The 277518-nt window shown below is 37.9% G+C and overlaps 3 protein-coding genes and 1 pseudogene across 21 annotated transcripts; 3 read left to right on the forward strand and 1 right to left on the reverse strand.

Moving 5' to 3' along the window:
- Window positions 1-322: 322 nt before the first annotated feature.
- LOC101954583 (broad substrate specificity ATP-binding cassette transporter ABCG2) lies at window positions 323-49116 on the forward strand. Its single transcript, XM_005337520.3, has 18 exons — window positions 323-468; window positions 1875-1971; window positions 2874-2949; window positions 13278-13499; window positions 17621-17680; window positions 26548-26662; window positions 27257-27409; window positions 29605-29753; window positions 33330-33481; window positions 35060-35164; window positions 35750-36000; window positions 38884-38966; window positions 40471-40560; window positions 41882-42006; window positions 43624-43778; window positions 46106-46195; window positions 47007-47092; window positions 48914-49116. The coding sequence occupies exons 4-18, from the start codon at window positions 13297-13299 to the stop codon at window positions 49059-49061; spliced, it is 1965 nt and encodes a 654-aa protein (XP_005337577.2). The 5' UTR covers window positions 323-468; window positions 1875-1971; window positions 2874-2949; window positions 13278-13296; the 3' UTR covers window positions 49062-49116.
- A 5656-nt stretch (window positions 49117-54772) lies between these two features.
- Window positions 54773-55225, reverse strand: LOC101960722 (glutaredoxin-1 pseudogene; annotated as a pseudogene).
- Window positions 55226-72805: 17580 nt separating this feature from the next.
- Window positions 72806-188710, forward strand: LOC101954287 (broad substrate specificity ATP-binding cassette transporter ABCG2). Of its 12 annotated transcripts, XM_040293100.2 has the most exons (31): window positions 72963-73239; window positions 74660-74820; window positions 88111-88198; window positions 92483-92704; window positions 98737-98796; window positions 99456-99570; window positions 100142-100294; window positions 102380-102528; window positions 106362-106513; window positions 107750-107854; window positions 108425-108669; window positions 112117-112199; window positions 117211-117300; window positions 118447-118571; window positions 120502-120656; window positions 122815-122904; window positions 155017-155237; window positions 159435-159494; window positions 160109-160223; window positions 160806-160958; window positions 162187-162323; window positions 167891-168042; window positions 169360-169455; window positions 170177-170424; window positions 172895-172977; window positions 179840-179929; window positions 181183-181307; window positions 183106-183260; window positions 186019-186108; window positions 187132-187217; window positions 188499-188710. In XM_040293100.2, exons 4-31 carry the CDS (start codon window positions 92502-92504, stop codon window positions 188644-188646), a joined length of 3684 nt encoding a protein of 1227 aa, XP_040149034.2. In that variant the 5' UTR covers window positions 72963-73239; window positions 74660-74820; window positions 88111-88198; window positions 92483-92501; the 3' UTR covers window positions 188647-188710. The 12 variants fall into 12 exon arrangements, with proteins under 12 accessions (XP_040149036.2, XP_077878061.1, XP_040149034.2 ...); XM_040293099.2 differs by lacking the exon at window positions 88111-88198; XM_078021934.1 differs by lacking the exon at window positions 74660-74820.
- Window positions 188711-204672: 15962 nt separating this feature from the next.
- LOC101960141 (broad substrate specificity ATP-binding cassette transporter ABCG2-like) lies at window positions 204673-258648 on the forward strand. Of its 8 annotated transcripts, none has more exons than XM_078021939.1 (17): window positions 204674-204897; window positions 210553-210654; window positions 226329-226546; window positions 231747-231806; window positions 233373-233487; window positions 234042-234194; window positions 236608-236744; window positions 239961-240112; window positions 241513-241617; window positions 242220-242467; window positions 246978-247060; window positions 250160-250249; window positions 251938-252062; window positions 253674-253828; window positions 255915-256004; window positions 256876-256961; window positions 258406-258648. In XM_078021939.1, the coding sequence occupies exons 3-17, from the start codon at window positions 226410-226412 to the stop codon at window positions 258551-258553; spliced, it is 1884 nt and encodes a 627-aa protein (XP_077878065.1). In that variant the 5' UTR covers window positions 204674-204897; window positions 210553-210654; window positions 226329-226409; the 3' UTR covers window positions 258554-258648. The 8 variants fall into 8 exon arrangements, 7 of the variants coding, with proteins under 7 accessions (XP_077878065.1, XP_077878067.1, XP_077878064.1 ...); XM_078021941.1 differs by lacking the exon at window positions 210553-210654 and adding an exon at window positions 220757-220778; XM_078021940.1 differs by lacking the exon at window positions 204674-204897 and adding an exon at window positions 204952-205279.
- The last annotated feature ends 18870 nt before the right edge of the window (window positions 258649-277518 follow it).

The following is a 277518-nucleotide window of genomic DNA, read 5'->3' on the forward strand; positions in this document are numbered from 1 at the left end:
AGAAGTCTCGAGTCCTTCATTTCTGTGGTGCATAAGATGAAGGACAGATAACTTGACCTAGGACTAGAAGAAGGGTAATTTTGCTTCTCCCATGTCAAGGGAAGGGGGAAAGGGAGAAAAAAAATCAGTTTAAAAATAAGCTACAGTGACAAAGTATCAAGGATTATGTTCAAAGCATAATGTGGATACCTGTTAGGCAAACAGCAAGGAATTACTGTAGGTTGTAAGATAAGATTATGAACTAGTTGAAGAACTTGTTCAGGACACAGAACTGTCAAAGTGCAGCAACTGATTCTAGGTCAAGGTCCAGACAGAACACAGTTTCATAGCGTTAGCTTCAGTTTTGAGTGGGCTGTGCATGATCATCACAAGCAGGAGAAAAGGCACTCTGCTAAAACTTGAGGACAGATACATGGAAGTTCATCGCTGTGGTGATTTTCTTAGGCAAGGCTTGTGAGGAGGAACCAGGTAATCGGGTCAGGGTACGACTGTGTCCAATCTCAGAGTGCCCCTCCATTTATGGGCCTCAAGGGAGGGGTTTGCTTCATTCACTTGTCTGGTGTGTTCAATAAGCTGATGGGCTTGTTTTTTTCTGATACAAATTTGATATACCCATGCATTCATGAATTTCTGATTAATTCACAGGTAGTCATTTTTATTAGCATGATTAACTTATTTATCAGTTTTTTTTTGTCTTATAGTTGTGGTAGGCAGATGGTTGTTTACTTATACAGACAAGGTCATTATACCTTAGTACTTGTATTCAAAATGCAGTAGCTCATCGCAACTACTCTTACAAAGTGGAATAACCCGAGTTTAGATGTAGTCTGAAAACTGCTGTTCTATACATTATGGAGTAACTTTGAGCAGGGTACGTTCTTCTCTCCACAAAATGTATTTGTTAGAAAAAAATCTAAGTCATTTATAAGTTAAAATAGTGCAAAGTCAATTGATAAATTTAAATACAAGTGTGCTTGACTTCTTAAATTCTTTAAGAAAAAATATATATGTTTGCCTCTATTAAATGTGTTTTTATAAATTGTTGGGGGGAAAACAGTTTTAAGATTGCTTTGTTTTGGGGTCTCTGTTAAAAATCAAGGTTACTAAGAATTACAATTCTAATTAACAGATGTACATCTACATACAAAAATATGAAGAATTTCAGCTGTGTTCTGGTTAGAATACTATAGAAAGCATAAAGTATTTCATCTTGTTGGAAAACAAGAAGTAATTTGTATAAATTCAAAAAATTTGGAAGGATTGTTTCAAAATGTAAGCTTAAGAGAAAAAAAGAGCAAGGAGGAGAAAGAGATATAAAGTAGTTATAAATATACACTTTCTGATCCTAAGTTATTTTTTCCTAGTATCTTATACTTATGGAGCTTTTTAAAAGGAAAGAGAATTATCTGAAAATAGCTGGATATCTTCAGACTTTGACTCTTTGAATTCTGCTCTATAATTTATAACAATACTTCTACTTTTAGGCTTAAGCATCTGACCTCTTTTGCTTCTTTGCTTCAACCATTGTTTAAAGACTAGATTAATTACCACTGGGACAGGAAGCCTGCCCAGATTGGTTGGTACCCAGTTATCTCAATTCTCTGAGGAATAGACAAAAGATGGAGCAAATATAATAAGGATATAGACTCTTCACTTTTGCCTGCAGTTGTCTGGTGGGTGGCTAAAAGCAAGATGAAATGATTGAGTGGTAAGAGTCTTAACCCAATAGTTAATTAATCCCCTGATAGGGATTAGTTGAGTGGCAACTGAAGTACTAGGGTATGGCTGGAGGAGGTGGGAATTTGGGCATGGCTTTGAGGTATATATTTTGTAACTGGTGAGTGAAGTCTCTCTCTCTGCTTTCTGAACATCAGGTGAGCTGGTTCCCCCTGCCATACTCTATGATGTTCTGCCTCACCTAGAGCCCTGAAGAATGGAGCCAGCCTTCTATGGACTAAGAACTCTGAAACTGTGAGCCCTCAAATAAACTTTTCCTCCTCTACAATTGTGCTGGTCGAGTCTTTCAGTCATCAGTGAAAAAGCTGACTAAAACAACTTGCTGGGGCAGCTGTGAAAATCTTCTAACTATGCAAATATCCAGTCCTTGCCCTTATTCCCCTTTCTATAAAACCTCAAAGTCATTGTCAGTCCCTTGAAGACAGGCCTAAAGACATGCATCCCTTGTCTTCCCAGTGTTAACTACACTGATTAAAGTTAACACACACACATAATCAAACTCAAAACAAAACACAATGAAAAATCTTGATTAACTGTAGTAGAATTGTCAAAATTAATAAATTAACATTGGCATAGTACTATAAACATATTAATTAAATTAATTATAATTCTCTTAACTATGTACTTCATTTCAATTTCTCTTGTCTTTCCACTATTTTTTCCTGTCCAGGATCCACGTTGCAATTAACTCTAACATATTTCATTTTCTTCAATCGATGATGATTCTTTAACTTTGATTCTTTAATCAAGATCTTATTCTCTTGATGCCAGGGAAGACATCAGTTAGTTAATTTGTAGAATGCACCTCATTCGTATTTGTTTGAGTTTTCTCATGATGATATTGAGGTTCTGACTTTCAGGAAAAATACCTCAGAAGGGCTCTGCTCAGTGCATCACATCAGGAGTGTATGTCAATTACTGATAATGTTAACCTTGGTGAAGGGGATGTTTCCCAGGACTTCAATACAGAATTACGTTTTTTCCCTTTATAATAAAGAAATATCTTGGTAAAAAAACTTGGATTATGCAAATATAATTTCTCCTTGAGCTTTTATTCAATAGTTTTGGCATCCTCTTGTGGAACATGTAATTTGTCAATCTAATGGTAGGTTTTTGTTTGTTTGTTTGTTTTTTAGTTGTAGATGGACATGATATCTTTATTTTACTTTTATGTGGTGCTGAGGATTGAACCCAGTGCTTCATACGTGTGAGGTGAGTTCTCTACCACTGAGCCATAACCCCATCCCCAATTGGTAGGTTTTTGAAAAAAATTTGATTCTTTCTATGTTTTAAATATATTTTTTTCTGTATGGAAGAGCTATCCATTTGCCCTTGTTTATTCAAATATTTGTATCAATACCAACTTATGGATATTTATTCTATTGTGTGGGTTATAGTCCAATGTTATTTTTACTTAATTTTCTGCTCAACTTGTTGCAGATTTTGGTACTAGATCCTCTTCTTCCAGATTGGGCCATGTGCCATTTTGACATACTATCTTGCTTTTTTCTTTTTTAAACTTTAAAAGCATTTCCTTGCTTTCTGGTGCCACAAAGTGCTCTAGATTCATTTTGTATTTCCCATAACCTGACTCTGGAATGACCCATTTCTTCAAGGCATTCTAGAACTTATTTAGAATGATATTAAAAACCAAGATATGGGCACTATGATGCTTGAAGTTACTTTTGAGTTGTTGTTGTTGTTGTTCTGGCATTGAGGATAGAACCTAGAATCTCATGAATGCTAAACAAGCACTCTACCATAGAGCTACCTACCACCCAGCCCTAAAACTTTCTGTTTTCATGGGCTTGTGACCTCAGAAGTACATCTCTACCAAGACTGGTATTCTCTTTAATTTCATGCACTGGAGAGAATCTGACTGTGGTAGCCAATTTGGATTCAATCTTTTATGAGAAAAAAGTTGAAATTGGCAGAGCTTAGTAGTTTTTCAGAGTTCTCAGTTTTTCTCAAATGATGATCTATTCATTCTTATAAAACAGTGCATACAAGCTTCAACTTATTAGAATCTTATAAGAATCCAAGAAAATTTTATTAGCTTAGTAGCTTAATTAAACTATGTCTTGAATAATAACAACCTATATGAAGAGAAGATATGCAGAGACTCTATCTTTGAGATGATGAAAGTGTCCTCCAATGAATTGTGATGCCTCTGTCCTCATAGGGCCAGTCTTTGAGCCTCTTTCCTCATTTTAAAGATAAAGATTTTAGGTAATATTTTTGTACTTATCCTTTTTTTAGAAAAATTTTTTTAGATGTTGATGGACCTTTATTTTATTCATTTATTTATATGGGGTGCTGAGAATTGAACCCAGTGTCTCACACATGCCAGGCAAGCGCTCTACCACTGAGCCCCAGCCCCAGTCCTGTCATCCTTTTTTTTTCTTTTTTCAAGCTCAGAGTACCCCTTAATATCTAGAATATTTGGAACACTCTGTCTCTGTTCTGATGTTGTCTGATGATTTAATTCACTGTGGTGAATGGCTTCAGTTAAATTTCAAATCCATATTTAATTGAGTCATAGTAGCAATGATGTTAGTCATACGAGGAATGATTTAGTACTCACACATAATGAGACAGTTGCTCATTTTATGAATAGCATTCTCAACCTAAAGTATGCAGCACCTTCCTATTTGCTTTTAGCATTTCTCTATTTTTGAAAGAAATAAAATATTATAGTTTTTTTTTGTTACTGGGATTTAACCAAGGGGGTGCTTTACCATTGAGCTGTATACCCAGCCTCTTTTTTTTTTTTTAATTTTGTGACAGAGTCTCACTAAGTTGCTGATGCTGACCTTGAACTTGTGATCCTTCTGATCCTCCTGTCTCAGCCTCCTAAACTGTGGGGATTACAGATGAGTTTTGGATTCTTTTGAAAACAGGAATGGATTTGTTTGAAATTTGATATTACAAATTGTGTCATTTATGGTGTTATATAATTTCTTTATTTATAAATAACCAGAAATAAGAATTGCATCTTAGTAGAGTGAAAGTGTGGCTTTGCAGTGTCCAATATGACAGCCACCAGCTATATGTGAAAATTGACTTGAAATTAAGCAACATTAAAAGTTGAATTTCTCAGTCAATTCACTGCATTTCAAGTGCTCAGTGTTCAATCCCATGGATGCCAATGCTCCATAATACTGTTTACTGATACCAAAGAAAGAACTTAGAGGACTCACAGAGAGATTTTGCGTATCTTCTGAGGCAGTGGGCCAGGATACAATGGAGGGCCACATCACACTGTAGCCCCTGTCCAGCATGGGCTACTGAACCGAGGTGAATTTGGGGTGACACGAAAAGACCACTCAGATAAGGAAATACCTTTTTCTGGGTGTCAGGATGTCTTCCTTGGCTCTGGGCAAGAGAAAAACATGAGAGGCTGGTGAGAGAGAGGGCGCACGTTCTTAGGCTTGGCTTTTATTTCTGGGGGGTAGCTAGTCCATGGAACATTCTATCCAAAAAAAGGGCAAAAGGGTAGGATTATAACAAATAGTTGGGTGTAATTCAACCCCATCCAGTCTTGTCTTTCTTACCTGAGCAGAGGTAAAGTCTACCTGTATTGCAATGGGTGCAGTATCAGTCCAGTGCCCCTTTACTCAGGACTTAAAGGTGTGTACATAGCTCCTGTCCAGGGCGGCTCCTGACATCACACCTTGCAAACATGGGGAGTATGTGGACAGACTGCATGCCCACTGCCCAGGTACATTTCCTTAGATGTTTTATGAGTACATTATTTTACAACCATGGTCACTCTGTTTAGATTCTCTCCTAAAGACAGTGGATAAGGGAAATGATCAGCTTCCTCTGTCCATTTCCTTCATTATCATTCATATATATTATATAAAATATATATAGAGAGATAGATAGATCACCTTTTATTTATATGTAAAAATGTATTCTTGAGTATTATGTCTGCTAGTGTCTATCATTATGATATTATAACCTACACATTCCTATTCTTTATTATACATCTTTTAAAATTTGTTCTAAATTTTTATACATAACAGTAGAATGCAGTTTGACACATCATACATAATGGAGTATAGCTTCTTATTCTTCTGGTTGTACATGATGTAGAATCACACCAGTCATGTAGTCATATATGCACATAGGGTATATAATGTTCAATTTATTCTGCTGTCCTTCCTAATCCCATACCCTTCCTCTACCTTCACTCCCTTCTGTTTAATCCAAAGTAACTCTATTCTTCTCTAGCCTCACTCCTTTTATTGTGAATTACGATGCACATATCAGAGAAGACATTTGTCCTTTGTTCTTATGGAATTGGCTTATTTCACTTAACATGATATTCTCTAGTTTCATCCATTTACTGGAAAATGCCATCATTTCATTTTTCTTTAAGGCAGAGTAATATTTCATGTGTACATATACCAAATTTTCTTTATTCATCCATCTTTTGAAGGACACATAGGTTGGTTTCATAGCTTAGCTGTTATCAGTTGACCTTCTATAAACATTGATGTGGCTGTGTCACTATAGTATGCTGATTTTTAAGTTCTTTAGTATAAACTGAGGAGTGGGATAGTTGGGTCAAATGGTGGTGGTTCCATTCCAAGGTTTCTGAGGAATCTCCATACCACTTTCCAGAGTGGTTGCACCAATTTGCAGTCCCTCCAGCAATGTGAGTGTACCTTTTCCCCCACATCCTCCTCAACATTTATTGTTGCTTGTATTATTGATAATTGCCATTGTGACTGGAGTGAGATGAAATCTCAGTGTAGTTTTGATTTGCATTTCTCTAATTGCTAAAGATGTTGAACATTTTTCATATATTTGTTGATCAATTGTATTTCTTTTCTGTGAAATGTCTATTAAGTTCCTTACCCATTTATTGATTGTTATTTGTTTTTTTGGTGTCAAGTTTTTTGAGTTCTTTATCTTTCCTGGAGATTATTGCTCTGTCTGAGGTGCATGTGGTAAAGATTTTCTCCCATTCTGTATGCTCTGTCTTCAGGTTATTGATTGTTTCCTTTGCCAAGAAGAAGCTTTTTAGTTTGATTTATTGATTCTTGATATTACTTCTTGTGCTTTAGGAGTCTTGTTAGGCTGACTTGATGAAGATTTGGCTCTACTGGGTCTCTGTTCTAGTGTCTAAGTCTTTGATCCATTTTGAATTGAGTTTCATGCAGGGTGAAAGAAAGGGGTTTAATTTCATTTTGTTACATATGGATTTCTAATTTTTCCTACATCATTTGTTGAAGAGTCTATCTTTTCTCTAATGTATATTTTTGGCATCTTTGTCTAGTATGAGATAACTGTATTTATATAGGTTTGTCTCTGTGTCTTCTATTCTGTATCATTGGTCTACACGTCTGTTTTAGTGCCAATACCATGCCATTTTTGTTACTATAGCTTTGCAATATAGTTTAAGATTTGGTATTGTGATGCCTCCTGCTTCACTCTTCTTGCTAAGGATTGCTTTGGCTATTCTGGGTGTCTTATTTTTCCAAATGAATTTCACAATTGCCTTTCTAGTTCTATGAAGAATGTCATTGGGATTTTAATAGGAATTGCATTAAATCTGTATAATGCTTTTGGTAGTATGGCCATTTTGACAATAATAATTCTGCCTATTTAAGAACATGGGAGATTTTTCTATCTTCTAAGGCTTCTTCAATTTTTTTCTTTATTGTTCTCTTGTTTTCATTGCAGAGGCTCCATTTTCATATTTGGAGACCTTCTCTTACTGCAAGCTTTCCTGGGCACTTATTAGTGTTTGACCCAACACTCTGCCCCTAAAGTGCCTTGAAATCCCCTTCATGTCCCTCACAGCTTTTGGCCATTCCATGCCTTCTGTGAAGCTCTCAGGACAGGCCTCTGGAAGCACATTTCATTCATATCTTACAACAACAGTACAAAGAGCAAGAACCTACAGTAAACATACTAAGCTGATTAATATAGTATTATTAAGATAGAATTACTTTGTTTAGGTACTTGGGTTAAAGCATGAGAGATAATATATTTTAATTCTTTTTTTTTTGTACCATCACTGAGCCACATCCCCAGCCTGTTTTATTTTTTATTTTGAGACAGGGTCTCCCTAAATTGCCTAGGCCTTGAAAAGTTTCTGAGGTTGGTTTTGAACTTGCAACCTCCTACCTTAGCCTCCCAAGTCACTGGGATTACAGGTGTGTGCCACTATCCAAGTCCATTCCGTTTCATTTGCAGGTAGGACTGTCAAGGGAAGTTCTTGTGCTACAGTCATAGGGGATTCCAGAAGATCTCACAGTCACTCTGTTTGATGCAATGTGAAAATTCTGTTGCCCAGCTCAAGAATAGTTAGTTGTTAATTAACATATGGAGAATATGGCAAATGTTTAATGGATACACATAGCAGCAAGTCAGCTCCATAAGGCAGTATACACACTTCTGCACAACCCGGGTAACTGTACCAGCCAATCTGCCTATACTTAAAGGGCACAGAAAGAACAAGTCACCTTTGGAATATGTAAGCACTATACATTGATACAAAGTGTTCCTCAAGTGATAAAATCCCAGGGTAATATTGCCTATACTTTTGAAGGCCAGATTCACTTATAAATATAGATATTCTTCTTCTCCATGAGGGGTCAGTAAAGCAAAAAACTGGGGATTTACTCATATAGTCCAAGGCCTACTAATACTCCTTGTCTCTAATTTGATGTCTTGAGGGGTACATATTTTGTTTCTGATGAATGGAGCTCTGTTTCCTGATTGCCATGTCCCGAACCATTTTCCTCTGCTATGCCCATCTGCCATGATGTTCTGCCTTGTGTCTGATCCAGAGCAATGGAGTTGGCCATTTTATGGACTAAACTTCTGAAACTGTAAGCCCCATGTTGTTCTCGTCAGGTCTTTTGGACACAGCAATGAGAAAACTGACTAAATAGGGGGTAATGCTGACAGCAGGCAAGATAGTTCTAGCAGGCAAGACGGTTCTGGCATGCAGCAACAACTTCAGACACCTTTATGGGCAGTTTCCAGAGTGTCACAGATGCCCTCGTAGTCTTTTCACCTGCGTGCTTTAATATATGATGTAGCCAAGTGTCAATTTCTTCTGATGGATCTTTTTCCAGCCATATTATTTTTGCCTATTGTACAACGTTGAGTGGTGTTTCTGTGGTGTTGGGCTCCATAACAAGAAGGATGACTTAACGTGGCACACAGTTGTCTTTTCAATAAGTGAGAACATTCTTTTGCTCCCTTCCTTAGCTGTGATTAGAATCCAGGAGGGTTCTCTATCCCTTAATTAACTGCCTAAACTGCATGTAAAGTCATCCAGAGTGATGTGTGTGATAAGCTCAGTAGGTGTCCATGTGTTTAGTATCTCAAGGGCTTGTGTCTGTTTTACTGTCCATTAAGCCTGATTAAAAGCTTTAATATGCTAGTTAGTCTAGTCTAGTAGTAGTCTCCTACTACTCTTCCTATGCAAATCTCATAGCGATCATAATAACTGAGCCAAATGAAGGATAAAAGCTCTCCAGTAACTGAGTATCACCACAAACTCTTGAATTTGCTTTACTGTGTTGGAAAGTAGAAACACCTGAACTTTCTCTTACAGGCTGAGGTAAGAACTTTATCTTGCCCAACCAAATAAAACCCAAGAATGTCACTAATGAACCATGGCCCTAGACTTTGTCAGGGTTTATAGTCCATCTTCTCCCTTGCAAATGAATCAAAATTGTGGGTGTAGCCTTGGTGAGCATGGAAGGGGGATCGGATATGATCATTAGGTAAACATTTTTACCAGGGTTATAACCATACCACACACAAGATAGGGTGATGGAGATATCCTTGAGGTAACACTGTAAGTATCCATTGTCAGTCTTACCACAGAAAGCCAAATGGGGCTTGACTCCCCAGGTCTTTATCTATGATAAAGAAGTCATTAGGAAGTTCCAGCACACTGTGATATCTTCCCAACTGAGTACTTAGCTCTTCCAGAATAGTGGAAATGTTGGAAATGGCTACATAATGTGACAAATCATTTTATTTAGTCTTCCATAATCCACTGTTGTGTGCCAAATTCCATCTGGCTTTTTTTTTTTTAAACAGTTACACAGGGGAATTAAATGGGTTGAGTGAATTATGTTTACTTTAGCTAATGTACATATGGCCTCTGTTATCTCTTATTATTTTTTTTATTGGTTGTTCACAACATTACAAAGCTCTTGACATATCATATTTCATACATTAGATTGAAGTGGATTATGAACTCCCAATTTTACCCCAAATGCAGATTGCAGAATCACGTCGGTTACATTTTTTTAGTTGTAGTTGGACAACATATTTATTTTTATGTGATGCTGAGGATTGAACCCAGCACCTCGCATGTACTAGGCAAGCACTCTACCACTGAGCCACAACCCCAGCCCCTCTCTGTTATCTCTTGATAGCCACCAGGGAGCCAACATTGTTTGGTAGTAACAATAGTGGGGTGCAGGCAAAACAAGTGCATGCGCTCTTTTCTTTTTTTTTTTTTTTTTGGTACCAAGGATTGAACTCAGGGGTACTCAACCACTGAGCTGCATCCCCAGCTCTATTTTATATTTTATTTGGAGACAGGTTCTCACTCAGTTGCTTGTGTCTCACTTCGGCTGAGGCTGGCTTTGAAATCACGATTCTCCTGTCTCAGCCTCCCAAGGTGTTGGGATTACAGGCATGTGTCACCGTGCCTGACTTTCCCTCTTAATATTGGTTTTACAGCTGACATGTTTAATCTTCTGAGGACTCAAATGGAACTCAGCTGTGGTGATTTGTAGACATGTAACCCACAAGATATCAACACATTCTATATTCAGGAATGGGAGTTATGAACACTATGTAGGGGTAAGGCAGCAGGTGTCCAAGCCATAACATCTATGTTACAATGTTGACTCTCACTGTTTTTATATCTGTATCCATCAATAGTCGTTAACCTGCCTGAGAATTAGTCAGGATGACTATATATCAATGTACACTTAGCTCTCATGTCCCCCAATGCTGTTACTCTCTGAATATTTTTTGAAGACCAATGTGTTGTCGGTTCTATATATGGCTTCCAGTCCAGAGATAAGGCTCAGACTTTGAACCTTGACCTCTCCCCTATTTGTCCCACACCCAAGGGCTGCAAGGCTTCTCCCAGAGAGTCTTGGGTTCTGCTTTCATTATTCTCCTAATAGGAAAGGCTTGTCTCTTTTTGGGGTAGAAGTCTGTTCTCCCTTTCTGTTTCCCTTTTCCTTATTGAGAAGTAATGGTGAAACTCTTGTCCTTTGGCAATTGTTTCCATTTCCAGGGGAACATTAGGTTGTTTATCTATTTTTCTTTCATTCACTCCTGCTGCTATTAAACCCACCCACTTCTGTTTACAGGAGACTCAGAGAGGTCCTTCCAGTTTGGGCTGGGTTTTATGCACCTCTATTTTCTGCTGCCATTTTTCTGGGTCCCCTAGTTCTGCTATCTGTCATGCTGCTTTCTGGAGAGACTGCCCTCCTAATGGGGATAAGATTGATACCAGGGCACAATAACTGGTTGGAGACACTGCATGTAACATTGCAGCCCTTATCCTAGCAGAAGAAGTCACACTGTCATGTCCTGGGAAAGGCTTCACATATGTTATGGTTTGGATGTGAGGTGTCCCATAAAAGCTCACATGTGAGACATGCAAGAAGGTTCAGAGGAGAACTGATTGGGTTGTGAAAGTCTTAACGCAATCAGTGATTTAATCTCCTGATAGGGATTAACTGAGTGGTAACTGAAGTGGTAGAGTGTGGCTGGAGGAGGTGGGAATTGGGGTATGGCTTTGGGTACATATTTGTATCTGGCAAGTGGAGTCTTTCTCTGCTTCCTGGTCACCATGATGGGAGCTGCTTCCCTCTGCTACACACTCCGCCATGATATTCTGCCTCATCTCTAGCTTTGAGGAATGGAATGTAACCTTCTATGGACTAAGACCTCTGAAACTGTGAGCCCTCAAATAAATTTTCTTCCTCTATAATTGTGCAGGTCAGGTCCTTTAGTCACAGCAGTGAGAAAGCTGACTAAAACAACATAAATAGCATGTTTTAATGCTAGTTCCTATAGATAGTTCTATAGGGCTCCCTCCCATAGAGGTCTAGGCACCTCTGGGCGTAGGCACATCTCCTGAATTTGGTCATGTACTGTGAATCGAAAGAAGCAGCCCAACTAATAATACATCACACTTTCATCAGCAATACTGGTGTAAATTCACCGACATAAAGCAGGGTGAGCATTTACTATAGACAATTCTACACCATCTGCTCCAGTGTCCCACAAGCAGAGCATCCAAGAAGGTACATTTTGTTTCATTTTCTGCCTGAACTTGAACCCCAGTTCCACCACTTCCGTGGGAACGCATAGTCTCATGGTGGTACGGAAATATCTCTCTTTGAAATAGGGAGCACTTCTCGGTCTGTATCCTCAAGATGCTTCTGCTGGGTCTTTAACTTTTAACTTTTGGTCTAGCTTCTACTATAGCTTTGTCTTTCACCTCAACTTCTGAATCACTGGAAATGTGGATTCCCTGAGTGGGCCCACATCTGAGAGTCCCGCTTTTCATTAGTCACCAATGCCCTAACATGGGCTTGGGCTCATAATGTTCCCTCAGTTTGGCATAACAGCAGGTCATGGCCTGTAGACAGTAGTCAGTACTTAACTTCATCTAAATCTTTCTAAGGGGACTTTTAAATTTGTTTAATGAAATACTTTAAATTTTATTTATAGGGCTGGGGTTGTGGCTCAGTGGTAGAGTGCTCACCTAGCACGCGTGAGGCACTGGGTTCGATCCTCTGCACCACATAGAAATGAAATGAAGATATTGTGTGTCCACCTACAACTAAAAAAAATATTTTAAAAAATTATTTATAAATTTAATATTCAGTTTTCCCTCTAAAGTCTTGAGCTTTTTAACTGTTAGTTTGATATATTTAATGAAACTTAATTTTAAATCATCCTAGAATTTAAATATGTTTGCCCATTAAGGAAATGAGTATATCTTTGCAGAGGATGTTGGGGTTTACATTTTTAGATGATTGAAGGTGCATAACAACCAGAGAGGTAAAGTCTGAAGCTACAAAGTCTGAGAAAGCTCTTTTGTCCCTGACTGCTAGGCTATGCCCCTTTGGGTGATAACAGTGTCATGAACTAAAAAATTAAAAAAGAAATATAGGCAGCATATACATTGACCCTGAACTGAAGTTGTATCATAATATGCATTTCAAGCTAGTCAAAAGTAACCCTTATCTGTCTTTTTCTTTATGTATTTTGCGTAATTTTCATATTCTTAACTATTTATTTATGAGGAATTTATTTGACACCTATTTGGAGTGCAGGGATTCAAAGTTCTATCTGCCTCTTATTATAGGTTCTGGGGTTGTTTTTATCACAGCGATGTGGGTTGTTCGTTGGAAAGAAATCTACTCACTGCAGCACAGTTTAAAATAGACTTGGTGTAAGTGTTTGTTATGAAGGGCTCACGATCTCTTTTCCCTTTCAACCTACCATTACTTTTCCCTCCACAGGAAGGCAGAAACTCTTCAGATGACTTTCAGTGATGATCAAATTTGTATCCCGATGTTGCAAAGAAACACCGATGGCCTGCCCGGGATGTCCTCCAGGGACCTGCAGACATCTACTGAGGGGGCTGTGTTGAGTTTTCATCACATCTACTATCGAGTAAAAGTAAAGAGTGGCTTTCTACCTGGTCAGAATAAGGAAGAGTTAGAAATACTATCAGATATCAAGTACGTGCATGAACTTCTAAAAAGGCCCCTTTATTGATCTACAATGAACCTCCAGGTTTTTCCTATTGCAAATAAGATGTTATGAACTTTTGCGTAGACATTTTGTACAGACATATTGATATGTGCTTTTATTTCCTTTGGCTAAACTAGGATAGAAATGATTAGATCACTTTGTTAAATATATGTTTAACTTTGAAAAGAACTTACATGCTGTTTTTAAAAATGATTTCCCCATATGCATTGAGTTTTCTTTGAGAATTGGATAATTAATGTGTTAATTATTTTTCCCCACATAATGTGTCATTTAATTTTCCCTGTGTATTGGAGGAAGTGGACCTGGCTGTGTGATTTACTGCTTTTTGATTGTGACAATATAATTGTAAACTTTAAACTTTCGTTTTCCAACTATTAAACAGAGGATCTGCTGGTATACTTTTTGAGCCAGACACTTTTTAGGTACTTGTGCACTTTATGCTCTTTATATTCTAGTAGCAAGGAGGTTGAAATGACAGTATATTGTGATAGTATTTTGCTTTACAAATAGAACTGTTTTTTTTTTTTTTTTTTACTTTTTTGGGTACTGGGGATTGAATCCAGAGGCAATTTTCCACTTAACTACATTCCCAGTTCTTTTTATTTTTGAGAAATTGTCTTACTAAGTTGCTAATGTTGGCCTCAAACTGGCAATCCTCCTGCCTCAGACTCTGGGTCAGTAGGAATACAAGTGTGTGCTGTTACCCCTAATGACAAATAGACTTGTTTTAAATGAATGACTTATTTATACAAATTCATAGACTCTAGCAATTTACTTAATGCTTTCTCTACATAATAGTATCAGGTAGAAATTATTTAAATATAAGACAACTATTATTTAATAGAAGTTATGCTGTTGAAATATAAAGTGAGATACTCTAGGATCCAAAAAAATTCAGTCCATTTTATTTTAAAAGCACCCAGTAATTACAATTTTTATTCTTTTCATCATGCAATAAATTTAGAATTTAGAACATGGTATTGAAATGAGAGCTAGAGTGGTATGGAAATGAGTATTTCTAGAGAATCTACTCACCACCAGGTTCCTCTGTGAGTTCACAGATGCTGGCGATTAGGGGTGTCAATTTTTTTTCCTGATGTCTAGAGAACTGAACCTGTGCTTCCCCTCTCTAGTGATAGGAAGTGAATCTGGGTTTGCTCAGACAATATAGACAATATGGTTTTGTTCGTTTGCTCATTTATTGTTTAGTAGGGAAAATAATTGCTCCTAGTCAAAGCAAGCAACTTTTTCAATTTTCCCGACTCTCCAAGGCTGGGGAGTGGTTATATAGGAACCCTTTGACCTGGTGTGGCTGTAGATCTATATGGAATCCTGTTTTTTTGGATGTTTTGTATACTACTGTGGTCTCTTCCGTTACTAGGAGCCAACTTCCTTCAGAGGATAAGGGAGTGACAAAATAAGGTAGAATTTTTGTGGGAGTGTGATGGGGAGAGAGATGATCAGGATGCGAGAGTTGTTGAGGCCAGGGGTGCTATGCTCAAAGTTCGGAATTCTTTCAATTCTTTCTCCATGAAGAACACTTGCTGTCTTGCCTCTTTCTCAACATCTCTCTCTTGTGTCGGATAAGAAATCCTGAACAGGAGAAAAAGTAGAGTAATGGTGGATGAAAGGCTTTGATCCTTTGGTACATGATTAGATAGAATTGAATTAGGGGAAGCTGGTGAGCTTTTCATGAAACATAAGAATCAAGAAAATGTTGTTTTTTTTTTTTTTTGTATTTTGTGCTGAAACAGGTAGAAGTTAACCTGATTTTAATATGTGCAGGTTAAATAGATGTAAAATGTGAACTGTGTGAATGTCTTTTTTTGTTTATTTCTTTGTGTTTATTTGGTGCTAGGGGTTGAACCCAGGGCAAGAGCTGTACCACTGAGCCATATCCCCAGCCCCTCTGGCTTATTAGTTTGGCTAGTGGACTAGTGACTCCATGCAGTGTCTCCTCTGTTCAAGGCCTCCCGTGTTCATGGTTGAATGGTGTGCCTCTCAGCAAAGGTCACTGTCTTATGCTTTCCTAGGCTCATATAAGTGCACTCAAATTTCAGAATTCTTTCAATTTTTATATTTAAAATGACATATAGGATTGGGGTTCATGCTTGTTCACATTTCTGGTTTAGGGGTCCATGAGAAAGGTTATTCAGTTTTTGGCTGCTATGTTTTAGAAAAAAAAATAGCTCTATTTGTAAAGCAAAATACCATCACAATATACTGTCCATCAGGATTTCTTGGTCTTTTTCTGAGTAAGTATTTTAAAAACCTGGGAAGATTTTCTGACAGTGAAGACTTAGTGAATAAAAAGTTTATTTCTAGTCATTTTACAAGAAATTAGAGGTAGCTGTTATGAAAGAAGATTCATTAAGAGATACAGGTAAATGCACTTGGAGAGGTTATATCATTTTTAGAATATTTTTGAGGGGGATGCTAGTGATTGAATCCCAGACCTCATGTATGCTGAGCGCTCACTCTGCTACTGGTTTAAACCCACCGACCTACCCAATTGTTAGTGTGTCTTTACAGTAGACGAAAAAGTCAACAAAAGAATAACATTTTTCTGTTACAGCTGGCTCTGTGTTTACCCAAGTTTCACTTTTCCTCATGTTTCAGTGAGAGACACATCAGTTAATGAGCAAAGTGAGAGTACATATTGCTGTAACCCCTGGCAGCCATAGTATAATTGTGACAGGTCAGGTAGCACAGTCAGTGAATGTTGAGGTCCCCTTCACTGTAAGTGCTGGGAGGCACTTGTGTTGGGAAGTTCTTCACTGTGACAATTGTGTAATTGTAAGATCGATCTCTGTGGGAATCATTATTTTAGAACAATTGCAGTCAGATTTGACCATACACTTGAAATAAATACCATTTCTCTGAGGAGTACATCTTTGCCTCCTTACTAATGCTATAGAAAGACTGTAGACATTGAGGTTTTGAAAGGATTCTGTTTCATCATCTCTGTATCCTTTGGAATCTCAGCCCTTAAACTTCCTTAAGTTCATTCTATTTAGCACTGCACATCTTACCTTTAAGATAAAATTCAAGCTATTTGCCTTCTGGGCTCTCAGCCTGGTCATACCTTTTCCACCTTCCTACTCTTTCCAAATATTTTACCCTCACACATGCTCTTAGTTTGTGAAACTTTGGTGTCTCCGCCATCCTTGTACATCCTTAAAAAATTTTCCCTACCAGAGGAATGTCTCCTAATTCTAAACTGAGCATTTTCCAGTCCACTTCTTGACCCATAAAAAGGAATGAAATGATCTGTCTTGAGGATGTGTGTTTCCTTTCCTAGTTGGTACTACATTTTCCTTGAATGTTCTGAACAGGTGATGGCTTCTTATCGTTGGGAGTGCTTCATTCTACCCTTTGTATTTTTGCTTCAGAAATGTTGATTTTTGGTCTATTTGATTTTGTTAGTGAGACCACTACTACTGGTTTCTATGATTGGAAGATATTATAAAGCATTTCTCGCAAACTGTTACATACTTGATACTGTGTTAAGAGTAACAAGAATAAGAGATGGGTAAAAAAAATCTTACTTGTTTCAAGGAATCTTGGACATTGGATATGTCATTTTCAAAAAGGAATAAATAGTTTCAAGGATAAATGAAAGCAACTTAGAGGGACCTTAACCATTCTTATGGGTTCTTACTAGTGGTTCATATACTATGTATACTAGACTTCTATTAATCAGTTTTTTTTTCTCTTTAAGAGTTGGTGGCTGGGTTTGGTGGCACATGCCTGTAATCCCAGCAGCTCAGGAGGTTGAGTCAGGAGGATTGTACGTTCAAAGCCAGCCTCAGCAATAGTGAGGTGCTAAGCAACTCAGTGAGACCCTGTCTCTAAATAAATACAAAAAAAAGCTGGGGGTGGTGATGGGGATGTGCTGAGGATGTGGCTCAGTGGTCAAGTGCCTGGAGTTCAATCCCTGGTACTCCTCCCACGCCAATAAAGAGTTGGTGCTTGTTTTCTGTCCACAGTTTTACCAACCGTCATTGAAAATATTCAATGCAGAGTCTAAATGAAAATTATTTCTTTGAAAGTGGAACAATAAATTTATATTTTTTTGTGTTTATAGTGGGATCATGAAACCTGGCCTCAATGCTATCCTGGGACCCACAGGTGGAGGCAAATCTTTGTGAGTATAACACAAAATATAAGTCAGCCATTTCTGTGCAGGTTCAATGTGATTTTTAAATTTTATGTTGAGTGTATTATAGTTGTACATAATAGTGGGATTCATTTTGACATATTCATACAGATGTATACCATAGTCTTCTCCATTTCAATCTCTAGTATTTTCCCCTTTCCTCACCTCCTTTCTCCCCATCCTCTTCCTTTACTCTATTGATCTTCTTTCTGTTTATTTATTTTAATTAATGCATTATAGTTGTATATAAAATTGGAATGCATTTTGATGTATTCATACATACACATGGCATAATTTATTAAACTTCATTTCCCAGTTCTTCCAGTTTTCTTTACCTCCTCCTTCCTCTTCAGTCCCCTTATTCTACTCTACTAATCTCCCTCCTATTTTCATGAGACCCCAATTTTTAAAACTTTATTTTTTTCCATACTAGCCTTTGCATATAAGAGAAAACATCTGGCCCTTGACTTTGTGAATTTGGCTTAGTTCAATTAGGACAAGGACTGGTTCATTTACTAACAAGTGACATAACGGTTGAGTAGAACTCCCTCCATTCGTCTATTGATGAGCACCTAGACTGGTTTCATAACTGGCTGTTGTGGATTGTATATGGCTATCATATACCTGTGTTTGCTCATATCACTATAGTATGCTGGTTTTAGTTCTTTTGGTCCTTTTGGTTTTAGTTCTTTTGGGTTAGCTAGGTCATATGGTGGTTTCTAATCTTTGAGGACTCTTCATGCTGCTTTCCAAAGTGACTGTACTAATTTTCAGTCTCATAAATTATGTATAAGTATCTTTCTCTCTATATCCTTTGTAGCAATTATCATCATTTTTATTCTTAATGATTGATATTCTAACTGGGGTGAGATGAAATCTCAGTGTAGTTTTGATTTGTATCTCCCTGATTGTTCAGGGTGTTGAACATTTTTTTTGTGTGTGTATTTGTTGGTCATTTGTATTTTTTTTTCTTTTGAGAGATGTTACCCATTTATTGAGTGGTTGATTGTGGTTTTGGTAGCAAGATTTTTAAAGATTTTTGAGTTCTTTATATATTCTGATTATTAATTTCCTATCAAAGAATGGCTGGCAAAGATTTTCTCCCATTCTGTAGGATCTCTCTTCACACTCTAAATTATTTCCTTTACTGTGAAGAGCTTTTTAATTTAATACTATCCCACTTATTGATTCTTGATCTCATTTCTTGAGCTCTAAGAGTCTTATTTGGGAAGTCAATGTCTGAGTCAATGGGTTGGAGTGTTGCCACCAGATTTTCTTCTTGCTCTTGTTGTTTAGGATTTCTTCAGCTATTCTGGGTCTTTTATTCTTCCGTATAAATTTTAAGACTGCTTTTTTTCCAGTTTTGTGAAGAATGTCATTGGTATTTTGATGTAGATTGCATTGAATCTGTAGATTACTTTTGGTAATATGGTCATTTAAAAAATTTGTTCTAATTAGTTATACATGACAGTAGAATGTGTTTTGACACACCATACATAAATGAGATATAACCTCTTATTCTTCTGGTTGTACATGATGTAGAGTTATACCATTTGTGTAATTATATATGCACATAGGGTAATAATGTACAATTCATTCTTCTATCATTCCTATAATACAGCCATTTTGATGATATTACCTATACCTATTCATGAACATGGTAGGTCTTTGTATCTCCTAGTATCTTCTTCATTCTCTTTCTTCAGTATTTTATAATTTTCATTATAGAATTCTTCTACCTCTTTAGTTAGATTTTTTTCCTAAGGGTTTTTTTGCTTGTTTATTTTTAGGTTATTTTGAATGGAGTACTTTTTTTTGTCAACAGATTCATTATTTAGTATAAGAAAGCTACTTTTTATGTTGATCTTGTATCCTACCACTTTGCTGAATTTATTTATTTATTGATCTAGAAATTCTCCAGTAGTGTTTTTTTTTTTGGATCCTCTAGGGTTAATCATGTCATCAGCAAACAGAAAGAATTTGACTTCTTTTCCTATTTGTAGCCTGTAATTTTCTTCTCTTGCCTGATTGCTTTGATCAGTTTCAAGAACTTTATTGAAAGGGAGTGGTGAGAATTGACATCCTTGTCTTGTTCTAGATTTTAGAGGAAATGCTTTGTATTTCTTTGTTCATTTTGATGTTGGCTTTGAGTTTGTCATATATAGCCTTTATGATGTTGAGGTAAGATCCTTCTGTTCCTCCTTTCTCTGGTGTTTTTAATATGAATAGGTGATGGGTGATGAATTTTGTCTAAGACTTTTTTTTCTGCATTTATTGTGTCCTTGATTCTATTTATGTGATGAATTGCATTTTTGGTTTGTGCATAATGAATCAAGCTTGCATCCCTGGGATGAAACCAACTTGATCCTGGTGTATAATCTTCTTAATGTGTTTTTGAATGTGGTTTGCTAACATTTTATTAATGTTTTTTGCATATATGTGATCATCAAGGGTATTGTTCTGCAGTTTTCTTTCCCTGATGTGTCTTTATCTGTTTCGACATCAAGGTGATACTAACTTCATAGAATGAATTCGGCAGTGTTCCCCCCCCTTTTTTATTTCATGGAATAATTTGAGGAGTATTAGTGTTAGTTCTTTAAAGATCTGGTGAAACTCAGCTGAGAATTTTTGTAGTCCTGGGCTTTTCTTTTTTGGAAGGCTTTTTATTGTGGCTTTAATCTCATTGCTGTTTGTAATCTTACTGCTCTATCATTATGTTGAGGTTTTCTATATCCTCTTGGTTCAATTTGAGTAGGTCATATGGGTCTAGAAAGTTGTCAATATCATCTAGATTTTCCAATTTTTTGTTACATGTGTTTTCAATTGTCCCTAATGATTTTCTGGATTTCATCAATTGCTGTGATGAATCTCCTTTTTCATCTCAAATTTTGTTGATTTGTGTCTTCTCTCATGTTTTTGGTTAGTTTGACTAGGGGTTTATTGATATTATTTATATTTTCAAGTTATCACCTGCATTGATCCTTTGTAGTTTTTTTTAGTCCTCTATTTTAATTTCAGCTCTGATGTTAATTATTTTCTGTCTTCTTCTGGTCTTGGGATTAGTTTATTTCTGCTTTTCTATGGTCTTGAGATACAGCATTCACTGTTTATTTGGAATCTTTCTTCTTTTGTTTAATGTGGTCACTTAATGCTATAAACTTTCCTCTTAATATCCTCTTCATAGTGTCTCAGATTTTTTTGTGTTGTATTGCTGTTCTCATTTGATTCTAGAAATTTATAAATATTTCCTTTCATTTTTCAAAATGTGATTCATTCCTTGTTAAAAAAATATTGGTCAATCTTCATGTGTTTATGTGATTTCCATAAATTTTCTTGTTGTTGATTTCTAATGTCAATCCATTATGATCTGATAAGATGCATGGGATAATTTTTTTTCTATTTATTAAGACTTGTATTTGCTTTGTGTCTTAAAATACGATCTATTTTGGAAAATATTCCATGGGATATTGAGAAGAAAATTTATTCAGTTCTTGTTTAGTGAAATATTCTATAAATGACTGTTAGGTCCAATTGATTTATACAGCTATTTAGGACAGAAGTGTCTTTATTGATTTTTATATCTGCATGACCTGTTGCATGTTGAAAGGTATGTGTTAAAATACCAACTATTATTATGTTGGTTTCTATCTGGGATTTAAAGTCAATAAGTGTTTGTTTTATATAAGTAAGTACACCAATGTTTGGGCATAAATATTTACTATCATTATATCTTCTTGTTGGATTGTTCTCTTTAATTATAAGTAATATTTTTCCTTGTCTCTTATGATTAATTTTTTTAATGTTTTTAGTGATTGTAGTTATATGTAAAGTGGGATTTATTTCAACGTATTTATATACCATAGTTTTAACTATTCCAATCTCCAGTAATACCCCTTTCTTCCCCACATCCCTGCCTTTGATTCCCTTCCTCTCCTCTCTTGGTCCCTCTTCTATTTTTTTTAAATTAATGCCTTATAATCATATATAAAGTTATAATACATTGTGGTCTTGCCATAAATTCACCTAGTATAATTTGGTCAACTTTATTTCGCATTCCCCTTTTCCTTTCCTCCTCTTGGTCTCTTGCTTCTACTCTCCTGATCTCTCTTCTATTTTCATGAGATCTCCTCTTGAATTTATTTTTCTTCTCTAGTTTCTGCACATGAGAGAAAGCATTTCACCCTTGTCTTTATGAGTTTCACTTATTTTGTTCAGTACGGACTCCATTTACCAGCAAATAATTTCTGATTAATTTTTGCTTGAAGTATGATTTGTTTGATACAAGAATAATTATTCCTGCTTGTTTTCAGACTCTACTTGCATCAGATATCTTTTTCCATTTTTTCACTTCCAGTCTATAGATATCTTTGCCTATAAGAGTCTCTTGGAAACAATGTATAGTTGGGTCCTGTTTTTTAAATTCATTCTGCCCACCTCTGTGGAGAATTGAGATCATTCACAGTCAGAGTTATTATGGAGAGATGTTAATTCCAGTAATTTCATTTGTTTAATAGATTAAATTTGTTCTTTATTTTTATTTGCTTAATTGCTTTTCTGGAGAGCTACATCTATTTGAGAGCTCTGGGGTGTTTTTAAGTTTCTCATTGTGTAGAATTTATTTTCTGTAGTTCAGGCTTAGTGGCCATAAATTATTTTAGTTTATCATTACCATAGAAAGTTTTAATTTCTGCTTCAATTCTTCATGATAGCTTTGCTGGGTATAGCAATCTTGGCTGGCAATTATTTTCTTTTATAGGTTGAATTACCTCATTCTAAGCCCTCCTGGCTTTTTTTTTTGTTTTATAAAAATTTCATTTAGGGTTTTTTGTTTTCCATGCTGGGAATTAAACTCAGGTCCTCAACCATGCCAGGCAAGTGCTCTACCACTGAGCTACATTCCCTGCCCTCCGCACAGTTAGAGCTTGAATTGAGAAATTTGAGGTGAGTCTTATTGATGTAGCTTTAAATGTGATTATGATCTGATGTTTTTCTCTTTATATTCTATTCTCATTTTCTATTCTATTCTCATTTTCTATGTTAGACATTTTGTACATGATGTGTCCATTAGAGTTTAATTTTTGAAACTGTCTGTTTAGGGTTCCATATGCTTCCTTTACGTAGATGTCCATTGTGTTCCTAAGGATTGGAAAGTTTTCTGCTATTATATTACTAAACAGGGTCCTAATGCCATTAGCCTGTACTTCTCTGCCTTTTTCTATTCCACACTTCTTGTACTTTCTCATCATGTTCTCCCCTCTCATTTAGTATCTACTGATTATTCCAGCTCAAATACCTTGTCCTTGAGGCCTAAGGTTCTGTTTTCTATGTAATTTAGTCTGTTGGTGATTCTTTCAAGTAAACCTTTTATTCAATTTATTTTTTTTTTCATTTCTAGTAGTTCTGATTGGTTCCTTTTCAGAATCTCTATCTCTTTATTTAGTGGTCTTTGACCTTTTGTAGTTGTTCTTAGTTCATTCTTTAATCTGTTTCTTATATCTTTTTTTTTAAAAAATTATTTTTCTTAGTTGTTGATAGATCTTTATTTTATTTATTTATACGTGGTGCTGAGAATCAAACCTAGTCCCTCACACTTGCCAGGTAAGGGCGCTTACCACAGTCCCAGTCCCTTATATGTTCTTTTAGTTGATTAATACTTTTAATAATCAAAGTTTAAAAATCTTTCTCTGAAATTTTATTCCCTTATGTGTCTGTGCGTTCCTTTTTGGAAGATTGTAACATTGGGAGGGAGACTTTTTCCTCATATTTTCAGAGACCTTGGACCTGCACGTGAGATGGACTCCTCTTCCTCCTTTGTGATGATATCCTTGGGAGGTAGTTGTCTCTTTTGTAATAAGTCCTGTGTTGTTGGTATCTGTTGGCTTCGATATGTAGGCTGAGTGTATTCCAAGTATTAGTTATGACCAACAAAGACTCTCAGTTTGCTGATATTGAACTGCTGAATGAATTCACTCTTCTAGAGCAGGTATAACACTGTAAGGTTTTTCTAGTCTTCTTTTTGGAATATTTTTTATTTTGATATAGGAAAAATGTCCAAGAGGGGAATCTGATGTCTCCTTCTAGTCATTCTTACTTGGGGGCTAATCACTGGTTTGGAGTTTTTGTCTCCTCTATTCTATGTGTCAAAGTATTTTTGAAGCTTGATTAGGGTTGATTTGTGTGTGAAGGAAGGTACACTGTCACTTTGCTGAGCTGCGGGTGTTATTCAACTGCAGAGTTTCTACATTTGAACCTGTAGTGTACCAGTTACTTCCCAGCCCCTCTCAGAAAAAGGGAAAAGAAGCAACAGCAAGAGTAGTGATCAATATAGAGCATTCAAATAAATTCCAGGTGCCTGCCATGGCACTAATATACCATTAATTCCCACAAAAAAGAGGAATTGCAGGGTAAGCATTTAACAACAGCAAAAACAATAAGCATTCATGAATTATAACTAGTATAAAAATATACAATAGTTGCCAACTATGCCCTTCCCAATGCTAATAACTGCAGAAACATGAACGAGGGGGAGTAATTATACAAACTAAATTGTTCTTAAAGATAGTAAAACTGTAGTTCATTAAGAAGAAAAAAAGTGGGGTAGGAAGGTAAAAGGAAATTTAAAATATTCAAAAGGTGAACTGAAGTGCAGCAGGGGAGAGGTTGTAATGGCTCTAAAGAAAGAGGAGTAAAAAATACCTGACTCCCCCCAAAAAATAAGTAATGAGAAAGAGAGAGAACAAGTGAATTAAGCTACTGAAGGAGGAAGAGAGGAGAGGAGTAATAAGAGAAAAAACAAACAAATAAAACAACAACAAAAAAGAGCCGAAACAAAGAGACAAAAAGTCAAACTAAAACACATAAGCACAAAACCTTACCCCTATAAAGTTAAAAGAAGGTGAAATGGTTGAGGAAAGAAAAAAAAATTAAAAAGAGGAAAAAGGGGATCAAAATAAAGATCCACTAGGCAATCGAAACAGAACATACATCCCACACATATACACATTCACACAGTTGATGGAAAAAAAGAAAAAAAAATAAGAGTAAGGATAAAGGGAAAGAAAAATTTTAATTACACATGAAGGGCTGTTCTGCTGAGGTGGGCAACACTGTTGGCAAGTATGGATGTCCACTGCCTATGCCTTCTGTCCTTTCTGTTTCTTCTTGGGCTGTGTACCCGTTAGAGCAAGGGCTGGGAGTTGTGAAGTCCATCTTCTTTGAGTTCCTCACTCAGCTGTCAGCTAGAGTGGCCTGGAACTGAAGCTGCCTGTATGACTCACAGTTTCCCTTCTTGCCAGTTTAAATTAGGACAGAATAGGGAGTAGTGACAATTGGAGTTTTGTCCATGCAAACTCGGTGAGTGCACTCCCCAGGTGGGGCTGATGTAGACTTCTAAATGTTAAGTTCAGGCAACTGGCAAACTTAGCTCTGAACACACTTGTGAGCTTTGCCATGAGTTTTCTACTCTAGGGAAAATGGCTCCATCCACCCTATTGCCAGGCAGAAGCCAATCTTCACTGGGTGTCTGGGTATGGGGAGGGGGCTCCTGAGAACTCCATTGTTGGGGTAAAGTGAAGAAGTCTCTGTTCTTGCACGCATCACTTTCCATAAATGTGGTTGTTCCAGGAACAGACCCCAAGTATAAATGTACCCATCTGTCCAGTTTGTAAGTTCACTTTGACTAATCCTACAAGCTACCAAAGAGCACAATCCTCTTTGTGCCTTCCTTAGTCATGCCCCCACCAGGAGGTCTCTAGCTCTCACAGCAGGCATATGCAGGGACAGTTGGCTAATGCTGTTAGGAACTCTTTGGCTCCTGTAGCACAAAGTCACCTCATAGTCACTCTAAGATGGCATCCCACATCAGCTCTCCACCCTCCAGCCAGGAAGCACAGAACACCCCTCACACAGCAGCTTGCCATGGCACTACCTCAGAGTCACCCGATTTCAGACCTCACCTCTGTTTCACCAGTTACCCTGTGCCAAATTTCCTTCAGATTCAATCTCTTCTTTCTGCCTGGATCTCCCCTCCCCTCTACAGTGGACTAACCTGCAGCATTGTAGGTTGGATTCCCAAGGTATTCTTTCCTGCCCTATGTTCAGAGTTCCTGAATTTCTGTCTTTATGATGCTTATATTAGGATTCAGTGTGTTCCCTGTGACCCACTTTACAAGGTAGCAGTATTTTCCTTCTGCTTGAGCCTCAAGCTCATGGAATAAGTGAAATTTACACCCTTCTCCTACTCCATCTTTTCCAGAATCTTCAGTGTGTTTTTAACAAACATTTTTAGTGTGAGTAGGTATTGGTTGAGCATTTGCTGTACATGTCTTATCTGGTCCTAGGTGCTGTTGATAGGCAGTTGGGATAGCTTGTGTTTTTTCCCTCAAGAACCAGGAAGTCTTAATAGGTTGGCTTTACTAATAGGACTTGATAAGTGATTGGCATATGTAGGGTGGGGGGCATGCTATGAGCATTGGGGAGGGAAATAAGAGGATAATATTAAAAATGTGGAGGTAGAGCAGAAGGTCTTTGTGAGGGCATAGATAAAGGAGCACATTTCCTGTGTTGGATCCACCAAGGTAAGACAGCCATGTGGGTCATTTGGGACACCTGTGCTGGGTAAGCCAATGATACCTTGCTTTTATGTTTTCTGCATTTCCTGTAGCCCATGATGAAAAGAATGGTGAAAATTTAAGTACACACACACACACACATACACACATACACACACACACAAATTTTAAAAACATCCTGACTAGTTAATTTTCTGACTTGAGAAAAATGCCTGTTAAGAGTAGCTGAGAGACATGGCCTGTGTAGGAGGGAAATAACCCTATAACATATGTACCCTTTTATAGTTTGTTAGATATCTTAGCTGCAAGGAAGGATCCACGTGGATTATCTGGAGAAGTTTTGGTAAACGGAGCACCTCGGAATGCCAATTTCCCATGTGAGTCCGGTTATGTGGTACAAGTAAGTATTAGTGAATTTTCCCTTTAGATTTTTTTCTGTTTTGTATCGGGAAAAACCTTGGCTTATAATTTAGTATGATTCCAGTTGATTATTTCACATGCTCATGAAACAAAACTTATTTACACCTGCTTTTCATAATTTCCCGTAAGAGTGAGGTTAGAGTTAAATGGAAAAGAAAGGAGGATCTGGACTATGACCCCTGTCAGGCAGTGGTGTTGATTCTAGTTGTTGTATCATTTACATAAAAGCCAATTCCTATCCTTTTTTTTGCCCTTCTTTTACTTTCCTACTTTCCCTATACAATGCCTTTGGTGAATCCTTATACAAAGCAGTCTGGAAGTACCTGTTGGAGTCATCATAATTACCAGTGCTCCATCAAGGTGTGCACTGGTGGATGAACTGCCTCTCTTGGACTCTGTAGCTCTCTGTATGTGGAATCACTGAAATCTGTGGAGCTGAAACTTTACCTTGGGTTGTGTGTGTGTGTGTGTGTGTGTGTGTGTGTGTGTGTATGTGTGTATTAAGTTACATTCACTGGAGGGATAGTCTTAGAAAAGACTCAGTATGTCTCATTAAAATACTATTTTCCTTCAGGATGATGTTGTGATGGGTACCCTGACAGTGAGAGAAAATTTACAGTTCTCAGCGGCTCTTCGGCTTCCAACAACTATGACAAATCAAGAAAAAAATGAGAGGATCAACAAAGTCATTAAAAATTTAGGTCTGAGTAAAGTGGCTGATGTTAAGGTAATGTGAAAAAACCCCCGATATAATCAGCCAGCAAAGAGGACCTCCCTGTGTGGACAATGTGACCTTAAGCAGAAGTTTCCTAAGGTGTGTGAGGTCAAAAGTGGCTGCTTTCCATAATGATGAGAAAAGTCAAGTTACATAATATGAAGGTGGAAATGATTCTGGAGAAGCAATCTTAATGATGGTTGCATCCCAGGATTGGAGTGTGGTCTGGTTTGAAGAGTGCCCCTCACACGGCCTTTTCCATGTGGTCTTCTCACTCTCGTTGTTAAATGAGAGATCGTTTGATGTCTTTCCTCTAACTTTTCTTCTTTCTTTTTTTCTAGTACCCCTTTAGTAGTTCTTCTTCCTCTTCCTCTGGGGAGACTTTGTTCTTATGCTTTTTTTTTAAGGCGTATTTCTGGAATTGTTAAATGACAGGAATCCAAGGATTCTAGTTCTGTGTAGTTCATTTTGGGTTAATTTGGCTTTGAAAATTATATTTGGTCACATTAGGATTTATTTATAATTTATGTGGTGACCAAGTTATGTTTCTATAGCCCTTTTTTTTAGCCTTTGGCACCCCGTGTTATCACTCTCCTTTGAGGCAATGAAGAATTGAGGGGCTGTACTCTCTGCTGCTTCCCCTGGTACCTGTTGACAGTATTTTATGTGAAGTGTACTTTGTTTGGAAGAATAATCCTGGGATGCCATCATTTAGCACTTAGTTTTGTTTTATGAGTCATTGAGTTTTCTTTCCTTTGGCTCTTTATTTATTTGATTTAGCCTTCCCAGTAAGGTAGTCTTTTGCTATGTTCTTTAACTTTAAGCAGGCACTGCTTAAAGTCACTTATTTGGATTTTTAAAGAAAAATATGTGAAGGCAGTTATTGAATTTTTATAATTTATGTAATTTAATTGAAATAATTTTAAGTTATTATGAATTTTTAAAGAAAACAAAAATGTAGAGAAAATAGTCAATATGATAATGATATGATTATCAGATCATATGGTAATATAATTACTCATACTATTCACCTTGCTTTATCAGTTGTAAATACTACCTGCCATAATGACTTCAACAATTTCATGCTGAATATTTTAAAGAATATCATACAGTGCTTCATCCCTGAATACTAATTATGTATCTATAAAATGGCATTTCCTTACTTTACCACAATACCATTATCAACTAACAAAATGGACTGTATGTTCATATCATCACCTATGTCAAGCCCCTATTCATTCAGATTCTTCAAATTGTCTACAAATGTCTTTTTTTAATATTTATTTTTTAGTCATAGTTGGACACAATACCTTTATTTTACTTATTTATTTTTATGTGGTGCTGAGGATCAAATCCAGGGCCTCACACTTGCTAGGTGAGTGCTCTACTGATGAGCCACAACCCCAGCCCTCCAAATGTCTTTTGTAGTTCAGTTGTTAACAGGACCCAGTCATGAGCCTTGAGTGGCATTTGATTATTATCCCTTTGGAGACTCTGAATTTCAGAATTGTTTTCTACTTTCTGTCTCCCCAAAACCTTCCTACTCCCCTCAACACACACAATCACATCGACTAGTTGAAAAGACTGAGACAGTGGCCCTGTGGAATATCATATCTTCTAGATTTGCTTAAAAGAACAAAGAATTGTTCCATGAGTTGGGGGTGGGCACAGTGTCAATTTGGAAAGACTTGCAGTCATTGAAAGTTGCTAATGTGGTATGGTAGAAAGCATGCTTCTTTGATTGTGAGTTTATTTTTTGTAAATCCACTTGGAGACTTTTGTTGGGAACAGTATTTGGGATGTTGTTAGAAGACTAATAAATCACTAGAGAGACTTTCCTTTTTCCTCACCTATCTTTATTTCTTGTTTTGTAGTGTGATTCCACTATCAGGGACATATCTTTTAGTGTTCAAGCTTATTTATGCTAAACCTAATATGCAACTTGATAAGAAACATACATAACTGTTAAAAGCTTAGCCTTTATATCTGGGCCAGTCATCTAGAACCTCTGTTCTGAGCCTCATTTCACTCATCTAATAAAAGAGAAACCCTCTCTTCTCTTAGATGTCTATTTATTTGTGTTCAGAATAATAAGGACAACAAAATAAAGTGTCTTTAATAGGACTGGCACAGGCTAATATACCAAATGACAGTGACTGTGGTTATTTCTTTGTGAGAGAAACAATAACAATAACTTTGTGTTTTAGGTTGGAACCCAGTTTATATCTGGAGGAGAAAGAAAAAGGACCAGCATAGCAATGGAGCTGATCATGGATCCTCCCATCTTGTTCCTGGATGAACCTACAACTGGTTTAGACTCGAGCACAGCTAGTACTGTCCTTTTGCTCCTGAAAAGGTAAATGCTATGGGAATATTGTTCTTTCATTTATTTAATATTTAATCACTTCTGTGTATACTACAGAGCAATTAGACAGATGAAAGAAATTAAAGGGATACACATAGGAAAAGAAGGACTCAAATTGGCACTATTTGCTGATGATATGATTCTATACCTAGAAGACCCTAAAAGTTCCACCAGAAAACTTCTAGAACTAGCAAATGAATTCAGCAAAGTAGCAGGATATAAAGACGAAGGCATTTCTGTATATCAGTGACAAATTCTCTGAAAGGAAAATGAGGAAAACTACCCCATTTACAATAGCCTCAAAAAAAAAAAAAAACTAACCAACCAACCAAACAACAACAACAACAACAAAAACTTGGGAATCTACTTAATGAAAGAGGTGAAAGATCTATACAATGAAAACTACAAGACCCTAAAGAGATAAATCAAAGAAGACCTTAGAAGATGGAAAGATCTACCTTGCTCTTGGATAGGCAGAATTAATATTATCAAAATATCCATACCACCAAAAGCACTTTACAGATTTAATGTAATTCGGATCAAAATACCAATGGCATTCCTCATGGAAATAGAAAAAGCAATCATGTAATTCATCTGGAACAAAAAGAGACCCAGAATAGCTAAAGCAATACTTAATAGGAAGAGTGAAGCAGGTAGCTTCACTATACCAGACCTTAAACTATAATACAGAGTAACAGCATGGTATCAGCACCAAAATAGACTGATAGACCAATGGTACAGAATAGAGGACACAGAGATTAACCCACAAAACTACATTTATCTTATATTAGACACAGGTGCCAAGAACATACATTGGAAAACAGCCTCTTCAATAAACGGTGCTAGGAAAACTGGAAATCCATATGCAAAAAATGAAATTAAACCCCTGCCTCTCATCATGCAGAAAACTCAACTCAAAATGGATCAAGAATTTAGGAATACAACCAGATACTCTGTCTAATAGAAGAAAAAGTAGGCCCTTATCTCCATCATGTGGGATTAGGCCCCATAAGATTCCTATAGCGCAAGAACTAAAATCAAGAATCAATAAATGGAATAGATTCAAACTAAAAAGTTTCTTATCAGTAAAAGAAACAATCTGTTAGGTGAATAGACAGCCAACATATTGGGAACAAATTTTTACCCTTCACATATCGGATAGAACACTAATCTCTAGGGTATATAAAGAACTCAAAAAGCTAAGCACCAAAAAAACCAAATAACCCAATCAATAAATGGGCCAAGAATCTGAACAGACACTTCTCAGAAGATGGTATACAATCAATATTTTCAAATATTTGTTTATTATCTCTAGCAATTAGAGCAATGCAAATCAAAACCACTCTAAGATTTCATCTCACTCTAATCAGAATGGCAGCTATTATGAAGACAAACAACAATAATTGTTGGTGAGGATGTGGGGGGAAAGGTACACTCATACCCTGCTGGTGGGTCTGCAAATTGGTGCAGCTAATATGGAAAGCAGTATGGAGATTCCTTGGAAAACGGGAATGGAATCACCATTTGACCCAGCTATCCCTCTCCTTGGTCTATACCCAAACGAATTAAAAACTGCAGGAACACAGCCACATCAATGTTTATAGCACACAATTCACATAGCTAAACTATGGAACCAATCTAGATGCTCTTCAATAGATGGATTTAAAAATGTGGCATATATACACAATGGAATATTACTCAGCAATAAGAGAGAATAAAATCATAGCATTTGCAGGTAAATGGATGGCGTTGGAGAAGATAATGCTAAGTGAAGTTAGCCAATCCCCCCAAAACAAATGCCAAATGTTTTCTCTGATATAAGGAGGCTGACTCATAGTGGGGTAGGGTGGGGGAACATGGGAGGAATAGATGAACTCTAGATAGGACAAAAGGGTGGGAGGGGAAGGGAGGGGCCATGTGGTGAGAAATGATGGTGGAATGTGATGGACATTATTATCCAAAGTGCATGTATGAAGACATGAATTGGTGTGAATATACTTTGTATACAACCAGAAATATGAAAAATTGCTCTATATGTATAATATGAATTGCAATGCATTTTGCTGTCATATATTAAAAAATTAATAAAAAGTTTATAAGATAAATAAATAAATGAAAACCAAGGTCTGCTCTTTTAGTTCTCTTTGTTACTACTACTGGCATTGCCAATAGACCTTTGTAGGCAGATGTAGGAAAACACAGGTATATGTGTGTATGTTTATATTTGTATACCATGTAGAAAAGTACTTTTATATTTTATTTAGAAATATGTGAAATATAAATATTTTATGTGCATGTGCATATGTGTGTACATATATACACATATGTATTTGAATAGAAAGAACCATGTAAAAATACATCTGTAACTATTGCTGTTTCTGTTAGTGTGTACATATTAAAAAGCCCATCAGTTTATAATAATATTTGAATTCTAGTCTAAAATCTCCATGTCATTTTGAGTCTTTGCCACTTTTATGTTTATAAATGACATCAGATAGGGAAAGATGTAACTCCCGTTTTCTCAATATATCCACTTACTTACTCAAACAAATAATTTAGTTTTCTAATGCAACCAGTCTCCCTGTTGTTCTGGCTGGTTACTTTATCCTCCATTCACTTTGTAAACCCTTCTGTCCCATTTTCTTTTCACAATAAATGTTTACATCAGAATTAAAGGGAAACAAAAACATCGAGCATAGGAACACATTTACTGAAATACAAGTGTCTCATTTGGTTTGAAATCCTGAAAAGTTACTCTGACTACTTACCTGAGGTGGATTTATGTTGGCAGTGCTTCAAGGAGTCCTCCATCCCTAAAGAAGTTGCTTTTTAGTTTTGGTTACAGGCTCTCCAAACTCAGGTCATGCTATGAATAACACCAGTGCCTTTCCCCCTGTGTTAAAAGACCTCAGACTTGTTTAAAACCCCCAAAGTTCTCCACTTGAGGAATGATCTATAGATTAGAGACAATTACCAGATAGATTAGTTGAGAGTAGGGGCAAGACACTGCCCTGCTAATGATACCAACCTGTCCCTTCTCCAAGATCTAATTACTAACAGGCAGTCCTCAAATTTGAGTACACCTATTCATAATTAGTCCTCAAATTTGAGATATTTTTCTCGTTAAAAATTTGACTCCTGGGCTGGGGTGTGGCTCAGTGGTAGAGTGCTCACCTGGCATGCAGGAGGCACTGGGTTCGATCCTCAGCACCACGTAAACGTGAAGTAAAGATATTGTGTCCACCTAAAACTAAAAAATAAATATTAAAAAGAATGACTCCTGTACCCAATCCCAGAGATTTTGATTCAGGTTCTAGGAGGTCTGTCTAGGAATCTGCATTGTCAATAAACATCCTAGTGAATTTTAGAATGTTGATGCACCATCCTTAACAAAATAAATGCATTGAATTTAAGTTCCTCAACTACCAAGTAGATGAGATGAGAAGTTTATAAGAGAAAATCAAGTTAAATTGGAACAAATGGCTTACTGGCAGAATAAAGTACTTTTTAAAGAAGTGCAAGGTTCAGATGCTTAATGATTTGTTTATTTTCCCTCTTTTAACTTAGGATTTCTGAGCAGGGACGAACAGTCATCTTCTCCATTCATCAACCTCAGTACTCCATCTTCAAGCTGTTTGACTGCCTCACATTATTGGCCTCAGGAAGACTTATATTCCATGGTCCTGCACAGGAGGCTTTGGGGTACTTTGAATCAATAGGTGTGGCTGACTTTTTCATGCACTAAATTCTCCATTCATACAATCCTGGGGGAGAACAGAGGGGTGACAAGAGTCCTGTTGGATCTTTTCATTTACTTGGGGTGCCACCACTCTAAACATCTTTGGTCAGTTTGATGCCAGAAGTTTTTTTTTTTTTTTTTTCAATTTTGCAGGACTTACTTGTTGTTTAGGTCTCTGGTGTCTTTCCTTATCCTGTCCTACAAGTATGCATATATATATGTTTCTACTAGGCCTGGGTCTGCTCTGCTTCCCAGTTATAATGACCTTCCCCTTGAAAGTTCAGTAATAAATGTATTGAACTTAGAGCCAGTTAGTCAATTAACATTTATGGAATGACCCAGTGTCAATGTCTTTTTGACCACATAAGAGATGATGGCATTTCAGTTTTTCCTCCATCATGTTATCTTCTTATATACCCTGATGAGGGCTCATGGAGAATGTTGCTTAACTTTATAATAACATTAAATTGCAGATTTAGGCTTTGAATAAGTGCAAGTGACTATTAGTCAATACAATGTCTTGTCCTAAATCTGACTTTGATGGGCCAGTATTTCTGACATTTCTGGGCTGCCTGATTCTTTCTCTATCAGATTGAATTTTGTGATTATTTTAAATGGCTCATGCAATCTACTTCATTTTAGAGATATTTGGGTATGATTATAGATGTGTCCTCATGACCTAACATATCACTGTAAATATTCATTAGCTGTCTTTCTTAATTTCTTTGGTTTAATCTCTGTCATTTGAAAATGATCAAGCATATATGGGTCTAAGGGAATCCAGAGAAGATAAAAACTTAAGAGTGAGACTTCAGGTCAAGTTCAGATGATTGTGCCATAGAACTTGAGGTGAGAGCTTAGGTTTGCTGTGCTAATCATTCTCTCTTGATAATGCTGTTTTGTGGATTTGTTGTCTATTTGGAATTATGGCAAATGGACAGATAATAATTTGGATCTCTGAATGTAGAAGGTGGAGAAACTATTTTTGCAGATAGGTGCACTGCTGTTCTCATATTTGCTATGTGAACTCTGAGAGTACAACAAGCCCCAGCATTTAACACTTTTTTTTCTTGGACACAGATTTAGTTTTATGGAAGAGTACTAATAATCATCAGATCATATTGATGACTATTTGGGTTTCATGATTTAGGATAGGTAAGGACTAATGTAAGATGTTCTAAAGAATCCATGATTGGTGTGGAAAATCAAATCTATATAGATATATAAATGTTTATAATAGGTATATCTCTATATAATAGATATATTTATTAGATTGGATTAGTTTAGTAGTAACTTGTTAATAATATTTCCTTTCTTTATCCATATCTATTATATAATAGACCTATTATATTATAGATATATCTTATCAGCTGGAAAAAAATAAAATATTGTGTGACTTGAATATATAAGGAGAAAAGATGAATACCGAGAAAAGAGAACGAGAAGATGAGAAGTTAGATTCTGTCTTCCCTAACCTCATCTTCATCACCCTCTGGAAGTGAGTCCTCTTCACCTTTCATGACTATCATATTGAGTTCTTGGGGACTTTCTTTCTCAGGTTACCCATGCGAACCTTACAACAACCCTGCGGACTTCTTCCTGGATATCATTAATGAAGACTCTTCTGCTGTGGGATTAAACAGAGAGGAAGGAGACTGGGAAGGTATGTAAGTCTCTTAGATTCATTTTGCCTAGTTGCTCTGGCTGAAGTTTAGCAATGTGATGGCTCATTAAAACCTGCCTTTGTGAATTCATGTTAATGCTGTGTTCTGATGAGTCAACAGACAGACTTGGTTGTTCATAGAGCTGTGGGCATTTTAATTTTAATTTGTAAATGAGCATCTATATGATACTGTCAGTTGGAAGGGGGTTCCCAATAAGAAATATTCTCATTTTTATGCTATTTTTGAAATAAGAAACTGGGCCCTTTATGCACTTATACAGAGTATAAAAGAAGGGCCAGATTTTTATATTAGGAATCATTCCACTGTGTGGTAAGGAATCTATTTTGTGAAATAGGCAAATAGGAAAAAGTCAGTGAGTTTGTTGAACCTATAAGATTACACCAGTAGTTCTGGTTCATTCACTGTTTTTCTAAAATATAAAGCAATGACAAGGCTAGTGGTTCTTTTTATATTCAAGCTTTAGAATTAGAATGTTATCCAAGAAAGGAGTTGTAGAAGAATGGATTACTTTAGTAGTAACCTGTTAATAACGTTTCTCTTCTTTATCCACTTTTATTCCAAAGCCAACGAGACTGAGCAGCTTTCTCAGAGAGAAAAGTCCGTCGTAGAAAAACTAGTTGAATATTATGCCACCTCCTCCTTCTACAGAGATACCAAAGCTGAGTTAGATGAACTTTCACGAGGTCAGGAGAAGAAGAGGAGCTCAGCCTTCAAGAATATCACTTATGTCACCTCCTTCTGTCATCAGCTCCAATGGATTATCAGGCGTTCCTTCAAAAATGTACTGGGTATTCCCCGTGCCTCTATTGCTCAGGTAACCTGTCAGAGTCTTTTCATTGTGCTGTGAGGTACTCAGGTGGGAGCTATGTGGTTCTGATGTGGTCCACTTCAGGATTCTGTGTATCTTCTACCCACCCCTCCATCGACTTCTCATCCCCACTTCATTTGGGATATAGAAATAGTCAATAGAACAAGTGAAACACAATCAAGATTTTAATATGAGAAGCTTGTTTTAGTTGATTGAATTGTTGATGATTGGAGTAAACTGTAATGAGTAATCTGAGCAGAAAAAAAATTTGTAGTGTAAATGTAGAGTCAGCCTTATTTGGGATATTCTAGTAGTTGTTCCCTATCATCCAGTGATTTACTCAACAATGTCAACACAAGATCGTGTGCTGCGCGTTGGGACCCTGTTACAATAGTGAATAATGGGTAAAATTCACTAGTGTAACAGAGGGACTTACTTTCTTATAATGACAAAAGGCAATGAAAACTGAATAAAGAAAATAGGTAGCATGTCAGATGACAGAAGAGACTATGCAGGAAGATTAAGCAGAGAAGGGATGAAGGTAGGGGAGGGACAGAGAAGAAGTAGAGAGAAGAGCGTTGGTTTACAATTGAAATCAGGCAGTGAGGGAAACCTGGAGTTGTTGAATATACCTGAAGTTGGTCTGAACTGTCCACTGTCTGAAGGAAGAGCCTGTATGCAGAGTGTTGTTATTATTATTGACCTTCCTACTTAAAGATTCTTCTCTTTGGAAAGCACTAGATACCTTAAAGAGTTTTCAGTTTATACACAGGTAATAATCAGGCTTAATGAGGCTATTCACTGTGTAGCTAACTCCCTTAAGATGGGATAATGTTCTTTTCTTCTTTTGTCTGGCTCTGTGATAGTTATTGATTATCACTCTTCAAGGTTTTGCTGTTATTCGTAACCTGTGTGTCACACAAAACACTAGTTCTCCCAGTTCATTAATCTATCATCTATAATTCACCTGGTTGTTTGGGGACTGTTATTTTTATTATCAATCACTAAAATTCTGTTGAGTCTGGAAAGATAGCATATTGTCAGCACTAATGAAATAGTACTGACTTCTTAACATGTGCACTATAATTTTCATATTTAGTGTACCTGAGAACATATATCCTTATTTGATTCACCCTTAGTGGATTCAATTTCTCCGAATGTTTTTTAGCCTTATTTATTTGTCATTTCTTTCAGAACACAAGCAATTTTGTGTCCTATCAATGAAGAGTAATGTTTGATTCTTTAAAATATTTTAAATTTCATTTAGAATCATGCCAGCTGAATCAGAGCCATCAACTTAGGTTACCCACTTTTCAGCAGGAGATGATGAAACGAGTTGATTCTTTCCTGTGATGTATGCACTAAGTTTTCCTTACTTGCCTTTAAAAAGTGGTTTATAAGTATCTTTTCCAAGCTACATACACAGGAGTTCTGGGCAGGGCATTATCAGAACACAGTTACTTGTACACCAGGATTGTGCCTGTTTGGGATCTAGGCTTCCTTAAGATGCAAACAGCCAACTTACTTCATCAATAAACTCAAAAGGAATTCCAGCAACATTCAGAGAATTATCAGTCTCTAAAATAAGGGTAGAACTGTGGAGAGCAGTGACTTGAATTATGGTCTTTGACTGCCTTATGGTTGTGGCTACACTTGCACTGGGAACTTTCTGTGTCCCACCTGATGCCAGCTTTCTCTCTATAAGTGTTTGTTTCTCACCGGTTTTGCCCCTCACCGGTTTCTAAGGTTCAGCTGTGTAGGTAGCCCCCTGAACTCTTGTTCAGGTTTGTGAATACTCGAGTGTTAGTATATGAGTAGGCAAACCTATTTGGTAAGGGGCCAATGGTAAATATTTTAAGTTTTGCAGGCCATATGGTCTTTGCCTCAGGTAGTCAACCCTGCCATTTTAGCACGAAGCAGCCCTAACTCATGCATAAACAGGTGAACCTGGCTGTGTTCTGATACAGCTTTATTCATGGACACTGAAGTTTGATTATAAATTTCATATTACAAGAAATATTTTTTTTCCTTCAACTATTAAAAGTTGACCCAAATCAATCTTGCCACACAGGGTAGCATAGCCATTCAGGACCTGAGGAAGTTGTTGGGGAATAAAATAAAGTCCAAGTGGCCTAGAATTTGGTCTTGAACTGAACTCTCAGCCTTTTTGACAGCTAACATGCGCAGTTTCATAATTCAAGAAGTTCAAACAAAAACAGTCTCTCTTTATGCTTATCATTACACACAAATTCAGTTTCAGGGCCAGGAATGTAGTGTTTGCCTAAGACTGTACAAGCCCCTGGGTTCAATTCCAAGCAGTGCAAAATAAATAATAAAAATTTAGAAACACACACTTCAAAAATGGAGTTTTGCACAACAAGGAAGTAGGCATGACTTGGGTCTCACCTCTACCTTTGGGGTTCCAGCCTGTATGGGAAAGTGCATTTTACAGTCACCAAAGCATTCAGTTAAAAACATCATTTTTTTAATGATAAAAATTTTCTTAAGGATGTTTCAAATAGCAAAGGATCATAGGCTACATTATACCATAATTTATTTGATGAATTCTATTCACGAGTTCCTGAGTCAGGCTAAACCCTGCGTTGGCAGTTGCCTGGTAAATATGAGAGAATCTTAGCTTGTACAGTCATCTGCTCTGTTGTCCTTTCAGTTCCCCAAACAACAGATACATTAATTTTCAATTCAGTTTAGAAAGCATTAATAATATACACTGTTTTATATTCTCCCAGAGAATCTGGCCAAGCCATTTAAAGTGTTTATCTCCATGGACAAATTTTGATTATGCAGCCATATCTATTACAATGGTATAAATGATGGTCAAAATTTTTCACCTCTCACTTAAATGCTGTCCTTTTTCTTTCCAAAAAGATAATTGCCACAATCATACTTGGATTGTTTGTAGGTGCCACTTTCCAAGGGCTAACAAATAATTGTATGAAAACGGAGAGTAGGTAAGTAAATTTGGATCTTAATTTTGAAAAACTGTTGTTACTTTATTCATTCTTGCAGACATCCATCAATATTTGAATTTATAAGTATGGGCCAGATGTTATTGTTTTGTGGGGTACAATGAGTTAGTGCACTGAAAACAGAGTTAATTTCCTTCTTCCCATATGTACATGTGTGTATGTAGTAGTAAACTACACAGAACACAAATCTTACCCTTTCAACCATTTTTTTAAGTACACAGATCAGCAGCATTAAGTGCATTTATACTGTGCAACTATCACCACTATCCACTGCCAGAACTATTATTTTTTGTTTTTGTTTTCTCAAATGGAATCTCTAGCCCCATTAAAGAGCAATTCCCCTTACAAACCTCTCCTAACCTCTGACAACCACTTCTACTTTCTGTCTCTGAATCTGACAGAAATATGAGCATTAAAATTCTCCCTTTTCACATAGGTACACAAATTACTTTTTTTTACTGAGCACCTTGGAAACCTGATAGGAAGGTGTCTAGGTCTAGGCTATTGGTCAAGGCTTTCTGATGGTCGTGTGTAGGGTGTCTATAGTTAGAGCTGAGTGAGGACTCCTTCCACTGTCTGGCATTTCCTTCCATGTCCATCCTACCTACTTTTACTCCACTTGAAAACCAAACTAGCTAATAAAATGCTTTCACTCTTTGGGCTTTATGTAGCCCACTGTTTCTCTGTTTATACATCAGAAATGATACTTGGCATTTTCTTTCTTTTTTAAAAAATTTGTTTTTTTATTTTTAGATAGACACAATGCCTTTATTTTGTTTACTTAGTTTTCTTACGTGGTGCTGGGGATCGAACTCAGTGCCCCAGGCGTGCTAGGCAAGCGCTCTACCACTGAGCCACAACCCCAGCCCTTGGCATTTTCTTTAGTTAAGATGAAGATGACAATCTTTATATGACCTAAGTATTCATTTTGGCTGCCATGACAAAACACTACTGACATTGTGCCTTAGAAAAGAGACATTTATTTTCTCTCAATTTTAGAGACTGGCAGTCTGAGGTCATGGTTCTGTTCCAGCAATGTCAGGCTCCTGTGAATGTCCTTTCCTACCTTCATTCTGTGCCTTGTCATCTCGGAACATCTGGTTTTTCTCCTTCTTCTAAGGGCACTAATCCTGTCTTGGGTGCTCCACTTTGATAAACTCATGTAAATCGAATCACCTACCTCCCAATAACGCCCAGATGGTAGTAATTTCTTCAACTTAATAATTTAAGTGGGGAATTATTCAGTTCCCAGCAAACTAAGACCATGAATTTCAAAATGTGCTATGATATGGAATTATGGAAAATCACTGTGGAAGCAGTGGGAGAGAGATTGGATGGGGTCATGTTTCTCTGTTTCAAGCAGAACAGTTCTATTTTTAAAAAATAAATTTTAATGTCATATCACTGTGTAAAGAATTCTGTGGGTAGGAAACTGATGTCGTATTGAATTGACTGCAAGGTGTCTGTTTCCATTTTGTCCTGGCAGAGCTGGGCTGCTTCTCGTGCTGGTGGTCTATGAGTGTTTCAGCAGCGTATTAGCTGGGCAGATCTTTGTGGTCGAGAGGAAACTCTTTATGTGAGTAGGTCTATGTTCTAGGAAGGGTCATTGGCAGCTGGGAACAAATAGGTCACATACAGAATTGGGCCAAGAATGGGAACCCAGAGATTAGCAGTATTTTTGTTTTATTTCTTTAATTGACAGATAGGAATTCTACATATTAATCATATACAATAAAAGCATTTGCAATATACATAGGGATTTCCAATGTTAATTGAGAAAAAGTAGTCATAGGTGGGAAGAAAATCAAAATTGTGTGGGACCTGATACCAAGGAAATAGGGAGTCCTAAGGTTAAGGTGTGGTCAGCAAATCCCAATGCTGCAGAGAGAGAGAGCAAGCGATCAAAGAGCTAAGGTTGCTGAAGCAGGCCTTGAACTTGTGATCCTTCTGCTTCACTCTCCTGAGCCACTGGGATCACAGGCATTTGCCACCATGCCTGGCTTAGAAAACAACAGGTCTTGATAATGTTTCCAAGAAAAGCTTGAAGAGCTTGGAAATGATTAAGTACTGGGATCAGGAGCAAATCGGAGGTGGGAGATAAACTGATGAAGAACGTGACAAGGTTTAATCCTAGTAGATAAAGGAGTGGAAAGAGCCAGAAGTCAGCCTTACAGTAAAGAGCAGACTGGGTTTGTCTCTTATGATTTTCAAACATGGAAGATATTCGCTCATACTCACATGCCAAAGATGAGAATTCTTAGAGGGGAGAGGAATGGAGACATTGGTGGAAGATTTTGGAATTATAGGAGAAAAATGTCAGGAAGAGGAAAGATGGGGATTTAGTAGTGACGGGGCTGCACATTGGAGGTGTGATCATTGAAGGAAGAAATCTTTTTCTTCTTTTTTTTTAACATGAAAATAGAAATAAAGGAGTTTAGAGATGTGTAGATGCATTAGTGGCCTTGGAGAAAAACAAATCGCTTTCTTCACACTCAGAAGTGGGGAGAAGAAAAGCCCCTGCTACCACTGAGTTCCTTAATAACTGGAGTTCCGCTCTTCAGTCAGAGCCAGCCTCAGAGGACAAACAGGGTCGCTGGGGAGAGTGAGAGATGTAGATGATGTCCCTGGAGGGGTGATGTGCACTTTAGTGGGCAACAGCAAGAGGTGTGCTGTCATGAGAGAGGGTCCAAGTTAGAGCCTTGTGGGGCTGATTTCCCAGGGAGGCTGCACTTGAGGGAGAGAAGGGTGTGTGTGTGTGTGGGGGGGTTCAGCCTGGAGCCTATGGGCGGGTGCAGTATCAGACCTGGTGGCAGCAGGAATCTGCAGAGCAGCATCTCATCTGGGCGTGCCTTCTTGGACTAATCTAAAATGTGTGGTTTTTTTTTTTTTTCCTATAGACACGAGTACATCAGTGGATACTACAGATTGCCATGTTATTTCTTTGGAAAATTGTTATTTGATTTATTACCCAGGAAGTTGTTGCCAAGTATGCTGTTCATTTGTATTATATACTTCATGGCAGGTAAGTAACAAGTCAAAGAGGCTGTCTTGTCCTGGATATGAGGTGAAGCCATTTTTTTCCCCCAAGAATCATTTTGGTTATCTAAACTACGATCCAAGACATGAGATTGGGAAGCATGTTTTCATTATGCATTCTCTAAAATAGCTGTTCTGCTGTGTGTGGTGGTGTACACTTGCTATATTGAGCTCGGGTAGCTGGAGCAAGAGGATCATAAGTTCTAGGCCAGCTTCAGCAAATTAGTAAGACAAAAAAAAAAAATTGGGGTGGAGAGGTTTGGGGAAGTAGCTCAGTGGTAAAGCACCCCTGGATTGAATCCCTAGTACAAAAGTAAATAAATAAGCAAATAGCTATTCAATGTGGACATTGTTTTCAAGACTTTTAACACATTTGAACTTTTAAAACTATAAAACTACATTATACTGAGAGGTGCTCTTCTTCATATATAAATATGGAAAGAATTTATACTTGAAATTATGCTGAAGAAACCAGGATGTTTATTGCCTATCTTATTTTCCTCTATAGCTCTCCATGTGTGTTTTTACAAAAATTATAGATAGGTAGTATATCTAATATCTATAGTTATATATATATATATAATATATGTAAAGAGAGGTAAAAAGCAATATACACATATATTCTCTCTTCCTCTCATTCTCTAATGAGGGAAAGATGGTGACTTTATAAGTTTATTGATTTAATAATGATACTTATTTGATGGATGTAGGTAGATATATTTGTGCATTATGCTCAGTCTTCACCCCAGGTCATTTCATCTAAATTTTATATATTTTATAGTATAGACACACACACACACACACCAGAAATTTCTTCAAAACAAAACCCCAATACACTACTCAATTAACAAAAATAACAAAAATACTGATAGAGTTTAAACTTTCTATTTCATAAGTCAGAGATGTGTCATAAAGAATTTGTAATGGAATATAGATGCCTCCTAACCCCCAGACTCCTGATGAGTGTTCTTGGGTCTGTTCCAAAATCTTCAGATTCTGTGACCCATATCATTAGCTCATTATAGTTTATAAAGTAGTTTAGGAAAATTTCACTAAGCTTTAATCTCAATCACAGGATCATTTGATGGCTTGTCTAGGGGGACATAGATTACAGAGATACTTTACTTTCCCCTAAATATTAAAACTACTATGAGGTCGTGGAATCCTGATCCCAGATTCTTCACTAGTGCGTTTGTCGCACAGTGCGCAATGTGGCGACATCTGGATATGAGAAGGTGCTGTTGATGAGTTTCCAATGACAGGAGAAGGAAGCAGAATTTTGGACATTTGTGTGGCTGTATGTCTCCATCTCAGCAACTCAGAAATTGTTCATAGTTGCACATAAAGGAGCTTAGGTGTTGTATGGAAAAGTGTTTTTTTCAGTAAGTTTATAAAATAAAACAGGATGATATAACTTTATGCACTCATATTCCCCTCCAGGGAAAAAGTGAAATTGATCCAAGAGTAGTTGGATGGTGAGATGGTGACTTTCTTTCATTCTGATATTTGTTTCCCAGAATAATATAGTTCTGTTTGAACAATAAACAATCCTGAATACATGGTGACCTAGGTAGCTGGACTGACCCATTCTGTTCTGTCTCAGGACTGAAACCAGAGGCCGGGGCTTTCTTCATCACGATAATCACTGTTACGATGGTGACGTACACGGCCAGTTCTTTGTCCCTGGCCATGGCAACAGGCCAGAATCTGCACTATCTGTCAACACTCCTCATGAACTTCTATTTTGTGTTTATGATGGTGAGTATGAGAGGGAGTTTCCCTCCTGGTTTGTTCCTGTTCCGCTACCTGTTGTATAAAACCTGCTTTGAGGATTCCGTACATGGAACTCTGACATTTTTAGGAGTTCATAGACTTTGATATAGTTTATTAAAAAAACAGGCCTCTTTCCTCTGCACTGTACTAATGTAGTTCCTATAACATTAACTAACATATGCTTTCTAATGAGCTTTTAAAAGACATTTCTTGGTGACATATAAAAACTTGATAAATTAAAACTTAAACATCAGAATAATTATGGTTGGATGATTCTCTTGTAAAACTTGATTGGTTGTCAATCTTCCTTTCATGCTGATGTTCTGAACTGCTGGCTGTTTACCCATAGCAGAGATGGTTTAGCTGAATTCACTTCTCTCCAAGTTGGAAGTGAAGCTCCCTGAGAAGGATAACAGTGTGCAGCACCTGTGGGTGGTATAAGTTGGATGCCTCTTGTGTTTAGGAAAGGAATGCTTTTAAAATATTGGAAAATTCCAAAGTCCATACTAGATTACCTCTTTTCTGAGTTCCTGACAACCTCTTATATTAGTAATGCTCCTTATTTCCATGCTTCCTTCCTTCCATTTTGAGATGCTGGGGATTGAACACAGGGCTTCACTTATGCTAGCCAAATGTTCTACCACTGAGCTACATTCCTTTCTTTTAATTTTATTGTGAAAAAGAATCTCCTTAAATTGCCCAGACCGTCTTGAATTTAGTCCTCCTGTCTTGTTCTTCTGAGTAGCTGGGATTATAGGCATGTACCACCAGGCCTGGCAGGAACCGATGTCTTTAAATGCTACATGATTAGCACAATCTGTTGCCAAAATTTAGTTCCTCCATTTATGAATGTGTCAACTCCAAATGTATATCATTGAGAAAGTTCTAAGTCTTGTTTATGTATTTCATACGTTATCATCAATAGATAAAAATGTTTTGTTTGAGCTATTTGATGATGACTGATTATTATGTAAAAGTTTCTTTATGGAACTTTAAAACTGGTTGGAAAAAAATGTATTTCATTCAGAGGTGCCTGTGATATAATAAGCACTTTGTTAGGTCATGTCTAAACATATGCAGACACATCATAACATTGTCATTGTTTTGCACATCCCAGTATACTTCACAGTAGTTAGGACTAGTGTTATGTGAACCTCTAGCTGTCTCTTGTGTGTCTCCAGAAGTCCTTCCTGGCATCTTCAATGTGATATTGCTTTCCGCTATGGTTAAATGGAGGCATTGACCAAATTTCTGATGGGCTTCACCACATGGTGCTCATTATCAGTTCTAGGCTTCTGGTTATCTTAACCTTGCATTCTGAATGTCAAATTATTTCTAAATTAATGAATAGGAAATGTAAGACTTTACAGAGAAGGATATATGCTGCTCAGGAGTTTTCTGGAATATGTTCCTAGATTGCCAGGTTTATTAGGGGAACAGATAGTGGTGATGTAATCCAAATAGTCAGTATAGTTGGCACTTCATGTCCATGGGTTCTTCATCCAAAGATTTAACCAACTGTTAATGAAAACTACACAATCCCATAATTGTGTCTGTATGGAATATTTGCACATTTTCTTGTCATCATTCCTTAAACTATATAGTATAAACTATATAGTATGCCCAATGTATTAGGTATCATAAGAAATATGGAGATGATTTAAAATAGACAGGATTTAAAGTATAAATGATGTACTTAGGTTACATGCAAATACTGTGTCATTTTGAAAACAAAGGACTTAGCATCAGCAGATTTTGTTATCTGTGAGTTGGAGATAAGGGGGATCCTGGAACCATTCTTCATAAGATACCAAAGGACTTAATAATCTTTCATTATTAAGTACTTCTTAATCTTTCATTGTATACAGTTACAGAAGAAAGGTAAGACATCGTGTTGATAATTAAGAATCTTCCAAATAAGTGGAATGTATAAATATAGATGATAGGTATATTATCCTTCTTTTTTAATGTTTATTTTTTAATTGTAGTTGTATACAATACCTTTATTTATTTATTTTTATGTGGTGCTTAGGATCTAACCCAGGGCCTTGCACATGCTAGGTGAGCGCTCTACCGCTGAGCCACCATCCCAGCCCTTGTCCTTCTTTTAATACCATAAACTGCCTTAGCTATGCAGAGACATACACAAGCAAAGGACAAATATTAGTGTTTAACGTAAGTGGGAAGAATTTCAAGAGAGTTGTTTCTAGCAGAAATGTTTAGGGGTCTTAGGGTTCTTGAAGAAGGTCTTGTTTAGAATTCCTCATGAAGTCACTGGACTGGTTCTGATGCTTGGTTTTTGCTTTCTGTAGGTTTTTCTGGTTATCTCACTGTATGTTGGAACTATTCCGTCTAAGCTTTCTTGGCTTCAGTACTTAAGTATTCCTCATTATGGCTTTAGGGTAAGTTGTCCTCCTTTGTCATCAAGTTGGGTTCCCAAATTGGGAACAATCAAAATAAAAAGCCTAATGATCTAATTTCCCCAGTCATGAGATATGAACCTCCCTTCTGGGAATTGTCTTTCAGGAGGAATGCATGAGTATATCCTCTTAGCCTTGGTTTAAAGAAGGTCTGGACGTCATCTGGGGTTTTCCAAGTCACCTTATTGTTAGAGGAAGAAATCTCCTAGCAAATGGGAAAGATTAACTAAATGATGAAAAACATATTGTTGTGTTTTAGTTCAGTAAGAAAATAATCAGAAGAGAGGAGAGTAGAACATGCAGTTTATATTGAAAAGCAAATAAGAGGAAAAACAAAGGCCACATAATATTCGTAGCTGTATTGATTTAGAAACCAACTGGCTCCAAAGTGAACTTTCTGTTTCATAACATTGTGTAACCAAGTTTCTAACTCCCATGATGACAGACGGTTCTGATGACAGTTAACAAGGCCATTACCATAAATCAACAAAATTCACTGAGTACCATGATATTGTTTTAATTATTGTGTTTGTGGGTTTATGAAATGGGAGAGAAGAAGGAAGGGCTTAAGGGATGATCTAGACAGAGATTTCCATTCTTTGACAATTAAAACAACATCCCCACCAGAGACTTCCTGACTGCTAGGGAAAATACTTCTGTTCTTTAGCGAGTTTCTCTGTGAATGTTCTAGAAACAGTAACGATCAAACTCAAGAACATAATTATGATGATCTTTTGGAAACTTTTTGAAATTTACAATCATTTACCTTATCCCACTCACTTTTGTGTTATAGGCTCTGCAGCATACTCAATTTTTGGGACAGAACTTCTGTTTAGAACTTGGAACAATAGGAAGCAATACCTGTAGCAACTATGTGATGTAAGTCTGCATTCAATGTCCCGTTGGGTTTGGTGGCTACTGTGGTGTGGTGTAGAAAGGCCCTTAGGCTTAGAACTGGTAAGAGTCATTTTAGGGTCAGCAAACCTTTCTAAGCCTGTTTTCTCCTCTTAAAGTGAGTCCTTGTGTACTAATGTATGTGAACATGCCGTACAACTCCTGTATTCTAACAGTCAAAATTGTATTTAATGTGGAGAAACCTGTGTTTTGTGCTTTTTGAAATATTGTTTTGATTTTAAATTTCACTCCTCACTTTTTAGAACATTTGCATTGACATGGGCTCCTTTTATAATTTAGCAAGAGGTTATAGGCTCTGAATATATGAATTATGGGCTACCTGTGAGGCCAGTCCATGGACAGTATTTAAGAGCTAACAGGGCAGCAATAGCCCAAGAGGAGTGAGTATGGCCCCACTAAGATCCTCGGCCTTCTCTCAGCTTAGATCTTTTGCAGAAATCATGAAATCAAAGACTGCATTGTGTGTGTGTATGTGTGTGTGTGTGTGTATGTAACCTAAATTGGAATTCCCCCTATCCGAGAATGTATCCTCTAAAGAAAGAAACACATATTTCAGTAAGTTGATATGGAAGTCTTAGCTTTGCACAATATCATTAAAACAAATTCAGGTTTTAATAAAATTAGAGAATCTTTTAAACATGTAATGTTTTCGTTTTCTACAATTGTTATTAATGGTTTGATTTTGAAACATGAATTAATGAGAGAAGAGAGAATCCTAGCATCCGAAATATCTCCTAGAATTTCAAAGAGTATAGAAATAATACTTAGCAAGAGCAAAATTTCTATTTTGAACGATGGAGAGGAAAACCTCTAGGGAGAGGGGTTTTCTTCACCCGTGGACTCTCTTTGGTTTCAGATGGGTGTGGCATCTTTGTAACACAGTTGCTGCCCCCCTGCTGTTTAGGGTGAAATGGGTGGGAAAAGTAGGACCAGATAACGAGGAACCACCACAGGCTTCACACTCACAGAAGGCTCATTCTCGCAAGAGGAAGGAGGAAGCTTCTTCAATAGCAAAGAGAGGCCAGGGATGTTTTTGAAATGCCTAAATTCTTAGAGATGCACAAGAATGGCAGCAGGCAATAATTGTGGCGGCACCAGATGTTTTTAGTACCAGCCACTTTTCTAACCTGTGGCAAGAATGCTGCATCCTGCTCTGCTCTAGCTGCTACCTAAGGTTTGAGTCTGATTCCTGGGCCTGCTGGTCACATCCTGTAGCTGGGTTTCCATACTCCTCAGTAGGGTCTTGGTGTGAGAGCTGAGAGAACATGACTTTGGCTGGAAATTAGCCCTTGCTAATTTTTTTCCCTCAGATTTGGAATTCTTGCCTCAGTTCTTTTGAATGGATGTCTTGTGAGTGAATGGAACTATAGGAGCTTTGACCAATTTAGCAAGGCCTGTAGATGCCAACAGGTAAAGCTGAAGGTTCACTATAAGGAATAAGTGAAAGGTCACCTGATCAAATTTTCCTTTTAAGGGAGCATCATTATAGATCTGGAAAAGAGTGAATCTGAGGAAGCTAAAATTTTGGTTCATAGTGTGACTCTACAAACTTGCCCAAGCTTGTTAAACCTCCTGTTTCTCTTCTTTAAAATGAGCATAATATCTATACACCTTCAGATCTGGCACAATTGTTAGCATTCATCAACTATTAGCTATTAGTTTTAAAGGGCTAACTACTAACAATTTGGTTATCTATAGGCTTCTCTAACAAAGGAACAGTGAATATATGTAATAGAACTTGACACATACTATAAATGTAGTTTTATTTTTTTTCTTTTATTTCAGATGTACTGGAGAAGAATTCTTGATAGTCCAGGGCATGGATCTCTCACCTTGGGGTTTGTGGCAGAACCTCCTGGGTTTGGTTGTTTTAATGATTTTCTTTCTCATAATTACCTACTTCAGATTGTTATTTCTTAAAAAATATTCTTAAATTCCTCTTTAATTTACTATAAATTACTGTCATATTAAACAGAGAATTGACTTTTTCTCCACTTTTTTATTGTTGCATTGTACTAATGTTATGCTCGAGTTTGGGGACCCCCAAAAGACCACCAGAGACTGAGATTTTGCTGTAAGCAGCAAAGAGGTGTTTGTTGCAAGCTAGCTCGGACCTCCACGCACACAGCAACTGGTGATGCTGAGAGGCCCCGAGCCCAGGGTTTGCAGCAGTTTTATACACTCTTTGGGGAAGGCAGGGACTTCACATACATCATAGCATCTCTTAGCAAGTCATCACACACCGTGGGAAATCATAAAACAACTCTAAAACATGATTAGCACATCCACTGGCGGGAACAGGTTAGGTAGGGGTGATTGGTTACTACAAGAGGGGGATTCATTTAAACTGATTGATTTAAACCACGAGGGGTGTACGTGCTGAACTACATGGTTTCCCAACTTGTTATCAACAACCATAAACTACTGGGAGGGTCATCTGGCATCCCAGGTATTTTCCCAGTCTCATGCTGATTGGTGGTTGCTAGGTGGTTGCTATGGGTCCCCACCTAGCCTGACTGAGTCAGGGACACCTGGATCCGCAGATCTCTCCTGTTATTTGTAGATATACAACTCAGCAGGGTAGGTATGTGCCTAGGAATGCTCTGTGGGTTTTTCCAAGGACAAGGGTCATGCCCACTTCCTTGGACAGGCTTTGCTCTGAGGTAGAGGCTGGTTTCTCAAAAATGGAGTCACATCAGTTTCTCACTTCTCCATAATGGTGAGATTCATTGTTACATATTCATATGTGCACACTAATAATATAATTTGGCCAGTGTCATTGCCCAGTATTTCCCCTTTCCCTCACCTCTTTTGCCCCCCATTCCCTTTCTCTACTCTAGTGATATCCATTTGGTTTTCATGAGATCCCCTCACCACACATATCTTTCTTTTCCTTTTTACTCTCTAGCTTCCACATATGAGAGAAAACACATGACCCTTGACTTTTTGAGATTGGTTTATTTCACTTAACATAATCTTCACAGTTCCATCCATTTTCATGCAAATGACTTAATTTCATTTTTTGTTTATTGCTGAATAAAACTCCATTGTGTATATGTATCACATTTTCTTTACCCATTCATCCACCTAGGCTGATTCCACAGTCTGGCTATTGTGAAATGTGCTGCTATTGACGTGGGTATGAATTATCAGGATAATATGTGGTGTAGCTGGGTTGTATGGTGTGGTTCCATGCCTAGTCTTTTTAGGAACCTCCATACTGTTTTCCATAGTGGTTTTAGTACTTTATAACCTACCAATAGTGTAAAGCTATTCCTTTTCTCCATATTCTTTCCAGCGTTTATTATTGTTTGTATTCTTGATGACCACCATTCTAACTGGAGTGATATGAAATCTCAGTGTAGTTTTGATTTGCATTTTCCTAATTGCTAAGGATGTTGAACATTTCTTCATGTATTTGCTGCATACATGTATTTCATGTATTTTTTCTTTTTTCTTTCTTTCTTTTTTTGAGGGGGGATGAGTGGGTACTGGGGATTGAACTCAGGGGCACTCAACCACTGAGCCACATCCCCAGCCTTACATTGTATTTTATTAGAAATAGGGTCTCACTGAGTTGCTTAGTGCCTTGCTATTGTTGAGACTGGCTTTAAACTCGTGATCCTCCTGACTCAGCCTCCCAAGCCATTGGAATTCCACGTGTGTGCCACAGAGCCTGGCGAATATATTTTTCTTTTGCCTAGTGTGTGTTTAATTCATTTGCTCATTTATTAATTAGGTTATTTGTTTTTCTGGTGTGAGGTATTTTTTTGGTCACTTCTTTATGTATTTTGGATATTACTCTTCTGTCAGAAGAGTAGCTAGCAAAGATATTCTCTCATTTTATAGGTTCTTTTTTTCACACATTCTTAATTGCTAACTTTGCTGTACAGAAGCTTTTTAAATTGATGTCATCCCATTTATTATGTCCTGAGCATTATGTCCTGGGCTTTAGGGGTGCTGTTGAGAAAGTCGTTGCCTGTGCCTATAGGCTGGAATGTATAGATTTCTTTAAAAAATACATCCTGTAAACCAAAAAAGCTATTAATTAACTGGATTTATGCTACTCTAACATTTATTGGACCTTTTAAAGAAATCTATACACTGAAGGGTATACATTTTCTTCTAGGAGTTGTATAGTTTCTGGTCTAAGGTCTTTGATTCATTTAAGTTGATTTTTGTTCAGGGTAGGAGGTAAAGGTCTAGTTTCATTCTTTTGCATATGGATAATCAGTTTTCCTAGTACCATTTATTTAAAAGACTGTCTTTTCTTCCATGTACGTTTTTGGTACCTTTGTCAAAGATTGAATGACTGTGTCTATGTGGGTTTGTCTCTGTGTCTTCTATACTGTTCCATTGGCCTATGTGTCTGTTTTTATGTCAGTATCATACAATTTTGTTGCTATAGCTCTGTAATATAATTTGAATTCTGATATTATGATACCTCCATCTTTTTTTTTTTTTCGTCTTAGAATTGTTTTGGGATCTTGTTATATTTGGATCTGCAGTGAAGATTGTTTTATTGTCTTATGTTTAGTTGGCATCACACTGTTGTTTGGTAACAATTATTTTAAGCAGAAAAAATTTACAAAAATTTCAGTAAACTGAATTCTATGTGAAAGAACTCAAGCCAAAAACTAATGATATTCTGTGTCACTGGATGATGCCTGAGGTGGTCTCTTGAAGGGAGAAAGGTCTTCAACTCGGCCTGGCAGATTTTTGACTTCCACCATGGAAATCAATTTTGAGCTGCATCAAAAGAGACACAAGTGGAGACTTGTTGAGGAAAGCCAGGTTCATTCAGAAAAGCAAACAATAGCACAGGATACCGACTCAAAGGGAGGAGTAGTGTGGACACTGAAGAGGGAGACATGTTTTGGGGGTCTCAGGCTTCTTCTTTTGAAGGAAACCTTGCAAATAGTGACCATGACAATCACAAGGGGATAGCATCAGCCTGATGAGCTCAATTCCTTTGATGGTGCTGCACAGAGTAGGTCATGGTGGTCTGGTTCTTCGTAAAGTCTTCTGGTTAATGTTACTAGTTACTATATAGCACTTGGACTGTGCCCACGTCATGGGTCTTTAACAATCTCTCTCTCTCTCTCTCTCTCTCTCTCTCTCTCTCTCTCTTTCTCTCAGCTTCTTTTAATCAGTCTAAAAATACATTCTTTAAACCAAAAAAAAGCTACTAATTAACTGGATTTATGGCACTCTAACATATTTGATCTTCTGGGGGTGAAGCCTAGGGCATTAATGGAGTTTTTAAAGTTACAATCCCACTTTTCTTCCCTGTTGGTCTCCTTTTAACCTAACCATCCCGCTCCCTCCCTCCGCCCCCCACTACCTCATTATGTAAATTAGTTCATCTTATCAGAGAGACATGGGGAAGAAGTTCAGTCTGATTTATTAACCTGAAAAAGGATAATAGAATTCTAGAAATCTCGACTACTTACTAACATCTCTGATATTAGTTTCCTCATCTTTAAGATGAATAAGTAGCTTTAGTACCTTTAATAGTCTCTAACATCTATGATTTACCATTGTTAATAAATAACAAATGTTTATTGTTGTATTAGAAGTATTAAATCTAAAACGTGTTGGAAAAACCAGTATTATTTCTAGAGTAAAAAAGTTGTGATGACAGAAGAACATGTCTGATGAGCTTACTAAGTGAGGTTGTGGGCCTTACTGATACTTCTCCACTAGAGTGGCAAGAGCTCAGGAGTTTTAGGTGGGGGCTTCGGGCTTCAGATTAGTAGAAGACCAGGGCCCTGAAAATGTGGCTCTTGAGCTATTTCTGGGACATTGTTCTCTGAAGCCACTTCACTTCACAGGATGGCTCAGTTGTATATAATCTGGATACAACAGACTCTCCTAAGGAGTTTTGCTACAACACACATGTCTGGCCCTGCCTTTCCCACTACAGCAGTACCTGCACAGCCACCCACCCCCATGAGGAACTCAGCAGGGCTGGATTTGGCCAGTTCCAAGGTCTTTTCACTTCTGAAATCTTTAGACTTATGGTTTAGCAACTATGATATCTGTCCCTGCACAGGATCCCCCCAACATATACTTTGTTATTTCCATATGTTATCTTCATTCTAACCTTTACCAGTAATAGGAAAGTATTTACCAGTACTATAGAAGTGTTTTTAAACTCTTTTATTGAAGGGCTTTGAAACAAAAAGGACAGTGCAGTGAATCACCATAAAATGAAGACATGTGTGCAACCACCAGTGCAGGTCAAGAAGGAGAACACAGCCAGCACCTGGAGTCAGGCAGAAGCAGTGATGGGGGAGGTGAGTGCAGGGCTCCTGTGTGCTGGTCACATTCTACTTTTTTTGCAGAGGGCACTACTGGGGATTCAATTTAGGGACACACAACCACTGAGCCACATCCCCAGCTCTTTTTTGGTATTTTATTTAGAGATGGGCTCTCCCTGAGTTGCTTATGCCTCGCTGTTGCTGAGGCTGGCTTTGAACTGGAGACCCTCCTCCTGTCTCAGCCTCCGGAGCTGCTGGGATTACAGGTGTGTGTCACCACGCCCGAACACATTCTACTTCTTGACCTGGACTGGTGATTGCACACGTGTCTCACTCCATGGGTTGTTTTTGAAATGACACTGTACTTTACTCTCTGTTGCTGTTATCAGAGCATCAGTGCAGCTCAGATTTGTGTTCTAGTGTGCACATATAGAGACTTAACCTTCTTCCCACTTTTTTTTTTTAGCTCTATGTACATCTTTATTAGAAAAGAAATTAACCATTACCACTAGTTACCACAGAATGAAATTAACAATCTTGCAATTCTAGAGACAAACTTCACAGTAAGGGAGTCTTAAATTTCCAACTTCTGTGTGTGTGTGTGTGTGTGTGTGTGTGTGTGTGTGTGTGTGTTATTTAGGACAGTGTTTCTCAAAATTTGGCTCCTTTCAGACATACTTTTGGGATTTGTTGGGACATATCAGTTTTCAATGCTAATGTTTTAATCTTATATTTTAATTTTGCTGGAATCTAAATCCAATGATACGCAGTTGTTCAGAGTGATCTGGAACCATCTTATCTAAGTGTTGCCACATGTTTGCCTCTTGCCCTGCTGCCTCTAGCCACATGACCCTGGTGACCACATGACCAACCCTGTGCTCAACTTTTCCTCACAGGTTCTCAAATTGGGTGCTCATGCCCTTTCAGAATTGTGGAATGTTTCCAATGAGATGTGTGAGATGGCAAGGTGAGAACAATGGCTCCATGTAGTGACCCTGAAGGTTAGATGGGGTGGGTTAGGTTTGGAAAAACACTCAAAATATCCAGGGATTTCATGATACAAATTGCATAAAGTCATATTCAGCAAAATAATTTCAGCTGATGGGAAATGGCAGAAAACCAACTGTAGTTTCATCCTTGGAGCATCTGGATAAATATGGTTGAGAAACACTGGCTAGGAGGTATAGGCAATGCTGGCACACACAGAATGGTTAATAAGAAACACAAGCTAAAGAGAAAAAAAATTTTTTTTTTTGGATCAGTGAATACTAAACCAGAACTTGTCATGGTTTTCTGGAACACAAAGGACCAATCTAGAAGAAAATCAGGATGTTCCATCAACCTTCTTGGCCCTGTGGTTAGGGACAAGTTGGTCCACTTTTTAATATGGAGGCAAATGAAGAAAAAGCCATTGTGCTAAAAAAATCCCATCCACCAGGAAATGCTGTCCATCTTCAGTGCTGCCATCCAGCTCTGTAGGAGGACATTGGTGTGGCCATTTGCTCCACTGTAAATACTTCAGAGCTCCAATCTGCTTCAGCCGCGTCAGCAGTTCCCCGTTCTTTTGCATAGTTATTAGATCACTGCATCCGCCTATACACTCTTTACCAATAAAAACCTGAGGCACCGTTCTCACACCTGTGAGCTGTTGCAAATAATCTTATATTTCATTTGTGTCACCGGTGGCTGTGATATCGACAAATTCCAGAAGCCCTTGTTTGAAGGGCAGTTGACCGAGGATCTCCTGGGTCTTTCTGCAGTAGGGGAAGGTGGGCTTGATGGACACAAGGACCTTCCCTGGCTGGATTTTGCCATTCTTAAACTCCTGAGCCATGTGGACAGGTTGCAGTCTCCTGGGAGGAATCCTCAGTTGCAGGTATTGCTCGGAGTGTTAAGCCGCCTCCTTCCCACTTTTAATAAATGCTTAACTTTGAAATAATTTTAGTTCTACAAAAAAGTTGCAAAGTATAGGAAAAAAGTTGCAACAGTATAGAAAATTTCTGTGTGATGGTTTCAGGTTCCAGTTCAGGAGATTATATTACATCTAGCTACCCTTCTTGAAAGCAAATGCTTGCAGGAATAAGTGAGCTGGAATCAGTGGGATAGGAACCACTTAAGGCTGTGGTAATCTTGGCATATCATTTAGCACATCAGTGGTGTCCTTCCATATTGCTGCAATGAGTTTGGGGACAAAGCTTGATATTTTTATGTTTGAACTTTAAGGGACATATTTTTGTTTTTATGATATTTGATTAATGCATCATCTCACAGTGTAATATGTTTTTCCTATTTATTATATGAATGTCTAGCTGAATGATTTTTTCTGTTTTTGGTACCATCCAGTTTTTTATGTAATCATACCTTACTCACAGTACCCTGTATACATGATTCTTTATTACAAAGAGAAAAAATATACATTTATACTTGATGCACAAACTATACCCACCAGAACAAAGAACACAGTCAAAGTTACTAATGCTAACTTTTAAAATAAGAATTTAATAAGAATAGTATATATTTACATATATACTATTATATTTATCCCCTATTGCATTGTAATTGCCTTTTAAAAATTATTATTAGTTGTTCAAAACATTACATAGCTCTTGACATATCATAATTCATACATTTGATTCAAGTGGGTTATGAACTCCCATTTTTACCCTGTATACAGATTGCAGAATCACATCGGTTACACATCCACGTTTCTACATACTGCCATACTAGTGTCTGTTGTGTTCTGCTGCCTTTCCTATCCTCTACTATCCCCCCTCCCCTCCCCTCCCTTCCCATCTTCTCTCTCTACCCCATCTACTGTAATTCATTTCTCTCCCTTGTTTTTTTTCCCTTTCCCCTCACTTCCTCTTGTATGTAATTTTGTATAACAATGAGGGTCTCCTTCCATTTCCATGCAATTCCTATTTTCTCTCCCTTTCCCTCCCACCTCTCGTCCCTGTTTAATGTTAATTTTCTTCTCATGCTCTTCCTCCCTGCTCTGTTCTTAGTTGCTCTCCTTATATTAAAGAAGACATTATAATTGCCTTTTTATATACATTTTTATTTTGGTAAGAAACACATAACAAAATTGATCTCCTTTTTAATTTAAGGATGTTTGTAAAAGTATGTGCTCATTTCCTAAAAAAAGTAGAAAGCAAAATGTTAATTTATAAATATTTACTTAAGAATAGGTATATATTCTTCACAGTTTTATTTTTATATTTTCTTGAATGTCAGAATGAATCATGGGAACAAGTCAATTTGATTTAAAATAAAAGAAACCACAGGGACAATTGAATTCTAGTTGCTATTTATACCCTAGTTACTCTTATCATGCTGTAAAGCAAGAATGCAAGAAGACTGCTGACATGGAAGGCTTCCTGGGGAGTTGGGAAGGAAGGCAGAATTGGTAGCAAAAACTAGTGGTTTGGAGAGAGATGAGAGGTGTTCAAAACGAAGTGCACACCTACCTCTTTCCTTGTCTTTGAAGCCATCCTCCATGATCTTTAGGTTTGAATTTTACTAACATGTAAAGCATTTATAGATATTTGAAAAGTAGCATCTCTCGCTCATAAGATGTCTTTGGCTACTCCAGTGCTTGCTCAATGGGCTTTAGAACAGAATTGTCTAGGTGGCAGGGAGGAAGTGTTCATTGTGTTCTGTGACAGGTGGGGTTGTCACCAAAACTGATGGACTGAGGGCTATTGCTGGTGCGTGAGCTGACAACAGGGCTGATGCTGAACTTTCTCCATGGTCCTGCCCTTTCTGGAGACCAGACCAGCCAGAAACTTTGTGGCAAGATGACAATATTCAATGACTGAATGATTGTCCCCAATGTCAGTGAGGATCAGTGTCTTGGACTATAGGTCCTAAAGACAGCATTAACTTTGCAGACATTTTTTTTTGTATTATCTATGGCTATTTTTTCTTTTGCCCTTTGATAGTCAAGTAGTTGTGACAAAGACCATTGTCACTCACAAAGACTAAATTATCTACTATCTGTCCCTTTATATTTAGTTTATACACCCTTACATTAAACCAAGGAGTTCTGCTCCCAGTAGTTGGAATATTCAGGTCTGTGAACCAAGCAATATTGGTGTCTCTCCATACTGTTTACATTAACTCATTTGTAGAATTTATATTCCCATCTCTGAAGGTTTTGGCCCAGTTGGATTAAATATTCTGAATCCTAAAGAGTAGAGGGAGGGATGCACCTACAAATGTAGTAAGGGTTCCAAAGAATCACATTGTGCCTGCTACTTGGCCACTTAGGAACTTTCACACAGTGGAAGAGCAGTGAACAAAAGAGTTAAGTACTGTCTTTCCCTGTCATCTTGAAGGTTCTGGTTACTGCTGCATAATGGGCATCGAATTCACAGAGGTATCTTGGTGTTTCCTTCAGCCCTCAGGACTGAAGAAGGTTGCTTAGTAGAGCTTGAGTATTGGCCAAGAATGAGGAAACTCTGGAAAAGATGGTAGAAAAGAGAAGCAATAAATAGTGACCATAGACTGTGAGGGGCAGTAGCAATAGAGACCAGCTAGTATTTTTTAAAATATTTTCTCAGTTGTTGATGGATATTACTTTATTTTATTTATGTGAGGTGCTGAGAATTGAACCAAGCACCTCACACATGCTAGGTAAGTGCTCTGCCACTGGGCCACAACCCCAGCCACAGAGACCAGTTAGTTTTATAAACCCTCTGGTATTTTGTTTTCTAGAAAGTATAAATGGCTTCTCAATCAAATAGTCTAGAGTGGAATTCAGGTGGATGTAAGTGTTTAGTAAGGTGGATCTGAGTGATGTGATGGACGGGCTGAAGTGGGTGCTGTTGTACAGTCATATCTCCTCTGTGCTCCTCCATGTTTGGTTGCAGCTGTGATGGACAGTTCCATATGAGCTGAGATAATTCAGACAGCATCTGTCCTCCAGCTGCACCACACCTCTCTCCACTTCTCTGCTCTTAGACCTACTCCTAATCTGGAAGACACTTAGCTTTTATGCACGCATAGCTGGAAGGTGCAGGGGTTAACACCTTATGAGCACCCACAACCAATAGGCATCAGGCCAAGGAGAAATGCCCCAGACTTACTGTTTTACAGTGATTATGGGGGCATTCCTTTCTACTGTCATAGAGGAATTCAGCCCCTGCTGCCTACAGAGACCAAGTCAACAGCACACCTGTGTATAGGTTTTCCTGATGCACTATGTTTTTTTACTCCAGTTTCCTAATAAACCTCCCAGATAAGCTACTTATATCAAGTTCTTATCTTGGCTCTTCTTTCAAATTATTATGTTATGGTTAGATATTAGGTATCCCTTAAAAGTTCATGTGTGATACAATGCAAGGGGGTTTAGAGGTAAAATGATTGGGTTATGAGAGTCTTAACCTAATCAGTGAATTAATTCCCTAATAAGGATTAACTGGGTGGTAAAACTAGGAATTTAGGGTGTGGCTTCAGTAGGTGGGTTAGTGGGGACTGTGTCTTTAGGGTATATATTTGTCTTTGGTTGGAAGAGAACTTTCTCTGTGCTTCCTGGTGCCGTGTTCCCAGATGCTTTCCTCTGCCACACACTTGAGCCACGATGTTCTTCTTCACCTCAGGCCTCAAGGAATGGAGTCAGCCATCTGTGAACTGAGACCTCTGAAACTGTGAGCCCCAAATAAACGTTTCCTCCTTAAAATGTCTTGTCAAGTCTTTTGTTAACAGCAGTGAAAAAAGGTGACTAAAATGGAAACAGGTCCCAAGAAGTGGGGTTATTATTGTGACTATGTGGTTTGGAAGCTTTTTGGAATTTGTGGGAGAAATTTTGAAAAGTTTAGAGATGCAAGATGGAAAAGCTTTAGAATTTTGTAAGCAGAGCTTGATGGGCAATTCTGGTGGGTGCTCAAAAGACCAGAATGCTGATAGGACTCCAGACAGTAAAGACTGGACTCATGAGGTTTTAGAGGAAAAAAGGGAGTGTATTCTGTCAGCGGCCAGGCTGACGAGATGAGCTGGGTCCAGAGGAGTTGGCTGTATCAATAACTATGAAAATGGCGAAGAAACCACACAAGCACGAAAATACCTTTTTCTCAATTGCTAGAGTTGGGAACTACTCTGAGACCTCAGATATCAGCTCCCATGCTGGAGGGCAAGGGGAGCAAGGGAGGCAAGAGGAAAGAGAGAGAGCACACCCCAAACCCCTCTATTTACTGAGGGGAAGGACATTCGATAGAAAGTTCCACCTAAATAAGGCAAGGGATTGGGTTTTGAAGGGTGGAGTCTTGCTTGGTGATGTCTGTGGTCAGCAGATTGATTGACATCTTGGCAAGTCACTCGCATCACATCACATCTGTGTGGGATTATAGGCAGATCAAGAGAAAAGGCACACTTGTGTGGCACAGCCCAATCAATGTGCAACACCAGACCAGTCCCCTCATACACTCTAATGCACATAGCTTGTACACACAGCCCTTGGAGGGCTCACAACAGTATTGGAAATTGAACTAGAGGCCATTCCTGTTATATTATGGCTAAGACATTGTCTAAATTTTCTGCGTGTACTGAGACTTTGAGGCTCAATTTATTTATTTTTTTCAACCAAGAGATTCTATTGGGGAACTGCCTGAAGGAAAAGAGAGGCAGAGAGCAGAGAGTGGAGAGGAGTAGGGCAGAGAGAAAGAGAAAGAGGAGAGAGAAGAGGAAGAGGGCAGAGAGGAAGAAAGGAAAAGGGCAGAGAAAGAAGAGGAAGAGGGGAAGAGGGGAGAGAGAGAAGAGGAAGAGGGTAGAGCTTGAGGCTCAATTTAAATGTGATGAACTAATTAATCTGGTGGAGAAACTTTCAAGAAAGCACGGCCTTTGTGAGGTGGAATGAGCATTGCTGGCAGGTTTTAGCCAAGTATATTGTGATAATCAGGAGCAGACAGCAATGCAGAAGGATTTGAAAAACTTGCAGTTCGGCCAAAAAGCTGTGAGTGAAAGTTGGGCTAATTAAGCTGTAGCTTTCAAAGACATTACAACCACTAAGGACGTGCTAACAGCATTTTGAGAGACAATAAGAAAGATGGCCTGTCAAGGGCCATCTTTGCTTGATGATGAGAGACAATGGAAGCACCAATGGGTGGTGGTGGCTAGGAAATTGTTTCACCATGCTCAGCTGAGAGGCACACAGAGGCTGGCTGCATCCAAGGTCCCTAGAGGCTTGACCTGATGACAGACCTTGAGATCAACCACAGGTGCTGGTTCTGCAGGATTGCAGGGTGCTGAAGATATGGAGTGAACGAGGCTTCCACCAAGATTTCAAAGGAAGGCCTTGGAGGCCAGGTAAAGCACATCAGGGTTGCAGTCCCTGTGGGGAGCCCCTGAGAGAGGGAAGGAAGCTGAAACTGCAGGGGAGACCTCCAAGATTAAGAGATGCCAGTGATGTGGCAGTAATGTGGAATGTCTGCCAGTGTAAGCTGCAGGAATCAATTCTGTGCTCAAGCATAGACAAACCAAGAGAGAGGCCATGTGGGCTGCAACTGAGGAACTGATGTGACTCCATTTTTGAGAAACCAGCCTCTACCTCAGAGCAAAGCCTGTCCGAGGAAGGGGGTATGGCCCTTGTCCTTGGAAAAACCCACAGAGCACTCCTAGGCACATACCCACCCTGCTGAGTTGTCTGTCTGTAAATAATGGGAGAGATCTGCGGTGCCAGATGTCCCTGACTCAGTTAGTCTAGGTGAGGACCCATAGCAACCCCCAGCAACCACCAATCAGCATGAGACAGGGAAAATACCTGAGATACTAGATGACCCCCCCCCCCAGTAGTTTATGGTGGTTGATAACCTGTTGGGAAACCACGAGTTCAGCACGCACATCCCTTGTGGTTTAAACCAATCAGTTCAAACGAATCGCCCTCTTGTACTAACCAATCACCCCTACCCAACTTGTTCCTGCCAGTGAATGTGCTAATCAATGTTAAGAGTTGTTTGATTTTCCAGCGGTGTGAAGTGATTTGCTGTGTGATGTTGTGATGCATAGAGCATCCCCCAAAACCTATAAAATCTCACTGAACAAAGGACCAGGACTTGCTCCCTGGGACCACTGCGTCGTGAACGGTTGTGAGTCCAGGCTCGAGCTTGCAATAAAGACTCTTATGTGATTGCATCGGATTCAGCTCCTGGAGGTCTATTGGGGTCCCATGAATCTGGCATTACACAACCAGCAAAGCCACAGGGGCAAAGCTACACAAGCCCTTTGGAGAGAATATCAGGATGCCATGTGCTCCAGATGCCAGACATAGAACTACCAGACTTGTTTGCCCAGCTGGACTTCAGTCTTAATTTGGTCGAATCCCTTCTTTCTATGCCTCTCTTTTCCCCTCATGGAATGGAAATTTATAAATTGGATATATGTCGATTGCTTTTGATTTTTACAAAAGCTCAGAGTGAGAATTTGCCTTGAGTTTCAAGGGAGACTTTGGACTTAGACTTTTGGGCAATCTTGGAACTATTGAGACTCTAGGGACTCCTGAAAATGGACTAAATGTATTTTACATTGTGAGATGACCATGAGCTTTTGGGAACCAGGGGTAGAATGTTATGGTTTAGATATTAGGTGCCCCTCAAAAGCTCATATGTCAGACAATGCAAGAAGGTTCACAGGTAAAATGATTAAATTATGAGAGTCTTAACATAATCAGTACTGAATCCCCTGACACGGAATAACTGGGTAGTAAATGAAGGCAGGTGGGTTGTGGCAGGAAGAGGTTCATCATTGGGGGAACATGCTTTGGGGGTATATATTTGTCCTTGTGAGAGGAGAATTCTTTCTGCTTCCTGGTGACCATGTCCTGAGCCGTTTTCCTCCATGACACTCTTTCTCCTTGATATCTTGCCTTATCTGGAGCCCTGAGGAATAGAGTCAGCCCTCTGTGGACAGAGACACCTGAAACCTTGAGACCCCCAAATAGATATTTTCTTCTCTAATTGTTCTTATCACATCTTTTGGGCACAGCAGTGAAAAAGCTGACTAAAAACACAAATTGAAACACACTCACTCCCATTAAGGACAGAAACAAGCATGTCTCCTGTGAATGCCATTCCCAACACAGTACTATCTTTATGTACAGGAGAGATGGACAGGGCCTGGCATGGTGGCACATGCCTGTAATCCCAGTGGTTTCGGTGGCTGAGGTAGGAGGATTGTGAGTTCAAAGCCAGTTTCAGCAAAAGTTAGTGCTAAGCAACTCAGTGAGACCCTGTCTCTAAATAAAATACAAAATAAGGCTGGGGATATGGTTCAGTGGTCGAGTATCCCTGAGTTCAATCCCTGTACCAAAAAAGAGAGGGGGGGGCCAGGATGTTCTGTAGATAACACAAAGAATCAACACAAATCCATAGCTAGTAAAGAAGTTCAACAAATGTGCCGAATGTAAGATTTTTTAAAAAAATTAGTTGTTTTCCTTTATAATAGTCATATCAAACTGAAAATATAATGAAAGACAAAGTTATTTTCATCAGAGCAAAACCACCATAAAATAGTAGTAAAATCATAGTGGCAACAAAGATTCATATTAGTTAATGCATAATATATTTAAAATTTAAGAAACAAAGTATATAAGGAAGGATCTGGATGAATGGAATACTATCATGTTTCTGATGTTATAAAGATGACAACTCTCTTCAAACTAATAAATCCAACACAATTCCATTTAAATTTCTGTAGAATATCTTCTTCTTTTTTTTTTTTTTATTCCCAGGAACCAACCATACTTCTTTGAACATTTATGTGGGAAAATACAGTACATAAAAATAACAATTGATTTGGCAAAACAAAAGCGTAGAAAAAACAAAGAGAGGATCACCTGACTATATATAAAGATGTACCACTTCACTTTTATGGATCTATATAGAAGGAAAATTAGTTCAAATATGTATGAGTGAATTTGAAGCTGGGCATGGTGGTACTCACCTGTAATCCCAGCTAGTTCAGAGGCTGAGGTAGGATAATTGCCATTCAAGGCCAGAACAATGTAGCAAGACCTTTTCTCAAGAAAAGGAAAAAAAAATGTGAACTATGGGGAATGTAACTCAGTGGTAGAGTGCTGGCCTAGCACGTTCGACTTTCTGTGTTTGATCCCTAGTATCTCAAAAAAACAAAATAAAAACAAAACAAGAAAATCCAGTGAATCTGAACTGTATCAGTGATACCATGAACTAGTAAAAAAATGACTTTTTAAATAGAGTGTTGACAAAATTGGCTCATTATATGAAGAAAAATACCTATGGATTATATTATACAAAGTCACTATTAACATATAGTCTATGTGAAAGTTTAATAAAAAGTTTAATAAATAAGAACATCAGGACCTTATGAAGGTCTCTTTAAGACTCTCTAAAACCCAATATAAGAACAAAAAAAAATTGAAGGATTTGACTACATGAAAATGAAGGCAACATTGTCAAACTTACCAAATAGAGGACAAGTATTAACAGTGTCCAGGACTGATAAGGGATTAATACTAAAAGGATTAATAATAAAGCCATACAAGAGATTTTTACAATCAACAAAAATGACCTTGACTCAACTGATAAAAAGGGGAACAAGAGCTTAACAACTGTGTGAGGGGATGATCAACCTTATTAGGAATCAGAAATGCAAAGTAAAATGAAGTCTATCTTTAAGACCATTCCTTTAAGAGATGAGGAAGCTGGATAATACGGATGCTGCTGAAGGCGTGGCTAAAACTGGTATCCTCAAGCTCCTATTGGAATTAAAGTCTGGGAAGTCACTCTATGGGCAGCCTGACAGATCTGGGGAAAAGTATCTATACTCTGGGGCTCCAGCACAAGAAACTTGTGAAAGTCCACAATTGGAATGTATGTACAAAGATGTTTAAGTGGAGGCATTAGAAGCAACTGTTCACTGCAGGTCTGGGTGAATAAAATATGATGGTGGCTTGCTAGGAATTACAACACAATCATCAGAATACTTGGTAGAACTATGTAATACAAAATACACCCTAATAACATAGTATAAGTGAGACATTATCTATACTAAAAGTCCACTTATTTAAACATATATCAAAAATTATCAGAATTGGCTGATATGAGGGAAATGACAAGAGATGGGTATAGTCTGGAAATGAAGAAGAAAATATAGTAGTCATGAACTGAATAAGATGTCTAGTATTTATTGGAGTTGATGTGAAAAGCATATGGCACAACATACTTCAAAAATATACATTGTTGCTGGGGATATAGTTCCCCAGTGGAGCATTGAGCATTGTTTTTTAATCTGTCTCTGATTTTATATGGACATTCACATTCAAGGGTGGGACCCGATGTCCCCTTCTAGTCATTCCTACTTGGTGCCTAGTTTTTGTTTCAATGTATTCTCTCCCATTTTCTATGTGTTAAAGTATTTTTGAAGGGGGGTGGAGGGGGTCAGTTTTTGTGCAGAGGTTGTCACTTTGGTGTGTTGTGTTCAGCTATGGAGTCTCTACTACGTGAACTCATAATGTACCAGTTGCTTCCCAGCCCCTTCAGGAAAAGGGAAATCAAGCAATAACAACAATGGTGGTGATCAACATACAGCATTAGAATAAATGTTTGGTGTCTACTGTGGCATGTACACTAATAACTACCACATAAAGAGGACTGGAAGGGTCAGTCAGCATTTAGCCACAGCAATAACAATCAGTGAACATGAACTAGATATTGCATTAAAGTATCAGCAGATGTCAACTGTGCCCTCCCTAGTAGGAATAACCAAAGCAACATGAAATATGGGGGCATGAATTATATAAATTAAATCATTCTTAAAGGTAAAATTATAGCTCATTAAGAGAGAAGAAAATGGGATAGGAAGGAAAAAGAAAGTTTAAAATATTCAAAAGTGCATTACCAATGTGATTCTGCAACCTGTACACTCAGAAAAATGAGAAATTATACCCTATCTGATTCAAATGTATGATATGTCAAGATCATTGTACTGTCATTTGTAACTAATTAAAACAATTAAAAAAGAAAACAATATTCAAAAGCCAAACAGTTAATCAGGAAAGAGGTAATTAGAGATATCTATAAAGAAGCAGTAAGAAATAGCAAAAAGAAGTAAAATAAACAATGAGAGACAGAGACAAGAAGCATATTTGGTTATTGCAGGAGGAAGAGGGAAGGAAGAATAAGAGAAACGTAAACAAGAACCAAAACAGACAACAAAAAGATAAATCAGAGCATAACAGCAACAACAAACCCTACCCCTCAAAAGTCAAAACAAGGTGAAATAAAAGGTTTAGGAAAGAAAAAGAAGGAAAAACTGATAAAAATGAAGAGAAAAAAGTATACGTGAATATCAACAAGCCAATCAGCACACCTTAACACACATACACATGCACACTCATACTCATACTTGATGGAAAAAGAAGGAAAAAATATCTTAGGGGCAGGGAATAGAGGAGGAAGGAGAAGGGATGGGAAAATGGAATGAAATTGACCAAATTATGCTGTGTACAAAATATGAATATTTCACTGTGAATTGCATCTTTATCTATAAAGCACTAATTTAAAAAGTATAAATAAATAAAAGCCAAACCAGTAGAATAGAGGAAGGGGAGCAGGGTGAGGGAGAAGAGGAGGGAAAGGGGAATTTCTGGGGCCAAAGTGGAGCAAACTATATTTCATGCATGTAGGATATGTCAGAATGGACCCTAATATTATGTAGAACAATAATGCACCAATAAAAGCATAAAAATGAAGAGATTATCTCTGCTGAGGTGGTCAAAACTGTTGACATGAATGGGTGTTCACTGCTTATGTCTCACTGTCCTTTCTGTTTCTTCTTGGGCTGTGTACTCCTTTTGAAGAGTGAGGATTGCAGGTTGTTAAACCCTTTTTCTGTGAGTTGCTTACTAACTTGTCGTCTGGAGTGGTATGAAAACTACAGAACACTAAGGAAAAAAATGAAAAAAGACTTTAGAAGATGGAAAGATCTTCCATGCTCTTGGATAGGCAAAATTAATATTGTCAAAATGGCCATACTACCCAAAGCACTATGCAGATTCAATGCAATTTCAACTAAAATCCCAACATCATTCCATTTAGAAATAGAAAAAGCCATCATGAAATTCATTTGACAAAATAAGACACCCAGAATAGCCAAAGCAATCCTTAGGAAGAAGAGTGAAGTAGGAGGCATCACTATACCAGACCTTAAAGTATATTAAAGGTATAGTAACAAAAATGGAATAGTATTGGCACCTAAATCGACATGTAGACCAATGTAGAGAATAGAAGATACAGAGACAAACCCACATAAATACAGTTATCTTATATTAGACAAAAGTACCTAAAACATACATTGGAGAAAAGATAGCCTCTTCAACAAATGGTGCTAAGAGAACTGGAAATCCAGCAAAATGAAAATAAACCCCCATCTCTCACCATGCATAAAACTCAACTCAAAGTGGATCAGGGACCGGGGTACTAGACCAGAAACCCTGTGCCTAAAAGAGGAAAAAGTAGAGGTCTGGGGTTGTGGCTCAGTGGTAGAATACTTGCCTAGTGTGTGTGAGGCCCTGGGTTTGATTCTCAGCACCACATATAAATAAATAAATAAAGGTCCATCAACAATTAATAAAAATTAAAAAATATTAAATAAAAGTGGGCCCAAATCTTCATCACATTGGATTAGACTCTGATTTCCTTAATAATACTCCTAAAATACAAGAAATTTAATCAAGAATTGATAAATGGGATGGAATCAAACTAAAAAGCTTCCTCTCAGCAAAATAAACAATCAACGAGGTGAAAAGAGAGCCTACATTTTGGGAGCAAATTTTTGCCACATGCACATCAGATAGAGCACTAATCTCCAGGATATATAAAGAACCCAAAAAACTTAACACCAAAAAACTAAACAACCCAATCGATAAATGGGCTAAGGAGCTGAACAGACACTCATTAGAAGATGATATACAATTGATTAACAAATATATGAAAAAAATGCTCAACATTTTTAATTAGTAATTAGAGAAATGCCAATCAAAACTATTCTAAGATTTTATCTCAATGCCCGTCAGAATGGCAGTTATCAAGAATACAGAGAACAATAAATGTTGACAAGGATGTGGGGGCAAAGACACATTAATGCATTGCTGGTGGGACTGCAAATTGGTGCAACCAATCTGGAAAGCAGTATGGAGAATCCTTAGGAAACTTAGAATGAAACCACCATTTGACCCAGCTATCCCACTTATTGGTCTATACTGAAAGGACTTAAAATCAGCATACTATAGTAAAATAGCCACATCGGTGTTTATAGCTGCTCAATTCACAATAGCTAAACCGTGGAGCCAATCTAGATGCCCTTCAATAGATGAATGGATAAAGAAACTGTGGTATATATACACAATGGAATATCACTCAGCATTAAAAGAGAATAAATTTAAGGCATTTGCAGGTAAATGGATGGATATGGAGAATATCATGCTAACTGAAGTAAGCCAATCTCCAAAAAATCAAAGGCTTAATGGGGGAGGGCATAGGAAAAACAGAGGAACTTTGATGGGGCAAAGAGGAGGGCAGGATGGGGAGGGTGCATGGGGGCAGGAAAGATCGTGGAACAAGATGGACATCATTACCGTATGACTGCACATGTGGTGTGATGCTACATCATGTACAACCAGAGAAATGAAAAGTTGTGCGGCAATCGTGTACAATGAATCAAAATACATTCTGCTGTCAAAAAAGTACATGAAATATTTAGAGAAGAAGTAAATATTAATAAAACAATAACAAACAAACAGCTGGGCAGTGTGCCGTGGTGCACACCTGTAATCCCAGCAGCTCTGGAGACAGGAGGATCCTAAATTCAAATCAGCCTCAGCGACTCAGTGAGGCCCTAAACAATTCAGTGAGACTATGTTTCAAAATAAAATAGAAAAAAAGGGCTGGGGTGTGGCAAAGTGATTAAGTGCTCCTGAGTTCAATCCCCAGTATAAATAAATAAATAAATAGATAGATAGATAGATAGATAGATAGATAGATAGCTGGTTCTTGGCAAGATACGTTTTGTAATAAATCAATCTTTCAAGCTCAAGTTGAGTAATGTGCTTGTCATGACACTTCATTAAGTGTTTTCTTATTGAATCTCATAGTCATTAGCCTATCAAGAGCCTTAAGGAGCTCAATTTTATTCCAAAGCTATTGAGAGTAGAGTCAAAAACCCACTCCAGAGATCTCTGTCCACAGAACCTGTGCCATCAGCCTTAAGTTTCCATGGCTGCCTTCCCTGGTAAGTGTCTGTACTCAGGGACTAAATGGTTGGAGATTCCCCCAGGGAATATTACAGCCAAAGGTAGACAAGTCTACCAAGTGCCTCACAGTTTAGCTTTCGTTTTCTCATATGATATGAGTTTGATGCTATCTTGTGTTTTTTTTTTTTGATATATTTTTTAGTTGTAGGTGGACACAATATCTTCATTTTATTTATTTATTTTTATGCGATGCTGAGGATGGAACCCAGCGCCTCACACATATGAGGCAAGCGCTCTGCCACTGAGCTACAACACAGCCCTATCTGGAGGTGTTTTGAGAGTAATAAATGAGATAATATATCTGTGAACAGGTAATTTTTTTCTGGCACAGAGAAGTGGCAAAGAGTAGTGGTTATGAGATGATGAAAGATTTTGGAAATGATACTAGAGATTAAAGGTGTGCTTATGCTTTGAAGAAACTAGAAAAAGGGGCGTGAGAAAGTATAATCACTTTCATAAATTGGATAAATATCTTTGATTATTATTTGGTGTTTTCCTCCAAATACTATGAATTTTCTATATTTGTTTCTAAACCTAGTACTAAGTAAAGTGCACACAAGATGGCAGATGAAAGTAACTATGGTAATTCTGAAAGTAATAATGTGTCCTTAATTAATACCCAAGATATTGAGGGTACGAGTAACAAAGGTCACCCAAAAAATCTCTGCAAATATGCACATATACTAATAAAAACTTAAAAATCATAAATATACATTTGAGAAGGATGGGTTTTAAGCTAGACAGAAAACTGCCTCAATAGCTCACAATTTTTTTTTTTTTTTTTTTTTTTGGTACCAGGGATTGAACCTTATTGGTGCTTAACCACTGAGCTACATCCCCAGCCCTTTTTATTTATTTTGAAACATAGTCTTGCAAAGCTGCTTAGGCCTTTGCTAAGTTGCTGAGGCTGGCTTTGAACTTGTGATCCTCTTGCCTCACCCCCCACCCCCAAGACCCCTGCCTCCTGCCAGGCACTGGACTTACAAGTGTGTACCTCCATGCCCAGAAATAGCTTGCACTTTCAATACTTTACTTTATGTGAGGGTTCTCTGGGGGAAAAAAAAAATAGAAGTACTGTGAGCCACCCATCTCATTAGGTTCATACATGAAGGTAGTGAAATCAGCATATTAAAGAGACCTCTGTATTCTTATGCTTACTGCAGTGCTATTCAGAGTAGCAAAGGTATAGAACCAACCTAGGTATTCAGAACTGATATCATACAATGGGGCAAGCTCTACCAGTTGGGGACCGATTCTTTAACACAAGAATTTTTGGAGGATATTTAAGATCCAAATCATTGCAATCTGCATTTGGGGTAAAAATTGGGAGTTCATAACCCACTTGAATCTAATGTATGAAATATGATATGTCAAGAGCTTTGTAATGTTGTGAACAACCAATAAAAAAATTTAAAAAAATAAAAAAATTAAAAAACCCAGCAACTAACAAGAAAAAAAAATCATTGCAATAGGTAAAATGAAATCAAGGTTTGACTCTTGGTCATATTCATTCTGTTGGGGTGCAGCGAAGCGTCGGAGGGGAGAGACCACACAAGAGACTCACTTCGTGCAATCGCAGGGGGAAGTTTATTGAGGATCCTGTTCCAGCGCGCTGGGACTCTGTGCCCACCCAAGAAGGGAGAATGGCTCAGAGCCCAGAGCAGAGGTCAGGTGGAGCTTAAGTACACTTTTTGGAGAGGGTGGGGGGCTTAGCATACATCAGAACAAATCATCATGAAGCGCGGGAAAATTGAACAACAATTCTGAAACATGATTAGTACATACATTGGCGGGAACAATTAGGGCAGGGGTGATTGGTCGAGTCTAAGCGGGGTACACATTTAAACTGATTGGTTCTGGGGCCTAGATGCTTACGTGCCAGGTTACCTAGAGCCCTTGGCTACTAAACAACCAGAGAATCAATGGAGATATTTACTAGGTAGTTTCAGCATTGTCCTGACATCCTTACAGAGATTACAGGTTCCGGGGATAGCAGAGGAAGTGTAACAATAGACTTATATAATTGGGACAATTGTCCTTTACTTTTTAGCCCAGGCCTTGTAATCTAGAGGCTTCACAATGCCCTAGTCTCTTACACTTTAACTCAAGCTCTGCGGCTTAGAATCAGCTTGGAAATTTTTACCTTTACAATTCCTGCCTATGTGACCTGAGCAGTTGACTTAAACTCTATAAACTTCATTAGCTATCCCATGAGATTGTTGACATAAATAAAAATAACTCAAATTCACAGAGGGGGGGGTGACACTTAACAACTGTCCAATAATGGTGCTACTTCCTCTCTAACTGGGTTGCTACAAAACATCTATTGAAAATTTGAGCACTTTAACAACTACTATCTTGTGGTGCAATCTAGTGATTATAGGTGTAATATGCTACAATTCCTATGATTAGCTGATCAAATTCTTCAAGGGGAAGGGATATATTTGATATTTCTTTTGGATACAATGCTGTATCTTATCAGGTTATTAAGACTTATTCAATTCTGTAACAATTTTCAGATATCATAAAATGCATAAATGAATCCTGTATTTAAATTATTTGAGGATTAAATACCATTTAGTTATCTATCATATACTCTTCCCTCATCTAACATGCATATCATTAAAATTATTAAAGGAAAGAAGTTGGTAATAGTGATCCCAACATGTGCATGTTTGGCAGTTCATCTCAAGCAAACAATTGATAATAAATATACACAATATACACAACTTGTGTAATGTATCAGGAAAAGTATGAATGATTTTCAGTACTCTTAGTTTGGTTCCCTGTTACCCTTATAATCCTTTTAAAATAGGACAAGAACAGTCTTCTCCAAATGTTACATGATCTATCATTTCTTAAACTATTGGACTTAAGTTAAAGGTTTAGAATTCTAACACATTCACATTCATGGAAGAAATACTGGAGATGAAGACGATCAGGAGGTGACATCTCCTTCCAAAAAAAGAACTCGTATTGTCCCCCAAGGAAGCCTGTCTTCTCACCTCTCACCAAGAGGTGGACACAAGTCTAATATACTTGGAAGAACATTGTGATTTCAGAGCCAATTGATGGGACAAAGCTGATGTGAAAGAGGGATGTTTGAACTCTCCCCAAACCATTTAAACAACTAAGTTGATCGCTTTCAGTTAACGTGAAACCAAAATACACCTTGGATGGATTGATTCATATAAAACCTTCTGTTTTTGTTTTTCCTGTTGTGCCTAAGAACCCATGTATTGACTTTCTGTTTTGAAATTTTCAGGATCTGTCTGTCATCACTTTCTGAAAAAGGGAAGCAACAGATTCCCTTGGGGGCAGCACCACCTACTGGAAGCAATGCCTTCCAGCTGGGAACCATATTTATTCTAATAGCCCTCTAACTGGCAAACGTGAACTGTCTTTCTGTCCTTTGACAGGACCTGGGTTGTCTCAGCTGTCTCTGATTGACAGTTGTACCTACTCCAGGACTCAGCGCACCTTGAGTTTTCATAGAAAGTCTGGTGGCCCTTTTTCAGAATATAGTGTTCAGCCTTAATTGGATCCAATTATAGCAATTTTAATTATAACCCAACCCTTTGCCGAATTAGCCAATCACATAGATTGCAACCAACCCCAAGCTCCTCCAATCAGGGTAAAGGGCAGTACTGCCTTGGGATATAAGCAGACACACTGGCTACCCAGGGTCTGTTGTTTTCCCTTCTGACACAAATAAAAACTTTTGCCTTACCATTCACTCTCTTCTAAGTATGTGTTTGATTTTTTTGTGTGTGTGTGTGTATGTGTATGTGGTTCTTTGTTATTTCTAACACAACAACCTCTAGTTTTGGAGTTAGGTGATTTGTGTCAGTTTCAGGTTTGCTCCAACCTAAAAATCTGCCTTAGGTGTATTAGTGCCTTAAGATCTTGGATAGCTACTGACTCTCCGGAGTTTAAATTCTTTTTTTATTTTTTATCTAGGAAATGAGCATATCTAAGGCTTGTATGAAGCTGAATTAAACAAATGTCTGGGAAGACAGTGCACACTGTAAAATGCCTGGAAACGTTACCGCTACATCATTTTTAGTGGACCTGCGCGGTTTGCGCGCATATCCTCTGTCTGTCCCTCTCCCTCCCCTTTTCTCCCTCTTAAAGTTGCTTCTCTCTTTGTTAACCATCCATGCACCTTCTGTTCACTTTTTCTATCTGTAAAAAACCGGGAGTTTTTGATTGTGCCTGTGCAGTCAGTGACCCGGGTTCTCAAGTCCTGGTGTTTATTTTGGCATTGAAGGTTTGTCCCCTCCTCCTTCCTTTCGCTTTGCTCTCCGCAGGGCAGGGCTGGCTGCGCTGGGGGTGGTGGCGATTGTGTCCCAGCCAGGGAAAGGCCGCAAGGCACTCTGGTTCCCTCAACCTCAGTCTCGCGGTGGGTGCCCCCCTCTAGGGTAGCGGGCGTGGTGGGCTCTTTCCGGTCTTGGCAAGGGCTCTGCCACGGCTGCGGGCCATGTCCAGGGCCCGCACACACAGCGTCTGCAGAGCCCTGGAGGAAAGGAGAGCCCCGCGCGCTACCAGCCCCGCGCGCCACCACTGAGGTAGGCTTGATGCTTGTGACTTGTAGAATGGAAAGTGAATCGAGCTGATTCACGTGGAGGCTGTATTGGGACCTCTCCTTAAGCCAGAAAGAAGAGGCAGCTCTAAGAGTTATTATGCTGGCTCTTGGGATAAGGAAAGGGGCCAGTTTTTATGATGTGTAGGGGTTTGCAGGAATGGGCTTTGTGGAATTTAGGAATTTTCACTGGTTTTGGGCACAGTTTCAAAGGGTATTCCTTTCCTGTGCAAACAGTGGGGCCTGGAGGTTTGGAGCCCAGGGGCATTTATGTTCCTCCAATCTGGACCACAGCCCGTATAAACCTTGTGGTATGTGTGAGTCCTGGAAGCTGTTAAGAGAATACGCAGATCAGGTAGAAGAGAGCACAAGTTATGCTGAGTAACAAGTTAAAGGTGCTGAGAGTTTCTTTGCCTTTAGCCTTTTGTGGCTTAAGGTTTCAATTTTGAACCAACAGCGGCCAAAGTTTTCATTCTTTTGTGTTGTTTATGTTGGTGAAGGCATACTGGCTTTAGTGCATCTGGGAATTGCTGCAATGCTGGGGATGGAACCCCAGCATATAGCAAGTGCTACACCCCAGCCGTGGATCTAGCTTTTGTGGTCCATAAGACTGAAGAAGTAATTAGGGAAGAACACACAAACACATACCATGCTTTTAATGGCTAACAGGCTATGAGTTAATTGTCCTAGAGGTTTGTCCTAGGGGGTTTGTGAGACTGTCTCATTTCCTCCCTCAGAGTTTCCACTCCTTTATCTCTTAAGGTGCACTGTTTTTCCTGGGGATTGCCGATTGTCTCAGGGAGACTCATAAAGGAGGCAACCTGGGAAGGAGGCAGGGGTATTGGGGGAAAGCACTTCAGGAATTGCACAGCACAGATGCCTGACATCATTGTTGAGAGGAGGCTCCTTCTTGGGGCCCCTTTGGAAGGTCCACAAGATTCCTCTCAATGCTTGTATCAAGGACTGTTAATGCTCTGCCTCTGAGCACACACATCCTGAAACTGGAGCTCAAACTGTGTGTGATTAGGCTGAGTGAGGAAATTTGTGTGGCAGGAAAAGTGGGGAGGTATTGTGTGCACATATTGTTAGAAAATAGGACAAATAGCAAGATTATCAGTGAAAAACAGGAAAGTAAGGTTAACTAGTGTAACTATACTGGAGGGACAGAAGACCAATGTTTCCAGCCCTGTCTTGGGTACTGACATGAGTTTCTAGATTATATAGACAAGGTGACCAGAAATACACGTCATCTTGGTCACACTGTGGTCTGGTTGATCTTTATCTCAGAATTGGTCCAGTTGTTCAATCCTTAATTCGTCTTAGGTATGAAAGATGCTATTGCCTGCTGGGGGAGTGTAGGTTCTACTCATCGTAAGACATTTATTAGTTAAATGTCTTGTTCCCAGAATTCAAGGTTCCTGATCCAAAGAAAAGGGCCCAGATGCAAACTGGAGGAACAGAGGCCAAGATTTTTATCCCTGCTTTTAGTTGTGTATTGGACACTTAAAGGTGGAAAAAAAGAGTCTAAGTCCTTGTTCATTGGAAGACCTGGTATCTTCATTTGAAAGTGAGTATGAAATACAAATTGACAGTTCAGAGTTGTTTTTCAGAAATGATGTGGAGGTGCAACTGATTACCATTCTGAAAGTGTGTTATGAGTGGCTCAGTGAAGGTAAAAACCTTGCCTGTTTCCAAATGTGTGCAGGCAGAATGGAAATGGGATAGATAAAATCTTCCCACGCTTAGTTGTTACTCCAAGTGGAGGAGAAATTTTGTTAATATTTTAAAGGTAGTTCCTGTATTCATTGGCTTCCCAGTGCTATTGGAGATTTTGAACACAAATGTATGAAACTAACTTCATGAATGATAATTCTTTTTTGTAAGTTATATGAATTCTGTTCATAGATCTTGTTTAATTTTGGGGAATTTACCTCATTTATTTTGCTTGAGGAAGAAGATTGAGTTTAGCTAATAATGGACAGTTTTAAAAAAATAGAAGTATTTTCTTTTAGACTTTGCCACACTTCCATTTTTTATAAGTTTGTTTTTCCTAAACAGAAGCATATGGTACTTTTGTTACTGAGCCTGCAGAATAAGAATCAAGCAGGAACACTATATTGCAGTAACAATAGAGTTTTATTTTTATTCTCTGAAACCAGGGAAGCAGCAGGTGAGGACAGAATTCCCAGGCAGATTCCCTAAGAGAAGTGCACAGCTTTTATAGCATCTCTAGGGCAGGCAGGGACTTTGTCTTCTTTGTGTTATTACATGTAGGTGTGGAGTCTTAGTTGCACCTGAGCTTGCCTTCATCATGGGTCTTCATGAGAGGCTTATATCAGTATCACCTTAGGTTTCTGCACCAGGATGTGATTTTTACTATGCTAATTAAGTAAAGGTTCTCATAGGTTATTACAGTGAGTACTTGGTGTATGCTTTCTCCCTTGTAATCAATACAGCTCCCAGCATTGCATTAGAGGAAGATAAGCAATTCTTCATAAGTCTTCCTGTGTTTGATGGATAATTAACTTAATGCTTGTTTTTCTTAATCTTTTCTATCATGATATGTTTGATCCCATTTTCTTGAGGACTGACCTAACAGAAATTTCTCACTTCCCTAGTTTTATTTTTTTTTAGCACTTTCTTATATTTGAAAGAAAGATTATACTATGATAGCATTGTACTCTTTTGAAATCTAGAAAAGAATTTGTTATAAGACATGCCAAATGTATGTATCTTTTATAGCTTTACAAATTGCTTTATTTATAAATAAAGAGAAATACAATTTAAAATCATCACCTGCATCACCAATATGGTAGCCCCAGACATACATGGAAGTTGAATTGAAATCAAGTAATGTTAAAAATTTAATTTCTCTGTCACATTACCATTTCATGTATTATTAAGTATCTACTGAATGTATCTAGATAGTGAACAGAATATACTTTCCCTTATTTTCTTTCCCTGTGTGTTACTGATGAAAGTAGAAAGATGCAAAACATTATATTGAGCTGCTTTGGGCAGTCTTTTTTGTAGACTTCTTTTTATAAATGTAGAATAATATTATTATAAGTAATTTGTTGTGTACTTTGTGGATAAAAGGAAATTGATAATTTTTAACTTTGCAAGTTCCATGCCTCTAGCTGCTCCTGCCTAATCTCTACAGTTTCAGACTTAGCTCACAGACTCATTCCTTGACCTTTTTTGTCTGTAGTGCAGGAAGAACATTTGCTTTCCCCTCTTGAGTGTCTATAGGCAGGTGAATTTAACTGACAAAAACCAGTTCGGTTCTATGTTGTGAATTCCTCAATTCTTATCTTCCTGAAAGAAAGATTCCAGTCAGGATATACAGCAAGAATAAGCAAGTACAAAGGGCTTCTTTAATGAAATGAAAGTATACTTCAGAGAACGTAGAGTGGGCCGTGCCAGGAGAAGGGGGTTTGGCCTTGTTTCTTTTGCACTGTGGGTTTTTATAGGCTGCCACCCCCATGAATCCTCCAACCCATGAATTTTTTCTTTGGGATGGTTCCAGTCATTTCCTGCCTTGACTCAGTGGGCTTCCATCAGCTCTGCCATGTCAGAAATTTTCCCTATTAGTACTTAAGGGAAAGCCACGGGGAGGTCACAATATGAATAGTATCACAGTGAATCAGGGACATCCAAAGGACGCAGCCTCAGTGTTCTGCACATTCTCACCAGTTGGAAAGTCCCTTAATATGGTTCCATCCAGTTCTTTTTAGTTTTAAGGAGGTGGCATCTGGCTGTGAAGGAAATGGTTTATGAATAGGGTTCTCTGTCACCCAATGTAAAGTTCTGTCACTTAAGATGCAGTGAGCTCTATTCTTGCTCCTCCAACTCCCTGCATGTGTCTGCCTAACTATCTACTTTAATGTGATTAGGAAGAATACTTAGCCATAGATTTTAAAAAAAGTGAGACTCAAAGTAAGGTCTCGCCCATGTCCTGCGCAGGAGGTGGAATTTGGGTTTCCTCTGCTGCATAATGGGCTGGCTGCGAAATAAAGCTAAGAAAGACAAAAATGGCAAAGAAACCCCAGGACACAGGAAGTAATTTTAGAAGATAGGGATAGGACAGCTCTCTGATCTTAGGGATCGAGCTTCCCCACTGGAAAGAGAGAGCAAGAGCCCGAGTTTGCTTTATTTATGGGGAAGCATCAAAGGTTTTCCATTCTTTTGTCAAATGAGGTAGGAGGTGGGCTGTCCAGTTTCCAGTCTCCCTAGCCAAGCAAAGACAGAGGTCACATGCGTTGCACAATTCATTGAGTGGGAGGAGCCACAAAATAGTTTGCAGTGCCAAACCAAAATCTTCCTGGCTCAAATAATTTTTGGGTGGTGTCCCACAGTATTGTTTAGAATTTGGGGCCTATTTATCATCTTAATAATGAAGGGGTCCTGGGAGAAAGGGCACTTATAGGAAAACAAATCACTTTGATACCAAAAGCTCTGGCCTTGTCCCTGATGCTGATCCAATAATATGGAAAAAGTTTTGAGAAAAAGGAAAAAAAAAATTCCCTTTTGCTAGCAAAAAATACACAGTAGACTTGTGCCTCAGAGGCTGTGATTCTAACTGCCAGGAGGAACAAGAGATACACAAAGGCTACCCTCCAGCTTTGCCCTGTCAGGAGTCAAAATTCAATTGTAGCCTTGAGAGGTAGCTATTTCTTAGAACCTCCAGTGCCAAACCCTAAGACTGGATTCCTTCATTCCTGGTGGTCTGTGAGCCAACATACAGAATCTCAGCTTTGGATAGGAAGAAGGTTAATCTTACTTCCTCTGTGGTTAGGGAGGAACAGAGAAAAAAGAGGAAGGGAAAAAAACACACCACTTTTAAAATAAACTGCAGCGGCAGAGCAGCATGCAATGGGCCCCTATTATGACTGTAAGATGAGTGGATCCTTAGGACAGTGGATGTGAGACGTGATACTTTTGTGAAAATGTCCGGTAAGAGTTACTCTTCCCTGATTACTCCTGAGGGGAGGGATTTATGACAACTGAGTTCTTTGTGGAAGCTCTGCTTTTAGGCAAATCAAGGATTTTTGGATTTCGAGCACCTTAAACACAAAAGTTACTCCCAAACTTACCCCTCCTAGACTCAGGACTAAAGGCCCTCTGAGCTTCTCTAGGATGTATCTGATGAACTCTAGACCATGTGAAAATCTAGCTGTGTCCAAATGTCTAAAACTATTGAGCGTAAGAGAGGTGCCTGTTAGTTAGAATGTCTTACTGGAAGGAGGAAACTGGAAAAATAGGAGTGATAGGAAGTTGAGTTATCTACAGTGAAAAGTTGGGACAATGCTTGACTGAAGGGAGCAGTTACGATCATTATTGGAGAGAAGGTGGAGGGTTGGAAAGTCACTGACAAAGAGCTTCCATATGGGTTTTAAGTCACCACAATTGCCAAAGTGTTAAATGTTAACATTGTGTGTGACAACGTAAATCCACCAGTGCAGATCTGAAAACAGATCTATCAAACATGGGTCTGAGTTGAAAGGTTCCAGAGAATTCTACCTCAAAATATTTCTCCTTGGTATTTGGGTTTTGTGTGAGATGGGAATTTAGGGGATACAGAACAAGAAAACTAGATTGAGTCTCAAAAGAGTAGCACCCATGAACTTTTGGAATGCAGGAGGTACTCATGAGCCTTTGAGGTGCAGAAATTGCCCATGAACTCTTGCCACTCATGAGCTATCCAGACTGTGCACTTGGCCTGTGCTCTTGACCCATGCCTTTGCTTATACAAAATAACATTAGGGCAATGTGCAAAGATAAGGGAATTGGTGCAAAGTTGTGTAAATGCTCCACCTCTAATCTCTCCCCTAGAAACTGTCCCTGTATGAATGGACCCCTGTTATAGCCAGAGATTGCTGCTTCTCTCTCTGGAGATGGCCTACATCCTCCTTTGAATGTGTGTTCCTTGCTTTATTCCATCAGCTTCCCACTTTTGAGAAAGCCCACATCGTTTCTTGAATGTGCCATGCTTCCTTTGTCTGTGTCTCTGACTGGCACATGCTGAAATTCTTTGCCATCATGTAAGCCAAGAACCCTACTAGTCCTGAGTGGAGGTTACCTTTTTTGAAACTCCTTGAACCTCTGATGATATTTGAAGTTTAAGACAATTGAAAGCTCTTTACCTTTCTCTGATTATTCTACAAATATAGCATAAATTTAAACTTTTCTAAAGCATATTTACATTTATTTTATTTTAAATTTTTAATCTTTATTTATTCTTTTTAGTTACATTTGACAGTAGAGTATATTTTGACATATTATATATATATATATATATATATAATAACTTTCCATTCATGTGATTATACATGATGTGGAGTTATACTGGTCATGTATTCATATATGAACATAGGAAAGTTATATCTGATTCATTCTACTGTCTTTTCTTTCGATTCCCATCTCCTCTCCCTTCCCTTTATTTCCCTTTGTCTAATCCAATGAACTTCTATCCCCCCCCCCCTTATTGTGTGTTAACATTCACATATCAGAGAGAACATTTGGCCTTTGGTTTTTTGGGATTAGTTTATTTCACTTAGCATCGAAGTCTCTAGTTCCATCCACTTATTGGCAAATGCCATAGTTTCTATTCTTCTTTATGGCTGAGTAATATTCCATTGCGTATATGTAGCACAGTTTTTTTTATCCATTCATCTGTTGAAGCGCACTTAGGCTGGTTCCATAACTTAGCTATTGTAAATTGCTATAAGCATGGATGTGACTGCATCACTGTTGTGTGCTGATTAAGTCCTTTGGGTATAGACTGAGGAGAAGGATAGCTGGTCAAATGGTGGTTCCATTCGAAGTGTTCTGAGGAATCTCCATAATGCTTTCCAGAGTTGTTGCACGAATTTGCAGTCCCATCAGCAATATATGAGTGTACCTTTTCTCCCATATCCTTGTCAATATTTATTATTACTTGTATTCTTAATATTTGCCATTCTGACTAGAGTGAGATGAAATTTCAGTGTAGTTTTAATTTGTATTTCTCTGATTATTATAGATGAACTAGTATCAAACTAAAAAGCTTCTTCACAGCAAAGAAAACCGTCAAGAACATGAGCAGAGAGCCTATAGAATGGGAGAAAATCTTTGCCCCCTGCACATCAAAGCATTCATCTTCAGGATATATAAAGAACTAAAAAAACTTAACACCCCTCCCTTCAAAAAAAAAAAAAAAACAACAATAAAAACAAATAACCTAATCAAGAAATGGGCTAAAGAACTGAACACATTTAACAAAAGAAGAAATACAAATGGTCAAAACTATATGAAAAATACTCAGCATATTTACATTTATAAAGGAAGTTTCCATTTCTAACAGTGACTTCCCAAGACAGTCCTTACCTTACCATACATTTCCTCCTTCATCTTCCCAAAACTTGCTGCCAGAGACCCAAACTATATTCCTTTAGAGTAATTCCTATGTGCATGCAAAATTCCTATGTGACCGTACATGAAGTAAACTTTTTCTTTTATTAACTGTTATCAGTTTTGTTTTCTTTTTTGAACCTCCAGCATGCAAACCTGTGCTCTACCACTGAACTGCACTGAATACACCCTCTCCTCGGTTTAATTTCCAGGAACTCAGCAGGAGAATTTAGAGGGAAAGGGGAAAGAATTTTGCTTTCCTCAAATAGCATTTAAGAAAACCCAAGAGCAACATGAATGCATAACAAAACCCCAGAGAGGGTGGAGAGGCTCACCAGCCAAGAGCATCTTATTCATTATTCTTTGTTTAAATAAAAGTTTATCTCTTTGGGCCCTTGAATTTGATGTCCTTCCTGCCACCACCATGCCCCTTGTCCTAGCATGTCTGCCCAGATTTTTGATACTAGCTCCCTTCTTGGTCCTCATTTCCACACTTGCCTAGCATTCTCCATAACGGATACCGTGAGCCTCTCCTGATTACAAGGCCTCAAGCTTCTTACTGAGTGTATATATCTTCCATGATCAAGTCTCTTCCAACCTGTTAAAAATATTTCTCCAAGTGACAGTTGCAATCATATGAGGTCCCAGAGCACCTGAGTGGATTGACTTCAAAACTACTTACCAGGGGCCTTGAAGTACATAGTCAATCCTGGCTGCTTTAGGGTGGATCTGTCAAATGAGAGACAACATGAATGAAAACCAAATGCAAGGGACAAATTTTGGAATTTAAATTTACATTTTGTATTTCTCTTCCTTTCTATTTACAAGTTGAAGGAGCCACCTGACAGTGACTTGCGGCCCCTAACTCCTTGTCAGGATTACAATCTCTTGATTTTTTTTTTAAGAGAGAGAGAGGAGAGAGAGAGAGAGAGAGAGAGAGAGAGAGAGAGAGAGAGAGAGAGAGAGAGAGAGAGAGAGAGATAGATTTTTAATATTTCTTTTTCAGTTTTCGGCGAACACAACATCTTTATTTTATTTTATGTGGTGCTGAGGATCGAACCCAGCGCCCCGCACATACCAGGCAAGCGTGTTACTGCTTGAGCCACATCCCCAGCCCCACAATCTCTTGATTTTAACCTCAACCAATAATTTAAGGAGGTGCTTAAGCAGGAACCTAATGGCTCTGAGGCAGAGTTCAACTCTCCTTAAACTAGAATCATCCCTAGAGAGGAGAAAGGTGAGGCGCTGAGCTCTTGGCCCGAGGTGGCCCTCCTTTATTGCAACTAGTACATAGGTTTAACTGGTGTTATGGTTTAGGTATGAGGTCCCCCCAAAGCTCACGTGTTAGACGATGCAAGAAAGTTTAGAGGTGAAATGATCAGGTTATGAAGACCTTAATATAGTCAATACATTAGTCCTCTTAAGTGGGTTAACTGGGCTGTAACTATAGGCAGGTTTAGTGTGGTGGGAGGAGGTAGGTCACTGGGGGTATGGCTTTGGGATGTATATTTTGTTTCTGGTGAGCTGAGCTCTGTCTGCTTACTGATTGCAATATTTGTACCTGCAGCGGCTTTCCTCTCCTTACCCTTCTGTTGTGATGTTCTGCCTCATCTCTAGCCCAGAGCAATGGAGTTTTTGCCAGCTGTGGTCTGAGACCTCTGAAACTCTGAACCTCAAACGTTTCCTCCTTTCAATTCTTGTCTTTGTGTGTAGCTAAGAACTTAAGATCTACCTGGGTACTTTTTTTTTTTTTTAACCTATGTGTTATTTTCTTTGTATGATACCTGAAATTTGCACTCTGGTTAGAAAAGAGTGCACAATATGGTAGAAAGTAAAATGTAGAAAAAATGATATTTTTAATGCAGATTATTGTTATTATTATAGGTATAGCAGGATATAGCGAAGGAAAAGGTCTAAACTTTTCAAAAATGTGAAAGTGTGACTTCACTGTTTAGAATGTGACAAGAGGGGAGGAGAGGGTGGTATATGTAAGTAGACCCTCAGAAAAGGTGTGACAGGCCCATTTAAGATTAGAAAATTTCAAAGGAGCCCCAAATTGTTTTTTTCTCGGCCCCCAACTATTTCTTGCTAACTTGTTCTTTAGAGTATTTCCTCCATCCCTGCTTCCTACAGGCAGTTATCCTGTGCTGAGAATGGAAGCCCCAAGTACCACCAAAGCACTGACCTGGCACCAGTGTTACCAGATTCCTAAGTCTGGACAGATCACTGTCCTCTGTCACACTATGCCAGTCAGAGTATTAGAAGTGGTAAATGGAAGGAAAAGAACTTTAATTACTATGACCATGCTGAGAAGAATACATGTAGGAATACAGAGACCAAACCAGTCTTTAAGGGGCTGAAGGAAATTTTGAGATTTGGTAGAAAATTGTTACAAGAATAGGGTTGGAGGCATGTGCAGCTGATGGGTTTGCATAGCTGAAAGAGTAAGTCATCCTGGTCTCAGGCCGTGGTCGGGTTGTTCATTATCTCAGAATTGCTTCTGAGAAGCTCTGGAGGAGGTGGTTTCATTTTTGTCATGAAATGATTATTCCTGCTTAGAGGGACAGTCTCAGTTTTATCATGGGGTAATTGTTCCTGCTTAGGGGGGCAGTCTCAGCACAGGGTGATTTGTTCTGGGAGTCTCACTAGTGCTTGGGGGATAGTTTCTGTCCCTTGTCACAGAAATTCTTATAAACCAGGCCTGTTTAAACTGAAATCTGAGGTAAATGTAGAAGGAAGTGACTCAGAGGAAACACAGTTAAAGAGGCAAATGGATTTAGGAAGGGGCAAAATGGAGTTATCAAGGGATAATAAATCTGGAATCATCAGTGTTTAGATGAATATTCCGAGTGATTAAAATGACTACTTGCAGAGCAGAGAAGGGACCTAACCCCAAATTTAAGGCGATGAAGGAGACAGAGAGGAAGTGAAAGCAGAGGTGCCAAGCTTTTTTCTTGCTTTAGTTACATGTTGGGTATCTGCATGCCCAAGGGAAGGATCCCTGCTTTTAGCCAAAGCAGCTTCTGATTCTCTGTTACCCTAGGAAGGTGCAGCCAAAGTCAGAGCACTGAGATTGTCATGTATCTCTTGGCTCCCACAGTCTCACTGAATGGATATGTGTCTATTTCCTGGATTTTTGTACCTATAAATTGTAATGCTTCCGGGAGATGAGTGAAGGCACATTCACTGTCTTTCCAGCTTTGGTCAAACTGTCATTAAATTCATTTTTCCTTTTTATAGGGTTTTCTCTTATAGCTGATGTAGGTGGATGACCAAATCCAGTCAGTCAGAACCCAAATTCAGGCCTCTATTCTGGCCACCAGTAACAACTCATCATCCATTTGGAAGGGCTTTTCAAATTGGCTAAGACCCATCATCAACACAGCATGAGTAGGTGTCAGGGATTGGAAGGTGGGTGGCAAAGTTTTTTGGAGGTTTTTATCTAAGGACTGCAGGTCTTGGCAATGAGTCTGGGACACAGTGAGAAAATTTCAGTTAGGATGAGCAGGAACTTTGGAAGCCAGCAAGCAACAAGAAGGTAGGCAGCTGATATCTGTCACACGGAAATCTAGATGTGATGGATATTCTTCTTTACATAAAAAGATTAGTCTAATCCAATGAGAGCTGTGTATGTGACCAGAAAGTTGTTACCACAGGAGAGATTACTGTTCATTTGAAAACAGTTATTACCTTTTGTGAGTCACCGAAACCCAGTGTACTGGATTAATTGGAGATTGGGGACTTTGAAGTTAGCATGATGCTGAGACATTGTATTTTCTTTATTTTTGGTTTTGTCTTAGATTAATGCATTGCCCTATATTAGTGAGAGAAATGGACGACTTTGTTTCTTTCTTTTCCTTTATGCATGTTTTTCTGGTTATATAGCATTTCAACTGGATGTTTTGATGTTTTGCATTTGTTAGACCAATTTAATCACTTGTTATTTTTTTGACTGGAGAATTATAAAGGCCCTATATCTCTTTGAGGAAGATTCCTAGCCAGGAACTGAGCAGCTGCTCAGTATGTGAGTTACAAATTTAACCCAGTTACAGGGAAGGAAACTCTACACATGCTTCTAACACTGTTACTTTATTTATATAATTTTTAGCCCACTGTTTTGCAACAGCATGGGTAATCTTTCTTGGGTATTTTAGTTCCAATTGTTGTCTTTTATTAATGGGAACCTCAAAATGTTTAATTTACATCTTGAGTCAATGAGGTATTTAAAGTTAAGCAATTGTTAATTCCTTGCATCTTATCAGATCATAATGGAATGAAATTAGAAATTAATATGACAAAACCTACAGAAACTACGTAAACACATTGAGATTGAACAATGCTCATTTGAATGATGAATTTTTGATAGAAGAAATCAAGGTAGAAATTAAAAAAATTCTTAGACTCACATAAGACTAGTGATACAACATATCAGAACCTCTGGGACCTGATGAAGGCGGTTCTAAGAGGAAAGTTTATAGCTATGAGTATGTATCTGAGAAAATCAGCAACATTCCAAATAAATAGCTTAATGATGTATCTCAAGTCCCTGAAAAAGAAAAACACATCAATTCCTAAACCAGTAGAAGGAAGGAAATAATTAAAATCAGAGCCAAATCAATAAACTTGAGAATGAAAAGAACAGTACAAAGGATTGGTGAAACAGAGATTTTTTTTAAATAACTTTATTTATTTATTTATGTGGTGCTGAGGATTGAACCCAGGGCCCTGCACTACTGAGCCATAGCCCCAGCTCCTCCGAAACAGAGATTTTGTTCCTTGAAAAGTTAAACAAGATTGATAAGCTCTTAGCCAAACTAACCAAAAGGAAAAGAAAAAAGAAAAAAACAACCAAAAAACCAAAAAAACCCGAAATTAATAAAATTAGAGAGGAAAAAGGAGAAATCACCACAGACATCTCAGATCCAGCAGATCATATACTCTAAGAAATTGGAAATCCCAGGGATACATTTCTAAACAAATAAAATGTGCCAAAACTGAATCAAGGAGACATAGAAAACCTAAACAGATCAATCAATAACTTATAATAAGGTACAAGCAGTGATAAAATGTCTTCAAACAAAGAAAATTCCAGGACCAGATGAATTCTCAACTGAATCCTATGAAACCTTTAAAGAATAACTAATGCCAATACTCCTCAAATTATTCCATGGAGTAGAAAGAGAAAACTTCATTCTATGAAGCCAGTATCACATTTACACCAAACTAGATAAGGACACATCAAGAAAAAAAAAAAAAAAAAAAAAAAAAAAAAACTACAGACCAATGTCCTGATGAACACAGATGCAAGAATTCTTAATAAAATATTAGAAAATTGTGTTCAACAACAGATTAAGAAGATTGCACACCATAACCAAGTTGCTTTTATTCCACAGATGCAAGGATAGTTTAATATATGTAAATCAGTAAATGTAATTCATCACATAGATAAAAATAAGGACAAAATCACTGTTAGCTCAATAAATGCAAAGAAGACCTTTTACAAAATTCAGATCCATTCATGATAAATACATTGAAGAAGCTAGGGATAGAAGGAACCTGCCTCAACATATAAAGTTTACATATGAAAAACCCCAAACCAAACTCATAGTAAATGGGAAAGACTAAAAGCATTTCTTTAAAATTTGTGACAAGACACTGTCACCACTATATTTAATATAGTCCTAGAAATCTAGCCAGAGCAATTAGGCAAGAGAAGGAAATGAAAAGGGTGAAAATAGGAAATGAAGATATCAAATTATCACTGGTTGCAGATGATATGAATCTTTACCTGTAAGATCCAAAAAGCTTTACCAAAAGATACTAGAGCTAATAAACAAATTCAGCAAAGTAGCAGGTTGCCAAATCAACACACAGAAACCAATAGTTTTTCTGTATACCAACAGTGAATCTGTTGAGAAATATGACTCCATTCACAATAGCCAAAAAATACATACATATGTACCTAGAAATAAATTGACAAAGGAGGTGAAAGACCTTTACAATGAAAACTGTGGAACATTGAAGAAAGAAATTGAAGAAGACGTCAGAAGATGGAAAGACCTTCCATGTTCATGGATAGGCAAAATAAATGTTGTTAAAATGGCCCTACTACCAAAATTCAATGAAATCTCCATCAAAATACCAATGGCTTTTTTCATACAAGCTAGAAAAAAAAGTCCTAAAATTCATTTGGAAGAATAAAAGACCTGGAATAGTCAAGGCAATTCTAAGGCAAAAGAGCAATGCTGGAGGCATCATAGTACCTGACTTCAAGTAATACTACAGAGCTATAGTAACAAGAACTGTATGGTCCTGGTATAAAGAGATACATAGATCAATGGAGCAGAAGAGAAGACACAGAGACAAACTCACACAACTACAGTTATCTGATCCTTCACAAAAATGCCAAAAATGTTCACTGGAGAAAAGATAACCTTTTAAACCAATAGTGCTAGAAAACTTGTTATCCTATGTAGAAGAATAGAACTAGACCTTTCTTCCCCCTTCACAAAAATCAACTCAAAATGGATCAAAGACATAGGAATTAGACCAGAAGCTATGCAACTCCTCGAGGAAAATGTAGGGTCTAAACTCCAGGCACAGAGAAGGACTTTCTCAATGGGACCCCTAAAGCTAGGAAAGAATGGGAAGAGTACCTTAGTGGGATGGCATCAAATTAATAAGGCTTCTGAACAGCAAAGGAAACGATTGGGAAGGTGAAGAGAGAACACACAGAATGGGAGAAAATCTGTGTTAGCTACTCTTCTGCCAGAGGATTATATCTAGAATATATAATGAACTCAAAGACCTCACACCAAAAAATCCAATAACCCAATTAATAAATGGGCAAATGGATTAAACAGACACTATTCAAAAGAAGAAACACAAATAGCCAATGAGTATATGAAAAAATATTCAGCATCTTTAGCAATTAGGGAACTGCAAATCAAAACTACATCGAGATTTCATCTCACATGAATCAGAATGTCAGTCATCAAGAATACAAACAATAAATGCTGGAGAGGATGTGGAGTAAAAGGGACACTTTTACACTGTTAATGGGATTGTAAATTAGTATGACCCCCATGGAAATCAATGTGGCGATTCCTCAAAACACTAGGAATGGAACCAATATATTACCCAAATATCCCACTCTTGGCACCTAAAGAATTAAAGTTATCATACTATAGGTTTCCAAAGCTCCTCATGTTTTCTGACACAATCCTCCAATTGTATCTCCCAGCTGAGATGCATACCCATTTATAGCAGTACAATTCACAACAGCCAAACTATGAAACCAGTCTGGGTATCCATGAACAGATGAATGAATAAAGAGAATGTGGCATATATACACAATGTTTTTTTTTTCTACCATAGAGACAGGAAAATGGATCAAACTAGAGACCACTATGTTAAGCAAAATAAGTCAAATTTAGAAAGTCAAGAGTTATATGTTTTCTCTCAGATGTGGAAGCTGGAGAGGAAAAAGGAAAAGAAAGATGGGGCATATCTCATGAAAATAAAAGGAAATTAGTAATGAGACCCAAGGCATGGTAAGTGGGGAGGGAGGGAGGAAGTGGTTGGGAATGATGTGGGTCAAATTCCATTGTTATATGGTGTACATATATAAATATGTAACATTACATCCCATCATTATGTACAGCTACACTGCACCAATTAAAAAAAAAATGTGGTTGCGGGAAGGAAGGCCATCACTAGATGTGTTCCTTGACCTTGAAATCAGAATGATGAGCCAAAATAAACCTCTTTTCTTTATAAGTATAAAACAGAAATAAAAACAAAAAATCAAAACTAACAAAGTCAAACAGTGTGTTCCATAGTTCTCTTAATGTATCATAGGAGGTTGGAAAGATCCTCAGTGGTTGAACATGATGCGGGGGCTTGGGTGGTGGTGGCAATAGAAGTGATTGCAGGTGTTGGAATTGGCGTGGGGAGATGGCTTACAGTGTTTTAAAAGTAAAGGTGCAAATTTCACATATTACTGTGCCACCTCTTTCATTCCTTCAGGAGAATGGAATTCTGGCTAATTATTACCATTCATTGTGTTCACAGATGAAAACTCAGCTATTTACCTTTAATATTCTATGTGCCAAGATTTAAATGGTTTCTTTCTTTTTCAGTTTCCAAAATGAATAGAGATTTCTAAATGCTAAATTTGGGGTATAAAAACAATTGTTCAGAGATTACTTTTTTTTTTCCTCCCCAGATTAACTATGACATGCCTCTGTGTTTCTTGTCCCTACAGGTTGTGCTTCTCCTGTTTCTTGTCCCTACAGGTTGTTAAATCTGTAGCTTAGTACTCTCAGTTTTGGAAAATACTTGGCCAGTGTATCTGTAAATATTGTTCCTGCCCCGTTTTTTCCTCTTCTTCTTAGTTTCCGGACCCTTTTCATCCTGTCTCATGTTTCTTATGTTCTTTTATACAGTTCTATTCCTTTTCATTCAGGAGCTTTTCTTCCTCTTTTTTTCATTTCCTTCCTTCCTTCCTTCCTTCCTTCCTTCCTTCCTTCCTTCCTTCCTTCCTTCCTTCCTTCCTTCCCTGTGCAAGGTGTTGAATTTAGGCCTTGAGCTTGTGTTTGACCACTGAGCTATAATCCAAGTCCCCTTATTTTTCTTATAAGTGACAGGGTCTGGCCATGTTGCCCAGACTACCCAGGCTAGCCTGGAACTCAGTCATAGCGCCTGAACCTATGGTTTAGCTGGGGCCCCCTTATCCATAGCTTAAATTCTTAGTTTTGATTTTTTTAAGAGACTGGTTCTTCTGTGATAATCTAACTTTTCATTATATTCTTGGACATATTAATCAGTGGTTTTAATCCAGTTTGGATTACCTGTGGTCTGCATCTATGTTCTTGTTTTGGGAATTTTAGGTTCTGTTTTTGGGCATACTTGTTATGTTTTTTTTTTTAATTGAAAAAATAATTGAGAGTGGATTTGACTTTCTTCTAGCAAAGTCTGAGCAGAGCACATTAATTGAGCTGATTTCTTTTTAGTTTGTCCATATTCATGGGTTGTAACACTTCTGATATCTCAGAATCTGGGGTTTCCAGGGCTCCTTATGTTTTCTGACACAAAACTCCAATTGTATCTGCCAGCTGAGATATTTGCTCAGATATATTAGGGGCTTCAGGAAGATGCCTCTAGCAGTTTCTCTGCCTGGTTGTCCTGAGTGTTGTCCCATGAGTGTGCAGTCTGCACATGCCCATACCTGGAGAGGTGTCACGATCAGCAAAGGTGTGACTTATGCAGTCGAGCGGAAGAAATAAAGAATGTCCATGTGCTTCTGCCCTTTTCAATGCTATATTCACTCAAATCCTCAATACAATTTCACTCTAGAGGTTCTTAATAAAAAAAAAATGACAATCCTTAATGCTAGACACTGCAATAGACATAACCAATTCACAGCAAACAGTTCTAGATTAATTCTAAACACTGCAAACACTCTTAATCATGACAGGCTCATGAAAGAATTCCCTCTGCATGTTAAGCTCAAGTGCCAGAACTAAGTCCAGCAAATGCACACTCGCTCAGACAATGGTGATCAGGTCAGGAACTGAGGCAGATTTCCTGGGGTGGACCTGACAGCTGGCTGAGGAGAGGGTCATATAGAGATACTGCATTTCTCACCCGAGTCAAAATGTAGCTGTAGAATCCCCAAAAAACAAATGCTGAATGTTTTCTCTGATATAAGGAGGCTGACTCATAGTGGGGTAGGGAGGGGGAGCATGGGAGGAATAGATGAATTCTAGATAGGGAAGAGGGGTGGGAGGGGAAGGGAGGGGGCAGGAGATTAGCAAGGATGGTGGAATGTGATGGACATTATTATCCAAAGTACATGTATGAAGACACAAATTGGGTGTCAACATACTTTATATACAGAGATATGAAAAATTGTGGTGTATATGTCTAAGAAGAATTGTTATGCATTCCGTTGTCATTTAATTATTTTTTTAAAAAATCAGTTAAAAAAAGTATTTGTCCAAGTACAACTAAAAGCCAAAATATTAAAAAAAAGAAAGAAACTAGAACCAAAGGGTGTGTCACAGTGAGAACAGTTTCTATTCCATTTGAGAGCAGTGAGGAAGATGCAGAGGACCGGGCAAATGATGAGAAGAGTTGGGATGTCAGTCCAGGTCCTCATCAGGCTCTCCAGCGTGAGGGCATCAGTGTGGGCTGTCTACTCATTTACTCCTTCATTTATAGTAAAATTTTGGGGCTTCTGACTACATTAGCTACTGGATTTCTCAGTGACGTCATCCGCCCTGAGGTTAAATCATCTGGTCTGGAGGTCTCCACCCTGATTTTTTGCCTCTCACCCTTATTGGGATGAGGGCAACATGACAGAGACTTCACTCTGAGTTTGTCAAGGTGGGGAGAAGTGACTTGTTTGTGTCAGGGCTGTGCCTGATGACCCTTTTGGAGGGCTCTGTAGGTGTTCCAGGTGAGGCTCTAGGTTTCAAAGTGGAGTTTTAAAATGGAGTTGCTTAGGCTAAGGCCTAAGGCCATCCTTACAAGAGGGAAGGTTATGGGGTGCTGGGACTGCCCAGTGCTGTTCTCTCCTTGCTAGGACTTTGGTTTCTCAAGTCCTGGTTGGTTTGTTTGCTCTCATTAGAAAACTCTTCACATAGCCACTTCTTATATTTTTATGTTTATTCCCAGGAGGATGATTAGTTTGGAGCAGCTAGTTCACCATAGGCAGAGAGAAAGTTCTTCATGGATGCTTTTGGCTATTAAAAAAGAAAACTAGGTTTATTGCAGTTAGCATTTCAAACCTAGTTTGCAAGCTCAGTTCAACATAATGTAAATCTTTTTCAGGAACCCTTTATAAGTTGTTTAATGAAACATTTTAAGCTTCATTTGTAAACTTAGTATTCAGTTTTTGCTTTAAAATCTTGAGTTGCTTAAGTACTAGTATAATTTGCTTTAATTATTTTCATTCTTATGGCTTCTTAGAATTTAAATATGTTTGCCAACTAAGGAAATGATTAAGTCATTGCAAACAATTTTGGGGTCTACCTTCTGTGTTAGTCAGCTTTCCATTGCTGTGATAAAAGGCTGAGAAAATCAACTTAAAGAAGGAAAGGTTTATTTTGGCTCATGGCCAGCTGGCTCCATTGCTTTTAGGCCTGTTGTAGGGTAGAAACATCATGATAGAAGGGAATGGAGGAGAAAAATCTGTTCACCCCAAGGTAAACCAGAAGCAGAGAGAAAGTAAGGGAGAGTCCAGTGACAAGATATATCCTCCGAAGCACAGCCTTAGTTCATGGCCTTTGGGGACGTTTACTAGCCAAATCATAATAGCTTCTTAGCTAATTATGCATAGCAACCAGAGATGTAAAGTCTGGGACTTTAATTAAGAGAAGTTTTTCCTGTCCCTGACTGGTTGGCTAAACCGCTTTTGGTCAAAACAGTATAATAATCTCCAAAAATTAAAGAAAAAAAAGGGGGGGATATGCAAACGATCATGTCTCTGACCTTTGGTTGCATTATGGTATGCATTTCCACCTTTACCTGTGTTTTTCCTGCTTTATAAGTATTGAGTAATTTTCATACTACTAACCCTTTACTTATTAGGAATTTATTCAACATTGAATTGGAGTGCAGCTGTACGAAATGTGTCTTCCCTCATTGTAGGTTCTAAGGTTGTTCTTATCACAGTGTCACGGGCCATTCATTGAAAAGGAATCTACTCACTGGAGCACAGTTTAAAACAGCTTGTTTTGATTGTTAACTTAATTTTTTAATTGTTTTGTTATCTAATATTTACCATCTCATTTATGTGGACAGTCAACTTACCACTGCATTTTTCTCTACAGAAAATCAGAAACTTTCCAGATGACTTCCAGTAATGACCAGATTTGTATCTCAATGTTACAAAGGAAACCCAGTGACCTGCCTTGGATGACCTCCAGTGACATGCAGACGTTTTCTGAAGGGCCTGTGTTGAGTTTTCATAACATCTGCTATCGAGTAAAAGTGAAGAGTGGCTTTCTCCTTGGTTGGAAAACAGTTGAGAAAGAAATACTATCCAATATCAAGTATGTGCTTGAACTTTTTAAAAGACCATTTTATTGGCCTACAATGAACTTCACAGGTTTGCCTATTACCAGTAAGCTACTGTGAGCCTTTGCATTCAAGTCTTTGTACATGTTGATACATGCCCTTTTGGCTAAACTAGGACTGAAATGATTAAATCACTTATTAAGTATATGTTTAACTTTGAAAGGAACTGATGAAATTTGTAAAAATGATTGTATCATGTTTTGAGAGACTGAGCAGTTTTTGTGTCATTTAGTTTTTTAAGTGTGGAGAGAAGGACCATGTCTATAGAATCCACTATCAGGTTTCTCTGTGAGTTTGCAAATGTTAGTCTTTATGTGTTTTTCTTTTCTAGAGAATAGAGCTTATATTTTTCCCCTGTGGGGACAGGAAGTGAATTTGGGTTAGCCCAGAAAGCATGCCCTATGTGTTGTGTTTTTTTTTTTTTTCATTCTTTCTTTGGGTAAATTATTCCTGATAGAATAAGCAAGCAACTTTTTTCTGACTCTCCAAGGAAAGGAGTTGGGGAAGTAGTTATAAAAGGGTTCTTTGACCCAGTGTGGTTGTGGATCCATATAAAGTCAGATGTGTTTTCAATCTTGGTGTGTTATATGCTATATCACTGCAGTCTTTCATGTTAGTTGCCTCTAACTTCCTTCAGAGGACAAGGAAATGACAAGTTGGGTACATATGTTTGTACGTGGGTGAAAGAGAAATGATCAAGATCTGAATTGACTGGGCTGAGGCCCAGAGCTCCGTGCAGAACTGGAACTCTCCATGCTGCACACCTGCTGTCGTGCCTTCTCATCTCTTTCGTGTATTGGTTTGAAATCCTGACCAGAATAAGGAGAAGAATGGTGGATGCAAAGCTATCATCTTTTACTGCATGACTCACTAGAATTGTCTGAGAAGTTGACACACATTTTGTGAAACATAATCAAGTACATATTGGTCCCTTCAGATTTTGCGATAAAAGAGGTAGAATTAGAATATGTGCAGGTTTGAATAGAGGTAAAGTGCATCCTGTGCGAGGGTGCATTAACTTTGCATATCTTCTCAAGCTAGTGGACTAGTAACTCACTACACTAAATGTCTCTTCTTCTCAAGGCTTCTCAATGTGTGTATTTATGGCTGAATAGTGTGTGTCTCATTGAAGGAGGGGGTCACTGTCTTATGTTTTCCTAGGATCATAAAAGTGCAATTGAATCTTGTGATTCTTTGAATTTTTATAATTAAAAGAACAGTAAGGATTGACATTCATGTTTACTTATATTTATGATTTAGTTATCCCTGAGACTTTGGGATGGGAGAAGGGTTGCTCTCATTATCTTTTTTTTTTTATTAATATTTGATAGCATCATCTGAACTCAAAATGGTAACTTTATTTCCCAAACTGAAGAATCTTTTGTAAGAAGAAAATAAACAAAATTTTGTTCATGAGAATTCCAAAGATTTTCTTTATGAAAATCCTTTATCTTATGTGCAGTTTGTTTCCATAATGAGCACTTGAGCTTTCCCTCACCAGTGCTGAAAATCTATGGGAAAAATATTAATTTCAGCAGATGTTGATATTCTGTATTCATGAAGGAGATTCATTATATTCTTTGGGAAATTTAAAAATTAATAATTAAAAATGGAAATAATTTTGAACATGAACCTGCATGCACATAACCCTTTTACCAGAGTCCTTGACTGTCCACACTGCACTGTGTTTGCTCCCATTACTGTGTCTTTTTTTGTATACATTGTCATAACTTGTTTTGGGGAATCATTTGAGGGCAGGCTGTCCACATGATGCTCCTTTATCCCTAGCTCCTTCAGCATTACTTTCCAAAAAGCTGGTCTCTCATTTGTGTATCACTTAGTCTGGCAGCAGCCGAGAGGGGACATGAAGCTTCAGAAAGAAGGCAGGCGAGATCCTGAAGGCTGCCTGTCCCTGTGCTCCTCATATATGTGACTGACCACCTTATCATGCCTCTTCGGACTCATCCAGCTTGCTACTTTCTAGCTGTAACCCATTCCAGGTGACGTTAAAATTGATCACCTTGTTGTGTTTCTGTCTGCCAAACTTCACCATAATGCTACCATTTTCCTCTGTGTGCCTGATTATTATGAGGGGAGATGCTTTGACATTATTCAGCATCTTTTTCCTCATTAAACGTGTAAGCATCAGCTCCATTGATAACTCCTGTTTGATCAGCAGCCCCTGTGATAGATGCCAAAGGGTGATTTTCCATTTTATCTTCTAATAGTTTGCATTCTAGGAAATAGCTTTATTCATGGTCTCTTCTTTCATTTCCTGTATTGACTCATGGATTTCTATTTCATTCAATAGTATTCAGTAGTTATTGTTATACATGTTGAGTATCCCTTATTTGGTCAGTGGAACACCTTTCAAAATGAGTTCTTTTTGTCCCTCATTCTTTTAACTCATTTCCTAATTCTTGAGGACTTTCTTGGCACAGTTTAGAAGTTTCAGATTCTAATGGGCATGTTGATGCTGGTCTGTAATCCCAGTCACTTAGGAGACAGAGGCAGGAGGATCCCAAGTTTGGGGCCAGCTTGGCAACTTATCTGTCTAAAAAGGGTTGGGGTGTAGTTCTGTGGTAGCATGCTTGTCTAGCATGCACAAGGCCCTGGGTTCAATTCTCAGTACCCCATTTACTTCAAATAAAGAAGTTTCTGACTCACTGTGTGGTTATCCTGCTAGTACTGGAGCCAGCTGATGTTTATTCTTGTGGAGGATGTTTATTGCAAACAACATCTGGGTGTTTAGAGTGTTCACTGCTATTACACATCATTGTCCCCAGGCCTTCTCAATGAACATGCCTAGGGAATACATGTATGTACATACACACATACATGTGCATGCTCATGCATCTCTATTTTTGTTCAAGAGAAACAACAACAATGACAACAACTGCCTCTGTGTGCAGATGCATATGGATCTCATAGGAGGAGTGAGAGGAGCAGTGGGTGGCAGGCAGCTGTCCCTGCAGCATCCTGAGAGTTGTCCATATCTAATTTTATAGCTTTCTATGTAGATTAAGGCTCATGACTTCTCATGAATGCAGCAATGACAATTCAATACTTTGGATTCTTTCTATATTTCCATATTTGTCAAATAACAGCCAGCTTTTTACTTCTCAAAAAAGTAAAAAGCTGGCTGTTATTATTTTTGTTATTCTTACTGATTTGCTAAGTCATTTTTAAAAATTCCCTAATATAAGCACCTTCCCAGCCTCTGACTTGCTTTTCTTTTCTTCTCAACCTCTTTGCAGCCTGTGTTCCTGGGTGCTGGTGGTTGCTGTCCGCCACCCAGATCTTTCATTATCTTCCTACTAAGAAAGGAAGGGGAAGGGCAAGTCTAATAGGGTGACTGATACATTATGTGAACATAAATTCACAAGTGGGAATGTAACTGTTTCCTTTCCAGTCAGTACATACCTATTTTTGGTAAGCTATTTCTTACTTCTTTTTTAATTCATTGAATTTTTATTTTTATTTTTTTAAATTTTTATCGTACTGGGGATTGAACTCAGGGCCTTGCAGATGCTGGCAAATGCTCTACCACTGAGCTACATTCCCCAGCCTTTTTTTGATTTGCTTTTGATACAGGTACTCTGTATGTTGCCTGTGCTGGCCTCAAACTGTGATCCTCCTGCTTCAGCCTCCCAAAGAACTAGGATTATAGGTGTACACTATCAAAGCTGGCTTGAATTTATTTTTTAACTCATACATAAAAATGTAAAACTTGCACAACTTAATCAGGTTATTTCCTACTTCTTGAGTTGTATGTGTTTTTCCTAAATATATGTAAGAAGTTTTTGGTGTCTTCAGAGTAATTTCCATTTATAAAAATGAAGTCATTCATTTATTCAACAAATGTGGGTAAATGGCTACTGACATAGACAACTCCTCTGTTCTCATAAGTATTATAGACTCATTAATAGATTTGGGCAATAAGAAATAGCTTTTTGAGGGATGATAGATGGGTGAGGAAACCAGAAAATTTTGGAACATGTAGCAGAACAGGGGTCAGCAAACCTTTTCTACAAAGGGATAAATTGTAATTATTCTCTCTCTCTCTCTTTCCCTCATGTTATTGGGGACTGAATCTTGGGCCACTCTACCAGTGAGCTACATCCCTAACTCTTTATTACTTTATATTTTGAGGCCAGGTCTCACTAAATTGCTTGAATTTCACTAAGTTGCTGAGGTTGGCCTTGAACTTGCCATCATCCTGCCTCAGCCTCCCGAGTTGCTGGGACTGCAGGTGTGCGTGGCAATTTTATTTTCAACTTTCTCGGTCATATTTCAGTAGCAGATACTAGGTAGCTGGTAACAGAAAAGGTGCATCGAGCACTATAGATAGATATACCTTACAGTTTACCCAGTCACTGGTATGTTTTTTCCCTTGGGAAGTGAAAAGACACAGAACAATAAGTGATGTCTTGTGTTCTGGCTTGTTCAAGCTTCGTGGGGTTCTCATTGTCTTTGATGTTTTAGGGAGAGGTATCTCAGTTAATGAGCAAAGCAAAAAGTACATTTCACTTCAGCACCCACTGGTCACAGTGCCTTTGTGACAGTTCAAGTGGTGAGTGCTGAGGTTCTTTTGGATATAAGCACTGTGGGGTAACTACATTGGGAAGTTCATCACTGATGACAGTTGAGAAATCATAGCATTGACCTCTGTGGGAATCATTACCTGAGAATGCAGCTGTCAACTTGGAACTCTCATTATTACTGTTGTTCTCTGTTAAATACATCTTGACCTACTTACATATTCTCAGTGGGCTAAGCCAGGCTCTATTTTATCATACCTGTGTGACCCATGGTGGCTCTGCTGTATTTTTACCCCTTCCTGCTGTATCTGATTATATACTACCCCGACTCATCCATTTTGTTTGAAACATACTGTTCTGGGACTGGACATGTTTAAAGATATCCCCTACTGGAGCAATGGCTCCAAATTCTAAATTGAGCATTTTCCAGTTGTTCATGCTGTGTGTTTCCTTTTCTAATCCATAAAACATTTTTAAAAAGGTTTTTTTGTTGACAATGGACCTTTATTTTATTTATTTATATATGGTGCTGAGAATCAAACCCAGTGCCTCACACGTGCTAGGCAAGTGCTCTACCATTGAGCCACCACCACAGCCCCAGTAAAACATTTTTCTCGAGTTTGAATTGCTTGTCATGCTTTCTTATCTTCTGAAGTGCTTCATGCTAGCCTTTGGGTTTCTATCTAAGATACATTGTTTTTTGGTCTGGTTAGATTTTAGTAATGAGACCACTGCTGTTGATATTCTATGAATTAGTCATTAATTTACTGTGTAGAACTTGACTATATTGCAGTTGAGGCTATTGAAGAATATTGGTGTTCAAACATTATTCTTAGAAGCTGTTATGTACTTTACAGAGTGTTAAGAGGAGTAAGTGGGGGGCTGGGGTTGTGGCTCAGTGGTAGAGCGCTTGCCTTGTACATGTGAGGCACTGGGTTTGATCCTCAGAACCACACAAAAAAATAAATAAACAAAATACAGTTATTAAAAAAAAATGAAAACCATGTCTTCATTAAAAAAAAAAAAGAGGAGTAAGTGGAACCGTGAGGCTTCAAGAGAATCTATTAGTTATTTCAAGAAACTTTTGTTGTTATTGTTGCTGGGGGTGCAACCCAGGGCTCCTGTGTGCTAAGCATTGGGTCTTGTGTTGAGCTGTATCCTCAGGCTAATTTGAAGAAACTTTGATCATCAAATGTGCCACTTTCCAAAAGGAATAAGTGGTTTAGAAAACAAATAAAAGGAGATGAGAGGTGCCTGAGTCAGCTTTCTTATAGCTCTTGACTAGTGATTGACACCTTTTGTCTACTAGACTTTTATTAATCGATAGTTTTTTTTTTCCACTTTGACTTAGTTCTTGTTTTCTGTCTGCAATTTCATCAACCTTCCTTGAGTGTATTCGATGCAGACCTCAACTGAACTTTGTTTAAAGTGTAACAATATATTGATATATGTTTTTGTGTTTCCAGTGGGATCATGAAACCTGGCCTCAATGCCATCATGGGACCCAGAGATGGAGGCAAATCCTCGTGAGTGTATAAGCAAGTCTTTTCTGCACTATTTCAGTGTGCTTTAAAAATCAGTTTATGGAGCAGATGTCGATTGAGACTTTGCTGTGCATGTCCAGTCTAAGTGCTGGGGATTATATGTGGTCAGGCTACCTTGTGGCTTTATTCCAAGTAACAGGAAGTGTTCTTGGGTCAACTTTATAAACACAGTATGATAATGTAATTTATATTCTATTGTTGGTCATATTATGAGCTAATGAGGAAGAAAAGAAAGGGGATGATATGAAAGCAGGGAGATGGAGCTGAAGTGTATTGCCTGGGTTGGATTCTCCAAGATCTGTCAGTCACAAGGGTCATTTGGAAGATATGTGCTGGATAAGCCAAGTTTGCCTTGATTTTATATTTTTGGGTTTTCTTGCAACTTATAATGAAAGATAAGGTGAAAATTTAAATATATTCATATGTGTTGTATATATATATATATATATATATGTGTGTGTGTGTGTATGTGTGTGTGTGTGTGTGTGTGCGCGCACATATATGTATATGCAAAATTTTGGTTGAACCATAGACTTTGTGACTAGTTCATTGTCCAACTTGCAGAAAATTTTAATTCAGAATAGCTGAGAGGTATGGCCTGTGTACAGGGAGAAAAAGACCCATAAAATGTCCTTTTATAGGTTGTTGGATGTCTTAGCCGCAAGGAAGGATCCACATGGATTATCTGGAGAAGTTTTGATAAATGGAGCCCCTCAACCAGCCAGTTTCCCATGTCATTCAGGTTATGTAGCACAAGTAAGTAGGAAATTCAGATTTCCCCTATTTCTGTATGGGCAAGAGTCTTGGCTTGTAGTTTACCATGTTTCCAATTGAATATAGGACATGATCCAGGAACTACCTTTCTTTACACCAGCTTTTCTAATCTCCCATAAGATTGAGGGTGGAATTAAATGAAAAGACTGAGAGGACCTGGAATATGACCCCTGTAGGGTGTTGGTGTTGATTCTACCTGTGGTATCATTTCCAAAATTGTCTACTCTTCTCCTTTTTTGCCCTTCCTGCAACTTTCTCCTTCCCCACAGAAGATGCATTTGTTAAATCCTCATACTCAACAATCTGGAGGTATCTGGGTATAGTGAGCATACCTACTCTTGCTCCATCTGAGTGTGCAGATAGGGATGAAATGCCTCCTTTAGGCTCTGCAGTTGTCTGTAGGTGGAAGCTCTGCAATTTGTGGAGCTGAAAGTTTACCATCAGCTGTAACTTTACCTTGGCTTTGTTATTTTCATGGACTAAGTTACTTTTGCTGGAGGAATAGTCTTAGAAAAAACTCAGTATGTCTCATTAAAATACTGTTTGCCTTCAGGATGGTGTTGGGATGGGCACCCTGACAGTGAGAGAAAATTTACAGTTTGCAGCGGCTCTTCGGCTTCCAACAACTATGACAAATCACGAAAAAAATGAGAGGATCAACAAACTCATTCAAGATTTAGGTCTGAGTGAAGTGACCAATTTTAAGGTAAAGTGACAAAGCCTGATAGAATCAGCCAGCAAAGAAGACCTCCCTATGTGGACAATGTGACCTTAGGCAGAAGTTTCCTAAGGTGTGTGAGGTCAAAAGTGGCTGCAACTTTCTCCTTCCCCCCAGAAGATGCATTTGTTAAATCCTCATACTCATATTTCTCATCATCTGTAATGATGAGAAAAGTCAAGTTACATAATATGAAGGTGGAATTGAAGCTGGAGAAGCAATCTTAATGATGGTGGAATGCGCCATGCTCCCCACACTGCCTTTTCCGTGTGGTCTTCTCACCCTTGTTGTTAAGTCAGGGCTCTTTGACATCTTTCCTCTAACTTTTCTTCTTCCTTTTTTTTTTTTAAAAAAATTATCCATTTAGTAGTATTCTTCTCCCTCTTCCTCTGGGGTGACTTTGTTCTTATGCTTTTTTTAATGGTGTATTTATGGAATTGGTAAGTGTTAGGAATCCAAGGATTCTAGTTCTGTGGAGTTCATTTTTGGGGTAATTTGGCTTTGAAAATTGTATTTGGTCACATTAGGATTTAGTTATAATTTGTGTAGTGACAAAGTTATTTTTCTATAGCCTTTTTTTTCTTTGACACCCCCTTTCCTTAGAGACAATGAAGAATTGAGGGGCTGTACTCTCTGCTGCTTCCCCTGGTACCTGTTGACAGTATTTTATGTGAAGTGTACTTTGTTTGGAAGAAGAATCCTGGGATGCAACCATTTAGCACTTATTTTTGTTTTATGACTCATTGAGTTTTCTTTTCTTTGGCCCTTTATTTATTTGATTTTGCCTTCCCAGTAAGGTAGTCTTTTGCTGTGTTCTTTAACTTTAAGCAGGCACTGCTCAAAGTTACTTATTTGGGTTTTTCAGGGAAAATATGTAAAGGCAATTATTGACTTGTTATAATTTATTTAATTTAATTGAAATAATTTTATTATGTTATGAATTTTTAAAATAACAGAAGTGTAGAGAAAATAGTCAACGTGATAATGATATGATTGTCAGATCATAGGGTAGTATACTTATTCATACTATTCACCTTGCTTTATCAGTTGTAAATACCACCTGCCATAATTACTTCAACAATTTCACGCTGAGTATTTTAAAGAGAATCATACAATGTTTCTTCCCTGAATACTTATTTTACGTCTATAAAATGACATTTCCTTACTTTACCACGATACCATTACCAACTAACAAAATGGACTGTATGCTCATATCATCACCTATGTCAAGCCCATATACATTCACATTGTCTCCAAATATCTTTTGTAGCACCATTAACAGGACCCAGTCATGGGCCTTGGGTAGCATTTGATTATTATTCCTTTGGAGACTCTGATTTTCAGAATTAGTTTCTACTTCCTGTCTCCCCAAAACCTTCCTACTTCCCTCATCACACAAAATTATATAGACTGGTTGAAGACACTGAGTCAGTGGCCCTGTGGAATATACCACCTTCTAGATTTGTCTCAAAGAATAAATGAGGAATTGTGCAATGAGTTGGGGTGGACATACTGTCAATTTAGAAAGACTTACAGTGATTGATGTGCTGTGGTAGAAAGCACACTTTTTTGATTGTGAGTCTATTCTTTGTAAATCCACTTGGAGACTTTTGGAGGTCTCCAAAAGTCCACAGTGTTTGGGACATTGATAGAAGACTAATAATTACTAGAGAGACTTTCCTTGTTCCCCTCCTCTCTTTATTTCTTGTTTTATTGTATGATTCCACTATCAGGGACATTTCGTTTAGTGTTCCAGCTTACTTTGGCTAAACTTAAATATTTGACTTGATAAGAAAAATATGTATGTTTCTTACCATATGCTGGGGACTTAGCTATTAAAAGCACAGCCTTCATATCTGGTCCAGCCATCTAGAAGCTATGCCCTGAGCCTCATTTTACTCATCTGGTAAAGAGAAATCCTCTCTTCTCTCAGATGTCTATTTATTTGCTGCTCAGAATACTGAGGACAACAATGTAAAGTGTCTTTAATAGGACTAGCACAGGTTAATCTACCAAATGACAGTGACTGTGGTTGTTTCTGTAGATAATAACAATTTTAACTTTGTGTTTTAGGCTGGAACCCAGTTTGTATCTAGAGGAGAAAGAAAAAGGACCAGCATAGCAATGGAGCTGATCACGGATCCTCCCATCTTGTTCCTGGATGAGCCCACAGCTGGTTTAGACTCCAGCACAGCAGTTGCTATCCTTTTGCTCCTGAAAAGGTAAATGCTATGAGAATATTGTTCTTTCATTTATTTTATATTTGGTCATTTCTGTATGCCAGATATTCCTACTGAGTATTTGGAAATGAACAGCAGAATTTCTTCCTTCCTGATTAGAGAGAAACAGCCAATGAACAAAGTAGTGTTGTCAAGAATAAAAAATCAATAGAAGAGGGAGGGACGGCAGTGGTGGTGTGGGGATCTTTTTTAAAGAGCTGGGAAGACCACAGCATGTGATGCAGGAGCTGGGAGTGAGTGAGTGAGACCTGCGGCAGCTGCAGTGGAGAGTTGTAGCTGGAAGGAGCAGCTTGTGGCCCTGAGGCAGAGCATGTCTAACGCATGTGGAGCACCAGAGAGTTTAGAGGGACAGAACCTGTGACCAGTGTGGGTGGAGGCTGGCTGCAGTACTGCCATAATGATACCACATGCTGGGGATTTAGCAAGATAAATTCCTTTTTTCAGTTCTGGGGACTGGCAGTTGAGATCAAGCTGTCCACAGGGTTGTCTGCTCAGAGGCCTTTCTCATTGGCTTGCAGATGGCCATCTTCTCCTTCTGTGTCTGTGAACTTATCCCTTAAATTGTCCCAGTCAGATGAGGATCCCCTTAATGACCTCATTTAAGGTTAGTGACCTCTTGGATGACGGTGTCTCCACATGTAGCCACATTCTGAGGTACTGGAGGGTTAGGACGTCAACATATGAATTTTGGGGAGACCACAGCTCAACTCACCCCAGTTAGAATCCATGAGAGTTGGAGTTGGGCTGGTGGCAGGTTGCATAGGTCTCCTGGGCCATTGTAAGAAGCGTGGCTTTTCCTGTCCTTAGAGGAGATGGCAAGCTTTGTGAGAGTTTTAGAGAAGAGCAGTGGCTGCTGTGGAGAACATTTGGCATTTGGAGAATGCTTGGGCAAGGGTGAGTGTGAGGACACTAGGAAGGAGATGGTCTGTAGTCAATTTGAAGGCTAGAGACAATTATCAGATAGATTGGTTGACAGAAGGGGCAAGGCGCTGCCCTGCTAATGATACCAACCTTGTCCCTTCTCCAAGGTCTAATTATTAACAGACAGCCCTGAGTACTAATTGTCATTACTGCCATGCCATACATTTAATACTATTAAGTATTATAATTGTCATACTGGCTATAGACATGATTTTCATCAAAGAGGAAAAAAAATACATCTTGTGTATTTTATCACACTAGTCAATTTTTCACAGTCTAAGAGCTATTTATAATAATTACTGAAATGTATCAAATCAAATAAAACTTAAAGGATTTGTTTTCTAAAAGAAAAAAAAAGTCCTATAAGCAGATTATTTATTATCATTAAGAGTTATATCCACTGGTCCTAAGAATATCATGACTCATCCAGTCATGAGGATAAAAGCTGACAGTCATATCCAAGGTAGCTGTTGGCCAACTCCTTCAATCCAAACACCAGTACCCTCTGGGTCCAGGGCTCTGCTAAGATAAATCAAACTCAAAATAGGGGAGTCTGACCAGTAATGAAATATTTGTTCACCTGTCTCAGGGTCCCAAATACTATAGGAATCTGAAGTATTTGTACTAAATGTCTTTTAATCTGTTGGGAGAGGAAAAAACAGAGAAGTGACCATTTATAGAAGCTTGACAACAGTATTTCTAGAGTATGTTAAGGACAACTATTACCTTGTTAAATTGGAAACAAATATTTATTCTTAAACCTCTGGTGGATCCGTCAACTACTTATTTCCTTCTAGCGTTTAGAGCCCTTCATTCCAAGACCTGAAGTGGCCTCTGCAGTCCCCTTTTGACCCACTTTTTAAGCTTCCAGACGCACCACTTTCATGGCTTCTCCTCTCTATCAATACCTTCCTCTTCATCTGTGGCCCATGCCCCTGTAAACAAGTTTCTATGCTAGAAGAGGAGAAACAGAAGAGGGGGAATATGTGTATGGTTTAAACTTTTTAAGATTTCAGTTGCACACGCAAGTGGAGATGCCAAGTCATGGTATGCAGTTCAGGTCCCTTTATGGAACATACCCATGATATTTCTATTATCTATAATTCTGTTAGTAGTATTTGTTAGAGAATGATGAATTTATACCCAATACTGTAACTATTTTCTTTTATGAGGGGCGGAGACAGAACTCAGGGCCTTGGAAACACCGGGCAAGCACTTGACCCCCGAGCCACACCCCAGCCGTTTGACTGTTTTCTTGTTTTGCACTGTGTAGTGCACCGCGAACTTGCTCCTGCAAAGAGCTCTACCTAGTCCTTCTCAAGCACCACTCTGTACTCAGGCTGCTTAAATATGCAGGTTCTGTTTCTCTAGAAATTCGATAAAGCCCCAGTTACAGGAGATTCTAAGAGGAGGTACCCATACTGATGCTGCTGGTCCTCAGACCACACATTGGGTGTCGGGTAATCCCACTTCCTGCTCTGAGTCCTGTACCAGCTCCCTCTTGCCTAGGAGCAAAGTTCTCGTTTCTGAGTGAGGGATCAGCCTCGGCCTGTTCTGTTCTTTCTGTACTTCCTTTTTTAACTTCTTCATCCAACACCCTCACATTCACACACACACACACACACACACACACACACACACACACACACACACAAAGCTTAGTCCTGAACACTGAGCTTCTTACTGTATTTTCCCAATGAGATCTTTTTATTTCATACTTAGTTCACCTTGTTCTCACACGAGTGCTTTTCTCTTCTTAGCTCACCACTCCTGTTGGACCTTTTGATATCTACTTAAATCACTTAAATTAACTAAGGAAACTTAGTTAATTCTATTCCACATTATATTCAGATTATTGGTCTTATGTCCTGATTCTCTTTGAGGCAGAACACACTCTGCTAGTGTATACTAGGTAGTTTTTAAATGCAATTAAAATTAATTAAAGGGATTTTTCTCGTGAAATATTTTACCAAAAAATTTGAACATGGTTTTGGCCTTTGTTTTCTCTTCCCATTAGTAATAACTCTCATGAAAAAGTAGTTAAGAACTATTTCTCCCATTGGATTGAACCAGAGATCAAATACAAGCCTTAATAACTGTGACCTCTTGGACAGTTGCTTGATTTTTAAGCCTTATTTATTAAAAAAAATAAGAATTAAAAGTAAAAATTGAAATAAGATTATCTCTAAAGCATTTCATATAAATATAAACATAGTAAGAATTTAGGAATATTAATTATATTATCAGAGCAGAAAAATGAAAACCAATCCTAAAGATATAGAAGACTTAAGCCATCAGTGAGAATTGGGTATACAACCATAGTTTGAATATTTAGTCCATAATTAATTCTCAAATATGGATGCTTTTTAAAAATATGAGCTCTCTGTACCTATTCTCAGAGATTCCACTTCAGTGTATGGGAAAACTTTCTAGGAATCTGCATTGTCACTGAACATTCTAGTGGATTCACTAGAATGTTGATGCACCATTCTTTAAGAAGCCTTAGTGTGCCCGCACCGGTGATCCCAGTGGCTCAGGAGGCTGAGGCAGGAGGATCGAGGGTTCATTGCCAGCCTCAGCCTTAGTGAGACTCTGTACAAAAAAAAAAAAAAATACAAAATAGGGCTGGGGATGTGGTTCAGTGGCTCAGTGCCCCTTAGTTCAATCCCTGGTACCTAAAGAAAAAAAACAAAACAAAAAACAACAACCTTAGTGTTCTCAATAAATGCATTGAATTTATGTTCCCTAAATATCAAGTAGAAAATAGGAGATGAAAGGGGGAAGTTCATAAATGAAAATTAAGAAAAACTGGGTGACAGCAGAAATAAAATATTTTACTAAGAAGTGCAAGAATCAGATATTTAATGGCTAATAGTTTTCCTTTTTTAACTTAGCATTTCTGAGCGAGGAAGAACAATCATCTTCACCATTCATCAGCCTTGCTACTCCATCTTCAAGCTGTTTGACAGCCTCACCTTATTGGCCTCAGGAAAACTCATGTACCACGGTCCTGCCCAGAAGGCTCTGGAGTACTTCGAATCAGCAGGTGTGGTTGAACTTTTCATGCACTCGATCCTTCCTTCACAGACTCTTGTGGAGAGCGGAGGGGTCAACAGGAGTGTTACTTGATCTCTGTACAGATGGACCTCAGATTCCATCACTGCAAAGCATCTTCAGTTTGGTGCTAAATTTTGCTTCATTGTGCAGCACTTGCTTGTTCTGTAAGTGTTTTTGTTTTCATATTAGAGTGTGTGTGTGAGTGTGTTTCTACTAGGCCTTTGTTATGCTTCAAAATGATGATGTTCTTTCCCTGAAAGTTCTGTGCTTAACTGGTTGGACCGACAGCCAGTTATTCCATCAATGGAATATTTATGGAAAGGCCCAACATTATCTACTTCTTGACCATATAGCAGATTGTGGTTTTTTTCAGCTGTCCCTCTGACATGTGATTATATTCTGCCTTCATGAGGCTCAGGGACATGGTACTTTATTTCTAGTAAGATGAGATTGCAGATTTAGGTCCTGAATGATTTGAGTGACCTGCTAGTCATTAGAGTGGCTGGTTCTAAATCTGACTTTGATGAACCAAAATTTCTGAAATACCTGGATCTTTGTATTTCAGGTTGAATTATGTGATTTTTTAAAAATGGCTTATAGATTTGGATATGATTATAGATGTTTCTCTATGGTCCCAAATAAAGTTTAAATATTCACTAGCTATTTTCTTAATTTTTATTTAATGTCTGTCATTTAAAAATGATCAAGTACTCATGACTGGGTGGAATCCAGAGTAGATGAACTTAAGAGTCAGACCTCAGGCCAAGTTCAGATGATTGTGCCACAAGAAGTTGAGGTAAGAGCCCAGATGTGCTATGCTGGTCACCTTCTCTTGATAATGGTGCTTGAGAGGTGATCATTTGAACCTCTATTTAAATGGCAGAGAAGCAATAATTGTTATGTGTATTGCCATTACAGAATTTTCCAGGTGAACTTAAGCCCAGTGCACCCAGGCACTTAACACTTTTTTCCTTGGACCTAGCTTTAGATTTATGAAGAAGTCCTGATAAGCACCAGAACATTTTAATAGTTCTTTGAGTTTCTTGATTTATGATGAGTAAAGACTAATATAAAATGTTCTGAAGAGACGAATTAGGGTAAAAAAGAGCAAGAGGATGAGGAAGAATTTGTTAGATTCTCTTAGCCTCACCTCCATCACCCTCTGGAGGTGATCTGCTTTTCTTTCCGAGACCATCAGGTTGGTTTCTTTGGTTTTCTTTCATAGGTTACCAGTGTGAGCCCTACAACAATCCTGCATACTTCTTTCTGGACATCATTAATAGCGACTCCTCTGCTATAGTGTTAAATGGAAAGGAAGAGGACTGTGAAGGTATGTGAGTCTCAGATTCACATGTTTTTGCCTCACTGATTTGTGCTGCTTCATTAAAACATTGCTTTTGAATTTACACTAATGTTGTGTTCTGACACCAATCAACAGATAGGCTTCATTGTCCATGAGTGCTGTTTTTTAAATTTAACTTATTGATGTATATTTATATGGTACTATGAGTTATAAAGTGAGTTTGCACTAAAAAGAAATATGCTTGTGGTTTTCATTACATTAGAAATAAGAAACTTGGCACTTTATGCATCTGCACATAGAAGAAAGCAAGGACTAGATTTTATATTAAGAACTATGGCTGTGGTACGATGTCTATTTTAGGAACAAGGGTCCCAATAGTTAGGACAATGTCAGTTTTCTATATCCATAAGATTATGGCAGAAGTCAGGTCAATTAGCTGTGCTTACTAATGTGTAAAGCAATGACAATCCTTTTGATTTTTCTATATTTAAGCTTTAGAGTTAAGGTGTTATCCAAAAAACGAGTCACAGAAAAACAGGTTAAATCAGCTGTTATCTCTTAGTAATGCTTCTTTTCTTTATCCCTTTTATTCCAAAGCCAACAGGGCTGAACAGTTTTCCAAGAGAAAAAAGCCAGTCGTAGACACATTAGCGGAATTTTATGCCAACTCCTTCTTCTACAGAAACACAGAAGCTAGATTACAGGAGCTCTCAGATGGTCAGAAGAGGCGCTCAGGCTTTAAGGAGATCACTCATGTCACCTCCTTCTGCCATCAGTTCAGATGGATTCTCTGGCGAGCATTCAGAAACTTTCTAGGTTTCCCCTCGGTCACTCGTTGTCAGGTAACCTACCAGATCTTTGTGCTCTTTTATAGTAATGTGGGAACAATTTGGTTCTGATGTAGTCTCCATCTGGATTATGTGTATCCTCTACCCACCATTCCATTTATTTGTCATCTGCCCTGCACTTTGGATATAGAAACAGTCAATAGAAAAAGCAAAACATTAGTTTCTACATATGGAAAGCTGTTTTTTGTTGTTTTGTTTGTTTTTGTTTTTGCACGACTGAGGATTGGACCTGTGGGTGCTCGACCACTGAGCTTCCTTTCCAGCCCTTTTAAAAAACTTTTTATTTCAATACAGAATCTCACTAAGATACCAAGTCTGGCGTTGAACTTGTAATCTTCCAGGCTCAACTTCCCTAGTTGCTGGGATTACAGGTGTGCACCACCAGACCTAACAAGGCTATCTACTATCTCATTACTTCTCTAAATTAACATGAGATACTGTTCCGTTTTTTTTTTTTTTTTTTGGTTGGCTCTGGGTGGTTGTTAATTATCATTCTTTAAGGTTTTGTTTTTGTTGCTGTTATTCTTAATCCCTATGTCGAACAGAACACTAGTTCTTCCAGACATTGGTCCATCATTTATATAAGTATATCAATTTTACTCATTGTTTTGGGGTTACTATTTTTATTATTAGTCACTGAGTCTCTGCTGAGTGCTGTGGTTTGTTCTAATGAAAGACTGCTGGCTACTTGTGTACTGTAATTTTCATGCATAAGTATTGTCACCTTCCAAATATATTTGAGCATCTACATGCCTTTTGAATTATACTATAAATTTTCCCAAATATTTTGATCCTTGAGATTTGGCATTTCTGCCCAAATGTGAACACTTTTGTGTCCTGTCAGTCAAGGGTCAAGTTTTCTTCTTTGAGAATAGATTTGATGTCATTTGGAGCATGTTAGGTGTGTTAGATCAATCAACCTGAGTTAACCATTTTCAAACAGTGATGCAATATAGTGAGTTGATTCTTCTTTGTGATTTGGCCTTTACTTTGAATTACTTGCCTATAAATTTGGTTTATAAATGTCTTATCCAAAACACATATGCATATATGGTAGTTAGTTGTGGACAGGCCTGATCAAAGCATAGCTATTTGCAATGTACCTGAATTGTGTGAATTGTGCTTTGTTTTGGTTCTAGGCTTTTTTTGTTGTTTCTGTTGATGCAGAGCCACATCCCCAGCCCTTTTTATTTTTAAAATTTGAGAAAGGGTCTCACTAAGTTGCTTAGGGCTTCATTAAGTTGCTGAGGCTGGCCTTAAACTTGTGATCCTCCTGAGTCACTGGGATTACAGGCATGCACCACTATGCCCTGGTCCTAAGTGCAAACAGCAGGCACAGAGCTTCCAGGTTGCATGTTAGCTTATTTACCTCATCAGTGAACTCAGTTCCACAAAAGCAATTCTAGCAATATCCAGAGAATAATAAGGGTAGAAGCTTATAGCTCCCTGAGCTCTGCAGGACAACTATTGTTATGGTTCTTAAACACTGGAGTTTTAGCATAGGCCTAGGCAAAACCTTTTTGTTCAAGAGCCAGATGGTATATATTTTAGACTTTTCAGGCCAACATGGTCTTTGTCTCAGAGAGTCCACCTTATCATTTTAATGTGAGAGTAGCCATAGCAAATAAACATGGCTGTGTTCTGATAAAACTATATTCATGAACACCGAATATCTAGTAAATTTCATTATCAGAAAAATATTATTCTTTACCTTTTTTTTTGGTAACAGTTTAAAAACATAAACAACATTCTAACTTTTGAGTAGAGCAAGAATAGGTGGCTGGCCCTATTATGGCCCCAACGCTTCAGTTTACTGACACTTGGCCTGATGTTTACAACCTTCTATGTTTTTTTCATTCTCTAAATTTTGAACATGGAATTGTGAAAATGTTTTTTGACTCTCTGTTGATAATACCTTGTATCTGTTCTTGAGATATTATTTTTAGCTTTGAAGTTTTCAAGATACATAGTAGGATATTTTGTTATCTTCAAACTTATATTTTTATAATTTCCCCAGGAATAATTATAATTGAAATTACTTAAATAAATTATATTATAATGTAACTTTTCATCCCTGTGACCAAAATACCTGACAAGAACAACTTAGAGAAGGAAAAGTTATTGTGGGCTTACAGTTTCAGAGGTTCAGTACATTTTCAGCCAGTTCCATTACTTTGGGCCCAAGATGAGGCAGCAATCGTAGTGGGAGGGCATCGTAGTGAGGAAAGCTACTCAGCTGTTGGTGGTTGGGAAGTGGGGGGCAGGGGTGGAGCCAGGGACAAGATATAATCCCAAGGGCATGCCTCCAGCGTCCTACTTCCTCCAGTCACTCTCATCTGCCTATAAATTATTAATCCATCAATTTGATCAAGCCACCAATGAAGTCCCAGCTCTTATAAACTAATCATTTTACCTGTCACTATTCCTACATTGAGTGATATATGAGCCTTTGAGAAAACAGCACATATCCAAATTATAACAGTTACCCTTAAGCCTTTGCTAAGTGAGGCATCCTTTTGAAACTTTCTATACTAAAAACAAAGGGGATGTCAAGTCTCCTTGGGAGCCATTCACACTGACTGAGTAGGTGAAGGAAGGTGAGGCTGGGTGGGGGGCTTGGGGTCGGGGGGAGGCTCAGGTGGGACATTGTAGGCCTCAGTGGCTGAGGTTGAAGGACAAGCAGTGATGGAGGAGGTGAAGGAGGTAGTAATGGAAGCACTTGGGTGTCCCCAGAGAGAGCTGGCTGAGTGCTTTGGTGACAGTGACAATACACTTTTTCATACAAATGGAATCTTACCAGAGGTAAAGTGAAATGATCCTGCTCACTCTTCTTCCTTTTTTATACAAAATGTTAGAAATTGTGTGTATAGTTTTTAAATTTTATTACTTGTTAATTTTGTGGATGCTGGGGGTGAAATCCATTGTCTTATGCAGGCTGGGCAAGCATTGTACTCCTGAGCTGCATTCCCAGCTGTGAACCCTCTTAAAGGATGAAACTATGCATGTTCATGGACACAAAAGTTGAGAGTTCAGTTAAGTCTAAAATTTTAGCCACTTGGACTTTATTTTTTTGCCTAAAAATGACTTCCCCTAACACATGCTTGACTTTACCCTGTATGACATTGTGGGTACAGAACCTCAACTGGCCCTAAACCAGGAGAGCCTTTTGGACCCAATCTTAGTTTGTCCAATCATCTACTCTTGTCTTGTCAGTCCTCCCAAAACAATAAATACCTTAATTTTCAATTTAAGTTAGAAAGCAGTCTAATAAGTACAGTGCTTTATATTCTCCCAGGGATTTTGTCCATGCCATTTAAAGTGTTGCCCTCAATAAAGAGATTTGATTATGTAACCACAATCTTGTAATAATAAATTATATACAAAAATTTTACCTTTAATTGAGATTATTTCCTTTTTATTTTCATTTTTCTTTTTGGTAAGATGTTTGGTGTAGCCATTCTGGGATTGATTGTAGGTGCCACATTCCTTATGCTAAAAAATGATTGTACTGAAATCCAGAATAGGTAAGTAAATTTGAATCTCAATTTGAAAAAATTCTGTTACTTTTTTCAAGCTTATGAATATACTTTAAATATTTGAATTTATGGTAAATAAATGTCATTGTTTTATTGTGGGTAGAAGGAGTTAGTGCATTGATGAATGAATGGAAAAGATCATTTGTTTTACAGATATATCTATATGTAATAGTAAACTGTACAACTCAAATTTATCCTTTTCACCATTCTTAAGTGGACAGTTGGATGGTATCAAATATATTCACATTTGTGACTACCATGACCACCTGACTCCAGACCATTGTTTTCATCCTCCCAAATGGAATCCCCATAAATCAGCTACTACCAAAACTCACTTCTCTGCAGACTGTCTAACACCATTGTACTCTGCATTTCTGAATTTGACTACTACAGGAATCCTACATGTGTGGATTCTTGCAGTATTTGTCTTTTGGTGATGATTGGCCTATTCCCTTAGCATCTCCAAGTTGTACCATGTGTTGGAATTTCTTTCCTTTTTAAGTCTAACTGATTGTCTATTAATTATATCTATATATTCCATTTTGTTTATCTATTCATTGTTTCATGTAAATTTGGGTTACTTCTATCTTTTAGCTATTATGAATAATGTTGTTATGGGTTTATAAATATCTCTTTGAGTCCCTACTTTTAGTTCTTTGGGGGTAAATACTCAGAAGTAGAATGGCTGGGCCATATGGTAATTCTGTTATTCTTTTGAGGATCTGCATCCTGTCTTCCGCTGGAGCTGCACCATTTTACATTCTAACCAGTAGATACCAGGGGTTGCAGTTTCTCCATGTCCTTATCAAAAGTTGTTACTTTTTCCTTTGCTGAATAATAGGCATCTACCAGATCTCTGGTGTAATGTCCTATATCCATTTTAAAATTAAATTAATTCCTTTTGGGATATGGGATTTGCAAATATTTTCTCCCATTGTGTAGGCTGTCTTTTACTTTCTTGATAGTGCATTTGGTCCAGTGTTTATTTTTCTGTTACCTGTGAGCCAATTTCCTTTATTGTTTTTGATTCACATGACTTCGGTGTATAAGTAAGGTTGGCTGGTAAGAATCATTGTTTCCTGTTTTATGGATAACACTTATCTTAGTGTTGTGATCATTACCTAGTTTAATCATAATATGTCCTTAAAAATGTAATTTTAGGATGAGACATTTTATGTTCATAGCATAGGTGCTTAGCAACAAGTTTCTCATCATAATTCATGTATGAGAAATACTCCTTGCTAGACATTGGATTCCATGCTTGACATCCACAGCCTCAGGTACCTCCTAACATCCCGAGGGGTACATGATCTTATCCCCACTTTAATAATGAGGACGTTGAGGGAGGTTATAGAAAATCCGTTTTGATGTCTATTAAAGGCTGATTATTTTTTAAAGAAAGAATAAATGTCAAAGTAAATTCTCTTTTTTCTTTTCTCTCTTTCCTCTCTCACCTCTTCTCTTTATTTCTCCCCTCCCCTCTGCTCTCTTCTCCTCTCCTCTCCTTTCTTTTTCTTTTTCTTTTTCTTCTCCTTCTCCTTCTTCTTCCTCCCTCTCCCTCCCTCCGGCTTCCTCCCTGGCACTAGCACCAGGGCCTAAGTCCTCAGGCACTCTACTATTGAGCTACATCCCAAGCACTTTTTATTTTTATTTATTTATTTATTTATTTTGAGAAAGTTTCACTATGTTGGCCAGGCTGGCCTCAAACTTGTGATCCTCCAGCCTTGGCCTTTGAAGTAGCTGGGATTACAGAAGTATGTCACTGCACCTGGCTAAACATGGATTCCTCACTTAAGAAACATTTTTCATCTGTGTAGAATCAGATAATGTTATACTATAATATGATTATATGGAGATTTTCCTGAGTTATGCCATACTTCTACCATCCCTAGAGGCTTAGATCTCTAGGTTATTTCCAAACATGCTAATATTTGGTGTGTAGATTCCACTTCTTAATCCAACAGGACCTAGAGACTGTGCTCATATTATGTGTCTGGAAGCAATTGAATAAAATATTAAGAAAGCTATCCTTAACTGAAAAATAAAGACAAACTAAAAAGCCAAGCATTAAAGGTCTTAGGAGAAAACTCCAGAGACTATAAGAGAGCTTTAGTAATTTCTTCAGATGTTCTCTGGAGAAATTGGACATTTTCCTTGTTTTAATTTGTATATTTGCCTATATTTACTACCATTTTTTTTTATAAAAAGATGAACTATGTGAAAATGGCCTCTGTGTGTAGCTTTTCTAATCTGTCCTGCTTCTTGTGATTAGAAAAAAATGTTTCAATTTCATTTCTGGAATCAAGTTTTTGAAGCTTCCTTCAGGGGTGAATATCAGTGCCTCATCTTTTGAAATTGCTGGGGAGGCCAACCCTTTAATTCTTCTTTAGGATCAAGCACTGTATTTGCATTTTCTCTCGCCTGTGTAGCTGAGGAAATGGGTTTCAATCCTTTATGGAGTGTGAACTCCTTTAACTCTGTAGCCTTATAGGCTTATGATAACAGATAAACGAATGAGAAAAAAAAAAGTTAAGGTGTTTTAAAATAATTGGATCCAGTTGTCTCACTTCTGGGTATTAACATGAAATATTTCAAATCAGTTTGTTGAAGAGATATCTGCACTTCTATGCTCACTGAAGTACACTTCACAATAGCCAAGTTGTTGATTCCATCTAAGTGTCCATCCTAGGATAAATGAATAGGGAAAGTGAGATGTGTGTACACATCTGTGTACACAGTAGAGTACCGTTCAGCTCTAAGAAAGAAATTCTGTCATATTTGACAATATGGATGGAAGTGAACAACATTATGGTAAGTAAATTGAACTCTTAGAAGCAGAAAGTAGAAAGAATGGTGGTTGCCAGAGGCTGAGGGGAAGGCAAAAAGGGAGAAGGTGGTCAAGTGTGCAAAGTCTCAGGAGAAATAAGGGCTTTTTTTCCTTTGAGATTTTATTACACAATGTGATGAATATAGTAAATACTAATATATATCTCAAAACTGCTGAGAATTAATTTCAAAGGTTCTTATCATAAAAATGATAAATATTTGAAGTGGTAGATACTCCTTTAATTATCTTGTTTGATTATTTCATATTATGTTCATAAACCATAACTTCACTTTGTACCCATAAACATGCAAGTATAATTTGTCAACTTATCATTAATATTTTAAAACAAATCAGATAATTAAGTAGATAATACAGATATGGCTTATCACCTTGGAAAGAATTTGCACAGAATTCCATAAACATGAAAAAATTTAATATAAAATAGATTATCCTATGTTTTAGAAGGAATTTTATAATCTCATATTTCAGAATCATTAACATCACTGTACTGTTAGATCTAACACAACATATTGAACTGAATCTTTGCCATGTCCCACATTTCTCAAATTAGCTTTTGACTTGATATTAGATTTATTCCTGGCTCAAAAGTTGTGTAGTTGATTTTCTGTTAGGCCTGGCTGATTGCCATTCGGTTTAATCATTGTATAAACATTTACATTTAAAATAGCCTGTACACTTAGTTCTTTATTCTGTAGGTACTATGGAAAATTATTGTCAATGGACTCTTTTTTTCCCTTGAAGTACCTGTGATTCTTCACTTGCGTTACAATTTTTAAATGTTTTATTGCTTTTGTTATTTAAATGATGTGTCACATCATCTCTTTTTTTCAAAAAGTTACAACTAACATCCTCCATATTAATTAAACTGTTTGGTTGTGACGTGCAGCCCATCCACGTTTGAAGTACATGCAGTTGCTTTTATGACATCTATGTATCTATCAAAATGTAGATTAACTGAACACTTTCCTTTTTAAACCTCAATCATTTTTCTAAAGAAGCATTGAAAGACTTCCTTTTCACATAAATGCAAAAATTAATTGTTTTTCACGAATCAGGATCAGTTTGATTTATTTTCTTTGAAAGCTTGGATAGGAGGGTAGTTGTCCCGTGTCAAGGCTAACTGTCAAGGCTTTGCTGATGGTCAGGTGCTGGTGTCTGTGGTATAGAGCTGAGTGCAGGTTCCCTCCACTGTCTGGCATTTTCCTTCCCCATGTCTTACTTTTTTCTTACTCCACTTGAAGACCAAATTAGCTAAGTGAATGTTTTAACACTTTGGGGCTTTATTGATCTTCCAAATATACACTAGAATGATAGTGGTCATTTTCTTTTTTAATTGAAGGTGATACTATTTCTGTGACCTATGAATTAGCTCAGGTTGCCATGACTAAATGCTATAGATATGGTGGCTTAAACAATAGGGGTTTATTTTCCCTTAATTCTAGAGTGTGGAAATCTGAGCTCAGGGTTCCATTCCAGGAGGGTCAGTCTCTTCCTGGCTTTCAGGGAGCAGCCTCACTCTGTACCCTCACAGTAGAGTATGCTATGATGTTTCTTCTTCTTATAAAGACTCTAATCACATCTTGGGATCTGTACTCTGATGACCTCATCTAACCTTAATATTTCCTAAGTCACCTACTTCCAAATACCCGCATATTGGGGGTTATTGCTTCCATATAGCAATTTCAAAATGCAGTCATAGGAAGATAAAAAATCAAGGGTATATGAAGTATGCCACAAAAGGAAAGAGAGTTTTGTGGTGGCGTCAGAAGCAAATTAGAGGTGGGAAATAAAATGGGCAAAGAATGTGACATAGTTTAGCCCTCAGCAGATAGAGGAGTGGAAAGAGCGGCTGGTTGGTTTTGTCTCTTCTGCTTTTCGAAGATTCAGTTTACAGTCAGCTAAGACTATGAGTTTCAAATAGGGCTATAATATGGAATTACAGGGGCACTATTGTGGAGATACAGAGATGCGGAGAGACCTTAAGGATTCATGCTTCCCTTTGAGTTTTAACCAGAATAGTTCTGCGACCTGAAAGGAAAAAAAAAAACCTATTTAATGTTATGTCTTTTATGGAAAGAGTTTGTGGGTAGAAAACTGAGCCAATGGCATTGACTTGACTGCAATACTTTTGTTCCTGTTCTGTCCTGGCAGAGCCTGGGCACTCTACGTGCTGGTTGTCGTCCAGTGTTTAAGCAGTGTGACAGCTGGGGAGATCTTTGAGCTCCAGAAGAAAATTTTCAAGTGAGTTGGTCTCTGTTTCAGAAAGGGGCATCAGTATCTATTGGTCATACAGGTCACTTCTAGGATTGGGACAAGGATGTGATCTTGGAGATTTGTCATAAAATGTATAAACTTACCATTCACGGTGTGAACTTTTGAGATATAGCTAGGAATTACCAATATTGACTGAGAAAATGCAGTTGTGAGAGGGTAAAAAAATCAAGAGTGTGCCACTAAAGAAAGAGAGTTTGTGGTTAGCTATGACCAGCCAATCCCAGTGCTGCAAGAATGCAAGCAATAATTGAGGTGGAAAGTATTTTTATGTTTTCAGGAAATAACAGCTCATTGTGACCCTTGCAAGAAAAGTTTGGTAGAGAGTAAGAGGTGGCCTCAGCAGCAAATTGGAGATGGGAAATAAAATTGGCAAAGAATGTGACTTAGGTTAGCCCTCTGTGGATGGAGGAGTAGAAAGAGCCAGAGGGCAGCCTTACAGTAAAAGGCAGGCTGGTTTTGTCGCTTCTGCTTTTCGAAGGTGCAAGAGTTAGCCCATACATACATGCCAAGGACAGGAATCTTCAGAAAACAAAGGAATGAGGACACTGGTGGAAGAATTTGAAATTATGGGAGAGAGACATCAGGAAGAGGAAAGATGAGGATTTGGTATCTGAAAGGGTGTATTGTTGAAACACATGATGATTGAAGCAAGTCTTTTTAAAATTATTTTTGAAACAAGAGCAGAAGAAGTAAAAAGAATTTGGGAAATTGCACCTGCATTTGGGGGCCTTGGAAAATAATGAAGTCACCTTTTTCACAATCGGAAGTGGAGCCTCTTACTATTGAGTTTAGCCTCTCAAGTGCTGCTCTTCAGGCAAAGCCAGCCTCAGAGGAGAAGCAGGGTCTCTGAGGAGAGTGAGGAGACACAGACTCTCTCCTTGGAGGGGTGATGTGGGCCAGAATGGGCAGCAGCAGGAGAAGTGCTAACATGAGAGAGTGTCACAGTAAGAGCCTCAGGGAGCTGATACCCTAGAGAAGCTCCCCTGAGATAAAGAAGGGCATGGGGGGTCAGTCTGGATCCAGTGGGCAGCTACAGTGTCAGACCTGGTGGCAGCAGGAGTCTGCACAGCAGCATCTCATCTGGGCTGTGTGGTGTGCGTTTTTGTTCTGCAGACACGAGTACCTCAGTGGATACTACAGAGTGTTGCCTTATTTCCTTGGGGAACTGTTATCTGAATTAATACCCCGGAGGTTGTTTCCAACTATTATATTTAATTCTATACTATACTTCATGTTAGGTAAGTAGCAAGATGAAGAAGATGTGTCTTTAGTCTTGAATATGAGGTGATGCTCATTTCTCTCTCGAGCATGTTCATGGTTATTAAAACTACAAACCAAGCTGTATATAAGCTATGGAAGTACATATACCCTCCATGCACTCTGGTAAAATAAGTTTCCACTGATGGCATTGTTGTCAAGATTTTCCCACCAATTTTTTTTTTTTTTTTTTTTACAAAAACTAGGAATTGAAACCAGAGTGTGAGCATGGTAGGCAAGTGCTATATCACCAGAAATTTTATTTTTGTTTTGTTTTGAGATGAGTCTTAATAAATTGCCCAGGCCTACTTTGAACTCGGGATCCTCCTGCATCAGCTTCCCAGACACCAGGGATTGCCAGTATGCACCCCTGTGATTAGGCCAACCAAACTTCAAAACTATTTATAAAACTTCAATTTACTGCTCTCAGTATATATAGAGAGAATAGATAAGCCAAGAATATCAACTAGTTTGTAATTTCTTCCATGTTTGTGTATGACACACAGAAATGCTATGTGTCTTAAAATCCTGATCCCTGACACACAGAGTTGCTGAGTGTCATACACAAACATGAAAGAAATTATAAACTAGTTGATATTTTTGCCTTATCTATTCTCTATATCTATATGTCTCTATGTAGAGATAAAATACAGAGAGGTAATATCTCTACTGTGTATAGGGATGTATTGAGAGGGATAAAAATATCAATATACACATATATTCTCTCCTTCTCCTCTCTAATCAGAGAAAGAAAGATGATAACCTTGGTGCTCATTTATGTAATAAAAATACTTATTTGGGCTGGGGATGTGGCTCAAGCGGTAGCGCGTTCGCCTGGCATGTGCGGGGCGCTGGGTTTGATCCTCAGCACCACATAAAAATAAAATAAAGATGTTGTGTCCACTGAAAACTAAAAAATAAATATTAAAAAATTCTCTCTCTCTCTAAAAAAATATTATTTGATGGCTGTAGATGGATTCCTTTGTGCATTAGACTCAGGTTTCACTTCAAATACTGCATCTCTCTCTCTCTCTCTCTCTCTCTCACACACACACACACACACACACACAATATCTGTTTTTGACAACATACTACAGGATAACAACCACTGATAGATCTTAAACATTCCATTTTACACAACAGGTTTGTCAGAAAAAATTAATCATGGAATCGAAACCCCTAGATTTCTGATGAGTGTTCTTACAACTCTTCCCAAACCCTCAGGTTATATGACACAGAACATTAGCTTATTGTAGTGTATAGAATACTTTAGGAAACTTAATTAGCCCCTTTCAATCAGAACTATGTGGTGGTTTGTTTAGAGGGTCTTAGGTTATGAGGATACCTTTCATTCCCCTGGGTATTTTGAAAATGTTTTATTAGTGTATTATAGTTATACATAATTTTGGGGTTAATGCAGACATGATTGTGCAAGCACAGAATTTAATTTGCTACAGTTCAGTCCCTAGTAGTCCCCTTTTCCTACTACTATGGGATCTTAAAATCCTGATCCCTGTTTCTTCACTAATCATTTACAGAAAACAATGAATAATGTGGAGATGTCTGGGTACGTGAATGTGCTGTTGAGGAGTTTCCTGTGACAGTAGAATTTTGGCCACTTTTGTTGCCCGTATCCCTCCATCTCAGCCACTTAGAAGTAGTTCATCATTACACATAGAGGAGCATGGATGTTACATGGAAAAGTGCTTTTGCAGTAAATGTAAAGAAGAAAACTATATGATATCTTTATGTGGTTACATGGAAGGAAACAACAATGATAGTTGGATAGTAGGTGACTTTTTTTATTCTGATATTAGTTTATCAGAATGTTGTAGTGTTATTGGCAAAATAAATAATTTCAAATACAAGGTGACCTAGGAAGCTGGACTAACTCTTTCTTTTCCTTCTAAGGGTTGAAACCAGGTGTGGGGGCTTTCTTCACGTTGATGATTATTGTTTTGCTGGTGGCTTATGCCACCGGTACCATGGCAATGATCCTGGGAGCAGGAGAGAAGGCGATGGAAATAAAGACATTTCTTGTGACTGTCTATTTTGTGTTTATGATGGTGAGTGTGAACTGTACTGCTTTGAGAGGGAATCTCTTCCCTTGTTCTTTCCTGCTTCTTCACTTGTCCTTAAAACTTGCTTTTAGGATCCTGTGTGGGACTCCAATGTTTTCAGAGGCCACACAGTGGCTATTAGAGAATGTACCACTTTCTTCCTGGTCCTTATGCAATTTTTTTGCTAGAGTCCTAATTTTGTTATTCTAACTTTTAACCAATCCTCACTAATGAGCTTTAAAAAAAATACTTCTGGGTGATGTATCATGAAACTTTGATAAATTGGAAACTCAAATCCCGGAAGAATTATGATTAGCCAATTCCCTCATAAAAAACAGATTCTGTGCCTGACCTTCATGCTGGTGTTAGAGAATTGCCAGGTCTGTAATCAGCAGAGATGGTTTGGTTTTTTGGATTATGTATGCTTCAAGGCAAAAGTGAAGATCCATGAGGAGTTTGACAGTGTGTGGCATGGGAAGTCTAACTGGAGCGCCTCTTACATTTTGAAAAGAAGTATTGAAAGCACTAGAAATTCCAAAGTCCACAGTGCTGGGTTCCCTCCCTTGTGGGATCCTGAGGTTCTCTTATATCAAAGTATTTCTACATCTTTGGGGATTTTTTTAATGTTTACTTAGTTCTAATCTTATATGCTTTAAATTTTGCACTCAAAATGATGAATCAGCAGATAATTGCTACCAACCTTCTCCCTGTGACATGAACTAAACAGGAGTGCTCATCCTATTAATACACATGTCCGTTCTGCTTCAGTAGGAGTTGTTTTTCAATGATACATTCTTAGCATAAGCTCTTGCTAACGTTTAATTTATGAATTTGGCAACTATAATGTATATCATTGAGAAAGGGATCTTGTTATAGTTCCTATGCTGTTGTACAACAAACAAAATATCTTTCAATAAATGAACTTTTCTTTGATGTGATGCTTTGATATTAATTATTATGTAAAGAATTCCATATGGAATTTAAAAAACCAATCATAAAACCATATTTCGCTCAGAGTTGCTAGTGTATACTAAGCACTTAGTTAGGTCCAGTCTAAACATATGCACACACACCCTAACATTGTCATTGTTCTGCATATCCCAGTGCACCTCACACCAGTTAGGACAAGTGTTATGTGAACCTTGTAGCTGTCTCTTGTTAACAAGTCTCTAGCAGTCCTTCCTGGAATCTCCACTGTTATACTGCCTTCTGATAGCTTAAAATAGAGGTATTGACTGTGTTCTGCTGAAATCACATTATTATTATTATTATTATTAATATTGAGTTTTAGGGCTTTGGGATATTTAAGCTGGCATTCTGAATCCCAAATTGTTCCTACAGGTATGGATACAAAAAACAAACCCTTGTAAATTTCAACTCTTATTATTGTGTAGAAGTAGAGAGGAGCATGTGATGCTCAGGATTTTAGATGTCCAGGTTTATGAGGGGGACAGATAGTGGAGGTATAATTTGAGTGGTCAGTACTATCAGCTCTTCGTGTCCATGGGTTCCACATCCAAAGATTCAACCAACCATGGGGATTGGGGGGTGTTAAAACAAAATTTCCATCTGTACTGAAAATGGACACTTTTTCTTTTCTTGTCATTTGTCCCAAAACCATACAATATAAATTTTTACTTGATGGTTGACTTGTATTGTGTTTCAAAAGAAACATGGAAATGATTTTTTAAAAAATACAGAATTTGCATATTTAAAACATAAAGGATATACATAATTGTATCAAATATTATGCCATTTTCAAAATTAGAGATATAAGATTGTCAGATATTGGCATCTGTGGGTGAGAGTTGCTGGAGGCTCCTATAACTAATCCCTGTCAGATACTAAGAGATGACCTTAGTCCTTAATCTTTATTGTATACAGTTGCAGAGCAATAAGGACAGAGTCTTGATAATAAAGAATCTCCCAAAATAAGTGGAGTATACTATATAGATTACAGGTGCATTGTTCTTACTTTAACACCATAAACTGCCTTAAGCATGCAGAGGTATATATATGCAAAGGACTAAAATCAGTATTTAGAAGTAAGTGGAAGAAATTTCAAGAAAGATTAGGTCCTAGTAGAAATGTTTAGAAGGTTGCAAAGTTCTTATATAGGGTCTTGTCTAGAGTCCTCATGACACTTTGTTTTGCTTTTTTTTAGGTCATCTTGGGTATGACACTGAATTTTGGCACCACAACACCTTGGCTCTCATGGTTTGAGTACTTGAGTATTCCTCATTATGGCTATATGGTAAGATGTCCACGTCTGCCATTGTGGCAGAGCTTCCAAAGTGGGAACAATCAAAATAAATCCTAATCATCTAATTTCCATGAACTGTGAACCTCTTTCATCAAGGAATTGTCTTTTAGGGAGTTATCTGGATTTTCCCAATCACATCATTGTTTGAGGAAGAAGAAATCTGGGGGAAAATCTAATTAATAGAAAAGGTTAACTACTTAATGAAAAACATATTTTGTGTTAGTTCAATAAGAGAATCAATAAGAGGAAGGGAGACTGAAACACATTGTTTATACTGAAAGTGAAATTAAAAGAGAATCAGAAGACCATCTAATACCCAGAGCCATACTGGCAAGTTAATCAACTCCAAAGGAAGCTGTGTCTTAACACAGTGTAACCAAATTTCTAACTCCCATAATTTCAACTAGTTTTTTTTAAGAAATATTCTTTTTTTTTTGAGAGTGAGAGAGAGAGAGAATTTTAATATTTATTTTTTAGTTTTTTCAGCGGACACAACATCTTTGTTTGTATGTGGTGCTGAGGATCGAACCCGGGCCGCATGCATGCCAGGCGAGTGTGCTACCACTTCAGCCACATCCCAAGCCCTCAACTAGTTTTTGATGAAAACAAACAAGAAAACATTGTTATTATAAATTGACAATGTTCACTAAACACTATTGTATCATTTTAATTATAGTTTTTATTAGGGTTGTAAAATTGAGGGAGAAGAAAGAAGTTTGGGCTATCTAGCCATAGGTATCCCTTTTTTGCCAATGAGAAGCAATATACCAAACTTAGGCCTCTTGGTTACCAGGGAAAATATGTCAGCTGCTGTGCTGTGACAAAGGCTGTGAATGTAAGACTTGGTTTATTTTTGGAAACAATAATGAAGATTAAACTTGAGGGCCTAATTGTGATAATTCTTTGGCAACTTTTAATTTTTGCAATAATAGGGATTTAACCTAGGGACCTGTGCATGCTGAACAAGCACTCTGTCATTGAGCTATTTTCTCAGCCCCTTTTATTTTTTGAGACAGAGTCTCCTTACCTTGAGATGCCCAGGCTGACCTTGAACTTGCTATCCTCCTGCAATAGTCTCCCCACCAGGAGGGTTTATAGTATGAGGTTCTGTACCTGGCATCTGGAAACTTCTTGAAATGTAAAACTATTTATCTTGCCTTTCCCCTGCCCCTTATGATATAGGCTTTGCAACATAATGAATTTTTGGGACAAAACTTCTGTCCAGGACTCAGTACAACCGAAAGCAGTGGCTGTAGTAGCTATGTGATGTAAGTTTCCATTCCATGTCATATGAGATTTCTTACCATTGTGATGAGATATAGAAAGTCCCCTGGGTTTAGAGCCGAAGCTCAATGAATCTTTCTGAACGTAAGTCTTCTCACTCACAAAGTGAGACCTTGTATACTAGTGCATGTGAACATGCTGTACTTGTATTCCACTACAGTCTCAATGTTGTAATAAATGTGGAGAAATGTTTGTTTTCTCCCTATGGAAAATTTATTTTGTTGTTTTGATTGTGAGTTTGAGTTCTTATTTTTCAGAATATTTGAATTTGAAATGGGTGCTTCAATAGTTTATCAAGTGTTCATAGTCTCTGAACTGAACAGATTATATGTTGTCTGTGAGCCCAGCCCATGGACAGTAGTAAGAATTAATGAAGCAGAAATGGCATCAAGGGAGGGAACAGAGGCCCCAAGTTCAGGCTCCTCCCTTTGCTCACACATGTGGGAGACACCACGAAATCAAAGACAACTCAGTTGTGTGTGTGTGTGTGTGTGTGTGTGTGTGTGTATATGTATATAAACTGACTTGGAATACTTCCTCTCATAGGATGTATCCTTTAAAGGAAAAAAAAATCAGTAAATTGAAAAGAAACTCTTATTTTCATACACTGTCATTAAAACAGAAATGAAGATTTTAATAAAATTGGAGGATCTTGCTTTAAAATTTTGATGATGCCTACCTTTTCAATGATAGTTGTTTGTTAATGGCTTGACTTTGATGCTTCAGTTCATAAGAAAAAGAGAATGCTGGAATACTAATACTCTCCTGTATTTCTCAAATAGTATAGAAATAATTCTATACCAACCAGAAAATCTGTGAAGAGGTGTTTTCTTTACTTGCCTGCTCTCTTGTATTTGATCAGGGTGTGGCACAAAATCAGTGCCAAGCTGCTGATAGAACAAAGTGGATGGGAACAATGGGACCAGATTAGGAGGAGCCACCACAGGCTTCAGGATCACATGGGCTCATCCTCACAAGAGGAAAGACAGAGCTCCTCTTACAGCAAAGAGAAGCCATAGATATTTTTGTAACTGCCAAATTCTAAGAGATGGAACAATAGGCACGAGAATGGCAGCAGGCAATTCTTGTGGCTGCAGCAGGTGTTTTTAGTATCAGGTGCTTTTCTACCTGGCAGAAATGCTGCATCCTGCTCTGCTCCAGCTGGAGTTCAGTTCTGATTCCTGGGTCTGCAGGTGACATCCTGGAGCTGAATATATGTGATGCTCTCCACAGTCTTGATGCAACAGCTGACAGACATGACTTGCTAGAAGCTCTGCTCCCCTTTGTTCCTAGTTTTAGCATTCTTAGCCTGTGTAATTTACTGTCTTGTGGGTGAGCAGAACTGTGGGGAGCTTTGATCATCTTAGCAAGGGCCATAGGTGTCATCAGTTAAAGCTGAGGGTGACCCATAGAAGTTAGCTCTAATGGGGAAACTCTCAGTGAAAGTTTACCCTACAGAATATATCCTTTGAAGAGAGCAGCATTATAAATTTGTAAATGAAAGAATCAAAAGGCTAGAAACTTGCTCCACAGCATGTGTCTGTAGGCTTGGCCAAGTTTGTTAAGTCTACTTCCTTCCCCTTTCAAATGTGTATATCTATATTCCTTTGGATTGTTTTAAGATAACTAATCTATTAGATCCAAGTTGCTTAGCACAGTATCTAGCAAAATTGTAAGCACTCAATGACTTTTAGCTATTATATAAGAAAGACTAACTCCTAATGATTTGGATAACCTATCAGTTTCTTTAGATACTAGGAATTTACATATATATATATATATATATATATATATATATATATATATATATTTTAATTGAATTTCAGATGTACCGGTGAAGAATTCTTGACAATCCAAGACATCGATCTCTCACCTTGGGGCTTGTGGAAGAATCTCCTGAGTTTGATTTGTATAATTTTTATTTTCCTCACAATTACCTACCTAAAACTAGTATTTCTCAAAAAATATTCTTAAATTCCCCTTTAATTTATTATGAATTACCCTTACATTCAAAAGGAGCACCTGGATTTATTTTAAATGTCCGATGAAGACTTTCTGTAGTTTTTGATCAGCTACCATCACACTGTTGTATAGCAACAATTTTCAATAGAAACATTCAGAAAAACCACATCAAACTGTCTTATACATGAGAGAACCCAAGCTGAAAGCTAACGATATGCATTACATATTAGCTCATCTCTACAGACAGTAACCAAGAAGAAGAAAATATAGGCTATTTTATTGACGTCAAAGAGGAAAATTGAATTCTAGAAATGCTTGTCAAGCTACTAATATTTCTAATATCAGTGTTCTCATCTTCAAAGTGAATAAGCTAGTTGATAGTCCTCTAGTTTTAATAGGCTGTGAATCTCTGATCTGCCATTGTTTAATAAGTAACACATATATGAATGCATTGTGGAAAGTATTAGATCTAAAATATATTAGAAAAACCAGTATTACTTCTAGGACAAGAAAAGTCATGATGACTGAAAAACATGTCTTTGATAAGCTTATTGAGGTTGGTGGAATTTACTGATACTTACATACTGGAGTTGTAAGAGCTAAAGAGTCTTGGCGCTTTGGGTTACAAGTGAAGTAGAGGGCCAAGGGTCTGCAGATGTGGCTCTTGTGCCATTTATGGGACATTCTGCTCTGAAGTCACTTCACTTCCTGGCGTGGTTCAGTGGTATATAATCTGGTTGTATCCAAATCTCCTGCAGAGCCTTGCCATGTTACACGTCCGGCCCTGCCTGGCACACCACAGCAGCACCTGAAGAGACATCTCTCTGAAGAACTTGCCAGAGCTGGATTTTGCTATTTCCAACATCCTCTCAGCTCTGAAAATATTACACTTGGGGTTTAATAACTTGTGTATCTTTGGCTACACAAGATTCTCCCACCAGTTGTACACATTTATTTCCAGAATGGCCTTTTCCAGGAATGAGGAAGGATTTACCAATGTTATGAACGTGTTTTTGTACAGGAGTATATAACCAGGCCTCATTCAGGATTCCCTATGTTCCCACTTCTTCAGTCCACAGAGAGAAACTTATATATCAGTATTTATTCACAAAGCGTGCCTTCGAAAACAACCAAAATCATGAATGCCTACTTTTTCAATTAATAAGACTGTAAACTTATCTTTTTATATTTGTCCTCCCATTTTATTGTAAAATTGCCTTTTACTACTTTTTTATTGTATTAAGAAACTCATGGTATAAATTCATTACAGGAATATTTTTGAAAGTGTAAGTTTATTTTCCGTAAGGTGAAGAACCAAACGTTACTTCCTTACAGTTTACTTAAGAATATGTGTATATTCTTATGAATTTTGTTTATATTTTATGAGATATTTTATCATATTTAATATATAACGGAGGGGCCAGTTTGGTTTAAAATAAAAGAAACCACAAGAATAAATGAACTCTAGTTGTTATTTATACTCCAGTTACTCTTGTCAGGCTATCAAGAAAGACTAGAAGAAGACTGTGACCATGGAAGATTCCTTGGTATGTTGGGGGTGGGAGGGAGGAAGGGGAGAAACAGCTGGAAAGAGATGTGTGGAGAGAGATGTTGAAGAGGAAGTGCATATACCTTTGTGCCAGTCTTTGAAGCCATCTTCAATGATTTTAAATTTGAATTTTATTAACATTTATAGCACCTATAGACTTGAAAAGTAACCCCTCTCATTTACGAGATGTCTTTGTCCCACTCTAGTGCTTGTTCAATGGGATTTATGACAGAATGTCAAGGTGGCAGGAATAGAACTTTCCTTGGGTCCTGTGACAGCTCAGGCTGTCACCAAGGCTGATATACTGATGGCCACTACTGGTGCTTGAGCTCTCAGTAGCAGGGGCTGACACTGAGTTCTCAGTATGGTCCTGTCCTTTTTTGAGATCAGATTATCTGGCAGCTTGGTGGCAAGATGATTACATGTAATAACTGAATGATTTTTTTTTCTGACATATATGTAGACTACTGACTTGGGCAATAGATCCTGATGGAGGCATTACCTTTCTAGAAATGTTTTTGTTTTATATATGGCTACTTTGGCCCCTTGATGACAAAATATTTTGATAAATACCATTATAACCTACAAAACCTAAAATATTTATAATCCTTTTGTTTATATACGCTTGCAGACCTTTACCAACACAGTTTGTTCCCAATAGTTGGAATACTCAGGTCCATGAATCAAGCAATATTGCCCTCTCACAATATTGTTTCCATTAACTAATTTTTACAGTTATGCTTTGTGTCTCCGAAGCTTTAGGCCCTGCTGGATTAGAGGTCCTGAATCCTAAAGAGTCAGGGAATAAAGGAGTACCTAGCACTGAAAATAAAGGAAAGGTTCTATAGGATCTGACCATGTCACTTAGTCACTTTGAGTTTTTCACACTACTAGAATAGCAGCAAAGAACGGAGTTGGAGTTATAATTTTGGTCATCCCTGTCACCTGGGATGTCACCTGGTTGTTACTACATAATGGGCAGCAAATTCATAGAGAAAACTTGGAGTTTCCATGCTCCACATGCTAGTAGGGGCATGAGAGCCAAGACACTCAGCCCTTAGGTTTGAAGATGTGGGTCACTGTGCGAGACAAACAGCTTAGTAGAGCTGAAGTACTGACAAAGAATGAGGACTTGGGCTGGAGAGGTGGCTCAAGCGGTAGCGCGCTCACCTGGCATGCGTGCAGCCCGGGTTCGATCCTTAGCACCACATACAAACAAAGATGTTGTGTCCGCCGAGAACTAAAAAATAAATATTAAAATTCTCTCTCTCTCTCTCTCTCTCTCTCTCCCCCCGCCCCCCTTAAAAAAAAAAAAAAAGAATGAGGGCCTTCTAGAAAGGATGGTATAGGAGAGAAGTAAAGAGTTATGACCAGAGACTGTAACTAGTAGCAGCAGTGGAAACCAGCTAGTTCCATGAACCCTCTGTATTATTTTCTAGAGATTACAACTAGTCTCTGAAATAGTACAGGAAGGACTTAAGGTGATCATATGTGGGTCTGCATGGTGCAAGAGGTAGATTGAAGTGGGTGCTGTCACATCTCCTCTGTACTCCTGCACTTTGGGTTGCGGCTGTGGTGGGCAGTTCCATGTGGGCTGAGCTCATGCTGACACATTCTTCCTCAAGCCTGTGCCACACCTCTCTCCACATTTCTGCTCTTAGGCCTTCTCTAAATCCGAAAGAATTTCAGCTCTTGTGTAAGTAGAGCTGGAATTGCAGGCATTAATACTGCATGAGCACCCTTAACCAACAGGGATCAGTCCAGGAAAAAAAGCCCCAGCTTCCTGTTTTGCAGACGAAATTATGGGAGGCATTCCTTCCTGATTACAGAGAAGGAATCCAGTCCCTTTTGCTTACAGAGAAAACTTCAGCAGTGCACCTCTGTATCAGCACTCTTCTTTTCCAGCTCGCAATGTTTCCTGCTCCAGTGACCCAATATTGCCTCCTAAATAAACTACACGAACCAAGTCTTTGTCTTAGCTCTTCTTTCCGGGGAATGCAAACCAAAGTACTCTCCCAGTAAGGCAGAAACAAGTATTTCTTCTGTGACTGCTGTTCACTCATAAAATGCTGTCCTTTTTTTACAGAGGAGATAGGCTACAGATAATCTGAAGAATCCACACAAATTCAGAGCTAGTAAATAAGTTCAACAAATGTGCTGGATATAAGATTAAGTTATTAAAGAATGAGTGATTTTCCTTTATAATAGCAATAAACAACTGGAAACATAATGGAAGACAAGATTATGTTTATTATAGAAGCAAACCATTAAATAGTAGTGAAAAATCATTGTGGTAAAAACAAACAAAAAAAAACATTGAGTGCTGGGGTTGTGGCTCAGTGGTAGATGCTTGCCTTGCATGCATGAGGCACTGGGTTTGATCCTCAGCACCACAGAAAATAAATAAATAAAGATATCGTGTATATTTACAACTAAAAAATATTTATTAAAAATTGATATTAATGAGTTCATGAGATTATTAAGAAATTTTAAGAAATAGTTAAAGGACTTATATGAAGATCTGAGTAAATGAAGACTCTGTTTTTGATGTAAAGATGTCAGTTTTTCCCAAACCAATAAATCCAACATAATGCAAATTAAATTTCAGTGGGATTTGTCTCCTCTTTTCCTTTAGGAGCCCTTAAACCTTTTTCTAACATGTGTATAGAAAAACAGAGGTTCATAAGTGTACCTTGAGTGAGTTAGCAAACAAAAACAAAAATGAAGAGAAGCATTGCCTTCCTACAATGAACATATTTTGCTTTAGACCTGGTACTAAAAATTGTCATGCAGAAAGAGTCATATGTATATATAAAAGTCAAAAGAATTCAAAACCAGACATACATATGTGTGAATCTGAACTATATCAATGATATCATGACCTAATAAAGAAAAATGACTTAACAGAGAATTTTGACACTGGCTCATTGTATGGTAAAAAATATCCATGGACCTTATATCCCACAGAGTCACTCTTATCCTGAATTAAATGTGAACGATAAAAACCATAAGTTTAATGAATAAGAATTTGGAGATCTTGCAGATGTCTCTTTTCAACTCCCCAAACCCAATAAGGCAAAACATTAGTGGATTTTTACTATGTGGCAATGAAGGAAACATTGGCAGTTTATCAAATGGATGAGAGATATTAACAGTGTCCAAAATTTATATGGAATTAGTGCTAATATGATGCAGGAAACTTAGACACACAGGTGACTTTGATCCAATTGACAAAAAGGCAGTGCACAAAAACATGCTTGTTTCCCATTAGCTCAAAACAGATGATTTTAACGGTTTGAGTAGACAGTTTTCAAAATGGCAAACTCAGGTGCTTAACAATCTCATAAGGAACTGTTCAACCCTTTTAGGAATCAGAAAGGCAAAATAAAATGAGTCTCTCATTGGCACCATTCCTCTAACAGATGAGGAAGCTGCAAGGCACCAGTGCTGCTGAGGGTGTGGCTAGCCCTGGAGTCCTTGTGTACCCTGCTGGGATTGTGACAGGGCAGTCACTCTGGAGGGCAGCCTGAGAGTTCTGGGAAAAAGTCTTTATACACTGGGGTTCCAGGACTCAACACCTATTGTATGCCACAGAGGAAGCCATGAAAAGTCAACAAGGGAATGATGTATGCACAAAGATTTTTAAATGGAGGCATCGGAGACAACTGTTCACTGTAATCTTCCTGTCAAAAATAATGCAAGTGAGAAGAAAACCAATCACATTTTTCAAAGCACAGTCATTTGTTGCTTAACAAAAGGGTACTGTCTGAGAAACGCATCATTGGGTGCTTTCATGATGGTATGAACATCATAGTGTGCCCTTTCTTAGCCCAAGATGCTACAGCCTATCACACACCTAGGCTGTGTGGCTATCCTTAGGTTACACACATTACAGCATGCTACTGAATATTGTAGGCATTTGTAGCACAATGATATTTTTTTGTGTGTGTGTATATATATATATATATATATATATATATATATATATATAAACACAGAAAAGATACAGGAAAAATAGGGCATAGGGGATAATAATGGTACATCTGTACAGGGCACTTTTCATCAATGGAGCTCACAGGGCCAGGAGTTGCTTTGGGTAAGTAATGAGTGGTGAGGGAATGTGAAGGAGCCTCAGGTCATTAGTGAGCACTGCTGTAGGCTATGTAAACACAGTGCACTTAGGCTACACAGAATCTAGAGGGAAAGATATTTTTCTTTCTTCAATAATAAGTTAATAGCTTATTGTGGCATTTTTACTTTATAAACTTTGCAAATTTTTGATAACTTGACTCTTGTAAAAACATTCACTTAAAGCCCAAACTTACTGTGTAGCTCTCCAAAAAAGTTTCTTTCTTTATATCTCTGAACTTTACTGTTATTTAAGATTGGGCTGCTGTGTCACTCTGTTTTGCTGTCTCTGCCATACAGTGCTTTTTGTGTAACATGAATCTCTTTTCTGACTTTTTTGAAATTTCTTTATTTTGGGGGTTCAGCTGGATTTCTATATGTGTAGTAGGAACATTTTTTTTTCTTGGAATTTTTTGACCTTTTAAAATCTGTGAACAATCACTCTTGATGATTTGGGGGAAAACTTTATGTTTTTGTCACTTAATATGAACTATAAATTTGTAACTAATTTTACATGCAGACATCATATGTTCTAATAATATATAATCTTATATTAATCTACTCTAGCAATTAGCAAAATTAAGATCTCATGGCAGCTTTATGATACAATATGAAGTAAAAAGTCAGTAAAAAGTGTGCACATGTGTTTGAAGTATTTAAATATATATGTAGGCTAAAGACTGTTAGAAGAATTTTCAGTAAATATTTAGTTTTCATTTGGCAATATCAGTACCTTTTATTAGCCTTTCAAATTTGAAATTGTTCAGAAACACATTCCTTGTGTTCATTCAACAGACTTATTTGTTTGTTCTGTTACTAGAAGGGATGGGGAATTACTACCATTCACCCAGAGTAGCTTTCCACACAAAGTCCTATTTCTTAGGTGGGTTAAGTCTGAATTGTGTTCTACACTGTTCATCAGAATCAACAAATATCTATGGCCAGCCAGCTTGATATCATGTCCTTTACTGACACTTAAACCTTCCTGTCCTTCCCACTCTGCTGTTCCCATTGCCTCCACCTCCCAAATTAGCCACCTGCCCTGCCTGGAATCCTTGTCTGGAGCTGTGCTTCTGAGGGACTTAAAAATAAGACACTGTGCATGGCAGCCCTGTGTATAAAGGTTAAATGGCTACCCAGGATGTTTATATGTTTCTAATAAACATGGAAATGTGTCAATTGTTTTGTTTTTGGACATAGAAAGAGAAGGTGTCTTTTTCACACTCTGATCCTTTACTAAAAGTCTCCTGATAAAAGACAAATGACTCAACAGTTTCCACTTGGAAAATAGAAATTCTTACATCTACTATTCTATCATCTTTCTTAAAAAGTAAAGTGTTCAATTCTACACAACTATGAAATTCTTGAGACTCAGAAATGTAACATCTTAATTTATTCTGTCTTATAGACTTAATTTATTCTGTCATACAGATGGGAAAATGATAGGGAACAGGTGGAGACTGTATTCTCCATGACTAAAGAAGAAAAATGTATTGAACTTCAGGATAAAAAGAAATAATTTGGAAAAATTTTGCAAGTGAAGTAAAATATAATATAGTAAGTATCACGAAGACTTTCTTGTGACCATCATCATCATATGGCACATGGTCAATACATAGAGATGCCAAAAAAGACTACATTTTAAATTGAATTTTTTTTTTACATTTACCAATGTGGTGGTACCTATACTAAATGTGTACACTGTATACCATTGGAATGCAAACTTTAGTGCCAAGGAATCAAGAACTTTGTGAAAATGCATTTATAAGAAATTAAAGGTAGAGATGAAGCCATGGAGTGAGATGTTAAAGAAACTTAGTATATTTCACTTCTAATATAAGCTAAGATGGAAAGGCCCATGTGCTCCCCTTTGCAGTAGAGATCCTTGTGGACATATGTTACCAATTAAATGAACCACTTGTCAATGTGTAAGCACAGCATTTGAAGAGGAAAGCTTTCTTCTATTGGTTATTCAACACTCTGTGTGTTCTCTTGCTTGTCCCATTAGCTCCCACTCTTTCACTTTAGTGAACAGTTTTTAAACATAACATTCTTATTTGTATTGAGAAATAGAGTTCCCTCAGAAATTTAAGGAGAACCTCCACTAATGATAACAACTGCTACTAACTCAAATTTGGATAATATTTTCTGAGGATGGGTGAACTTCCACCACCTAAGTGTCCTTTTCATTAAATTTAACTTCATTTGAATTATAATGTGTAGTTTTGAAGTACCTGATCAGAATTTTTGAGAACTATATTCTTCAAGTAGTACAAACCCAAACTTTAGTTTTTTAATACTTTATTAATTTCAAAACTTTCTTAATATCTTGCTTAACATAAACATATTTGCTGAGATAAAACTTTTGAGTGCATATTTAAAAAGAAGTAGTCAGTTGGTCCTACTAGATAAGTTATATCATTAAAATTAGATGCAAATGAATTGAGATACATGGGAAAGAGAAAATGCAGAAGTTTTACTACTAAGTGAATTACTGAAAAAGGAAAACTTAATGACAATGTAAGAATCCTTCTGATTTTCTCATCTATGGTTAGAAATACCATTTTATCTTATACTTCATCTTTGTTTGCTTTCTCAGCTCATTTCAAACAAGTATTAATATTATATAAAATTAAGATATACACTTAGTCCTGCAAGACTAACAAGTAAATATAGTACCTAAGACTAATCTGCATAATTTATATAATTTCTAGAATAATGACTACATACACATTTTGTGGTTTGGAGCTCTTTTCTACTTGATTTTTAAGAAACATTCACCCTAGGAAAATAGTTGAAATAAAAATAGTCCTTTATTTAAAAAAAAATTTTTTTTTTTAGTTGTAGTTGGACACAATATCTTTATTTATTTTTATTTGGTGCTGAGGATCTATCCCAGTGCCTCACACGTTTGAGGCGGGTGCTCTACCAATGAGCTACAGCCCCAGCCCAAATTGTCCTTTCTTAGAAGAAAACCATGTATTGAGCTCGTGAGTTGCTCCTGAAGGGAAAGGCAGGCTCTAGTTCCCTGCACACATTGGAAAATGGCAATACAGATTTTGTGGTTGGAAGTGAAACTCAGAAGCCCTCTGACAGGTCTCATCTAGCTTTAAAAGGCAACTTCATCATCAACTGAGAAGATGCAGGAAAAATGGCAATTGGGCATACCACTCAGTACAACTTTTCAAGGTTTTTTGTTTTGTTTGTTGTTTTTTCCCTGAACTCAATATTTATATCTGGATTTCCATATGAGAAAAAGAAAAAAAAACTTTGATCCACCAGTAAAATTTATATAAAGTTTATATAAAATAAATAATGTTCAGAAGATAACAATGAGCCATAAAGAGGAGCATTATATGTTAATCAGGGTGTATAAATAGTATAATTGTGGTGATTGGGACAACTGCCTTCTTGTCTCTCAGGAACACAAACACCAACACACCATTATATTGTATGGAGGAATGAAGGACAGGACACCAAGACCTGGAAGCAACACTTTATTAGTAGCCATAGCCCTGAGGGATAATTCCCAAAGTCTGAGCCCCAAGTACAGCAGGCTTTTACTTTTATACATAAGCAAATTTGGTGTATATCAAGGCAAGGGAGTTGGTGCAATTCTGTTGGAGGGTGTATTCTATATTACTTATATGGATACAAACACTCTGCTTGTCAGTAGCCTAGTGACTCAGCTCAGACAATTTAGGGACTTTTACTGCACTAAGCCTAAAGGGGGGTTGTTCTGTCCCCAATACTTTGTTTCTTGCTTCTCCTACAGTGGTTATCTTCTTACAGATACTTATTGGCTGCTACAAACCTCTATGGTTAAATGTCAGTAAGTGAAGCTGCTATGTGTCAGCTTGCAAAACCACAGCCTGTCAGCTCCTAAACTGCTAGTTTCCATTCTCTTCTACCACAATGCATGGATATTAGTGCTCCAGTTTTCACCTCCACTTTCTGCACCCTCTGTGGACTGAGAGGAGGAAGGGCAGGATCCTCTGGGACAAGGTTGACCATTGAGTCCCGCAGGTGTGCCTAGATGGTGACTTATCTGGGAAGCTGCGTCATCAGATTCTCAGTGCTCCAGCTCTTCCTACCCAGCTGCTCTCTATGGATTTCACTGTCACAATCCAGTCTTTCATCCTAATAAGGGAAACGAAACCAAGGTGTTGTTGGTGGGGTTATGCATACTCTGGCACTAGTAATTTTCTTAGGACATTCAGGGGCCAAATAATCGATTAGAGCAAATAATAGTAATTCTAAGTCCCTGGAATAATTGTTCACTTAATTATACCCTCCATTAAAGGCAGGGCCAGTGTGTGGGGTACTGAGTGACACCTCTAGATTCTCATTTGATCTGCAGTTATAGAGGCAGACAAGCACCTCAGGGGAAGGATTTTAAAATATGTCTACCCTGATGTTTTATAGAATCAAAGAGTGAATATATTTCAAAGGAAAAAAATTTGAAAGTGAATATAAACAATGGTATGAATAAAGAACAATTTATTTTTCTCTTCTTCAATACTTCAACTAGAACACTGTATCACCAATGTATATTTTAAAAATATTTTTAGCTGTTAATGAACCATTTATTTTGTTTTATTTATACGTGGTACTGAGAATCAAACCCAGTGCCTCACACATGGTAGGCAAGTGCTCTACCACGGAGCCACAACCCCAGCTTACCAACATATATTTTTATCTATAAAATACTTGTTCAGCCATTAGATATTTCCCAGCCCATGACCACTGACCTTGACCCCCCATCTAGCAGTCTCCCAAGCATATCGTTGAACTTGGACACGATTCTGCCAGTGGAGTGCTCCATGTAGCCCACACAACTCTCTCACTGCAGGAAACCTCAGCCAAGATGGCCAAAGCCACTGTGTCATTGTCATTTCAGCCTATTTAGCTTTCAAAATGGAAAGGCTGTTTTTCCTTAAACAATATAATGACATGAACTGTCACATTTTTTTTTTTCTCCTTTTGCTGTGCTAGAAGGACACCCAGAGCCTCAGACAGGCTGAACAAGCACTTTGCCATTGAGCTATTTCTCACCTCAAAACAACACATTCTAAATCATCTTGAGGTCTGGAGATAAAAGTTCACACGCTTCTGGGAGTTCTAACTGCAGCAATTTTCCTGCCACTTATCCTAAAAATATAAGCTTATCTCCTTATTCAGATGTTCAAATTTTAGAAATTTTGTTTGGTACTAGGGAATGAATCTAGGGACACCTCACCATTGAGTCACAATCTCCAGTCCTTTTCATTTTTAGTTTTGAGGCAAGCTCTCACTAAGTTGCTTAGGGCCTCACTAAGTTGCTGAGGCTGGCCTTGAACTTGTGATCCTCTTGCTTTAGCCTCCAGGATTACAAGCATGTGCCACCACACCTTGCCAATTTTAGAAATTTTTCTAACAAATACTTTTGTGTGTATAAATATTGGTTGCACAGGTATTCACTAGAATGCTGCTTATTAATAGTGTATCCTTGACAAATGGCTACATTAAACAATCCATAGAATATTGCTTAAATAAGCTGTTGTTCATCTATGCAATGGAATTCTAAGAAGAGACCAGAAAGTATTTTGTTACAGAACATTTAATAAAATAGAATTTTGTTCATAATAAATTAATTGAAGCAGCTATAAAACACTGTACTGTGTTATTATCCCCTATTTTGAAAAAAATAAAAGTGTATAAGTGCCTTAAAAAGTGAATCAGAGACCACTTCTGGAATGGCAGCACAAGAGCTCTGTAGATTCTCTGTCTGGTGAAACAACTGTAAGTGTTAAAAATTACTTCTGACAACTCAAACAATTAAATGCTTTAGAAATTGTGTTGCTTAAAGTCTGCCCTCTAACATTACTTAGTACAGAAATGTTTTGAAAAATTATTTCCAGATTTGTTGCCTCCTACTTCCTTAAATACTACAATTCCTTTGTAACTTTGCTTATGATTAATACTCTAGAAATGTGGGGGCCCAGGAGTTACCTTGATTTATATGAACCATGTGATGTCACAGAGCTGTCATAGATGTGGGACGCAGTTCTAACAGGAACAGGGTCCATTGGTTCCATACCATATGTATTCTGTAGGATTTTTATTTTACATGAAAACTCTTTCTGAAGCATACATGTATGTGACTTGAGAGGCAGGGATAGGGTGGATTAGAGGGTTAGTGTAAAGATTAAATAAGTTTAATCTAACACATAGTAGCTTCTAAAGCATAAGCCATTATCATTAGAATTATTATGAGTGCTTGTTGCTATGTCATTCAAAACATGTCCCATGTAGTTCTTTTTTATGCCTAATGTTCTCTCACACCCACTATATTTTATTAACTAATAACAGTGATTTGATAGTGACTTGATATAAATGCTTTGCAAATGCTGTGTAGGTTAGTTTTTCATCACTGTGACCAAAATAAAATACCCGACAAGAACAACATAGAGGCGAAAAGATTTATTGTGCTTCATGGTTTCAGAAGTCCTAGTTCATGGCCAGCTGACTATTGCAGAAATGTCATGCAAGTGCCTGGCAGAGGAAATCCACTCAGCTCATGGAAGCTACAGAGCAGAGACAGAGCTGGGCGGGCGCAGGGAGGGAGGCCAGGGAAAGATAACATGTGCTATTGCTTCAAATAATAGGCCTTTATTGAGTATCTGTGAACCATAGACTCTGGGAAAAAGAGGAAAAATTATTTAAAGACAAATTATTCAGGGATAATTAGGTTTTACCTACTGAATGAATGGATGAATGAGTGAGAGATATCTTTATGTACTACAGAATATATATTCTGCCAGGCGCAGTGGTGTACACCTGTAACCCCAGTGGCTTGGGAGGCTGAGACAGGAGGATGGCAAGTTCAAAGACAGCCTCAGTAAAAGCAAGGCGATAAGCAACTCAGTGAGATCCTGTCTCTACATAAAATACAAAAAAGGGTGGGAATGTGGGTCAGTTGTTGAGTGCTCTTGAGTTGAATCCCCAGTACCCACCCACTACCCCAAAAATCTCTATGTATTTTTCTCAACCAGATTATATGTGTTTTCAGTGCATGGTTTGTATTTCTTTATGCTCTTCATGTTGCTTAGTAAAATTATGTGCAACTAATAAAAGTCTTAAGCTTGTTGGTTGATTAACATTCCATTTAAAAATTACACATAATTTTAGGTGGTATAATACCAGGAGAATAGAGGGAAACATGGGGCGGGGGCAAGAAATCCTTTGTAATAGGAGGCCTTGGGAAGTTATTCCTTCATATCAAAATTATTGAAGGTACGGATTCCAAAGGGCACAAAAAACCCTGCAAATAAACACATGTATTAATATAAACTTAAAAATCATAAACATACATTTGAGAAGGATGGACTTTAAATCAGACGGAAAATTGTGATTAAGAACGTGGTGATTATCTTAAAAAACAAAAATAGAACTCCTAAATGGGCCAGCATTCTCACTACTAGAAATATATACAAAAAAAGAAAAAGAAAATGAAAATCAGAACACCAAAGAGAACTCTGCATGCCTGTGGATATTGTAGCACTATTCACAGTGGTTAAGATATGGAATCAACTAGTGTCCATCAACTGACGTTCCTTATTGCCTATGTCACCTGAGCAGGTTTGGTGGCTTAAACAATATGATCCTCAGTTTCTTCCTCTGTAAGATGAAATACTTAACTACACCACAGTATTTTTTGGTGTGTAAATAGTAATAACTATTTATATAGTACAAGGTGGACCCTTAACAAATATCTAATAGCAGTGCTTCTTCTTTCCTAACTGGTCTGCTACAGCACATTTATTAGAAACATCAGCACTTTAACATGTACCGTCTTATGCTGGAATCAAATGATCATAGATTCAATGTGCTATATAATTCCTATAATTAACTGATAAAAATCTTCAAGGGCTATGTTTTCTTCAATGAACATTAATGGCACCTTTGTCTAATATGAGATAACTAGGAATGTGGATTTGTCTCTGTTTCTTCTATTCTGTACCATTGGTCTGTTTGGGTGTCAATATCATGCCATTTTTTTCCCCACTATTGCTCTGTAGTATAGTTCAAGGTCTGGTGTTGTGATGCCTCTTGCTTCACTCTTCTTGCTAAGGATTGCTTTGGCTATTCTGGGTCTCTAATTTTTCCAAATGAATTTCATGATTGCTTTTTCTAGTTCTATGAAGAATATCATTGAGATTTTAATAGGAATTGCATTAAATATATATATAACACTTTTGGTAGCATAACTATTTTTATACTGTATTAGTTCTTCCTATCCGAGAGCATGGGAGGTCTTTCCATCTTCTGAAGTCCTCTTTAATTTCTTTCTTTAGTGTTCTGTAGTTTTCATTGTAGAAGTAATTCACCTCTTTTGTTAGGTTGATTGCCAAGCACTTTTTTTTAAGGCTATTGTGAATGGGGTAGTATTTCTAATTTCTCTTTCAGTGGATTCATCACTGATATATGGGAACACATTTGATTTATGGGTGTTGATTTTATATCCTGCTACTTTGCTGAATTCAACAAATGGTGCTGGGAAAACTAGAAATCCATATGTAGCAAAATGAAATGAAATCACTCTTGTCCTGCACAAAAGTCAACTCAAAGTGGATCAAAGACTTAGGCACTAGAACAGAGACCTTGCACCTAATACACGAAAAGGTAGGTCCAAATCTCCACCATGTCAGTTTAGGAACTGACTTCCTTAACAATACTCCTAAATCACAAGAAATAAAATCAAGAATCAATAAATGATTCAAACTAAAAAGCTTCTTTTGAGCAAAGGAAACAATTTCTCTAATGTGAAGAGCCTACAGAATAGAAGAAAATATTTACCACCTGCAGGTACCTCCAGGACACATACAGAACTCAAAAACCTTAACATTAAACCCCTTGCCCCCCAAATAATCGAATCAATAAATGGGCTAAGGAAATGAACAAACACGTCACAGAAGAAGATATACAATCAATCAAAAAATATATAAAAAAGTGTTTAACATCTCTAGCAAAGATTTCATCTTACTCCAGTCAGAATGGCAATTATCAAGCATACAAGTAACAATAATTGTTGGCAAGGATGTGGGGAAAAAGATACACTCATACATTGTTGGTGGCACTGCAAACTGGTGAAAACATGGAAAGCAGTAAGGAAATTGCTCAGAAAATTTCAAATGGAACCATCATTTGACCCAGCTATCCCACTCCTCAGTTTATACCTGAAAAACTTAAAATCAGTGTAGTATAGTGACATGGCCACTTCAGTGTTTATGGCAGCTCATTTCACAATAGCTAAACTATGAAACCAACCTAGATGCCCTTCAACAGATGAATGGATAAAAGAAAATTAAAGTGATTTAATTTCATTGTATATATATGCAAAATGGAATATAACTCAGCCTTAAAAAAGAATGAAATCATGGCATTTACACGTAAATGGATGGAACTGGAAAATATTATGCTAAATGAAATAAGCCAATCCCCCAAAACCAAAGGCCAAATGTTTGATATGCAGATGCTAATTCACATTAAGGAGGTGGGGCTTAGGGACTAATAGAGGTACTTTGATAGGCAGAGGAAAGTGAAGAAAGGGGAGGGGTATAGGGATAGGAAGGATAGTAGAATGAATTGAACATTAATACCCTAGGTGCATGTATGACTATAGGACCTATGTAACTCTAAATCATATACAACCAGAAGAATATTATACTCCATTTATGTATGATCTGTCAAAATGCATTCTACTGTCATGTATAACTAATCAGAAAAAAAATTTTTTAAAAAGCTTCAAGGGGAAGAAATATATCTTACTTTTTTTTTTTTTGCTATATGGCTGAAAATCCAGCAGTTTATTAATACTGACCTGATTCCTAAAGTACACACTAAACCCTTTATTAAATTATTTGGTGATTAAATACCATTTAATAAATTCTCTGTCACTTAGCCCTCTTTCCCCCTTAAAATATGTTGATAATTAAGATTACTAAGACAAATGAGTTGGCAGTAGTCATCTACACTTGTTGTGTTTAGCAGTTCATCTTAAGCCAACAATTAACATCCATAATACTCACTACACATGTACTGATCAGAGAAACAGGAATGGCTCCCTCACCAGTTGTCCTTGAACCAAAGTACCAAGAACAGTCTTCCTCAGGTGTTACATGACCTGTCACATCTCAAACTATATTTGACCTGAGTTAAAGATTCCCAGGGAACACGCTGCCTGTTCAACTCTAACAAGGGGTGGACACAGAATGCAGAGTCCTTCTGTGGATCTGGAGCGATTTGAGTGAACAAAATTGACATGAAAGTGTAAGGTTGAGGCTCCAAAGCCAACTAAACAATTCAGTTGATTACTTTCAACCAACATAAAATTAGAATATACTCTGGGTAGACTGATTACTATACACCATTCTGGGGTTTTAGCCTGTTGATTTGTTGTTTTAAAGGGATTTTTAAAAATTTAAATTATTTTAAAATTTTGATTTGTAAATATAGTATAGATACAGGTAAATATGTAAATCAAAGTGCTTTAGGCACTGATTTAAAAATGGATCTTTCTATTGTGCTTAAGAACCAATATACTGACTTTGGTTTTGAAATTCTCAGAATCTGGCTTTTGTTGCTTCAGTGAAAGGGAAGCAACAGACGTCCTTGGTGTGCAGCAGGTTCTCCAGCATTCTTCCAGCTTTGAAGAATGATTATTGTAACAGACCTTTTACCAGCAAACAGGAGCTCAGTGCTCTCTTGTACCATGTCTGGGTATCCCAGATGGCTTTGAGTGACAGTTTTGAACCCTCTAGGAGTCAGTTACATCCTTAGTTGGTGGGGATGGCAATTCAACTGCCCCTCAATGACCCCTGGATTTGGAATCAGATGATTTGGATCAGAGTTTGTTTACCCCAACCTGAATATCTGCGTCTGGGGTTCACGATTGTGGTTCTTGTTGTCTTGGGATACTGGACAGCTGTTAACCCTCTAAGATTGAATTCTGTTTTCTAGAAAATGAGCATAATAATAATGACAGCTTTTGTGAAGCCCGATAATAGAAAAGTATGTTAAGAAGGTTGCACACTGTAAAATGCCATGGAAATGTGACAGTTAGAGTTATGTCTCTTCTTCATTCAGTCCACACCACACACACACACACACACACACACACACACACACACACACACACATGCTTGGGCACTGCTGCTTCTGTGTGAATCACAGATCAATAGGTCCACCTCCTGTTCACTTTTCTTATCTGTAAAAAAACCAGTGTTTTGGGTCTGTCCCTGCGTGCTCTCTGTGACCGGGTTCTCAGTTCCTGGTGTTGATTGTGATCGTCCTTGGCTGCACTCGTCTTCTTCCTTCCGCCCGGCCCAGACTGGGTAAAAGCTTGGGGAGCAGACCGGTCGGGAAGAGGCCACCAGCGGCCTGACCCCGCAGGTGAGGTCCGCGCCTAATCCAGCTCGCAGCCCCCAGCCCTGAGTGCAGCCTGCCTGTGTCTGCTTGCGCAGGCGCTGTCCGCGGCGAGTGCTCGGGGTGGGAGGGGTGTGTGTGTGTGTGTGTGTGTCAAGGGTCTGCAGACAGCGTCCCCAGAGCACTGGAGGAAAGAGGAAACTGTCAGCCCTCTCCCCTGGGTAGGCATGATGTCTGAGGAGGAAAGTGAATGCATCCAGCGCCCATACATAGGGAAGCTGCATTGAGGCCTCTGCTAGAGCCAAAAGGGAGAGACAGCTCCGGCCAACAGTGCTAGGCTGGCTCTTGGATCAGCAGCAACAATAAAAAGGGTAAAGTTTTTATTCGTGTGTGAGGGTTGCAGGGGTGGGCTTTATAGAGTCTAAAAATTCGCCCTTATTTTGGGCACATTTTCAAAAGGTGTTTTCATTTGCGCACACTGTGGCCTCCAGGCGGGAACTTTTGCAGTCCTCTTTATTGAACTCACTCCTGTATAAACATCCTTGCCCCTGGTAAGAGTGAGCTGCTGTCTCTGCTAAAACAAGATAAGAAGAAAGCATGAATCTCCAGAGGACCACTTTCAAGGTCCCAGGAATTTGCCTTTAGCCATTTGTGGGATGTCCCAACAGTTTTAATATTGAAAGCTCAGTCCTTGTCTCTGTTGCCAATCCAATAATGAGGAAAGAGTTTTGAGAAATGGAGAAACTGGGACTGCTGTCCCAGAGGCTGGGATTCTCCCTGCCAGGGGTAAAACCAGGCTTTTAAAAGAGGAACAAGGGCTGGGATCCAAATATTACCAGCGGATAAAAAGAGTGTTCAGTGCAGTCCTCGAGAGAGTCATTGTTCCAGTTTATTCATGTTTCCACTTCTCATTTTTAGTTTATTCATGTGGGAAGTGATTTTTTTTTTTTTTTCAGATACAGGACAGGATAGCTTATTAGGGGATTGGAACAGTCTTAGTCCTTGCTTAGTCTCTTTGCTTTTAAGGAGGGAGAGATGAGGAAGAAGAAGAAAAGAAAAGAAAGACATGTCTGGTTTAAAACAACCCACTGGAAGTTGGGCAGCAAAGTTTGTTCTCAAAGCATAAAACGGACTCGTGTTACATTTCCCACTGTCAACTTCTGGCAATGGTTTATATCCTGATGTTGGGATTCACATGACTACATTTTTGAGAGTCTGAAAAGCTCACTTAAAGAGGGGGAATTTTACTGTTTATAATTCTGTTTACTGTTGTCATGTTTGTAATAAACATATTAATTAAAATGTAAGGATATTCCTAGCTAGAAGTATATCCTGCATTGAAACAGAAGAATCATATTTTCTGTGATCTTGAACTGTTAATATATTGAGTTCTTAGGTAGTATTGTTTGGAATTTGTCTTTATCTTTAAAAAATAAATATTATCTGCAGGTCTAAATATTCTCTAAGGAAGCTAAATATTCTCTATTTGTGCTTATTTTTTCTAAATTTTACATGTGGTTTAGTACTCCTACTGTTACCAAAAACAAACAAACAAACAAACAAAACAAAACAAAACAAAAACCCAAAGGAATCTTTTAATTTCACTTGCTTTTAAGTTAACTTAAAAATCACTAATTTTGGAGGTCACACAGGTGAGCAATAATTATTAGTTTCCCACTAGCTTTGCTGTAAATAACTCCTCTGATATTTGGGTTGTAATGATAATGGTTGCCTGATTTACTCTTCAGGAACCTTAAGGTCATTTTCCTGAAAATACTGACTGTTCCCTTGCATCGTTGTACCCTTGATAGGTGCCTAGAGTGAGATGAAAATGTTTTGCATCTTTGTCTTTGTTACCTTGACCTTTGCAACAGGTTCTACCCAGCTCTGAGTGTAGATATGTTGATCATTTTAAGAAATATTTTGCACAATACTAAAATATGGAGTTACCATGGCATAGGCTTGCCTAGACTTTCTCTTTCCCTACTCCAGGGATGAGAGTGCCCACCACGCACCAAATACAGAAACTCCAGAACCTGAAAGGAGTAACAAGAGGTAGCACCAGAGATTGCAGAAGATTTCTGCTTATTCCTAGAACAGACATGACTATTCCTCTCTTTTATCAGCCTTTTCCCCTTGTTGTTCTTATTATTTATCTGTAGCCACTCAACTCCCCAGAGTTGTGAAGCTGATTTGTGAACAAGGCTTCCTCTTCTCCAGTCTTTGGCCACTGAAGGAAGTCTTTCTTTGTATCCAACACTTACCTGTAGGACATATGTTTCTTGGGGGATTATCTTCCAAGGTTAAGTTAAGGAACATTATCTGAATTGAGCATCCTTAGAAGAATTCTGTAAGTCTACTTAACATGATTTCTAGTAACTTCTTGCTATGATTATAATAGATATGACTTGTGATTTAATTTTTCTTTTAACAGGAATCATTGAGAATAAGATATGCAGAGATATGGAGGATGAATAATAGTGGACATTACAATATTATTGCTTTTATGTTAGCTATCATCTGTTGGAAAATTCAATTTTCAAGTGCAAATATAATGTTTAGAGATTTTATTTTTGCAATAAAGTCTAAGGAAGATACTTTTATAAATATATTCTTTTATTTACTAAAAATGTAGGAGAGAGGTAAGGGCAAACATTTCTGTTCTATGGCTTGGGCTTGAAGAACATTTTAGTGCTAAATTACTGAAATTATAATGCAAATACTGGCACACATGCTTAGGGATCTCTGCAACTTTTATAGGAGAGCCTTGGAGTATTCCTGAAAGAGTTATAGTTACTGAAACTATTCTTGTCTTTATTACATTGGCCTCCCAGTGCTATTGGAAATTTTGTATAAAAGAGTGTGAAACTTGCTTCAGGAATGAAAAGGATATGTTTTGGTTTTTGAAAAGTGAACAGATTCAGTGATCAGGTTTAATTTTTTGAGATTCACTGCATTTGTTTTGCTTGAGGTAAATGAATATAGCTAATAGGACAAGTCTAAAAAAACAAAATTATTTTCTTTTAGAGAATTGCCACACTTGCTAATTTTACAAATGTGTTGTTTTCAAGCTGAAGTATGTAGCACTTTTTAAATCAATACTGCAGGATGCTGTATTTCCTAAAAGTACAATCAGGTAGAAACACTGTTTGGGGAAGAAGGCTTTTATTCTTATGCTGTCATACAAGGGAGGCAGCAGGTGTGAATGGAATTCCCAGGCCATCTCCCTAGTTTTCTTAATAGTATCTATGGGGCAGGCAGGGCCTCAGTCTTCCTAGTGTCAACACGTGTGGGGGGGAGGGTCTTAGTTGCTTCTGTGCTTTCCTTCATTGTGAGACTTCATGGGTGTCATTATCATTTTAAACCTCTGACTCAGGGTATGGATTTTACTAAAGTAAAGGTTGTTATAGGGTAATCCAGTGACTAGTTTTCACCAACTTTGCCTCCTGTAATTAGATAAATCTATGAACATCTTATTAGAGGAAAGTAAAATATTGATATTTGTTCTTATGTTTGACTGATAGTTAGCTTAATAACTTTCCTTTTCTCAATCTCATTTTTCCTGATATATCTGTTGATCCCGTAGTCTTGAGAACTGATTGAAATGACTCTATTTCCTATTCTTTTCTTTTCTAGTATCTTCCTATTTTTGAAACATATATTTAGCATCCTAGTTTGGAGTTGTTTTGAAACTCAGGAATTAATTTGTTTTAAGATACAGCAAATATAAGTATCTTTTATGGTGTTACAAAATTACTTTTATTTTTAAGCATATAGTAATGAGAAATACAAAATAAGAGCATAAACAGAGATTCAACTTTCTTCTACCAAAGTCTGAGTAGCTTACCTTGATCTAGCAAATTATGGCCTATTTTTTGTTTGTCCATATTCCCATATTTTTAAAAAAATGTTTCCACATTCTTTGACCTCAGAATTTTGTGTTTCCGGGGCTCCTGATCTTTTCTGACCTGCAAGTCCAAATTTTGTTTCTCTCTCTGAGAGATTGCTGAGGTATTTGGTCAGAAATATCAAGGGCTTCAGGAACACTCCTATGGCAGCTTTTTTCTTCATGGTTTTCCTGAATGTTACCCACTCTGTGTGGAATTTTCATGTACAAAGACACAGAAAGTAAAGAGTGGGTTTGATCTAGTGCTGCTCCTTCCTTGCAGATATTTTAGTTCCTCAAGTCCTGCTGCTTTGGTTGCTTTCATGAAAACTGACATTGCAGGTACCAGAAGCTGGGTCCTTGTCCCTGATGCTGATCCATTAATGAGGACAAGCTTTTGAGAAGAAGAAAAAAGATGTTGTATTGCTTTTCTAGCAAAACAGAATATACAGGGGATTCCTGACCCAGAGACTGTGATTCCAAATGCTGAGGGAAACCGTGGTCTTTAAAAGAAGAAATGCAGGGAGATTTATGATGGTGGACTAGAGGAAGGCTGCATTCATAGTTCTTTCATGGCTCAGGATCCAAGCAGCAGGAGTACTGCTTCTGAATAGACAGATAAAAGAGGTATTTCACTAAAACTCAATATTTGACAGTAAGAGTGTCTTGGAGACTTAGAAATTTGGGTACATTAAACAAAGAAGAGTGAATGCATTGGAGCCAAGCTGGTTGCTGCAGCAGTGGCAGCCGTGGTAGTGGTGTTGGTTCAGCACAGAGGAGGAAGAACATAGACAGAAACACAGTGGAGAGATTAGTATGGAAGAATCTGAGATCAGGAAAGCAGCCTGAAGCTTAGTGGATCCAGAGGCTGCATTGTGCACTGGTGCTTGAAAAGTGCTCTGTTTCTCAACTGGCTGCAGAGAGCAGAGGCAGAGGCATCTTGAAGGCAGAACCACACTGCGGCTGCTGTCTCAGAGCCAGGAGATCATAGCAAACACTGCCACACTGTTCCAGCGAGCACCTACAGTGTGACCTAGGGGGTACCTAGCAGAATAGGAGTGAAACAGGCACAGAGAAGATTGTACCCAGGGGGATTCAAGTCAGAAAAGTGAAGGGGAGTCAGCTTACTTCTTTAAGTGTGGCGTTTCACATGACCATCTGAAGTGAGCTGGGAATCTGAACAAGGGGGTGGGAATACATTCAAGAACTATACCTAGTAAGGCTGTGTTCCTGGGCAGCATAAAGTGTGGAGGATTGGCTCCCATGCCCTATAAATAGAATTCCTGGGAGGCCCCTGAGATCCAAACTCCTGACAGAGATCCACAACAGTATAGACCTAAACTCTTTAGAGTATACACCATCCAAAAAATCTCTTAAAGTCTGAATCAATTTAAACTCCACCTGCCAGAATTCTCATCATAGAACTCTCCAACAGCCCCACCCTGGAAATGCACTGATCTGTGCAGACAAAACTCCTATTGATAGTACTTCCCATTCCATCCTACCTTGTACTCGTGAGAAGGGAAACTGAGACTTATTTGAACAAGCTTCAGTGTAAGGCCATTCCCAAAGGCAGCTCAGAGAGCAAAACACACACACAAAAGGAAGGGGTTAACAATCTCCAGTCCTTGCTCTCACTCTTAGTACATAACTCAAGGAAAAATGGAAAGAAAGATAGGCATAGACAGTGGTTATCTATGCTCAACTATTTTGACCATTTCAATGGAAATGGTTTCTTAATTTTTTTCATTATTTTTTTCTTATTTAGTTAATTTATTTATTATTTGTGTGTGTATTTTAGTTGTGCCAGTTGATTCATGGACATATATGCATATATATGTATTTGTTTCTTTTTTCCCCACTTTTAGCATTTAAAAAATGTAGTTATTTTTCCTTGCTTTGCCTTTCGAGGGTTAGGGTTTGGGGTTTGTATATTTTGGTTTTGTTTTGGGTTGTTTTCTAATTCTCTCTTTTCTTCTCCTACTAATAGCCAAATTCCATTATTCTCTATTCCATTACATTGTTACCTTTATTTTTTTAACCTTATCCTTACTACCATCATCTGCTACATCTCTTCTGCATTCTCTCTGTTTACTTTTTAAAATTGTAAACTCTTTTTACATTCATATTTTATTTTGTCTTAACTATATTCTTACCATTTTAAAACTAATTGGTTTATGTAACTCTTGCCCCCACCATTAATTCTATTGCATTTATTTCTTCTGTGGATAACGTAGTCCACAACTACTGTTTGATTTACTGCCAAATAGTTCATGGTTACTTGTTGTTTTTGTTATTGGCAATTGCTAAACCCACCACTTCTTATTTTTAATGTAGTTAACACTGTAGATGTCATATTAGGAACCAGGTATTTATTTTAATGCTGTATATTGTTTGCATTGGTTATTGCTATTATTTGTCTCCCCTCATTCTGTGAGGTTCTGGGAACATACAGGGGCACTACATGTTTGCAGGTAGACACTCTGCTACTGAACTAAACTCAACCAAATGACAGCACTTGCTTCAAAATAATAATCATAATAGCATTCAGTTTTCAGCTATACTTTAATAAAAGAATAGAATACACAAAACCAACTAGTGACCAGGCCCAAGTCAAAATGGCTAGGCTGAAGCCCCAGACCCCACCTATGGACATCCACTATTATAGCAAAACAGAAAGAATTAACACAAATACTATGGATAGCACACCTATGAAGGGAGTTTCAATCTAGAACCCTTTAGGGTATTGTAACAAATGAAGGCTAAAAGGCCTACAGATAAGAGAGAAAGAGAAATCCCTCCCAACAGATGAATAAAACCCAAAACAGGAATTCAAAAAATATGGAAAAAAATAAAAACAAGCTAACACAACACCTCATAAAGTTCATTGTTTACTAGCTACTGACTCCAAAGATAGTCAAGTGATTAATATATCAGACAAGGAATTCAAGGTAATCATTATTAAAATGACCAGTGAATTTCAAGAGAACACAGAAAGACAACTGAATTCAGGAAGCTAGTACAGAATATGAATGAACAATTCAATAAGGAAACAGAAATATTGAAAAAGAACCAAACAGAAATATTAGAAGTGAAAGACACAATAAATCAAATAAAGTGTGCAGTTGAAATAGTCTAAGAGTGTAGAATATGCTACAGACACAATCTCAAAGCTGGAAGACAAAATGGCCAACCTTGAACATTCAAACAGCATTATAGAAAAGAAATAAGTAACTATGATCAGCATATACAGGAACCGTGGGACAACATTAAGAGACCAAATTTAAGAATCATTGCAATTGAGGAGGGCTGTCAGATGCAGGCTAATGGAACAGATAACCTCTTTGAGGAAATAATAACAGAAAAATTTTACAAACTTTACGAGTAGATGGACAACCACATACAGGAAGCATTTAGAACACCCAAAAGACAAGATAAAAAAAGAACCTCTCCATAACACGTGAGAATTAAAATGCCTAACATACAGAAGAGCAGAGTTTTAAAAGCTTTAAGAGAAAAATGTCAGGTCATATGTAGAGGCAATCCTATCAGAATCACTTTCAATTACGTAAAGGAGACACTATTCAAATTGAAGTCCCAGGTTGACTCCAGTACAATAATACTGGGTGATTTAAACACACCTCTCTCAGCATTAGATAGGTCATCCAGACATAAACTTAGTAAAGACTCTATGAACTTGAAAAGTAAATCAAATGTATCCAACAGATAATCTGTAGAATATTTCATCCCAAAACAGTTGAACACACTTTCTTCTCAGTGGCTCATGAAACCTTCTCCAAAATAGACTATGTTTTAGGCCACAAAGCAAGTCTTAGCAAATACAAAAGAAAAAAAGATATAATTCCTTACATCTTATCAGATCATAATGAAATTAAATTGGAAATCAACATGACATATTGTCCATGGATTGGACAATATACTTTTGAATGATAAATATATGGTAGAAGAAATTAAGGGACAAATTTAAAAATCCTTAGACTCAAATGAGAATAGTGAAATAACATTCCAGAACCCCTGGGACACTATGAAAGCAGTTTTAAGAGGAATGTTTAGAAAGCATTTCTATTAAAATCTGGGACAAGAAAAGGATGTTCACTCCTATTTAATATAGTGCTAGAAATTTTAGACAGAGCAATTAGGCAAGAGAATAAAATAAATGGGATAAAAATAGGAAAGGAAGAAGTCAAAATATCACTGTTTGCTGATGCTGTGATCATATACCTAGAAGATCCATATACTTCATCAAAAGTCTGCTAGAGTTAATAAGTAAATTAGGCAAAGTAGCAGGTTACAAAATGAACATAAAAAATCAATAGCTTTTCTATATTTCAACAAGGAATGTGGTGAGAAAGAAATCAGGAAAACAATTCCAATCACAATAGCTTCAAAACAAAAAACAAACAAAAACAAAGGAATATATCTAATCAAAAAGGTGAAAGTCATTTACAATAAAAACTGCAGAACATTGAAATAATCTCAGAGGATAGAAAGACCTCCCACGTTCATGGAATAGGCAGAATTAATATGGTTAAAATGGCCTTACTTCCAAAAGCAATATACACATTGAATGCAATTCCCATCAAAATACCAATGACTTTCTTCATACAACTAGAAAAAAAAGTCCTAAAATTCAACTGGAAGAATAAAAGACCCAGAAATAGCCAAAGCAATTTTATGCCAAAAAGCAATACTAATGGCATCACAATACCTGACTTCAAATTATACAACATTTCTATAGTAATAAAAAGTGTATGGTCCTGAAAAAAAAGCAGATACATAGCCCAATGGAATAGAATAGAAGACAGAGACAAACCCACACATCTACAGTTGTCTGATCCTTCACAAAGGTGCCAAAATGTACATTTGGAGAAAAGACAGCCTTTTAAGCAAATGATGCTGGTTATCTATATGTAGAAGGATGAAACTAGACCCTTATTTCTCACCCTGTACAAAAATCAACTCAGAATGGATCAAAGACCTAGAAGTTTGAGCAAAAACTATGCTACTCTTATAGAAAACAATACCTACTCCTAGGGTCAACACTCCAGCTTTTAGGGACAGGTAGCAATTTTCTCAATAACACACCTAAAGCTCAGGAAAGAATGTGAAGAGTTCCTTAACGGGATGCTATCAAATTAAAAAGCTTCTGCACATCAAAGGGAACAAATAGGAATGTAAAAAGGGAACCCACAGAATAGGAGAAAAATCTTTGCTAGCCACTCTTTTGACAGAGGATTAAATCCTGAATATATAAAGAAACTCAAACCTTCACACCAATAAACAAATAACTCAGTTAATAAATGGGCAAATGAATTAAGCAGACACTGCTCAAAGAAGAAATATGAATTGCTAATAAATATATGAAAGAATGTTTTAACATCAGTAGTGATTAGGGAAATGCCAATCAAAACTACATCATCTCATACCAACAGAATGGTAATCATCAAGAATTCAATTAATAATCAATGATAGGATGCAGAGAAAAAGGAACACTTTTGCACGGTTGGTGGGATTATAAATTAGTACAACCACTATGGAAACCAGTATCGAGATTCCTCAAAAGAGTAGCCATGGAACCACCACATGACCCAACTATACCACTTCTCAGTATTTATGTTGAAGAATTAAAGTCAGCATACTATTTTGATACATACATACCCATGTTTATAGCTCTGTAATTCACAAGAGCCAAACCATGAAACCAGCCTAGGTGTCCATCAAAAGATGAATGAAGAAAATAGAAAATGTGGTGTATATATATATAAATAGTGGATTTTTATTCCACCATAGGAAAAAAATGAAATTATGTCATTTTCAAGAACAGAAATGAGTGGAACTAGAAATGATTATGTTAAGTGAAATAAATTAAACACATATGAGGAAGCTAGAGAGGAAAAAGGAAAATAAAGGTGAGGGTGGATCTCAGGAAATCAAAGGGAGATCAATAGAAGAAAGGGACTGAGGGGTAGGAGGCAATGAGGGAGTAAGGAGGTATTTATATATAAAATATATATTTAATATATTTATATAATATATAAAATATATAAAATATAATATATTTTATATTTATATATAAAATATAAAAATATAATATATTTATATATAAAATATATTATATTTTATATTTTATATATAAAATATAATATATTTTATATTTATATATAAAATATAATATGGTGCCAAACCATATTGTATTTTATATTGTTTGTATATAGGAATATGCAACAACAATTCCCATCATTATATACAAATATAATGCACCAATAAAAAATGTGGAAAAAATTAAAAAGAAACGCAAAGCCTCAACTCCAGGGAGGCCCTGTTAGGAGTACACTTTATTCTTTGTCTTGAGAGAGAGCCATATCTTATATCTTATATCTACTGGTGCTAACCCAGAAGTCTGGATTCTTTCATTCCTGTGCTCAGTGAGCCAAAGGACAGATAACGTGGCCTAGGACAGAAATCGGGTTAATCTTGATTCTTCTAAGTTAGAGTGAGTGAGAGGGACAAGAAGAAGGAAAAAATGATCAGTTTTAAAATCAGCCACCAGTGGCAGAGGAGTGAGGTTTGTATTCAAAGCATGAAGTGGACCACTATTACGTTGCCACTTCTCATGCTTTGTTCTACTTTTGTTTTGTTCCCAAGGATGATTTATCTGGATTAGTTACTCCACCATAAGCACAGAGAAAGTTCTTCATGGCTGACTTTGGCTCTTAAAAATGGAACTTACCTTCATGAACTTAGTTCAGCATTATGTCTTACTCTAATTAAATCTCTCAGGGGCCTTTTTTAAGTTGCTTAATGAAACATTTAAAAATTTCATTTATACACTTAATATTCAGTTTTTGCCTTAAAGTCGTGAGCTGATTAAGTATTGGTTTGACTTACTTTGTCATTTTCATGTTAAATTTTAAATCTTTCTAAAATTTAAATGTTTTCCCATAAGGAAATGATTAAGTAAATGCAAACAGTTTGGGAGTATACCTTCAGTGTTATTCAGAATTCCATAGCTATGACAAAATACTTGAGAAAATCAACTTAAAGGAGGAAAGGTTATTTTTGGCTCATGGTTTCAGAGGTTTCATTCCATGGTCAGCCAGCTCCATTACATTTAGGACTGCAGTGGGACAGAAACATCATGGCAGAAGGGCATTGAGTAGGAAAACTGATCACTTCATGGAAGTGAAGAGTTAAAGAGAGTGGAGAAATAGTCAGGACAAGATATACCTCCCCTAGAATACATCCCCAGTGACCTTCCTCCTTCAGCCAGGCCCCTCCTCTAAAAGGTCCCTCCACTAGCACCGCAGGCCCTCACACTTTCAAGTACATGGCCTTTGAAAAACACTTGATATCTGTATCCACACCATCACATCTGCTTGGTTGATTGAAGGTCCATAATACGCAGAGAAATATGTTCAGAGAAATTCCTCCTGTCAGTGACAGCTTGGTTCTGTCCCGTTTGGTAATAAAAATGTTACAAACTCTAATATTAAAGAAAAAAATGCAGGGGTACATGAGGATTACATAGGCTGTCCCTGAAAGAAAGTTGTGTTGTCATATGCCTTTCAGGACAGACAAGTCTAACCTTTACCTCTTTTTCCTACTTTGTGTTTTGAGTACTTTTCCTACTCTGAGCTCTTATTAGGAACTTACTGGACATCTGATTGGAATGCAGATGTTCATAGTGTCTTCCTGCCATTTTAGGCTCTAAGGTTGTTCTTATCACAGTGATGTGGGCTGTTCTTTGGTAAGGAATCTACTCACTGCAGCACAGTTTAAAACAGTCTGGCTTTAATTGTATTGTTATCTAGGGTTTACAGTCTCATTTATGTAGACAATCAACTTACTATCGCTTTTTTCTCTACAGAAGGCTAAATCTCTGAAGATGTCTTCTAATAATGACCAGGTTGTTATCCCAATGCTACGAAGACACACCAATGGCCTCCCTGAGATGATCTCTGCTGATGGGGAGACAATTACCCAAGGAGCTGTGTTGAGTTTTCATAACATCTGCTATAGAGGACAAGAGAAGAGAGGCTCTCTACTGCGACGAAGAATAGTTGAGAAAGAAACTCTATGGAATATCAGGTATGTGCATGAACTTTTTAAAAATCACTTTATTGACCTACTATCAACCTCATAGGCTTTGCCTGTAACCAATAAGCTGAACATTTATATACAAGTCTTTGTAGAGACATGTAGACACATGCTTTCTTTCCTTTTGGATAAACTTGGACTGAAATGATTGGTTCACTTGTTAAGTAGGTTTAACTTTGAAAGGAACTGATAAATTCTTTGTAAAAATCATTGCTTTCTGTGTTTGAGAAACCAAACAATTAATGTGTCATTTAGTTTTGAAGTGGGAACTAAAGTGTGGAGAGAATAAAGCATGTCTATAAAACTTTCGCACTGTCAGGTATCTGAAATAGATTGCATATGCTAGACATTGGGGTTGTTACTGTTTTTCTCATTTCTAGAGAACAGAGGCTATAATTTCCTTCCACAGTGACTGGAAGTGAATTTTGTTTTTCTCAGACAGCACAGCATACAAGTCTTTTCTGTTTATTTTTTTAAAAAAATAAAATAAAATCGTTATTCCTACAGCAAGTGAGCAACTTTTTTTTTTTTTTTGAGTCTCTAGGATAGGAGCAGGTGGTGACAAGAGGCCTTTAATCTGGTGTAGCTATAGTCCTATATGGAATCAGATGTTTGTCCTATTTCCTTGATATTTTGTATGTGACTGTGATCTTCTGTGTTAGTAGCAGCCATCTTCCTTAGAGGCAAGGAAATGTTGAGGATTATCCATGTTTGCATGTGGGTGAGAGCAAAATGTTCAGGATCTGAATGATGACTGAGCTGAGGCCTGGAGCACTGTGCAGATTGGAACTCTCTCCATGCTCTACACCCGACGTCATGTCTTCTTGTCTCTTTCTTGTGTTGGTTACATTCTGACTAGGAGAATATGGAGAATAATGGTGGATGCAAAACTGTCATTTTTAGCTGCATGAGTCAATAGGTTTGACTAATGAACAGTTGAGAGCATTTTGTGAAACATAATCAAGAAAATGTTGGTACTTCAGATTTTGTGATGAAAGAGGCAGAAAGTAACAGGAATTGAATACGGGCAGGTTTGAATAGCTGTAAAGTGCATACTGTGTGCTAATATGTTTTAGCTAGCACCTCCATGCACTGACTCCTCTAATCCATGTTCCTATTGAGTGTGCCTGAATGGTGTACTTCTTGGTAAAGGAGGAGGTCATCATCTAGTGCTTTCCACGGCTTAAAAAAGTGCAGTCATATATCACCATACTTACAATTTTTACAGTTTAAAGGACAATAAGCGTGGATATTCATAAATACATTTCTGTTTCACAGTTCCTTGAGAAGAGTCATCCATGCCATGTTTCCCATCTTTCCGTTGTTTGCTGGTTTCAAATAAGTAGAGCCTCTGGAATCAGTGAAGGGTTATTCTCATGATACCCATCACTTGGGCTTACCCTCACCAGTGATGATGATCTATCTAAAAAAATGTATCTCAGCATTCCAGTAGATCTACACATATCCTATGATCATGAGGAAAATTTATTATACGTTTTGGGAGATTTGCAGAATGATAATTTTTTTGAGTGATATCAAACCTAATCCTCTTACCAGATTCCTACCGTCCACACTGCACTGCATTTGCTCCCCTACCTGTGTCTCTTTCCTTACTCATCGCCATTAGTTTTTTTGGCAATCATTTGAGAGCAGGCTGTTCATGTGATGCTCCTTCACCCCTAACTCCTTCTTAGTTAGTTTGCAGAAAGAAGGACTCTTTTATGTATAATCTCCAGTTGTTTTCTGGCAGCAGCTGAGGGGAAATAGAGCCTCAGAATGAAGGAAGGAGTGGTCCTCAGGGCTGCCCATCACCTTGCTCCTCACATAGGTAACTGGCCACCACATCGTGTCTCTGCAGGCTCATACAATCTGGTATTTTTTTGTCCCAACCCCTGCTGGTGATTTTAATATTGATCACCTGGCTGTGTTGCTGTCCGAAAACTTCACCATAATGCCGCCATTTTCCTCTTTGGACATTATTAGTATTATGAGGGCAGATGCTCTGAAAATGTTTCAGAATCCTGCTCCTCGTTGAGCTGCAACTCACCAGCTTCAGTTCCCATTTGTGGGTGCTGTCTGGATCAGCAACACGGTGGTAGTAATTTTCTATTTTATTATCTCATAAGTTTCATTCTAGAAGAGGAAATAGCTTCATTGATGGTCCTTTCTTTCATTTACTGTACTGACCCATGAATTCCTATTTCATTCAGCAGCATTCAATACTAATGCATGGTTATGGTTATTTACCTTGATACACCTATTGTTCCTGGTTTGGTCAGTGGAAAATCTTCCCAAGAGAGTTCCCTTTGTCCCTTTTTATTTTGATTTATCCCCTAATCCTTTGAGGACTTCCTTAGCACAGCTAGAAGTTCCAGACTCCTATGTGCATGATGGCATAGGCTTGTAATTTCAGCTACTCAGTAAGCTGAAGCAGGGGGAATCACATGTTTGTGGCCAATCTCGAAGCTTAGAGATAACATGACTCAAAAGAAAATTTAAAAGTGGCTGGAAATGTAGTTCAGAGGTAGAGAGCTTGCCTAGCATGCACAAGACTCTGGGTTCAATCTCAGTACCCACCTAGCCGCCCCACCACGAGAAGTTCCAGACTCACCATATAATTACCTTGCCAGACCTGGGGCCAGCTTCTGTTCATTCCTGTGGAGGATGGTATTTAAAAATCAACATCTGGGTGTTTAGAATGCTCATTGCTATTGGTGTGTCATTGCTCCTAGGTCTTCTAAATGGACAGACCTAGGGAAGATATGCGTGTATGTACATATACACATATGCATACACATACATTTATAACATTGTTAAGGAAAAAACTGCCTCTGTGGCTTTTGGGGTGTGAAAGAAGGGTGGAAGGGGTTGGGGATGTAGCTCAGTGGTAAAGCACATACCTAGCATGTGCAAGGCCCTGACCTCAATCTCCAGGACAGGGAGGGATTGAGGGCAGAGGGTAGAGCAGGGAGACCAAGGAGTTGTGGAACTTATGCTAGAACAAAGGCCAGCATACCCTTTCTGTGACAGGCCAAATCATAAATATTTTGAAATTTATGGGCTATTCAAGTGTGTAGAAAATAAACTCTGTTTTTGTAGCATGGAAACAGCGATAGATACTATGTAACCCAACAAGTGTGATTCTGTCCCAAACCACTGTTGATGAAGACACAGGTGACCTGCTGTAGTATTGCTGTTTCCTTGGCTACAATATAAACTCTGAGAGGGACAGAATTTTTTTTCTTTTTGTTTTTCTGCTTTTTTCTTTTCTTTTCTTTTCTTTTTTGAGAGAGAGAGAGAGAGAGAGAGAGAGAGAGAGAGAGAGAGAGAGAGAGAGAATTTTTTTAATATTTATTTTTTAGTTTTCGGCAGACACAACATCTTTGTTTGCATGTGGTGCTGAGGCTGGAACCCAGGCCACACGCATGCCAGGCGAGCGCGCTACCGCTTGAGCCACATCCCCAGCCCCTGATTTTCTTATTCTTAGCTCTATCTCATGCCATAAAAGAGTGTCTTGTCTGTACATCATATACACTTAGTGTTGTGTTGTGTCATGGAGGTGGAATTAGCCACTGTTCCTGCATTTGTGATTGTTCATCATTGTTTTCTGATGAGATATTAGCAGTGACATCACTACTTCTCATAGTCTCCAAGTCAGTGGTTAGTGGATTGTTTAGGGCTGGCTAGGTAGCAAGTGAGGTCAGTGGAAGACACTAATCGTTGAACAACTCTCAGAAGCTCTCATGTACTTTTACACTGTGCTGGGAGGCGCTGACTTTACTGGAGAGAATATGTTACTTATTTCAAAGAACTTTTGATGTTGTTGCTGGGGATGGAGCCCATGGCCTCCTGCATGCTAACTGCTGTCTCTGCAACTAATCTATATTCCCAGGACAATTTCAAAGAATTTTTTGGATGTGTTTTTTTCCAAAAGGAATAAGTGATTTAGAGAATAAATGAAAGGAATTTAGAGGGACCTATCCATCTTTCTTATAGGGTACTGATTAGTGACTGACATCTTTTGTATACTGAATTTCTATTAATCATCAATTCTTTTTTTTTTCTCTTTTCTTTGGTACTTGTTTTCTGTTTGCAATTTCATCTGTCTTTCTTGAGTGTATTCAGTGCAGACTGCAAAGTAATAGAGATTCATTTAAAATGAAACAATAAGTCACTTTGTGTTTACAGTGGGATCATGAAACCTGGCCTCAATGCCATCATGGGACCCCCAGGTGGAGGCAAATCCTCGTGAGTATAACAAAATATAAGTAAGCCTTTTCTGTGCAATTTCAGTGTGCTTTAAAAAATCACTTTACAAAGCAAGTGTTGGTTAAGACTTTGCAGTACATTTCCAATCTGGGCCTTGGTCTTGGGGATAATATGCAGTTAGACTAGCTTATCCCAAGGACCAGAAAGTCTTATTAGGCCAGCTCCACTAACACAGCTTAAAGGTGATAGACACAAAGTGGTTGGCCACATTATAAAACAAGGGGTAGGAAAAAGTAGGGTATAATATTAAAAGTGGGGAGACTGAAGACACAAATCTTAGAAAAAGGAGCACATTGCCTCGCAGGATCCTTCAAGGTCAGACTGCTAGGGAGGGTCACTTGAGAGGTCTGTTCTGGAGAAGCCAAATTTTTCTTGCATTTTTATTTTTGGGCTTTTTGTAGCATATAATGAAAAGGAAGGTGAGAATTGTGTACCTATATGGGTACTTATATGAGAGAGCAAGGTAAAATTTTATTTAAACCATGCACTTCTTGACAGTACATTTTCCAGTGCACAAAATTTGGATTCAGGATAACTGATATGGCCTGTGTGGACAGAAAAAAATAACTCAGAAAATAACTGTCTTTTTATAGGTTGTTAGCTATCTTATCTTCAAGGAGAGATCCATGTGGTTTAACTGGAGAAGTTTTGATAAATGGAGTACATCAACCTGAGAATTTCAGATATAATTCAGGTTATGTGGTACAAGTATGTATCAGTGAGTTTGATTTTCATGTTTCCTCCTTTTCTGTGTGGGAAAAAACCTTGGCTTGATAATTTGTGTGCTCCCAGATGAATACCTGACATGCTCATGGAATCATCTTTCTGTACAGTAGGTCTTCATAAAATCCCATAAGATTGATGGTGAAATTAAATGGAGAGGTAGAGAGGATTGGCAGTATGACCTTTTTAGGACAGTGATAACATTCTAGCTGTTGTATCACTTCCAAAAGAGTCTGCTGTTATCCTTTTTGCCCTTCCTTCAAACTTCTGAGTCCCCTAGAAGATGCCTTTGGTAAACTATCATGCAAAAGAATGTGAAATTCTCTGGTCTGAATCATCATAATTACATGTGCTTCATCTGGGTGTGCATTTGTGGATGGAATGACTGCCTTGGGCTCTGTAGCTGTCTGCACTGTACGTAGAGTGACTGCAGTTCACAGATGTTGTTGCTGGGGATCACCTAGAATGTTACACTGGGTATGTTTCTTCTGGGGATTAAGTTACATATATCAGAGCGATGGTCTTAGAAAAGATTCTTTGTCTCATTCAAATACCATTTTTCTTAAGGATGATGTTGTGGTGCACACCCTGTCAGTGAGAGAAAACTTACAGTTCTCAGCAGCCCTTCGACTTCCAACAACTATGACAAATCAGGAAAAAGATGAGAGGGTTAACGATATTATGAAAGAGTTAAAGCTGGATGGAGTGGCAAATTCCAAGGTAATATGGGAAATAAAACCTGATCAGTCATAACCAGAAAGAGGATTCCTGTGTGGATAACATGACCCTTAGTCATAAGTGCATGGTCAAAAGTGGCTGCAACCCGTTGTGTACTGTGAAGGGGGAAAATAAAGCAGAGAAATAATCATAGCAATGGTCAAATTGAAAAGAAAGTGACCACAACACTCGGATTGACCAAGAGATCTTTATTGCAGCAGTGCAAAAGAGGAAAAAAAGAGAGAGAAAGAAAGAGCAGGGAAAGATAGAAGAAAGAAGTGGGAGAGCAAAGAGAGAGAGGGTGAAGAGGAAAGAAGGAGAGGGAGAGGGAGAGGGAAAGCAACAGAAGAAAGAGAAAGAGCAAGAGAGTGAGAGAGAGAGAGAGAGACAGAGACAGCAAGAGTAAGAGCAAGCTTCCTCTCAGCTCCTCTTTTCCTCTCTTCTTTCTTCCCGTTCTCCTGCCAATGTATTTCCAGACTCTTATAAGGCAGACTTTTCTAGGACTAAGAAGTAGAGTTGTGGGCAAGAGTGACAAAGACCAAGTAACTCCTCCATTTGTGGATGTGCAGGATCAGAGCGAGATGATGAGAAGAGGGTGAGCTTGACAGGTGAACACTGCATACCCAAGTTTTGCTGAGCAGACCTTGGGACCTTTGGGTGATAATGAGCTGTTTAGAATATAATGGCTCTGGTTTAAGCTGCTGTGATCTCCCCTCCAGGAGGCCATGATGACTGGGGGAGAGCATTCTACTGGCAGCTGCTTCCTGTTATACTTACTGATAGTTTTTATGTGAAATATATTTTCGTTTGAAAACCCTATGATGCCCCCATTTTCCACGTATTTTTTGCTTTGTGACCGATTGAGTTGTCATTATCTTGGTTTTATTTATCGAACTGATGTCGTCTTTCCACTTTGGTAGCTTCTTTCACTCTATTCTTTCCCATTAAGCACTCACTACACCTTAAGTTGCTCAAACTAAACATTTGACTTGATGAGAATAGAAGTTGGACTTTCTGTCAGGTCTAGCTACTTAGCAGCTCTGTCATGAGCCTCAGTTTACCTCTCTGGTAAAAGAGAACCTCCTGTTCCTCAGGGGCCTATTTCCTTGCTGTTCAAAATCCTGATGATAATGACATAAAGTTTCTCTAGCAGGGCTGGCACAGGTCAGTTCAACAAAAGAGAGTGACTTTGGTAGTCTTCTGTTGATAGTGATAATAATCTGTGTTTTAGGTTAGACCTAGAGAATTACGAAAAAGGACAAGTATCGCTGTGGAGCTGATCACTGATCCTGACATTTTGTTCCTGGATGAGCCAACAACTGGTCTAGACCCAAGCACTGCAAATACTGTTTTTTCACTCCTAAAAAGGTAAGTGCTATGGGAATGGTTTTTTTTTTTTTTTTTTTTGTATTTTCAACCACTTCTATGTACAGGTGTTCTTATGGCAAGGGATTCTGGAGTAAACTGCAGGATTTTTTCCTTCTTTGTTAGAGAAAAACAATTAACAAAGAAATAGTAACAAGAAAGATTAATCAAGAGCTTGGGGAAGAAGGCTGTGGTGGGTGTGGGGAGCTCTTTTCAACAGCCTGAGGGTCAGGGAAGACCACAGCATGGGCATGGGAGCTGGAGGAGAGGGAATGGGAGCTGAAGGTCCTGCGGAAGAGAGTTCTGGTGGGAAGGAGTACCCCGTGGCCCTGAGGCAGAGTATTCCTGATGTGTATGGAGCATCAGAAAAGCCTCGGAGACAGCACCCGGTGACTGAGGGGAGTGCAGGTTGATTCTGCACTGTCCTAACAGTGCCACAGGCTGTGGACTGAGCCACAGAAATCACTTTTCTTCTAGCTCTGGAGTCTGGAATTTGAGATCAAGGGGTCCACAGGATTGTTTCTTCCAAGGCCTCTCTCTTTGGCTTGAAGATGGCCATCTTCGCCCCTTTTCCCTGTGTGTCTCTGTCCCAATCTCTCTTAACTGGACACAGTCAGTTGAGAAGCCACCAGTCAATTACATTCTTTAATCTTAAAAACCGCTTTAAAGACACTGTCTCTAAATGTAGCCACCTTCTGGGATATAGGGGGTTAGGACTTTCACATATAAATTTTGAGGAGGCCACAGTTTAACCCATCCGTTAGAATGAACTGTGAGGTAGAGTTGGGTTTGTGGCAGGTTACTTAGTCCTTGAAGGGCAGTGTAAGACAAATGGCTTCTCCTGTAACTAGGGAACATGAGAGCATCTGGAGAGTGCCAGAACAGAGCAGAGACTGTGGGGAAGGTTGTGCGTTGGACAGGAGTGAGTGAAGGACATTGGGAAGGAGCTATGGAGGCAAGATAGGGCCTGGGCCAGGATGCTCATGGTGAGGTGGTGAGAAGAGCCATCTCAGTTTCCTTTGTGCCTCAAGATCCTTTTCAGAAACAGGCTTTTCCTGTTTTTCCTATTTTTTTTCTCTAATCTAGAAGAGTTTCTAGTCATTCCCTGTCATGTCCTTGCAATTCTCAGTCCATTCTATGGAGTGGCCCTTTAGCTGGGACTATGCCTGTCTTCCATGAGCTGATTTCAACATGAAACCGCTGTTCTCTGAACAATACAGCCAGGGTTATGCATATACCTCAGGTGGTATGGATCTCTGTCATCTTGGGATATGCTGGGCTTCTCTGCTGGGAAATTACTATTCATCTCTATTGTAATTGATTACTATTTTGTTAGGGAAGATATTTGGCTATTATGTCTATGTTCTGTTCATTACCAAATCTCTTCCCACCATTTTTAGCATACACCAATAATGCCTGCTCTTGTGACAGTTTCCCAACATGCAATAGTTGACATTGTGTGGAAGGAAGAAATTTCTCTCCTTCCTTATTCATTTTCTGTTTGACATAATGGGTTAATCTGTTTTTCACTGTTTTAATGATCAAATTATTTCAGATTTGGCCAGTGGAATCCACTTCAATGTGGCTTTTGTGTTTTTATATTTGAATTTTTTAATATTCCCCTTCTTCTAGAAATTTTTACTTCTTGATCGCTATAATATTCAAGGTTTATCATGTATTTTTCTGGCCAGAGCTATTTATTCCAGAGGTCCTGGTTACATCTGGTATAGTTCCTTTTTATTTCTTTTTTTAATTGATTTTTTAAAATGACAATGAAATGCATTACAATTTTATTAAGCAAATACAGCACAATTTTTCATATCTCTGGTTGTATATAAACACCAATTTGTTTCTCTGTACATGTACTTTGGTTAGAAGCTAATATTTGGTTTCTTAGTGTGCTCCCTGCTACCAGAGTGGCATTATTTCTATATCCTTAGTAGACAGAACAAGGAAATACATATGTGTGATGTGTGTGTGTGTGTGTGTGCGCGCGCACACACATGCACACACACACACACACACACTGGGGATCCAAACCAATGGTTTTGCACATGCTAAGTACCAGCTTTACTAGTGAGCTAAACCCTAGCTCATATGTTTACATCCCCAACAAAAAATCATATATAAACATAGATCTGTAAGTAATGCTGTTTCTGTCCAAGTATATATATTCAAAACCACATGAGTTCTGTGCTAGTCAGGTTTACATAATTGTGGCCAAAATACCCAAAAAAATCAACTTAGAGCAGAAAAAGGTTTTGGGGGCTCACCATTTCAGAGGTTCAGTCCATATTCAACTGATGTCATTGCTTTGGATAGAGATGAAGCAGAACACCAGGACGAAGGACATGGAAGGAGAAGCCCCTTATTTCATGGTGGCTTGAAGCAGAAAGAAAATGGAAGGGGCTGTAGGGAAGACAAACCCTTCCTAATCACACCACTAGTGACCTACCTCCTCCAGCCACACCCCACCTGCCTACAATTACACCCCAGTTAGCCCATCCAAACTAGGATGGATTGGTTAAATTAAAGCTCTCCTAATCAAATTATTTCACTTCTAAATATTTTTGTGTTAAATTGAAGCTTTTGAGACACCTTATATTGAAGCCATAACAGCTCATGTTTATGTCACAATGCAAAATGCATTCAATCCATCTCCAGAGTCCCTATAGTCTTAATAGTTCCAGAATTACTCCAAAGTCCAAGTCCAAAGTTTTCAGGGAGACTCAAGGCCAACTTTTGACTGTGAGCCCTGGTGACAATATCAAAAGCAAGTTACATACATCCAATATATGATGGCACAGATTAAATATCCCCATTCTAAACAGGAGGAATAGAGGCATATAAAGAAGGAACAGAACCCAAACAAGACCTTAACCTAGGTGGGCAAACATTTCCTGCAGGTTCATGTCCAACATCTGGGCAGATGATGGTGAATTGTTAACTCCAAAGGTCTTGGGCAGAGCCCCACCCCTATGGCCTTGTTGTTGTGGCCTATGTGGCCTCTCTTTTCCTCTGGCTCTGCCTACAGTTAGCAGCTTTCCTTGGCAGACATTCCACATTCCTGGCATCCCTTAATCTCCTGGGTCTCCACTGTAGCTTTGACTTCCTTCTCACAGCTTCATACATCACCCTTTCAGGGACTTCCCACAGAGATACTGACTCTGCCACACTTTGCCTAGCCTCCCAGGCCTTCCTTTGAAATCTTGGTGGAAGTTTCCAATCCCTTAACTCTAGAATCTTGCATTTACTCAGGTAATAGCTGGGCCCCCTGAAGTGGCTTCTAAGTACCTGTGCGCCAAGCCAAGCATGGTGAAATAACTTCCTTGCCCTCCTGCCATGTATAAGTAAAGTGCACCCCCAAGGTCATTTAAATGAGTTTTCACTTCTATATCCTTGAGCTGCAGTTGGTATGGTTTTGCTGATTCCTGAGATGCAGTCAAGGTGTCTTTCTGTTGTCTTAGTGCCCAGTACTTAACTTCTCTTTCATGATGGTACCATACCTTTTTAGCCACAGTTTTACATGTACTTCTTTAGCCAACTTGTAAGTTTTAAAAATCCTCCTCCTTCACTACTTTTTGCTCCTGATTCTAGCAGTAAACCTGGCTACAAACTGCTAGCAATATTCATGCCACTGCCTGATTGCTGTGCATGGAAGCACTGGGCAAGCATTTCACTACGGAGTCACTCCCCAACCTGTTAACTGTCTTGTTTTACACTGTGTAGAGCCCAGGCATCCTTGTTTATACAGAGAGCTCTACGAAGTCCTTCCCAAGCACCACTCTGCTTTCATGCCCTGAGTCTGGTTAAATATGTAGATTCTGTTTCTCAAGGACTGAGGTAGAGCCCCAGTTTCTTCCCAGGAGTATCTAAGAGGAGGTCTTCATATTGATGCTGCTGGTCCTCAGACCACACATTGGGTATCAGGGCTCTCAGGTAATCCCACTTCATGCCCTGAGTCCTTTACCAGCTCCCGATTCCCTATGAGCAAAGTTCCAGTTTCTGAGTGAGGGTTTAGCATGGGCCTGTTCTGCTCTCTCTGTACTCACTTTATCTTCCTCGTCCAACACCAGTTCACATTCACATTCACTTACACACAAAAAACACTTAGTCCTGAACACTGAGCTTCTTACTCTACTTTCCCAGTGAGATCTTTTTATTTCACACTTTGTTCACCTTGTTCTCCTACCATGAGTGCTTTTCTCTTCTTAGCTCACCACTCCTGTTGGGCCTTTTGATATTCTACTTATGTCATCTTCAGACTGGGTTATAAGTCTCCTATTTTGATCATAAGAAATCTTAGTTAATCCTATTCCACATTGTATTCAGATTATTGGTCTTATGTCCTGATTCTCTTTGAGGCAGAACACACTCTGCTAGTGTATACTGGGTGGTGATCAAATGCATAAATTAAAGTGATTCTTGTTGTAAAGTAATTTTTAATTTTTAAATTAATTTTTTAATTTATATATGACAGCCTAATGCATTACAATTATGGTTAACACATATAGAGCACAATTTTTCACATCCCTTGTTGTATATAAAGTATATTCACACCAATAGTGTCTTCATACATGTACTTTGGATAATAATGTCATAACATTCCACCATCATTTCTAACCTCCTGCCCCCTCCCTTCCCCTCCAACCCCTCTTAAGTATTTAGAGTTTGTCTATTTGTTCCATGATCCCCTTCCCTACCCCACTATGAATCAGCCTCCTTATATCAGAGAATACATTTGGTGTTTGTTTGTTTGTTTGTTTTTGATTGGCTAACTTAGCATTATATTCTCTAACTCCATCCATTTACCTGCAAATGCCATGATTTTATTCTCTTTTATTGCTGAGTAATATTCCATTATGTAAATATGTCACATATAATAAGAATTTTGAGCAGTGGTTTTGGCCTTTGTTCTGTGCTCTTTAGTAATAACTTCTACGAAAGGATAGTTTAGCACTATTTATTTTTACCATGAAATAGGACCAGAGTTCAAATCCTAGCCTTTCCCCTTAGTAGCAGAGACCCCTTGGCCATTTACTTGAACTTTAACCCATATCTTTCAAACAATAGTGTAAAAATCTAAATGAGATTATCTTTAAAGCATTTGGTACAAATATTATAAGCTTTTTAATTGTGTTGTCAGAGCAGAATAAAAAGCAATCCTAAAAAGATAAAAGATTTAAGTGGTCAAAAGAATAGTGCATAGGACCTTTTTTTTGAATATTTTGTCCATTATTAGCTCTTCAAAGTGAGTGTACTTACAGATTACTTGGAGAATTTTTAAAAATATGGGCTTCCTGTACTGACTCCTAGAAATTCGATTTCGGTATCTAGGAAGACATTTCAATATCTACATTGTCAGTGAACATTCTAGTGGATTCTAGAATGCTGACATACCATACTTAATAACAACATGGAATCTAGTTTCCCCAACTATCATATTGGTAATGAGATGAAAAGTTTGTAAGAGAAAATTAATTTGAGCCCGAAGCAAATGGTCTAATGATGGGAATAAAGTATTTATAATCAGATGTTTAATGACAAATAGTTTTCCCTTTTTATCTTAGCATTTCTGAGCAGGGAAGAACAATCATCTTCACCATTCATCAGCCTCGCTACTCCATCTTCAAGCTGTTTGACAGCCTCACCTTATTGGCCTCAGGAAAGCTAATGTACCACGGTCCTGCCCAGAAGGCTCTGGAGTACTTCGAATCAGCAGGTGTGGTTGACCTTTTCATGTACTAGATCCTTCCTTCATAGACTCCTGGGGAGAGCAGAGGGGTCGATAGAAGTACCGCTTGATCTCTGTGTAGATGTACCTCAGATTCCACCACTATAAAACATCTTCCATTAGTTTGGTGCTAAATTTTGGGCACCAAAATTTTGCTTCATTGTGCAGCACTTGCTTGTTCTGTAGGTCTTTTTCTTTTTCATATTTGAGTGTGTGTGTGTGTGTGTGTGTGTGCTGTGTGCAGTGAGTATTTCTCCTGTGTCTTTTTTTTTTTTTTTTTTTGCTTCACAGTTGTGATGTTCTTTCCCTGAAAGTTAATCATAAACAGGTTGAACCAACAGCCAGTTATTCCATCAATTGAATATTTATGGAAAGGCTCATATTCTTGACCATATAGCAGATTGTGGTTTTAGCTTTCCCACGGACATGTGATCTTTCTCTGCCTTCATGAGGGCTCATGGACATGCTAATTTATTTTCTGGTAATATTATATTGCATATTTATACCCTTAATAGATTTGAGTGATTCTAAATCTGACTTTGAAGTACCAAAGTTTTTAGGCTATCTCATTCTTTGTATTTCAGGTTGAATTATGTGATTAAAAAAATGGCTCACATAATCTGCTTCATTTTAGAAATATTTGGTTATGATTACAGATGTTTCTCCATGATCTCTAATATACAGTTTAAGTATTCACTAGCTATATTTCTTAATTTTTATTTAATGTCTGTCATTTAAAAATGATCAACCATATATGTGTCTGGGGAATCCAGAGTACATGAACTTAAGAGTCAGATCTCAGGCCAAATTCAGATGACTGTGGCACAAGGTGAGTTGAGGTGAGTTCACGTGTGCTATGGTGGTCATGTTCTCTCAAGAATGCTGCTCTGGGGATTGGTTGAATATTTGGAATTATGACAGGTAGACAGATGATAATCTGGACCTTTATATTAATGTGGTGGAGAAACTATTGTTGCTATATGCATCCATTTTGGAATTTGGTATATAAACACAGAGCACACTGGACTTAATATTTAATGCTTTTTTCTTGGACTTAGTTTTAGATTTATGAAGTGCTGATAAGCATCAGGGTATTTTGATAGCTCTTTGGATTTTATGATTTATTATAGAAGACTAACTAAGTTAGATGTTCTGAAAGGTTAAATTAGGGGAGAAAAGAGCCAGAAGATGAGGGAGAATTTATTAGATTCTCTTGTCCTTAGCCTCACCTCCCTCACCCTATGGAAGTGAGTCTTTATTTTCTAAGACCATTGGGTTGTGTTCTTAGGTGGCTTTTGTTCTCAGGTTACTCTGGTGAGGAATACCAAAACCCTGCAGACTTCTTCCTAGACATCATCAATGGAAACGTCCCTCCTATAAACAGAGAGGAAGAAAATGAAGGTTTGTGTACCTGTTCGATTCACAGATATTTGCCTGATTGGTTTGGTTAATGTTTAACAATATGGTTGGCTGGGGTGGTAGCACAGTGGTAGAGCACTTACCTAGCATGTGTAAGGCACTGGGTTTGATCCTCAGCACCACATAAAAATAAATAAAAGTTCATCAACAACTAAAAAAAAGAAATAAAAATGTGGTGGCTCATTAAAACAGGGCTATTTGAATTCAGGTTAATGTGGTGGTGTCACACCAATCAACAGATAGACTTTGTTGACCATGAGTGCTGTGCATGTTTTTTTACTTTATTTATTAATGAATATTTATATGTTACTGTCAGTTTTAAAGGGAGTTTCCATTAAAAATAAACGTGCTCATTTTTATAATATTCAAAAATGAGAATCTTATTTTAATGTAGTAATAATCGAGGAACAGATGTTTATATTGAGAAATAGAACTCTGTATGGTAAAAAGTAATTTTAAGAATTAGATTCCAATCAGTTAGGAAAAGGTTAGTGAATTTGCTGTTTGCCACAAGATAATGACAGAAGTCAGGTCAATTAACAAGTTTATCAATGTGTAAAGTGATAACAATGCTAGTACTTTTTCAGTATTCAACCTTTAGAATTAAGGTGTTAACCAAGAAACAGGAAACAGAAAAACACTTTAAATCAGTTGTTAAATCTGTAAATAATACTTCCCTTTTTTATCCACTTTTATTCCAAAGCCGAGGAGACTGAACAGCTTTTCCAGAGAGAAAAACCAGTAATAGAAGCATTAGCTGAGTTTTATGCCAACTCGGCCTTCTACAGAGACACAGAAGCTGAATTAGAGCATCTGTCAGGGGGTCGGAATAGCAGGAGTTTGGCCTTCAGGGAGATGACCTGTGTCACCTCCTTCTTTCATCAACTCAGATGGATTTTCTGGCGTTCATTCAAAAACTTGCTGGGTTTCCGTTCGGTCACTCTTCGTCAGGTAACCTGCAGACTCATGACTGTGCTTTGAAATACTAATGTGGGAGCAGTTTTGTTCTGATGCAGTCTGCCTCAGGATTGTGTGTATCTTCTGTTCACCCTTCCATCTATTTGTTGTCCCTACTCCATTGAGGATATAGATACAGTCAATAGGATAGGTAAAAATTAAGTTTTTACTATGGAAACATTTTTAGTGGTTTCTAGGACACTATCAGAAGTTTTGTTGTTTAGAAGAGATGTAATATATAATCTAGTAGAAATAGATTTTGGTGGTTCAATCAAGAATTGAACCCAGGGAGGCTTAACCACTGAGCCACATCCCTAACCCTTTTTATTTTGAAACAAGGTCTCTAAGTTGCTTAGGGCCTTACTAAGTTGCTGAGGCTGACATTGAACTTGAGATCCTGCTGCTTCAGCCACCAAGGTCGCTGAGATTCTAGGCATGAGCCACCATGCTCAGCTAGAAAAACAATTTTTTAATTAAACTGAAAGCAATGTCAGTCACATTTGGGGTGTTCTATTAGTTGGCGTCCTTCATATATTGATTTATTCCACAACTTGCACATAGATCATTTGCTGCATTTTGGGGACTCTAATATGGTGGTGAACAAAGTGAGTAAAAATAACAATCTCTGCCCTCATGGAACTTATTTTCTTATCAGGGTAGAGAGGTGGTAATTGGACAAATAAAATATACAGCAGCTCAGATGGCAGCAGGACCATGCAGAAAATTTAAGCAGAGAAGCAATAGAGAAAGGGAGGGAGAGGGCAGGCAGTTGGTAGAAGAAAGTTGGTTTGCAGTTGAAATCAGGCAATGAGGGACACCTGGTGGCACTTAGTACATCTGAGGGAGGTCTGGGATGTACACTTTCTGACAGAAGAACCTGTAGGCAAAGTGTTCTTCCTTATAATTGACCCTCCCTTTGAGAGATTCTAATCTTTGAAAATAGATATTTGTAAATAGATATTTCAAAGAGTGTGCTATTTATACACAGGTAGTAACTAGAGTTAATAAGGCAACTCATTGTCTCATTATCTTTCTCAACTGAGATGAGATGGTATTCTTTTGCCCTTTCCACTGGTTCTGCAGTGGTTGTTGATTATCACTCCTTCTTCTTCTCCTCCTCCTCCTCCTCCTGCTCCTCCTCCTCCTCCTCCTTCTTCTTCTTCTTTTTGATGTTTCAGGGGTTTGTGCATGCAAGGCAAGCACTATCAACTGAGTTATGTTTCCCAGCCCTTCTTAAGTTTTTTTTTTTTGTTGTTATTCTTTACCCCTGTAACACACGAAACACTAGTTCTCTCAGTATTTTGGTCTATTATTTATAAGGGGATTAATTTACTGGTGATTTTTCAGTCATTTTATTATCAGTCATTGAGTTTCTCCTGAGTGCTGAAAGAATATTGTTGCCTCTAATGAAATACTGCTAACTACTTCACATATACACTGTAATTTTCATATACAAGTCATCACTTTCTGAGTATATCTGAGATCCTATATCCCCATTTGAATCATACTGTCATTGCTACAAATATTTTGATCCCTGTGACATTGGCATTTCTGTTGGAACACAGGCAATTAGGTGTCCTGTCAACCAAAGGTAAAGTTTTATTCTTAGGGAATAAGTTATGTCATTTGGAGACACATCTGGTGATTTAGATGCATCAACCTGGATTTCCCATGATGGAACAGTGAGCTGCAATGAGTTGATTCTTTAAGGTGATTCATGCATTTAATTTTTCCTACTTGCCCCTCAAAGTGGTTTATAGTGCTTTGTACAAGACACGTAGATGGTAGTTGTGCACAGGGCATAATTAGAACAGAGCTACTTTCAATAAACCAGGATTGTGTTAGGCTCAGTGTCTTGAGATTGCACATTCAAACTCTTTGTCCCATCAGTGAACTCAGTTCCCCAAAAGGAATTCCAGCAATTGTCGGAGAAGTAGTAGTCTCTAGAAGAAGGGTAGAACCTTGTAGCTCTCTAAGATGAGAGGAAAAATCTTGTTCAGGTTTGTAATAGGGGTAATGTAGTACAGAAGTAGAATTTTTAGTAAAGGTACAAATAGCAAATCATTTAGGCTTTTAAAATATGAAATTACACATTGACTGGCACAAAACTTGGGAGTTCAGTTCAACTCTGAAAATTTGCTCCCCAAGTGACTTCAGCACTCTGCTACCCTTTGTGGCAGTGCCCAGTTGACACTGAAAGGAATGTTAACTTTCAGAGTCATCTGCTCTGTTGTCTGATCAGCTCCCAAAACAACAGATGCCTTAATTTTCAATTTAATTTAGAAAGCATACTAATAACATACAGTGTTTTGTATTCTCTTAAGGACTCTCACCAAGCCACTTAAAGTGTTGATCTCAGTGGAGAGATTTGATTATATAGCCACATATCTTGTAATAATAAATGATGTACAAAAATTTTACCTCTAATTAAAATTCTTTCCTTTTTCTTTTTCTTTTTGATAAGGTGTTTGCCACAATCGTTCTGGCAATAGTTGTAGGTGGCACTTTTAGGGTGCTCAAAAATGATTGTACTGAAATCCAGAATAGGTAAGTATATTTTGATCTTTATTTGAGAAAATGCTGTTACTTTTTTCAAACTTGTGAACATCTTTTAATAATTTGAATTTATGGTAAGTATAGAGTAAATGTTACTGTTTAATTCTGGGTAGGATGAGTTGGTACATTAAAAACCAAATGGAAGAGTAAGCTTTCTTTTTAACAGATGCATGTATGTATGAATGTCCTAGTAAACTATGTACAACCCTGATTTAGTCTTTTAACCATTTTTAAAATTTTTTTATTTGTTCTAATTAGTTATACATGACAATAGAATGCACTTCGATACATCATACATAAATGGAATATAACTTCTCATTCTTCTGGTTGTACATGATATAGAATCACATCCATTGCGTAGTCATTTATGCACATGGGATAATAATATCAGATTCATTCTACTATCTTTCCTAACTCAATATCCCCTCCCTCTCTTTAATCCCCTCTGCCTAATCCAAAGTAACTCTGTTCTTCCCTAACACCTGCCTCCTTTATTGTGAGTTAACATCCACATATCAGAGAAAATATTTGGTTTTTGGTTTTCTGGGGATTTTCTTACTTCATTTAGCAGGATATTCTCCAGCTCTATTCATTTATTGGCAGATACCATCATTTCATTCTTCTTTAAAGCAGAGTAATATTCCATTGTGTATACATACACCACATTTTATTTATCCATTCATTTATTGAAGGACACCTAGGGTTAGTTCCATGGTTTAGCTATCGGGAATTGAGCTGCTATAAACATTGATTTGTCTGAATCTCTGTACTATGCTGATTTAAGTTTTTTGGGTATAAACTGAGGAGTAGGATACCTGGGTCAAATGTTCGATCCATTCCAAGTTTTCTGAGGAATCTCCATACTGCTTTCCAGAGTGGATGCACCAATTTGCAGCCTCACCAGCAATGTGTGAGTCTATTTTTTCCCCCAACATTTATTGTTGCTCATATTCTTGATAACTGACATTCTGACTGGAGTGAGATGAAATCTTAGAGTAATTTTGATTTGCATTTCTCTAATTGCTAGAGATGTTGAACACTTTTTTCATATATTTGTTGATTGATAATATTTCTTCTGTGAAGTGTCTGCTCAGTTTCTTAGCCCCTTTGTTGACTGGTTTATTTGTTTTTTTAATGTTAATTTTTTTGAGTTTTTTTATATATCTTGGAGATTAATGCTGTATACGAGGTGCAGGTGGTAATGATTCTCTCCCATTCTCTAGGCTCTCTTTTAACATTCTTAATTGTTTCCTTTGCTGAGTAGAAGCTTTTTAGTTTGAATCCATCCCATTTATTGATTCCTGATTTTACTTCTTGTGCTTTAGGAGTCTTGTTAAGAAAGTCAGATCCTAAATTGACATGGTGAAGATGGGGCCTACTTTTTCTTCTATAGACACAGAGTCTCTGTTCTAGTGTCTAAGTCTTTGATTCATTTTCAGTTGAGTTTCAAGCAGAGTGAGAGATAGGGGTTTAATTCCATTTTGTTACATATGGATATCCAATTTTCCCAGAACCATTTGTTGAATAGGCTATCTTTTCTCCAATGAATGTTTTCGGTGCCTTTGTCTACTATGAGATAACTGTATTCATGTGGATTCGTCTCTGTCTCTTCTATTCTGTATCATCAGTGCCATCAAGTACTTTTACCCTGTGCAAGTATTGCCACCATCTAACTCCAGACCATTTTTTCATCTTCCGGAGTCGAATCCCCAAAAAATAGTAACTTCCCATATGTATTTATCCTAAGTCCTGCCTAACACCATTCTACTTTGTGTTTCTGAATTTGGACACTCTAGGAACCTCATATACATGAATTCATAGTATTTCTCTTTTGGTGACAGACTTATTTTCCTTAGCATTACGTACTTAATGTTCATTCAAAATGTAGCATGTGTTAGAATTTGGCTTTTCAGTCTGTAAAATAGTTATTTATTTATTATATTTGGTTTACCCATTTATTTACTGATGAAAATCTGGGTTGCCTGCAGGTATGAGCTATTATGAGTAATGCAGCTACAGGTGTAGAAATATTTCTTTGAGTCCCTGCTTTCAATCTTTGGGGTAAATATCCAGAAGTGGAATGGCTGGGTCATATGGTAACTTTGGTAATTTTCTGAGGAATTGCCATGCTGTCTTCCACTGTAGCTGCAGCATTTTACATTCTCATCAGTAGCACACAAGGGTTCTAGTTTTTCCACATCCCCACCAGAATGTATTTCTTTATCTTATTAGAGTTCCACTGGATCTTTGTACAACTCCATTTCAAAATTAGATTGTTTGTTGTTGTTATTGTTGAGTTGAAGTTCTTTACATTTCTGGCTTATTAATCTCTTATTAATCTTATTAATCAGGATCACTTTCATTTTTATGTATTTTAAAATCCTAGTCAAACATAATTAAAGGCTTTTGGATGGTTGTATGGTTGACATCTCTAGTAATGAGCTGACTGAGGATTCCCTCCATTGTCTGCATTTTCTTTCCACAAGTCTTGCTTTCATTACTCCACTTTGAAACTGTAAGTTAGTGTTATGGTCTAGATATGTGATACTCCCCAAAGCTTCTGGGTTAATGCATGAATATTTGGAGATGAAATGATTGACTTATGAAAACTGTAATCTAATCAGTCCATCCTAGTTTGAATTATTACATGGGTGGTAACTGTAGGCAGGCGAGGCCAGAGGAGGTCAGTCAATGGAGGGTGTGCCCTGGAAGACCTGGATGAGTTTATTACACCAGAATCTCCTTTCCCTTTCTCTCTCTGCTTCTGGTCATGATTAATTATACAGCACTCATTTACCACATACCATGATGTTCTGCTTCTATACATCTACTTACACCATGATGTTCTGCTTCACTTTGGGTCTAGAGCAATGGACTTTGCCAACCATGGACTAAACCTCTGACACTCTGAGTCAAAACAAACATTTCCTCCTCTAAGTTGTCCTTGTCAGATATTTTGTTTTCAGCAATGCAAAGCTGACTAACACAAAAATTGGTATCAGGAATAGGGATTTTTCTGTGCCTAACCTGCCCATATGATTGAAAAGCCTTTGGAAATGGTTTGTGATAGGAGTTCAGAAAATTTGGACATGCAAGCTGGAGAAGCCTTAAAATATTGTAAGCAAAGCTTAATGAGCTATTATGGTGGAAATTCAGAAGACCAAAATGCAAACAGGGCATGACATTAAGGACTGTGCTCAAGAGTTTTCAGAAGGAAATGAAGACTCTCTTGGGAATTGGACTAGAGGACATTCATGTTACCTTCTGGCAAACAAATTGTCTATATTTATTTAGCCCATGTCCTCAGATTTTCTGGGAGGATGAATTTAAAGGTAAAGGATGAATTAATCTAGTGGAGGAAATTTCGTGGCTGTACATCATTCATTCAGGTGGTGTCATGGATTATTCTGATTTTGGCCAGGTTTACTGTAAGAATCAGGAGCAGAAAGGAGAGAAGGGGTATTTTTAAAAACTTGGAGTTTGGTTAGAAAGTGTAAGTGTGTGTAAAAGTCAGGCCAAGAAAACTGTGGTTGTTGATGACATTATAGCCACTAAAGAGGAGATGCTAAGTACTTTACACAGAGACAGTAGGGAAGGTAGTTTGAAGGCATCTCAGGAATTCATAAGATGACACCAATTGCAGGTTCAAGAATATAGAAGGAAAAATTCCTTTGAGAAGAGATTGTGGGTGCACCTTGCTCACATATTTGGGCCTAGGAAGTTTTTTCACGCTTTTCAGCTGCTCAGGCACTCAGAGGCTACTATAGCCATGATCCCAGGGAACCAACTCCTGCACAAGCTAGCAGCAGACCTTGACATCATTCATGTACTGCCGATTCTGCAAGAATGCAAGATGCTCTAGTTAAAGGTTCATAGAGGCTTTCAACTGAGATTGCAAAGGAAGGTCTGTGAGACTAGGCAAAGTGTAGGATGGTTGGAATCCCTGAAGGCTGCCCCTGAGAGGGTGATGAATGAAGCTTTAAAGATGAATAGAATCGAGACACCAGAAATTCAAAGATGCCAGTAGTGTGGACTATCTGCTGAGAAAAGTTCCTGACTACAGAGAAAGCCAGGCTAACAGAGCGGCCATGTGTGCTACAACTCACAAGACCAGTCAGTGCTGCTGCTCTAGTCTTTTGGAGATGACATACCGCAGCCATGTGTCTTAGATGTTATAACGGGAGTTATGGGAGCTGCTCGCCTGTCTGGGTTTGGGTCTTTTTTTTGGTTCCATGCTTTCTTTCTATGCTGCTATTCCTCCATTTTGGAATGGGGATAGTTACTCTGTGACATTTTATATTGGATATCTGTAATTTTCTTTTGATCATTACAGGTGCTCACACCTAAGAGTTTGCCTTAAGTCTCAAATGAGATGTTGGAATATGACTTTTGGGCACTGCTCTAACTTTTACAACAATGGGGACTCTTGCAGATGAACTAAATGCATTATGCATTGTGAGATGGACATGAGCTTTTGTGAGCCAGGTTGTGTGTGTTATGGTTGAAACATTAGGTTTCCCACAAAGTTCGTGTATTAACGTAGCAATATTTGGTGGTGAAATGATTGCATTGTGAGAGTGGTAGCCTAACTAGCACATGTTAGTTTGAATGGGCTAACTGGGTGATAACTGTAGGCAGGTGGGGAATTGCTGGAGGAGCTGGGTTACTGGGAGAATGCCCTAGAAGGGTACATCTTCCCTCTACCCCTTTCCTTCTTTCTTTGCTTCCTGGCTACCATGTTGTGAGCAACACTCCTTCTGCCATGATGTTGCCTCACCTTGTGTCCAGAGCTATGGACTCAACTGGCGACAGACTCAATCTCTGAAATCATGAGCCAAATTAAACAAAATAAACAGATATTTTTTTCATTGCTGTGATCAAAATACGCCACAAAAAATAACTTAGATAAGGAAAACTGTATTTTGGCTCATAGTTTCAGAGGTTCAGTCCATGGTTGACTAAGCTCATTGTCTTGGACCCAAGGATGAGGCAGAATATCACAGCAGAATGGCAAGGCAGAGGAAAGCTGCAAATCTCATGGCAGCTAGGTAGCATAAAGAGAGAGGGAGAGAGATGGATAGATAGAGCGAGCCAGAGATAAAATATAATGCCCAAAGGAAAGGTCTGAGTAGCCTACTTCCTCTATCCGTTTCCCACCTGCCTACAGTTACCAGCCGTATTCCTTTCAAGTTATTAATTCATCAAATGGATTAATCCACTAATGAAGTTGAACATCCCTTCATTAACACTTGGCTCATTGAATAGTTTAACCATTTGGGGCTCTATTTATCTTTCCTTTATACATTACAAGTGACATTTGGCATTTTTGTTATTTAAATTGGAGGCGATAACATTGTTATAACTTATGAATTAGCTTAGGCTGCCATAACAAATATTGTAGAATCAGTGTCTTTAAAAACAGAAGTTTATTTTATCTCAGTTCTAAAGTCTGGAAATCTGAGCTCAGAGTGTCATTCCAACAGGATCAGGCTCCTGTGAGAATGCTTCCTCTCTTGCAGATGGCAGCCTTCACTCTGCACCTTCTCCTGAAAGAGCATGCTGGGATGTTTCTTCCTCTTATAAATACAGTAATTTGGGGGTCTCTCTCCTCATGACCTCTTCTAAGTTCATTCCTTCTCATGTCACCTACTTCCTAATACCCTCATATTGAGGGTTATTGCTTCAAATCAATTTTAGTGAACACAATTTAGTTCAGAGTAAATTAAGACCTTGAATTTCAAACAATGCTATAATATGGAATTATAGGGATACCAATATAGAGATATTGTCAGAGTCCAGCTCCGGCAGGGGGTCTCAGGAGACGATGGTGAGGAGTCGGCGAAAGGGGGGTGGAGAAACAACAGAGACACAAGAGTGAAGGTGCTGAATCCTCATCTTTACTTGTGAAGTTAATCATATATACCTTTCATTTTGGCAGGGTCACAATATTTTATGGTTACAAAATAGGAATCATTATTCAAAGAAACAAAGTATTACGTCGCTACAATCAGATAAGAAGAATGTATCTTGGCTTATGCATAAGCAAGCATTTTTTACTTTCAGTTCACGCTTTGCTTTGAGCTGTTTCTGCTTAGTTAGCTTTTAATAATATTTAGAAATGCCCCAGACTATTGGCCTATACCTTGACTATTCTTTCTTGATTTATTGACTGGAACCAGTGCCACGGTTATAGCAAGTGATTAACTTGAAAAGAGAGGCTACTAATTTTAATCAAACAAGAGTAAAAGTACCAAACCATTGTGCACAGAAACTAGAACAAGTTGTCCAGTACCAAGCACTAATCTGTCTTCTTAATATTAATTTTTCTTCTCTAGATTTTAATTTAATTTCTCAAAAACTTCCTTGACTGTTTTTCCTCAGGGGTTTTTTTCATTAAACATTAACAATTTACATTCCACAGCTGAATCGTTTAGAGCAAACAGATTCATTCTTTAGAAGTAGTTGCATTAATTGGGAAAGTCATGTTTTTCCCTTCATACTTAATGGTCATATGGGAAGTTGCAACTATACTTATTAACAGGAATACAAAAACAAACCAGCCCATTCCCAGAAACATAACGCGCTCCTCCAGAGGATGGACGCCTTGTGCCATCCACCTCAGTGGGGCCTTGCCCTTGCCTGAGTCAGGGGAGGGGTGCAGCAAGATATAGTGACAGGGGAGAGACCTCATGGGGTCATGCTTCTCTCTCAGTTCCAACCAGAACAGTTCTACACTTTTTAAAGAAAGATATAATTAATGTTATGTCATTGTGGAATCAGTTCTGTGGGTAGAAATCAGACCTACCAGCATTGACTTGACTGTGGTACTTTTGTTCTTGTTCTGTCCTGGCAGAGCCTGGGGACTCTATGTGCTGATTGTCTTCCAGTGTTTCGGCAGTGTGACAGCTGGGGAGATGTTTGAGCTTGAGAAGAAACTCTTTAAGTGAGTAGATCTCTGTTTCCAGGGAGTGCATTAACAGCTTTTGGTCACACTGGTCATCTCACAAATATGTCCAAGGATGTGATCCTGGGGAATACCAGTATTTCTCTTTTCTTTATTTTTTTTTAAAAAATTATTTGTTTAATTGATAAATATAAGTTGTATATGTTTATCATGTAGAATGTGAGCTTTTGAAGCATGTGTTGGGATTGTCAATAATAACTGAGAGAAGGCAGTCAGGAATATCAGGTTAGGCCTGCTATCTAGACTAAAGGGTATCTCAGGATGAGGGTATGGTCAGTAAGTTCTAATAATTCACAGAAAGGAGCAACAAAGTGCTGAGATTTTGTTTTATTTTGTGTTTTGCAAATAACACATTATGATGACCCTCACAGTGAAAGGTTGAAGAAGGGCTTGGTAGAGATTAAGTGGGGGAATTAGCTGTGACTTAGAGGTGTTGGGGGTAAAACTGGATGAATGTCACCAAGAGTAACCTCACCAGGTGGAGTAGTGGGAAGAGCCAGAGGACCACAATGAGGTAGAGAGCAGACTGGGTTTGTCTCTTGTGTTTTTCGAAGATGGAAGAGATTTTCCCATACTTCTGTGCCTGGCAAAGGAATCATTGGAGAGGGAAGAGATGAAGACAGCAGTGGAAGAGTTTGGGATTCTGAGAAACACGTGTCAGACGTCAAAAGATGAGGACTTAGGGGCTGACAGGGCGGCCTGTTCTAGGAAGAAGTCTTTCTGTTTTTAATATGAAAGTAGCCAAAGTTCAAAGAGTTTAGGGATCCGCTGCTGCATTGGGGCCTTGGAGAATAATAGTGTCACCTTCTTCACACTCAGAAATGGGGAGAAGAAAAGCCCCTGTTACGCTGAGATTAGCCCCTCAAGTGCTGCTGTTCAGGCACAGCCAGCCTCAGGGGAGCAGCAGAGTCTCTGAGGAGAGTGAGGAGAAGCACACTGTGTCCCTGGAGGGGTGATGTGGCCCAGAGTGGGTAGCAGGAGGAAGGGTGCTGTCATGAGAGGGTCCCAGCAAGAGCCTTGTGGGGCTGATGCCCCAGGGAGGCTGCACCTGAGGTGGAGAAGGGCATTAACCAGGGATCAGCCTGGAGCCTGTGGGCAGCTGCAGTGTCAGACCTGGTGGCAGAAGGAGTCTGCACAGCAGCATCTCATCTGGGCTGTGCCTTCTTGGACTAATCTGGGATGTGTGGTGTTTGTTTTTTGTTTTGTTTTGTTTTTTCTTTTGTTTTCTGTAGACATGAGTATATCAGTGGATACTACAGTGAAAAATCTTACTTCTTTGGAAAACTGTTATCTGATTTAATACCCAGGAGGATTTGTCCAAGTTTTATATTTACTTTTATACTATCCTTCATGTTAGGTAAGTAACAAGGCAAAAACAATGTGCCTTAATCTTGGATATGAGGTGATGCTAATTTCTAATTTCTCTTTCTCCAAACTACAAACCAAACCAAAAGCTGGGGAAGCAGCGTAACCTCTCGAATAATATAGCTGCTAAATGTGGGCATTGTTTTCCAGACTTTTTCCAAAGGAACTTGTGTGTGCATAAGTGTGTGTTTTACTGGGGCTTGGATTCAGAGTATAAATGAGTTGGCCCAGTGCTCTGCCACTCCACTACATCACCACTCATCATTTTGGTTTTGAGACATTTCAGTCTTGCTTAGTTGTCCAGGCTAGCTTTGAACCTGTGAATCTCCTGCCTCTGTCTCTGAAGTAGCTGTGTTTTCAGGCATGTGCCCCTGAAACTGACCCAACCAAACATTAATACTTTTATAAAACTATATTGTATTGAGAAATGCTATGTGTCATATACAAACATAGAAGGAATTATAAAACTATATGATGCCGCAGTCCTGTTGCAGCAAAATAACCGGGGGGTGATGAACAACTTGTTTAGATTGATACAGCAGGAGTGGGAACTGTTTATTGTAGGACAGGAAGGGTATATATACATTCCACACAGCTTATCTTAATTAACATAAACTATATACAGCAGTCAACGAATAAGGAATCTCCACACTTAATGGCTCACTGGTGTTACTTCACAAACCACTCCCTCTGGCAAAATGCCAGGCACCATCCTGAGTTGTTTACAGACCCTAACAATATGAGATTATGCTAGAGGAACTGGGATATTTATTTGCCTATCCATCTACATTTCTTCTCTGGAACTCTCTATATAAATCTCTCTATGTAGATAAAATACAGATGGTAATCCTAAAGACATATATTGAGAGGGATAAATAATAAACATATACATACATTCTTTCCCTCTCCCCTTCTCTGTTGAGAGAAAGATGGTGGCTTTTGAGGTTATTGATTTAAGAAAAATATGTGTTTGGTGGATATAGACAGATATGTTTGTGCATTATGCGTGGGTTTACCCTCCAGTTTCATTGCATGAGTATTTCCATATCTCTCTCTCACACACACACACACAAACACACCAGAAATATCTATTTTTGACCGCATGCTACAAAGTAAGAACCACTAATAGAGCTTGAATCTTTTTGTTTTACAAATAAGAGGTATATCATAAAGAATTAGTCACAGAATCTAGATCCCCAGACTCCTGATTTTTGTTCTTGCAGCTGTTCAAAAATCTTCAGACTGTATGATCCAGATCATATTAAGAAACACAACTTAGCCCCATTCCCTATGACCATGCCATGTGGTGGTTTGTCTGGAGTGTCTTAGGTTATGGTGACACCTCCCTCCCCCTACATATTAAAACCACTGTGAGATTGCGAAACCCAATCCCAATTTCTTCACTAATGCAGTTATAGCAAACAATGAACATGTGGATATATCTGGGAACATGAATATGCTTTGAGAAGTTTCCTTACATAGTAGAATTTTTGACCATTTTTGTTGCCTGTATCTCTCCATCTCAGCAACTCAGAAATCATTCATAATTACACATAAAGGAACATAGTTGTTAAGTGGAAAGGTTCTTTTGCAGTAAATGTAAAAGAGAAAACTGTGTGATAATTCTACATGGTTACATGGAGGGAAACAATGAAATTGTGACCTTATTTGGTTGACATTTCATTCTGATCTTTGTTAGCCAAAATATTATAGTGTTATTTGGGTAAAAAAACAATCTCAAATACAAGGTGACTTAGGCAGCTGGTCTGACCCTTTCTTTTACTTCTAAGGGCTGAAATCAGAGACAGGGGATTTCTTCATGACGATCTTTATTGTTTTGCTGGTGGCTTATGCTACCAGCTCCATGGCGCTGGTCCTAGGAGCAGGTGAGAAGGCAATGGATGTAAAGACATTTCTGGTGAACATCTACCTTGCGGTTATGACGGTGAGTGTGAACTGTACTGATTTGAGAGGGGAATTTTTCCCTTTGTTCCTTCCTGTTCCTTCACCTTTTCTATAAAACCTGCTTTGAGGATTCTGTACATGAGTCTTGGATACTCTCACGATGCCATAGAATGAGATACTGTTTAGAGAATGTACCAGCTTTCCTACTAATATTCTAGTGAAGTTACTAAAACTTTTAACCATATCTTCACTAAAGAGCTTTTAAAAATACTTCTTGGTAACATATTATGAACTATTGATAAACTGGAAAAGAGAATTGTGATTGGGTGATTCCCTCATAAAAACAAAAGTCCTGTTTCTGACTTTCATGTGAGTGTTAGAGAATTTGTAGATGTTTCACTAGCACGTGTATTTTGGTTGGATTCACTACTCTCCCAAGTCGAAGTGAAGCTCTGTGAGAATTGTTACAGTGTGCAGCCTGGGAAGGCTAAGTTGAGTGCTTCTTGTAGTTTCAAAAGGAATGTTTGACAACAGTGGAAAATTCTCACATCTGCAGTACAAGATCACATACTTTCTGGTTTCCTGAGGATCTCTTGTATTAATATACTTGTGCTCATCTTTTGTTTTTAATGGTTACTGGGTTCTAATCTTACATGCCCCTAAATTTGCACTCACATTGATGAATCACAAATGTATGGAACTAGTTACCACATTTTCCCCCTATGATGTCAACTGAACTGTAGATCTTAGACTGTTAAAACACACATCCTATCTGCTACAATTGGAGGATATGTCACTCAATGGTAGATAATTAGCATAAGCTCTTTCTAAAGAATGATTCTTCCATTTCTGAATCTGGCAACTACCAATGTGTATCATTGGGAAAGCAGTAAGTGTTGTTAATAGTGTCCATGCTGTCATCTAGTAAATAAAATGTCCTTAAATAAATAAAGATGGTTTGTTTTGCTTGACTTATTTGATGTTTTATAGATTATTAGGCAAAGATTTCTATATAGAACTTTAAAACCAGTCATAAAACCACATTTCATTGAGTGATGTTGTGTTATATGCTTAGCACTTGGTTAGGTCAAGTCTAAGTATATGCAGATACACCACAACCTTGTCCTTGTTCTGCATATCCCAGTGCACCTCACACCCATTAGGACAAGTGTTATATAATCTCATAACTGTCTTTTGTGTGTTTCCCAAGTCCTTCCTGGCATCTCCACCGAGATACTGTTTTCTAGTAGCTTTAATGGGATCAACCACATTTTCTGATAGATTGATGACCTTATGCTTCTTTATCTGTTCTAGGCTTTGAGTTACTTTAAACCTGCATTCAGAACTCCAAATTACTCCTAAAGTCATAGAGAGTGCAAAATTTTGTAAATAACAATCTGAATACATGGAAGTAGAGAGGACTGTGTGATGTGCAGGGTTATTCTGGTACATTTTTCTAGATTGCCAGGTTCATTAGGGGAACAGATAGTGGAGGTATAATTCAATTAGTCAGTACAGTTGGCCCTTCTTGCCCACAAATTTTTATTGAGAGATTCAACCAACCTTGAATAGAAACTTTCAAAACAAAAATTGTGCCTGGAATAGAACCACCATTTGATCCAGTTATCCCACTCCTTGGTTTATACCCAAAGGACTACTATAGTGACACAGCCACACCAACGTTCATAGAAGCTCAACCACAATATCTAAACTATAGAACTAACACAGATGCCCTTCAACAGATGAATAGATAAAGAAAATGTGATATATATACACTATTGAGTATATCTTAAAGAAGAATTAAATTATAACATTTGCCTATAAATGGATGGAGCTGGAGCTAGAGAACATCATGCTAAGTGAAAGAAGCCAATTTCCCAAAACCAAAGACCACATGTTTTATCTGATATGTGGATGCTAATTCACAAAAGGGGTGAGGGGCTAGGGAAAAATAGAGTTACTTTGGATTAGGGAGAGGAGAGTGACGGAAGGGGAGGGATTTGGGAGTAGAAAACACAGTAGAATGAATCAGCTATTTTACCCTATGTGCATATATGACTACACAACAGGTGTGATTCTACATCATGTACAACCAGAAGAATGAGAAGTTATAATGCATTTATGTATGATGTGTCAAAATGCTTTCTACTGTCATGTACAACTAATTCGAACAAATAAAATATTGCCTATACTGTGTGTGTATATATTTTTATATATATATATATATATATTTCCTTTCTCGTCATAATATATTTTCCAAGTTTCATGTTGTATCAGGTATCAAAATATATATTAAAATGATTTAAAATGTACAGGATATGTATATTTAAATCATGAAGAATGTACAGCATTACATATGAGTGTCATGGTATTTTAAAAAATATGTGACATGACCATCTGTACATTTTTGATGCTGTGAGTGGGGATGAAGTGGTTCTGTAACCAATCCCTGATGGATACTAAGGGATTGAATGTACTTCCTCATCTTCCATTATATGCAGTTATAGAGAAAGTTGAGAACGTCCTCTTGATAATTAAGGATCCTTCAAATAAGTGAAATACATACTATGTATTGTAGTTATATTATTCTTCCTTTAATATAATAAACTGCTGTAGTTATGCAGAGGTACACACAAAGGATTAGGATAAGTGTTTAGAAGTAAGTGGAAGAAATTTCAACGAAGAGTTGATCCTAGCAGAATGTTTAGAAGGTTGTAGGGTTCTTGGAAAAGGTCTTGTCAAGCATTCCTCCTGAAAACACTGAACCCGTCCTGACTCTTGGGTTTTGCTTCTTGTAGATTTTCTTGGGTATAACTCTGAATTTTGAAATGGTAAAGCCTTGGTTGTCCTGGCTCCAGTACTTCAGTATTCCTTACTATGGTTATATGGTAAGTTGTCTTCATCTGTTATTGTGGGGAATAGCTTGGGAAAACTGGGAACAAACAAAATAAAGCCTAATCATTTCATTTCCTCAGCCATGAGCTGTGAATCTCTCCCATCCCAGAACTGTGTTTCAGGAGCAATGCATGAGTATTTCCTGTTAGCCTTGGTTAACACAAGGTCAGGGGTTTTTCTGGGGTTACCCCAGTTACACAATTGTTGGAGGAAGATGAAGGCTGAGGAGAAAGGTTGAAGAAGAAAGTTTGACTCATTAATGAAAAACATTTATGTTTTAGTTCAATAAGGAAAAAAATGAAGGATGGGAGACTGGAACATAGCTTGTACTATAAGGGAAATTAGAAGAGAAATAAAGACCATAGAATACTCAGAGCCATACTGGTTTTAGCAAGTTAGTCGGCTTCAAAAAGTTATCTGTGACATTACACAGTGTAACCTGGTCTTGATAAAAACAAACAAGAAAAGATCATTTCCATATTTGAAAAATGTTCATTGAGCATCATTGTAGTATTCTAATTATAATGTTTATGAGGTTATACAATTGGAAGAAAAGAAGGAATGAAGTATGGCATAATATAACCAGAGGTTTCCCTTTATTCTAATGTTAACCTTCTTAATTGCCACGGAAAATTCTTCAGTTGCCTTGCTGTGACAAAGTTTTCATAGTGAAATGGTGTTGTTTTTAGAAGCAATAATAAAGAGTAAACTTGAGGACATAAATGTGATAATTCTTTGGCCACTGGGTTTAGTTTTTAGTAGTAGGAATTGAACTCACACCTCACATATGCTAGGCAAGCACTTTACCACTGAGTTACTTTCTCAGTATTTTTAAATTTTTTATTGTGAAACACGGTTTGACTACTTGAGTTGCCCAGTTTGGCCTTGAATTTGTCATCCTCCTGCATGAGCCTTTCCACTATCTGAGATTCCAGGTGTGCATCTCTGCACCTTGCTTTTGGAAACATTTTGAAATTTGGAACTGTGTACCTTTCCTTGTTCTCCTTGTGCTATAGGCTTTGCTGCATAATGAATTTTTGGGACGAAACTTCTGTCCAGGACTTAGTCCAACAGAAAGCCGTGGCTGTGCCAGCTATGTGATGTAAGTTTCCCTTCAATGTCATAATCAGCTTTCTTAACACTGCCACGAGAAGAATAAAGTCCCCTGGGCTTAAAGCTGGTATGAGACCTTTCAGGGTCAACAAACCTTTCTGACCCTGTTTTCTCACCCATAAAGTGAATCATGGTGCACTAATACATGTGCACATGTTGTACTTGTATTCTGCTACAGTCAAAATTGTATTTAATATGAAGAAATGTTCACTTTGGAACTTTTGAAAGATTGTTTTGATGTTTGATTGAGGGGTGAATTCTCATTTCCTCAGAACATTTGAGTTTGTAATGGGCTGTTCCTTGTTTAACAAACGTTCATATTCTCTGAGCTGAATGGGTTATATGGAGCCTGAGACCCCAGCATGTGCACAGCAGGAAGAGCTAAGTGGGGGATAGGAGCATAAATGAAGTGAACATTGGCCCAAAGAGGCTGGTCCTTTCCTCAGCTCCTGCACTTAGGAGACATCATGAAATCACAGGCTGTACACTTGTGTACACTTGTGTGCCTGTGAGTTTTTGTGCATGTAAGCTGGAATACCCCCTATCAAAGGATGTGTACTCTCTTAAAGAAAGAACACATTTCGACAATTGAGAAAGAAGTCCCATTTTTGCATAATGTCATCAATGTCATAATGTCTGGCCTGCTGGTGATGTCCCGTTGCTGAGTATCTGTGATGTTCATTACACTGTTGGTGCCAGAGCTGCCAGACATGGCTCTTGTAGAAGTCATTTGCTCCCCTCTGGTCCTAGTTTTTGAATTCTTAACCTATATTTTTTGCATGGCTGTCTTGTGGGTGAGCAGAAGTTCAAGAATCTTTATTTAGCTTGGTAAGAGGCATAGGTATCATCAGGTAAAGCTGAGGGTTCCCCATTGAGAGAAAGTAAAAAGTCATGATCAATATTTCCTTTGAAGAGAGTAGTATTATGGATTTGGAAATGAATGTGTTTGAGAAGCCAGAAATTTGGTTCCCAGTGGGAATCTGTAAAATTGGCCAAGTTAGTTAAGCCTAATTTCACCCCTCTTTTAAATGTGAATAATATGTATACACTGTTCATGTAGGATTTAAGTAAGCTCTTAGGTACAAGTTGCTCAGCATAGTATGCAGCCAAATTGTAAGCACACAACAACTGTTAGCTATTATATGTGAAAGAATAACTCCTCATAATTTAATTAACCTATAGGTTTCTCTAACAAAGTAGTAGTGAATACAGTCAATATAATTTGATGTTTGGTGGGAATATAGTTAACTTTTTGTGTGTTGAATTTCAGATGTACAGGAGAAGAATACTTGACAATGCTTGGCATTGATCTCTCACCTTTGGGCTTGTGGAAGAATCTTCTGGGTTTAGCTTGTATGATAATTTTATTCCTCATAATTACCTACCTAAAATTGATATTTCTTAAAAATCATTTTTAAATCCCCCTTAATTTTCTATAAATTGCTCTCACATTAAAAGCAGCACCTTGACTTAAGCATCCAATGAAGTATTGTTTTTTTGTGTTTGTGTGTATGTATGTGTGTGTGATCTTGCGTTCAGTTGCCTTCACAATGTCATTCAGTCACAATTATATTCCATAGAATATATTCACAAAAATCATACATATGAGCTCAAGCCCCAAAATACTGACATTATGCTTTATATACTAGTTTATCTGGTGAGATAATAACCGTAGAAAGGCAATCCAGTCCACTTAATTGACCTAAAAAAGGAGAACTGAAGCCAAATGTAGTTGCACATGTCTGTAATCCCAGTGGCCCAGGAGGCTGAGGCAGTAGGATCACAAGTTCAAAGCTACTCTCCGCAACTTAGAGAGGCCCTAAGCAACTTAATGAGACCTGTCTCAAAAAATAAAAACAAAAAGGGCTGGGGATGTAGTTCAGTGGTTAAGTGCCCCTGGGTTCAATCCCCAGTACAAAAAAAGGAAAAAAGAAGAAATGAAACAAGTGGCAAGCTACTAATACCTCTGGTACCAGTTTCCTCATATTCAAAATGAACAGGTAGGTTAGTAGTTTTAATAGTCTATGAGTATAAGTCTATGATCTGCTATTGTGTCATAAATACCATTCATGAATGCAGTCTTAGAAGCATGAAATATAAAATATGTTGAAAAGTCAGTGCTATTTCTAAGGTAAAAAAAATCCATACTGATAGAAAATCATGTCTTCGATGAGTGAATTAAGTTTGGTGGTACTTACTGAGCTCAGGAGTCCGCAAGTGGCCAGGGGTCTGGGAATGTGGCTTTTATGGCATTACTGGGACATTCTGCTCTGAAGTCACTTCACTTCCCTGGATGTCTCCGTGGTATATAATCTGGTTACATCCTGAAGAGCTTTGCTAAGACCCAGATGTCTGGCCCTGCCTGTCCCCTGCAGCAGTACCAACAGAGTTGTCCCCAGGAAGAACTCACCAGGGCTGGGTTTGGCCATTTCCATGGTCCTTCTCAGCTCTGAAAATGTTACACTTATGCTTTATTAACTGTCACATCTGTCCCTGCACAGGATCCCCCACCTACCTCTAGACCCCATCTGTTTCCATATACTCTCTTCATTTGAATCTTCATCAGTAACAGGGGAATGTTTACCAGTAAAATGGAAGTATGTTAAAACCTGTCTTATATTGAAGGATAATTAAACAAAAAATAGAGTTCAGTCAACTACCATACAATGAAGACACATGTGCCACCCCCAGAGCAGGTCAAGAAGTAGAACGCAACCAGCACGTGGGAGCCCCACATGCCCCTCTCCCGGTTGCTACTTCTTCCTAGGCTTCTTTTTGAGATTTCACTGTGTATTCCTCTCTGCTGGTGTTATCAGAACATCACTGGAGTTCAGGTGGGAGTCCTAGTGTGCAGTTACTTAAGTCTCCCTCCCACTGCTTAATAAACTTTTAACCCTTAAATAACTTCAGATTTATAGAAAAACTGCATGGATATGGTGGAAGTTCCCATGTTCACTTTACCCAGATTCCCAGAGTGTTAATGTTTTATGTACCAAGCTACATTGTTCCAAGCCAAGAAATTAACACTGGGACATTACTGTTGATCAAACAGCACACTCTCTTCAGATCTTACCACTTTCCAACTAATGTTCTTTTATTGTTCTGAGATCAAATTCAGGGGTGCACATCACAGCTAGCTCCCTTTGTAAAAGCAAATACTTGCAGGAATTAAGACAGCTGGTGGATCACTGGAGAACAGCCCCATGTGACTGTGGTTGCCTTGGAATACCACATAGACAGTCTATGGGTGTCTTGCTACATCATATTGCTACATCACTCTGGGGGCATAGATTTATATTTTTATCTTTTTTTTTGAGAGAGAGAGAGAGAATTTTTAAAAAATATTTATTTTCCAGCTTTTGGTGGATACAACATCTTTATTTTATTTTTATGAGGTGCTGAGGATCGAACCCAGCCCCCCCCCAGCGCCTTCCAGGCGAGTGCGCTACCACTTGAGCCACATCCCCAGCCCTATATTTTTATCTTTAAACTTGTTATAGTCAGATTTTCTGCTGTCATGACTAAAGGACCTGACCAGCATAATTGTAGAGGAGAAAAGGTTTATTCAGGGGCTCATGGTTTCAGAGGTCTTAGTCCATAGAAGCTGGCTCCATTCCTCCAGGCTTGAGGTTCACCAGAACATCATGGCGGGAGAGTGTGGCAGAGATCACACCATGATCAGGAAGCAGACAGCAAGGTGTCCGCTTGCCATATACAAATATATACCCCAAAGCCATGCCTCAATTCTTGCAGGTTATGAAAAATGCCATAGCTTTATTTTTTATGGCTAAGTAATATTCCATTGTGTATATGTACCACATTTCCTTTATCCATTCATCTGTTAAAAGTCATCACGTTTGGTTCCATAGCTTAGGTATTATAAATTGTGCTGCTATAAATCTTGATGTGGCTATATAATTATAGTGTAACAATTTTAAGTCTTTTGGGTATATGTTGAGGAGTGCGATAATTGGTTCCATTCCAAGTTTTCTGAGGAATATCCATACTGATTTCCAGGGTGGTTGCTCCAATTTTCAGTCCCACCTGCAATGTGTAAGTGAACCTTTTTCCCCACATCCTCACCAACATTTATTATTACTTGAATTCTTGATGATTGCCATTCTCAATGGAGTGAGATGAAATTTCAGTCTAGTTTTAGTTTGCATTTCTCTAACTGCTAGTGATGTTGAACATTTTTTCATATGTTTGTTGATGGATTATATTTCTTCATCTGTGAAATGTCTCTTCAGTTTCTTACCCATTTATTGATTGAGTTATTTGTTTTTTGGGTGTCAAGCTTTTTGAGTTGTTAATATATCCTGGAAATTAATGAGCTATATGAGGTGCAGGTGACAAAGATTTTCCCCCATTCTGAAGGCTCTCTCTTCATAGCTATGAATAAGCTTTTTACTTTGATGCCAACCCATTTATGGATATTTGATTTTACTTCTTGCACTTGAGATGTCTTGTTGAGGAATTCAGTTCATAAGCTGACATGGTGGAGATTTTTGCAGATTTTTTCTTTCTAGGTGCAAGGTCTCTGTTCTAATGCATAGGTCCTTGATCCACTTTGAGTTGAGTTTTGTGCAGGATGAAAGATATGGGTTTAATTTCCTTTTAGTAAATATGGCTTTAAAGTTTTCCCAGCACCATTTGTTGAAGAGGCTCTCTTTTCTACAATGTATGTTTATGGTGCCTTTGTCTAATATGAGATTACTGTATTCATGTGTCTTCTATTCTGTATCATTGGTCTTCATGTCTGTTTTTGTGCCAATACGATGCTGTTTTTGTTATTACAGCTCTGTAGTATGATTTAAGATCTCGTATTGTGTTGCCTCCTGCTTCACTTTTCCTACGAAGAATAACTTTACATATTCTGGGCTTTTTATTTTTCCAAATAAATTTCACAACTGTTTTTTTTTTCTATTTAATCTGAAGAATATCATTGAGATTTTCATTGGCATTTTATTAAATCTGTATAGCACTTTTGGTAGTATGGCCATTTTGACAATGTTAATTCTGCCTATACAAGAACATGGGAGATCTTTCCATCTTCTAAGGTCTTCTTCAATTTCTTTCTTTAGTGTTCTGTGGTTTTCATTGTAGAGGTCTTTCACCTCTTTTGTTAGATTGATTCCCATGTGCTGAGAGCCATGGCCGAGTCTGTATGGCCCCTGGCATTTTGCCAACAGTATTGGTTGACAGGCGAGGCATTACTATCCCCCTCGGCTGCTACTTTTGAGTTCTCAAGATACTTTGGAGTTCTCATGGGGATTCCTGGGGATTCCCCGAGAGTTCTCATTGGTTGGGGAAGTGCAGGAGGAGGGATTTCCAGGAGAGATATTTCCGGCTGGGGGTTCCTGGAGGAGCTGTGTGGCGTTCGGGAGAATTCCCCGGGAGTGTGTGTGAAGTGTTTTCTTGCAGTTCAAAAATAAAGTTTGTTCCTGCTTCAGTGGCTCGTGATTTGTGCCCAGCCAGACTGCGGCACCCATGTATCTTTTTTTGAGGCTGTTGTGAATGGGATAGTTTTCCTAATTTCTCTTTCAGGTGATTCATCATTGCTATATAGGAATGCAACTGATTTATGGGTATTAATTTTATATCCTTCTGCTTTACTGAATTCATTTATGAGTTCTAGAAACAAATGCTCAGTTCCTGTGCAAGTGAAGCTGGAAATTCCAGGGATAAAACCCAGGAGTATCCAGAACCAATGGGGATCAAACCAGGGAGAAATGCCCCAACCTCAAGTTTTTCAAACAGAATTACAACAGGCATTGCTTCCTGCTGATAGAGGAGGTATCCAGCCAGCCCCTTTGGCCTACAGTGAAAGCTTTAGCAGCACACCTGTACATGGGAGTTTCCTCTTTTCCTACCTCACCAGCTTACCTCCCCCAGTTTTTTAATAAACTACCTGAATCAAGCTCTTCTCTTGGCTCTTCTTTCTGGGGAATGTGAACCAAAGCACTCTCTCATTAAGACAGAAACAAGAATGTCTCCTGTGCTGTTCACCTGTGCAATGCTGTCCTTATTTACCAAGGAGATGTTAAAGAATCAACACAAACTCAGAGCTACTAGAGAGGTTCTGAAAATGTGCTGAGTGTGAGATTTATTTATAAAAAAGTAATTTTACATTATAATAGCAATATCTAATTAAAAGTACAAAAGAAGACAAGATAATATTCATCATAGTTGGCAAATCATATAATAATAGTGAAATAAATCATAGTGGCCATAAGACTATTGATATTTATGAGTGCATAAGATCTTTAAGAGATTTTAAGAAACATTGAAGGATATAAAACAAGATCTGAGAAAATGGAGACTATCTTTTTGATGTTTTAAAGATGTCAGTTCTCCTGAAATTTATACAATTCTCATAAATTTTAGTACACTTTGTCTCATTCTTTCCCCCCAGGAACCTATATAACTTATTCTAATATTTATAAACAAAGGCTTACAACAGTACCTTAGTAGATTTGGGAAAACAAAAAGAAAACAAAGAGGAGCATCTCTTTACTGCAAGTGGATGCATGTTACTTAAGACATAGTAATAAAAATTGTGTGAAAAGAATCACAGATCTATGTAAAAGGACAAAGAGTTCAGAACCAGACACATGGGCATGAGTATTAAATATATTGGTGACACTATGACTTAGTAAGAAAAAATGACTTATTTATTAGAGAATATTGGCAAAACTGCCTCAATTTATGGAGAAAAGCCCCTATGGACATTATACAAAGGTACTTCTACAAAGGAACTCTTAATATGCATTAAAGGTGAAAGGTAAAAATCATAAATTTAATGAATGAGAATGTTGTAAACTTATAAATATCTCTTTTTAACTCCTCAAACTCATTAAGGCAAACAATTAATGGATTTTACTCTGTGATAATGAAGGAAACATTGCACATTTACCAGATAGATTAGAGATATTAACAATGTCCAAAATTGATATGGAATTTCAGTGTGTTCCAAACATTGCTTATACTCACTAGTTGCTAGGGATTTTTATTTTAAGTGAGAACTCTTTCTGAAACGCACATAAAGGCTGGGGCAGAGTGGTTAAGAGGATTAGTATAAAGATTAAATAATTCTTTGTATATGAAAAAGACTTGGAACTAAGTCTAGCTTCTGACTAGCTTCTGAAGTGTAAGCCACTGTCATTACTGTTATTATTTCTGCTACTATTATTATTGCCATGTAGTATATGTCAATTTTTTTTAGCCTTAGGTTTACTTTCACACATGGGTAACATTTTCTTTTGTATGTTTTTAACTAATACTAAGAAGAAAAAAATTGGGTGGTGGTCAGGGGGTTGGTACCAAGGATTGAACTCAAGGACACTCACCCACTGAGCAACATCCCCAGCCCTATTTTTGTTAAATTAGAGATAGGGTCTCACTGAGTTGCTTAGCACCTCACTTTAGCTGAGGCTGGCTTTGAACTTGGGATCCTCTTGCCTCAGTCTCTTGATCTACTGGGATTACAGGCATGTACCACCATTCCCAGCAAGAAGAAAATATTTGAAAGTGACTTGATACAAACACAAAGGCCAAATGAGTGTTTGGGAGTGTGGTGAGAGAAAGAGTAATGGTCACAAAGAAAGCTAACTGAAAAGCAAAATCATAATTTACTGAAATTATAGAGGGTCGTTTCTATGGTGGGATGGTGGGAAGGATGGACATAGATCTATAAATGGCACAGCTCAGACACATTGTCACATGCTAAACTGTATAACAAAAATTAGCAAAAGATTGTCTATTACTGCTGAAGTAAGAAACACTAGTGAATGTTCATTTTTATACTGAAGTCTTTGGAAAGATGTGATTGAGATGATCTTAATTGATTCAGATGAAAGGTAAAGAAATGTTCAAGTGCTAGCACTTATAATCAAGATAGACATGTCAAAGTTGTTACAATCTTGACTGTATAACTGATTTATGAGTTCTGTTATCTTACAAAGTGTATTTTGATGTACATAACTTTAATTTTGTTCTTCATGAGATATTTGCAGGAAATTTTAAATTGTATGCTATTGCTTTTCACTGAACATAATTTCAGGGTGTCATTTCCTGCAAAAACTTGACACATGAAGAAAAACAAATTAATTTTTTTACTAGTAGTTCAAGAAAATATCATTAGCAAAATCCCAAATAAATACTTTTATCCTCCACTTTCATATGTCATGCCAAAGCCAAATATGGAGTACTGAGTTAGTCTCAGGATTATTGTGATTAACTGAAAGTTTACTGTTAATGCCTCTTCAATTTATTGCCAGAAAAGTTTCACCTTCCAAATTAGAAAAAATGTTGTAAATAAAAGTAGATGTAAAAGAAAGAAACTTCTAGACTTTTTGGGGGGAATATCAAGATCTATAATGTGGAAGAAAGCAAGGACTATCATTAACATGCTTTTAAAATAGAATTAAGGAATTTGATGCATTCCACCCTACCACAATGATTATGTCATCTAGAAATTCCTGAAAGAGTATACTCTGTGAATTTCTTATCTCTTTTAGCACAGAGTGCAGGATAAGGACAAAAGATAATCTCACAGTTTGAAAGGAAGAACTCAAAAGTGGTGAAGGAGAGGTTCAGCTTTACAGATTGTAATTGTTGTTGCCTGTTGCTGGGAATTCAACCAATAACTTGAATTAAAAAAAAAAATTAAAACCACAACAACAGCAGCAACAGCAGTAACAACACCTCATGAATGTAGCTAGGGAAAGATATCTATCTTGTCTTTGTCTTCATTTTAAGGTAATCATGGCTCACCTCAAGCTAATGGCAAATCATTTTTATCATGGCCAATATCTTCATGTTTATAGAATCTTGTTCTGTAAAAGGAATCAGACATCCCAAGGCTTCCCATCCCAAAGGACAATCTTCCTCCTCAGATTTCCTTCTACTCTTCTAGTATTTATACTGCTCAAATTTCTATACAATTTATTAAATGAAATGTTAATGAATAAACATGTCTCAGTCTTTTATTAGATACAAGTTATTTTACAAAGCAATGTGAAGAACCTAAGAAAATATAAACCATGCACTCAAATGTGTATAATCTGGTTGAGAATTAGGATATAAATTTTGTAATACATGACTGAGTCATTCCTGGTCATTCATTCATTCATTCCATAGGTAACACCTACTATAAACAGTTTGCCTCTAATCACTTCTTCACCCCATCCCTAGGCCTAATGGTTTCAAAGGTATACAATAAATGCCTATTGTCTAAAATAAGTCACATCCATGTTTTGCACTCAAACTGACGGCACGAAAGACCATAGTGCTTTCCTATAATTGAGCTGAGAATTTTTCTTGGCAATATACAATTTTATCGGTGTCACATTAGGAAAATTGTCCCATCTTCCTATCAAAATAGAAATATAATCTCTAGCTCTACTATTTTACACATTTTAAAGACTCTAGTCAGCTATTAGGCATCACTGTCTTCTCTGGTACAGGAAGAGTGGCCACACCTAGAACCTGAGCTTCCAGTACCCATGCATGCTCCAGCAATAATGAAGTATATGGATTGGAATGTCCCCCCAAAGGTTCAATTTGAAATCATGTTTCACAATGCAGGAAGATTCAGAGGTGGGGGCTTCGGGGCAATGATTGCATCATGGGACTCTAATCCGTGGGTTAATCCATTGTGTTAGTCAGTTTTTCATCACTGTGACCAAAATATCTGACAAGAACCACTTAGAGGAGGAAAGGTTTATTTGCACTCTTAGTTTCGGCGGTCTCAGTCTATGGTCAGTTGACCCTATTGTTCCAGGCCCAAGGTGAGGCAGAGACTCTCGGCAGAAGGGTGTGATAGAAGAAAACTGATCATCTCAGGGAAAACAGAAATTATATTGAGAAAGTGAGTGTCAGGGACAAAATATAAACTCCAAAGGCACACTGCCAGTGATATACTTCCTCTAGCCACTTACCTCCTTCAGCCACACCTTATCTGCATCTAGTTATCACCCAATACAGTAGTCTTTTAAATAACCTCTCAAATGGATTAATCTTCTCATTAGGTTAGAGTTCTCAAAATCTAATCGTGAGTTTTCAGTGGTCACCCTTATCCAAAACATAACTTCCATCAACTGGATGGGATCATTGATAATAGAATGTACCACTGAGATGTGAGACTAGGTTGGAGGAGATGAGTCTCTGGAGGCATACCCTGGAAGGACTCATCTTTTCCCAGTTTCTTCCTCTGTGTATTTTACTGTTTTCTGACTGCCATGAGCTGAACTGCTTTCCGCTGCCATACTCTTCTTCCATGATGTTCTGCCTCACCTCAGGCCCAGAGCAATAGAGCTGGCTGACCAGAGACTGAATCTTTGGAAACGGTGAGAAAACGAAACCCACAAAAGAAACAACAACAAGAGTCTTTCCACCTCTGATCTGTTCTTGTCATGTATTTTGGTCTCGACAATGGAAAGTTAACAAACACCAAATAAAGGTGGGGACAATGGCAATAAAAATATGTCTCTTCTTTGTCAGACCTCCTTTCTCTCATCTTAATGTGCTAGAGAGTAGCACATTAAGGTGATTTCAGGTGATCCATATTGAAAGCTTATCTGGTGACATGACAGCCTCAGTGCAAATTCAAATGGAAGGATGTGGCATTAGTGTGTGTGTCAAGTCATCTAAAATTCTGGGGAGGAAGCAAAAGACAATCTAAAGACATTCTATATAGATAGACATATTCTAAAATTTCAGTTGCTTTCCTGTCATCATCATCTTCTGATTCTCACTGGAATCATTAGCAAAAGTTCAATAAAAATTACAATAATTGGCATTCACCTCTAGGAATAATTATTACATGATTTAATGTGGTAATTTTTCAGAAAAAGTTGTTAAATAAAAGGACTAGAAAAACATTCTAAAAAATTGAGTGGAATTTAACCCCAAAAGTGCTGATAAAATATAGATGTTATGAGTACATATCCTTCTTCTTTGTGGAAATAAACGTGCAGGTAGTCCACATGTATGACATTTGGTTGTTGCTGAGATGACATCCAAAGTGAACTCCAATCCTTGTTGCCTTGTTCTAAATTTTTGTACCTTTTTTCTTTCTTTTTTTTAAAAAAGAACCTCTTTCAGAGAGTGTTTTTTTTATTTATTTTGCTCATTTTTTAATGCAGTACACGTTCCATAAGGACAAGATATTTGTTTTGTTCACTGATGTGTCATCAAAGCCTAGAACAGTACCTTTGCACATAGTAGGTGTCATTGTGGACCGGGTACATGTTTGATAGTACCTTGGTATCCGTCATTCTTGTCCTGTCACTACTGTGCTTGAGTTCTAATACCTTGGGAATCAGCTGAGTGAAGGGTACACTGGGAAAGGAGTCAAGGTTTGGTAGCTGAGGGTCTTGGTGATGGAGCATGTAGCTCTGATCATTTTTATGATGGTTAGAGATTAGAAAATGTAAGTGCTTTTTCTGAAAGATCCTAGAATTGGAATGAAGTTGAACAGATTTAGATTCTTCCCAAATCATAATATTCTAGGATTTTAACTCTCTTTCCCAAATTGCTTTGTCCCACTAAGACTTTTTATCCCTGCTTTGCTACTGACCTGGATTTTGGGTACCTTCATTTATTCAGCTTCAGGCAAGGGTTTCTTGGCTTTAGAAGAGGATGTACATTTCATTTGCCAGAAATGGGAGGTTGTGTGCCCTCGGGACACACCTGTCCGTACTTACTAGGCTACTGTTGGTCTTGAACACTGAAAACTCAAAATTAAAAGTTGCCCTGGTTTCTAGTTCTAGTCAGGTATTTTTCCTGTGCCCAGCAATCTGGGGAACTTTTTCCACTTTGTTTCTTGACAATCTAGGTGATAATCAGATCAACTCTAATTTTAATTACTCCCTAGTGACTACTCCCATTGGAATCCTTTTCACTTTTATAAATGCAACTAATCAAAAAACAAATCAAATAAAAACGAGAACAGATAAAGTCAGTAGCATACCTGTGGCAATTACAAACACAATCCCTTCTTGGTAAGATAAGGTATATAAACAGATCATTCTTATAAAGATGAGAAACATGCTTTTTATCCCATTTCATAAATATTTCCTTACTGAATTCTCATCCATTTTTAGCCCCATTTTTAAAAATTTTTTTTATTGGTTGTTCAAAACATTACAAAGCTCATGACATATCATCTTTCATACATTAGATTCAAGTGGGTTATGAACTCCCATTTTTACCCCAAATACAAATTGCAGGATCACATCGGTTACACATCCACGTTTTCACATAATTTTTAGCCCCATTTTTGAGCAAGCATCCTGAAACTAACTGGAGGTCAATTTAGTCCCAAAGCTTTTCATGGCAGAGTTCAGAACCCACACCAGATCTGCCTGTCCACGGAGCCTGTGCCATCAGCCTGAGTTCCCAGGCTACCTTCCCTGGTAACTGAAATCAGGGACTGTATGACTTGAGAGCCACAGTGAAAATTGCAACTAAAAGTGAACAAGTCCTCCTGATGCCCCACTATTTAGCCTCTTTCTTCCATATAAAATGCCCAGTTCCTATCTTAGAGGTGTTTTGTGAGGGAGCATGGGGAGCCACTCTGAATGACTTGCTTCTTCCATCCTGAATCTAGAGGCTTTGACCATCACTACGTTTCTTAGTGACTTGGGAACCTGGGGGTTGTCCTGGTTCAGGAAGTTGAGGGTGTGTCTTCAGATGTAGATGACAGGCCTTGGGTTGAATTACACTCACCTGTCCCTTGTAAACCCTGTCCCTTCTTGACCTTTTTCGGATGGAACTTTCTAAGAACAAGGGTCCCCCCCCAATAAAAGCCCACTTCTGAACGTGCTGGCTCTCTCTGGCCAGCCTCTCATGACACTCTCTTGCTCTCCCATTTGGGGTCCTTGAGGCTGAGAGTGGAGAAGCCATCCTGAAGCTTGTTTAAAGGTAGAGTGTGTGTCCGTGTTTTATTTGGTGTCCCTAGAAATTCACACCAGCTACCTTAAGTTCAGCTGCCCGCATGCGTCAGGGGCAGCAAGGGAGAAATGAGGTAATGCAGATATGAACAGGGGCGAGCATAGAGAAGTGATTAAAAACACTCTTATTAATGACATCAGGTGAAGTAAAATGTTGGATTAAGCGCATGCTCATGCTGCGCAGGAACTAGAAAAAGCAGCAGAGGAAAGCATAATCACTCTCAATCTATAACAAATGCCTTTCATGATTTTTAGTTCCTTTCCTCTTAATCTCCTGATTTTTACTAATTTTGTATCTTATAGGGAGGGCCTCATATTAAAAAAGTGTACACTAGAGGTAGAAAAGAATTTGGTCACTGAAAAGCTATTTCCTCCCTTGTACATTAGCAAATGTGTGTTCTGGGTGACTCAGTTCTTCAGGAAAGGATCCAGATGACCTGACAGAATGCGCTCTGCAGAGCTTAGAAGGCAGCTCTGCCACAGTGACTTCCCAGAGGCAGAGATCCCAGACCCACCCTGACACAGCCTGAGAGGGTGGCCCATGTCTCTATAATAATTACAATAATTAAAAAGTATTGTTTCTTAAATACAAGTTATTGAAGGTATGCATACTCATGTACACAAAAAATCTGTAAATATGCACATGTATTAATACAAAAAATATATTTGAGAAGGATAGGCTTTAAGCCAGACAGAAATTTGCCTCACCAGCTCATACTTTAAATACTTCCACTTTATAGGGAGGTTCTCTAAACCACTAAAAATAGAACTCTTGGATGAGCCAGTGATCTCATACTAGGCTTATATACAAAGAAAATGAAATCTGAATATTAAAGAGACCTCTGCTCTCTTATATCTATTGTAGCATTATTTACAGTAGCCAAGATATGGAACCAACCAGTGCCCATCGACTGATTCATGGATAAAGAAAACATGATATATAGTTGACAAGTTCTATCAGTTAGGGACCAACCGTTTAACACACAAACTTTTTGAAGACATTTAAGATCCAAACCCTAACAGCACAGGTAAAAGGAAATCAGGGTTTGACTCTTGGTCATGCTCCTTATTGCTCACGTCACCTGGCAGGTGGCTTCAACATTATGCTCTTCAGTTTTCTCCCTGTAAGATGGGATAATTAGCTATACCACAGGATTTGCTGGTGCATAAACAAAAAGAACTAAAATTCATATAGTGCAAGGCACCACCAAACACTTATGAATGTCCTCTAATGGTGCTTCTTCTTCCATAACTGGGCTGCTACCACACATTTACTACAAATTTCAGCACTTTACCAAGTATGGTCTTATGCTAGAATCTAATGATCATAGTTGTAATATGGTGAAATTCCTATAATTACCTGATAAAAAGCTTCAAGGAGATGAAATATGTTTTACATTTCTTTGGACCACCATGCTGAGAACTCAGCAGATGATTAATATTTATGTGATTCTATAAAAATATTCAGATTCAGAAATCAAAGAAACGCATACTATACCATGTACTGAATTATTTTTGTGTCCAACACCTCTAGCAATTAGAGAAGTGCAAATTGAAACAACACTGAGATTTCATTTCACTCCAGTCAAAATGGCAATTATCAAGAATATACATAACAATAAATGTTGGTGAAGATATGGGGAAAAGTGTACACTCAAACATGGTTGGTGGGATTGCAAATTGGTGCAATTACTCTGGAAAGCAGTATGAAGATTCCTCAAAAAACTAGGAATGGAATGACCATTTGACCCAGCTATCCCACTCCTTGGTAAGTACTCAAAGGACTTAAAATCAGGATACTACAGGGACACAGCCACATCAATGTTTATAGCAGCACAATTCACAATAGCTAAGCTATGGAGCCAACATAGTTGCTCTATACACGATGAATTATTACTCAGCCATTAAGAAGAATGACTTTATGATACTTGCCTGTAAATGGATGAACTGGAGACTATCGTGCTAAGTGAAATAAGCCAATATTCCAAACCCAAAGGTTGAATGTTTTCACTGATATGTGGGAGATAACTCACAATAAGGGGAAAGGGAAGAATAGAAGTGCAGTAAATTAGACAAAAGGGAATAAAAGGAAGGTAGTAGGGATAGAAAAACAGACAGTGAAATGAATCTAACATAATTTTCCTATGTACATATATGCATACACCACAAGGAATCTCACCAGCATGTACATCCACAAAAATGAGATCCTTTTATTCCACAAAATAAACTCTACAGTCGTGTATAACTAAAAAGAACCAATAAAAATTATTTTTGGATTCAATGCTAATTATTAAATCTCTCTTTCATGTAGTCTACTCCCCCTTTCAAATATATAGATAATTTACAAAGTTTATGAACAGGAAATAGTCATCTCAACTTATGAGTTTAGCAGGTTTGTCACAAGCAAATAATTAAGTAAAAAAATATATAAATACATACAATGTGTGCAATGTATCAGGAGAGGTAAGAATGATTTTCTTTTTCCCTAGTTAGCTTCCCTCACCTATCATCCATCCTAGCACCCAAAGAAGTTAGGACAAGAACAGTCTTCTTCAACAGTTAATTGGCCCCCCACTTCTCAAACTATGTAGTACTTGAGTTCAAGGTACTGAATTCTAACTCATTCACATTCATTGAACTTGTACTGACCAGGAAGATGAGCAAGGGGTCACCTTTTCCTTTCAAGAGAGAAATTCATAGTGTCCCCAAGTGACACTGAAAGCTTGGTCCTGATTCAATAATGAGAAAAAGTTTAGAGAAAAAGGAAAAACAAGTTTTATTGCTTCGCTGGCAAAGGAGAAAGGCAAAGGAGTCATGTCACACAGACTGCCATTCCAGATGCTATGGGGAACAGAGGGCTTTATAATGGGAAATACGGGACTGTTTTACAGATATTATCAGTAGATGTGATTAATGTTAACCTTTTCCTTCAGAGAGCTGTTTTCCCAGTTTCAGGTCTGTAGTTTCTTTGTTCAGGTGGGCAGTAAAAGAATGGGCAGATAACAGCTTAGGATGGGAAGAATGTAAATCTTGTTTTGTATGCAGTTTGGGAAGGAAAGAGAGAGTAGAAGAAAGAAAGAAAGAAAAAGTCTGCTAACATATAAGCTGTCAGTATCCCAGCAGGAAGGTTACATTCAGAACATAAAGTGAAGCCCTGAGACGTGAAAGAGACCCCTGTTAAACACAGGGAGTGTGCTGCCCGCCCACCTCCCACCAAATATGGGAGGGATGCAGGTACAGCATGGGAAGGTACAATACCTTATGCAGATTCTTGTGATTCCAGAGTTAATTGTTGGGACATGGCTGACATGAAAGGGTGAGGAGTAAAGTCTTGCAACCCCAACTGAGTGATTAACTTGAATGCTTCCACTTATTGTGAATTAGAATGCACTTTGGATTTTAAATTTGTTGACTTCTAAATATGGCATAATTATATATGAATACAGGAACTTTAACCACTGATTTTTTTTTAAATATATTTTCCCTTCGTGCTTAAGACCCAATATTGACTTTTGGTTTTGAAATTCTCAGGATCTGTGTTGGCTTCCCTGCTTCACTCAGAGTGAAGCAACGGCTTCTTTGGGTGTGCCTCACCGGCTGCTGCACAGTCAGAAACAATGCCGAAATTTAATGAGCAAACAAAAACTCTGTCATCAGGGCCTGGCCCTTTGCCAGGCTCTGCACTGTCCCAGATGTCTTTAAGTGACAGTTCTGTCATAGAGAAGAGGTGTCCTTGGAAGGGGATCTGAGGGGTTCCCAGAAGAGAGGCAGACCTCAACTCAGGGTCAGCGGAGTTCTTGGCATATGTGTCACAAAAGAATTTCAGCGTGAACCACACAAAGGCACAGACAGGTTTACTTAGGAAGGCAGGCACCCATTCGAAGGAGAATATAGGCTATCTCGAAAGTGAGAAGCCCTTACTTGGGCTCAGTTCTACATATTCCAGTAGACAGCTACTCCATGTAGGTGGCAGCTCAGAGTCCCCTAGATTTGGAGTCAGATGATTTGCATAGGAGTTTCGTCTTTGCTGGAGGCTGAATTATTTATTGCCTCTGTGGTTCATGACAAGGGGTCTTGGTGTCTTGGGATGTTGGCTAGCTGTTAACTCTCCTGAGCTTGAATTCTGTTTTCTAGAAAATTAGCATAATAACATTTAGGACTTTTATGAAGCCAAGTAAAGAAATTTAAGAGAAGGCATGCGCACTGTAAAATGTAATAAAAATGTGACTGTTGAATCAGTTTCACATGCTGTGCTGTCCCACCCCGTTGCAATCATGTATCCATTTTTTTTGGTGAGTTTTTCATTTCCCTCTGTAAAAACAGGGAGTTTTTGCGTTGTCCCTGTGTGCTCTGCGACATTCTTCTCCAAGACCCAGGCTCTCTCTCGGACCGCTTATTGCATTCTGACAGGCGATGCAACCCCTTCGGATTCCTCTACCTCGCCGACCCAAGGAAGCCAGCCCTCAAGGGAGTGGCCTCCATCCGCTCCCTGGCCCCGCAGCCCCGGGTGAAGCCGCCTCCTCGCCGCTCGACTCTCAGTCCGCAGCCCTGAGCCAGCAGCCAGGAGCTTGCCCAGGGGCCCCTGGCGGCGAGTGCCCGGCTGCAGTGCGGCGGCCCGATGGGGTCCTCCCGGGAAGGGCTCTGCCGCGGCTGCGGGCGGTGACCTGGGTGCGCACAGACCGTGTCCCCGGAGTGCAGGAGGGAAGGGAGAAGGTAGGCATGATGCCGGAGACGTCGGTAAAACCGAAAGCGAATCAAGTGAGCGCTGATGCACAGGAGGCTGCACTGGGGCCTCTGCTGGAGGCGGAAAGGAGAAACAGCTCTGACCCAGAGTGCTGGTCAGACCGGCTCTTGGAACAAGGAAAAAGCCAGTAGAGGTTGCAAGAATGGGCTCGGTGGAGTCTAGGAATTTTCACTGGCATCCATTTTCATAGGATGTTTCCTTGTGCTGGGCAGACAGACCTTGAGCGAGGAGCATTTGCAGTCCCATTGGACCCAGGTCCAGTATAACCCAGCTTGTGGTTCAAATGAGTTGCTGCAGCTATTAAGAGAACATAGGTGGGGGTGGAGGAAAGCACAAATCATGCTGAACAAGGTAAGGGATCCGGGAGTTTGCCTTTAGCCTTTTGTGGGGATCCCCTAACAGTTTCATTCTTCATTCTTTTATGTAATTTATCCTGAGAGTTATTATGGGGAAGGCATGAAGGCATCCGGCCCTAATGCTTTTTTCTTTTTCTTTTCCTTTTTTTTGGGGGGAGGGGGGATGATGGTGGTGGTGTTGCAGTACTGGGGATTGGACCAAGGACCTCCTACATGCTAGGCAAGTGCTCTACCACTGAACTACACTCCCAGCCCTGCCTCTGGTTTTGGATGTCCACAAGTTGGTTTGAAAAAGCGAGTACGCGAGAACCTGGCTCAGTGAAGATTCTTGGAATATATATCCTTTTTGCCAGGAGGGGTGCTGAATATCTCATTGTCCCCTTCAGATCTTCTATTCACACACTCTTAAGGGTGCTGTTTTTCATGGGGGTCCCTGATGGTGTTAGGGAGACTCAGGAAGGAGGCAGCCTGGAAAGGGTGTTTGGGAAAAGCTCTTTAAGTCACCTAAACTGCAATTTGGCCAGTGAGTAAATGTGTGTGGCAGGAAAGATGGGTGTGTATTGTATGCACATTTTGTTAGAAGAGAGCACACTACTAAATGCAAAGACTTGATTTTTGTACTTCTGGAGTCCTAGGCCAGAGGCCACACTCTGGAGATGGGGGCGGGGGTGTCCCAACAAAGAATAAGTCTGGCCCTACCAACCAATGGAAAGAGTAATGGTGGAAAGCCAGATAGAAACTTTATAATCAGTAGAGTTACACTTGGAAGACACAGGGGACTAACATTTCTAGCCCTGTCTTTGGGGGTAATGCATGAGCTTGTGGATTATATAGACATGGGGAGCCATAATCAAAATATCTTGGTCAAACCATGGTCAGATCAGTCATTATCTCAGGATTGGTCAGACTGGACTTGTCTGAGATAAGAAAGTGGCTGTTGCCCAGGGGCCATTTCCACTCATCACAAGAATTTTATTGATCAGTTTGGTATTACTGGAATCTAAGGTGACTGACTCAGAGCAAAGAACACAGAAAATAAAGGCAGAGATGCCAAACTTTTTATCCTGTATTTAGTTGCCCGTTGGTCACTTGCAGGCACAAGTGAAAAGTCTAAGTTATTATTACATTTGTAGCCACTGGCAGTTTCATTCAAAAGTGAGTATGAAATACAAACTGAATTCAGAATATTCTCAGAAAACAGTTTGGTGGTGAAAATGATTCCAGTTCTTTAGTGTGTTATGGGCAGGCTCGTTAAGGTAGACCTGGTGATTATTTCCAATGTGCGAAGATAAATATTGATAAGGTCTAGATAAAAACTTACTGTGCAGGGAGTTACTACAAGTAAAGGAGAAGCTTGTTCGAAATAATATTTTGAAGTGTTGACTTTTAAAATAAGAAATATATTTGTTTCTTATTCCCAGGACATAACATTTTTCTATAACTCTGGGTGGTTTGCTAAAGAGATATTGGGTTCCCTTTTGTAATTTTTCTGTAAATAATTGAATTTTCATAGTTAACTTTTACAATGAACTGCATGTTGCAACTTATATTAAAAATAATATTGAGAAAGTTCAAGTACAGAAAAATATAAGACCAAAAATTAGATTATAAGTCTTATCAGTTAAGGAAAAAAAACGTATATCTATGTATCTATAATGTGGTCTCATTTCATTTGCTTTCTTAGTAATAGAAATGTAAAAGGTCACTCCTTTTACAAATAAAAATACTGATTCATAGTAACAAATGTTTATTGGGCATCTTGTTCCAGGCCCTGAGCATTGCGTACAAGTTCCTTTAGGAAATATTCTTTTATATAAGATACATAGAAATAAACACACATATAGTATCTTTTTCTGTATTTATTATCACTAAGCATCCATGAAGCCTTTGAAGTAAGCTCAAGTATGATAAGCAGAAAATGGACGACAACTTAGACTAGAAAGCTGCCTTGAGGGAGCACATTGGAATGGACATAAGCAGAAACAAGTTCCCTTTGCACTTTATAAAATTGCATCCTGGTGGTCATAACAAAAGGAAATGATTAGTTACATAGTTCAGTGATCATAAAGGGATAAACACTGTGGCTTTTCAAAGAAGCTTTCCCTGGCATTTACTTTTGTGCTTTCTTATTAGTACATTAGACTTATACATTATAATTGGGTTTAAAATCATACATGCATAAAGTTTGATTTACTCCACTTCAGTCCCTGGTGCCCTCCCCATTTCCTGACCCTCCTCCTTCCTCCTATCCTCTTTACTCCACTGGTCTTCCTTTCATTCATTTATTTAGTCATTTTTGATTAGTACATCAGAGTTGGAAATATATAAGGATGGAGTTCACTGTGGTATATTTACACATGCCCATAGCAGAATTTTGTCAAACTCATTCCACATTTCTTCTGCTTTTCTGTCTGTCCTCCCTTCGCCTCAGTCTCCTTATATAAATCTTCCATATATTTTCATGATATTCAATCTCCTTCATTTCCTCCCTTATTTTGTTCTAGTTTCCCCAAGTGGAAGAAAACATTTGATCTTTGACTTTCTGAATTTGACTTATTTAACTCAGCATGATGTTCTCCAGTTCCACCCATTTACTGGCAAATGCCATAATTTCATTCTTCTTTTTGGCTGAGTAATATTCCATTGTGTATATCCACCACATTTTCTTAATCTGTTCATCTGTTGATGGGCATCTGGGCTGTTTCTATAACTTGACTATTGTGAATTGTGCTACTGTAAACATTGGTGTGACTGTATTACTATAGTATTCTGATTTTAGTTCTTTTGAATAAATTCCAATGAGTGGGATAGCTGGGTCATATGGTGACTTCATTCCTAGTTTTTTAAGGAATGTCCATACTGCTTTCCAGAGTGGTTGTACTAATTTGCAATTCCACCAAAAATGTGTGAATGAACCTTTCCCTGGGACATCCTTGCAAGCATTTACTATTATTTAAATTTTTGATAATTACTATTGTGACTGGAGTGAGATAAATCTTAGTGTGGTTTTGATTTGCATTTTCCTGATTGCTAGATATGTTGAACATTTTTTCAAATATTTATTGGCCATATTGTTTCTTCTTTGAAGAAAGTCTATTTAGTTCATTGAAGATTTATTGATTGGGTTACTTTGTTTTTCTCCCATTCTGTAGGCTCTCTCTTCACACTTATAATCATTTCCTTTTTAGTTTAGTTGGATCCCACTTATTGACTCTTGGTTTTATTTCTTGAGCTCTAGGTGTCTTGTTAAGGAAGTTAGTGCCTGCATGTATATGATGGAGTTGACTCTGTTTTCTTCTTGCAAAGTTTCTGTTCTAGCTCCTAAAGCTTGACTCATTTGATTTGACTTTCATACAGGGTTAGAGACAGGAATCTATTTTCATTCTTCTACCTATGGATATCCAGTTTTCCCATTTTGTTACAAAACTGTCTTTCCCACATACATTTTTGGTACCTTTGTGTAGATTTGTCAATGTCTTCCATTCTATTCCATTGGTCTTCATGTTGACTTGATACCAATAACGTGGTTTTTGTTAGTACAGCTCTGTAGTATAATTTGAGATAAGGTACTGTGGTGCCTTCTGCATCTCTTCTCTTGCTCAGTATTGCTTTGGCCATTGTCGTCGGACCCTTATTCTTTCGAATTAATTTTAGGACTATTTTTTCTAGTTCTGTGAAGAGTATCATTGGTATTTTGGTGGGGACAGCATTCAATCTTTATAATCTTTTGGTAATGTGACCATTTTATTAATTCTTCCATTTTATTAATTACAATTATACAATTAATAAAATGTGGCCATTTTATTAATTCTGCCTCTCCACGAACATGGGAGGTCTTTTCATTTTCTAAAGACTTCTTCAACTTTTTTTTCCTTCAGTGTTCTGTAATTTTCACTGTGGAGATCTTTCACCTCCTTAGTTATATTAACTCCCAAGTATTTTTGTTTTTCTTTTCTGGTTATTGTGAGTGGTATAGACGTCTGGGTTTATTTCTCAGCATGATTAGTGTTGTAGCATAGAAAAATCTTGACATGTGAATGTTGCTCTTGTATCCTGTTACCTTGCTGAATTCATTATCAGCTTTAGAAGTCTTTTGGTGGAGTGTTTTCAGGTCTTCCTGATATAGGATCATGACATCAACAAACAAATTATTTGACTTCTTCTTTTCCTATTTGTACTCTTTTTATTTCCCTTTCTTGCCTGAATGCTTTAACTAATGTTTTAAGGGCTATAGTGAATTCGATTTGTGACAGTGAACATCCTTGTCTTGTTCCTGGTTTTAGAGAAAATGTTTCAGTTTCTCTGTTCAATATGATCTTACCTTTGGGTTTGCCATATAGCCTTTAGAATGCCATGGTAGGTTCCCCAGTGTTTTTAACATGAATGCCTGTTGAATTTTATCAGAAGCCTTTTATGCACCTATTAAGATAATCATATGATTCTTGTTCTTATTTTATGTAAATGGGTGAAACTACATTTATTAATTTGTGTATAATGAACCAGCCTCATATCCCTGGGATGAAAGCCACTTGATTATAATGTACTATCTTTTTTATACATTTCTTAATGTATTTTGTTAATATTTTTTAAGGATTTTTGCATCTATTTCATTAGGGATATTGGTCAGTAGTTTTGTTTCCTATTTTTAAATTTGTTCTTTTTAGTTGTACATAACAGTAGAATGTATTTAGAAATATTATTCATGCAAGGAGTATAACTTCCCATTCTTGTGGTTGTACATGATGTGGAGTTACACTGATCCTGTATTCATATATAAACATAGGAAAGTTATGTACAATTCATTCTACTTTCTTTCCTATTCTCATCCCTCACCCACCTTCCTTGTCCTTCATTTCCCTTTGTCTAATACAGTGAACTTCGATTCCATCCCCTATTATGTGTTAGCATATGCATATCAGAAAAAAATATCCAACCTTTGGTTTTTCAGGATTGGTTTATTTCATTTGACATATTAGTCTCCAGTTCCATAGATTTACCTGCAAATGTCATAATTTAATTTCTCTTTATGACTAATAGTCCATTGTGTATATGTACAACATTTTCTTTATCCATTCATCTGTTGGAAGGCACCTAGGTTGGTTTCATAGCTTAGCTATTGTGAATTGAGCTGCTATAAACATTGTAGTGGCCACATCACTAGAGTATACTGATTTTAAGTCCTTCAGGTATATGGCAAGAAGTGGGATAACTGGGTCAAATAGTGGTTCCATCCCAAGTTTTCTGAGGAATTTCCATATTGCTTTCCAGAGTAGTTGCACCAATTTGCAGTCCCACCAGCAATGTATGACTGAATCTTAAAAACACTGGGGAACCTAGGGATAGAAGGCACCTACCACGGCAAACCCAAAGGTAAGATCATATTGTGCCGCAGTCTGGCTGCAGCAAAATAGCTGGGGGGTGACAAACAACTTGTGTACGTTGATACAGCAGGAGTGGAAGCCGTTTGTAGGACAGGAGCGGTATTTATACATTCCACACAGCTTATCTAATTTACATAAACTAGATACAGCAGTCAACCAATAAGAAATCTCCACATTAATGGTTTGCTTTTGTTACTTCTCAAACCACTCCCTCTGGCATTTTGCCAGGCACCATCCAGACTTGTTTATGAACTCTAACATTTCTCTGGCAAAATGCCAGGCACCATCCTGACTTGTTTACAGACCTTAACAATATTGAACATCCTTGCCAACATTTACTGTTAGTTGTAGTCTTAATAGTTGCCATTCTGACTAGAGTGAGATGAAATTTCAGTGGAGTTTTAATTTGAATTTCTCTGATTAATTAACTGGAGTTGTTCAACATATTTTCATGTTTGTTGACTGATCATATTTCTTCTGTGAAGTGTCTGTTCAGTTCCTTAGCCCATTTATTGATTGGTTTATTTGGGTGTTTTTTGGTGTTAAATTCTTTATATATCCTGGAGATTAATGCTCTATATGATGTGCAGGTGAAAAGATTCTCTCCCATTCTGTAGACTTTCTCTTCATATTCTTCATTGTTTCTTTTGCTGTGAAGAAGCTTTTTAGTTTGAGTCTTGATTTTACTTCTTGTGCTTTAGGAGCTTTCTTAAGGAATTCAGTTCCTAAGCTGACATGATGGAGATTTAAGCTTACTGTTTCTTCTGTTAGGCACAGCATCTCTGGTCTCATGCCTAAGTGGGAAATGCACTGAATCTGTATAGAACTTTCGGATGATGATCATCAAGGCAGCTATTTCATTTCTCTATACTGATTTCTAAGTTTCTGGAAGTGGAAGTGGTTGACAAGTGCAGGGGCAGGGAGAGCTGAGGACACACAGAGGCCACTTTCTTCCCTTGGGAGTTCACTCTGAGGCTGTCACCAGACGCTGCTTTCAGATTTGCTCTCCTGAAGTCTTAGTTCTCCCAGCTGTTCTTCAGCATATCACATGGGAAAGCCTTCCCTCTAAAAGCTAGAACAAAACTGGGATGCCCTCTTTTACCACTTTTATTCCATCTCATCCTTGAAACCCTAGCCAGAGCAAATCAGTCTAACAAAAGAAATGAAAGACCTCTAAATGAAAACTACAGACCACTAAAGAGGGAAATTGAAGAAGACCTGAGAAGATGGAATAATCTCCCATGTTCTTGGATAGGCAGAATAAATATTGTCAAATTTGCCATCCTACCAAAAGCGCTGTACAGATTTAATGGAATTAATTTTAAAATTCCATTGACATTATTCATAGAAATAGAGAAAGCAGTCATGTCATTTTGTTTTCTTGATGTGAACTGTTATCTGGAGATATACAGGAGAAATACAGGACTGAAAAAGTCTCACCCTAAGGTAGGGAGAATAAAGATTACCCTGGAAGGAGGAATTTTGTGACCCTCACACAGACCAGATCCCAGAACTCAGAATAAGAATGATTCCCCCTAACTACAAAATCTGAGAAAACATGTTCTCATTAGAATCGGCCAGCATGGGCCAAAGTGGCCCAGAATTATCTTGTATTTTTACAGTGCTTCTTGGGGACTTGGGAGTCCGATACAATCCAGCTGTCAAGTCAAAAGTCAAGGGGTGGACTTAAGTGTGACCCTTTGACAACTTCCCTGGGACCCCTAAATAAAACTGGAAGGCAGGAGGGGCATGCCGTCCTTCTACAGTTTAGAGGAGCCACTCTTCCCTTGATAGTGTCCCCGTTCCCTTTTCTTATCCCTTCTAATAAACTCAGGCCTGCAACTTGGAGCAATGTGTCTGAAAACTAGTGAGAGAGGACCACTGTGGACCTCTGTGGTCGGCCCTTGATCTGCAACAGCAAGACAATTTAGTTACCTCTATAATATGTTAAGAAAACAATTATGATTTAATTGAATACAACTATTTCTCATAAAATTCATATTGCTTTTAAAAGTAAGTTATTGAAATGTAATAATTATTATTGTAAGCCTTATTGATAGGTGAAGCATGCATCAAACCTAAAAAAAACTTTCAAGGTAAAATTTTAACTTAAAAATAAAACATGTTAATGTTCTATGTCTTTACATAATTTACAACGGAGAAAGTAAAAGACATTTAAAATAATACAAATCTTGAAGTGGAAAAAAGTTATGATGACATGATTGAAAAGATATATCTACATTTACTAGCAAAATAAATAATTCTTTTAGTGAAATATGTTGTATAGCATTTAATTTATGTATAAGACACAACTTAAAAGTTTTTGATAGTTTTTAGGGTCGTATTAAGGCAATGAAGCATCTACACTTTGCCATCACTTAGTACAGAAATATTTTAAATAATTAGTTTCTGTATCGTTGGCTCTCCTGCTTCTTAAATACTGTAATTCTCTTGTGGCTTTCCTCATTATTAATACACTGGGAATATAAGGACCAAGGAATTAGCTGTGTGGTATCAAAGGCCATCCTGAACTGTGGGATGCAATTCTAATGGTGACAGTGTCCAGTGCCTTTCACAGTGTATCTATTTATAGGACTTTTCATTTTAAGTGAATTTTCTTTTTGAAGGGTACTTGTACCTGGCTTGAGAAGCAGGGGCAGAGTAGTCAAGTAAAGATTAAATAAGCTTTTATATGTGAGAAACACCTGGAATAGAGCCCAGCACTGTAGTTTCTAAAGTGTACGTCATTATGATGAGGATTATTATTATTATTGAGGATATTATTACTGTTATTATGTGCAATATATGTCCAAATTCTTCTCCTTCTTTTAATTCCTTAAGTGTCCTTTCACTCATAAATGAATAACATTTTTCATAACTAATACTAGTGAGAAATGATTTAATAATAACTCAAAGTAAATGCTTCACAAAGGCCAAATGAATTTTCATGAGTGAGACAAGAGAAAGAGTAATTGTCCTGAGGAAGGCTCATGCAAGAGTGAATGTTCACAGGTAAACCATCACTTACTGAGATTTCAGAGGGTCATTTCTGTGGTAGGATGGTGGGAAGTATGGACATAGAATAATAAATGGCACAGCTATGCCAATCAAAACTCAGGCATGTAACAATTAGGCATGATGTTACATGATTAAGTGTATATCAGAACTTAACAAAAGGATCTTCTGTTATTGCTCAAAGAAGATATACTAGTGAAAGTAATTTTTATGCTGAGACTTCTGGACAGGACTAATTAAGATGATGGTTAAATAAGTGATTCATATAAAGAAAAAGAAATGAGCAAATAACAGAAGTTAAAATAGCAGGCTTGACAAGCAGAAGGGATCATAATCTTTTGACTATATAACTCTACTTCATGATATTCTGTACCTTAAACAGAGAACTTTGATGGACATAACTTCAATTTTATTCTCTGGAATGAATCTTTGACTTTTAGAACCTCAGTTATAAATCTCAACAAAAACATGGTAAAAGAACATTATGCATGTATTGATGAGGCTAAAAGCCACATTATATGTTTTAATTTAATTTTAATATGTAGAATACAGAATAGAAGTGAATATAGTTCATGTGCTCTCACCTCTTGCCCCTTGTACTTCATAAGAAATTCTGAACTGCATTATGTTGCTCTGTCACTGAAGATATTTTTAAGATGTTACATTTTGCCACTACTTGTCATGTGCATGAAAACATGACTCTTACTAGCAGTTAAATATCATCAGCAAAATCCTAATTAAATACCTTACTCCCCCATATATCATATGGCATGCCAAAGCCCAATAAGAATTCAGAGTTATTTTCATAATTAGGGTGGTTAATTGAGACTTACTATAAATGCCTCTTCAGAAAGTTTTCATCTCTCAAATCAGGAAAAAGTTGTAACACAAGTGGATGTCATAGGAACTGCTGGTTTCACTTTTTGGGCATATCAAGATCCACACTGCTCAGAACAGCAGACTGTAATTAATATACTTTTAGAATAGAGTAGGGAATTTGGTGGTGTTCTCCAACCTACTCCAATGATCACAACATCCAGACAATTCCCGAAATTTCTGAAAAAGTGGTTTGTGAATGTGAATTTCTAATATCTCTTACACCACATAGTAAAGTTCAAAGAAACAAAATGTAATCTTACAGGCTGCCAGGATTATCTAAGTGATGATGTCATGAATCAGCTTTACAGACTGGAATGTGTCAGGAGGGAACCACTGCCTATTGCTGGGAATTCAGTCAATCACGTGAATTGCAATAAGAGCAATGAAACCAACAACTACACATGGATGTAGCCAGGGAAGGTATCTTTTACATCCTTACAGTGTACATATAGGAAAAATGCTTTCACAGCTAACTTCTAACAGTGGCTAATCATTGTAATCAGGGACAATGCCTTCCTTCACTGTAGAATCTTGCTCTGTTAAAGGATCCAGACTTCCCAAGGCCTCCATCCCCCCAAATTCCTTCCTCCTCAGCATTTCCTCGACTCTTCTAGTATTTATATTACTCAAAATGCTGTATAGCTTTTACATATGGAATTTCAGTCAACAAACAATTTGAAGACCTCTATTAGATATGAATTATTTTTCTAGCAAACACAAGAAATATAAAACAATATGCAGATATCACATTAATAAATTTAAATGATTCACTTATACTGTACCATCTTTCGATTGAACTAGAAATAGAATCTCTAGTTTCATAATTAGAGTTTTAACAGCCTCTGAGCAGCTATCATGCATCATTTCTCTTCTGGTACACAAGGAGAGGCCACACCTAGAACCTGAGCTTCTAGGACCCATGTGAGTTTCAGCAATGACCAAGTCAAGGCAGGGATCGTGGCAATAAGGATTCCTTGTCAAATTTCCTGTTCTTTCCTTCCTATTTGATATGCTGGAGAGTAGCTGTGAGAAGTAAGGATTTCAAGAGAGCAAAACTGATAGAAGGGTCTGCTGATGACCTCAGGGTGAACTCCCAAGGGAAGGAAGTGGTGAGTCATCATTTCTCTCTGGCTGATTCTGGCCCTGCACATGTCAACCACTTCCACTTCCATAAACTTAGATGTCAGTATAGAGAAATGAAATAACTGCCTTGTTGATGGTCACCCTAAAAAAGTCTGGGGAGGAAGTGAAAGACATTCTTAAGACATTCTGCACATAAACATTTTCTTAAATGTCATTTGCTTGCCTGTCATTATCCTCTTCTGATCCTCACCAGAATCATTAGTAAAACTCAATAATCACTTCAACAGATTGTCATTCATTTCTAATAATAATTACTACATGATTTAATGTGATAATTTTCTAGCACATTTGTTAAATACAAGGACCGGGATCATACAATGGTCATTAAAGCAGAGTGGAGTTTAATCTCAAAAGTGATGACAAAACACAGATATTATAAGATTACATCATTCTTTGTAGAAATATATGTGCAGGTAATCCATTTGTATGTTGTTTGGATGTTGCTGACATAATACCCAAAGTGAACTCCGGATCCCGCTTGCCTTACTCTATATTTTTGTTCCTTTTTTTCTTTTTTAAAAATATATTTTTTCTGTTGTTCAGGCAACTTTTTAAAAGTCATACTTTCTGAATATCAACAAAAGAATAAGCATTATATATAAAATCAAGTCATTTAGAAAATTTAAAAACATTTTTTTCCTCTTAATTACCTGTTGGCCAAAGAGTAAACCTAAACTGCCATGAAAATGTAACATTCCAGATTTAAAGATAGTAGTAGAACTAAAAGGTCTTGGTCCAAGGTTCCAGATCATATATGACAAAGTGAAATTGAAACATGGCATAAAAAAACTAATTTCTTTTCTAGTTTGGTATTGCACCATATTCTCATGGGATAAGGAGGAGATAAAATAAGGACATATATTTGAAGGTATTATAAACACTTCATATATAAATGCAAAAATGCCATAAATAATCATTAGTCTTAAACTGGTTCAATTGTCATCAATTTGCAGGAAAAGGTCTGTGTATTACTGAATGACATACTAGTGAGCAAGAGAGAGCAGAAATGGGCAAGTTGTCAACAATAAGTGAGAATCTTTGTGTGCCATTACTGCAGTGTGCAGTAATGGCACACAAATGCCATACCAAGCAATGTCAATAGTAACAATAGTCATAATTACATAATTACATAAATGTAATTAAAAACTAATGTATAAAAGTTAGAATACTAATGACTTTTTGGAAGGGAATAATGAGTACAATGTAGTACGAGGGAAATTTCTGGAATATTCTTAATGCTCTTTTTAAAAATCGGGGTGGCCGATCTGGGGATGGAGCTAGTAGTAAAATGATTGCTTACCATCTTTAAGGGTTTGATCCCTCAAAAGGAGGTGTATGAACTGTCCTTGGCCAGACTTGGTGGCCCATGCCTATAATCTCAGCTACTCTGAAGACTGAGGCAGGAAGATAGTAAGTATGAGACCAGTCTCAGCAATTTAGTGAGAACTTGTCTCAAAATAAATAAAAAGGGCTGGGGATATATTTCAGTGTTAGAGCAACCCTGGGTCCAAGCCCAAGTACCACAAAAAATTATTTCTATGTGTGTGCACATACACAAATACACACACGCACACACACACACACACACGAATTCTGGGTGGCAGATGTACAGGAATGTTCACATTGTAAGTATACATCATGTGCTTTAGATTTTCTACATTTTGTTTGTATGCATATTTACTTCAATGAAAAGTTGTGATGAACATCATTATCCAAAGTACATGTATGAAGACTTGAATTGGGTGTCAACATACTTTATATACAAATAGTGATATGAAAAATTGTGGTATGTATGTGTAATAAGAATTGTGATACAAAAAAAGTACAGGTATAAAGGCATGAATTGGCATGATCATATTTTATATACAAAGATATGAAAAATTGTGGTATATATGTGTAATAAGATTGTAATGCATTCCGCTGTCGTGTATTTAAAAAAATTAAATCAATAATAAAAAAGAAAAGTTTACTTAAACCAAAGACCTTTGTAACTTTTGAAATTGAGCATAGTGAGCTCTCAGAATGTAAACATTCAAGCTATGATGCAAGGACCAGTGTTACATCTTCTACTATTCTGACTCTTCAGGTTAATTATTATTAATGCCTAATCGATATTTTTTTCTCACTGTATTTATAATAGGGTTTAACTGTGATTTTATTTATTTATTTTGGTGGTACTGGAGACTGAACGCAGGGGTGTCCTACCTCGGAGGTACATTTCCAGCCCTTTTTCGTTTTCTATTTTGAAGTAGCCTAAATTGCTTAAACTGGACTGGACTTTGTCATCCTCCAGTTTCAGCTTCCTGAGTAGCTGGCAATACAGATGTGCCACCAGAGCTGCTTTATTTGTAAACTTTATAAGCAAATGAATTATTTCTTTATTGGATTCCAGTCTGTGGTATAAAGCAAATTATATGAAGCAAAGTGGTCCTGTCCCAGCATCTGGGACATCCCATTGCTTCCTGCCACACAAGCACACAGGGACACCACACATCTGTGCTGTCCCTTTCTGCACTAACCTTTTGTTTTCTTTACCTGTAAAAACGGAGTTATTGGTTTGTCCCTGTATGCTTTGCGTCAGTCTTCTCTGTGACCCAGGTTCTCGCGCCCTGGTGTTTATTGTGATCAGCCAGAATGCACTCTCCCTTTTTCCTTCTGCCCTTGCCTGGGTTTAAGCAATAGTTAGGGAGGAGACCAGCCAGAGAACCAATGCTTCTTCTGGCCCCAAAGCCTGAGCTCCACGTGGCTACGCCTGGTCCACGACGTCCACGACACTAGCAGCCTTGAACTGGGCAGCCTGAGCTTGCTCAGGGGCGGCCAGCGGTGAGTGTCCAGCTGCGCAGCTGCGCGGTGGGGTCCTCCCCCGAAGGGCTCCGCCTTGGCTGTGGGAAGTATCCTGGATCCTCACCAATGGAGTCCTCAGAGCCAGCACAGGAAGGAAGAGGGAGACGCTCAGTTCTCCACGGAGGGAGGCAAGATGCAGGAGACTGAAACTTGTGGCTTGCCAGGAGAACTGAAAGCGAATATGCAGGGAGGCTGTGTTGGAGCTTCTGCTGGAGCAGAAAGGTAGAAAGACCTCTGACCAAGAGTGTCAGACTGGTCTTGGAAAAAGAAAGGGGTCAGGCTTTTTAAATCACGTGTGGTGGGTGCACGTGTGGGCTCTGTAGAGTCTAGGAACTTTCAACGGTTTGGGGCAGTCAAAGGGTGCTCTTTTATTGGGTGGAAGAGAGCACAAGTCATACTGAGCAACAAGTTCAAGGAGGTGGGAGTTTGCCTTTAACACTTTGTGTTGATTCCCCGGCAGATTTATTCTTTTAGTTTATTATTGGAGTACGATGGTGAAGCCATCCTGGCTTTAATGCATCTGAGTCTTTCTTTTTGTTTCTTTGGTGCTGGACATGGAACCCAGGGCTGTTGCTGCTAGGCAATTGCTTTACCTGGTCTGTGCCCCGCGCCATAATCTAGTTTTTGACATCCACAGATTGAGAGTAAGGGGTAGGAAAGAGCACATACCATACTCTTAATGACTGACAGGCTATGAGATGAGGTCCTGAGAGTGCATTTACATTTGTGGGGTGGGGGTGGGGGTGGGGGGTGAGGGGTGAGAGGTACTGGTTGTCTCATTTCCCCCCTCAGAGATTCTATTCTCTTACTCTTATTAGAGTTTCTGTTTTTATGGGGTCCTTAACTGTTTGAGGGAGACATGGGAAAGTGGCAGTCTGTCAAGGATCCTGGGGTACTTAGGGAAAGCTCTCCATGCATTCCACAGCACAGATCTTTGAGGTCATTATGAGTGGGCTGCTTCAGGGCTATTTGGAAGGTTTAGCTGACTCCTCTTGACCTTTATATTGAGGACTATTAACACTCTACTTCTGAACAGGTGCATCTTGAGACTGGCGCCCTTTTTCACCAGAACCTCGATTAAGCTGAATGAGGTCATTTGTGTGGCAGGAAATGTGGGTGGGTGTTGTATGTGCAAATTTTGTTAGAAAACAGCATACTTCTCAGAAGAGATGACTGAGTTTATGGTAATGAAGTCCTATGCCAGAATCCTGACTCTGGGGGTGGGTGAAGAGGGGATCTGGTTGTTAGGTGTCCAGTTAGCCATGAATGGGTGAGCAGGGAAAGCACAATGTAGGGTGATGATAGGCAAGCACCTGGAAGAGAGACTTGCAATGTTTAAACCTCCCCCAGCCATAAATTTCCCCTTAAGAAACACTGTTTTATTCAAGATCAGGTTATACCCTGCCTGGTGACCTGTATCCTATCACCAAAACTATCACAACCCCCATCACTCTGGCAACCAACACCCTCACAAAGAAAGCTTGCTGATGGCTAGTCAAAGGATAATAAGCCTATTAAGGGGGCAAGAAATTGATACAAAAACCAGGGAGGATGGGAGGGGCAGATTAACTGTCTTCCCAGTTTCAAACTGAATCTCTCTAAGGAAGATAGGTAGAACCTGAGCAAGGAAATAAGTACCTGCTCAGCAACATGAGTCACAAACTTAATCCGGTCCCAGGGCAGGAAACTCTTTACACATGCTTCTGACATTGTTACTACACTCATATGTTTTAGCCCACTGCCCTGTAGGGATGGGTGAACTTTTTGGGAACTTTAGTCTACTTGTTGCCTTTTATTACTGGAAAACCTAAGGAAAGTCTCATTTCCATCTTAAATGAGATGGAAACAAGAGTTTTCACTTAAGACCTATTTAAAGTCAAGTATTGTGTTGTTACATGATTCTCCTAATACGTCTTGGGACAAGGTGAGAAATGTCCTCAGTGGTTGAACATTACAGAGTGGTGACAGTAGAAGTGACTGCTGATGTTGAAATTCGCACATTTTGGTTTCTGAAGACCTGGGGAGATGGCTTGCAGTGTTTTTAAAGTTAAGGTGTAAAGTTCATACGTTAGTGTTTCCTTCTCTTTCACTGTTTCAGAAGAATAGAATTTTGGCTAATCATTACCATTTGTTGTGTTCTAATATAAAACTCAGTTATTCACCTTTAATATCTTAGACATTAATCTTTAAATGGTTTATTTCTTTTCCAGTTTCCAAGATGAATAGGGTGTGGTAAGTATGAAGTTTGGGTTGTAAAAACAATTATTCATCGACACTTTTGTTTTTGTCAGTTTTGACCTCATGTGCCTGCATGTGGTTTTCTTTTGTTTTTCATGCTCCATGGCTCTGCAGATTGTTCAATCTGTGACTTAATTCCTTTGTCAGTTTTGGAAAAATATTTCACTGGTATATATTTTTAAATATTGGTTCTAATCCATTTTTCATGCTCTCCCAGATTTCCACTTCCATCTATGCCAAAAGTTTTTTTTAGCAAGTTCCAATATTTGTTTGTTTGTTTGTATATTGTTTTGGTACCAGGGCAGGACCACTTAACCACTGAGCCATATCCCCAGGCCTTTATTTTTTGTTTGTTTGTTTTGAAACAAGGTCTTGCTCAGTTGTTTAGGTCCTCACTAAATTGCTAAGGTTGGCCTTGAACTTGCAATCTTTCTGTTTCACCCTCCTGAGCCACTGGGGTTACAGGTGTGGATCACCGTGTCTGGCTTCATGCTCTATTTTTCTTTTGCTCTTTTATGTGGTACTATTTCTTTTCAATAAGGAGCTCCTCTCATCCCCAGCCATTTTTAAAATAGTGACAGTTTTCATCATTTCTAATTTTCCTCCTGGATGTTTTCTTTATACTAGTCTTCTGGTTCTTGAATTGTCTTTTCTAATCTAATGTGTTTAGCTGTTAAATCCATTCCCCACCTCATACTGGAGATCAAAACCATGGTTTTGATCATGCATTTTACTACAGGGCTACATCCCCAGCCTCCTTATTTGTTTTATAAGAAATAGGGTCTTGCTATTTTTCCCAGGCTGGCCTCAAAATCATTACCATTATGCTTCAGCATTTTGTGTATCTGGGACTGTAGATGTACACCACCATATCCAGCTCTAATTCTTAAATTTCATTGTTAAAGATTGTTATTATTTAGCAATCATCAATTTTAAAATTTATATTATTAAATATATTTATCAGCTGTTTTAGAGTCAATGTTTGATAACTCCAGTCTGGATTACCCATGGCTCTACTTCTATGTTCTCATTTTTTGGAATTTTAGGTTTTATTTTCTGGCATGACTGGTAAATTTTTATTGATAATTTTGTTGATGATATCACCTTTGAGAGTGTAATTAACATTCTTCTTGCAAAGTCTAGATATATCACCTTCTTTTTTTATTGATTCTTTTAAATAAGTGACACCAGAATGCAATACAATTCTTATTACACATATATAGCACAACTTTTCATATCTCTGGTTGTATATAAAGTATGTTGACACCAATTAGAGTCCTCATACATGTATTTTGGATAATGATGTCCATCACATTCCACCATCCTTGCTAATCCTTTGTCCCCTCCCTGTCTCTCCCACCCCTCAGCCCCATCTAGAATATATCTATTTCTCCCATGCTCCCCCTCCCTACCCCACTATGAGTCAGCCTCCTTATATAGAGAAAAAAATCGGCATTTGTTTTTTTGGGATTGGCTAACTTCACTTAGCATTATCTTCTCCAACACCATCCATTTACCTGCAAAATGCCATGATTTTATTCTCTTTTATTGCTGAGTAAAATTCCATTGTGTGTATGTATGCCACATTTTTTTAATACATTCATTTATTGAAGGGCATCTAGGTTGGCTCTACTGTTTAGCTATTGTGAATTGTGCTGCTGTAAAATTGATGTGTCTCTGTCCCTATAGTATGCTGTTTTTAAGCCTCTTGCGTATACATCAAGGAGAGGGATATCTGGGTCAAATGGTGGCTCCATTCCCAGATTTCCAAGGAATTTGCTTACTGCTTTCCATATTGGATGTACCAATTTGCAGTCCCCACCAGCAATGTATGAGTGTACCTTTTCCACATCTTCACCAACAATTATTGTTGTTTGTCTTCATAATAGCTGCCATTCTGACTGGAGTGAGATGATATCTTAGACTAGTTTTGATTTGCATTTCTCTAATTGCAAGAGATGATGAACATTTTTTCATGTATTTGTTGATTGATTGTATATCCTCTTCTGAGAAGTGTCTGTTCAGGTCCTTGGCCCATATGTTGATTGGGTTATTTGTTTTTTTGGTACTTAGCTTTTTGAGTTCTTTATATACCCTAGAAATTAGTGTTCTATTGGATGTGTGAGGGGTAAAAATTTGCTCCCAGGATGTAGGCTCTCTGTTCACCTCACAGATTGTATTTTTTTTTTTTTTTTGCTGAGAAGAAACATTTTAGTTTGATTGCATCCCATTTATTGATTCTTAATTTTAATTCTTGCACTATAGGAATCTTATTAAGGAAGTTGGGGTCTAATCCCACATGATGAATATTAGGGCCTACTTTTTCTTATATTAGATGAAGAGTCTCTGGCTTAATTCCTAGGTCCTTGATCCACTTTCAGTTGAGTTTTATGCATGGTGAGAGACAGAGTTTTAATTTCATTTTGTTGCATATGGATTTCCAGTTTTCCCAGCACCATTTGTTGGAGAGGCTACCTTTTCTCCAGTGCATGTTTTGGCACCTTAGTCTAATATAAGATAATTGTAATTTTGTGGGTTAGTCTCTGTGTCCTCTATTCTGTACCATTGGTCTACCAGTCTGTTTTGGTGCCAAACCATGTTGTTTTATTCATGATTCCTCTGTAGTACAGTTTAAGGTCTAGTATAGTGATGCCACCTGCTTTATTGTTCCTGCTAAGGATTGCTTTAGCTATTCTGGATCTCTTTATTTTTCCAGATGAATTTCATGATTGATTTTTCTATTTCCCTGAGGAATGCCATTGGGATTTTCATCAGAATTGCATTAAATTTGTATAGTCTTTTTGATAGTACGGTCATTTAGATAATAATAATTCTGCCTATCCAAGAGCAAGGTAGATCTTTCTATCTTCTAAGGTCTTCTTCTATCTTTCTTTTTCTTCTTCTTTTTTTTTTTTTTGTGTGTGTGTGCTGGGGATTGAACCCAGGGCCTTGTGCATGCAAGGCAAGCTCTCTACCATTTGAGATATATCTCCAGACCCTATTTCTTTCTTTAGGGTTCTATAGTTTTCATTTTATATATCTTTCACTTCTTTTGTTGATTCCCAATATCTTTTTTTTTTTAGATTATTGTAAATGGAGTAGTTTTCCTCATTTCCTTCTCAGAGCATTTGTCACTGATATACAGAAATGCCTTCAATTTATGGGTATTGATTTTATATCCTGATATTTTGCTGAATTCTTTTACTAGTTCTAGAAGTTTTCTGGTGGAGCTTTTTGGGTCTTCTAGGAATAGAATCATATCAGCAAATAGTGCTAATTTAAGTTCTTTTCCTATACATATCCCTTTTTAATTTTTTTGGTCTGTCTAATTGCTCTGGCCAGTGTTTCAAGAAGTATATTGAATAGAAGTGGTGAAAGAGGGCATTCCTGTGTTGTTGCAGTTTTTAGAGGGAATGCTTTCATTTTTTTCTCCATTTAGAATGATGTTGGCCTGAAGCTTAGCATAGATAGCCTTTTCAATGTTGGGGTATATTTCTGTTATCCTTAGTTTTTCTAGTGTTTTGAACATGAGGGAGTGTTGTATTGTGTCAAAAGTAGAGGTAATGGAGAACATAGACACAACATATCAAACTCTCTGGGACACTATGAAAGCAGATCACCTTCTTAGAACAGAGGCTGGTCTGTTTTGGTTTCCCTATATTTCCCAGGACATCTGGGATCTCAAAACCTAGCAGTTTTCAGGGCTATTATCTTTGCTGGCTGATGACTTTTAATTTTGTCTCCCTACCTGAGAGTCTGCTAAAATATTTGAAATAATAGTGGTTTTAGCAAGATACCTCTAGCAGTTTCCTTTTACCAGATAGTCCTATATTTCCCCACACATGTGCAGTTTGTGTGTTCAAATGCCTGGTGAGGAAAGGGTGGGAGCTGGATTTGCTCCAGTGCTTTTTCCTCATTTCCAGGATTTTGGTTCCTCAAGTTCTGGATGCTTTGGCTGCTGTCATCAGAGAACACTGTACATGTCCTCTATTGTTTGATCTACTTTTCTGGTTGTTCTCAGGAGAATGATTAGTTAGGTGCAGCTAGTCCACCAAAAGCGGAGAGAAAGTTCTTCATGGATGACTTTGGTTTTTAAAAATGAAAACTAGGTTTATTGCAGTTAAAATTTCAAACCTCTTTTATAAGCTTAGCTCACCTTAAAGTCTCAATCTAATTAAATCTGTTTCAGAGGTCTTATATAAATTGTTTAGTGAAACATTTTAAACATTTATAAACTTGATGTGAAGGTTTTGCTTTAAAGCCTTGAGCTTTAATGGTTTGATTTACTTAATAATTTTCAGACTTGATTTTAAACCTTCCTAAAATTTAAATATGTTTGTCCATTAAGGAAGTGATTAATTTATTGCAAACTAATTGGAATTTGCCTTTTGTTTTAGTCACCTTTCCATGGCTGTTACAAAATACTTGAGAAAACCAATTCAAAGAAGGAAAGGTTTATTATGAATAATGGTTTCAGAGATTTTAGGCCCTGGTCAGCTCACTCCATTGCTTCCAGGGATATTAAAAGGCATAAACATCATACTGTGAGGAGAAGAATGAAAGTTTTAGTTCATGGAAACCAGGAGGCAAAGAAAGGATAGTGGCAAGATATGTCCCTCCAGAATGTACCCCCAGTGATCCACTTCCTCCAAATCAGGTCCAATCTCCAAGTTTTTATCTCCCATGGCACCATAGGCTGGCAATTAAGCCTATAGCACATGGACTTTGTGGATATATTGTATCCAAACTACAATACCTTCTTAGATGATTAAAGGCAATAGCAATTAGAGCTGCAAAGTCTGGAACTAGAAATTTCTCCTGACTGTTTAGTTAAGCCTCTTTTAGTAATAATAATGTTACAAACTCTAAAATACAATAAGAAAGTAAAGAAACAAATAATCTTATAAATTTTGAAATAGAACCAATCTATCAATTAAAAAGGGGGTATGAGTGCGATTAGGTAGGGTGTTCCAGAACTGAAGTTGTATTGTTATATGGTTTTTCAAGCCAGACAAGACTATCTGTCTTTTTTCCTGTTTTATGAGTTGTAATTTTCATACTTTTTACTATTTTTTTTTAGGAATTTCTTCCACATCTTATTGGAGTTCAAGTATTCACAGTTGTCTTTCTTCCCATTATGGACTCTAAGGTTGTTTTTATGTTGCTGTGGTCTGTTCATTGGAAAGAAATCTACTCACTGCAGTGTAGTTAACAACAGACTTCTGTTATCTAACTGGGTTCAGTGACACCCACCTATAAATTACAACTCCCTGAGGGACAGAGGCATTGCATGTTTAAGGTCAATCTTAACAACTTAGCAAGATTTTCCTCAAAATAAAAAAAAAAGAAAGAAATTTAAAATTTAAACATGTTGGACATGTAGTTAAGTGGTAAAGCACCTCTGGGTTCAATCCCCAATAACAAAAACAAACAAACAAACAAACAAAAACAAAAGAGCAAAAAAGTAGTAGTATATAGTATTTTATAATGTTTGCAATCTCATTTATCTGGACTGTCAACTTACGATTGCTTTTTCCTCTACAGAAAAGCAGAAACTCCAGATTTCTTCCAGTCATTACTAGGATTTTATCCCAGAGTCACAAAAATACCTAATACTTCCCTAAGATGGCATCCATTGACCTGAATTCATTTACTCAGGAGACTGTGTTAAGTATTCATAACATCTGCTATCGAGTAAAAGAGAAGTATGGCTTTATATTTTGCTGGAAAACATTTGAGAGAGAAATATTTACAAATATCAGGTATGTGCATAAACTTTTCAAAATACTACTTTATTGAATGAACTTCACAGATTATACTTATCACCAATAATCTGCTGTGAACATTTATGGTTATCTCTTTGTAAAGATGTATTAACCCACTTTATTTATTTTGGCTAAATTTGGAATGAAATGATTGGGTCACTTAAATATGTGTTTAACTTTGAAAGCAACTGGCAAACTGTAAAAATATTTATATAATGTGTTTGAGCAATTGTTGTATAAACTAGTTTTTGAAGTAGAAAATAAATTGAGGAGAGAAAGGAAAATTCCTGTAGAAGCTACTTATTACCATTACTATTTAGAGAACTTTGTGACATAGCAAAACAACTTAATTTCCTCCCCAATTAAGACAATTATCATAATTAATACCAGTATACTCAAACAGTCAGATTTTTATAAAGAAAAAAAAAGGAGACAGAAGCAAGATGTGGAAGCAGGATGGCAGAAAGTCTCCTTTTTCCAAGCTGCCAGCTTTAGTTATATCAATATATTACATTAGGTCACTGATAGTACATTATTGTTCATTGTGTCATTAGGTAGGTTACAAACTTAGCAACATTATGCAGCTTACTCTTCAGTTATATACTATAGCTGCAATGTGCAATGTTAGGACATCTGTGTAGCTCTTAAGAAAGTTCATTGTTTCAAGTTATTGTTATGTGGACAGGTTCAGGTGCAGCAGAGCTTGGTGAAACATTGTGGTTATCTACAAGAGAATTCCTTTCTTCCCAGAAGCTGAATGCCTGAGATCAAGGTCAAGGCTGATAAGACTCTAGCACAGAGCCTCCTCATGCAGGGCATTGCCACAGTAGTTATGCATTGCATATGTATTCGTTTTCTTACTAGTTCTTGGGAGAAACTGCAGAATATTCTAAGTGTGGAAAACAAAATGCCTGTTATTCCTCGGGATTTTGCTCACCAGAGGAAATTCTCTGTCTTGTACATTTCCACTGCCAAATTCGTATAGATTTTTAAATTTTTTGAGCATTTAAAAATAAAACATATTTAACTAGAGTTATAAACCAAATGAGACTTTAGAAGAAATAAAAATTTGAATAAATATCAACTTATTGTAGGACCTAATTTTCTTTTATGCAATTAAAAATATAATAAAATCTGCAGAAAAGACAAGACATCATTTTGATAAAATATAAAATCTTTGTTCTTTAAGTTGGTTCTTTTGTAAACTTTGCTAAGAGTGGTTGAGTCGTTACCAGACTGCTAGATTCCACTTAAAAATGCATTTTAAAATTTGCTTTAAGTTCTTCTAGAATTTAAATATTATTAGACTTGACATCAAGCATAGCACAAAATCCATTTAACATTTGAAGAAGATAGTGAAGTTCCTTGCTGATAATTAAAATACAACCAAGGCAGTTTATTCAGAAAATATAGTTTTTGAATGTACAGCTAGGCTCTGGAAATGTGTATGTATCCTTTAGGTTGCTGAATAAAGATATAGACGTACCAATATTTAATTTTTTGAAAATACTGCTAGGATTTATGATCAATGAACTACCACAACAAAAACTCCATAATTTTGAGCTCATAGTAAAATGATGTCATTCTAGAAGCCAGAAATATAAACTCTGCATAGGTTACTAGCCTTTTATACCATTAGTTATTTCCTTTCATTTATCTTAGGCTTTGAACAAGGAAAGGTATAGGCTCACTCATCAATTTCCAAATCTACTAAACAATTAATATTTTAGACAAACCATGAATGTCATATATAAATATAAGCAGTACACAATTATTAAAAGAAAGCAGAACATTTCTGAGGTTTGGAAAGCCTAAGATTTTTAGCTCTAGATTTAAGTTTTCTTACAAAAACAAAATTATTTTAAAAGATACATTTTTAAGAATTCAAAACACTTCTCTTATTTAATATACTCATTTTAACAGCTATGTTTAGATTATTCATTTATTGCAAGCATAGTTAATGTTTTAATTTTTTCCTAAAAAAAGTCCTAAGATATTCTTTTATATAGAAAATAATGAACACTATTCCTCTGATATTTAGACAAATATCCGAATTGGTTAACAGGCCATAAACTCAAGTTACTAGATTTTAAAGACATTCTTAGGAACAAGTTCAAATGACTTATTACAGATTTACTAAATTCATGTGAAAGGCATTTGGTCTGATAATAAGTCAATTTAGTATCATGCAAACAGTCTGTGTATAAGCATATAAACATACAGGAACATTCAAGGAAATTTAAAACTTAGATTTAATATTTTCTAGTTTTAAAAGCTATATTTTTGACCTGATATTGAAAGAAGTCTGTTAAGTCTTAAATTTGCATTTCTGAGTTTGATGCCAAGTTTACATCTAATGACTAAGGCTAGCAAAACTTGAATTGTGAATCTTCTTTTTAGAGACAGGCAAAAAATTAACCCACCAACCAAATAAACAAACAAAAAAACAAACCAAACAAACAAAAACAACTTTATCTAGAATATATATACATAATTTACATATATAATATATACATATATAATTTAAGCACACAGAATCAAAGAGGAAGTGAATTTACTGGGGGAGGGGAAACATGAACTCAAATAAAGTGATTATGGGTAAATATAGTCCATCTTTTCAGTAGAGACTTATTTAATGACGGAAGCATGGACTATCCTTGGGAAATGTTTTAGGTGATCAAAATGTGCTGCTTCACGAATTCCTTTCCCTCCTTCAGCAGTGAGCCAGAGATTTTTATCTTATGTGTTCCCAAAAAAGCCCTAAACATCAAGGCGTGAATGGAGTTAGTTCAAGGTATGAGTTGAACAAACTTTTATAGTTAATCTTCTGAATAAGATTCCCAAAGTTCCTTACAACCCAGGATTGGGTGTGCTCTTCTGAAATGGAATTCTTTTTACAAGTGGATAAATCTGGTGCAGGAGCCACCAGAACACCGCCTATTGAAGCCAGTTGTGAAGTTTAAACTTGTGAAATAGTTGTACTAAATCAGCATGCACTTCCAGTTATATAGGCTCTGATATACTCTTCCAAAACAAAACTGGATAAACATGCACTCATCCAATCCAATTAGAGTGTTGGAAAATTTTTATGTCTTCTGAATTGTATCTGACTGACCAGTAACCCCCAAAGCAAATGTTCCTGTAAGCCTTAAGCAGCTAATGTTCCACATGGCTCACTACTTTCCATACAGGAGGTAGCCAGTACCACAGAAGGACTCAATGTCCAAAGCCACAATTGGTGGAGAAAATCTTCAGTGTGTACCTTGATGGAACAACAAATATGGCCTGCTGACTTTTTTCAGTAACCTTTTTTTCCTCACCAATGAAGCCATTTTTGAAAGTTGAGGCTGCAGTAGAAAGGAATGGGATAAATCACCTGGGATTTAAATATATCCCAGCAGATGCAGTACCCTTTTTGGAGATTCCAAATCCAGTTTAGGCTGGTTATGAGAGCATCTTATCTGTGAGGCCTGTCTTTGGAGATCACTGCCAGCCTGAGCTATCTTGCTTAAGGGCAGGATAGGCTCTTGCTCCTGACTGGAACTCCCCAGTTGGTTCTAATAAAGCCTGGGGAGGAAAGAGGCTAGGCTATAATGCTCCCATCAATCTTACTCTGAATATTTCTGGAGCAGTGAGTGTTGTAGCCTCATCTCTTTCCTCCTGGGAGGCTGTACCACCCAGGAATGCCCACACTTCCCCTCTATGGTGACAGGAAGTGAATTTGAGTTTGGTCAGAAGAAAGGGGTTTTCTTCTTTATGGTTTAGAATATGTGGGGTCCTCAAAAGCGCATGTGTAAGACAATGCAAGAAGGTTGAGAGGTGAAATGATTGGTGTCCTGTGGGGGCTCTGACCCAGGAAACAGATTTGGAGTTTGGCAGGTGGAAGAAGATGCCAGACACAGCTGCCACAGGCAGTAAATGCCCAGGTCCTTGTGGATGTGAGAACGTGGGGCAGTTGTGCTGGGAAGTTCATCCCTCATGACAGCTGGGACAGAGGATGGACCTCTGTGGAATCCTTGTCTGAGAAAGAATAGCTGTCAGCTTTGATCTTGCCCTTGGAATAGATAACTGTTTTCTCAGTGAAATGCATGTTGACCTGCTTCCAAATTCTTAAGAGGAACTGGGCAAGGACATCAGGTTTCTGAATGGGCTAACAGAGGCCTCTATTTTATCTGTTTCACTACCTGTGGTGGCCCTGCTGTGATTTGTTTTCCTCCTTCCTACTCTATCTGAATATTTAGCACTCTCACAAACCTACTTATTTTTTTTAAATATTGGTGTCTATTCTGTGTATCCTTTAAGGATATTTCCTACTGGAGTGATGGCTCCCCATTCTAAACTGACCATTTTTCAGGCCTCTTACTGGGCACTTAAGAAGGAAGGAAATGATCTATTTTGAGGGTGTACATATTTCTTCCCTCTTTCCCTCCCTCCCTCCCTTCCTTCCTGCCTTCCTTCCTTTCCTCTCTCCCTCTCCCTCTCCCCCTCTCTTTCTTTTTCTGACTGGTAAAGCGTTATTTCCAGGTTAGAAATGGTAATGCTTTCTTTAACTATGGAGTGCTTCACTCTAGCCTTTCATTTCTACATAAGGGATGTTGATGTTTGCTCTGAGGAGATTTTAGCAGAGAGAACACTACAACTGATTGTATACAAATTAGTGACTAATTGTGTAGAACTTAACTAGGCACCAAGTGAGATGATTTCAAGATGTTGATAATCAAACATTTCTTAGAAACTATTATGAACTTTCCACTGTTGTAAAAGGAATAAGTGTAAAGGAGAAGCTTAATGAGAATCTGCTAATTATATCAAGGAACTTTTGTTATTGTTGCTGGTAATGGAACCCAGGGCCTCTAGCTTGGTAAGTGCTGGTTTTTCCACTAAGTACCCCCAGGTTCTAGCAACCTTCAATCTTGGATGAGTAGTTTTCCAAAATCAGTAAGTGGTTTGTAGAATAAATGAAGAGAATTTAGAGGAACATAAGCCATCTTTCTTATAAATTCTGACTAGTGATCCCTTTTATATTAGACTTGTATTAATCAACAGTTCATTTTTTATCTTTAAAAGTTAGTGTTTGTTTTCTTTCAGCAATTTCATCAGCTTTCCTTGAATGTATTCAATGCAGACTCATATTAATAAAATTAATAGAATTTTGTTTCAAATGGGACAATAAGATATTATGCTTATGTTTTTGCAGTGGGGTCATGAAACCTGGCCTTAATGCTATCATGGAATGCACAGGTGGAGGCAAATCTTTGTGAGTATAATGGAAAATACAAGTCAGTCTTTGTAGTTTCAGTGTACTTTTTAAAAAAATCACTTTGGTGGAAGCAGGTGTTGATTGAACCTTTGCTGTGTATCTGCAATCTGTTCCTAGGTGCCAGAGATAACATGCAGTTGGGCTAGCCTGTGGATTTAATCCAAGGACCAAGAAGTCTTATTAGATCAGCCTTGCTAAGCATGATTGTGTGATTGACATGTTACCATATTATGAGCTAATGAGGAGGAAGAAGAGGAGAATGATATTAATTTATGCCTTTATACATGTACTTTGTTTTTTTTTGCATTACAGTTCTAATGAACATACTTTATATACAGAGATACAAAAAATTGTGCTCTATGTGTAATAAGAATTGTAATGCATTCTATTGCTGTTGTGTATTTAAAAATAATAAAATCAATAAAAGATTAAAAATAAAAAAATGGGGATGGAGCAGAAAGAATAATTGAAGACATGAATTTAGAGAAAGGAGTGTGGGTTGGATCCATCAAGGTCAGACAGCCAGGAAGTTCATTTGGAAGGTTTTTGATGGATAAACTGATGTTACCTTGCTTGTACATTTTAGAGCTTTCTTTTAACATATAATGTAAAGGAAGGTGAAAATTTAAATATACATAAATGTATATATATGTATATTTAATGTATGTATATATGTGTATACATACATATGTATATACACATATATACATACATTAAGTATGTGTGTGTGTGTATATATATATATATATATATATATATATATATATATATATATAGAGAGAGAGAGAGAGAGAGAGAGAGAGAGAGAGAGATTTCTATTAAGCCATACAGAATAATGAAATTATGTCATTTGCAAGTAAATGGATGGTCGTGGAGAACATCAGGCTAAGTGAACTAAGCCAGACTCATCAAAGGTTGAATGTATTCTCTCATATGCAGAAGCTAGAGAGGAAAAAGGGAATAAAAAAGGATGTCACAAAAATAGAAGGGAGATCAGTAGAGATGGGGGATCAGGGGTTGAGAGGAGGGAAAAGAATTGTGCAGACCTGGGGGATGGAGTTGACCAAATGATGTTATAAGTAAGTATGAATACATCACAATGCATCCCAGTTTTGTATATAACTATGATGCACAAATTAAAAATAAATAAATAGGGGCTAGGGATATAGTTCAGTTGGTAGAGTGCTTGCTTCAAATGCACAAGGCCCTGGGTTCAATACTCAGCACTACTAAATAAATAAATAAGAGGAAGATGAATAGAGTAGAGCAAGGAGATCAGAGGGCAGCAGGGAGGGAGGGAGAAAGGAAGTACTGAGGATTGAAATGATACAAACATATGAATATGTCAAAATGAACCCCACTATTATATATTCCTATAATGCACTGAAATTTTTTTGAATATTATTTATGCATATGTACACATATTATTTGTACAATTTTAGTTAAACCATCAACTTTTTGACTAGTTCACTTTCTACCTGGAGCAATATTTTGGATTCATAATAACTGAGAGATATGGCCTGTGTTAGGGGGAAAACACAACATACATGTTTTTTTTTATAGATTTCTGGATGTCTTAGCTGCAAGGAATGATCCAAATGGATTATCTGGAGATATTTTGATCAATGGAGCCCCTCGACCTGCCAATTTCAAATATAATTCAGGTTTTGTGGTTCAAGTAAGTATTGCAAGTCTGCCTTCTAGGTTTTCCCTACTTCTATGTGGGAAGTGCTTTGACTTATGATTTTGTGTGCAACCAGTTGGATTTACATGTTCAAGGAACGGAATTTATTTACACCAGCTTTTCACAATATCTGCTTAGATTGAAGGTGGAATAAAATGGAAAGGTGGAGAGGGCTTGTAAGCAGTGGTGTCAAATATAATTTTGGTATCATTTCCATAAGGGTCTGCTGTGGCCCTATTTGCCTTTCTTTCATCTCTTTCCTTCCCTTTGAAGATGCCTTTGTCAAATCTTCATATAAAGCAATCTGGATGTGTCTAGAAGTCATCATAATTACCTGTGCTCTGCCTGGGTTGCAGATGGGGGATGAAAATGCCTCCCTCCAGTCTGTAGGTGTCTTTAGATCACTGAAGTTTATGGATTCGAAAGTTCAACATTAGCTGGAACTTTACCTCGATTATATTGTTTTTATGGATGAAGATAACTACACTAAAGAGATGCTTTTAGAAAAGACTCAGTGTGTCCCATTGAAATCCCATCTTCCCCTTCAGGATGATCTCGTACTGGGCACCCTGACGGTGAGAGAAAACTTAGCGTTCTCAGCGGCTCTTCGGCTTCCAACAACTATGACAAAACATGAAAAAGATGAACGGATTAAAGTGGTCATTGAGGAGTTAGGTCTGGATGAAGTGGCTGATTCCAAGGTAACCTGAAAAAACCTGATAGAATCAGACAGGAACAAGGACCTCCCTGTGTGGACCATGTGACCTCAATCAGAAGTTTCCTAGAGCATGTGAGGACAAAAGGGTCTGCTTTCTGTAGTGATGAGAAAAGTGACTGGTTACATACTATGAAGGTGGAAATGGAGCTGGAAAAGCAATCTTAACCTTAGTGTGATCCTGGTGTGAATGGAGTGTGATCCCTGTGGAGAGTGCTCCTCACGGCCTTTTCCATGCTCCTCCACCCTCATTGTTCAAGTCACAGCTCTTTTGATGTCTTTGCACTGACTTTTCTTCTTTCTCTTCCTCCTTTTGGCTGCTCTTCTGCCTCTCTTCCTCTGGAGGATTTTGTTCAGTTGATTTTTTTATATTTCTGGAATTCATAAATGACTAGAATCCAAGGATTCTTGCTGTTTCATACTGGTGTAAAATTTGTCTTAAAATCTATCTTCATTTTCATTAAGATTTACATTGTGGGGCTGGGGACATAGCTCAGTTGGTAGAGTGCTTGCCTTGCATGCACAAGGCCCTGGGTTCAATCCCCAGCACCACAAAAAAAAAAAAAAAAAAGGAAAGAAAAAAAAATTTACATTGAATTTTTGCAGTGACCAGGATATTTTTCCATGGTTTCTTTGGCACTTTTGTTGCTCATCCCCTCCCTCACTCTCTCCCTTCTTCCCTTTTCTCTGCTGATATTTATTTCCAGACTCTCATAGGCCAGGCTCTTTCAGGTTTGAGGAACGCAGTTGTCAGCAAGAGTAACAAAGTGTAAAGAAATGAACTCCTCCTTTTACGGGTTGTGCAGGATAAGGCAAGAAAAATGAGATGAAAGTAAGTTTTATAGTTGACCACTCCATATGGAAATTTTACTGATTAGACATTTGTAGATTGGGGTAATAATGAGCCTTGTAAAATGTGGTGACTCTGGATTAAGCCCCTGTGACCTGCTTCCTAGAGGCAATGGAGAATGAGGGTACCACTGGCTGCTGCTTTCTGTTATATCTGCTCATATTTTTTATGTGAAGTGTATTATGTTTAGAAGAATAACCCTATGATGCCATTATTTTCCACTTTTTTGTTTTTAATAAGTGATTAAATTGTCATTTCTTTGGCTGTTTATTCACTTTACTCTCTTTTAAAGGCACTCACTGCCTTAAGGTGCTTGCTTGGATTTCTAGGAAAAATATACAGAGGCACTATTGACTTATAATTCACATAATCTAACTGATTGAAATAATCTTTAATTTTTTTAATGTTATATACCATTTTAATCATTATAGAACTGTAGAGAAGGTCTAATTACTCTAATGATTTGATTTTTGGATAATTACTATAATAATATAATTACAAATACTGTTCACCTAGATTTCTCAGTTGTTAACATCTTCTCCCTTGATTAGTACAGATATTTTTTTACTGAAATATTTTATATAATGTTATATGCTATTTCATCCTTGAGTACTTGCTAGGAATCTAGAAAAAAAGAAGGATATTTGCCTACCTTACCACAATATAATGATCAACTAACAAAGTGAACAATATTTCATATCATCAGCTATGTCAAGCCCTTATTCATTCACATTTCCCAAAACCTCTTCAAAGACATTTTAGAGTTTAGTTATCAATAGATAAGGTCTGTGAGTAGCATTTGAATACTATCTCTTTGAAGACTCTTAATTTCAATATTATTTCCTACTTTCTGTCTCCCCAAACCTTCCTAGTCCCTTCACTACACAAATGAGCATTTAATGTTTGCAAAGATTGAGCCATTTGTCCTGTGGAATATCCCATCTTCAGGATATGAATGTCCCATATTTTCTGCATATGTCTGAAAGTGTGATTTTGGAATTCTGCCGTGAGTCAGGGTGTAGACTGTACCCATTGTCAAAGCATTATGGTGATTGGACAGGTACTGATATGGTATGTTGGAAAGTGAACTTTCCTGTCTGAGTGCATCCTGCTCTTGTAAGTCTATCTGGGGACTTTGGGTGGAAACAGGAGTGTTGATAGAAGACTAAAAGTTTACTACAGTTCCATTTCCTTTTCTCCTCCTATCTTTTCTCCTGTTTCAGACTATAATTTTACTGTTAGGGCCATTTCATTTTAGTATTCTAACTTCCTATTTTAAAACTAAATATTTGTCTTGGTGAGAAACATTCAGAACTGTTAAAAGCATGGGCTTTATATTGGGTCCATCCAGTGGGCAGCTTTGCCCTGAGCCTCAGTTTACTCATCTAGTAAAAGAGAAACTTCCTCCTTCTCCCAGGTTCATTTACTTCCTGTTTCATAATGAGGATAGTGAGATAAAGTTCTCTAGCAAGATTAGCAGAGCTTAGCTCACCAAATGATAGTTAGATCATTGTCATCCTTGTTGATAATGCAATAATTTGTGTTTTAGGTTAGATCTGGAGAAGAAAGAAAAAAGACCGGTATAGCAATGGGGCTGATCACTGATCCTTCCATCTTGTTCCTAGATGAGCCCACAACTGGCTTAGACTCAAGCACAGCAAATGCTATCGTTTCACTCCTGAAAAAGTAAGTGCTATCGGAATATGGTTGTTTCATTAATTTAATATCTGGTCATGTCTATGTACCATGTATTCTTGGCGAAAGGGATTCAGAAATGAGCAATATAACTTGTTCCTTCTTTCTTGAAAACAAATAGCAGGAAGTGATTAAAAGAAAAAAGTTGAAACAAGAGCATATGGAAAGATGGCCATGGTGGTAGTGGGGAGCTGATTTAAATAGCAGGAGGGTCAGGGAAGATCACAACATGTGACGCATGAGCTGGGAGTAAATGAGTGAGACCAGCTGTATCTGCAGAAGAGAGTTCTAGTTGGAAGGAGTGACCTAGTGACCCCAAGATAGAGCATGCTTGATGTGTGTGGAGCATCAGAGACTCTGTGACCCAGTGACTCTGAGGAGTGGCTATTGGTTTCTGCAGTGTCATAACAATACCACAAGCTGGGGTATGAGCAACAGAAATTACTTTTCTTATAGCTTTGGAGGCCAAAAGTTGAGGTCAAAGTGTCTGCAGGGCTGTTTCCTGTGAGGCCTGTCTCACTGGCTTGTAGATGGCCATGTGTGTCTCTTCATCTTAATCTCCTCCTAACTGGACACCAGTAAGATGAGGACCATCAACAATCTCATTTAACCTCACTGCCCTCTTTGAAGACTCTATAGACAAAGGAGCCACATTTTAGGGTACTGGGGTTAGGATTTCAACATATGAATTCTGGGGAGACCACATAGTTAGAATATAATGTGAGGTAGAGTTGGGCTGATGTCACGCTGCATAGACCTCATAGACAACTGTCACTAAGGGATGTGAGAGCATTTTGAGAGTGTCAGAGCAGAGCAATGGCTGTGCAGTCAGTCCAGGGTGAGGGAAGGTTACCAGGGAGGAGCTGCTCATGGTGAGGAGAAAAGGGTATGGACCAGGACAGGGATTGAACCAGGATTCTCCTGGAGAGGTGGAAAGAAGACCTTGTGTTCTGGATCTGTTTTTAAGGGGAATCAACAGGATTGACTCAGATATTGGATCTGGGTTATAAGGATTGGGAGAATAACTCCTAAGATTTGGACTTGAATAAAAGGAAGAAGAAGTAAATGAAATCATATTTTCTTTTATCAAGAAAGCAGCTGTATTTAAAGAAAATAAAATTATGGCATTTGCAGGTAAATGGATGGAGTTGGAGACTACCATGCTAAGTGAAATAAGCCAATCTCCAAAACCCAAAGGCCAAATGTTTCCTCTGATATGTGGATGCTGAACCATTATGGGGAGGAGGGACAGGGAAGGAATGGAGAGAAGATACAGGAAGATGGGATAATATTCCAATTGTCCTGTTTTGCTTATGAATAAGGAATCCTTAGCTACTTCTTTTATATGTTGTGTTGAAATCCTTAATCATAGGGTCTGACTCTCTTGGAGGCAGAATAACTTAGGGTATCCTGATAGCATATGCTAGTTACTTAATCAAATGTGTAAATTGAAGTGATTTTTGTCATAAAATATTTTTAATAACAAGATTTCCCTTTACCCCCATACACTAACAACTAGATTTCCAGACAGGATGCTCTTCCTTGGGAATATGGCTGCAGTAAAAATTTATAGACTAAGGTTCTCCCCACAAACAACTTACCTTTATCACCCTAAAGAGTTGACAAAACCATTCATATACTCTGACCATTCCAATTGGCTTTTCATTTAGTTATATATCCCTGTACCATTAATCATGAACGGATAGCTTCAAATTATCAGGCATTTTGTTTTTTTTATTTTGAATTTTAAAAAAATTATATTTGTTCTGCTTAGATAAACTTGACAGTAGAGTGTATTTTCACATATTATACATACATGGAGTGTAATTTAGGATACCGTTCTTGTGGTTGTATGTGATGGGGAGTTACACTGGTTGTCTTTTCATATATGAACACATGAAAGTTTTGTCTGTTTCATTCAACTGTCTTTCCTATTCTCATCCCTCCTCAATTTTCTTTATTCCCTTTTGTCTAATCCAATGAAATTCTATTCTTCCCTCCCCACCTCCCCTTATTGTGTGTTAGCATCCACATATTAGATAGAACATTTGGCCTTTTGTTGGGGGCAGGGTTTGGCTTATTTTACTTAGCATGATAGACTCCAGTTCCATTCATTTACCTGCAAATGCTATAATTTTATTTTTCTTTATGGCTCAGTAATATTACATTGTTTATATATACCATATTTTCTTTATCCATTCATCTGTTGAAAGGCACCTAGATTGATTCCATAGCTTAACTATTGTGAATTGATCTGCTTTGAACATTGATGTGACTGAGTCACTGTAGTAGGCTGATTTTAAATCCTTTAGGTATAAAAGGTTCTTAACAAGGAAAACATACACAAAAGCAAATGAAGGTGATATTTTTAATAACATTTTTAACAGTGATTTTGAACATTTCTTTTAACTATAAATAATAACTCCTGTGAAATGATAGTTTAGTACTGTTTCTGCCATGGGATAGATCAGACTTTAAATCTCAGCATTGCCCTTTAGTAAACATTGTCTCCTTGGCCAGTCACTTGATCTTATTTAAATTATATCTGTAAATAGAAGGAGACAATAATATGGGAACTGTGTTATAACAACATTGTGAAAATTGAAAGAAGGTAGTAAGCACTTATTAATGTCAACTGTATTATCAGGCAAAAAGATGAAAACAATCCTAAAGAATCTGAAGATTTAAATGATCAATGAGAACTGGTCATATGATAATTATTTTAATATGTAGTACATATGTAGACCTGGACTGCTTGTTAAAAATATGGACACCCTGAACTCACTCCGAGAGATTCTAATCCAATATCTAGGAAGACTGTCCGAGAATCTGCATTGTCAACGAACGGTCTAGTGGATTCTAGACTGTTGTGTATCAACCTTAAGAGACCCTAAGGTTTATTTTATTTTATTTTTTTATTTTGTGGTGCTGGGGATTGAACCCAGGGCCTTGTGCATGTGAGGCAAGCACTCTGCCAACTGAGCTATATTCCCAGCCCCAGTTCTAATAATAACTCACACCTACTTTAATGAAAACATTTAGTTTAGGTCCCCCAAGTGTCATGTAGCTAACATGAGATGAGAAGTTCATATGAGAAAAATAAAATTAAACTCTGGACAAATGTTTTCACCATACAATAAAGTATTTTATTAAGAAGGGCAATGTTCTGATATCTAATGACTCATTATTTTCCTTCTTTCAACTTAGCATTTCTGAACAAGGACGAACTATCATCTTCTCCTTTCGTCAGCCTCAGCATTCCATCTTCAAGCTTTTTGACAGCCTCACCATAATGGCCTCAGGAAAGCTAATGTACCATGGTCCTGCCCAGAAGGCTTTGGAGTATTTTAAATCAGCAGGTGTGGTTTTCAGGCACTAGATCCTTCCATCATAGACTCCTGGGGGAGGACAGTGAGGTGGACAGGAGTGCTGCTTGGTCATTGCATAGACTAACGGGTGCCATCACTCCAAAACATTTTTGGTCAGTTGGTGTCAGGAGTTGTCTTCATTTTTCAGTGTTTGCTTATTGTTTAGGTCTCTTTCTTTCTTCTCCCCTCTTTGAGTATGAATGCATGTGTGTATTTGTGGGTGTGTGTTTCTTATGGGCCTACTTCCTAGTTTTGGTGACCATTCCCTGAGAGTTCAATAATTAACTGGTTGGACTCACAGCCAGGCTTTTCAGCTGAACATTTTTGGAAAGTCCCAGTATCATTCATTTTCTTCTAGACCATGCAACAGATAGTGATGTTGTTCTACTTTTATGAGGGCTCATGGAGATGCTCATTGTTTCCTAGTAATATTAAATTGACTTGAGTGGGTGTAAGTTATTATTAGCCACTGGAATGGCTGGTCCTAAGTTTGACTTGGGTAGGCAAATATTTCTGGGCTCCCAGGTTTTCTTTCAGATTGAATTGTGTGATCTTTTTAATGGCTCATGCAATGTGCTTCATTTTAGAAACATTTAGAAATTAATATAGACATTTCTTCATGACCCCAAATATAGTTTTAAACATTCACTAGCTATATTAATATTTTAGTTTATTCTCAGCCACTTAAAATTAAGTATGTATGGGTTTGGAGAGTTCAGAGGAAATACTTAAGAGTCTGGTCTCAGGCCAAGTTTAGATAATTGTGCCAGAAAAAGTTGAGGTGAGAGTTTGGTGTGCTGTGCTGCTCATGTTCTCTCAAGAATTCAGTTCTGGGAATTTATTGTCTATTTTGAATTATGGCCGCATGATATGATAATGATAATTTGGATCTCTGAATTTAATAGGTGGAGAAGCAATCTTGTTGACATGCATAGTGCCATCCCAGCATTTGCTTCATGAACTCAGAAAACACAATGAACCTGGGCATTTTTTTCCTTGTATCTAGATTTAAGAAGTACTGATAAGCATCAGTTGATCCCCATAAAAAAGACGAGGATATTATGTTCTAAACAGTCCAGGACTGGTTACACACACACTCACACACACACACGTATATATGTGTATTGTATATGTATTATATATATATGTATTATATGTGTGTGTGTTTATGCACACACACACAGGATTAGGAGACAAAGCATGTTGAAATATTATATGAATGAACAAGAGGAAAGTATAAAATATAAAGTGAGGTGAGAAGAAAGCAAGAACATGGCAGAGAAAATGTTAGATTTGTCTTCCCTGGCCTCACTTCCTTCACTCTCTGGAAGTGAGTAGTTTTTACTTTTCAAGCCCATCAGGTTGAGTTCTTTGGTTGCTTTGTTTTATAGGTTACCATTGTGAGCACCTCAATAACCCTTCAGACTTCTTCCTTGATGTCATCAATGGAGACTCCCCTGCTGAGGTGACAGCAATGCAAGAGGAAGGGGGTGAAGGTATTGTGAATAGCTTAGATTCACAGGTCTTTGCCTGGTTGAATTGGCTGAAGTTTAGCAATGTGGTGGCTCCTTAAAACCTGGCTTTCTGAATTCCTACTCATGTGATGTTGTGATTCCAGTTAACAGATAGACTTTCTTCTCCATAAGAGCTATGGATGTTCTTTATTGAATTTATGAATGACCGCTTCTGTGCTACTCTCATTATAAAAGGAGTTTTCATTAAAAAAGAAAATATGATAATTTTTACATATTTTTAGAAAAAGAAATTGAAACTCATACTTTTGCACATAGTAGAAAATAAGGACCAACTTTTTAAAAATTAAGACTTATAATTCTGTATGGTAAGGAGTCTATTTTAAGGATTAGGGTCCACATACTTAGGAAAAGGTCTGTGAGTTTGCTCTAGCCATAAGATCCAGGCAGAAGTCATGTTAATTCCATGTGTTTTTCTGATGTATAGAGCCATGACAATGCTAGTGATTTTTCTATGCTTAGCTTTAAAATTTAGGTATTATCCATGAAAAGGATCACAGCAAAATGGCTTTGTTTGTCACCTATTAATAATATTTCTCTTTTTTGTGTGTGCTTTTATTCCAAAGCCAATGAGACTGAACAGCTATTAATAAGAAGACTGCCAGTGATCGAAGGATTAGCTCAGTTTTATAGAAAATCCCCCTTCTATAGAGAAACAGAAACTGAATTAGAGAGACTTTCAGGTGGCCAGCATAGCAGGAGCCCGGCCTTCAAGGAGACCACCTATGTCACCACCTTCTGCCATCAGTTCAGATGGATTTTCTGGCGTTCATTCAGAAACTTGATGGGTCGTCTCAAGCCCTGGGGAGTTGAGGTAATCTTAGAGATTTTTTTAAGTTTGCTGTGAAATATTCATGTGGATGCAATTTGGTTCTGATATAGTCTGCTTCAAGATAATGTGTATCTTCTACCCACCCTTCCATTTATTTGTCATCCTTACTCCATTTAGGATATAGAAGCAGTCCATAAAACACAATTAAGTTTTCACATCTAGAAAGGTGGTTTTTTTTTTCAGTGATTTCTTGGAATACATAACTCAGAATTTTGAACCAGACAAATTGTAAGGGAACATCTCAGTAAGAAATTTATTTATTTTTTCAATAAATGGAAGCTAAAGGCAACAGAATCCATTTTGGGGTTTTCTAGTCTCTATCTACTTTCATTCATTGATTCATTCCACAGCTTGAATGCAAGATCTTGAGTTGTATTTTGGGGAATCTAATATGGTAGTGGACAAAGTGAGTTAAAATGACAACCTCTGCTCTCATGGATTTTATTTTCATATGAAGGCAGAGTGATGATGAGTAAAGTAATACAACACACAGCATGTTAGATTGCAGGAGGGACTATGCAACAAGTTCAGGCAAAATAGGGATAGAGAAGGGGAAGAGAGAGGGCAAGAGATAGGGAAAAGAGCGTTGGTTTGCATTTGAAATTAGGTGGTGAGGGAGAGCTAGTGGCTTTGAATACATCTACAAGTACCTTGGATTGTTCACTCTCTGAGGGAAGAGCCTTATGCTAACTGTTTTCCTTGTAATTTCCTCCTCATTGAGAGATTCTAATGTTTGGAAAGCACTAAACATCTTGAAAAGTTTTCAGTTTAAGCACAGGTAGTAACCACACTTAACAAGGATATTCACTGTCACATCAACTCTCTTATCTAAGATATGATGACGTTCTTTTCTCCTTTTGATTGGCCTTTGGTCATTGTTGATTATTACTCCTTAAGGTTATTTTTCTTGTTTGCTATTCCCAACTCCTGTGTCACAATAAAAAGTTCATCAGTCCATCATTTATAAGGAAATCAATTTAGCTAGTTGCTTGGGGGTTGTTATTTTTTATTATCAGTCATTGAGTTTGAGTACTGAAAGATGGCCTGTTGTAGGTTCTACTGAACTGACGTTTTAACATAAGAACCACAGTTTTCATCTTTCAGTATTGTCACCTTTCAGGTGTATCTGAGACCTGTTCTTGTTTCAGTTCATGCTGTCAGTTGTGCCACATGTTTTTGAACTTTTCATTTATCATTCTGTCAGAACATGGCCACTTTTGTGGCTATTAATCAAAGGTAACATTTTATTCTCTGAGAATAGATTTGAATGTTTTAGAATCATGCCAGGTCAGTTAGATCCATTAACTTGGATCACCCATTGTTCAACAGTGGGGTGATATAAGGAGTTGATTCTTTAGTGTGTTTTCTGTGTTAGGTTTTTCGTACGGCCTCTAAAAATGATGGAGTTGCCAATGTGCAGGACATTGTGTCTCATCCAGGACCCAAGTATGAGTTATAGGCAGGGCATGAATAGACCATGGCTACTTGGTATACACCAGGATTGTGCCTATTTGGGATCTTGGCTTCATTAAGGCACAAACACCAGGCCCAGAGTCTCTAGGTCACCTGTTCAGCCTTATCAGCAAACTCAATCCCACAAAAGGAATTCCCACAATGTTCAGAGAAGTAGCCATCTCTAGAAGAAGGGTAGAATCTTGAAGATCCTGGAGTTTAGCAGAACAACTCGTGTTAAAGTTTGTGAACACTGAAATGTTAGTGTAGGAGTAGGCAAACCCTTTTCAGTAAAGAGCCAGATGGTAAATGTTTGGGCTTTTTTGGCCCCATCTGGTCTGTCTCATGTGGTCAGCCCTGCCAATTTTAACATGAAAGTGGCTGTAGCTCATACATAAGCAAATGAACATGGCTGGGTTCTCAAGAAACTGTGTTCATGACTATGAAGTTTGAATTTCGTATAAATTACATAGTGCAAGATATATTACCTTTCCTCCTCCCACTACTAAAAAAAAGGCGTAAAAACCATTCTTAGCTCATCAACTTTAAAAAAAAAATAGGTATTGGGCCCCATTTGGCTTGGGCCATAGTTTACTTGTCATAGGGTTTGAAATCTTGTATGATTTTTATTTCTCTGAGTTTTGATCATAGAATTATTAAAATATTTATGACTTCCTACTGATAAATCTTGTATCTCTTGATGTATAGCTGTACTTTGGTTTGAACTAGGTATATATATGACTTATACTTTACCTCTAACCAGAGGCTGTATTTGGAAGATTGGAAAGAATGATGATCTTTATAAGATTTATTGTTCAATTATAATGTCAAACATTTCCTGATCAAACCAATTTGGAAGACTTGTCATTAATCTCTTAGAAAGTCATTGTTTTCTATGAGCATGTTAAACATTTGACTGTGGATTCATTTTGCTAGTAATTGCACAAACTTCTCTCAGAACATATCTTGAGAAATACTCATTAAACACATTTGAACAAAAGCAGAATAAAATATTGGGACGATTTCTTTATCGAATCCTTCTGTTCAAAACTGAGACTAACGGCCACATGCACAAAGCTCAGTCATTTGCTCCATTGTGCAATTTCATTTTGCCTAAGGCTTTTTCTTTCTTCATGTAAGAAAGAATAGCACAGGTACACTTTGAAAACCATGACATGATCATAGGATTCACTGATTTGCCAGTATGGTAGAAAACCAACTGAAAATAAAGAACAGGTGATGTGTTAGTATAAGATATCAGGTGTGGATGCAAAAGAAACAAAGAATGCAGAACCTCTGGATAGCAAGACTGAATATAAGTTATCCTGAGTGAAGTATAGACTGCTGTGTACCTGTGTGTCCTGCACATTGGCAAATCCATCAGCATATATTTTGGGAGCTCTTTCTACTGACGTGAAGTGAGTGTATTCTGAGGGTAATGAAGACCTGTCAGCAGAATGAATTTTCCCCTAAATTTCTGTCTTATATTGAAGGAGATCTTACGAGTAAAACATTTAAATAGTGACATTTCCAAACTGTGGTCATCACAAACCAGGTTTTTTCAGGTTATGATTTAGTTTTTCTATTCTGGCTTGCTGCCTGCCTAAAATGTTCTTCACAAATCATTTCATGTGTGGATACAATTGTAATATTGAGTCTTTTTTTTTAACTTTGAAGTTTTCAAGATATATGGTAGGGTATTTTGTTGTCTCTAGACTTCCAATTTCCTATATTTTTATATTTAACTTGTGAAGCATTAGATGTGGAATTCCTCAAATAAAACATGATAATGTGACCCTTAACCTTTTGTTGATTGAAGTATCCCTGAGAGAATTTTTATCCTTAAAACAAAAGTGGTGCTGGCCCAGTAACCTTGGGAGTTGTGCACAGACTGAGTAGGTGAGGATGGTGAGGAGCTGTTAGCTCAGGTGGATGTGTTGACTGTAAGCTTCACTGGCTGAGGCTGAAGAGAAGCAGACAGAGGAGATGGTAATGAAGCACTTGGGTGTCCCCAGGGAAAACTGGCTGAGTGCTTTGGTGACCATGACAATACAATTTCCCATGGAGGACAGGGGTTGAATAGGTGGGAGCCAACTTACAACTAGTCTTTATCATGAAAAATACCATTGTCAAAATTTGTGTGTGTATGCTTTTAAAATGTTGTTTATTCATTTTGTGGTGCTGGGGTTAAACCCAGTGTCTCACACATGCTAGGCTAGCATTCTCCTGCTAGCCCTGAAATTTCATATAAATGTAATTTATTTATTTATTTATTTTTGTGGTGCTAGGGATTGAACCCTACCAACTGAGCTACATCCCCAGCCCTCATTTATTTTTAATGAGTGTAAAGTCATCTTGTTTTCAGTTGAACCTCTTGAAGGATGAAACTATCTACGCATGTGCACTGGCACAAAAGTTGAGTTCCATTTAAGACTGAACTCTTACCCACTTGGATGTTAGTTTGTTCCCCAAGTGATTTTCTGCACCAGTCTGCCATACTGTGTAGCATTTGCATGTCCAGTACTAGAGCTGGGGCTTGGACTGGCCATTCCTGGTGAACACTGGAGGGATTTCCGCCTGTCCAGTAGTCTGCTCTATTTTCCTGTCAGTTCCCCAAACGTTTTTAATTTGGTTTGGAAAGTAGTCTAATAAACACACATAATTTTATCTTCTCCCAAGGTTTGACCAAGTCATATAAAGTGTTTATCTTCAGAGAGGGTTCTGATTATGTAGCCATTTATTGAATCATAATAAATGATGTGGAAAGCCGGGTATAGTAGCACAAGCCTATAATCCCAGCAGCTCTGGAGGCTGAGGCAGGAGAATCATGAGTTCAAAGCCAGCCTCAGCAACAGTGGGGCTCTAAGCAATCCAGTGAGATCCTGTCTCTAAATAAAATACAAAATAGGCTGGAGTGTGGCTCAGTGGTTGAGTGCCTCTGAGTTCAATCCCTGGTACCAAAACAAATAGACAAATAAATGATGTGGAAAAATTTTTTACCTGTAATTACAACTCTATTTTCATTTTTCTTTTGGAAAAGATATTCATCATATTTATGCTGGGACTGTTCATAGGTATCACTTTCCTTGAACTAAAAAATGATTGTACTGCAATCCAGAATAAGTAAGTAAGTTTAAATACTGTTACATTGTTCAAGATTATAAAGAGCCATTATGAATTTGAATTTATACTAAGAATGGGATAAATGTCATTGTTTTATTGGGGGTGGAATGAGCACATTGCAAACTGAGTGGAAGAGTTAATTTCCTTTTTTTCAAAATATGTATGTAATGGCAAGTAATATACAACATAAATGTTGACCTTTTATCCATTTTTAAGTGTATAGTTCAGTGGTATTAGTTGCATTCACATTGTGCAGCTATAACCACCATCCAGCTCAAGAACATTTTTTTCATCTTCTCAAATGGAATCTTCATACCTATTAAAGAATAACCCTCCATATCCATAAATCCCAACCCCTGACCACCACCTTATAATTCTGTCTCTGAATCTGGCCACTCTAGGATCCTCATATACATGGACTGATACAGTATTAGTCCTTTGATACCTTATTTTCTTTAGCATTATGTCCTTAATAATCATTTAAGTTATAACACATGTTGGAATCTTTTTTTCCATTTTAAGACTGAATAATAGTCCATTGAATATATACTACCTTTTTTTTTATTATTCCTCTGTTTCTGAGAATGTGGGTTGTTTCCACCTTTGGGTTGTTAATAATGCTGTTATGGGTGTACAAATATTTGTCTGAATTCCTGATTTAGCACTGTGATGTAGGCACCTAGCCTTGTTGGATCAAATGATAATTTTAATTTTTTCAGGAATTGCTATGCTGTCTTCCACTGCAGCTGCACCATTTTACATTTTTACCTGCAGCACATAAGAGTTCCAATTTCTCCACCTCCCCACCAGAATATGTTATTTATTTTTTTCTTTCTTTAAAAAAAATAGATGTCCCCTGGATCTTTGGAGAAATATTTATTTGATTTCTTTGCTAATTTTCAAATTGGATTATTTGGGAAATTTATTGTTGCTATAGTTGTGTTGTAGTTTTTTATATTCCTGTATTATGAATCCTTTATCAGATACATAATTTGAAAATATTTTCTTCCATTCTGTAGGCTCCCTTTTCACTCCATTGATAGTGACTTTGATGCATAAATGGTTTTAATTTTGATGTAGTCCAGTTAGCCTGTTCTTTCTTTTGTTTGTGGGCCAGTATCCTTGATATGTTTTGATTAGTTTGACTTGAGAATTGTGCTCATTTCTGCCCAGCTGTGCTAGGGAAGAGGGATAGAATGTTTAGAGAGCAGGGAAGATACCCACAGATGTGACAGAAGTTATACAGTTTCTTCAGAAATACTTGTGGGGGAGGTCCAGTTGCAATGGGCTGGTGTACCTCTGCTGCACTCAGTGCTGCTGGGACTTCACCAGAAAGTAATGCCTCTTATTTGTCTCCACACTGTTCAGTGGTGGCTGCCTGATGAGCACCTCACTCCCCCCTGTGCTCTGGTCTGCAACAGTTACTGCAGGGAGGCAAGTTGGATAGGTGAGGTTATAGAAGCAATGACAGTACCAGCATTAACTTACTTTTCTCCTTGTGTTAATATTGTTACTTGGGGATGTCTTGTGTACTCAGCTCCTGTGTTCTCACCAGAGAAGATTTTAAGCAAGATACAAAACATAGTAAAAGTTTAACGTATTTTACTAAGAAAGCACCCCCAAGTAACATGATAAGTTTTCTCAAAGATGATGAGTTTTCTTGACCACTTGATCTTATTGCTTTATTTACTGAGCTCAATTTTTAAGGGGAGAGTGGGAAAGTTGTTAAAAAAGTCCCACCCACGTATCACTCCTCAGCTGTGATTTACAAACTACATTAGATTTCTAAACCTCTACAGGGTATGCTTTTATCTATGGGCATTTAAGTGAAACCTGAGGGAAGGGGAAGCTATAATCACAATGATATTATAATGATATGCTAACAACAGAAGTACAACTCTGTCATACTGGCCTGGCTGACAGGTTTTAATTGGAACTTGTTTTACAGAATTTTTGGTTGGTGGAATCTTGTCTTAATCATTCTGCTTTTCTATAACTTGGAATCTTGGAATCTCTGGTCTGTGTAAAGGTGTAAAGGTATCATTTCCACCCAACCAGACCTGGATCAGGATAATTTGTGTGTGTCTCTTTTCTTTTATATATATATATATATATATATATATATATATATATATATATATATATATATATATATTTTTTTTTAAGTGTAGATGGACACAACACAATTCCTTTATTTTTATGTGGTGATGAGGATCAAACCCGCGTCCCGCCTGTGCTAGGCAAGCGCTCTACCGCTGAGCCACAATCACAGCCCCTGTGTGTCTCTTATCTACAGAAGAGTCTTTGCATACCCATCCCTTAGCCATGGTAATAACTCTGGCTGGCCTTGGGTAAATTTTTTCTTAAAGAAAACATGTGAAATGTTAGCACTTAGGTTCAACATAGGAATTAACCTCTTAGCTGCTTATGCCCACCACCCATGTCTATCTACCATCTATCACTTGCAAGACCAGCATCCCAAGGAATAACTGTCCAGAAACAAGAGTAAGAAAGAAACTTTCAACAGGTAACATTAACAGGTAACATTAACACGTTAACTTGCCCTAATTCCCAGCATAGGTGAGACAGAGCCGGGGCACCTCAAGAATACATTCATATATATATATAATTTTTTTGGCTAGGGCGGTTCTCATTGTTCTAACTTGGTTTTTGGAACAAAAAGAGATTAAGGGTATAGAAATGGCTTTAGTGCCCTCCTTTTTCTTTAAGGATGATATAGGATTGTAGGATAGGTATGTAGGATTTGAGATTTCCTGTTACATGGATAGTACTTAGGTCAGTGCAGTGATTGTTACCTAGGGAAATGCCCTTAAAAATCTCATTTCTTGATGAGACTTTTTAATAGCTGTGTCTGAACCTAAGTGCTCAGCAAAATGTCACATATCTCAAAAACTATGGAGGCACCACTATGGAGATAGAAGTGGGGAGAGACCCCATGGAGTCACATGTACCTGTTTTAACCTGTATTTTTTTAAAAGTCTATTTAATGTTGTATCATTACAGATATAAAAGTTCTGGGGGTAAAAACTTCCCTAATTGTATTGAATTAACAGTAGGGCTTTTGTTCCTCTTCTGCAGAGCCTGGTCGCTGTATGTGCTAACTGTCTTCCAATGTGTCACGAGTGTCTCAGCCAGGGAGATCTTCCTGATGGAGAGGAATCTTTTTAAGTGAGTAGGTTTCCACTCTGGGAAGTAGCATCAGACCCTCTGGTCAAACTGATAACATTCACAATTGAGCCGAGAATATAATCTGGGAATATTGTTTTGTTATAGTTAAAGCTTCATCCCGGGGTTTCTTAAACTGACTTCCAGACCACTCATGTATAATCGAATCAAGCCTTTATTGTAGTACACCGATGGCAGTTGACCAGATCATAAAGCTGTTCCCCTGATCAGCCCCAAACAATTTCAAGGGTGCTCCTTATAAGCCTGAAAAACACAAAAGGGATGTTAGAGGTCCAGCCAGTGCAAGCAAGCCAGGTTACAGAAATGGGAGACTGCAGTCAAGCGGCGGGAAGCCTAACCAATCACAGTTATCCCAGTCACCCCAGTTACAGAAACAGAGCCCTGTTACCCTAGTTACAGAAACAGAGCCCCATTAGGTAGTTCTGCATTCTTAAAGGTTTCTATAGCAAAAGGAAAAGGACATCTTGCCCCAGTCATGACCCTTCTACTTGGTAGGGTTGTTTTGCAGGATGAAGTCATAAAACAAAATGGAGTCACATTTGCTTCTGCTATCATAGTTTTATTTCTTAGTTCGTTTAACTGACAAATGCAAATTGTACAGACATGTAAAGTGCAACATGAGCTTTTGAAGTCTGCATAGGGATTGCTAACATTAACGGAGAAGAGGCACTCAGTGATGGACTGGAAAATCAAGAGGAAGTGGGGCCTGCTACTGAGGGAAAACAGAGTTCAGTATTAGATGTGGTCAGTGAATTCCAGGGTTACAGGGAAAATAAGCAATAAAGGGGCTGAAATTACCTTTTCGTTTTTAGCAAGTAACAGGGTCATGATGGCACCTGTGGGAAAAGTTTAAGAAGCTTGGTAGAGATTTAATGCAAATCAGAGGTGGGAAGTAAAAGTGACAAAGAGTTTAAGGCAGTGTTGTCCTTGGTGGATAAAGGAGTAGAAGTGGCCAGAGGGCAGCCTTCCAGTAAAGAGCTGGCTGGTTTTGTCTCTTCTGTTTTCAAAGATGGAAGAGATTTTCCCATACTTACATGCCAAGGGCAGGAATCATCCGAGGGAAGGAATGAAGACACTGGTGGAAGAGTTTGGAAATACAGGATATTTCAGGAAGAAGAAAGATGAGGATTTGGTAGCTGACGGGGTGGCACATTTGAGATGTGATCATTGAAGGAAGAAGAGTTTTTTTCTTTTGTAACATGAAAGTAGCAGAAGTAAAAGGATTTTAGGGTTGTGCACTTACATTAAAGCTTAGGAAAATATCAGGGTCACATTCTTCACATTCAGAATTGGGGAGAAGAAAAACCTGTGCTGCCACTGAGATTGAGCCCTGGAGTTCTGCTATTCAGACAGCCTTAGAGGACAAGCAGGGTCTCAGAGGAGAGTGAGGAGATGCAGACTGTTTCCCTGGAGGGGTGATGTGCACTAGAGTAGGCAGCAGCTGGAGGGGTGCTGTCATGAGAGGGTCCCAGCAAGAGCCTTGAGGGGCTGATGCCCCAGGGAGGCTGCACCTGAGGTGGAGAAAGGCATTAACCAGGGATCAGCCTGGAGCCTGTGGGCAGCTGCAGTGTCAGACCTGGTGGCAGCAGGAGTCTGCACAACAGCATCTCATTTGGGCTGTGCCTTCTTGGACTAATCTGGGATGTGTGGTGTGTGTTTTTGTTCTGTAGACTTGAGTACATCAGTGGATACTACAGAGTGTCATCTTACTTCCTTGGAAAACTGTTATTTGAGTTCCTATTCAGGAGGTTTTTTCCAAGTTTTATATTTACTGGTATACTATACTGGATATTAGGTAAGTAATAAGACAAAGATGTGTCTTCAGTCTTAGATATGAGCTGATGCTAATTTCTAATTTCTCTTTGTAAGCATGTTCATGGTTCTCCAAACTGCATACCCAGCCAAAAGCTATTGAAGCATTGTATCCTCTCTAATAAAGCTGCTAAATGTGGGCCTTGTTCAGACTTTTTCTAAACAAACTTTTGAGGGGTGAACTGAGGATTGAACCTAAGGTATAAGCTTAGTAGGCAAGTGCTGGACCATTCCATTTTAGTTTTACTTTAATATGAGACATTTTAATCTTGGTAAATTTCCAGGCTAGCCTTGAACTTGTGAGCCTGCTTCCTTGTTCTCTTAAGTAGCCTGTTTTCAGGTATATGCCCCCTGTAAGCAGTCCAACAAACTCTTATTAAAACTACATTTTATTGAGAAATGCTGGGTGTCATATACAAATATGAAGGGAATTTATAAAAGTCTTTGAGATTGTGCTAAAGGAACTGGAATATTTATTGCCTATTTATCTACATTTCTTCTCTGTATCTCTACATATATCTCTATATGGAGATAAAATATAGATAGGTAGGTAATATCTCTAGAATCTATAGAGATATGTTGAGAGGGATAAATAATCAACACACACATACATTCTCTCCCTGTCTCCTTCTATGGTGAAAGAAAGATAGTGACTTTTAAAGAAGGTTAATTTAATAAAAATACTTGTTTGTAGATATAGACAGATGTTTGTGCATTATGCTCAGGTTTCCTTCCAGTTTCATTGCATGAATATTTTCATATCTCTCTCTCTCTCTCTCTCTCTCTCTCTCTCTCTCTCACACACACACACACACACACACACACACACACACACACATACACACATAAACACAACAGAAATATCTATTTTTGACAACACATGAGAGTAAGAACCATTGATAGAGCATAAATCTTCCATATTACAAATAAAAATCGCATCCTAAAGAATTTGTCATGATAACTAAACCCCCAGACTCCTGTTTGGTATTCTTAAAGCTGTTTTAAAATCTTCACACTATATGACCCAGAACATTAGCTTTATTATCATTTGTAAAGTAGTTGCTTAACCTAACCCATTCTCTATCACAGAGCCATGTGATCGTTTGTCTAGGGAAGTCTTCCCTAATGGAGAAAATCTCTCTCCATTTCCCAAGATACTCAATCCACTTGTGGAATCCCAACCCCAGTTTCTTCACTAATGCAGTTGCAGCAAACAGTGAACAGTGTGGAGATGTCTGGGTACATGAATATGCTCTTGAGTCTCCTTAGAATGTAGAATTTTAGCCATTTGTGTTGCCTGTGTCTCTCCACCTCAGTATCCACCTCTGATACTGTTCATAATTACATGTAAAGGAGAGTAGGTGTTACATGGAAAGGTCCTTCATCAGTAAATGTACAAAAGAACTGTGATAACTTTGTGCAGTTACAATGAGGAAAAAAAATGAAGTGGTGAATCATGATAGTTGGGTCATGTTTGTCTTTTTTTCATTCTGATATTAGTTGATTGGAAAATTGTAGTGTTCTTTGCATGTTGAACAGTCTGAAAGACAAGGTGACCTAGACAGCTGCACTGACCCCTTCTTTTCTTTCTGAGGGCTGAAACGGGGGATAACAGCTTTCCTCATCACAACGATTACCACTTTGATGGTGGCTTATTCCACCACTGCCATGATCCTGGCTATAGGAACACGTGAGAATGCAGCATCTTGGCAAACACTTCTGGTGACCGTCTATTTTGTGTTTATGCTGGTGAGTGGGAACTATGCTTCTCTGAGAGAGAATTTTCACCTTGTTTCTTCATGCACATTCACCTTGATAAATTGTAACTTGATAATCCAGAGGAACTATCATTGGCCCATTACCTCATGAAAAAGACAAGTTACCTGCCTGCCTTTGATGCTGGTATTAGAGATTTGCTAGCTGTTTACCACAGATGGTTTGGTTGGACTCACTACTCTCCAAGATCAGAGCAAAGCTTCATGAGTGTGCAGCATGAGGAGTCTAACTTGAGTTTTAAAAATAGTGGAAAATGTCCAAACCTATATATTATGCTTGGGTTTCCCCCCAGTTTCATTGCATTGAATATTTCCATCTCTCTGTCTCACACACACATAAAAACACTAGAAATATCTATTTTTGACAACATACCAGAGTAGGAACTTAAATCTATAGGTCAATTATTTCTGGTTTCCTGATGATCTCTTATATCAATATTTTTCTGATCTTGTTTTGTTTTCAATGGTTACTTAATGGTTAAGTTCTAATCTTACGTGGCCCTAAAGTTTGCACTCACAGTGATGAATCAACAGGTGAATGGAACTACTTACCACTATGACATGAACTAAACAGGAGTGCCTAGCCATTAATACGTCCTTTCTGCTACAGTAGGAAAAGATGCCTTTCAGTGATGCATAATTAGTAAAAGCACTTGCCAAAGTTTAATTCTTTCCTTTCTAGATTTGGCAACTACCAATGTATATCACTGAGAAAGTATTGTCTTATTTATATTTCCTATATTATCCTTCAGTAAATGAAGTGTTCTTCAATAAATTAAGATGTTTTGTTTGCTTCATTTGGTGCTCTGACTGATTAACTTGTAAATATTTCTATGTGGCAGTTTAGAAACCGATCATAAAACCACATTTTATTTAGAGATGCTGTTGTATACTAAGCACATTGGAGTCTTCAAGAATAAATGTGTAGGCACAGCACAGTACCCGTCATTGTTTTGCATATCCCAAGGCACCTTGCACCAGTTGAGTCAAGTATTATGTGTTCCTCAGAGGTGTCTCTTTTTTATCTTGAGCATTCTCTCTTGTCACCTCCATTGTCATACTGCTTTCTGTTAGCTTTAGATGAATGTATTGACTGGGTTTTCTGCTGTACTCCACTACATTATCCTCTTTATCAATTTTAGGCTTTGGGTTTCCTTAAGCCTGCATTCTGAACCCCAAATTACTCCAAAAGTCATGGATATACTGCACAGACCCTTGTGAATAACAAATCATATCATATGGAAGTAGAGAGGGATATGTGATGCTCAGGATCTCTGGTATGTTCCTAGATGGTCAGCTTTATTAGGAGAACAGATAGTGGTAATGCAATGTCAATATTCAATGTAGCCAGCCCTCATATCTATGGGTTCATCATCCAAAGATTCAACCTACCACAGAACTATACAAAACAAAAATTGTGTCTGGACTGAATATGTACAGTTATTCTTTTCTCATCTAAGCCATAATGTTTAAACCACATAGCATTTACATTGTGTTAGGTATTTACATAAGACATGGAAATGATTTAAAATATGCAGGATGTATATATTTACAGCATAAAGAATGTGCATAGGTTACATGTAAAACTATGCCATTTTTAAAATAAGGGACTTAAGCGTCTGCAAGTTTTGGTAACTGTGGGTGAGATAGGTGTGTCCTGGAAAAAAATTCCTCAGATACTAAGAGATAGCTGTATTTCTTAATCTTCCATTGTGTGCAGTTACAAAGAAAGCTGATCATTAAGAATCCTCCAAATAAGTGGAACGTATTATATAGATTATAGGCTTATTTCCCCAAATCTTCAAAATAATTGAAACATGTAATATAGTTTATACATGTATTATCCTTCCTTTAATGTCATAAACTGCCTCATTTATGCAGAGGTATAGACATGCAAAGAACAAAGATTATTGTTTAGGGTAAATGGAAAGAATTTCAAGAAAGTGTAGATCTTAGCAGAGATGTTTTTAGAAGGTTGTGGAGTTCTTGTAGAGGGCCTTGCCCAGGGTTCCTCATGAAAACACTGAACCAGTTCTGATACTTGGTTTTTCTTTTCATAGGTTTTCTTGGGTATGTCATTGAATTTTGAAACCATGGCACCTCAGCTCTCCTGGCTTCAATACGTCAGTATTCCTCATTATGGCTATATGGTAAGTTGTCTTCATCTGCCATTGTGACTGGGTTCCTAACCTGGGAACAAACAAAATCAAGCCTGACCCTCTCATTTCCAATCCATGAACTGTGACTGTCTTCTATCCAGGAACTGTCTTTCAGGAACAATGCATGAGTATTTCCTGTTAGCCTTGGTGACCACAAGGTCAGGGATTCATCTGAGGTTTTTCTCAGTCACCTCATTGTTTGAGGGAGATGAAAGGTGAAAAATATTTTCAGAATAAAAGAAAGGTGGGAGACTGGAAAACAGCTTATTCCAAAAGGCAAATTAGAAGAGAAACAAAGACCATGAAGTACTCATAGCCATATTGGCTTTGGTAAGTTAATTGGCTCCAAAGAAAGCTGTGTCTTAACACAGTACAACCAAATTTTTAACTACCAGACTTATAACTGGTTTTGATTGAAACAAACAAGAAAAGATCATTACCATAAATCAACAATATTCATTAAGCACCAATGCATTATTTGGAATACATTGTTTGTGGGGTTAAAATATTGGGAAAGAAGAAAGTAAATATGGGGCAATAACAACCAGAAGTCTTTCCTCTTGGCCAATTTAAAACATCACAACACTAGGCCTTTTCAGGATTAATCTGGAGGATGTAACTGAGATACTTCTTTGGCACTTTTGTTTTTCTCTTTTGTGGTATTAGGGAGTGAACCCAGGCACTTGTGCATGCTCAGCATGTGCTCCTACACTTTGGTATATCTCCAGCCCTTTTTCTTTTATCTTGACACAGGATCTGGCTAAGTTGAGTTGCCCAGGCTGACCTTGAACTTGCAATTCTCCTACCTCAGCCTTTGAAATTTGAAAGTGTTTACCTTGTCCTGTTCCCCCTTGTATTACAGGCTTTGCAGCATAATGAATTTTTGGAACAAAATTTCTGTTCAGGACCCAATACAACAATGAGCAACTGCCGTCCCAGCTTTTTGATGTAAGTTTGTGTTCAGTGTCCTAAAGGATTTGCTTACTTTCTACTGCGGTGTGATATTGAAAGTCTCCTGGGCTTAGAAAAAAGTTGAGTCCTTCCAGGGTCAACAAGAGTTTCTGAATCCATGTTTTCTCACTCTGAAAGTAAGCCATGGTGCACTGGTAATGCATGGGAACATGCTGTGCATGTATTTGACTGCAGTCAAAATTGTATTTAATGCAGAGAATTATCTGTTTTGAGCTTTTGAAACATTGGTATTTTAGTTGAGGTTTTGAATTAACAAGAGAAAAGAGAATGCCAGTGTGTTAAACTCATAGATTTTCCAAATAGTATTAAAATGATTCTTAGAAATAACAAATTTTTATTATTAATTACTAATAGGAAAAATTCTGTGAAAATTTTCTTTCTTTCCCCCTTAATCCTGGTTTGATCTGGGTGTGACATTTTTGTAACACAAAGTCATTGGCACATTGCTGGTCAGGATGAAGTGTATGGGAGAAGAAGGACCACATAAGGAGCCACCATGGGCTTCACAATTACATAAGGCTCATCCTCATAAGGGGAAGGAGGAAGCTTCTCTTCAGCAAAGAGAGGCCATGGATGCTTTTGAAACTTCTAAATTTGAAGAGATGCACAAGAGTGGCAGCAGGCAATAATTGTGGCTGCACCAGGGTTTTTTTTCTTTTTTGTAACAGCTGTTTTTCTAAGCTGTGGCAAGAACACTTCATCCTGCTCTGCTTCAGCTGCTTTTGTAACCTGTAGCAAGACATTGCATCCTGCTCTGCTCCAGCTGCTACTTAAGATCCTACTCTGATTCCTGGCCCTGAGGGTATCTTTCTGTAGCTCAGTATCTGTGATGCTCATCACAGTCTTGGTGCAAAAGCCTCCAGATTATAACTCTGGCTGCAAGCCTTTGCTCCTCTCTGATCCTAGTTTTATAATTCTTAGCCTGTGTTCTTTGAATGGCTGTCTTGTGAGAAGAAATATGAGGATCTTTGATCATCTTAGCAAGGGCCACAGGTGTCATCAATTAAAGCTGAGGGTTCCCTACCAGGAGTATGTGAAAAATTATCTGAACAATATTTCCTTTGAAGAGAGCAGCATTACAAATTTGGAAATTAGTTCATCTTTGGAGGCTAGAAACTTGGTTCATAGTATGACTGCAAATTTGGTTTAGGTTTTTAATCCTAATTTTCCTCTTTAAAATATGTGTAATATCAATACACCTTTAGATTTTTTTTTAGGGTTTAACTGAGTGTTTAGATGCAAATTGCTTGGCATGGTATCTCGAAAAATTGTAACCATTTAATGATTGTTAATTATTAGATATGAAGGGATAACGCCTGGTTAACTGTAGGCTTCTTGGAAAAAGAAACAGTAAATATAATGAGTAAAATTTGACAGATACTAGGAATGGAATTGTAACTTTATTTGTGTTGAATTTCAGATGTACTGGCGAAGAATTCTTGATAATTCAGGGCCTCAATCTCTCACCTTGGAGCTTATGGATCAACCATCTGGGTTTGGCTTGTATGATGTTTTTCTTCCTCGCAATTGCCTATCTAAAAATGTTATTTCTTAAAAAACATTCTTAAATACCTCTTTAATTTACTATGAATTACCCTCACATTAAAAAAGAGAACCTTGATTTATTTTAAATACCCAATAAAGATTTTATATTATTTTCTGACCAGTTGCGATCAACAATTATTTTAATTAGAAAAAATTCACAAAAATCATAACAAGCCATATTTTACATGACAGAACCAAGCAAAATACTGATGCTATTATGTATTGTATAATAGTTCATCTCATGAGACAAGAGTGGAGAAGAAATCTAGTCTAATTTATTGACCTGAAAAAGAGGAATTGAATTTCAGAAACTCTTGACAAGTTGCCAACATCTCTGATATCAGTTTTCTCATCTTTTTAATAAATAGGGAGATTACTATCACTCCAATTTTAAAAGTTTGTGACTGTGTAATTTTCTATTAATTAATAACATATATGTTAACATCTGAAGAGATCTCAAGATGACAGAGGATAGCTGAATTTCCAATTGCTCCTTGGCTTGGATACAAGCAGCAGGAGTACTGCATCTCTCAGCAAGGTAGGTGAAAAGGGGGAATTCACTGAAATTCAGTGTTTGTACAGTCAGAGTCTCATAAAGACTCATAATTTTGAGTGCATTGAAGAAAGAATAAGGAAAAAAAAAATCATTGGATTCAAGCTCTTTGTAGAAGTTGCAGTGTACCTAGTTCACCATGGAAGGGAGGGAAAATACAAACAGAAACACAATGGACCAATTTGTCAAGGGAAAAAATTCCTAGATCAGAAAAACAGTCTGAACTTAGCTGGTCCAGAGACTACACAGCAAAATGGCATTTAAAAATGATCTATTTTGTAAGTGGAAAGCAGAGAGCTGAGACTAGAGCCATTTTGAAGAGTTCATGCTGCACCTTCTGCTACCGGAGCATGGGAGATTGTAACAAATACTGCCATACTGTCTTGGCGAGCATCTACTGGGTGGTCTAGGGTGTACCTAGCAGAAAGTGATTGAAACAGGCTCAGAAAAGATTATACCCAGGGAATTCAAGTAAGAAATATGGAAAAGAGTGCTATTTGCGTTCCTTTTGAGTCTGGACATTCACATGACCAGCTAAAGGGGACTGGGAAATTGAACAGGTGGGTGTGAATACACTCAGATGCTAAACCTAGTAAAGGCATATTTGTGGGCAGCAGAGTGAGTGTGCCTAGAAGTGGGTTGGCTCCCCTGCCCTATAAATAGAATTCTTGGGAAGCTGATGACATCCAGATTCCAAGCAGAGATTGGCATCTAGAGGTGTGTTGATATAATCACTCCAGAGATTATACCACCCTTAAGAGTCACTAAGTCCTAATTAGAGTAAGTCCCAGCTGCTTAAACTGGTAAGAAGAAAAGCTGAAAGCTATCTCTACCAGCTTTGGTTTTAGACCACTCCAGCTGACAGCTTCATGAGCAACAAAAAGAGGAAGGGGTTAACAACCCCCAGGCCTCCCTCTCCCTCTCTCTTTTCCTCCCTTCTCCCTCCCTCCATAACCCTAGAAGAAATGAATAGTGAGATAGTTGGACACAGGTAGTGACCATTTAGCCTCATTGACAGTTTTGAACACTTCAGTGAAGACAGTTCTTTCATTTTCCTTTTTTTAAAAATTTTTATTGTTAGTTGTTCAAAACATTACATAGTTCTTGACATATCATATTTCACACTTTGATTCAAGTGGGTTATGAACTCCCATTTTTACCCCTTATACAGATTGAAGCATCACATCCATTACACATTCACTGTTTTACATATTGCTATACTAGTGTCTGTTGTATTCTGCTGTCCTTCCTATCTTCTACTATCCCCCCTCCCCTCCCCTCCCATCTTCTCTCTCTACCCTCTCTACTGTAATTCATTTCTCCCCCTTGTTTTTTTCCCCTTTCCCCTCAATTCCTCTTGTATGTAATTTTGTATAACCATGAGGGTCTCCTTCCATTTCCATGCAATTGCCCTTCTCTCTCCCTTTCCCTCCCACCTCTCGTCCCTGTTTAATGTTAATCTTCTTCTCATGCTCTTCCTCCCAACTCTGTTCTTAGTTACTCTCCTTATATCAAAGAAAACATTTGGCATTTGTTTTTTAGGGATTGGCTAGCTTCACTTAGCATAATCTGCTCTAATGCCATCCATTTCCCTGCAAATTCTATGATTTTGTCATTTTTTAATGCAGAGTAATACTCCATTATGTATAAATGCCACATTTTTTTTTTATCCATTCGTCTATTGAAGGGCATCTAGGTTGGTTCCACAGTCTTGCTATTGTGAATTGTGCTGCTATGAACATGGATATAGCAGTGTCCCTGTAGTGTGCTCTTTTTAGGTCTTTAGGGAATAGACCCAGAAGGGGAATAGATGGGTCAAATGGTGGTTCCATTCCCAGCTTTCCAAGAAATCTCCATACTGCTTTCCAAATTGGCTGCACCAATTTGCAGTCCCACCAGCAATGTACAAGTGTACCCTTTTCCCCACATCCTCGCCAGCACTTGTTGTTGTTTGACTTCATAATGGCTGCCAATCTTACTGGAGTGAGATGGTATCTTAGGGTGGTTTTGATTTGCATTTCTCTGACTGCTAGAGATGGTGAGCATTTTTTCATGTACTTGTTGATTGATTGTATGTCCTCCTCTGAGAAATGTCTGTTCAGGTCCTTGGCCCATTTGTTGATTGGGTTATTTGTTTTATTATTGTTTAATTTTTTGAGTTCTTTGTATACTCTGGATATTAGGGCTCTATCTGAAGTGTGAGGAGGAAAGATTTGTTCCCAGGATGTAGGCTCCCTATTTACCTCTCTTATTATTTCTTTTGCTGAGAAAAAACTTTTTAGTTTGAGTAAGTCCCATTTGTTGATTCTAGTTATTAACTCTTGTGCTATGGGTGTCCTATTGAGGAATTTGGAGCCCGACCCCACAATATGTATATCGGAGCCAACCTTTTCTTCTATCAGGCACAGAGTCTCTGATTTGATATCAAGCTTTTTGATTCATTTTGAGTTAACTTTTGTGTATGGCGAGAGAAAGGGATTCAGTTTCATTTTGTTGCATATGGATTTCCAGTTTTCCCAGCACCATTTGTTGAAGATGCTATCCTTCCTCCATTTCATGCTTTTAGCCCCTTTATCAAATATAAGATAGTTGTAGTTTTGTGGATTGGTTTCTATGTCCTCTATTCTGTACCATTGGTCCACCAGCCTGTTTTGGTACCAGTACCATGCTGTTTTTGTTACTATTGCTCTGTAGTACAGTTTGAGGTCTGGTATCGCTATACTGCCTGATTCACACTTCCTGCTTAGAGTTGTTTTTGCTATTCTGGGTCTTTTATTTTTCCATAAGAATTTCATGATTGCTTTATCTATTTCTACAAGAAATGCCATTGGGATTTTGATTGGCATTGCATTAAACCTATAGAGAACTTTTGGTAATATCGCCATTTTGATAATGTTAGTTCTGCCTATCCATGAACAGGGTATATTTTTCCATCTTCTAAGATCTTCTTCTATTTCTCTCTTTAGGGTTCTGTAGTTTTCATTGTATAAGTCTTTCACCTCTTTTGTTAGGTTGATTCCCAAGTATTTTATTATTTTTTTTTTTTTGAGGATATTGTGAATGGAGTGATTGTCCTCATTTCCATTTCAGAGGATTTGTCGCTGATATACAGGAATGCCTTTAATTTATGCGTGTTGATTTTATATCCTGCCACTTTGCTGAATTCATTTATTAGTTCTAGTAGTTTCTTTGTAGACCCTTTTGGGTCTTCTAGGTATAGAATCATGTCACCTGAAAATAGTGATAATTTAAGTTCTTCTTTTCCCATTTTTATGCCTTTAATTTCTTTCGTCTGTCTAATTGCTCTGGCCAGTGTTTTGAGAACTATGTTGAACAGAAGTGGTGAGAGAGGGCATCCCTGTCTTGTTCCAGATTTTAGAGGGAATGCCTTCAATTTTTCTCCATTCAGAATGATGCTAGCCTGAGGCTTAGCATAGATTGCTTTTACAATATTGAGGTATGTTTCCTGTTATCCCTAGTTTTTCTAGAGTTTTGAACATAAAGGGATGCCATACTTTGTCGAATGTTTTTCTGCATCTATCGAGATGATCATATGGTTCTTATTTTTAAGTCTATTGATGTGGTGAATAACATTTATTGATTTCCGTATATTGACCCAACCTTGCATCCCAGGGATGAATCCTACTTGATCATGGTGCACAGTTTTTTTGATATGTCTTTGTATCCGATTCGCCAGAATTTTATTGAGGATTTTTGCATCTAGGTTCATTAGAGATATTGGTCTGTAGTTTTCTTTCTTTGAAGTGTCTTTGTCTGGTTTAGGAATCAGGGTGATGTTGGCCTTGTGGAATGAATTTGGAAGTTCTCCCTCTATTTCTATTTCCTGAAATAGCTTGAAAAGTATTGGTATTAGTTCCTCTTTAAAGGTTTTGTAAAACTCTGCTGTATACCCATTCAGTCCTGGGCTTTTCTTAGTTGGTAGTCTTTTGATGGTTTCTTCTATTTCCTCAATTGATATTGGTCTATTTAGGTTGTCTATATCCTCCTGACTCAATCTGTACCTGCAAAGTTCTTTCATTTTTCATTTAGAATTTTTTATTTTCTTTTTTGGTGTTCTTGCTGTGCTGATTGGTTCATGGATATATATACCTGTATTTGTTTTTTTTTTTCTATTTTTATAATACTAATTTTTCCTTGTCTTTGAGGGTAGGATTTTTGTTCATTTTGATTTTGTTTTCTTTTTATATTTTTTCCTCCTTTCTTCTCCACTAACATAATTCTCTTCTTTCTTTTTCACTTTACTTTGTTTTGCGTTATTATTATTATTTTTTGCAGGATGGGTACTAAGGATTGAATTCAGGGACACTCAACCACTGAGCCACATCCCCAGCCCTATTTTGTTTTTTTATTTAGAGACAGGGACTCACTGAATTGCTTAGCACCTCAATTTTGCTGAGGCTGGCTTTGAACTCACAATCTTCCTGCCTCAGCCTATCAAGCCGCTGGGATTACAGGCATGTGCCACTGTGCTGCACCTATGATTTATCATTTTAATGTCCTCTACTTGTTACATCTCCTCTGCATTCTCTATTTTCACATTTTGAACATTCTAAATTATTTTTTTTAAAAGAGTGAGAGAGGGAGAGAGAGAAAGAGAGAGAGAGAATTTTTTAATATTTATTTTTTAGTTATTGGCAGACACAATATCTTTGTTTGTCTGTGGTGCTGAGAATCGAACCCGGGCCGCAAGCATGCCAGGTGAGCATGCTACTGCTTGAGCCACATTCCCAGCCCCTCTAAATTATCTTGTACCTTCCTACCACATTTTATTTTCTCTTGAAAACTATGTTTTTAAAATCTTTTAGAACTATTTGTTTTACATTCTTCTGTACCTTCCATTCATGTCGAAGTTATTAGTATTGTGGATGGCATAATTGACATTTGTTGTTTAATGCTAGATCTATTTCACAACTACTTATTGTTTTTTGCTGTTGGAAATTTCTAACCCCACTATTCCTGTTTTGGTGGTAATTAGTATTGTTAATGTCATAGTAGGCACTGGGCATATATTTTAATACTGTATGTTATTTCTTTTGATCATTGCTATTATTTGTTTCCCACTTTTTTGAGAGGTTCAGGGAGTCTACATGGACACTATAAATTCACAGGGCAGAGATGCAGCTGGTGAACTAAACCCAGCCAAGAGAGAGTGCACCTTGCCCCACATATAAACTAAGCACAGCGAAACTTCAGTGATAATTTAATACAAAGAATAACGGAGACAAAACTCCAAAACTAATGATCAAGTCTCAAGTAAGAATGGGTAGGGGAATCCTTTGGGTCCTACTCATGGACATTCACTCCTATATAAAAACAGAATTAACAAAAAAAGCTATTAATGACCTCAGTCTCCCAAGCTGCTGGGATTACAGGCATGTGCCCCTGCACCTGGCTATGTTTTATCATTTTAATATCTACTACTTGAGGATATTAGAGATTCAGAACTTCAGGCCTTGAAGACAGAGTATATGAACTTGAATCAACAGAGTGCAATAAAGGTAAAAATATAGAACATGACTAGAATATATAAGAACTCTGGGACAACATTAAAAGACCAAACCTAAGAATTATTGGGGTAGAAGAGCATATGGAGATACAAACTAAAGGCATAAAGAATATTTTCAGTGAGACAGTTACAGAAAATTTTTCTTTTCCCATATCTGAAATAAAGTAGACATACAGGTGACTTGCAGGACCCCAAATAAATTATTCAATGAGAATCTCATCAAGACATATCATAATCAAAATGCCTAACAGAAAATAAGGAAAGAATGTTAAAAGCTACAAGAGAGAAAATCAGATCATATTTAGAGGCAAACCAATAAAATTAGTTTCTGATTTTTTAGTTCAGACCCTAAAATCATGGAGGGTCTGGACTGATATTTTCCAAGTCCTAAAAGAAAACAACACCCAGCCAAGGTTACTATACCCAGCAAAGCTCAGATTTAAATTCAAGGGGAAAATAAAAACATTCCACAATAAAAACCAATCAAAAAATTAATAAGTACCAAGGAAGCAGTACAAAGAATACTCAAAGACAAACTGCACACACAGGAACAAATTTTTAAAAACAAGAAAAAAACAACTTCCAAACAGGGAACTTCAAATAGAAAAATAACTCAATAAAGGAGAATCAAAACAGGATAAAACATAGCAAAAAATAAAATAAAAATAAAAAGAAGCAGGAAACTACAAGTACATATCTGTACCAACAGTGAAAGTTAATGGCCTCAATTCCCAAATTAAAAGACACAGATTAGCAGAACAGATAAAAAAAAACAACAATATTCAACTATATGCTGTTTACAAGCAACTCATCTCACATAGGCAAAGACATCTACAGGCTGAAGGTGGGGAGAAAAAATTCTTTCAGGCATACTGACCACGAGAACAAATAGGAATACCTATTCTCATATCTGAAAAAGCAGATTTCAAGCAAAAATTAATCAGAAGAGGCAAAGAAGACACTACATTCTGGTAAAGGGAACAGTCTAAAAAGAAGATATTATAATAATAATAAACATTTATATCCCAAATGTCAACACACCCAATTACATTAAAAAATACTCCATAACATGAAATCCTGCATAGACCGCTAACACAATAATACTGTGTGATTTCAACACACCCTTATCACCATTAGACAGGTCATCAATACATAAAGTGAATAAAGGTATACCCAACCTAAGTAACACTATAATCAATTGGACCTAACAGACATCTACAGAATATTCCATCCCCAGATATCTGAATTCACCTTCTTAGTTGTGCAAGGAACTTTTTCCCAAACAGATCATATTCTCTGTCACAAAGCAAATGCTACCAAATACAAACATGTACTTTAAAAATACGGAATTTTAAGATGGCGGCCAAGGGAGTGCATCACCCCAGTGCGCCGCATCACTGAGCCGGAGAAAGACGATATGAAACGGCTGAAGGCTATCTTGTTGGGAATTTCCAGTGAAATTGAGGCGCTCCAGAATCTAGTGGACAGATTTCCATCGTGCGAGGTTCGGCTGTGGGAGCTCCATTTCTCCGCACGGAGGGTCGCATAGCCTGATAGGCGATCGCCCCGCGGCTGGAGTCTGTGGCACGCGCGCTGGGGATCGGCAAGGTGCTGGAGCGGGGGAGCAGCGATATGGATTCGGGGGGCTCCCGCCAGTAGTACATTGGCAGCGCTTAGTGCTGAGTTCCGGCTTTGAGACAGAGGAGAGAAGCAGTCCAGTTTGGTTCTAGTCACCGGTCGGACCACAGAGGAGGACAGCAGCCACCATCTCGGTGAGATGATGTAATCATCCCATTGTTCTACTGATCTCAGCTCATTCAGCTATGGAGCAGGTGATTTCAGGCTGGTATTTGCCTGCGTCTAGCAGACAGATTTCTTGCTCAGGATCGGGACTGGGGATCTTGTGGAGAATACTCTTAGAGGCTCATGCCTGGCAAGGCGTGCGCCGGGCACTGAGCATCGGGACTCGGGTTCCCGGGGCTAACCTGGCCCAGGTCTGAGGTATCTGCAGAGATTGCCGGTGGAGGCCAGCTCCAAGTGGAGCGTGCGCTGAGCTTGGGGTGACTGGGTTCTGACTCCCGGAACAGTTTTGGCCTGGGGCTGGGGAACCCGTGGGGGTCGCTCTCTGGAGCCAGCTCCCAGCGGAGAGTGTATCGGGATCAGAAAGGTGGGGTCCTGGCTATCTAAGCTGCTTTGGCTCAAGGCTAGGGAACCGATGGTGACTGCTTCTCGCCAAGGTCCTGCTGGGTGCTGTGGGGGCAGAGTGGAGCTTCCACCTGGGCCCAGAGCAGGCCAAGTGACCCGCCGGCATGGTATCATGACACTCCAAATGCAGCAGGGGCTGAAGAGAGAAGGCGCCCACGCCTAGAATAGGACCAGCGACCCCGCGGCGTGGTAGCCAAGTAACCTCATTTGGAGTAGGGGCTGTGCAGAGCTGCCATCTGAGCAAGTAGGGCAGGCAGATCAGCAGCCCACTGGCAAGACAGGCCAGGTAGCTTGCCAACGTGGTGGACACGTAACACCGAGGCAGTCGTGTCACACTGGTTGGAGTGGGGGTGGAGCAGGGTCGCCGCCCGGGTCCGGAGGGGGCTCAGCGACCCGTTGGAGAGGTAGTCAGGTACCCCCATTGGGAGAGGGGGCTGTGCAGAACTGTGACCCACCGGCCTAGAGGCCTGCCAGTGTGGTAGACACGTCACACCAATTGGAGTGGGGACCCAGCAGAGCTGCCACCCACATCCAGATCAGGACCAACGACCCCAGGGTGTGGTAGTTACGTTACCACAATTGGAGTGCAGTCAGAGCAGAACAGCCACGCGTGCCCGCAGTGGGGGCAGACCTGCGACCCATCAGAGTGGTAGACAGACCACCCTAATTAGAGGAGGAGCACAGCCACTACCCGCCCTGCAAGGGAGACTTCCCAACTATACAAGAGCAATATAAGTAAATAGGGGGTAAATTTCAAAAACACAACAGTTGCACCAAGCAGATAGAAACGCGAGCAGTATGAAAAGACAAGGAAAGAAAGGACCACAAGCAATGCAGGTCAACTCAACTTTAGAAGAGGTAATAGCTGCAACAGATGGAATGTCAGATAAAGAGTACAGGATATATATGCTTCAGATGATCTGGAGTCTCAAGGAAGACATGAGACAGCAAAATCAGACAATGAAAGATCACATTGACAAACAAATCCAGCAAGTAAAAGATCAATTTCACAGGGAGATAGAGGTAATAAAAAACAAACAAATAGAAATCCTAGAAATGCAGGAAACAATAAACCAACTTAAAAACTCAATTGAGAATACTACCAGCAGAGTAGATCACTTAGAAGAGAGAACATCAGACAATGAAGACAAAGTATTTCAACTGGAAAAGAACATAGACAGCTCAGCAAGTCTGCTAAGAAACCATGAGCAGAACATCCAAGAATTATGGGACAATATCAAAAGACCAAATTTAAAAGTCATTGGGATACAGGAAGGCACAGAGCTCCAAACCAAAGGAATAAACAGTCTATTCAGTGAAATTATACGAGAAAACTTCCCAGACTTGAAGAATGAGACAGAATCACAAATCCTAGAAGCCTACAGGACGCCGAATGTGCAAAATCATAAGAGATCCACACCTAGACACATTATAATGAAGATGTCCAACATACAGAATAAGGAGAGAATTTTAAAAGCTGCAAGAGAAAGGAAGCAGATTACATTTAGGGGCAAACCAATCAGGATAACAGCTGATCTCTCAACACAGACTCTGAAAGCTAGAAGATCCTGGAATAACATATTTCAAACACTGAAAGAAAATGGGTTCCAACCAAGAATCGTGTATCCGGCGAAATTAAGCTTCAGGATAGAAGATGAAATTAAAACCTTCCACGATAAACAAAAGTTAAAAGAATTCGCAGCTAGAAAACCATCTCTTCAAAAAATCCTTGGCAAAACATCAGGAAGAGGAAATGGAAAATAATATTGAAAACCAACAATGGGAGGTAGGACAGTAAAGGGGGGAAAGTAGTCAAAGAGGATAACAAATCAGGTTTAGTAACATCAATAAACAAATATGGCTAGAAGAACAAATCATATCTCAATAATAACCCTAAATGTTAATGGCTTAAACTCACCAATTAAAAGACACAGGCTAGTAGAATGGATCACAAAACATGACCCAACAATATGCTGCCTACAGGAGATGCATCTGATAGAAAAAGATATTCATAGACTGAAGGTGAAAGGTTGGGAAAAATCATACCACTCATATGGACTGCGGAAACAAGCAGGAGTGTCCATACTCATATCTAATAAAATAGATTTCAAGCCAAAGTTAATCAAAAGGGATAAAGAAGGACACTTCATACTGCTTAAGGGAACCATACACCAACAAGACATAACAATCATAAATATATATGCCCCAAATAATGGTGCAGCTGTGTTCATCAAGCAAACTCTTCTCAAGTTCAAGAGTCTAATAGACCACCATACAATAATCATGGGAGACTTCAACACACCTCTCTCACCACTGGACAGATCTTCCAAACAAAAGTTAAATAAGGAAACTATAGAACTCAATAACACAATTAACAACCTAGACTTAATTGACATATATAGACTATACCACCCAACATCAAGTAGTTACACTTTTTTCTCAGCAGCACATGGAACCTTCTCAAAAATAGACCATATATTATGTCACAGGGCAACTCTTAGACAATATAAAGGGGTAGAGATAATACCATGCATCTTATCTGATCATAGTGGAATAAAACTGAAAATCAATGATAAAAGAAGGAAGGAAAAATTAAGCATCACTTGGAGAATGAACAATAGGTTGCTGAATGATCAATGGGTTTTAGAAGACATCAAGGAGGAAATTAAAAACTTCCTAGAGTTAAATGAAAACACAGACACAACACATCGGAATCTATGGGACACATTGAAAGCAGTTCTAAGAGGAAAATTCATTGCTTGGAGTTCATTCCTCAAAAAAAGAAAAAAACAACAAATAAATGATCTCATTCTTCATCTCAAAACCCTAGAAAAAGAAGAGCAAAACAACAGCAAAAGAAGTAGAAGGCAAGAAATAATTAAAATCAGAGCTGAAATAAATGAAATTGAAACAAAAGAAACAATTGAAAAAATTGACAAGACTAAAAGTTGGTTCTTTGAAAAAATAAATAAAATCGACAGACCCTTAGCCACGCTAATGAACAGAAGAAGAGAGAGAACTCAAATTACTAACATACGGGATGAAAAAGGTAATATCACAACAGACACTTCAGAAATACAGAAGATAATCAGAAATTATTTTGAATCCTTATACTCAAATAAAATAGAAGATAGTGAAGGCATAGATAAATTCCTTAAGTCTTATGATCTGCCCAGATTGAGTCAGGAGGATATAGACAACCTAAACAGACCAATAACAATAGAGGAAATAGAAGAAACCATCAAAAGATTACCAACTAAGAAAAGCCCAGGACCGGATGGGTATACAGCAGAGTTTTACAAAACCTTTAAAGAGGAACTAACACCAATACTTTTCAAGCTATTTCAGGAAATAGAAAAAGAGGGAGAACTTCCAAATTCATTCTATGAGGCCAACATCACCCTGATTCCGAAACCAGACAAAGACACTTCAAAGAAAGAAAACTACAGACCAATATCTCTAATGAACCTAGATGCAAAAATCCTCAATAAAATTCTGGCGAATCGGATACAAAGACATATCAAAAAAACTGTGCACCATGATCAAGTAGGATTCATCCCTGGGATGCAAGGTTGGGTCAATATACGGAAATCAATAAATGTTATTCACCACATCAATAGACTTAAAAATAAGAACCATATGATCATCTCGATAGATGCAGAAAAAGCATTCGACAAAGTTCAGCATCCCTTTATGTTCAAAACTCTAGAAAAATTAGGGATAACTGGAACATACCTCAACATTGTAAAAGCAATCTACGATAAGCCACAGGCCAGCATCATTCTGAATGGAGAAAAATTGAAGGCATTCCCACAAAGATCTGGTACAAGGCAGGGATGCCCTCTCTCACCACTTCTGTTCAACATAGTCCTCGAAACACTGGCCAGAGCAATTAGACAGACAAAAGAAATTAAAGGCATAAAAATAGGAAAAGAAGAACTTAAATTATCACTATTTGCAGATGATATGATCCTATACCTAGCAGACCCAAAAGGGTCTACAAAGAAGCTATTAGAGCTAATAAATGAATTCAGCAAAGTGGCAGGATATAAGATCAACACGCATAAATCAAAGGCATTCCTGTATATCAGTGACAAATCCTCTGAAATGGAAATGAGGACAACTACTCCATTCACAATATCCCCCCAAAAAATAAAATACTTGGGAATCAACCTAACAAAAGAGGTGAAAGATTTATATAATGAAAATTACAGAACCCTAAAGAAAGATATAGAAGAAGACCTTAGAAGATGGAAAAATATACCCTGCTCATGGATAGGCAGAACTAACATCATCAAAATGGCGATATTACCAAAAGTTCTCTATATGTTCAATGCAATGCCAATCAAAATCCCAACGGCATTTCTTGTAGAAATAGATAAAAGAATCATGAAATTCATATGGAATAATAAAAGACCCAGAATAGCAAAAACAATGCTAAGCAGGAAGTGTGAATCAGGCGGTATAGCGATACCAGACTTCAAACTATACTACAGAGCAATAGTAACAAAAACAGCATGGTACTGGTACCAAAACAGGCGGGTGGACCAATGGTACAAAATAGAGGACGTAGAAACCAATCCACAAAACTACAACTATCTTATATTTGATAAAGGGGCTAAAAGCATGCAATGGAGGAAGGATAGCATCTTCAACAAATGGTGCTGGGAAAACTGGAAATCCATTTGCATCAAAATGAATCTGAATCCCTATCTCTCGCCATGCACAAAAGTTAACTCAAAATGGATCAAGGAGCTTGATATTAAATCAGAGACACGGCATCTGATAGAAGAAAAAGTTGGTTATGATCTACATACTGTGGGATCGGGCCCCAAATTCCTCAATAGGACACCCATAGCGCAAGAGTTAACAACTAGAATCAACAAATGGGACTTACTCAAACTAAAAAGTTTTTTCTCAGCAAAAGAAACAATAAGAGAGATAAACAGGGAGCCTACATCCTGGGAACAAATCTTTAATCCACACACTTCAGATAGAGCCCTAATATCCAGAATATACAAAGAACTCAAAAAATTAGACAATAAGATAACAAATAACCCAATCAATAAATGGGCCAAGGACCTGAACAGACACTTCTTTTTTTTTTTTAAATTTTTTATTTTTTATTGGTTGTTCACAACATTACAAAGCTCTTGACATATCATATTTCATACATTAGATTGAAGTGGGTTATGAACTCCCAATTTTACCCCAAATGCAGATTGCAGAATCACGTCGGTTACACATCCACAATTTTACATAATGCCCAATTAGTAATTGTTGTATTCTGCTACCTTTCCTGTCCCCTACTATCCCCCCTCCCCTCCCCTTGAACAGACACTTCTCAGAGGAGGACATACAATCAATCAATAAGTACATGAAAAAATGCTCACCATCGCTAGCAGTCAGAGAAATGCAAATCAAAACTACCCTAAGAAATCATCTCACTCCAGTAAGATTGGCAGCCATTAGGAAGTCAAACAACAATAAGTGCTGGAGAGGATGCGGGGAAAAGGGAACTCTTGTTCATTGCTGGTGGGACTGCAAATTGGTGCAGCCAATTTGGAAAGCAGTATGGAGATTTCTTGGAAAGCTGGGAATGGAACCACCATTTGACCCAGCTATTCCCCTTCTTGGTCTATTCCCTAAAGACCTAATAAGAGCATGCTACAGGGACACTGCTACATTGATGTTCATAGCAGCACAATTCACCATAGCAAGATTATGGAATCAGCCTAGATGCCCTTCAATAGATGAATGGATAAAAAAAATGGCATTTATACACAATGGAGTATTACTCTGCATTAAAAAATGACAAAATCATAGAATTTGCAGGGAAATGGATGGCATTAGAGCAGATTATGCTAAGTGAAGCTAGTCAATCTTTAAAAAACAAATACCAAATGTCCCCTTTGATATAAGGGGAGTAAACAAGGACAGGGTAGGGACGAAGAGCTTCAGAAGAAGATTTACATTAAACAGGGATGAGAGGTGGGAGGGAAAGGGAGTGAGAAGGGAAATCGCATGGAAATGGAAGGCGATCCTCAGGGTTATACAAAATGATATATAAGAGGAAAGGAGGGGTAAGACAAGATAATACAAATTGAAGAAATGATTTACAGTAGAAGGGGTAGAGAGAGAAAAGGGGAGGGGAGGGGAGGGGAGGGGATGGGGGATAGTAGAGAATAGGACAGACAGCAGAATACATCAGACACTAGAAAGGCAATATGTCAATCAATGGAAGGGTAACTGATGTGATACAGCAATCTGTATACGGGGTAAAGTTGGGAGTTCATAACCCGCTTGAATCAAACTTTGAAATATGATGTATTAAGAACTATGTAATGTTTTGAACGACCAACAATAAAAAAAATAAAAAATAAAAAATAAAACAAAACAAAACAAAACAAAAAAAAACATGTACTTTAAACAGAGCATAATGGAGTGAATTTGAAACTAAACGGCAAGAAAAATAATATAGACCACATAAACACATGGAGAATCAACAACATGAAGAATGAATCAGAGAAAAAAATGAGAATAGAAATCAAGAAATTCTTAGAAATGAATGAGAACAGAGATGCAACATATTGAAATTTCTGGGACAGTATGAAAGCAGTTCTAAGAGAACTTTATTTTTATCTTTTGTTACCTATTATCTCTTTTTTTTCCAATTGTTAATTTTTGTTGAATGTCACATGGATTATTTACTGGGAGAAAAGGAAGTGACACTGTACACTATACTGTAGCATGAACTGAGCCAGGAAAGATTAAGGAACATTTTTCCAGGCTTCACCCAACTTTAATCAGCAGTTGATGTGAGCCTAAGGACCTCCCTTTTATCCAGCCCCAATGTTATGGCTATTATCAGAGGAGATAACTTCCTCAAAAGCAGCAAGATCATATTTTTAATAAGATTTTCCAAGTATCCTGAGGAGCAAACTGAGACCTCCAACTTTAACCTAAGTAACCTAAGAGGGTAATGTCCCTGTTTAAGACCTCTAATACACTGGCTTTAAAACCTGGTAATGAACATTGTACATGTGCAATAAGTGTTATGGGCAAGGCACAGGAATCTGTCAATCATCTCTCATTTACCATAAGCCACTCCTAGCAAAAATCCTGCCAGTGGCAAACAACTCAGAAGTGCATATTAGCCCAAATCCATCCCCTCTGAATCTTTGGAAAGATGGTCTCTCTCTCTCTCTTTCTTTCTTTTTCTTTTCTTTTTTTTTTTTGGTCCTTCTACACACTTAGGAGTGTATCTTCCTCTAATAAACTCTGTTAACTGCTTCTCTTTGTCTTGATGAAGTCTTATCACCATCCATGAACCAGCCATCACCCAGGACCTACAACATAGACTGAATAGAATATGTCCAGTGATTAATCAGAAAAGTGTTGAAATCAGTGTCATGAATGGTCACTGAGAGTGATGCACACTTGTTGCATAGGCAATGACTTATAGATTGAAGAGCTAGCAGTGGAATTTGTACTTTATGCTAATACAGTTAAATATACTATGGCAACTTAAATTTGAATCAGGTTTCAAAGATCTGGTGTTAATCTGTGGTAACTGAATTTTATTTATTAATTTTCTGCACAGTGTGACATACTTATATACACAGGAGATTGCTAAAATATGGGCAACTGAGCCAGGCATGGTAACCCACACTTATAATCCCAGTGATTTGGTGGGCTGAGACAGGAAGATCACAAGTTCAAGAACATCCTCCACAATTTATCTAGGCCCTAAGCAACTTAGCAAGACCCTATCTCAAAATTAAAATTAAAAATGGCTGGGGTTAGAGCTCAGTGTAAAATATCCCTGGGTTCAATCCCCAGAACAAAAAAATTTTTAAATGTAGGCAACTATGAGACAGAATTCAGGAAAACAGGAATCTTGTGTTCCATGCAAGGGATTCTGATTTAAGAAGCTGAAGTTTTCACTTCTATCATGATTCCCATGCAACATGGTTCGGGCTTAAATCAATAGATAAACAGACCATGCCGTGGGCCAACAGGATGTTGGGGAAATTCTGAGTATGTTAAAAGTCTTTATTTACATAAATATTCTTTACTCAATAAAGAAGCCACACTGAGAGGACCACAGCCGCACCCTTTCAGGTCCTCTCCTCTTCATCAGCAACCAAGGACTTGCTGAGAAGGTTTGAAAATGTTCTCAAGCCCCAGGCTGTGGCCTAAATCCAGGGACTTTTTTCCACAACTACCCTGGAAGGTCAAAGATAAATGGCAAATAACTAAATATTTTTCCATTTAAAATTGTAATTAAAATAGAAAACCTGGAAACATCTTTATATTATTTTCCCTTTCAGTTGCTGTCTGAATTCAGGGACTCAAGGTGAAACACACTAGAGGAAATGTCTAAACAAATAAGGGCACCAACTTGGTAAGAGTCAAAAGGATTATTTGGGAATTGAATTCGGGGCATGAAAGAATTCCCAGAAATTAACCCCAAACCAGCAGCCTTCAAAGTAGCAATCATTTAAGTAATTCCTAAAATATGGCAATCTAAACTTTATTTTAAAAAAATTTAATAGATCAATGTTGGTTTGGAAGTTTGATTGAAGTAATTCTCACTTTGCAATGAAACTCTTTATTATCTTAGACTCTTTGCTTTTGCCTGCAAATGTCTCCTGGGTGTTGAAAACAGGATGAATGACTGCTTCCATTTTGCATCTGTCTTCTTTGCTATGAGATCTGTCTTCTTTGCTATGAGAGGTAACCATTAGGCAACAACACTTTTTTTTTTTTTAAATTGTCAACAAGGCCTTGCTTGACTAATTCTGAGATAATGATAGATCAGATTACATCTGACCAAGATCACCTGTTTGGGCAGTTACCCAAAGCCTCCACCTATGCAAAATCTCAAAGCTCACCCTAATTTCCCTTTCTATAAAACCTTAAAGTCATTATCATAACCTTGAAGATAAGACTAAGACAAGGCTACACTGTCTTTTTGGTGAAGCTACCCTGTTAAAAGATCCTTTCATGCTTTTACCTTTTCCATTTAATTTTTAGGGTGAGTGGCTAAAACTTATTTGTTGGATCCCCAGAGTCATGCCTCTAGTCTAGGAATCCAGCAACAACTTTGGGGAGCCAGCCAAGAGAAAGCACACCCTTCGCACCCTTTGGTCATTAGCCACCTGCAGGTACCAGCTCTAAGTCAAGAGATCAGAAATGGAGGGTCCCATGCTGCTGCTGCTGTTGCTGCAAAAAAAATGCATTTATTTTAGGATGTCCCATTGCTTTCCACTCTGGGACAGGGACAGCTGCTTTCTACTAATATTTGGTAAATAGAGAAACAAATTCTGGACTCTATGGGCCCTGATGTCTGAGCCCTGGCAAATACCCCTAGAGGTGCTCATCAAGCCTTACCCTCTCTTTTCCTTGTTTTTCTTTTCTTTTCTTTTTTTTTTTTTTTGACACTCTTTGAGCCATTTCAGTATCTTTTGAACAAATCTGACTCTCAGTCACATTTTTGCCATGACTATCAAATTTTTATTCTGTAACTTTATGTAGCAGGGAGGAGCTGTAAGGTATTAAGAGAAACCAGTTTGGTTTGAGGTGGCCTCTGTGGTGATTTACATAAAATTGGAAAGCAGCAATTCGTCTTGGTTCCCGCTAGGAGAAATCAGCTGTTTGTTCTACTTGTCATAAATCTATGAGCAAGATGAAGAAAATTGATATTGGAAAATGCACTCTGCTCAAACGTAATTGTTCTACTTATTTTGGTTGTTAGTCTGGTGGTTGCTAGTCTGTGTTGGTGATGATTGATTTAGAAACCAACATTTGAGCTACAACTAGATTCTTCACTTCTGTTGGTGGGTGGGGTCTGTGAAAGTCAAGTCGCAGGCCTCTGCAGCCTAGAAAACACCTTTCAGTGCTAGCAGCTAATTAGCTGGCATCAGCTCAGAGAGTCTATCTGGCAAAGTCAGATTCCTCTCCACTAAAACTGAGTGGCATGCTGTGGCTTTCAGGGGTAGACCCTAGCGGTTCACTGATAATTTATTTCCAAGTTCTTGTCTGATAGATTTTTTTTTTTAACCTGTTAGAATGTTCTAAAAAAAGAAAAAAACCACAGGGGACTCCTGTCTCAAGGGCTGTGATTCTGTCCATTGGCAGGACAGGTGAATTTTAAGGAGATGATTCAAAGGCTACATTCCACATGTTCTTTGTTGGAGTTGTAATCACTTGTTAATTTGGGAGATAGTAATTTCAGAAATCTTCTGGTTTCATCCCCAAAGTCTGGATTACTTCATTCTTCTGGTGAGTGTGTACTCAAGGACAGATAAATCTGCCTAAGATGGGGACAAAAGGTAATCTTGTTTTGCCTGAGATTGGGTAGAGGGACAGACTAGGGAGAAGCAGCGAGAGAGAAAGAGAAAGAAACAAATTTATTTAAAAAAATAAGTTGAGGTGGCAGAGCAGAAAGGGCTATTTATGCCCTTGATTTCTACGGTTAATTAGGACCCAGAGAATGACAGGCACCCTCTCTGGGCCCTTTGGTGAGCTGCCACATCTGCTAATTATGGAGATTGGGAAGACCCTAGAGAACAGGAAGCCAACCAGTGCACATTCTACAAAGAAGAGGGCCCTTCTCTTTCTTTGACTTTCATCTCTAAGTTTTGGGTTTTAAACACCCAGCAGGCCAGTTTCATCTGTCTTAAAGTGTCAGTAACAAG

Source organism: Ictidomys tridecemlineatus, chromosome 9 (assembly GCF_052094955.1).
Source record: "Ictidomys tridecemlineatus isolate mIctTri1 chromosome 9, mIctTri1.hap1, whole genome shotgun sequence".
Lineage (NCBI taxonomy): Eukaryota > Metazoa > Chordata > Mammalia > Rodentia > Sciuridae > Ictidomys > Ictidomys tridecemlineatus.

What these genes read in the sequence shown, in the direction of transcription:
- LOC101954583 (XM_005337520.3), top strand. Translation starts at nt 13,297, where the DNA reads ATGACTTTCAGTGATGATCAAATTTGTATCCCGATGTTGCAAAGAAAC. An exon ending in CCCGTGCCTCTATTGCTCAG is followed by an intron (nt 36,001 to 38,883) that starts GTAACCTGTCAG and finishes CTTTCCAAAAAG; the next exon opens with ATAATTGCCACAATCATACT. An exon ending in TTCCTCATTATGGCTTTAGG is followed by an intron (nt 46,196 to 47,006) that starts GTAAGTTGTCCT and finishes TTTGTGTTATAG; the next exon opens with GCTCTGCAGCATACTCAATT.
- LOC101954287 (XM_040293102.2), top strand. Translation starts at nt 92,502, where the DNA reads ATGACTTCCAGTAATGACCAGATTTGTATCTCAATGTTACAAAGGAAA. An exon ending in ATTCAGGTTATGTAGCACAA is followed by an intron (nt 99,571 to 100,141) that starts GTAAGTAGGAAA and finishes GTTTGCCTTCAG; the next exon opens with GATGGTGTTGGGATGGGCAC. An exon ending in GGAGTACTTCGAATCAGCAG is followed by an intron (nt 168,043 to 169,359) that starts GTGTGGTTGACC and finishes TTTTGTTCTCAG; the next exon opens with GTTACTCTGGTGAGGAATAC.
- LOC101960141 (XM_078021939.1), top strand. Translation starts at nt 226,410, where the DNA reads ATGGCATCCATTGACCTGAATTCATTTACTCAGGAGACTGTGTTAAGT. An exon ending in TCAAGCCCTGGGGAGTTGAG is followed by an intron (nt 242,468 to 246,977) that starts GTAATCTTAGAG and finishes CTTTTGGAAAAG; the next exon opens with ATATTCATCATATTTATGCT. An exon ending in TGTACTGCAATCCAGAATAA is followed by an intron (nt 247,061 to 250,159) that starts GTAAGTAAGTTT and finishes CCTCTTCTGCAG; the next exon opens with AGCCTGGTCGCTGTATGTGC.